Here is a 288,358-nt window from a genome sequence, read left to right on the forward strand (position 1 = left end):
TCTGCTCATTTCACTCAGCATCAGTTGATGCAAGTCTCTCCAGGCCTCTCTGTATTCCTCCTGCTGGTCATTTCTTACAGAGCAATAATATTCCATAACCTTCATATACCACAATTTACCCAACCATTCTCCAACTGATGGACATCCATTCATCTTCCAGTTTCTAGCTACAACAAAAAGAGCTGCCACAAACATTTTGGCACATATATGTCTCTTTCTGCTCTTTAGTATTTCTTTGGGATATAATCCCAGTAGTAGCGCTGCTGGGTCAAAGGGTATGCACAGTTTGACAACTTTTTGGGCATAATTCCAGATTGCTCTCCAGAATGGCTGGATTCTTTCACAACTCCACCAGCAATGTATTAGTGTCCCAATTTCCCCACATCCCCTCCAACATTCATCGTTATTTGTTCCTGTCATCTTAGCCAATCTGACAGGTGTGTAGTGGTATCTCAGAGTGGTCTGAATTTGCATCTCTCTGATCAGTAGTGATTTGGAACACTCTTTCATGTGAGTGGATATAGTTTCAATTTCTTCCTCTGAGAATTGTCTGTTCATATCCTTTGACCATTTATCAATTGGAGAATGGTTCGGTTTCTTATAAATTAGGGTCAGTTCTCTATATATTTTGGAAATGAGACCTTTGTCAGAACCTTTGTTTTTAAAAATATTTTCCCAATTTGTTACTTCCCTTCTAATCTTGTTTGCATTAGTATTATTTGTACAGAAACTTTTTAGTTTGATGTAATCAAAATCTTCTATTTTGTGATCAATAATGATCTCTAGTTCTCCTCTGGTCATAAATTCCTTCCTCCTCCACAAGTCTGAGAGGTAGATTATCCTCTGTTCCTCTAATCTATTTATTATCTCCCTCTTTATGCCTAAATCGTGGACCCATTTTGATCTTATCTTGGTATATGGTGTCAAGTGTGGATCCATATCTAATTTCTGCCATACTAATTTCCAGTTTTCCCAACAGTTTTTTCCGAATAATGAATTTTTATCCCTAATGTTGGTATCTTTGGGTTTGTCAAAGATTAGGTTGCTATATATGTATCCTTTTTTGTCCTTTGTATCTAATCTGTTCCACTGATCTACCGGTCTATTTCTTAGCCAATACCAAATGGTTTTGGTGACTGCTGCTATATAATATAGCTTTAGATCAGGTACACTTAGACCACCTTCCTCTGAGTTTTTTTTCATTAGTTCCCTTGCAATTCTCGACCTTTTATTCTTCCATATGAATTTTTTTGTTATTTTTTCTAGGTCATTGAAATAGTTTCTTGGGAGTCTGATTGGTATAGCACTAAATAAATAGATTAGTCTGGGGAGTATTGTCATCTTTATTATATTCGCTCGGCCTATCCAAGAGCACTGAATGTCTTTCCAATTATTTAAGTCTGATTTTATTTTTGTGGCAAGTGTTTTGTAATTTTTCTCATATAATTCCTGACTTTTCTTTGGTAGATGAATTCCCAAATACGTTATACTCTCAACATTTGTTTGGAATGGAATTTCTCTTTATATCTCTTGCTGTTGCATTTTGTTAGTGATATATAAAAATGCCGAGGATTTATGTGGATTTATTTTGTATCCTGCCACTTTGCTGAAATTTTGAATTATTTCTAGTAGCTTTTTAGCAGAGTCTTTGGGGTTCTCTAAGTATACCATCATGTCATCTGCAAAAAGTGATAGTTTAATTTCCTCTTTTCCTACTCTAATTCCTTGAATCTCTTTCTCGGCTCTTATTGCCGAGGCTAGCGTTTCTAGTACTATATTGAATAGTAATGGTGATAGTGGGCAACCTTGTTTCACTCCTGATCTTACTGGGAAAGGTTGCAGTTTATTTCTATTGCATATTATGCTTACTGAAGGTCTTAAATATATGCTCCTGATTATTCTAAGGAATAGTCCATTTATTCCTATACTCTCAAGAGTTTTTAGTAGGAATGGATGTTGGATTTTGTCAAATGCTTTTTCTGCATCTATTGAGATGATCATATGGTTCTTATTAATTTGATTATTAATATGGTCAATTATATTAATAGTTTTCCTAATATTAAACCAGCCCTGCATTCCTGGAATAAATCCTACTTGATCATAGTGTATTATCCTGGAGATGATTTTCTGAAGTCTTTTTGCTAATATCTTATTTAAGATTTTAGCATCAATATTCATTAAGGAGATTGGTCTATAATTTTCTTTCTCAGTTTTCGATCTACCTGGTTTAGGTATCAGTACCATGTCTGTGTCATAAAAGGAGTTTGGTAGGACTCCTTCATCCCCTATTTTTTCAAATAATGTATATAACATTGGGGCTAATTGTTCTTTAAATGTTTGGTAGAATTCACATGTGAATCCATCTGGCCCTGGGGATTTTTTCCTGGGGAGTTGATTAATAGCTTGTTCTATTTCTTTTTCTGAAATGGGACTATTTAAGCAATTTATCTCCTCCTCTGTTAATCTAGGGAGCCTATATTTTTGGAGGAAGTCATCCATTTCACTTAAGTTATCAAATTTATTGGCATAAAGTTGGGCAAAGTAACTCCTTATTATTTCTCTAATTTCCTCTTCATTGGTGGAAAGATCCCCCTTTTCATTTGTAAGACTATCAATTTGATTTTCCTCTTTCTTTTTTTTTGATCAAATTTACCAAAGGTTTATCTATTTTATTGGCTTTTTCATAAAACCAACTCTTGGTTTTATTTATTAATTCAATAGTTTTTTTACTTTCAATATTATTGATTTCTCCTTTTAATTTTTGTATTTCAAGTTTAATTTTTGGTTGGGGGTTTATAATTTGGTCTTTTTCTAGCCTTTTAAGTTGTAAGCCCAATTCGTTAATCTTCTCTTTCTCTATTTTCTTCAAATAAGCCTCTAAAGATATAAAATTTCCCCTTATTACTGCTTTAGCTGCATCCCAAAGATTTTGATATGATGTCTCATCATTGTCATTATCTTGGGTGAAATTGTTAATTGTTTCTATAATTTGCTCTTTCACCCAGTCATTCTTTAAGATGAGATTATTCAGTTTCCAATTACTTTTTGGTCTATTTACCCCTAACTTTTTACTGAATGTAGCTTTTATTGCATTGTGATCTGAGAAGAAGGCATTTATTATTTCTGCCTTCCTACATTTAATTTTGAGATCTTTATGTCCTAATATATGGTCTATTTTTGTATAGGATCCATGAACTGCTGAGAAGAAAGTATATTCCTTTCTATTGCCATTCAGTTTTCTCCAAAGGTCTATCATACCTAGTTTTTCTAATGTTCTATTTACTTTTTAAATTTCTTTCTTGTTTGTTTTGTGGTTTGATTTGTCTAAATCTGAGAGTGCAAGGTTGAGATCTCCCACTATTATAGTTTTACTGTCTATTTCTTCTTGCAGTTCTCTTAACTTTTCCTTTAGAAAGTTAGATGCTATACCACTTGGTGCATATATGTTTAGTATTGATATGGCTTCATTATTTATGCTACCTTTCAGCAGGATATAGTTTCCTTCCTTATCTTTTTTAACGAGATCTACTTCTGCTTTTGCTTGATCTGAGATAAGGATAGCTACCCCTGCTTTTTTGGCTTTACCTGAAGCATAATAGGCTCTGTTCCAACCTTTTACCTTTACTCTGTATGTATCTCCCTGCTTTAAGTGTGTTTCCTGTAAACAACATATTGTAGGGTTCTGCTTTTTGATCCAATCTGCTATCCGTCTCCGTTTGATGGGATCGTTCATCCCATTTACATTTACAGTTAAAATTACTAATTCTGTATTTCCTGCCATCGTATTATCCCCAGATTATGCTTTTTTCCCTTGACCCCCCTGATCCCCCTCCCCGATATTTAATTTACAGACCCCCCTTGTGACACGCAACCCTCCCTCTTTTTTTTTTTTTTTAGGATCCCTCCCCCCTCCCTCCAAGTCCCTTCACTTATTCTCCTTTTCCTTTTCCCTTTTCCTCTCCCCCCTTTTAATGAGGTGAGAGAAAATTCTCTGAAAAACAAATATGTTAATTATTTACTCTTTGAGCCTCTCCTGATGAGAGTAAGATTCACACAATGATTCTCCCCCTCACTAAGTTCCCTCAGATATGGTGTATTTTCTATGCCTCTTCCTGGGATGTAGTTTCCCTCTTTTTATCATTCCTTCCCCTTTTTCTGAACCGACCTCCTTCCCTTTACTACACCCCCCTTTTTTTCTTTTATATCAGTAAAATCAAATTATCCTTGAGTACTTTTTATATACCCACAACAGAGTTACAGTTCTCAAGGGTTCTGTGTACCTTTTTCTGTTTCTCTTCAGTCTTGTGGATGTAGATCAAATTTTTTGTTTAAGTCTGGTTTTTTTCTTAGAAACATATAGAATTCCTCTGTTTCATTGAATGACCATCTTCTTCCATGGAAAAAGATGCTAAACTTAGCTGGGTAGTTCATTCTTGCTTGCAGTCCTTGATCTTTTGCCTTACGGAATATCAGGTTCCAGGCCCTTCTATCTTTTAATGTGGAGGCAGCCAGATCTTGGGTGACCCTTATTGTGGCACCTTGGTATTTAAATTGTTTTTTTCTAGCTGCTTGCAGGATTTTCTCCTTTGTGTGGTAATTCTGCAGCTTAGCCACAATATTCCGTGGTGTTCTTTTTTTAGGGTCTATTTCAGAAGGAGTTCGATGAATTCTCTCCACATCTACTTTCCCTTCTGTTTCTATTATCTCTGGACAGTTCTCTTTGATAATTTCCTGTAAAATAGAATCTAGGCTCTTTTTTTGGTCATAGTTTTCTGGAAGTCCAATAATCCGCAGATTATCTCTCCTAGATCTATTTTCCAGGTCTATAGATTTTCCCAGTAAGTATTTGACGTTGTTCTCCAGCTTCTCATTTTTTTTGTTTTGTTTGACTGATTTTTGGGTTCTCTGTGAATCATTCATTTCTATTTGTTCCATCCTGACTTTTAAGGAGTTATTTTCTTCTTTCACAGTTTTTAGTTCTTTTTGTAAATGCCCAATTTCGTTTTTAAATGAATTATTTTGCTCTATTGAATTTTTTTCCATTTCCCTAATTTCTTTTTGAGAATTATTTTCTTTTTCCAATTCAGAAATTCTATTTTCTTGAGACTTTTTTATCTTTTCCAATTCAGAAATCCTACTTTCCTGTGGTTTTTTTTAACCTTTTCTAATTCATAAATTTTGTTTCCCTGCATCTCCTGTGAATTCTTTATTTTTTCCAACTCCAATTTCAGGACGTTGTTATTCTCTATCATAGCTTCCCTTTCCTTTCCCCATTTTTCTTCAAACTCCCTTAATTTTTTAAGAGTTTCTTCTAGGAGAGAGTTATGTGATGGGGGGCAGGAATCGTTCCCCTTTAGGTTGTTATCTGCTGTCTCTCTGCTGTTAACTTCCTCGGGGTTGGATACCCGCTCTTTCTCTGTGTAGAAGGAATCTATGGTTTTTCTGGCCTTTTTGCTCATATTTAAAAAATCTTTTGGGGTCTGTCCCTGGGGTAGGAAATTATTTATTTACTTCTTTACCAGCTTCCTCCCAGACCAGATGGATGCAGCGGCTCCTGCACCTGAGCTAAGATAGAGCTCTGGGAGAGAGTTCCCCACCCCCTCCCTGGAAGTGCCTCAGAGGTGATTAGCACTGCTGTGCTCAAGGGCATTGAATAGTAAGGACAGCACAAAGCCCAGCCTATGTGTCTGGGTGGGGCGTGGATGTCTGCAGCAGGTGACGTGAAAAGCCCCTGTGCTCAAACTGGAAGTATCTGCCAGAAACCGCGGTCCCTAGTTCAAAGGTTCCGCTTCTCTGGGACTTCCTGGAGCTGAGTTCCACTCCCTCCAGCTCAGCTAGGCAGTGTGTGTTGCCTTGGGCCGTATCCACCCACTTGTCAATCTCTTAACTCTTCTCAGGTGGTCGCTGAGGCCACACCCCCTGGTGCCGAGATCTGCTGAGTCACCTCCAGGGTCCGGGGAAAATCTAATCTGAGTTTTAAAATATTTTGGCTTTCTCTTCTGAACTGCTAAATAATTAGCAGAGAAGAGCTAACAGCCTGTGCCAGATTCCTTTACCTCAGTGGCTTCTCTGATCCCAGAGCCCTTCCCAGCGCAATGGGCGCAGTATGCGAGCACCCAGCCGTCTGTGCTGGCCTCTCTTCTTCCTCCCCTGGGAACTGACCTTTCCTGTTGAAACTCCAGATTCTCTTCAGCTGGTAAGTCGTGCTTCCAGTCCTTGTGGTATCTATCAGTCCTGGGCTTATTTTGAGACTTAATTTATCTAATTGGTTGTGAGGGAGTGAGGACGTTCACAGAGTCGTGTGTTTCTTCTCCGCCATCTTGGCTCCGCCTCAAATGGTTTATTTCTTAATAACATAATTGAAGGTGACATAGAAAGTTTATATAAATTAGCATCTTATATAGAGAAAACTTCTCATGAAGGTTTAAATCCAAATAAAATTGCTAAAACATTGGTTTGATAATACCTCTTCATGGTGGTTAAAAATTAGAATCATGGATTGCCCTGTGTGTTGTTATGTTGTTATTGCTTTGTTGTTGCCCTGTAATATTAGGATGCTTTTATAGATCCTTCTCCACCATCCTTTCAGAGGTTACAACTCAAGAAAAGACTTTTTATCTAAAAGATAAAAAGGGAGAATTACTGAGTTATGGGACCCTGCTGAAAAGGAGTACCAAGGCCACGTTGACCTTTGGTGCACAATAACTTTTTTTTGCCATGTTGCAGAAATTCCCTTGTTGAGCAAGGAGCAATGATGTGTTATCATAGGAATGAGTAAGCTGAGGGTCACAATCAGTGGCTACATAAGCCTGAATAGGGCCTCTTGCTTGTGAATGAGTTGCTAAATTGTTGGATCAGCTCTCCTCCCATTGATGGATACCATGCATACAAAAAGCCCACAAACTCCTTCTCTGAATTGGGGGTTGCCTACTGTTCACGTGCTAAGGCTGTACGGCATAATTAACTGGAGCTATTTTCACACTCTATGAGTCTCCTGCTTCATTCATCTTGCCTCTAAGATAAAAGGGCTCATATATTTGAGGTCTTAAGAAATGGCGGCAACAACTTTCCATCACAAATCTATTGGAATTGCCTTGAATTACTTCATTATTGAAAAGAGCCAGTCCATGCCAGTTGATCATCTTAATTTTAATATTATTGATAATTTTGTGTCCTCTTGGTTCTGCTCACCTCACTCATCATCAGTTTTTGTAAGTTTTTCCAGGCTTTTTTTGAAATCAGCTTGCTCATCACTTCTTATAGAACAATAATATTCCATTATATTCATGTGCCATAACTTATTTAACCAATTCCCAACTGAGGGGCATATTACTATTCTAGCTCCTTGACATTACAAAAAGGGATGCTATAAACATTTTTGCACATATGAATCATTTTTTTGTCTTTTATGATTTCCTTCCTTTATGATCTTTTTGGAATATAAGCCCAGTAGAAACACTGCTGGATCAAAGGGTATGCACAATTTGATAACCTTTTGGGCATAGAAAAACATTTATTCTTAAAGAACATATAAAATTTAAAAAAATAAAATATAAATCAGATCAAGTAAAACAAATCAAATTCATATATATTATATTATTATAACTAACATTGTAGTGAATGGGCACAAAAAATAAACTTGAAGATTAGAACACTTTAATAATGCAACATTTAAATTTAATTACTCATAAAAATGCAGCTGCTTTTCATTTTTAGGAGAATGCTAAATTTTTATAATTTTAACTTACTATTTTGTTCATTTGAAAAAACAATAAAAAATAAAAATATTTTCAACCAGATCGTATACAAAATACATATTTATGCAGACCATTTAGCCTTTTGAAATTAAGAATTACTAAATTTTTTAGATATTTTACTATAATAGAATTTATATCCAAAATTCCAAATTGTAACTTTATTCATGAAAAAAATAAAAAATTTTTAAAACAATCAATTCAAGAAAATTGCAACTCCTCATAATGAGATGAGATCATATTGTCAAACTGTCAAATGCCATTTAAAGACATAAATGCTCAGTGCAGGGCATAACGGCACAGGTTACTAATTATTCAGAATAGTACATGTATGGAATATGAAAAAAATATGAAAATTATATATATTAGAATTAACATATTATAATGTATTAGAATTTATATACAAGAATTTCATCAAAATATGATTATAATTTATTTTCAAACTGTGATTAGTAGTTCTTTGGCTGATTAGAATATTTATGCAGATAATTTTCAGATCCATTTATCCTTCCCTAACCTTACTTCTAAACTCGAATCCCCCAATTTCAACTGCCTTCCTGACATGAACTCAACATAGACAACTTACACTCACAATGTCCAAATCTGAACTCATTGTTTTCTCCTTCTTTGCAACTTTCCTATTACTGTCATGTCCTGCCAGTCAACCAGACTCAGAAATTCTTCACTCTTTCTTTTTTAATATAAAATCTTTTTTTTTAGCATGAAAAATATTTTAATAGTTTTTATTTACCAGATATATGCATGGGTAATTTTACAACACTGACAATTGCCAAACCTTTTGTTCTAATTTTTCCCTTCCCCCCCCAGATGGCAGTTTGACCAATACATGTTAAATATGTTAAAGTATAAATTAAAGACAATATATGTATATATGTCTAAACAGTTGTTTTGTTGTACAAAAACAATCAGACTTTGAAACAGTGTACAATTAGCCTGTGAAGGAAATCCAAAAGCCAGGTGGACAAAAATAGAGGGATTGGGAATTCTATGTAGTGGTTCAAAGTCATCTTCCAGAGTTCTTTTGCTGGGTGTAGCTGGTTCAGTTCATTACTGCTCTATTGGAATTGATGTGGTTCATCTCATTATTGAAGATGGCCATATCCATCAGAATTGATCATCATATAGTATTGTTGAAGTATACAATGATCTGGTCCTGCTCATTTCACTCAGCATCAGTTTATGTAAGTCTCTCTAGGCCTTTCTGAAATCATCCTGTTGGTCATTTCTTACAGAATAATAACATTCATATACCATAATTTATTCAGCCAATCTCCAATTGATGGGCATCCATTTAGTATCTAGTTTCTGGCCACTACAAAGAGGGCTGCCAGAAACATTCTTGTACATACAGGTCCCTTTCCCTTCTTTAAGATCTCTTTGGAATATAAGCCCAGTAGTAACACTGCTGGGTCAAAGGGTATGCACAGTTTGACAACTTTTTGAGCATAGTTCCAAATTGCTCTCCAGAATGGCTGGATGTATTCACAATTCCACCAACAACGTATCAGTGTCCCTGTTTTCCCACATCCCCTTCAACATTGCACATTATCTTTCCCTGTCATTCTAGCCAATCTGACAGGTATGTAGTGGTATCTCAGAATCGTCTTAATTTGCATTTCTCTAATTAATAATGACTTGTAGCATCTTTTCACATGGCTAGATATAGTTTCAATCTCTTCATCTGAGAATTGTCTGTTCATATCCTTTGACCACTTATCAATTGGAAAATGGCTTGATTTCTTATAAATTAGAGTCAATTCTCTCTATATTTTGGAAATGAGGCCTTTATCGGAACCTTTGACTGTAAAAATGTTTTCCCAGTTTATTGTTTCCCTTCTAATCTTATCTGCATTTGTTTTGTTTGTACAAAAACTTTTCAATTTGATTTAATATAAAATCTGTTGTTAAATCCTGTCCATCCTAGTTTTGTAATCTCTCTTGTAAGTCTTTCTTTCAAGTTGCAACCACCCTGGTACAAGACCTCACCTGTTGAGAATGGCTGAATAAATTACAATATATGAAAATAATGGAATGTTACTGTTCTATAAAAATTATAAACAAGCTGATTTTAGAAAGGCCTGGAAAAATTTACACAAACTGATGCTGAAACAAACAGAACCAGGAATACATTTATATAACAACAGCAAGAATATGTGATGATCAAAGTATGAAAGACTTGATTCCTTGCTCTGGAATATTATTTTTCTGTAAGAAACAACCAATAGGATGATTTTAAAGAGGTTTGGAGAGACCTACATGAACTGATGCTAAGTGAAATGAATAGAACCAGGAGATCATTATACACGACAACAACAAAACTATACAATGATCAATTTTGATGGACATGGCTCTCTTCAACAATGAGATGATTCAAACCAGTTCCACTTATTCAGTGATGAAGAGGGCCATTTATACCCAAAGAGAGAACCGTGGGAACATAGTATGGAACACCATACAGCATTCTTACTCTCTCTGTTATTTGCTTGCATTTTGTTTCCTTTCTTAGTTTTTCTTTTTCTTCCTTCTTGATCTGATTTTCTTGTGCAGCAAGATAACTGTATAAATATATATATATATATATGTATATATATATATATATACACACATATTGGGTTTAACATGTATTTTAACATATTTAACATGTATTGGACTATCAGCCAACTAGAGGAGGGGGTGGGGGGAAGGAGGGGAAATTTTAGAACAAAAGGTTTTGCAAGGGTCAATGTTGGAAAAATTACCCATGCATATATTTTGTAAATAAAAGCTTTAATTAAAAACAAAACAAAAAAACAAACAAACAAAAAAAAAAAACCTGATTCTTCTCAGTGGTTCAATAATCCAAAACAATTCCAAAACAATAGATTTTGGACAGAAAAGTCCATCTGCATCCAAAAAGAGAACTGTGGAGATCGAATGTAAATCAACACATGCTATGTTAATTTTCTTTCTATTTTTTCCCCTCTCTCATGGCTTTTCTCTTTTGTTTTTATTTTTCTCTTCCAACATGTTTCATAAGTGTGTATTTAGGGCAATTAGGTGGCACAGTGGATAGAGCACCAGCCCTGAAGTCAAGAAGACCTGAATTCAGATCTAGGCTCCTGACACTTTTCAATACCTAGCTGTTTGACCCTAAACAAGTCACTTAACTCGAATTGCCTCAGCAAAAAATAAATAAATAAATACAATGTGTATTTAAAGAGTTAATATACATGTATAACCAGGGAAAAAATAAAACAACAGGAAAAAAAGAAAGAAAAAAGACCTCAGCTAGACTATCACTTCCTGATAGCTTTCTGATTTCTCTCTTTCCCAGTTTATCCTTTATCAAAGTGATCTTTCTAAAGTGAAGAAATAATCCTATTACACCTCTTTCAATAAGTCCCTTAGTAGTTCCCTATCATCTCCAGGATGAAATATAAAATTCTCCATTTGGTTTTTATATTCCCTTCTTATTTTTCTAGTCTTCTTACATCTTAAACCCCACTCCCTCATACTCTTCAATCCCGAAGCACAGGCTTCCTCATTGTTCCTCTAACAAGACATTCCACCTCCTGATTGTGATTTTTATTGTAATGTTTTCCCTCCATATCTTTTCCTCCTGATTTCCCTGGTTTTTTTTCATAACTCAATGAAATCTCATCTGAGATCCCTTGAGTCTCTAAATGCTGATTTCCTACTATGATTCTCTCTGTCTCTAACTCTGTCACTGTCTATCTCTCTGTGTATGTGTCTCTGTCTCTCTCTCTGTCTCTATTTCCATTCTCTTTGTTCCTTTCTCCATATGTAATATATAACTCTATACATATATATCATTTATGTCTATGTATACATGTAACACTTTTTCATCTTTTTAAATTTTGTATTTTTTTGAGTTTATAAACTTAAATTATTCCATTCATGAAAAATTTTCTTCCAAATTCATTAATTCCCTTACACACATCCATCTATTGAGAAGGTAAGTAATCAATTATACATGTAAAATTTAAAAAATGTTTCTTATTAACCATATACATAAAATTTATACTAATCATTTGTATGTTTATTCTCTTAGGAACTGAAAGTATAGTTTATTTTTGTCTTTTTAAAATTGTCAGTGCTTAGCATAGTGTTCAACATATGGTGGAAACAATGTTTATTGCTGATTTGACTATATTGACAAGCAAGAGACAATTTTGTGTGTGATTATTTTCTTTAAAGATGTCAATTTTATATTTGTAACAATCAATCAACAAATAACAATGGTACTCAAGATGAAAATATGTGTCAGGCCCCTGTCTGGATTGTTGGCCCTAGTGTCTATAGAAATGTTATAATCTTGCTATATTTTGCCATGATCAAATTACATTTGGAGAACATATTTAATTCTGGGCCCCATATTTGGGAAGGATCACTGATAGGCTGATGGATATGCATGGGAGAGTAACAGAAAATTTGTGAAAATTGAAGAGCATGATACAAAAAGGCATTTTTTTGAAGAAGCATATTTGGTCCAGAGGAGAAAATTTTTAATGGGGATATATGGACAGCTACTTAAGAGGATATCTGTTTTGCTTTATTGAACTGAATTTTTTATTTTGGGGAAGCTAGATAACACAGTGGTTAGACCACCAGGCCTAAAATCTTCTTCCTGAGGTCAAATTTGGCCTTGGACACTTATTAGCTGTGTAACGCTGGGCAAGTCACTTAACTCTGCCTCCATTTCCTCACCTGTAAAATGTGGTAGAGAAGGAAATGCCAGTTCTAGGCACGTAGTAAGCACATGATAAATGCTTAGAGATTGATTAATGGACTGATTCATTACAAAAGAGGGCTTGTGGGGGTGAACATGGGGGAGAGGGGAATGAGGAGGGGTATCAGGTAGTGACTGTAACATTAAAAAAAGGAAGAAAGAAAAAGTCATAAACAAAAAATTTTAAGGGAAAAGTTTATGCAGGAGATATTCTGTGCAGTTCTTTTGCATCTATGTATTATTCTATATACTCCTTTATACTATATTTTAAATAGCAATTACGCACACAGCTGTTAATAGCTTGTGCCCTGCTCACTCAGCATTTAAAAACTTCAAATTATAGCCCATTAAGGTGTCAGTGGGAAAAGAAACATTCCAAAAATAAGATTTTTAAGAGCACATTAAAAATGACTCAACTCTTTTACCTTTGGGTATAGGCTTATTTTCTCTCTAATGAATCTTTCTCAGTACCTCTTATTAATCAATTAAATTAAACACACATTAAATTAAATATTTATTAAATACTGAGCATTGCTAGGTACTAGGGGTATACAAATATAAAACAAATGAGAGTCCGTGCTCTCAAGGAATTTGTATAATGTATAATTTTTATAACTTTAAAACTTTTATAAAGTGAGTTGATAAGAATTCATATTTTTATAAAATAAAGTATTTGATAAAATAAAGCTACTTAAAATAGACTTTTCTTCCAGGAAATGCTGTACTATATCTATATCTATATATTATATATATAGATATATATAATATATCTATATATATAATATTTTATTTTTCCCAATTATATGTTAAAACTATTTTTAAATTTTTTTTTTTAGGTTTTAAGCTCCAAATTTTGTCTCTCCTCCCTTCCTACCCTCTCCCTTCTTAAAATGGTAAGCAATTTAATATAGATTAAACATGTCACTGTATTTTTTGCAAAAGTAAGATAGTTCATATATACTTTGTTTCCTTTGCCCATCATTTTATTGAAGGATATCTTCCTTCAATAATAGTGATGAAAATGTTTACAGAGATTCTTATATCACTTTTGAGTCTTATAAATGAAAGCCTAAAGTAGGAACTTGCCCAAAGTTAAACTTATCTACTTCTCTTCTGCCTTCAAAAATATTCCCAAACTTTATCTTCGAAATAATATAAGCACATGATACTGTAATATCCCCTAAATGTTTATACTCTACCATTTCTCCCTACACCCAGCAAGAAAGTACAAGAAGTAGCCATCAGAGTGAAAAGACCACTTCAAATCACTATACACTTCAACAACAATACTGTATGAGGATGTATTCTGATGGAAGTGGAAATCTTCAACATAAAGAAAAACCAACTCACTTCCAGTTGATCAATGATGGACAGAGGTAGCTACACCCAGAGAAGAAAAACTGGGAAGTGAATGTAAATTGTTAGCACTAATATCTGTCTGCCCAGGTTGCATGTACCTTCGGATTCTAATGTTTATTGTGCAACAAGAAAATGATATTCACACACATGTATTGTATCTAGACTATATTGTAACACATGTAAAATGTATGGGATTGCCTGTCATTGGGGGGAGGGAATAGAGGGAGGGGGGGATAATTTGGAAAAATGAATAAAAAAAAAGACCACTTCAATTATAAAAAACTAATGTTAACTAGATTTCTTCTCTTTCTCTACTTTCTTCTTTATGATGAGAAAGCTGGGAAGAATGTTTTTTGTTTTTTTTTTTTTTTTAAACAGAAGAGACAAAAAGAAAAACCGAAAAGGAATACAAAACAAAAGAGAACATGTGCCCAGCAGAACATCAGGGAGGATGCAGAATACATAATAACAAATTACCAGATTGTCGAGTGTATATATATTTGAAGAAATTATATTCTAAAGTGTCCATCTATTCTTTACTTCCTTGTAAATTGTTCTTTTGTTCTCTGCTGCTCACTTTTTTTTATTCTTTTCCCCCCTTTCATCCTTCCCACCACCCTCAAGCAGACTATATTTAAAAAAGGATATATTTATATATACATATACACATACACACACATTCACACATACATACACATTTTTCCTATGCCTGCTGACTCTGCTTTAATTCTGTTCCTTAACTTGCCTTTCTATTATATAACCTTCTCCACTTATGGATCCCTTCCTTGCCTTCTTCCCACATTCTTTATTTCTTGGTCTGTTCATCTCTCCCCCCTTATTTCTTCATAGAATATATATACTGTTGTCTTTTTAACCCATTACTGAGGTGAGTAGGTCTTCAGAACTCCAAGCCCTCCTCCCCACTCTAATCCCTCTGTTTATTCTCCCTCTACACCTCATTTGTATGACATAATTATTCTTAACTCTGCCCCAGTCTTTCTTTTGAGCTAATTTATTGTTAATATCAACCTTAAAGATATGGTATTCGTTTCTCATGTAAAAAAACCCAATTTGTACATGTTGAGTTCCTTGAAAGTGATTTTTGATATTGGCTCTTATATGTTAAATTTTCTATTAAGTTTGGGTTTGGTTAATAGTTCTAAAAATCTGGAAGTTTGTTGAATGTCAATTTTTTCTCATTCAATATTATTATAATTTTTCTGGATGTAATATTTTTGGCCACAGTCCAGATTATTGGTACTGTGAAGGGTGTAGAAGACCCTTACCCAAAATGACTATTAAGAGATCACTCAGTAGAAGACAGAAAAGTTGTTTATTAAAAAACCTCCAGAGGATGAGCCATCCCATCATGAGATAAGAAAGAGAAAGCTTGTGGTAGGAGGAATAAAGAAGTAGTAAAAATACATAGCTTTTATACAAGAAATTACATCATAAGTAAGAGAGCATCGAGAAGGGGAGGGGGAGGCATCTAATTGGTTGTTGCTATTTGGAGAGATTGGAATGGAAGGTTTCTGTTACAAAGGATTACATAGACATTGGTGCCAACAGACCTTCAAAATTTAGATTACTAAGCTAACAGCATTCAACTAATAGTCTAAATATTTTTAACATTGAATAGGGATAAATGGCATCATTTCAGGTTAAGTAAATATATATAAAGTTTAAGTAAATATTGGCTAACACAACATACTTTTGCAGGTCACAGATTCATAGGAATAATGAATAATACAGAAAAAGAATTTAAACATTTCTGTAAGTTTTTCACCTTATCTCTTCATTCCCCACAGTACATATAATTTCAGGACCTGTGGTCATAGCTCCAGCATAGTTGAGTTGGTTTTTATTTTCTTGTTTCTTGCAAAATGTTCTCTTTGATCTGGGGGTTTTGAAGTTTGGCAATAATGTTCCATTGTGTTTTATAATATGTTTTATAATTTCTTGATCTCTCATAGTTTCACTGACTTCCCCTTGCACAATTCTAATTTTTTTTATTGTAACTTTTTATTGACAGAACATATGCATGGGTAATTTTTTACAACATTATCGCTTCACTCACTTCTGTTCTGACTTTTCCCTTCCCTCCCTCCACCCCCTCACCTAGACGGCAAACAGTCTTATACATGTTAATTATGTTATAGTATATCTTAGATACAATATAGGTGTGTAGAGCCGAACAGTTCTCTTGTTGCACAGGGAGAATTGGATTTAGAAGGTAAAAATAACCTGAGAAGAAAAACAAAAATACAGTTTACCCTCATTTCCCAGTGTTCCTTTTCTGGGTGTGGCTGATTCTGTCCATCATTGATCACCAATTCTAATTTTCAAAGAATTATTTTCTGCGAAAGGGCTTTTGCCCCAGTGTGGATGCTCCGTCTTGGCAGCAAGCCAGGAGCAGCAGAGAGGGTGTAAACACCGGAGGTGAAGATTAAAACCCCAGAAAGCCAGCGTCTCTCAGAGCCCGGCCACCCCCAACCCCCATCTGGACTGACTCGGTGCACTCTCAGAGCCTCAGAGCGCAGACTCAGTACAGTCATTGCTGTTCTGTTAGTGGCTCTCTGCTGCCCTACCCCCAGTCTGTAGAGGAAGCCCATTAATAACATCCAGCCCTATCCCCCGCAAAACAGACCAATTGTTTCTCTTGTCAGTTTGTTTTCTTTGATTCCTGCTCTGACAAAATGAACAAAAAATTCAAAAGGGCTCTAACCATTGACAGCTTCTGTGTGGAGAGGGAGCAGACTTCAAATGCTGAGGAGACTAGGAACAGACTGTCCCCAGATGTATCCCCTGGGAGGGATACAAGCTGCTCCTCAATGCAAAAGAACCTCATAGAGGAAATCAAAAAGGCTCTCACAAGAGAGCTGGAAGAGAAATGGGAAAAGGAAAGGGAAGCTTGGCAAGAGAGCCTGGAGAAGTCATCCCATGCATTCAAAGACAGAATGGATAAAGAAATCAAATCATTGAGAAACAAGATTAGTGAGCTGGAAAAGGTAAACAACTCCAAGGAAAACAGGATTAGTGAGCTGGAAAAGGTAAACAACTCCAAGGAAAACAGGATTAGAGAGCTGGAAAAAGAAATCAGCTCTCTAAAAAATAAAATGGATAAAATGGAAAAAAATTCCATAGAAGATAAAAACTCAATTGGACAATTACAAAGAGATATAAAAAAAGTGAGTGAAGAAAATACATCATTGAAAATTAGACTGGAACAAGTAGAAATGAATGACTCAAGGAGAAACCAAGAGGGAGTCAAGCAAAACCAGAGAAATGAAACAATTGAAAAGACTGTCAAGTACCTTACCAGAAAGACAACAGACCTGGAAAACAGATCCAGGAGAGACAATTTGAGAATAATCGGACTCCCTGAAAAATGGGAGGAAAAAAAGAGCTTGGACACCATTTTCGAGGAAATTATCAAAGAGAACTGCCCAGACGTTTTGGAAACAGAGGGTAAAATAGACATTGAGAAAATTCATCGATCACCTACTGAAAGGGACCCTAAAATCAAAACGCCAAGAAATATAGTGGCCAAGTTCAAGAACCATCAGACAAAGGAAAAGATATTGGAAGCTGCTAGAAAAAAACAATTCAGATATGGAGGATCCACAATAAGGATAACACAGGATCTAGCAGCATCCACATTAAAAGAACGCAGGGCCTGGAACGTGATATTCCGAAAGGCTAAGGAACTTGGTATGCAGCCAAGAATAACTTACCCAGCAAGAATGAGCATCGTTTTCCAGGGAAGAAGATGGACATTTAATGAAATAAATGAATTCCATCTATTTTTGATGAAAAAACCAGACCTACATAAGAGGTTTGATCTTCAAATACAGAACTCAAGAGACTTCTAAAAAAGGTAAAAAGAAATCTTGAGAACTATACTTCTCTCAAAAAAATATGTAAAGAACATATGTACAATTTGTCTTAGAAACTAGAGGTGGAAAGGAGATTATATCATAAAAAAGTATAAAGTGGTGGTACTACATCTCATGACGAGGCAAAGGTAACCTATTATATCTGAGAGAAAGAAAGGAGGGAGATGAACATAGCGTGTATCAATAGACATATTCGATTTATGGTGAAACTTCTTCCACTTCATTGAAAAGTGAAAGGGAAGGAGTAAGCTAAGGGGAAGGGAATACAGTAATTTCGAGGAAAAGGGGTAAAATAAGGGGAGGATCTTTAAGGTGGGGGAGGGATCCTAAAAAGGGAGGGCTGTGAAAAGCAAGTGGTGTTTACCAGTTTAATACTGGATAGGAGGGTAAAAGGGAAGGAAAGGGGAAAAGCATAAGCAGGGGTTAATAGGATGGCAAACAATATAGAATTAGTACTTCTAACCATAAATGTGAATGGGGCAAACTGCCTCATAAAGAGGAAGCAGTTAGCAGACTGGATTAAAAGTCAGAATCCTACTATATGTTGTTTACAGGAAACACACCTGAAACAGGATGAGACATTCAAACTAAAAGTAAAAGGGTGGAGCAGAATCTATTATGCTTCAGGCAAAACCAAAAAAGCAGGGGTAGCCATCCTCATCTCAGATCAAGCAAAAACAAAAATTGATCTAATTAAAAGAGATAAGGAAGGGCATTATATCCTGCTAAAGGGAAGCATCAATAGTGAAGCAGTATCAATATTAAACATGTATGCACCAAGTGGTGCAGCATCTAAATTCTTAAAAGAGAAATTAAGAGAACTGCAAGAGGAAATAGATAGCAAAACTATAATAGCGGGAGATCTCAACCTTGCACTATCAGAATTAGATAAATCAAACCACAAAATAAATAAGAAAGAAGTCAAAGAGGTAAATAGAATACTAGAAAAGTTTGATATGATAGATCTTTGGCGAAAGCTAAATGGAGACAGAAAGGAATATACTTTCTTCTCAGCAGTTCATGGAACCTATACAAAAATTGATCATATACTAGGGCATAAAAACCTCAAAATCAAATGCAGTAAGGCAGAAATAGTAAATGCATCCTTTTCAGACCATAATGCAATCAAAATAACATTTAATAAAAAGCCAGGGGAAAATAGACCAAAAAATAATTGGAAACTAAATAATCTTATACTAAAGAATGATTGGGTAAAACAGCAAATCATAGACATAATTAATAACTTCACCCAAGAAAATGACAATAATGAGACATCATACCAAAATGTGTGGGATACAGCCAAAGCAGTAATTAGGGGAAGTTTTATATCTCTACAGGCCTACCTGCATAAAATAGAGAAAGAGAGGGCCAACGAATTAGGTTTACAACTAAAATTGCTAGAAAAGGAACAAATTAAAAACCCCCAGACAAACACAAAACTTGAAATTCAAAAAATAAAAGGTGAGATTAATAAAATTGAAAGTAAAAAAACTATTGAATTAATTAATAAAACTAAGAGTTGGTTTTATGAAAAAACCAACAAAATAGACAAACCCTTAGTAAACCTGATTAAAAAAAGGAAAGAGAAAAAGCAAATTGATAGTCTTGAAAATGAAAAAGGTGAACTCACCACTAATGAAGAGGAAATTAGAACAATAGTTAGGAGCTACTTTGCTCAACTTTATGCCGATAAATTCGATAACTTAAATGAAATGGAAGAATACCTTCAAAAATATAGCTTGCCCAGATTAACAGAGGAAGAAGTAAGTAGTCTAAATAGTCCCATCTCAGAAAAAGAAATAGACCAAGCTATTAACCAACTTCCTAAGAAAAAGTCCCCAGGACCAGATGGATTTACAGGTGAATTCTACCAAACATTTAAAGAACAACTAACTCCAATGCTATGTAAACTATTTGAAAAAATAGGGATTGAAGGAGTCCTACCAAATTCCTTCTATGACACAGACATGGTACTGATACCTAAACCAGGTAGATCAAAAACTGAGAAAGAAAACTATAGACCAATTTCCTTAATGAATATTGATGCTAAAATCTTAAATAAGATATTAGCAAATAGACTTCAGAAAATCATCCCCAGGATAATACACTATGACCAAGTGGGATTTATACCAGGAATGCAGGGCTGGTTTAATATTAGGAAAACTATTAGTATAATTGACCATATTAATAATCAAATTAATAAAAACCATATGATCATCTCAATAGATGCAGAAAAGGCATTTGATAAAATCCAACATCCATTCCTACTAAAAACGCTTGAGAGTATAGGAATAAATGGACTATTCCTTAAAATAATAAGGAGCATATATTTAAAACCTTCAGTAAACATCATATGTAATGGTGATAAACTAGAACCTTTCCCTGTAAGATCAGGAGTGAAACAAGGTTGCCCACTATCACCATTACTATTCAATATAGTACTAGAAACTCTAGCCTTGGCAATAAGAGCCGAGAAAGAGATCCAAGGAATTAGAGTAGGAAATGAAGAAATCAAATTGTCACTTTTCGCAGATGACATGATGGTATACTTAGAGAACCCCAAAGACTCTGCTAAAAAGCTATTAGAAATAATTCAGAATTTTAGCAAAGTCGCAGGATACAAAATAAATCCACATAAATCCTCAGGATTTTTATACATTACCAACACAATCCAACAGCAAGAGATACAAAGAGAAATTCCATTCAAAATAACAGTCGATAGTATCAAATATTTGGGAATATATCTACCAAAGGAGAGTCAGGAATTATATGAGCAAAATTACAAAACACTTGCCACAAAAATAAAGTCAGATTTAAATAATTGGAAAGACATTCAATGTTCTTGGATAGGCCGAGCGAATATAATAAAGATGACAATACTCCCCAAACTAATCTATTTATTTAGTGCTATACCAATCAGACTCCCAAGAAACTATTTTAATGACCTAGAAAAAATAACAACAAAATTCATATGGAAGAATAAAAGGTCGAGAATTGCAAGGGAACTAATGAAAAAAAAGTCAGAGGAAGGTGGTCTAAGTGTACCTGATTTAAAGCTATATTATAAAGCAACAGTCACCAAAACCATTTGGTATTGGCTAAGAAATAGACTAGTTGATCAGTGGCATAGGTTAGGTTCACAGGACAAGATAGTGAATAAAAATAGCAATCTAATCTTTGACAAACCCAAAGATCCCAAATTTTGGGATAAGAATTCATTATTTGACAAAAACTGCTGGGAAAACTGGAAATTAGTATGGCAGAAACTAGGCATGGACCCACATTTAACACCACATACTAAGATTAGATCAAAATGGGTCCAAGATTTAGGCATAAAGAACGAAATCATAAATAAATTGGAGGAACATGGGATGGTTTACCTCTCAGACTTGTGGAGGAGGAAGGAGTTTGTGTCCAAGGGAGAACTAGAGACCATTATTGATCACAAAATAGAACATTTTGATTACACCAAATTAAAAAGTTTCTGCACAAACAAAACGTATGCAAACAAGATTAGAAGGGAAGTAACAAATTGGGAAAACATTTTTACAGTTAAAGGTTCTGATAAAGGCCTCATCTCCAAAATATACAGATAATTGACTTTAATTTATAAGAAATCAAGCCATTCTCCAATTGATAAATGGTCAAAGGATATGAACAGACAATTTTCAGATGATGAAATTAAAACTATTTCCACTCATATGAAAGAGTGTTCCAAATCACTATTGATCAGAGAAATGCAAATTAAGACAACTCTGAGGTATCATTACACACCTGTCAGATTGGCTAAGATGACAGGAACAAATAACGATGAATGTTGGAGGGGCTGTGGGAAAACTGGGACACTGATGCATTGTTGGTGGAGTTGTGAAAGAATCCAACCATTCTGGAGAGCAATCTGGAATTATGCCCAAAAAGTTATCAAAATGTGCATACCCTTTGACCCAGCCATACTACTACTGGGCTTATACCCCAAGGAACTACTAGAGAAGGGAAAGGGTCCTGTATGTGCCAAAATGTTTGTGGCAGCCCTTTTCATAGTGGCTAGAAGCTGGAAGATGAATGGATGTCCATCAATTGGAGAATGGTTGGGTAAACTATGGTATATGAATGTTATGGAATATTATTGTTCTATAAGAAATGACCAACAGGAGAAATACAGAGAGGCTTGGAGAGACTTACATCAACTGATGCTGAGTGAAACGAGCAGAACCAGAAGATCATTATACACTTCAACAATGATACTGTACGAGGATGTATGCTGATGGAAGTGGATTTCTTCAACATAGAGAAGAGCTAATCCAATTCCAATTGATTAATGATGGACAGAAACAGCTACATCCAGAAAAGGAACACTGGAAAATGAATGTAAACTGTGTTATTTTTACCTTCTGAATCCAATTCTTCATGTGCAACAAAAAATTCGGTTCTACACACATATACTGTATCTAAATTATACTGTAATATATTTAACATATATAGGACTGCTTGCCATCTGGGGGAGGGGGTTGGGGGAGGAAAGGAAAAAATCTGAATAGAAGTAAGTGAAAGGGACAATGTTGTAAAAAATTACCCATGCATATGTACTGTCAAAAAATGTTATAATTATAAAAAAAAAAAAAAAAAAAAAAAAAAAAAAAAAAAAAGAACTGCAAGAAGAAATAGACAGTAAAACTATAATAGTGGGAGATCTCAACCTTGCACTCTCAGATTTAGACAAATCAAACCACAAAACAAACAAGAAAGAAATTTAAAAAGTAAATAGAACATTAGAAAAACTAGGTATGATAGACTTTTGGAGAAAACTGAATGGCAATAGAAAGGAATATACTTTCTTCTCAGCAGTTCATGGATCCTATACAAAAATAGACCATATATTAGGACATAAAGATCTCAAAATTAAATGTAGGAAGGCAGAAATAATAAATGCCTTCTTCTCAGATCACAATGCAATAAAAGCTACATTCAGTAAAAAGTTAGGGGTAAATAGACCAAAAAGTAATTGGAAACTGAATAATCTCATCTTAAAGAATGACTGGGTGAAAGAGCAAATTATAGAAACAATTAACAATTTCACCCAAGATAATGACAATGATGAGACATCATATCAAAATCTTTGGGATGCAGCTAAAGCAGTAATAAGGGGAAATTTTATATCTTTAGAGGCTTATTTGAAGAAAATAGAGAAAGAGAAGATTAACGAATTGGGCTTACAACTTAAAAGGCTAGAAAAAGACCAAATTATAAACCCCCAACCAAAAATTAAACTTGAAATACAAAAATTAGGGGGCAGCTAGGTGGAGCAGTGGATAGAGCACCAGCCTTGAATTCAGGAGGACCCGAGTTCAAATCTGGTCTCAGACACTTAACACTTCCTAGCTGTGTGACCCTGGGCAAGTCACTTAACCCCAGCCTCAAAAAAAAAAAAAAAAAAAAAAAGAAATACAAAAATTAAAAGGAGAAATCAATAATATTGAAAGTAAAAAAACTATTGAATTAATAAATAAAACCAAGAGTTGGTTTTATGAAAAAGCCAATAAAATAGATAAACCTTTGGTAAATTTGATCAAAAAAAAAGAAAGAGGAAAATCAAATTGATAGTCTTACAAATGAAAAGGGGGATCTTTCCACCAATGAAGAGGAAATTAAAGAAATAATAAGGAGTTACTTTGCCCAACTTTATGCCAATAAATTTGATAACTTAAGTGAAATGGATGACTTCCTCCAAAAATATAGGCTCCCTAGATTAACAGAGGAGGAGATAAATTGCTTAAATAGTCCCATTTCAGAAAAAGAAATAGAACAAGCTATTAATCAACTCCCCAGGAAAAAATCCCCAGGGCCAGATGGATTCACATGTGAATTCTACCAAACATTTAAAGAACAATTAGCCCCAATGTTATATACATTATTTGAAAAAATAGGGGATGAAGGAGTCCTACCAAACTCCTTTTATGACACAGACATGGTACTGATACCTAAACCAGGTAGATCGAAAACTGAGAAAGAAAATTATAGACCAATCTCCTTAATGAATATTGATGCTAAAATCTTAAATAAGATATTAGCAAAAAGACTTCAGAAAATCATCTCCAGGATAATACACTATGATCAAGTAGGATTTATTCCAGGAATGCAGGGCTGGTTTAATATTAGGAAAACTATTAATATAATTGACCATATTAATAATCAAATTAATAAGAACCATATGATCATCTCAATAGATGCAGAAAAAGCATTTGACAAAATCCAACATCCATTCCTACTAAAAACTCTTGAGAGTATAGGAATAAATGGACTATTCCTTAGAATAATCAGGAGCATATATTTAAGACCTTCAGTAAGCATAATATGCAATAGAAATAAACTGCAACCTTTCCCAGTAAGATCAGGAGTGAAACAAGGTTGCCCACTATCACCATTACTATTCAATATAGTACTAGAAACGCTAGCCTCGGCAATAAGAGCCGAGAAAGAGATTCAAGGAATTAGAGTAGGAAAAGAGGAAATTAAACTATCACTTTTTGCAGATGACATGATGGTATACTTAGAGAACCCCAAAGACTCTGCTAAAAAGCTACTAGAAATAATTCAAAATTTCAGCAAAGTGGCAGGATACAAAATAAATCCACATAAATCCTCGGCATTTTTATATATCACTAACAAAATGCAACAGCAAGAGATATAAAGAGAAATTCCATTCCAAACAAATGTTGAGAGTATAACGTATTTGGGAATTCATCTACCAAAGAAAAGTCAGGAATTATATGAGAAAAATTACAAAACACTTGCCACAAAAATAAAATCAGACTTAAATAATTGGAAAGACATTCAGTGCTCTTGGATAGGCCAAGCGAATATAATAAAGATGACAATACTCCCCAGACTAATCTATTTATTTAGTGCTATACCAATCAGACTCCCAAGAAACTATTTCAATGACCTAGAAAAAATAACAAAAAAATTCATATGGAAGAATAAAAGGTCGAGAATTGCAAGGGAACTAATGAAAAAAAACTCAGAGGAAGGTGGTCTAAGTGTACCTGATCTAAAGCTATATTATATAGCAGCAGTCACCAAAACCATTTGGTATTGGCTAAGAAATAGACCGGTAGATCAGTGGAACAGATTAGATACAAAGGACAAAAAAGGATACATATATAGCAACCTAATCTTTGACAAACCCAAAGATACCAACATTAGGGATAAAAATTCATTATTCGGAAAAAACTGTTGGGAAAACTGGAAATTAGTATGGCAGAAATTAGATATGGATCCACACTTGACACCATATACCAAGATAAGATCAAAATGGGTCCACGATTTAGGCATAAAGAGGGAGATAATAAATAGATTAGAGGAACAGAGGATAATCTACCTCTCAGACTTGTGGAGGAGGAAGGAATTTATGACCAGAGGAGAACTAGAGATCATTATTGATCACAAAATAGAAGATTTTGATTACATCAAACTAAAAAGTTTCTGTACAAATAATACTAATGCAAACAAGATTAGAAGGGAAGTAACAAATTGGGAAAATATTTTTAAAAACAAAGGTTCTGACAAAGGTCTCATTTCCAAAATATATAGAGAACTGACCCTAATTTATAAGAAACCGAACCATTCTCCAATTGATAAATGGTCAAAGGATATGAACAGACAATTCTCAGAGGAAGAAATTGAAACTATATCCACTCACATGAAAGAGTGTTCCAAATCACTACTGATCAGAGAAATGCAAATTCAGACCACTCTGAGATACCACTACACACCTGTCAGATTGGCTAAGATGACAGGAACAAATAACGATGAATGTTGGAGGGGATGTGGGGAAATTGGGACACTAATACATTGCTGGTGGAGTTGTGAAAGAATCCAGCCATTCTGGAGAGCAATCTGGAATTATGCCCAAAAAGTTGTCAAACTGTGCATACCCTTTGACCCAGCAGCGCTACTACTGGGATTATATCCCAAAGAAATACTAAAGAGCGGAAAGAGACATATATGTGCCAAAATGTTTGTGGCAGCTCTTTTTGTTGTAGCTAGAAACTGGAAGATGAATGGATGTCCATCAGTTGGAGAATGGTTGGGTAAATTGTGGTATATGAAGGTTATGGAATATTATTGCTCTGTAAGAAATGACCAGCAGGAGGAATACAGAGAGGCCTGGAGAGACTTACATCAACTGATGCTGAGTGAAATGAGCAGAACCAGAAGATCACTGTACACTTCAACAACAATACTGTATGAGGATGTATTCTGATGGAAGTGGAAATCTTCAACATAAAGAAGATCCAACTCACTTCCAGTTGATCAATGATGGACAGAGGTAGCTACACCCAGAGAAGAAACACTGGGAAGCGAATGTAAATTGTTAGCAATAATATCTGTCTGCCCAGGTTGCATGTACCTTCGGATTCTAATGTTTATTTGTGCAACAAGAAAATGATATTCACACACATGTATTGTACCTAGACTATATTGTAACACATGTAAAATGTATGGGATTGCCTGTCATCGGGGGGAGGGAATAGAGGGAGGGGAGATAATTTGGAAAAATGAATACAAGCGATAATATTATAAAAAAATATATATATATAATAAAAAATTTAAAAAAAAAAAAAAAGGAAAGGTGGAGAGAAGAAGAATCAGAGTAGAATCACAGAGTCTCAGAGTAGTAATGGCTGATCAGAAGGCATCTAGTGAAACCTTTTCTGGAACAAGAACCCTCTATTACAGAGGCTTCAATCACATGGGCCACAAGCCACATGCATCCCAAAATGTTCTTGAAAATGATCCAAACCAGATTAAAATGCAATTAGGAACTATTTAACAAAAGAAAAATAAAACATAGATAATATTAATATGTGGTTTTTCCATATCAATATGTGGTCTGAAAGGATTCTGACATATGGTTTAGTGGCCCCCAGTTTTACTTGAGTTTGACACAACTGCTCCACAATATACAGAACACATGATCATTCAAACTGTGTCTAAAGACTGCCATAGAATGAAAACCTATTATATTTCTAAGGCAGCTTCTTCTTTCAGATAGTTGCAGTTATTAAGAAACCACTCAGTCATTCAATATTCATTCAACAGTTATTGCTGTGCTTAAGAACTATGTCTAAAAGGCTATAGAACTGAGCATACCCTTTGGTCCAGCAGTGTCTCTACTGAGTCTGTATCCCAAAGAAATCATAAAAAGGGGGAAATGACCCCCACATGTGCAAAAAAAAGTTTGTAGCAGCCCTTTTTGTAGTGGCAGGAAATCAGAAACTGAGTGAGTGTCCATCAGTTGGGACTGGCTGAATAAGTTATGGGATATGAATGTTATGGAATATTATAGTTCTATAAGAAACAATCAGCAGGATGATTTTAGAAAAGCCTGGAAAGACTTACATGAATTGATGCTAAATGAGGTGAGCAGAATCAAGAGAACATTGTAAACATTAACAATAAGATTATGTGATGAACAAGTGTGATAGACTTGGCTCTTATCAACAATGTGGTGATTCAAGGCAATTCTAATAAACTCATGGTGAAAATGGTCAATCACATCCAGAAAGAGAACTATGGAGACTGAGTGTGGATCAAAATAAAGTATTTTCATCTTTTGTTTTGTTAATTATTTGCTTGCTGTTTTTTCTCTCATGTTTTTTCCCCTTTTGATTTGATTTTTCTTGCACAGCATAATGAATATGGAAATATGTTTAGAAGAATTGCACATGTTTAACCTATGCTAACTTGGGGAGGGAAAGAGAAGTGGAGAAAAATTTGGAAAACAATGTTTTACTGGAAATTAGTATGGCAGAAACTAGGCATGGACCCACATTTAACACCACATACTAAGATTAGATCAAAATGGGTCCAAGATTTAGGCATAAAGAACGAAATCATAAATAAATTGGAGGAACATGGGATGGTTTACCTCTCAGACTTGTGGAGGAGGAAGGAGTTTGTGTCCAAGGGAGAACTAGAGACCATTATTGATCACAAAATAGAACATTTTGATTACACCAAATTAAAAAGTTTCTGCACAAACAAAACTAATGCAAACAAGATTAGAAGGGAAGTAACAAATTGGGAAAAAATTTTTACAGTTAAAGGTTCTGATAAAGGCCTCATCTCCAAAATATACAGAGAATTGACTTTAATTTATAAGAAATCAAGCCATTCTCCAATTGATAAATGGTCAAAGGATATGAACAGACAATTTTCAGATGATGAAATTAAAACTATTTCCACTCATATGAAAGAGTGTTCCAAATCACTATTGATCAGAGAAATGCAAATTAAGACAACTCTGAGGTATCATTACACACCTGTCAGATTGGTTAAGATGACAGGAACAAATAACGATGAATGTTGGAGGGGCTGTGGGAAAACTGGGACACTGATGCATTGTTGATGGAGTTGTGAAAGAATCCAACCATTCTGGAGAGCAATCTGGAATTATGCCCAAAAAGTTATCAAAATGTGCATACCCTTTGACCCAGCCATACTACTACTGGGCTTATACCCCAAGGAACTAATAGAGAAGGGAAAGGGTCCTGTATGTGCCAAAATGTTTGTAGCAGCCCTTTTCATAGTGGCTAGAAGCTGGAAGATGAATGGATGTCCATCAATTGGAGAATGGTTGGGTAAACTATGGTATATGAATGTTATGGAATATTATTGTTCTATAAGAAATGACCAACAGGAGAAATACAGAGAGGCTTGGAGAGACTTACATCAACTGATGCTGAGTGAAACGAGCAGAACCAGAAGATCATTATACACTTCAACAATGATACTGTACGAGGATGAATGCTGGTGGAAGTGGATTTCTTCAACACAGAGAAGAACTAATCCAATTCCAATTGATTAATGATGGACAGAACCAGCTACATGCAGAAAAGGAACACTGGGAAATGAATGTAAACTGTTATTTTTACCTTCTGAATCCAATTCTTCCTGTGCAACAAAAAATTAGGTTCTACACACATATATTGTATCTAAATTATACTGTAATATATTTAACATATATAAGACTGCTTGCCATCTGGGGGAGGGAGTTGGGGGAGGAAGGGAAAAAATCTGAATAGAAGTGCAAGGGATAATGTTGTAAAAAATTACCCATGCATATGTACTGTCAAAAAATGTTATAATTATAAAATAAAATAAAAAATTAAAAAAAAAAAAGAAAAGAAAACAATGTTTTACAAAGGTGAATGTTGAAAACAAATTTTGCATGGATTTGGATAAATAAAATACTATTAAAATACATATACATGCAAAAAAAAAAAAAATATATATATATATATTGGAAATGGCCTGAATTACCTCATTGTTGAAAAGTCTCAAGTGCTACTTCTGACACAAACTAGCTATATGACTCTATGTTACTTACGCTCTCAGGATTCTTTGGTATATGAATTGTAGGTTTGACACCTCTACTTAAGGCAATTCTCTAAGACCATAGATCGAAGAAAAGATATTAGCTTACATTGTTAGAGGTAATTTCCTCATGTGGGAAATCCTTCTACCAATGAAACCATATATCTATTCCCAATCTTTATATGTTTTATTATTGTTAAATTGTTTCAGTCCTGACTCTTTGTGATCCTACTTGAGGTTTTCTTGGCAAAGATATTAGAGTAGTTTGGCATTTTCTTCTCCAACTCATTCTACAGATGAAAAAACTGGTGCAAACAAGGTTAATTGACTTGCCCAGAGTCAAACAACTAATAAGTATGTAAAGCCAGATTTTAATTCAAAAAGATGAGTCTCCTTGATTCTAGGTTCAGCACTCTCCTGGGCCTAGATAAGCCTATCCCTATCTGTTTGTTTTAATAATAATAATAATAGTTAACATTTATATAGATTTTTAAGGTTTGCAAACAGCTTTACAGATATCTCCTTCTTACATCTTTATTATGAAGAAAGTGCTCATATTTATTGCAAACTGCATGTAGAGAACACTATACCTTTCTGTGAAATATTGGCTGAGATAGCCTAACCTAGACTGCAAAGGAATAATCCATTCTTGTGAAACTGAGGCATATAATTTGCCAGTGCTAAGTAGCAAGAGCCATAATATATCAGGAATATTTAATGGGTTATGGCAGCAAATGGAATCATGGTTGGTTAATAAGCACAGAAATGATATATTCAGATATGCACTAAGAAATAACATTTTTGGTAGTTAGATGGAAGACAGATTGGAGAGGCAATGAGACTTGAGATAGAGAAACCAAGTAGGAGGCCACCGCAATAGTACAGATGAAAAATGATGAGAATCTGTACTACATCTTCTTTGTTCATGTGCTACATGGTGTAGCCCAGCTGTTGACTGCATCACTGTAAGCACTCAGGTTTTAAATTATTCCTCAAGTTAGACCCTAAGTATATCCACCTCCAGATGGTTCAGGAGGGCAGTGAGACAAGTAACCATGCACAGCTCTCCCTCACTTAAATCCAAGTCACTTGCATGTAATGGCATCACCTCCCTATGTCATGGTCCTCATCTAGAATGAAGGAAACAACTTCTGTGAGTAGAGTTGACCCACTGAAGACCTAATTGGAACTGCTAAAGTAAGGAGTGTTATATTTCTAGGTAGTTGCATATAGCAACAGCTAGTTAACCTGCTCATATTATTGACAAATGACAGAAAAATTCCAGGATCATATAATTCAGAGGCAGAAGTCATCAGAAATCATCAAGTTCAACAACTTTGTTTTATTGATAAGGAACCAATAATGTAGATATTAGATGTAAATAAGGAACCTACATCTTAGAAAGGGAAAGCAATTAGCCTTCCTGTGGCAACTTGTCAGCACTATGATATGGCACTAGATCCCAGTTCAAATCTAGCCTCAGACCCTTAACTAGCTATGTGATTTTAGGCAAAGTCACTTAACACCTCTCTGCTTCAGTTTTCTCTCCTGTGTAATGGCAATAGCACTTACCTCTCAGCATTGTGGTGAGGATAGAATAAGATAATATTTGTAAAGTGTTTTGCAAAATTTAAAGTAATATATAAATGTGATTATTAGTAGTATTATCTATTATTATTAGCTTGAGGTCACCCGCAGTCACTATTTGAATCTGAGTCTTTGGATTCCAAATCTAGTGTGCTTGTTTCTACAACGGATTCTCACTTCAAGAATTTCCAATGAAAATCAAGAGAATCTAAATCAAACAGTATTTGGACCTGATACCTTCTAAATGCCTTTTCCCCAAAAAATATATACAAACATAGCTTATATGGGACCACTAGGGACTTTGTCCCCAATAAAGATATGGGAATCTCTATTTCAGTTCTTCTTACCTATGATCACCATCCTTATTCATTCTCTCTCTTTTTTTTTTTTCCCCTGAGGCTGGGATTAAGTGACTTGCCCAGGGTCACACAGCTTAGAAGTATTAAGTGTCTGAGACCAGATTTGAACTAGGGTCCTCCTGAAATTCAAGGCTGGTGCTCTATCCACTGTGCCACCTAGCTGCCCCCATCCTTATTTTCTCACAATGTTCCCCTACTTCCTACAACTCCCTACCTTATATAACTCATTTGAATTTGACTCCAGGAGTACCATAATTCCTCACATATCTATTGTGCCACTGTCCCCATTTTAAAAAAAGAAAAAAAAAAGTTCTATCTCGGGAGTTTCCTGAAACTCTCAGCAGTATGCAGATGCTTAATTCAAGATTCAGTAAAGAATTATCTGTAGAAATAAATAAAGAGTATGATTGGATTAAAGAAAAAATCACTTTAAGCTTAAAATGAGAAAATACTTCCTGACAATAAGGATTATTTCAGTAGGAAGGACTCCCTGTGGAAAATAATAGAAAGAACGAGACATTTGAAAAGAAACTAGGAAAAACTTGGAAACTGGTTCCTATCAAAGGTTTCAACAGCCATATTTTTTCCTTCCACAACAATATTAAGTCATCTCTGATTTAAATTTTCAGCCTACAAAATCTAATAAGAAAGAGCTATGGTACAGAAATGACCATGAGTCACTGAGTTCCTTGATAAGAGAATTGCTAAAAGAAAAAAAAAATTGTCTTAGTAAAATCGCATTATTAAAATCTTATGAATCACTATTTATCCATCTATCATGTAATAGTCAAATGGGAATTTACCAGACAATATGTGGACTGTTAGAAATGAGATGTTTTCAAAGATCTAATTAGATACCAACAATTCTGAAACTAATATATTTATACGACAGCTAATTAACCATGGTTCTAACGCGTGCTGGTTTAAACAAGAGCCAGTTGATTATGTATCAATGCCAGGCAACAAATATACAATTTAGCTATAATAAAGTCACTGATCCAATGTCAAATATGCTGATTAGTGAGACAACAAAATAGTGTATCCAGAAAAAATAGCTATTGGTTGCAGTGGGTGGTCCATATAGATTTTTAAAAAATTTATCCAAAACTTTCTTTTTATATATTTAGTATTTTAGTTTTCTCCAGTTTCATGTAAAAACAATTTTTAATATTCATTTTTAAAACTCTTAGTTTGAAATTTTCTCCCTCCTGATGTGGGAAAACTGGGACACTAATACATTGTTGGTGGAGTTGTGAAAGAATCAGGCCATTTTGGAAAGCAATCTGGAACTATTCTCAAAAAGTTATCAAACTGTGCATACCCTTTGATCCAGCAGTGCTACTATTGAGCTTATATCCCAAAGAAATACTAAAGAGGGGAAAGGGACCTGTGGTGTGCCAAAATGTTTGTAGCAGCTCTTTTTGTAGTGGCTAGAAACTGGAAGATAAATGGATGTCCATCAATTGGAGAATGGTTGGGTAAATTATGGTATATGAAGGATATGGAATATTATTGCTTTGTAAGAAATGACCAGCAGGATGAATTCAGAAAGGCTTGGAGAGACTTGCATGAACTGATGCTGAGTGAAATGAGCAGAACCAGAAAATCACTATACACTACAACAACAATACTTTGATGTATTCTGATGGAAGTGGATATCGTCAACATAAAGAAGATCCAACTCACTTCCAGCTGATCAATGATGGACAGAAACAACTACACCCAGAGAAGGAACACTGGGAACTGAATGTAAAATATTAGCACTACTATCTATCTACCCAGGTTACTTATACCTTCAGAATCCAATACTTAACGTGCAACAAGAAAATTGGATTTACACACATATATTATATCTAGGTTATACTGTAACACATGTAAAATGTATGAGATTACCTGTCATCTAGGGGAGGGAGTAGAGGGAGGGAGGGGAAAATCTAGAAAAATGAATACAAGGGATAATGTTATATAAAAAAAAAATTACTCATGCATATATTCTGTCAAAAATGTATAATTATAAAATTAATAAAATAAAAAATAATAATAATAAATAAATAAATAAATAATAAATAAATAAATGAAAAAGAAATTTTCTCCCTCCTTCCCACTCCTCATTAAGAAGGCAAACAATTCAATATAGGTTATACATGGATACTCACGTAAAATATTTCCATAATAGTCTTGTTGTAAAAAATAATTATGTTGTAAAAAAAAAATAGACACCCCCCCAAAAAAATCAAGAAAAATAAAGAAAGCAAAAAAGTATGCCTCAATCTATATTCAGACACTATCTGTTCCCCTCCCCCCTCAGGGAATAGACAGAATTATCTAAAACATTCAGAAAAGAAAATAAATTTCCAACTAACATCTTTACAGATAACACTTATTTTTTATGTAGTTTTCCTATGTGTTGATGGAATATTTTTTGTATAAAATTTATAAATAAAAAGCAACTTAAATTTGTATTATTTAGTAAGCTAATGTTTAGTACTTTATATTTTAATTTTTTTACTTCATAGTGAATTTAAATAACAAATAGAATAAAATGTACATGGTAGAACAGAAAAAAAGGTGGTACATGAAACTTCAGGTTTTTATCAAATACAGTTTTTTTTCTTTTTTAAACATATTTAAGCCAGGGATGGTAGTACATGCTTGTAATCTCAGCTACTAGGGGGCTGAGACTGGCAAATCAGGTGTTTGCAATAAATTGGATATTAATATGTTGATGTTAAATATGGATATTAAACTATGGATATTAAAATGGTGAGCCTCCAGGAGCAAGGTGTCACCAAACACTTTAAGAAAGGGCAAATTATCCCAGGTTAGAAATGGAGCAGGTCAAAGGTCTCATGCCACACAGTAGGTGAAACTGGGCCATTGTTTAAAACATATATATGTAATAGACCCATAAGCTTTCAAATCTATCCTGATTTCTGGCCTTCATTTTTTTCTATTAAAAAAAATCTCCATGTCCTCTTTTCTTTCTCTCTAGAAGAACCTCAGAACTAGCTCTGAAAAAAGCAGCACAAAAAGAGCTGAAGATACTGCCTTTTCAATCCTGGTTGAGCAGAGTCCAACTTTAACATAAAATTCAAAATCAAAAAATAATTAAAAAAAAAAAAAAGAATTTTGTAATGTCTGGACTAGCTTTCTGTAGGATCTCTGGACAAGCCTTGATCTTAGTGGAGAAGTGATAAAGGTAGGAAAGCCACCACGAGGATGGCAAGGATGAAGTTTGGAGTACTTGAGGATTCTCTTTGGCTATGTCTGAGTCTCTGAGACTGAGATCAACCATACACACACACACACACTTTCTCTCTTTCCTCTCCAATCCTCTCAGTCCTTAAATACCTTACTATAATTATATCACTATAGTACACTGAGTATGTACAACTGTAGAACCACTAAGTATATGTGAACTAGAGAACCATTATCTCATCAATCACACTGAGTAAATAACCTTGCTGTAAGTATCCTTGCTTCTAGTAGAACACAGGTGGTCACACCCTTCTTGACTTCTCAGGAAAAAATGTGAACACCAAGGGAAATGGGGAGCCAAACCAGATATTGTCAGCAGGTTTCCTCTGGGCTAAAAGGTCTTATATCTTACCCAGAGTTCCCCCATTATCTGTGGCCCTCTACAGAATTTGTCCATAAAAAGCTAATTCTGTGGAAGGAGAGACCAAGACACAAAACACGAAGAAGACAGCCATGTGAAACCACCTATAAAAAAGTCTCATATTGTACTCAAAGCCAACAAGAATTCCTGGAAGCATTAAAGAAAAAAAAAAGAGTGGTAGAGGGAAATTTTGAAAAAAAAAAAAGAGAGTGATGCAATGTAGAGAGCCTGAACTCTGAAACAAGGTGTTAACTCAGTGGAATTGATGAGATAATGGTTCTCTAGTTCACATATATACTTAGTACTTAGTTTGGTGATTTAATAGTTCTCTAGTTCACACATATTCAATATACTGTAATGATGTAATTATAATAGGGTATTTAAATTGGGGACAAAGTCAGACTTGAGGGGAGACTGTGTCAGATTGTCAGATGAGTTGGGTCAGAATGTGACAGACACAGACTGTAAGAGACAAAAAAGACTCTGAACTCTATTCTTGTTCATTTTCATGGTGCCTATCCTGCTGAGACCAAGGCCCTTCCGGAGGACCTCCAGAAAGCTAGCCTGGACATTACAATGCAAGAAAATTATGAAAAGAGAATTTATAACTTGGTTTATAACTTGGTGAATTTATAACACAAAAAAAGGTACTGAAGAAAATAATACACTAAAAAGCAATGCTAGTCAAATGGAAAAAGTAGTTCAAAAGTTAACTGAAGAAAATAATTCCTTACAAATTAGAATTGGGCAACTGGAAACTAATGACTCCATAAGACAACAAGAAACAATAAAACAAAATCAATAGAATGAAAAATGGAAAAAAAAAAAAAAAGGCATGAAGTATCTCACTGGAAAAACAACTGATCTGCAAAATAGATCAAAAGTAGATAACTTAGGAATCATAAGACTACCTGAATATAGAAGGCCAGTGTATAATAAGTCCATGTACAGAAAGAGGTCTTATTTGAGACCTGCTCGATGTAAAAGCTTGCTGTTCAAACATTGACTCTCTTGTCTCCCATAACAATAAATGAAAGACATGCTTGGAGATAAATTTAAGATAATCTTGGTGAAGAATACATGTAACAGGAACAAGGTATCACTAACTATACAATTTATACAAATTACAACTCTATTATGATAAATTATTTTGTTGCTAATTACTACTATTTATAACTCTTATTATGATAAGCACATTGTTACTGCTAGTTACTCTTTAAAGTTAATGTCAAATTGGAATGTTGAATATGGTATATACATTGACCCTAGAATGTACCCAGTACTACCTGGGGACACCTGGTATTAATGCAACACTAGCTTAAAGAGTATATAAACTCTGGCTCTCAGATTAATAAATGGACTGCTTGGATAGATCCCACCTAGCTCGTGTGCTTTCATTTCCACATTCATCCTATTCACCGGAGCTGGCCTCCATACCTGAAAACCATAATTTTTTTTAAAGAGTTCAGAAATAAAATTTCAAAAATTATCAAGGAAAACTGCTCTGATTTCATAGTAAATGCAGAGATTAAAATAAAAATTGAAAGAATGCATTGATTATCTTTTATTCTATTGATTACCAAATGAAAACTCCTAGGACTGTCATAACTAAATTCCAGAACTTCCACATCAAGGAGAAAATATTGTAAACAGATAGAAAAAAACAATTCAAATGTCATGGAACCACAAGCCAAATCACACAAGATTTAGCAGCTTTCATGTTCAATGAACAGAAGGCTTGGAACATGTTATTCCAGAAAGCAAAGGAATTAGAATTATAAACAAAAATAACCTATCTAGCAAAAGTTAATATAATCCTTAGGGGGGAAAATATTTGATGAAATAGAAGCCTTTCAAACATTTCTGATAAAAAGGTCAGAAATGACTACAAATTTTAACTTTCAAATACAAGACTCAAGAGAAGCACAAAGAGGTAAAAGAGAAAACTTAAGAGACTCATTAAAGTTAAATTGTTGACATACTATATGGGAAGTTAGAAGCAATCTACATAGAGGGCACAGGTGTGAGTCAATTACTTTGGGATGATTTTTAAAAAAATGAAAAAAAATGAGTATAAGAGAGACACTGGGAGAAAGGAAAAGGGGAGGGAAAATGGAAAAAAATTATCTCATAATAACATAAAAAGAGGCATGAAATGTTTCAATTTCACCCTCATCAAAATTGGTTCAAAAAGGGAAGAAAATAAAACATACATACCTATATGTACACAATACATATATATATATGTATATATATGTATATATATATATATGTATATATATATACATATATATATATATACACACACATATACACATAAACATACATATATAATGGCAAAACTTTTTTATGAAAATGAATTCTTTTCTCAAATATAGAGGAAGCTGAATCAAATTAAAAGTCATCCCCCAAATAATAAACTGTCAAAGGATATAAACAAGTAGTTTTCAGAAGAAATCAAAAACATTTATAACCATATGAAAAAATGCTCTAAATCACCATTGATTAGAGAAATTCAAATTAAGACAACTCTGAGGTACCACTTCATACTTCTCAGATTGGTTAAGATGATAGGAAAAGATAATGATGAATATTGGAGGGGATGTGAGAGAACTGAGACACTAAATATATTGCTGGTGAAGTTGTAAAATGATCCAACCAGTCTGGAAAGCAATTTGGAACTATGTCCTATGGGCTATAAAACTGCATACCCTTTGACCCAGCAGTACCACTACTAAGTCTGTACCCCAAAGATCATATGTGCAAAAATGTTTGTAGCAGCCCTTTTTCTATCAGCAAAGAACTGGAAATTGAGTGGATGCCCCTCAGCTGGAGAGTGGCTGAATAAATTATAGTATATCAATATAATGGAATATTATTGTTTTATAAAAAATGATGAGCAGGCTGATTTCAGAAAATCCTGGAAAGACTTAAAAGAACTGATGCTAAGTGAAGTAAGCAACATAGGAATATAGGAATATGGCACACAACAAGAAGAAGATTATATGACAATCAACCATGACAAACTTGGCTCTTTTTAACAATGAGATGATTCATTGCAATTCCAATAGATTTGTGATGGAAAGTGCCATTCTCAGCTATAGAGAGAATTATGGTGACTAAATACGGATCAAAACATAGCATTGTTATTTGTTTGCTTGATTTTTTTCCCTCTTGATCTGATTTTATTTTTACAGTATGATGAATATGGAAATATGTTGAAAAGAATTATACATATTTAACCTATATTTGATTACTTGCTGTCTTGGAGAAGAGTAGGTAGGGGGAGAGAGGGAGAAAAATTTGGAACACAAGATTTAGCCAAGGTGAATGTTGAAAACGATCTTTGCATGTATTTGGAAAAATTCATATATGAAACCGAGTCAAATTAAGTACCATGCCCAATTGATAAACTGCTAAGTTTTGAAAACAAGCAGTTTTCAGAAGAAATAAGAACTATTTTTTATTCATATGAAAAAATTCTCTGTCACTATTGATTAGCAAAATGCAAATTAAAACAACTCTGAGTTATCATTTTACAATTATCAGAGATGACAAATGCTAAAAGGGATGATCAAAAATAAGTACACTAAAGAACGAATAAGTACACTAAAGAACTAAGTTATGAACTGCCCAACCATTCTAGAGAACAATTTGGAACTATGTCCAAAGAGCTATAAAACTGCACATCCTTTTGACTCAACAATACCACTACTAGGTCTATAACACAAAGAGATAAAAGAAAACAAAAAAAGAACTTATTTGTACAAAAATATTTATGGCAACTCTTTTTGTGGTAAAAAAACTGAAAACTGAAAATTAAGAGGATATTTATCAGTTTTACAATTCTTTGGGCAAAATTCCAGATTGCTCTCCAAAATGATTGGATCAATTCACAGTTCCACTAATAATGTTAGTGTTCCAGTCTTTTCACATTCACTCCAATATTTGTCATTTTCTCTTTCAATCATTTTAGCCAACTTGACAGCTATGAGTTGCTATCTCAAAGTTGTTTTAATTTACATTCCTCTAATCAATAATGATGATTTAGAATATATTGTTGGTAGAGTTGTGAACTGATTCAACCATTCTGGAGAGCAAGGAACTATGCCCAAAGGGCTATCAAACTGTGTATACCCTTTGATGAAGCAGTGTCTCTATTGAGCCTGTATCCCAGAGATCATAAAAAAGGGAAATAGAACTATATGTACAATAATGTTTGGAGCAACCCTTTTTGTAGTGATAAGATACTAGAAACTGAGTAAATGCTCATCAGAGAATGGCTAAATAAGTTATGGTATATAAATGTTATGGAATATTATTGTTGTATAAGAAATCATCAACAGAATGATTTCAGAAAGGCCTGGAGAGACTTACATGAACTGATGCTAAGTGAAATGAACAGAACCATGAGAACACTGTACATTGCAACAAGAGATTATATGATGATCAAGGTTTTTGAGGGTGAATGTTGAAAACTATGCATATGTTTTGAAAATAAAAAGGTTTTTAAAAGATGTTAAAAATGATTGAGCATTTTTCCACATGACTACATAAAGCTTTAACTTCTTCTTCCTAAAACTGCCTGTTCACATCTTTTGTCAATTTATCAATTAAGGAATGAGTCATATTCTTATAAATCTGACAAAGTTCTCTCTATATTTGAGACATGAAACTTTAATCTGAGAAACTGCCTATATAATTCCCCCTTCCCCCAATGTTCTGCTTTCCTTCTAACCTTTACTATATTGGTTTTATTTATACAAATTCTTTTTAATTTAATGTAATAAAAATTATCCACTTTATATCTCACAATGCTCTCTATCTCCTATTTATTAATAAATTCTTCTGTCTATAAATTTGATAGGTGTTCCATGTTTTTCTAATTTGCTTATGATATCTCCCTATCTAGGTCACATATTTTGACCTTACCTTGATAAATGGTGTAAGATTTTGGTCTATTTCTGCTTTCTGTCAGACTAATTTTCAGTTTTCCCAATTATATTTTTAAACCAATAAATAGTGAATCATCATTCCCAAAGCTTAAATCTTTATAGTTATCAAACACAAGGTTACTATAATAATTTATTACTGTGTATTTTATATCTGTTCTATTCCCCTGATTCACCTTTTTCTTAGCCAGTACCAGAGAGTTTTGATAATTACTACTTTACAGTTTAAAATACATTACTACTTGAATTCCTTCTTTTATTTACCCTCCCCATTAATTCTTTTGATTTTCTTGACTTTTTAGTTCTCCTGATTTTATTTTTTTCTAGTTCAATAACATATATATATATATATATATATATATATATATATATATATATATATATATATATATATATATATATATATATATATATATATATGTATACACACACACACATATATATTTGGCAATTTGATGGGAATGACACCAAATAGAAGCTTTGGTAGCTAGTGGCTTTATACTTATGTTCATATACTTTCTGGGTTTGTCTTGGCAGATACTCCCAGGTATTGTCTACAGTCATTTTAAATAAAGTATCTTTTACTATTTCTTTTTACAGAATTTTGTTGGTGATATATAAAAATGCTGGTGATTTATATAGGTTTATTTTATACTGGTACTTTGCTAAATTTGTTTCAATTAACTTTTTAGTTGAATCTTTAGGATTTTCCAAGTATGCCATCACATTTTATTCAAAAAAGTAGTTTTATTATCTCATTGTCCATTCTAATTCCCACAATTTCTTTTGTGTCTCTTATTGCTATTACTAATATTTATAGTACTACATTGAATAATATTGGCGATAATAGGCCACCTCAAATGCTCTTACTCTCCCTGCTCTCATTAGATTATAAAGTCCTTGAGGGAGGGACTGTCTCTTGCTTCATTTCTGTATCTCTAGCACTTAGCACACTGCTTGACACATAATAGATAGACACTGATAGCAGATGAGAGAAATGTTATAGCTAAGAGTTTTACTGGATATTTATCGATGTATTAGATAAAAAAACATCTTATACTGTTGTTAAGGAACAAATAGAAAAATGTGTATTACATTGTCTTATAGTGAAGTAGATTCATAATTGCTTGAATGTCCTAAATTCAAGAGGATTCATTAAGGACTTCAGTATAACTCAGTCCAGGAGATCTCCAAGGTAGTGTTCTCCTTGACAATTTTATCAGTGACTTGGATAAAGTTATATTTGGCCTTTATCCAAACTTGCCAAATTTGCAGTTGTCCTAAAACTGAGGGATCTAGCTGGATGACAGGCAAAAAGCATCGCTAGGAAAGGCCTGGAGGTTTTTCTCTCTAGAGGTGGTCCGGACAAAGTCATCTAAAGCCCGAGGAAGAAACCTTCCCCTGGGTACCCAAGTCTGCAGGGCCGTTAAAAGGAATGAAGAGTGCTAAGGGGTCGCTCGGGGCTCCCCAGCAGCCAGAGGGTGACCTCTGCACCCCAGGCTTCCGAGGGCCTCAGGACAGGCCAGCCAAGGTCAGCATTGCTAATTTTCTAGGTCAAAGTCGTTCCCTCGGACTGCAACCCGGTCCTTGCCAGCCTGGGGGCGAGGCAATTTACTCTAGCCGGCGGGTACCAAAATCTTATCAAACACACCTAGATGCCAACATGGACACTCACAAACACACCCTCCAGCGCAGTGCAGCACCAGCCCCGCACGCCGCAACTCCTAGCCTAGGGAACTGAAAAAGAGGTGAGGGCGGGGGATGGGGGATAAAAACAACCGCTGAGCACTGCAGCGCATGCGTAGGGCGCAGAAGCCCTCCGCGCCGGGTGAGGCTAGGGGGCACGTCAAGAGCGGGGTGGGAGACTGGACCGGGGAAGGGAAAGAGAGCGAAGGGGGCGTGAGGCAAGCGCGCGGCGTCTTCGGAAGCTCGCGTCCGCCCTTCCCCCGGCCTCGCGCGCCCCGGGAGGGAGAAACGCTTTCTCCCGGCATGCAGCGGGGGGAGGGATTTAATACCAAGATGGCGGACAGCCCGGATGAGTACGAGAAGGAAGCGGGTTGTGTCCCTATTCTCCATCCCGAGGTGAGGAGCGGCGCTAAAACGGGGGCTTGAATGAGGGGGAGAGGCCCAGGCCCGTTTCCCCTCGTAGCCTTTCCCTCCCCCAGGCCTCTCTTTTCCCTGGCACTGTATGAGCGAATGTGTGCGTCGGGGCGCTGGTCCTGAAGGAAGAGAAGGAGGAGGAGGAGGAGGAGGAGGAGGAGGAAGAGGAGGAGGAGGAGGAGGGAGGAGGCGGAGAGAAAAGGAGGGGGAGGTTCGGGCCGGGACTGGGGGGGAGGGCGGGGAAGGAGGTAGGAGGGGGCGGCTAGGATTGACGGGGTTTGGGGGAAGCTGGGGGAGAGGGAATCCTGGAGGGAAACCGCGGGTGGGGGAGGAGAAGGGGGTGTGGGCCTGTTGTTAACTGCGGAGGCAGCTAAGCCCCTTTGGAGAGGGAGGGGGGAGGATGAGGAGGATGAAGAAGAGAGAGGAAAAGGAAGGAGTTAGGAGGTGGTGGAAAAAGGAGGAGGACGAAGAAGAAGAGGAAGAAGGAGCAAAAGCTGCGCCTCGGGCTTTGACTTTTTCTCTAGGCAGAATGACAGCCAGACTCTGGCGCTGCAGGGGCGGGGAGGGTTAGGGGGGGGCGGGTTGAGTCCGAAAAAGAACTTCATCAGCTTCCTTGGAATTCCCCCCCTTTGGACCGGTTATTCTAGGTAAAAAGGTGTAAATGACTCGTCATCTAGCTTTTATTAAGCTCCTGCTGTGTGCTTGTTAGCGCTGGAAGTACTAAGAAAGGCAGAAATATCTTCCCTGCCCTCCAGTGCAAGAATCATTAGTTTGGCACCCACTATGTTCCAGATGTGGGCACAAAGAACTAGCTTTCCTGCCCTCAAGGTCAAAATGGATTTAACAGGAGGCTGGGCGATGCTTTTCAGTTTATACTACATGCTAAGAGCTAAGTGTACAAAGGTTAGAAATACAGCTTTCTAGAACTCGGGCCTAAAAAGCATTTATTAAGGTCTAATATGTGGTTTGCACAATACTAAGGGAAAGTGTGGTCCTAAGGAGGCAAGGAAAACTGCAACAGTTTCTGGCTTCAGGTTTTTAAAAACTTGGGGGATTGACTTCTTGAGTTTGAGAAAGTGCCCTTTTGAGGAGACCTGCCACATGTTTGTTCAGATCTTCAACATGTGAGTGAGGAGTTCCCTCACCCTCCCCTTACGCCAATACTCTATACTTATTTACCTGCAGCTGATCTTTATCTGTCAGGAACAAGAATCACTAAGCATTCATCTAGCTTTGAAGGTTTACAAAGCAATTGCCATCGATTATTTCATTTTTGATTCTCGCAACTAGTGACTAATAATAATACATAATAGCTGAGATTTATGTAGAGCTATAAAATTGTTGCAATAACAATTATATCTTTTATTTACATAGAATTTTGAGAAAGCTAAGTGGCACAATGGATAAAGTGCCTTTCCTTCAGGAGGAAGTGAGGAAGACTCAGACACTTACTAGCTGGGTGATTCAGAGCAAGTCACTCTTTGCCTCAGTTTCCCAGTCTGTAAAAGTAAATGATACATTCCTATATCTCTGCCAAGAAAGCCCCAATATTATCGCAAAGAGTAGGACACAACTGAAAAAATCTTATGTAGAATTTTAAGGTTTACAAAGCACTTTACATATTAACAATAATAACCAGCATTTGTATGAGGGTTTTAGATTTGTAAAGCTTTTGACATTTTGGGAAAAAGCAATTATAGGAAAAACATTTGTTTTGTTGACTGAAAAAACTTTAAAGCATCTACATTTTAGTTTGGACTCATCCATTCTAGTCCAATTCTGCAAATATTAAATGCCTACCATATACAGAATGTTTGTGCTAGGTATTAAGGATACCACTTCTGGGCCCAAGGAGGTTACCTTCTAGTTAATTAAATGGAACAAACATTTATATATTAAGCTCTAGGAAATAAGGATGAACCTTAAGTTGAATTAAATTTTTTTTTTTCCGGTTTGTTATGTATATAGTGTTACCTCCTTTGGGGATTAACCTGCAATTCTTTAAGTCTTTAAGAAATGCCTAGACCTCTGAACAATTAATTGATTTGCCCTGGAGCATACAAAGAGTATGCCTCAATGGTGAGACTTGTGTTCTGGCCTTTCTGGCTCAAAGGCTAGCCCTCTACTATCTCAAGCTATCATAGTCATGCGTTCATGTTGTATTCTAATAGAATACAAACTCCTGGACTGTTTCATTCTCTTCCCCTTTCCTCCTGTTATATTACCAGAGATTAGTATTGTACTGTGCACACAGTATGCTTAACAAGTGTTTGGAGTTTGATCTCAAACAGAAATGGCTTGTTTGTGAAAAATGAAAATGGCAGCAGAAATTTATATCATTTATGTATATTTATATCATATATATTTATATATATATTTATTTATATCATGCTTTACAAAATACTTTAAATTACCTCATTTGATCCTAGCCACAGCCTGATGAGATAGGTACTACAAATAGTATTCTCATTTTACAGATATGGAAACAGTCTCAGAGAAGTTATATAATTTGCATCATTAGTGGGATTTTAACCCAAGTTACTCATAACTCCAAGTGCAACATTCTTTTCAATTTCTTCCCCCCCCCCCCCCAGGCTGGGGTTAAGTGACTTTAAGTGACTTGCCCAGGGTCACACAGCCAGGAAGTGTTAAGTGTCTTATGTTCACATTTGAACTCGGGTCCTCCTGAATTCAGGGCTGGTGCTCTATCCACTGTGCCACCTAGCTGCCCCTCTTTTCTTTTCTTTCTTTCTTTTTTTTTTTTTTTTAATCTTGCCCATCTTTATTGTGCACATGAGGCATTTCAGAATCAGAATTTTCCCTGACTTCAACTTTATTTTTTTTAAATTAATTTTATAATTTTAACATTTTTGACAGTACATATGCATAGGTAAATTTTTTTTTTTTTTTTTTTTTTACAACATTATCCCTTGTACTCCCTTCTGTTCCGAGTTTTTCCCCTCCTTCCCTCTACCCCCTCCCCTAGATGGCAGGCATTCCCATACATATTAAATATCTTATAGTATATCCTAGGTACAACATATATGTGGAGAACTGAATTTTTTTGGTTGTTGTTGCAAAGGAAGAATTGTATTCAGAAGATAAAAATAATCTGGGAAGAAAAACAAACAAAAAATGCTCACAATTCATACTCATTTCCTAGTGTTCCTTTTCTGGGTGTAGCTGATTCTGTCCATCATTGATCAATTGGAATTGAATTAGCTCTTTTCTATGTTGAAGATATCCACTTCCATCAGAATACATCCTCATACAGTATTGTTGTTGAAGTGTACAGTGATCTTCTGGTTCTGCTCATTTCACTCAGCATCAGTTGATGTAAGTCTCTCCAAGCCTCTCTGTATTCCTCCTGCTGGTCATTTCTTACAGAGCAATAATATTCCATAACATTCATATACCATAATTTATCCAACCATTCTCCAATTGATGGACATCCATTCATTTTCCAGTTTCTAGCCACTATGAAAAGGGCTGCCACAAACATTTTGGCACATACAGATCCTTTTCCCTTCTTTAGAATTTCCTGGGGATATAAGCCTAGTAGTAACACTGTTGGGTCAAAGGGTATGCACATTTTGATAACTTTTTGGTTGCCCCTCTTTTCAATTTCTTAATGTTACAATTTAACATTTAAACTTTTCAACTAGAGAGCATAGTTCTTTATTAAAAGTTGGTCTTTGGATACTTGTATTCTTTAAGAAAAGCAATTAATAATGAATTATGGAAATCCAATAGATTCCATGTATCTGAATCTTTTAGCTAGGCATCTAACAGTTTTGTAACATACCATTGTGGACAATAATCAGAAATGGGCACTATATGATAGTATTTTGGCATGGATTCATAGATGGTAAAATAGTCTTCACCAAAAAATATTGATCAATAGATGTTAAGATAGGAGCAAAGCTTTTTCTTGAGTCCTGCCCTAGTAAGCATTTTGTTATTGACTTAGATGAAGACATAGGAGACATGATTACCAAATTTTCAGTTCCAATGGCTGTATGACAGAATATGTTGGATAAACCAGATTCACAAAACTATTAAGAGCTAAAATAAGGCCATATTGAATGAGACTGATTTATGCAACAAGTATTTATTGCCTACCTTGTGCCAGAGCATTCAAAGACAAAAATAATCCCTGCCTTCAAGGAGCTTTTATTACATGAAAGGAAAACATTCATAGAAAATTTAATTCAAAATAAATAAAAGGTAATGACAAGAAGACACTGGCAATAGTGGGAATCTGGATTGACTTGTAGCATTAGATAACATTTGATCTTAGCTTTGAAGGAAGCTAGGAGTTCTGAGGTGGAAGTGGAGAGGGAGGTCATTGTGATTGGTCCCTCATTTTTATGGAGGGCTGGTGATATCACTGATGATGCCTTCACTTAACACATAATTAGTTTTAAAAGTCTGATACAACTGAAACAATTGAACAACAACAAAAGAGAGCTAATTTCATTATCAGGGAAAGCCTCTGAAAATTACTCATGTAGAGTATTAAAAAGGTTCAATTTGGCAGGAATGTAGAATGCTAAACCTGGAAAGGTAAAAGTAAGCAAAAAGGCAAATTTTGAAGGAAGACCTGAATTCAGTTCTCATCAAAGATTCGTGGCATCCTGGGCAACTCATTTAACTTTTCTATAATTCATATTTTTTCCTCTGTAAAATGAAATGATTGTATTTGATAGCATTTAAGGTTCTACCCAGCTCTGAAATTCATACATAAGTTTGTATTTGATTTTGAAAGCAAAGAGGGACAGACTTGTGTCATAAGATTATCAATTTGACAAGATAAGTGGGGAATGAATTGAAAAGGGACAGTATGTGAAAATAGGCAACCTAATTAGGAGAATTTTGCAATAGTCCACACAAGAGGTTATTGGGGCCCAAACCAGACTGAATTGAGAGGAGGAAATAGAATCTATAAAACTTGCCAGCTGCTATGATTGATGATAAAGAGGAAAAAGTAAAAGATGATGAGAACATTAGGATAAGGGGGGCTATTTAAGGCATATAATGTGTTCTGCTTTTGGACATAATTATTTTGAGCTCCAGTTAGAGATGCCCAAATGGCAGCTGGCTATAAAATACTGAAATTCAAGGGAGACATGATTTAAATGAGAAATATGTGAATGTTTTGCATAAAGATGATAATTGAACTCAATGGAAATGATTAAGATTACTAGTAAAGAATGTAGAGAGAAAATAGGGATAAATAAATGTAAGGGACTGCACTAGGTTTCCCAAATTTATAGTGCCAACTACAAGATGGGGGAGGATTGGTTAGAAAATAAATTTGTGTTTGAGGAAAAAAAAAAAACTTTAAAGATTTTATTTGATGGTAGGATGAGGCTAAGTGAATGAGTCAGTTGGATTAGAAGAACTGGAATGTTAGAATAAAGGTGATAATTGCTTTCTGAGCTGATCACATCATATCAGAAAATATATAGCATTTAACTTCAAAGTATCTCATTGACAAACCAGACTATGTCCACAAATATTCAGTCATGCTATTTAGGGGTTCTAATGCCTTCTTCTATAAATCATTAAAAACAAACAAATCTGTAGATGTTTGATCTGGACATAATATCATTTGCACTAAGGGGCAATCTCTATTAGAGTTACCTTTGGATAATACTCAGGTTCACTTCTTGTCTCTGATATGTACTGGTTGTGTGATATCGGGAAAACTTTTTAACCTCTTTAGTGTCAGCAGGTAACTCTTTTTAAGTTGTTGATCTTTGTGAAAGGAATTTTTCTTACTTGGAAATTCTCTTTGACAGTGAAATCATAAGGTTTGTCCCCTCAAAAAAAGATAATTCAAATCCATCATTTTATAGAGGAGAAAATAGAAACCTAGAAAGAGTAAAGGTTAAGTAAAGATAGTGACAGGGGGCAAGATTTGAGCCCAGGTCCTGTGATTTTATTCCTGGTGCTCTTTTCCTCTATGATAATTATTTTATTTCTGTTTTTCTTTTGATTGTAGTTAATATTGTTTTTTACCACATTACAAATCAGGAAACTGAGCCTCAGAGAACTTGTCACTTGCCCAAAAAAGAAATAAGCAAGTGTTTTAAGTTGACTCAGAAATAGAATCTGACTATAGTGTCATTACAGCTGTTTTATTAAAATGGAGAGACTTCATAGGATAAAACCGTCTTAAATTATTTGAAGGGCTGTCATGTCGAAGAGGAATGAAACCTATTTTTGACTATGGATTTATTGAGTGTTGGGACTGAATTTTATCCAAACTTTTTAGCTCTTCCAAACACACAATTCTCTGCTTACATTAAGTACTTAAGTTGATTGACTAATCTATGCTTCCATAGAACAGCTTTGGATTCAGTGGGAGAATACTTCGACTTGAGTCTCTTGCTTTGTCATTTTTCAAGCTATGTGATCCTGATAAACCAGACTTCCTTTAATTCCACAGTGATGATGTTATGTCTTCTCTGGACCTCAGTTTCTAATCTATAGAAATGGATTGGGAACTAGTAATTTTGTCTAGATCTTAGCTCTGTCACTTGCTACCTCAATGATGACTTTGGTCAAGTAACTTCCCCTTTCTCAGTCTCAATTTTTATCTGTAAAATGAGGGGAGTGAACTAGATGGCCATTAAGGACCATTACTCAAGATAATTAATTAGTCCTTTAATTGTCTTTCCAAGATGTAACATTCTTCATTTTCTTAATGAGAACCTGGAAATGAAGCACAAAGAATTGAATCCAGCCAATCTGATAAAATCACCAAGAGAGAACCTATAGAGAGAATAGGGATAAATGTAAGATGGAACTTGATATATATCTTACCCTTTGATTTGCAGAAGTTTGTTGATGAGTAAAAAAAAGCTCAAGGATAGATAGCTATAAAATACTTTATTCCATAAAGTCTATTCGGAGGACAAATGGGTGGGCATTCCTTTTTGTTGCCAGTCAGTCACTAATCTCTCTTTCTTCAAGGTTCATTTCATCAGTTAAGCTCTCCTATTCAGATCTTTGTTGTTCTTGAACTGATCTTCTTTTTGGAGTTTAGTACAAACTGAATCTTTTTTCCCATCCCCTCTCTCTTTTTCTCATGTTTCTCAGTATCTTGGTAGTTTTCCATTTTCAGAGTATAGTAACAAACTTATAGAAAACAAACATTTTGGAGTATAGTAACAAACTTAATCTTTCTTTCCATCCCCTCTCTCTTTCTCTTATGGTTCTCAGTATCTTGGTAGTTTTCCATTTTCAGAGAGAAAAGTATATACTTTTGCGGTTTAATAAATAATTTAATAATTTTCATGCTGCTATAGAAAATTGCCTTAAGTATTTGTCTTAAGATAAGAGAATGATAATATTATAGTAATATTTGACATTTATATGTTTACTGTGTGAATATACTGATCAGCTAGATCCGTGGATTTTTTATCTACTAGATCAGTACACAAAACTTTTACTATTAAAAGTTAAAACTTATGCACATTTATGTATTTGTTTTATTGAGGCAGTTAGTTGGGGCTAATGACTTGTTCAGGGTCACACAGATATTCAAGTATCTGAGGCTGAATTTGAATTCAGCTTCTGATTTCAAAGCACTGATTTCCACTGCACCACCTACGTGCTTTAAATCTATGCATTTTCAGAAAATACTTTTCCTCTTTTTCTCCCTCCCTCTCTCTCACTAGCTTACATTTTAATTAGCTGAGAGTTGTGGAGTTTAGGCTGCTAGTATGTGAAGGACAGTGAAATAAATAAGTTAGTCTATAACATAATTTTGTTTGAGAAACAAATCTAGAAAGATTGGAGAAATGTCATCTTTTTATGAACATTTGCTTTTCTTTGAATTTACTGGATTGCTAATTTTTTTTCTTCTTCTTTTTATTCACTTGTAACATATTGTTTTCCCTAGTAATAGAATATAACTTCCTTGAGGTTAGGGACTGTGATACTTTTATAATTATATCTTCATGTCTAGAATGGTATATATAGTGGCATTTGAATTGTAGTAGACTTGTTGATTGATGGATTGTTTAAATTCTTGAAGGCTGTGCCAATAGAGTTAGAATCTCTGGCGACTCCTCTGGCAGTTGGAATAGTTTCAGTTACACTTCCAGTGATAGACTATGTCAAATGTTGTCCAAGGGACGGCATCCCCACCTCTCAAGAGGCTTATTTAAACATGGGTGTTAAACATGGGTGACATTTTCTTCTTTACTAAGTTATACAGAATATATTGGAAAATACCATAGATCTTTGAAATATTAAAGTATGCATTCAATTATCATCTGTACATAGATGGCTTCTATATTTGTATATCCAATTGTATTATTTCTCCTAATACTATTCCTAACTTATTAGACATTTGAACTGTCTATCCAACTTTAACAGGTTAAAACAAAACTCACTATCTTTTTCCTAAATCCTTTTTTCTTGGAAACTTCCTACCCACATTGCCTGCCATTTAGGGGAGGGAGTAGAGAGAAGGAGGGGAAAATTTGGAAAAGAAGTGAATACAAGGGATAATGTTGTAAAAAAAAAAAAAAAAAAAAAAAAAAAAAAAAAAAAATTACCCATGCATATGTACTGTCAGAAAATGCTGGAACTCTATCTTTCCAGAAATCAGCAGGAGTCAGGACCACTAAATGTCTGTATTCTAGATCTTTACCATCACCTCCAACGCCAGGTCACGAGTGCAAGTGAGCGTGAGTTCCATCACCCAAGTTTTTCTTACTCCTCCCACACAAGTCACGTCCCTCTCTTTGTCCCACCAATCAAGTCAGCACAGAACAGCTGGGGAGGGTCAACCTTCAAACAAGTTAATAGGGAACCGCCAATTGGCAATTAGTCTCACGTGCTTCATTATCCAAGTGCATTGCTCAGTTCTAGCCCTTTACATCTCCCGCTTTCTTTTGTTTTAGACCACAGGAGGTCGCGCCATCCCTGACTTTTCAGGGAGATGAGAACCCCAAAAAGGAGGTGATCACGCCCCCCCCTGACTTCTCAGGAGGGGAGATGAAAAGCACCAAAGAGAAGTGGGGATTTGCTAGCGGGTTTCTGGATTGAAGGGCCTTATTAGAGACAAGTATGCACAAACCCATCAACATGGGAGTTATTACAAAAGCACATAGCAATAACGCAGAGGCTATTAGTGGTGACTCTCCCCACAGTCAGTGCAGACTCGATGTGGTGTAACAAACAGGAATTGTACATGTAAGTAGTGATATAACAAACAATATAAATCAACATGGTATTGTAAGAGATTTCCAGAAGTCCTAAAAGGAGGGTATGTAAACATCAGACACACATACCCCTTCTTCAGCAACCAAGAGATAGTCCAAAACCAATCTATTGTCCATTGCTTCACTGTTAGGGAATCCAATGATTTCCACAAGTTTTTGAAATCTCACATCAGTCTTTTTATATGTTAGGGAATCCAATGATCCCCACAAGTTTTTGAAGTCCCACATCAGTCTTTTTATATGTTAGGGAATCCAATGATCCCCACAAGGTTTTGAAGTCCAGCAACAGTCTTATGATGCCTCAGAGAATCCAATGATTCCTGAGGATTTTCAAGTCCTACAATAGTCTTATGATGTCTCAGAGAATCCAATGATTCCTGAGGATTTTCAAGTCCAACAGTTTTTGATGTCCATGGGTCAAACGCCATAATTGCCAGGTTCTTTCAGTGGTGGGCACAGTCAGCAACGGAACCACCCGATGTTTCTTGGGCCTTCTCCTTCGTTTCAAGGGTCTGCTCTGTCTCTCTCCGATGGACAAGGCGAATACGGCTCGTTGGCACCCATCTGATTCCTTCTCCATCTGTAGAGATACAAGCAAACCCTCTCCCCCAAGCAGTTAACCTATCTGGTCCCTTCCATTCACCACTTTCTGGGTCTCCACATCACTTGGCGATTATCTAAAGACAGTGGAGCTGCTTGCACTGGACACTGCCCTTTCGGTGAGTTATAAAACCTGTCTGCTGGAGCCAGTGCATCTTTGTCAAAAATTAAAAAATTAATGGTATAGAGAACTAAATTTAGAAGTTCTCTAGGGTTACCCGTGGCTCCCCCTTTCTTTTGTTTTTGGAGGAGTGTCTTAATATCTCTGTTTCTTCTCTCTACTATTGCCTGCCCTTGAGGATTAAAGGATATGCCCGTGGTATGTAAAATCTTATACTGTGCACAAAAGTGTGTAAAATGTTTAGATGTATATGCAGGTCCATTGTCTGTTTTTATTGCTTGTGGCACACCCATAATTGCAAATGCTTGTATAAGGAATTCAGTTACCACTCAGGCTGTCTCTTTTGCTGCTGGCATTGCAAATGTGAATCCTGAAAAGGTGTCTACCATGACATGGATAAAAGATAGACGACCAAAAGATTTTTATAATGGGTCACATCCATTTGCCAAATTTCATTAGGTCTCAAACCACGAGGGTTCTTCCCTGGAGAGAGTGTAGGAGCATGGAAAGGAAGGCAAGCTGTACAGGCTTTTACTATGCTCCTAGCTTCTTCTCTTGTTATTCCAAACTGCAAACATAAAGCTCGGGCAGCCTGATGATATTTAGAATGAGACTCTTGTGCTTCTTGAAATAAAGGAGTACTGGCCAGCATGGTTAGAAGGCTATCTGCCTTTGAATTACCATCAAAAATAGGACCTGGAAGTCCACTATGGGAGTGGACATGCAAAATATAAATCTTACCTGGATGCTTTCTCACTTGCTCTTTAAGCTCTTTAAAGAGCTGATATATATTGGAGGCTACAAATTTTATTTGGGCTGTGGCAATTCTTTGTACCACACCTACTGAATAGGCCGAATCAGATATTATATTTTTGTCTCCCGGATAATAAGCAAGAGCTAGAATGATTGCATACAATTCATTCTGCTGAGTGGACTGAAAAGGAGTTCTGATTACTCTCTTTATAGTTAAGTCATGAGAATACACAGCGCAAATATTATGTTTGGATGCATCTGTAAAGATAGTTGGTCCTTTAAGAGGAAATTTAGAAACCTTTTCTTCAAGAATCCATTGCCAATTATGTATCAGTCTGGTTATCTTTAATGGAGACCCGTGTGCAAAATTTGGAGCCATGGTTAATAAAATTTGCCACTCTCAGAAAACCACAACAAATTTTGTCCAGGTTCTAAGCACACTTTTGCAATGACTTTCCAGTCACTAGGGGTTAAGGTTTCATAAGCCAAATTGTGTATTAACATCTTAACATAATCTGATGTAGCCCCAAAGACATCCATATTATAAGGAGCATATCTTCTACTCTCTTGACCTGCAGAATTATACTGTTGAATCACGGGAAAAATTTGAAGTTTGAAATCATTATCTACTTCTTTTCCATTTTCAATTGCTTCAATAAGCCCTCTTTCTAATCTAGTTACAGGAGTGGGCAGTTGTTGGGGGGGGGCTCTGTGTGGGAGGAGGGGGGGCGCTGATGATGTCACTGCCCCTCCCACTACTCCTCCTCCCTCCGTCCCTGAAGGTGGAGTGGATGTGGGCTGATCAATAATCTGCTCTCTAGGTAGGGTTGAAATTTCTTCCGGACTATCAGAGTCTACACACTCAGATTCCTCATTCAAATCCCCTTGCCTTCTGGCAATGTCCTGAGTTTGCCTATCTTCTATCTTTTGTTCCTCACGCTTCCTTCTCTGTGCCTTTTTAGAACTCTTCCTTCTTCTAAACTCTTCTCGATAGCTTAAGTCTAATAGAATCAAGTTGTATAAATAAAATACCTCTGGGAAAATTTGACAAAGCCCATTTTTTGAGTAAAATTCTTTCATTTCAAGTCCCACTAGCTTCCATTTATCTATACGTAGTTTTTCTTCATTTAAGAACCAAGGGGACGTGCGACTCAATGAGTGTAAGAGATTATTCATTTGTGGGATGGGAACAAGTAAACTTTTCTCATCAATTATCTTAATTATATCCTCTATAGCATTGCTAGATGAGGCAGGGGCTGGGGTTGGAGCAGGGTCAGCTGAGGCCCAGGATTTACCTAACATCTGCCCCATCTCAGTTACTAGAGATTGCTGATTTAGTCCTTAACAAGGTAAATTCCTTATTTCTGTTAGAATACTCACCTAATCTCCTGGTCACAGGAGGACTTCGGTGGAACTAGGGTGCCAGCCACACGTTGGATGCCAAATGCTGGAACTCTATCTTTCCAGAAATCAGCAGGAGTCAGGACCACTAAATGTCTTTATTCTAGATCTTTACCGTCATCTCCAACGCCAGGTCACGAGTGCAAGTGAGCGTGAGTTCCACCACCCAAGTTTCTCTTACTCCTCCCACACAAGTCACTTCCCTCTCTTTGTCCCACCAATCAAGTCAGCACAGAACAGCTGGGGAGGGTCAACCTTCAAACAAGTTAATAGGGAACCGTCCAATTGGCAATTAGTCTCACGTGCTTCATTATCCAAGTGCATTGCTCAGTTCTAGCCGTTTACAAGAAAAAATTATAATTATTAAATCAATAAAAATTTTTTTAAAAAAATACTGTAAGAACAAAAAAAAAACTTCCTACCCAGGTTTACATCTTCTGACCAGGTGTTCACTAGGGAACCAACAAGTCAGGGCATCAGTTAGGGCATTATGTGAGTAGGTATAATAAAGGCTTTTAAGATTACACGTGGCTGTTCTTGAGTGCGCTACTGGTTATTAAGCTATAGATTCAAGAGATTGTGGCCAGAGACCTTTGAAGGCCTCAGAGGAGGCGAGCCGGGTAGAGTTCACATTGCAAAGGACAGTGGTCAAAGGTACTCTGGTGGGTCTAGGACAGACTAGTAATTGTAACTGCCGGGAGAGCACGTTACAAAAGGAGAGCACTCTCCTTCACCTCTGGCACCAAATTGGTTACAAAGACTTGTCATTTTGTATCTATTTCTTTCTTTTTATACACTCAACTGCACTTTTGTAACCACTCTCCTGACCTATCCTTTTTAGCCTTCCAAATGGTATCCCCTACTCATATCTCTCTACTTCTCTAATTTTTTTTTTCACACAGATTTTTTCCTGAAGTACATGCATACAGGTCAGTTCAAACCCCATGGTTCCTTATTAGGGCCAAGCTGTATTTTTCTATATTACTCACAAACAACATTCCAATTTTTATCTCCCTTGACTTTATACAATCCCTTCAAGACTAGAATGCACTTCTTCTTCACCTTTGCCTCTTAGAATCTTCACTTTGCTTTAAAGCTCATTTCAAAAGCAACTTCATACATGAAGCCTTTCCTTCTAGTTCCAGCTGCTGATACCTTTCCTCAAAATTGTAGGGTCATAAAATAAAAATAAAAAAAGGTAACAGTGATAAGCATCAGTGATGGCATTTAAATTTTAAACTTCCAATACCAAACCAATTCTTTGCACTATGCCATTGTATATTTAAAATGTATCTATTTTGAACAGAGACAATGTGACATTGGGCAGAAAGTTGACCTTCAAGTAGGAAGACCTAAGTTAATACCTACTTCCAATAAATAAGGGCAATGTGGTGATAGGCAAATCACTTAATCTTTTAGTGCTCCAGACAATTTTGACAGGTCCTTCTTACATACACACACACACACACATACACACACACACTTTATTATGTGGTAGAAAGTAAGCTCCTTGGAAGCAAAGACTGTTTTATTTTTATTGGTTAAGTATTTATTAAGAATTTGTACGTGCCAGGCATTGTACTTAATGCTGGGGATATAAAGATGGGTAAAAACAATGTAGCTTACATTGTAATGAGGGAAACAATATGCAAATTATTATGTGCATACAAAATTTATGCAAAGTAGATGGAGAGTAATCTCAGCAGGTATTAATAATGGAGCTAGATAAGCTGGCACAAGGAAGGATTCCAGCAAAGTCTACAGATCAGCAGGGTAGGATAGCCAGAGTCAAAGAAAAGGCATGATGGAGTCAGGAGGTGAAGTGTTCAAGGAATAGCAACTAGGTCTGTTTAACTTGATAGTATAATTCTTCATAGAGGAGAGTAAAGTTTAAGAATTGTTGTTTGTCCTTCGTTCTAGAAGAAGACATCAGAGAGGTGATGCTATGACATGCAAATGAATTGGATTTGAGTGAGGGAGGGCAAGGTCACCTGCTTCACATTCCCTATCAGAGTCATTTGGGTTTTGTGGCAATATACAGATCAAGATGACTGGATGAAATGGGAGATCTTGGCCTTTTTAAGTTAAGATCTTCAACAGATCTCAGTTTCACTGCGACTGTTCCCATTCAGTGATTAAGGCTGGATTGCAATTGAGGCAAAGAATCTCCTCTTTCGTGTAGGTTCTCCCCCCCCCAAAAAAAAAAAATTAAGTAAATGAATATATGAGTGAATGAATCTGGGAGGGGAAGACCCTCAGGGTTTCTGGCCAAAGCAGAAATGGCTGCTTTTTACATTCAATCTGAGTTAGGACCCAAACAATAACCAAATAATGGGGCTTGGCTAGGCCTATTGGTGGCCAATGAGAATCAAATTGGTCCTTGAGAAATAAATCTAGTCAATAAAAACTAGTTTAAGAATACTGGAAAGATAAAAAGGTGTCACGTAAAACACTTTAAATAGCCACTCAGAGAAATTCATGTTTGGTCCTTGAGGTAGTAGAAAGTCCCTGGAATTTATTGAGTAGAAGAATGGCATAGTCATATTTGCACTTTAGGAAGATTACTTTGGCAGATAAATTGGAGTATTAAAATGGAATGAGGAAATCAGACATCAGAAGACTATTACATCAGTCTAGGAAGAGGTGATGAGAACCTTCCCCATGACTGTGTGGGCTTTGTGAGTAGAGACAAAGGAATGAATAGTAGTGATGCTGTAAGAATAGAAATGAGACTTAACAAATTAGTAATGTGGGGAGACAGAGTCATGGGTGACACTGATGCAATAAGCATAAGTGACCTCCAGGAAGAAGATGTCAGGAGGAAATTTGAGAAAGGGAAAAGATTTGAGGGGAAAGAAGCTCTGCTGTGTTTAGGACTTGTGGGAGCTTGAGATGCCAATGGGTTATTTTGAAGTGTCCAAAAGACAATTGATAATATGTGAATGTAACTAGGAGAGATTCTATGGCTGAATATCTTAACAATGAAGGAGAAGGTTATCAATAACGTTCCAGTCTAGAGAGTACAGAGCAAGGCTTCTTAGCCTTTTTTGCATTGTGGATTCCTGTAACAGTCTAGTGAAGCCTATGGATCCCATCTCAGAATAATATTTTTAAATGCACAAAATAAATGAAATTATAAAGGAAGCCATTTATATAGAAATAAATGCAAGTTCTTTGATGACAGGATTAGAACTCCAAGTATAGGGAGAGGAGAGTTGAAGGCTTGGGACAAAACCTTGGAAGACACTGACATTTTGTGCACTTGAATCCAGCCAAGAAGATAAGTAGGTATAGTAAGGTAAATAGGTAGAGAAACAGAAGAGAGTAATGCCTTAAATCTAGAAAGGAGAAAATATTCAGGAAGAGAGGGTGATTAGAAGTTGCACAAAGGTCAAAGTGAAAGATGAAAATCGAGGTTATTAGATTTGAAAATTAAGACTTTGGTGATCTTAGAGAGGACAGTTTGAGTTGAATGCTGAGGAGTTCTGTAGCCAAATTGGAAAGCACATAGAAGAGAGTGAGAGGAAAGGAAGTGGAGGCATCTTAGTGTATATAATCTCAAAGAGCTTAGCTGAGATGAGAATTAAAGGATGAGAGCTAGTTGTGATGATAGAATCAAACAAGGGCTTTTTTTTTTTTTTTTTAAGGGAGACATGGAAATGTTTGTAAACAACAAAGGAGCCAGTGTAGATAGGGCAAAATTTAAAATTAGAAAGAATGGGTATAGTAGTGGAGGCAGTATACTGAGGACGATGAGAGGGGAGATGGGGTCAAGGGTCATGAAAATGAGGGGAGAAGAGGAAACTCTCATTGGATGAGAGTTTGTTTTTTCGGTCATGTATGAGGTAAAATTCTCAGATGAGGGTGTGGGGAGGAAGATGTAGAGAGAGTGTACTTTTTCCTTGGTTAGTGAGATGTGAAAGAATTGCTTTGTGATTGTGAAGATCTAGTTCATACATTTCCTAAATTTGTAGTTGACCCATTTAGTATAGTTTCATGATTTCTTCCAGCTCCTTTTAGCACAATGAAGCAAATGGTGGAAATGATCCAGAAGTTCAGCAAGGAATGATCAATGTGGCGTACTGACGGGTAGAAGGATTGGAGGTCTTGGTGAACATGAATAGCAGAATTAGGGGTCAGGTTGTAAAGCATAGGAAGAGATGGAATTATACAATAGAATGATCAGACACAATTTCTGAGTTCATGAACATGGAAGCAGACCATTTGTGATTGTAAGATTAAAGACAACATCTCCATGTGTAGCGAAGTTTAGTGAAAGGCACTTGATTAGAGTTTTGAAGCAAACTAAGAGTGTTCTTTGATGAGGAAGTGAGGAGGAGTAAGAGAAAGAGTGTTTTCTAGACATAGAAGACATAGTGTCGTGAGAAGAAAGCTGTATACATGCCAGTTTAGTGTGGCTGGAGTTGTAAGGAACATGAAATGATGTGAAATAATCTGGAAAGGGAGATTGGTGCCAGCTGGTCACTGACTTTCGAAGACAAGAGTTTCCATCTTATCCTCAAAGAAAGAGGAGCCATTGAAATTTCTAGAGAACAGAAGCAACCTGATCAGACCCCTTCAGGAGTAGAAAATTGGCAATTGTGTGGTGGTTGGTTTGTAAAAAGGAGAGAATAGAGGCAACAGGGAGAAGTTTGGAAGTAGTCCAGTTAAGAGATAAGTGCCTTAATTAAGTGGATGTGAGACTACACTTTGGAGGTAAAATCAGTACATTGTGGCTACTATTTGGATGTGGGGATAAGAGTTATGGATGAAAAAAAAAAAGTTATGGATGATTCTATAGTTACAAAGTTGGGTAACTGGGGACAGGTAGGTAGTGCAGCGGATAGAGCACTAGCTCTGAAGTCAAGGAGGGCCTGAGTTCAGATGTGGTCTCAGACACTTAACATTTCCTAGCTATATGACCCTGGCCAAGTCATTTAACCCTTAACCTCAATTACCTCAACAACAAAAAAAACCAAACCAAACAAAATTGGGTAACTGGAAAGATGGTATCCCTAAGTGAGAGAGAAGTGAGAGGAAGGTTTGGGAAAATATAAAGAGATATGTGATGATTAAAATGATCTCACCTACAGTTAGACTGAGACAGACCCAGTGGTATTTATTAAAAGGTCCACAGTTCCCTCTAATGAAGTAGACCTCAGATGTTCCTCATGATCTGAGATGCCACCTCCCCTTACGGCTATACTTTTGTGTTATAATTATGCTAAATATAGACCAAAGATTTCATTGGTTAACATATAGATAATACATAGACTAAAATATGAATTCCAGCATGGTCACAAGTTGGTTGAAGCTATCACAGTCAGGTTGACATTAAGGGTCATAAGATTGGTCTGCTCCTATTGGACAGGTGATTAGTCTGGAAGTATAAAAGTATTTTGGGGGACTTTCCATGCAGTTGTGATCTCTGCCATGCTGGGTATTGTTTTTGTCATAAGACAAACTAAGAATTCTATTCTTATTTTGGGGTTTAGTTAAACTTAGTTAATAAGTGAACTTAGAATCTGCAGGTCACAGCTCTGGGGCCTTATGTGATTCTATGAAATTGATTAATACAGATTGGAATAGAATAGGGGTCCAAAATAAATCCTCTAGTTCATCTACTGTTATTTCCTTTGCCTCCCACCTCCCCCCAGGGTAGATAGGTGATGTGGAGTGCTGGAGTCAGGAAAACTCATCTTTTTGAGTTCAAATCTGAGTTCAAAATCACACTAACTGTGTGACCTGGAGCAAATCACTTGATCCCGTTCAGTATAGTTTTTTAATCTGTAAAATGAGCTGGAGAAGGAAATCCAAACCACTGCAGTATCTTTGCCAAGAAAACCCCAAATGGGGTCATGAAGAGTCAGAGAAGAGTGAAAAATTAGGAAACAAACAAAAAAATTGTCTTCCTCAGACAAGATGTACTAAGGAAAATGCAAAAAGAGAGCTGAGCAAAACAGGTTTCTTTGTTTGCTATTTATATTTCCAGTAAATTTGGCTCTGGAACTTTAGGAAATAATTCTTAGTGTCGATAGGTTAAACCCCTATGCTATGGAATTATGACTTAAATTTAGCCCTGAAAATGTTAAAAAACTAATGTACTTCCTTCCCCCCCCCCTTTTTTTTTTTGCATGAGTAAAGGATTGTTGGTATGAATATTACTGCATATATTTTTAGATTTTATATATTTTAGATATAACTGATATACTAACAAAACTGTTGCTAAATTACTTTTTTTTCCTCTCATGTTATTGAGTAGTAGAGGAGAAAACTGTATGCTCATGGTATAAAAACAAAAAGTATCAAAAACTTTAAAAATTGAGGTCAGAATGGCTGGTGAAAATTCTTTCAGGATACTGCCAGAGAGAACTCTGAGAAATTTAAGAGAGTCATAGCCTTGGACTTTGTAATGTGGGGATTAAAATTGTCCAACTTTTAAAATAAAAGAAATTGAAGTAGAGCTCTGAGCCAATGGCAATTAAAAGGCTTTGGTCCTCTCTAATGGATATAGACCTAAAATCTTCACAGTCTGAGATGTCCCCTTCTTCCAGGACCTTGTATTTATAGAGTTTGCAACCAAATGCCATGGTAAAATACAGTATCTCATTGGTTGATATAGGATGTTAGGTTAGCAGAGAGCTGAGTTAAAGTAAGAAATATCTTCATTGATTAAGTGGTTTTAAGATGGATGGGCCTCTTAGGTAGGAAACGATGGTATATGTTCCAAGACCAAATCAGGGTGTGAGGGGAAGTACTTTCCATACTGTGCCACCATACAGGTTTGGTTTTATGCAATGTGAGCAAAACGGGATGGAGATATCTTTGTCAGCATTCTTATGTTGGCACCAACGAGCTCCTTAGCTGGTAACAAGTAATGAACATTAATATTAAAATTTGAGACTTCTTATAAAGCTCATGTGTTAGGATCAATATTCCTATGTGACATATACAAAGAATGGATTACTTCCTTATACCTCTTATTAGATGATTGACTAAATGTGTATTACTAGATGACTATATTAAAATAATTATTAACAATCATTAGCCCTTATAAAATAATAATTCACTGACTAATACTGATTGAGTAGAGGTCCTCAATGAATCATTTCTTTCAGTACTCTAGAATTTGGGAGGATGTTGATTGTTGAAGCATTTCTTATGAAGTTGGAATATAGGAAGAAGACAGTTTATCATATTGAAGGGGAGGAGTACTTTCATTTTCAGCATTAGTATATAAAATTCTTTTAGTATTGTAGTTATCTCTATTCCCTTTCACTGGGATCCTCTTCTGGTAGAGCTGCTATAGAAGACAGTGAGATAGACATCTTTCTCCAGTAGAAAAGCTGCAGCAGCAATTGAATGATTATATTTGATTTATATAACTATTCAGGACTTATCTTGCATATGTTTGTGATGATTTAGGAAAGCAGTTTAGATTTTCAGAACCTTGTAGAATCTGTATTCAACTATAAATTGAGGGGATTGGGAATAATAGAAGAAAATAGCTGGTTTTTTTTTGTTTTTTGTTTTTTCTTTTTTCATTTTTCTGAGAGAAGTTAGTCAAGGCCAGGGAGAAATGAAAAGATGAGTTAACCAGTTTTGGATTGCCCATTTTTCTTGGTGACCATGGCTGATTTGGAAGGAAGTGTATGGATGATAACTTGTATGTTGTGCTGGGAGATCCTTTTTCCAGTATGGGTTGAAATAGATGGCTACCAAAGTCTCTTCTAATTCTTAAATTGTGTGATTAATCTTGTGTTTATTGTTGATAACTATGTTGTTGTTTTTTTTCTTTTTTCTCCAAGACATAACGAAACTTGAATGCCTTATGATGTATGCATTTGGTGCAGTGTTAATTCTTAGAGTAGTCTCACTAAAGGAATAGTTGCTTACAATCCCATCATAATTCTGACCTGCTAATACGAATGTTACATAAATACCATGCAGAGGCACAAGCTGCTTCATCTTGATGTAATCAGTGAATTGTCATTGGAAAAAAGGAAGCATTTGGTGTTCCTCACTAGGGAATCCCTCTTTCCATTTGTACTTTGCCCTGAGTTTCCCCCCATAACAGTGGCAGACACCTTTGGCAAACAGATGTCTCCCTGTTTTATGGGTATTAATAATCAAAGGGTTAGGGAACAAACCTGTCTTTGTCAGGACTTTCAAGAAATCTTTAATATTGGAGGTATCTTGATAGAGAACTTTTAAGGCTGTATTTTGTTCTATCAAATCAAACATTTTTTTTAGTAACCAGCAAACACAATTAAAATCTTGTAATTTTTTTTTAATTAAAAAAAGGCCTTATGTAATTTTTTTAGACACTTAATCTATGATTTCCATGTGAACCAGGGAAGTTCTAGTGTTAGTAATTCCTTAATGAAAATTCTGTGATTTTTTTTTTTCATCTTACAGGCCAGATGACTTGCCAAGGTTATAAAGCCAATATTTGGAGAGACTGGACTTGAACCAACCAGGTCTTACCTTGTCCAAGGTTGTCTTTGTAATCATTATACTATTCAAGCGCTGAGATGTTGCCTTGTTTTTGTCAGCTGGCAAAAATTAAAATAGCCAATGGACAATGCTATTTTGAAAAACTTTTTTTGTTCCCTTTCTAATATTTTCAAGGATAATGTATCATATGAATTCTTTAAAATATTAAAATATTATTTATTAAATTTAAAAAAATATTTATTAAATCAATATGTTAATATTCATTAAATAATATTGAAATAATATTAAAATATTAAATATTTTTGAAATATTAAAATATCACTGACATTTTCCTGGGAGAAGGAGGGCAGAAGGGCAGGAGGGGAGTTCAACTGGATTTTATAGCAGCCTGTTCAGGACTATGGTTGCAATTGGGAATTTTAGGTTCTCCTGCCACCTCTGCCTGGGCTCCCACTGCTCCTGTTCTTGCTGCTTCTCCTCTTTCTGAGCATGCCAACCACCCTGTGCCTGTTTCATTACTATTGTTTTGGGAACTGGCAGACTCCACATTGCAGCCACATCATCCTACAGGAATTATTTCCATCTGCACATCCTCAGTGTCCTTATGCATTTCAGCGTTAGCCGGGGAGTTGCTACCCATGGCCAAAGCAACAGCAGAGGCAATAGGGACTGGGCACTATGCCTGACCGACCTTGCATCCCTAGTCAACCAAGACAACAACCCAGATGCAATTAATGTAGAGCAAGCATCAAGTGCTGAAGCATTTTTTTTTTCCCCATTGAAATGCATTGAATACCAAACTGGAAGAGTTTCTAAGCAGGCAATTGATTCCAGAGTATTAAGAAACTACTGTGTTCTGAACATTTTGCCAGGTATTGGGGATGTAATTAAGAAAAACTGTTCCTGCCTTGGAGTTGCTTATAATCTAACAGGAGTGGACAATACACAAAAGAAAGCTAGAGGGTTGCCCATAGGCAGGATGGGACTCCAGGAGTATTTGGCTCTTGTTCAGTGGAATTGAAACCAAGCAGAGCTTCAACTGGAAAGTAGAATGAATTGTAAAACTACCCTCTATAAAGCAAAATTTTGAGAAGAATTGAGTGTGCCACTTAACATGTGTGCTACTTTCCATGACTTTATCACTCCCCCTTTTCAGTATACTCCAAAGTCTCCTTGTTAACTCCAACATAAACTTGTAATTGTAATAAGTAACAAAAATTGTAACTTGTAAAAAAAAAAATAAGATTTGTGACATAATTCCTATATATAATACTTATTTTGGTGTTCAGAGCCTTTTATGACTAGCTCCCACTCCCCCACCTCACTTTCCTTATACTTTATACATATAAATGCATCATTTATGATTTAGTGACAGTAGTTTCCTTATTATTACTTGAGCAAGTCACTCCATTTCCCAACTCTAGAAGACTCCTGACTTCCAATTTTGTTTTTCCCCCCATTTAACATTCACTTAAAAAAAAATTTGAATTACAAGTTTTTCCTTCCTTGGTCCTTTCCAAGGCAGCAAACATATATAGGTTATATACACAAATACATTAATGTATACACAGACATAGTAAACATTTCCATATTAGTTATGTGAAAGAAGAATGAGAATAACAGGGGAAAACCATGAGAAAGAAAAAAATAACAAAAAATAGAAATAGTATACTTTGATTCATAGTTAGATTCTGTAATTCTTTCTTTGGATATGGGTAGCACTTTCCATCATGAATCTTTTTGAATTGTCTTGGATGATTGTATTGCTGAGAAGAGCTAAGTCTGTCATAGTTGATCATCATATAGTGTTGTTATTACAGTATGTTTTCTTGGTTCTGTTTATTTTACTCATCATCAGTTTTTGTTAGTCTTTCCAGGGTTTTCTGAAATTGGTCTGCTTATCATTTCTTATATCACAACTTTGTCGTCCGTTCCCCAGTTGATGGGCATCCCCTCAATTTCCATTTCTTTACCATTACAAAAAGAACTGTTGTAAATATTTTGTATGTGTGAATCCTTTTGCCTTTTTTGTGATCTTTTTGGGATACAGACCTACTAGTACTGGATTAAAAGGTATGCACAATTTGATTTCCCCTTTGGGCATAGTTCCAAATTACCGTCCAGAATGGTTGAATCATCTCCACTAAGAATGGTATTCCAATTTTCCACATTTTCTCTAACATTGATCATTTTCTTTTCCATCATATTAGCCAATCTGATTGACATGAGGTGGTACCTCAGAGTTGTTTTAATTTACATTTGTCTAATCAGTAGTAATTTAAAGCATTTTTTTTTTTTTTTATGACTATTGATAGTTTTAATTGCTTTGTCTAAAAACTGTATGTTCGTATCCTTTTGATGAGGTTAATGGCAGTCAGAGAGTTTTGGAAATCCCCTTTTGGTTGGAGGCACAGGTTCTTCATGAAAGAATTCATGAACCCAAAATATTAATTGGCAAAAATGGAAATTTATTGTTGGATAGGAAGGCAGTTTTGCTAAGAGACTGACTTCTTTAGTGGCAAAGTCCTATTAGGGAAATGGAGGCTGGCACTGAGAAGAGAATGTGTTCTCAGTGAGCAGGGTCCTACTTTGGACATTCTGCAAAGAATGAGTTCAGAAATTGCCCTTTAAAAAGGAATCTTGAGACTCAGGTTTCAGGTTGAAAAGAAAGTTGAAGTCCCCAGGCCTAGGTGCTTATCGGTATCCAGCCCAGATCTCCCATTGGAATTTCCTGAAAAGTTCTGTAATCCCCAAAAGATGAATGGGGTGCTTTTTTACCAAGATTTCTAATTGAATAACTTGTCTGGGAAGATATGCTTTCCCAGAAGGGCCTGAGACTCCAAGATCAAAAGGGAGCACAGTTTCACAGTGTTAATTTTACAGATCAAAAGGGAACACAATTTCATACACTTTGACCATTTATCATTTGGGGAATGACTTGCATTCATATAAATTTGATTCAGTTCTCTATATATTTTGTAAATGAGCCCTTTATTAGAAACATTGATCATAAAAATTATTTCCCAGCTTTTTTCTTAATCTTGGTTGTCTTGGCTTTGTTTGTGCAAAAACTTCTGATGTAACCAAAATTATTCATTTTGTATTTCATAATGTTCTCTTGATTGTTGTTTGATCAAAAATTCTTCCCCTCTGTCAAGTAAACTGTGCTTTGCTTTCCTAATTTATGCATGGCATTATCCTTAATGTCTAAATCATGTACTCAGTTCACCTTCTATTGATATTTAGTATGAAATGTTGTGTCTTTGCTTATTTTCTTCCATGCTGTTTTCCAGAGTTATTGTCAAATAGTGAGTTCTCATCCCAGAAGCTTAAATCTTTGGGCTTATTAAACAATAGATTATTAAATGGATTCTAAATTTACACGTCTTCCAGGCTTTCTCCCATGCCTGAAATACTCTCTCCTTTTCGTTGCCTCTCCTGGCTTTTTTTCCATTTTTAGCAAAATCCCACCATCAATTGGAAGCCTTTCTTAATCTCTCATTGTTCTAGTCCCTTCCTTTTTTTATTATTTACCTGTATATTTTACATGCATGCTGTCTCACATTAGATTTTCATCTCCTTGGGAGTAGCTACTGTCTTTTGCCATTCTTTGTATTTCCAGTGCTTAGCACAGTGCCTGGCACATAATAAATATTTAAGTAGTGTTTCTTGACTGATATATGGGGTCTTTCAGTCTTCATCTTCTTGGGGTATATATGCAGTGTCTTAAATTACTCCCTCCTCCCTCCCCCCCCTCCCAGAATTGTTCCATCAGTTCACAGGTCATCCAGTAGTTGTATTAGTGTGGTTTGCAATAGCTCTTCCAACATTAACCATATCTTTGCTAAAAGCTTACTCTTCCATTATTTTTAGTCACCTGAAATATTCTCATAAAGATTTGATATGTATGAGAGTAAGCATAAATTAAATTAGCAGTTAGTGTCTTGATCTTTTTCAGTAGTAAAAATATATAAATTCTTCTTCTCTTTCATGTATATTAAGACTAATCCCTTGCTTCCTCCAAATTTTCACCTCCAATAGAGGTTTTTTATCATTCTTGATGTGGTAACCTCCCTTTCCATCTTTGGTGCCATTTCTAGTTTTTCATGTTTCATATCAATGATTATAATGTTGAGAACAAATACAGTGACGTTACTCCATTTGTTGAAGGATAACAGTTTGTGGTAGAGATGATGATATGTTTTTCCATTTGGGGCCTTTTTTGTTTTTGTTTTTTTTCCTTTAATGCTTTAGGAGTGATCTGTTTTAATTGGGTTCTATGCCAAGGTCTCTATAATTCCTTTCCCCAGTTTTTCACAGTAACATTTTGTGCATGAGTAAGATTTTAAACTGGTATTGCCATTTGGCCTTGATGTTGATTTTGATTCTCATTAGTCAGTGGTATAACTATACAGAGTTGATTCAAGATTAATTCTATATCAATAACCAATTAATTCTTGCATTTATAAGATACATAGTCAAATTCATTTTTTATGTTGTAATCAGTGTCTTGGATTTTTGCTTAAAAGAAGCATTGTATATAAATGCATAGTCTTTTTGTTTCTTTCTTGATTCTTAGCCATGTATTTTTTTCTCAATTTTATTCTTTTTTTTAAATTAATTTTTATAATTATAACATTTTCTTTGACACTACATATGCATAGGTAATTTTTTTTTTTTTATCATTATCCCTTGTACTCCCTTCTGTTCTGAATTTTTCCCCTCCTTCCCTCCACCCCCTCCCCTAGATGGCAGGCATTCCCATACATATTAAATATCTTATAATATATCCTAGGTACAGTATATATGTGCAGAACCGAATTTTGTTGTTGTTGCAAAGGAAGGATTGTATTCGCAAGGTAAAAATAATTTGGGAAGAGAAACAAAATAAAACAAAACAAAACAAAAAAAGCCAATGCTCACAGTTTACACTCATTTCCCAGTGTTCCTTTTCTGGATGTAGCTGATTCTGTCCCATCATTGATCAATTGGAATTGGATTATTAGCCATGTATTAGGGCAGCTAGGTGGCGCAGTGGACCAGCCTTGAATTCAGGAGGACGGGAGTTCAAATCTGGTCTCAGACACTTAACACTTCCTAGCTGTGTGACCCTGGGCAAATCACTTAACCCCAGCCTCAGGGAAAAAAAAGAAAAAAAGAAAAAAAAATAAATTTAGCCATGTATTTTAATGTTTTATTAATGATTTTTAGTTACAGATGTCTTGATAGTGATGAGAGATAGGAAAGAGGGAACCCCATTGGTTGGCGCAAAGATAGTAAGATAGTCCCATGAGGCGCAGTGTCCCCTATAAATGAATTTACAGGCCCGAAAACCTAGATTGATAAAAAGGTTTATTATAGGGATTTTAGAAGTAAAGTTTAGTTAGTCAAGTTGAGGGTAGAGATAGAAGAGCACCGGATTAGGTCCGGTGGGCAGAAACCCTTGGCATAAGGATGCCATACTTAGGACTTCTGCAAAGGCATGGAGGCTAGCGTTGCCCTTTTATAATGGGAGGTCTTAATGATGTTGAAGGTGGGTGGAGTCAGGTTTTCAGTTAGCTCAGATCTGGTGGGGGCTGGGCCCAGATATTGGAATTCAAAAGGGTGCTTTTTGACCAAGATTTGTGAATCAAAGGTCAGCCATAGGGGTGGGGAAATCAGAAAGGAAATCTTAAAGGGACCTCAACCCCCATCAATAGGACTCCCACACATATTCTAATTAATTACTTCATTAAGTATGGTCAAGTATGGTGACTGTATCGTGTGAAAGTATGTGCCTCATTTTGTACCTGTAGTCTGCCACCTTTCTGTTCAAAGAAAAATATATATTTCGTTATTAGTCCTTTAGAGTCAAGATTTAATTCTGCATGTTCCCTGTATTTGTGGTTTCCCACTATGTAATACATAATTTGTTTTGTCATTCCTTTAAAATATGACTCCAACATAAAGAAGTTTCCTTTCTCCTTGTCAAAGCAAACATTTCTATTTGCCCAGGTTATCCCATTCTATCCTATCTTCTTAAATATGTTACCCCTCTATTGTCCTAAATTTCTTCCCTTTGTGTAGACACCTCAATGTCTCCCCTATTTTCAAAACCTCCTCTTTTTAGTCTTTTGAACTGTTGCCCTATATCTCCCCTCCCTTTCATGATTAAACTTCTGAGAAGGTCATTTATATAATCAGTGCCTCTACTTCCTTCTCATTCTCTTCTTAACTTTTCAAGTCTAGCTTCCACCCTCTTCATTCAACTGAAACTGCTATCTCCAAAATCAGCAAAGATCTGTTTGCCAAATCTGATGACTTTAACCCTTCCTTAAAACTCATTCTTCTTGACCTCTATAGCCTTTGGCATCAGTCATTCTCTTTTCTTTGATAGTTTCTTCTTTCTAGTGTGTGTCAGTGCTGTCTCCAGGTTCTCCTGCTATCTTTCTAATTGTTCATTTGTTGGATCTTCATCTAGGCCATACTTGATAACTGGGGGTGTCCTCTAGTGGGTCCTTTCCTTTCTGTATATTATTTTGCCTCTCTTCTTATTTTCCATGTTATTTTCCTTGATGAATTTATCAACTCCAGGGGATTCAGTGAATATCGGTGCATTCTAAGATCTGTTTGCCCACATCTAATTTTTTGCCTCATCTCCATTCTTAAAACTTTACCTGCCTATGGATGTCCTAGAGACATTTTAAACTCAGCACATCCATTATGAAACTTAACTGTCTTTCCCCGCTAATCCCTTTCCTTTTTCTAACTTCCTTATTACTTAAGTTACCATCATTCTCTTACTCATTCACACTCAAAATGTAGGGGCTTTCCTTGATTCTTTATTCACCTTCCCTCTCTCATCTAATCAGTTGTTTAGACTATTGCATTTGATTTCTCTGTCTTGAGTCTCATCTCATACTCCATTCTGTCTTCCAGTCAGCTGTCTGATCGCCATTTAAGTCCAGTTTTGAACTTGTCACTTTCCCTTTTTCATATTTATTAAACTTCAGTGGTTTCTTTTTACTTCCAGGATCAGCTATAAAATCCTATCTTTGGCATTCAAAGGCTTTTGTAACTTGGCTCTTTCTTTTCTTCCAGTTTTCTTAAATAACTCTTATTCCTAAGTCCAACTGGCCCTCCTTGCTGTTCATGGGATGAGACATTCCATTACCTGATTCACAAGCATTTTTCTCTGGCAGTTCTCCATGCCTGGAATTTGGCCTTTCTTTATATCTCTGCCCCCTGATTTCCTTCAAGTTTCAGCTAAAGTCTTTTTCAGTCCCTGTTAACACTAGTTCCTATCCTCTCTGATTATCTTGAATTTATATTCTGTTATAAAGCCTATTTGTACATAGTAGTTTGATTGTTGTGTACTGTGAGCTCCTGGAGAACAGGGACCTTTTTTGTTTTTGCTTTTGTTTGGGGTTGGAGGGTATCTTTTTCTGTATTCCCAGTGCTTATTCATTACAAATAGCATCTTTGTATGTCCTTTGTAGTTAATTTGGCTATTTATAGTAGTCAAAATGATTTGTCACTTAAAGTTGTTATAAAAACAACATTGTTACTTTATTCATTGTTCTCTTTTTCTGCTCCTTTTCCATGATTTCCTCCAGATTTATCGATGTTTTCTAAAATCATTGAACTTATTATCATTTCTTATAGCATTCCATCACAGTCATGCTACACAATTTGATCAGCCATTCTCCAATTCACTGGTATCCCCACAATTTTGCTACCATTAAGTGAGCTGCTTATAAATAATTTAGAACATTATTTTTTTCTTTTTTTCTGTGAGCATCTTGGGAAGCAGACCTAGTAGTAATATTGAGGGGACAAAGATTATAGGCAATTAAATAATACTTTGGTTATAATTGCATTAGAGGTATAAACTAATAAGTTCTCATTTAAAAAACATGAGCAAGCAAAGGAGAAAGAAAGGTTTATTATGGGAAGAAGGAAGACAGAGTTCTTCAGAGGAGGGCATTGAAGAAAAAAAAGTCTCTTCTACTCCAAAGAGTAACATTAAATGACTACTGACCCATAAAGAATTTATAGAAGAATTCTTTGAAAAGACTTTAAAAAGCCAAATGAGAGAGATTGAGGAAAAACTCCCCCCCCCCCCAAACAAAAACAAAAGAACCATCCAAGAAAAACAAGATTATGGGGGAAAAAAAGTCAATTAACTAGAAAAGGAGATCCCAGAGTTGTAAAGAATAAAAAGATTTTTTGAAAATTAGAATTGGACAAGGGGAAGCTAGAATAGACTAAGAAATAATAAAATATAAAGAATGAAAAAATAGAAGAGAATGTGAAGCCTCTTATAAGAAAAGTAACAGATCTGGACAACAGATCAAGAAGAGGAAACAAGAATAATTAGACAACTCGAAAGCTATGACCAAAAAAGAACCTTTACACAAATGTACAAGAAATAACCAAAGAAAGTTATGCTGAAGTGATAGAAAAAGAGAGGAAAGTAGAAATAGAAAAAATCCACCAATCACCACCTTAAAGAGATCCTAAAAAGGAAACTACATAAGAATGTCATTGCTAAATTCCCTAGGTCAAAGAGAAAACTTTACAAGAAACAAAAAATTTACATATGCTGGAGCTGCAATTAGAATTGTATAGTAGCTACAATAAAAGACTGCAGGTCCTGGAATATTATTTATTGACAATCAAAATAACTGGACCTGTGATTAAAAATATTATATCCAACAAAATTAAGAATAATATTGAATAAAAAATGTGTATTTAATGAATTCATAGATTTTTAAGGATTTTGTTTCAACCAAACCTGCACTCAAGAGCTAACATCAAGGACAATTTAAGGACTTAACAATGACAAATTGTTTAAGTTTTATATATGGAAATGTAAATCATATGTTTTAAGATTGATAATAAAAATTCAATAGTCCAAAAGGAAGAATGAGGCAGAACTGAGTGTGATCTGATCTAAAAAGCAACTCTCTAGGAAAAGGTAAGAAATAATAAATTGTTATATGAATGAGGTGCAGAGTTGAAGATCTAACACAGAGATATTAGATGGGGGAGGAGGTGAAAAATTACTTATATTGGGAATGGATTAAATAAGGAACAATACATACTGTGTGTGTGTGTGTGTGTGTGTGTGTGTGTGTGTGTGTGTACACTAGCTGTCCTAGCTGTCCAGTTTGCTTCTGTGAGACAAGATGGGAAGATTAATGGGAAAAGGATAATGAGGGAGGGAAAGGATGGCATTGGATGAGATGGGGGATAAGGTCAGTAGATCTGGGAATGGGATGAAGAAAATGGGAAAATATGGAGAGAAAAAGGAAGGGAAGGGATCCATGGGGGGAGGAGGAAATTAAATAATAGCTTAGTTTAGTAGAATTAAAGTAGAAGAGTTAGTTGGGTTTGGAAATAAAAAATATACACAAACACAATAACAAGGATAAGGAATAGAATTTATTAGGGGAAAAAAAGTAGGATTTAATAATCATTAATCTCAAAGTCAAATTTAAAGAGTCAATCAAAAGGGAAATCTAAATCATGTGTATTATGTATACACACACACACACACACATATAACTGCTTAACTGTAACCTGCTTGGGGGTAGTAGAGGGGATGAAAGAGAAAAAAAGAAAAAAAAAAGAATAAAAAGTGCACTACAGAAAACAAGAATAAAATAAGAAAGCAGTCATATATATATGCTTTGTTAAAATGGAAATTTATTGTTAGATATTTTGAATACTCCCCTGATGGTCTATTGTTTTCCTTTTTCTGTCTTTTTTGTATTTGTTTTTTATCTTATTTTGTATTTAGTTTTAAATAAAATTTAAAAAATAATTGACATGTAGCTTTTAGAGTTTGCAAAGATCTTTGCATACAAATAATTATGAAGTATTATTATCTCCTTTCTAGTGGAAATTGAGGTTTGAATAGTTTCAAGTGGAAACTGAAGTATGAATAGTTTTAAGTGGATTCTAGAAGTAGAATATGAACCTAAATGTTCCAGATTCAGAAGTCCCTAAAATCCCCTTCCAGCTCCAAATGTGTGATCTTCAATCTTTTTGCTGAGAAGTTTTAGGTTTAAATTACAGCTCTTCCATATCATCTTAGTGATTGTAGGTAATTCCTTTCATTTCTCTTGGAGTTAGTGTGCATTTTTGTAAGAGGAAGAGGTTGGAGTGGTTGACATCTAGACTCCATCTACCTTTTTTGTTGGGTGTATGTGTATGGTGCCATTGATGAGAGAAAGGAAAGGGGGAACCCCATTTGTTGACGCAAAGATCCCATGAGGCACAGTGTCCCCTGTAAATGAATTTACAGGCCCAAAAACCTAGATTGATAAAAAAGGCTTATTGTAGGAATTTGGAAGTAAAGTTCAGTTAGGAAGACGCCAGGGCCGAAGGTGGCCGCTGGGTGGGCAGGAACCCTTACATGGCCGGAAGGATACCATGTGTTGGGGAGGAGGGCTCCTGCAAAGAGATAGCTCCAGCTTGGCTCTTTTATACCTAAAAGGGGCTTTGTGGGCGGTATCCCAAGTTCTGGTGGACTTTTCAGATAGCTCAGATCCGGTGGAGGCTGGGGGAAGCTGAGCAGATAGTGGGGGCTAGGCCCAGATATACAAAAGGATGCTTTTTGACCAAGATTTGTGAATCAAGGTCAGCCATGGGGGTTGGGAAATGAGAAAGGAATCTTAAAGGTACCTCAACCCCTATCACCATCTTCTGGTAAAATGTGTTAGGTATCATTGAGGAAAAAGTAATTATGATAAATAATGATTTTCCTTTATTTTCAATGCTTATATTTATTTTCTCAGTTCTTGTTTGTATGTTTAATTCTCTCCTGTAACATCTTTTTTGTATTCCCCTTTTCCTTATCAGTAATAGTCATTTCCTTATCTGAGGAATCCAAATATATTCATATGTCCTTATTTTGAGAAATACCCTAGTCTAACATATGATTTGAGTTTTTTTTAAATTATGGAGATAGTGTTTAAGTATGGATTGTTTGCTTGATTAATATACAAAAATAACTCTTAGAAGATTTTGAAATTACTATGTTATAGGAACGAAGTAAAGTTTGTATATATGCAATCTAAATATGTCTCACCTCTCCCAAATGTTTTGACTTATTCATATGATATAGATAAATTCCAATTTTTTTTTTTTTAATTTAACTTCTTATCCCTTTCCTTTCTGATATTCCTGCTTTTGCCATTTAAAGCTACATCTTCACCCATTAACCTGTTAAGCTATTCTAGCTGGGAGTTGACTCTGCTTGTGTCAACTTCAGCAAAATCCTTTTATGTTAACTTTAGTTCTTATACTACAGTATAAAAAATCTTAGAGACTTGGTTTTTAGACAATATTTAATCTAGACCCCTCATTTTTACAACAGAAACTGTGGTCTAAACAGTAGGTTAAATGACTTCTCCAGGGATACAGAAGCTTTTACCAAATGTAAGGGGTGAAGTTGTTAGATACCTGTCTTGACTTACAGGGAGTTTAGTTTCTAGTGATTTAGGTTATAAACAATATGTATGTGTCTATATTCCATATTGTGGAATTTTAGGAATATGATTTCATGACTATTCTTCCTTGTACAACAGGATGAAACTGAGTTTAAGTGGCTTCCTCATGGTGAAACAGCTAGAGATATATCTTCCAAATTCAAAAGTTCTGAAAACCCTTTCCAGCTCTAAATCTATGATTTGCTAACCTCTCTAATGAGATTTGGTTTTAAGTCAAGGCTCTTCCACTCAACCTTTGTCATTTACTCTCTTTTGCTGAGAAGATTGATTTCCTGAGTTGTTGTGGTTAAAAAAATTGTACTGGTTGCTATACAGCATTATAGTGAAGAACCTATCTGTATTTATTTAATAAGGTTTTTCTTAGATGATAGACTTCATTAGTATTGACTTTACTTCTATTTTAGTTTGCAGGAAGTAGACCTGTTACTATATGCCTTTCCTCCAAAGAAGTACAAATGGTAATAGAACAAATACTTACTATACCCCAGACATTTTTCAGATATTTAACAGGCATCACTAGTAAATTAATTCCATTTTAATAAGTTATATTTTTCCATTTTAAACTTCTGATACTATATGATTCTCTTTTATAGGAAATCAAGCCTCAAAGTCATTATAACCATGGATATGGTGAAACTCTTGGACGCAAAAGCCACATTGATGATTACAGTACATGGGACATAGTCAAAGCTACACAGTAAGTATTTATCTTCTATTTTGAGTTATAAGATTCTAAGTCCTTCTTGAGTTGGTAAATAGCTTAACATTCCTATCATTTGGCAAATTAATGAATATTTATTCCCTTTTATATGTATGAAAAATTATTATTTTTTAAATTATAGTTTCTTATTGGCAAAACATATGCATGGGTAATTTTTCAACACTGACCCTTGCAAAAACTTCTGTTCAAACTTTTCCCCTCTTTCTCTCCACCCCCTTCCCTAGGTGGCAGGTAGTCCCATACATGTTAAATATGTTAAAGTTTATGTTAAATATAATATATGTATACATATTTATACAGTTGTTTTGCTACACAAAAAAAAATCGGAATTAGAAAGAAAGTAAAAATAACCTGGGAAGAAAAACAAAAATGCAAGCAAACAATAACAGAAAAAGTGTAAATGCTATGTTGTGGTCCACACTCATTTCCCAGTGTTCTTTGGCTGAGTGTAGCTGGTTCTGTTCATCACTGATCAATTGGAACTGATTTGGATCCTCTTATTACTAAAGATAGCCATTTGCATCAGAATTGATCCTCATAGATTATTAATACATTTCAACAACAATACTGTATGAGGATATATTCTAATGGAAGTGGATATTTTCAACAAAGAGAAGATCTAATTCAGTTCCAATTGATCAGTGATGGGCAGAAGCAGCTACACTCAAAGAAGGAACACTGGGAAATGAGTGTGAACTGTTTACATTTTTGTTTTTCTTCCCAAGTTATTTTTACCTTCTGAATCCAGATTTTCTAGTGTAACAAGAGAACTGTACCGTTCTACACACATATTTTGTATCTAGGATATACTATAACATATTTAACATGTATAAGACTGCTTGCCATCCAGGGGAGGAAGTAAAGGGAGGGAAGGGAAAAGTTGGGACAGAAGTGAGTGCAAGGGATAATGTTGTAAAAAATTACCCATGCATATGTTCTATCAATAAAAAGTTGTAATTTTAAAAAATGATCCTCATATGTTATTGTTTTTGAAGTATATAATGATCTCCTGGTTCTGCTCATTTCACTTAGCATCAGTTCATGTAAGTCTCTCCAAGCCTCTCTGTATTCATCCTGCTGGTCATTTCTTACAGAACAATAATGTTCTATAACATTCATATGCCACAGTTTACTTGGCCATTCTCCAATTCATGGGCAGCCATTCAATTTCCAGTTTCTAGCCACTACAAAAAGGGCTGCCACAAACATTTTTGCACATACAGATCTCTTTCCCTTTTTAAATATCTTCTTTAATATAAGCCCAGTAGTAACATTGGTGGATCAAAGGGTATGTACAGTTTGACAACTTTTTAAGTATAGTTCCAAATTGCTCTCCAGAATGGTTGGATCTGTTCACAACTCCACCAACAAATGCATCATTGTCCCAGTTTTCCCATATCCTCTCCAACATTCATCATTATCTTTTCCTGTCATCTTAGCCAATCTGAGAGGTGTATAATGGCATCTCAGAGTTGTCTTAATTTGCATTTCTCTGATCAACAATGATTTGGAACACCTTTTCATATGAAATAGTTTCAATTTCATCATCTGAAAATTGTCTCTTTATATCCTTTGACCACTTTGTATAAAAAGATTAAATATGGTTTCTTCTTCTAAGTCTTTTTACTTAAAAAAAAAAAAAAAAAATCCAAAGTACCAATAATACTTAATTGAACAAAAAAAGGTTTGGCATTTCTTTCCATTTCCTTTTTTATCATTTAGTGATACCCAGACTAGTCTTTGTGTGATGCATTGAGAATTGTGACTTTCAGATACATGGAATTTTAGGTAAAGGGGTTATTATCTCATTAAGTATTTTTAAGTACAAAAAACCCTCAAATTGATAAGACAGAAAGCATCCAGAGGAGAGCAATTGTAATGCTAATGTCCTCAAGATTTTATCACATGAGGATTGGTGAAAGAAATTCAGTGGTGATGTTTATCCTAAAGAAAATCTTTTGGGGCACATAATACTTATCTTCGAGAAAAAGCCTGCAGCCTCTATTGGTTCTTTGGGGGGAATGCTATAAATGCAATATACTTATAGTTCAACAGAACTTTTTAATGTAGTCTCTAATAATTAATGATTATCAAGTTGCATTTCCCTGATAATAACTGGTGTGTTACTTGAAGAAATTTGCCTTAGTTTACCTTGTTAAATTTTACATGCAACAATAGATTTTCTTAAGGAAGAGAGTGCTATACTTGTGACTAAGATGGAGGGATATTGGCTGACTGATATTACAGTTAGGTAGATATAATGGGGTTGTTATCTTGGAGGAAGGTGTCTAATGGAGTAATCTTTGGCTGTGTTTTGTGTAATGTCACTTAATAAAGGCACAAATGGCATGTGTGCCAAATTTACAAATGACAACAAGCTTAATAATCTTGATCTGATTAGATCTCATATGAATCTAATTAATAAGAAGAAATAAGACCTGAAAACCAAAAAAGTTAATGCAGCTCTAGGTCACATTCATAAAGGCTTATTGTGAATGAGAGATGATGATTTTGCTATATTCTGCTCTGGTCAGGCCTTTTCTAGAATACCATTTTCAGTTTTGAATAGTGTATTTTAGGAAAACATAGACAAGCTGGGGCTTTTTTAGAAGAAGGTAGGCAGGATGATGAGATTCGAAGACATGCCATTCAAGGAATTATATGTTTTATATTGTACGTAATAGAGCCATTGGTTTTTGAGTAGGGAACTAAAAGTCAGAATTCTGTATAAGGTAGCTTGTTTTGATAGCTATATGAAGGATGAATTAGAGAGATAACAAAAGAGGATGAGGACGAAGTGATAGGTAAAGAGGCTATTAAAATATGTTCATAGAGGCCTGAACTAGATTTATGACAGTATGCACACAGACATAGATAAGAGATAGAAGAAAGATTGTAGAAATAGAATTGAGAAGACTTGGTGATTTGATTGGTTGTGGGGAAGAAAGGTAAAGATTAAGTTTTAAAGAATGACTGGGGTTAAGTGGTTGGATATCATCAACCATAGAATTAGGGAAGTTGACAAGAGAAACAATTTGGAGAATGAGTGAAGATAATGAATTCAGTTTTGGATATATTCAATTTGAGATGCCAGCAGGACATCCATAAGCCTTTGTTTCCATCAGGCAGTTGTAAATGTGGAACTGGATGCAGGAAAAGAATTAAGACTAGTGATAAAAATTTGAAAGCCATTTGTATAAACTGGCTAAGTGGAGTCAAATAGCTCATAAAGGAAGATTGTAGGGTGAGTAAAAGATGATCTTGCAACCTTGGTGGACGCTCTTCATAAGAATGAGTGAAGAAACTAGCTTAGAAGCTTAGAGAGAATACTAAGAAACAATCAGATGGTTGGAGGAAACCTAAGGAGGAGAGAAAATCAAGAGAAAAGAATAGTCAACAGTGTCATATTCTACAAAAAGTAAGAGATTCAATGGGAACTGAGAAAAAGCATCATATGTAAAGCCAAATTTATTTTGTAACCATATTCTATATTCCATGTAACAAGCCTACATCTCTTTTCTGGCTCTAGATGAAGACACTTATGCATCCAAAGTTTCAGTTTCTTTCTTTCTGAAGTTAGATAATAAAAGCTTATGCTTTCCCGTAGTCAGTTAGTTTAAAAACAAAATAAAACTCTCTTCTCAGTACTCTCAGAAAATATTATCTTACTGTTTTGAAGCTGAATTGATTTCGTTCTGTATTTCAGAAAGGTGGTCTTTTGTAAATCCCCCCCAGTTGCCAGTAAATCCATATACCTATGTCCCTATTAGCTACTTCAGATTGCAACTGAGACCTATAAAATTCACAAAAGCATTTCTTAGAGATAGAGATGGTTTTCATTCCAAGTGGGCTGTGCCCACTTTCTTTGATAAAACTGATTATGATTTCCCAATCCTATGAGGTTTCCAATCCTATAGCTAATAATATTTTTAATGTGCTCTTTGCTCTGTACTATTTTTATAGATAGGTTTCATATTTAGTCCTGGGTCTTTGGTATATAAAATCAAGCCATTAATTGTTAAGTTGCATTTTCCTGGTAATAACTGGTGTGTTGCTTGAATAAATTTGCCTTAATTTACCTTGTTAAATTTACACGCAACAATAGACTTTCTCAAGGAAGTGAGTACCAATTTTGACTATTTTTTTTTTTTTCACTATTTTGAGTGAAAGATTATATAAGGTTATATGGTTAAGATTTTTGAGTGTCATGAGGGTCTTTATATATCTTTTATAATTGTTATCTTCATATCTTTTATAATTTAAATTATCTTTCTCTGAAAAGACATTAGATGCTGTTATATGCAGAATTCACTTAAATGTGGTTTTGTTTTATTTCCCTTAAAATACAATACTTATTTTTAGTATAAAATAATATCAGTGTTTCTTCTATTAAGTTTTAGAACCTGATTTTCAATAGAACAATAGTATTGACTAATAATTTTTTAGTTTATTTATTTGGATTTTTCCATATAACTACTGTAAATTTGTTCACTTTTTATAATACTAGCCAATCTTATAAATATATATGCAGAGCTGCTGTTTAGTAAAGCAGGAAAGTTTTACTGTGCTGATCTTTTCTTTGTAGTAATCTAAAAGAGCAGCCAGGAGATTGATTTTTTTGTAGCCTAATTATTTTTACCCTAGGAAATGACTTCTTTGTAATATTAAACATTTCAGACTTTATTATGCATATGAATTTCTAAAAGTAAAAAATGTTTCTCAGAGGTACAGTATGATGCCCAATAGCAACTTTATTTTTTAATGCCTGAATTTTTTCTTATTCTTTTAAGTTTTAAATTTTTTCTTCAATATTAATAACATCATCACCAGAATTTTCTTTTCTTTTAAGATATGGAATATATGAACGCTGCAGAGAGTTGGTGGAAGCAGGTTATGATGTGAGACAACCAGACAAAGAAAATGTCACACTTCTCCATTGGGCTGCCATAAATAACCGGATAGATCTAGTAAAGTATGTTTTTTTGATATTTATGAATGTTGGTTTTATTTTAACTGTGATTTTTTTTTTTTTATATACAGATTTTGTTGCTTTTAGTTTTTTTTATTTTTTTCATTTGCCTCTGGCCTCATCTTTGTTCTTGTTTCCTTTGTGAAGAGTTGAAATCAAATACATATAAGTTGTTTTAAAAATTGTATTTAAATTTTTCTTTTTCATGGTGAACTTACTAATCAACAAACACAAACATTTAAATATATAAAGAACGAAAAAAGATTACATAAGGACAATTTTAATTTTACCTCTTTTTTTTGACATTTATATGATTTTATAGATAAAAGGTAAATACATTGTATATATACAGAAATGGTCATATTCTTTCTTATAGCTGTATAATGATTACTGGTGTTAACTAGTACTTTTTAATAATTTGGCCTTCTGATTGATTTAACCTATTTTAAGCTTATAGTTTATGAAAATATAGATTACATAATTTACTGATAATAGCAACAATAGTTTGGCAATCTAAATGATGTCTAATCTTCTTTTGTTGTTTTTGGAGGAGAGAAAGTCTCTAATACTCTATTGAGGACTAATGCAGCCAGCATGCAAAGCAGTTGTAATTACAATATTGACTTTTCTGAGGGAGTTATCTGCTGCCGATTTCTCTTGCTTCGCATATATGCACAGTTTATTTTGGGACAAACAAGACTGTAAGAGGACTAGGCATGGAAGAAGTGGGGGAGAGAGAGACAAGAGTCAGAGAGAAAGTGTGAATAAGTGTGACTGACTTCATTCTAAAGCCACATGGAAATCTTATTTATAATAACCCTCACTGAATACATTTTCTGGCTCTTTCTGTCTTTAGTGATAAGGGGTAATAGACCTTACTGGTGCTTGCCAGATACTACTTAAGAAAAAAAAGCTAGCTACTTCCTTCAGGATAGCATTTGAAAATTTAGACTTGGAAGGAGAAATGCATTACCCTTTAATCTGACTTCCTCATTTTACAAATAGGGAAACTAGCAACCTCAGAAAGTAAGGGATTTCCCAAGTTCACAAATAGTAAATAGGTGAGTCAGGATTTGTACTCAGGTCCTTTAGCTCTTAAGGCCAGTGCTCTTTTTTTACTGTTCTTCACTGACTTTGCCAGCTTGATTTATAGTTTGGTGTTAAAACTTTATCATCCAGAAAATGTATAATTGGAAAAGGAGGTAAATTGGTCATAGAGCAATAACCAAAGATAATAGTGGATCAGCTTCATTGCTATACTGGTGAGTATGTAGACCTACATTGTGTTGCTACTGTGGTGAATTATTATTATTATTATTATTATTTTTTGAATAATAAATAAATAAAAATGTTCTTATTAGTCCTTTGCTATGTGCCTAATACAGGACTAAGAGCAGGGCATACTAATAGAAGAAACTTAGAATTCCTACTCTTAAAGAAAGATGTCTGATTAGAAAAGATAACACATAAAAGTTCAGGAGACGGAAAGGCCAGGAAGTCTTAAGAGCAAATAGCAAGAACTACAGGATCCTTAGATTATATTAGCAGGCCTGATATCAGGCCAGAAATAAAATATTTCTCTGGGGGCTTAATGCCACAGAGATAGAACACATGGTCAGGGATTTATAGTGCACATTGGTCTATGTCTATGTCTATTGGTCTATGTCTAACCAGAGCCATTAGAGTATGTGACACCTGCCTCATCCAGGTGGTATGAGCAGTCATGATTTTCTTCCTGCTCAACTGTTGTTCTATTTATTTATTTAAGTTGTTTTATCTTTAATTAGATCACTGAACTAGGCAAGTTGAAATTTGGGGTTTCAAAAATCATAGTTATGACTATATGAGTGATGCTTGGCTAAATAATTGATGTGATGGGTATCCAGGAATTTTAGTGGATTTGACCTTCAAAATGATTCTGTACTGTGAGACACAGTCAAATAAGTAACATTAAATAGAGTTATAATGTGTAGAGTGAGAAAGATAAAATTGAACAATTTGTGGAATATGATGCTGGAAGGATTTTGATAAGCTTGAATCTGCGTACAGAAGTCACCCACGCTGGTAATTGTATGTAGTTCAGATCATGGATATCTCTGTAAGCAACTGGGAATGGCTAGCCTGGGGAAGAGGAGTTTCAGGAGCATAAGGTAATTTTCTCCATTTGAAGACATGTCATCATAAAAAGACATTAGATGATTTTCTGCTTAACCCCAGTGGGCACAATTGAGAGCAATAGTTAGAAAGTTCCCACAAGTAAATTTAGGCTCCAGGTAAAGGAAACACCAAAAGCAGTGAAAATTGTTTTCTGAGAGAAACATTTTGAAGGAAATTAAGTATTCTTAAAGACTTGCCCCAAAGTACTATTTGAAACAAAATGAGCTTCAGTTATTAAAATTATGCTAGACAGTACACAGTACACAGAATACTTAGACCTAGTATCAACAAGGTCTGAGTTGAAATGTGGCCTCAGACATACAGTAACTGAATGACTCTCTTTCAGTTAACCTCTTTCTACCTTATTTTCCTTCACTATAAAAGAAACATCTACTTCCCAGGTTTGTTGTGAGAATAGAGAGAGAGAATAATATTTGTGAACTGCTTTGCAGACTTTAGTTTTATATAAATGCTAGCTAGTTGGCAAGCAGCAACAGCAGCAATGATAAAACCATTCTACTTAGGGCCAATACCAGTCATTTGCATGATTAAATATCATTTACTATTTGTGGTCACAAGTGAGAATTGTTTGGGATTCTTTTTATTTTCTTTCAAATGTTTTTCTCTCCTAATCTTCCCATTGTAAAGTTTGTGATTGTAGCTAGCACATATTAGCAGAAAAGAAAAGGAAGTTCTTTGGAGGATGTACTCAAATATCCCAGCACTTAAAATCTCTACTTTCCAGGATTTTGCTTGCTTCTCCTACCTAAGAGTCAGCAAGTATTTATTAAGCTCTTAAAATGTCCCAGACACTGAACTAAGCACTAAGACTATAAAGAAAGGCCAGAAAAAAAAAAAAAAAAAAACTTGCTTGCAAAGAATTCACAATCTTTTTTTCCTCAGTAGTACCTTATTTTTCCAAAGACATGTAAAGATAGTTTTCAACATTCATTTTTATTATAAGTGCTGTTACAATTTTTTCCCTCCTTCTCCAAGATAGCAAGCAATCTGATATAAATTAAATATGTACAGTCCTTCTAAACATATTTCCATATTTGTCAAATTATGCAAGAAAAATAATTCCAAAAGGGGAAAAAACCCACTAGGAAGAAAAAGCAAGCAAACAAACAAACAAAAAAAAGGTGAAAATACTATCTTTTATCCATATTCAGTTTCCATTATTCTTTCTCTTTCCAAGTTTATTGGAATTATCTTGGATCATTGCACTGCTGAGAAGGGGTAAGTCTGTCATAGTTGATCATCATTTAATATTACTGTTTCTGTGTACAGTGTTCTCCTAATTTTGAAGAGTTCACAATCTTAATAGGATCAGTCAAAATGAAAACAGCTAGGTAATCAGTAAATTTTAAAATGCTTTGTGCTAGTTGATGAGGAGTAAACTGAGGTTCTAAACCAAGATGGATCAGTTCCTTTTCTCTCTCTCCTTCCTTCCCCAAAGTAACCAAGGGTGGGTCGGCAGCAAATGAATTTGCTACTTAATGCTGTATGGAAACATAGTCTTTATTGATTAGAATGGAAACACCGGAGAAGGTGGGCAAAATGGCTGCAAGGTACAAGGCCAATTTTGCAAAGAATAGATTTTTGAGGACTCTGTTTTATACAAAAGCACAATCATTCAGATGCAGTGATGTAAGTAGGTTCCAGAGAGTGATATAAATAAGATAAGGATTCTCTTGTTATCTTTTGGGGAGAGACAGAAGTCTCTTCCCCAAAAGGAATTTCCTGATGGCTTTTGGTCTATCTGAGCAGATTAGAATGGGGGCTGTAAAACTCCAGCCATCTCAGATAGCCCAAACTAGTTTGACCAAATCTTGTATCAAAGGTCCAAGTCTCAAAGGAAGTTGGAGATCAAACAAGGAATATCAAGGGGCTACCGCCCCCAACACTAGTTACTGTACTAAATGATGGAGATGAAAACAAAATAGAAATATTGTCCCTCTCTACAAGGAGCTTATAATTTAATAGAGAAAGAAAAGATGCAAAAAGAAGCTGAAAACATACAATACAGGGAGTGGAGAAGTCTGAGAAGTTCTAAAATAGTGCAGCTAATGAGGGAAAGGAAAGGGGGAACCCCATTTCTCGGTGCATAGATAATCCCATGAGGTTCAGTGTCCCTTGTAAAATGAATTTACAGGCCCGAAAACCTAGATTAATAAAAGGTTTGTTGTAGAAACTTGGAAGTAAAGTTCAGTTATAAAGACGCCAGGACCAGAGGTGGCCGCTGGGCGGGCAGGAACCCCCTACATGGCTAGAAGGATACCATGTGTTGGCTGAGAGGGCTCCTGCAATGAGAGAGTTCTGGCTCACCTTTTTTATACCCAAAAGATGATGGGTGGTACCAAGTTCTGGCGGGCTTTTCAGTTAGCTCAGATCAGGTGAGGGCTGGGGGAAGCTGAGCTGATGGTGGGGGGCTGGGCCCGGATATTCAACGGGTGCCTTGACCAGGATTTGTGAATCAAGGTCAGCCATGGGTTGGGCAATTAGAAAGGAATCTTAAAGGGACTTCAACCCCCATCACAGCCAGAACAACAAGACTATGATGATCAATTCTGACAAACGTGGCTCTCTATAACATTGAGATGATTCAAACCAGTTTCATTTGTGCAATGATGAAGAGAGCCATCTACACTCAGAGAACCATGGGACATAACATTCTCATTCTCTCTGTTGTTATTTGCTTGCATTTTGTTTTCTTAGTTTTTCTTTTTCTTCCTTCTTGATCTGATTTTTCTTGTGCAACAAGATAACTGTATAAATATGTATAAGTATATTAGATCTAATATGTATTTCAACATATTTAAAATGTATTTGACTTCCTGCCAGCTAGGAGAGGGGATGGAAGTAAGGAGGAGGAAATTTGGAACAAAAGGTTAGGGTCAGTGTTGGAAAAATTACTCATGCATATTTACAAATAAATAAAAAACTTTAATTAAAAAAAAAAAAAAAGAATAAAATAGTGCAGCCAGGTGAGAAATGAGGTGATTTTAAAAAGTAATTGGAGATAGGGGAGGCCTTAATAAGGAGGAGCAGGAAAGGCTTCTTACAGAAGCTGGACTTTTAGCTGATACTTGAAGGAAATAGAGAATTTAGGAGTCAGAAGAGAGAAAGAAAAGAATTTCAGGCCTGGAGGAGAGCCTATGAAAATGATCAGAGTGCCTTAAGTGAGGTGGTCAGAATTACTAGAACATAGTGGAAGGGAGTAAAGTGTAAGACTAGAAGAGTAGGAAGGAGCCAGTTTAATGAAGGCCTTTAAATCTGAAAGAAAGGATTTTATGTTTGATGCATTAGAGATTAGGACTTGTACTTAGGAAATTCACCTTGATAGCTAAGATGAGGAGTGGTGGAGGAGTATCCTGGATAGATTTGAAGCAGGCAGGCCAATCAGAGTGCTATTGCCATAGTGTAGGCATAAAGTGATAAGGATCTGTACCAAAGCAGTGGTAGTGGCAGAGGAGAGAATGGAGCTAATATCCCCTCCCCCCCACCAAAAAAGATGTTTTATATGGGGGAATCAGAGAGTGAGGAATGTAGATGACATCTAGATTGCAAGCATGGATGACTAGGAGAATAGTGGGCATGACAATAAATAGAGATGTAGAAAGAAGTGTGGGTTTTAGGAGGAAAAATAACTAATTCAGCTTTGGACATTTTGAGTTCAGACTCCTGTTAATATTTTGCATAGAAGATAATTAAATCTAAAGAAGCTGATGACATCACCTAGTGAAAAAATACTGAAGAATAGAAGCCTGCCTAGGATCAGGTCTTGAGGAACACCAGTGATTTGCAAGTATAATGTGAATGAAGGTTTGACAAAGGAGTTATAAGACAATTGACCAGAGTGGAGAAAAATTAGAAAAGAGTGGTATTGCAAAAACTTATGTAGAAGTAATTACCAAGAGAGTAATAGACCCTATCACTGGTTACAGAGAGGTCAAGAAAAGACTTAGATCTGACAATTCAAAGATCATTAATAACTTATTAGAGAGAATTTTGTTGAAGGATAAAGTCAAAAGCCAGACTAACAATTTTAGAAGAGAATGAGAAGAACTGATTGTAGAGATCTGTCTCAATTTGTTAACTTTGTACAAAAAGCAATAACTAGAAGATAGGTACCTGGGAATAGTTGGATTAAGTGAAGATTGTTAAGGATTGGGAGGCATAGGCGTGTTGTGCTACCAAAAAAAGCAGCCTACAGCAGATAGGGTCTGAAGATTAATGAAAATGTAAGTGATAGAAGTAACAGTCTTCTTGAGAAGATGAGATGGAACAGGATCACGGATGTATGCCAGAAGTTTAGCTTGACAAGAATTTCATGTAAAACAGATAAGGGAGATAGATAATAAGGAAAGGTATCTGAACAGTAAGAAATGAGGGCTGACAAGGAAGCTCTGGGCAAATGGCCTCCATTTTTTCAGTAAAATAGGTTTCATATTTGAGAGGATGGTGGGAGAGAGAGCAGAAGAAGGAAAAAGCTTGGAAAAGCTACCGTGCCTCAGAGAGAATCCAATTGAGGTAAAGTAATAAGTTTGTGGTGAACTCAGTCATCATAGTTTTGTGATTTTCTCCATTTTTATAAATAAATAAGACATGAATAAGAAAAAAGACAGTGCATGGTGGGAGTAATCTAAGTCTTGTCAGGAAAAGAGTATTAAGAGCAGTGATAAGGGGGCAAGGATCTCAAGAGAAGAGACTAGTATAAAATGAAAAAGGAAGAAGAGATAGCTAATGCAGGAGTGATGTTCTGGAAACTAGCTGACAGGGAAAGCATTTGAAGACCACCATGAAAATGAAAAACAAATAGAAGAATTTTAGCATTCATGACTAGAAAACATGGATAATGTCAAGAACAAGCAAAAGGGAGGGAATGAGAAAGAAAAAAGATTTAAAGTGAAAGCAGTATGTTACTTAGGCATTCTTGAGGCTTGGTAGAAAGATGGGTAGATCTCGAGGAGGAAGTTGGTGGGGATCATCAGCTTGAGAAGAAAAGGAACAAGAGAGTAAGCATGGAGATTGGGGCATGAGGTTTGTATAATGACTGGGAGGGGTTAAAGATCACTAACAAGGGAAAATTTTGACAGGTAGCTTGCTAATAATTGAGGAATAATTTCAGACAGACTATTATCCTCAGGGGGTCTAGACACCTGGTATGGAGGTTTGGCTTAGGCACAGTGACCTTCCCACCAAATAGTAGTTCTTATCAGAGACGTAGTAATAATTGGCTTAGTATGGAGTCATCCTAGGCCCTATGCAGCTATGTGTAGGTGGAAAGCTGGAGAAGTGGTTTTTTTTATTAGGGGCTAAAAGGTGGTGGGTATGGGAGAAGAGTGGTGTTCTGGGAAGGTACATGAAATGTCCGAACCAAGCAAGTATCTTAATTAATACTTTATTGCTTTTCTGTTTGTACTTTTTGACTTATTACATGCTGAGTTATTTCATGAGCTTCAAAATAATTTCCATGTATTTCTAGTACACATTGTAGTGATGAGTTACTGGCTTAAATTTGTTAGATAACTATGAAAAAAATCCTATGTATATCATAAAAAGTTCAAGGATAGAAAGAAACATAGTGCCTGGAATAAAACTTTAATTTATATTCCATATAATTTTACAATTTTTATGTGTTATAATAGTAATAAAAGTTGGTAAATTCTTTTTTTTTTTTTCCTTCATAGATATTACATATCGAAAGGTGCTATTGTGGATCAACTAGGAGGAGACCTAAATTCAACTCCACTTCACTGGGCCACAAGGTTAAAATTAATTTTCTTTTTCTTGTATTTGTTTATTTCTTGGTTTATATCTGAGCAGTTGTATTTGGAGATGTTAGACCTCCAAATTATTAGGAAAATGCATATACTAGTACCTACAAGTTTAATATATGAATGAATTTCTGTCTTTTATTATCTGCTTTGAAAGCCCATTCTCTTTCCCCACCTTTTTTTCTTAAATGCCCCATGGGAAATTTGTACTATGTTGTTCTGCTTTTACAACTGGCTTATTTTTTTCCATTTGAAAAAGTGGGAAATCAACTGTTTAATTAATTTTCCTTTCTTATAAGCAAGGTGAACATTTAATTAATAGTAATTAGTCCAGCTTAAGTATCAACTGTTAATCTTGATTTAGAAATACTTCACTATTTCATTTAAGAAAATTATTCTCCTAAATGAATAATTTAGTCAAGTTTTACAAATTTACAAATTCATGAATATATGCTGATAAATATTTAAATAAATAAAATTCCATTTTATATTCATTATTTTCAGTTATTTGAAAGCTCTGCTTTCTTAGTTTAGAAGGATCTTGATATTTCTCAATGTTCATTCTTTTTCATTTTAGACAGGGCCACTTATCAATGGTTGTACAACTTATGAAATATGGTGCGGATCCTTCATTAATTGATGGAGAAGGGTGTAGCTGTATTCACCTGGCTGCCCAGTTTGGACATACTTCCATTGTTGCTTATTTAATAGCAAAAGGACAGGTAAGAATACTTTACTGTTCAGTCATTTCAGTTGTGTCTGACTCCTCATGATCTCAATTGGGGTTTTCTTGGCAAAGATACTAGAATGCTATTTCCTTCTCCAGCTCATTTTAATGAGGAATTGAGGTGCTAGTAGTTAAGTCACAGGTATTGTCTGAGACTGGATTTAAAATCAGGCCTTCCTGATTCCAAATCTGGTATTCTACCTACTGCTTAGATTCTTCTTTATGTTATATTTTTTTATTAAATATTTTTAAATAATTCAGTTTTACATGCCTAACATTATTACAGAGTTGAGAATTAGTTGGGCTAGTAATTGAAGTTTGTATGAGAATGTTTAAAAAAAAACAACAAAACTTTATTGGATAAAAAATTCAGCCTTAGAAAAAAGTATTACATGTGTATTTTTAAATAGATGTGTACATATTTGTCAAGTATTCCATTTTGTCATCTTAACAGTCCTAATGCCTTATTGTGGAAGTGACACTGTTCTCAAAGTCTTTGCCAGAAAAACACTCTCTGTTTAGTTTTTCTCCACCCTAAATTATATCGTATTTACTTGGTATCTCCTTGAGAGCAGAGATGATATCATTTTTGTCTTTTTACTCCCAAATTTATAAGTGTGCCTTCTTTGTTGAATTGAATTGAGTGGTTTTTAGACTGACATTGATTTCATTGTTTATCATCTTAAAGAAGTAATTTAATTAATGATATTATTAATTGATAAAATATTATTGCTTTAGCTTAATAATGTTATATTGTTATGTGCCATGATATTGCTGTGTTATATTACAATATATTATAGTGCTATAATTCAGAAATTTTAAAGACATTGACAACAGTGTCAAGTGTCAACAATATAAGGGAAGTTGAATATTATATATGAAAAGGTTACAGATTAAACAGATTGCTTAAGGAAGTCATAATATAGCTATTCTTACCCTACCTTTGGTTCCCAGACTATTTTAATTTTAGTCAATGTTAATTTTGTTTGCAAGTAGTTTCTAATGTTACAGGTTTATAACATATTCCTGTAACTAGGAATGATAATGCTACCAAATGTAATCCTTTAGGTATTAAATAAAAGTGATTGACCTTTGGGGTGGTGCTTTCCTTATGTAAAAAAGATTATCAAGAATAAATCCATAACATCTTTTTTTATTGACTCCATTTCAAACAAATATTGAATGTTTTATTCCAAAAAGTAGATCATCCCTTTATGCAAATCTTAATGATTTCATGGCAAAACAAACCATTATTTCAAAAACAAAATTTGAATCCTAAAAAGATAAGCAAAGTCAACAAACTCTTTGCTTGTACCAAAAGAATTGTTAAAAGAGCCTTCGAATTCAAAGGGTAATGATTGGTAATAACTTTTTGTGATTCAAACAATACAATGGAAATGGAGAATGAAAGAACAATAACAGTTTGTAGAAACTCTTGTTTTTCTCATCTCTTACCTGTGTTTCTTGTCTCCTCCACCTCTTATCAACTCTTCTCCCCATTTTTTCTGTCTCATTCATCTTTTCTTTCTCTCTAGTTAAACAAGCAAACAAACAAGCAAAAACCCAAAGCAGATTGTTTTGTGGCAGTGCATACTCTGAAAGTTAAAAAGTAAAAGAGAACTTCTGAGAAGTAGTTCTGGGTGGTTAGAAGGTTGCTAAAAAAGTATGCTGTAAAGAATAAAGAACATTGTCTCAAGGGGTTAGACTTGTGGATTCTGCTGGAGGTTCACTAGTGGTTGCATGACATGGGCAAATCACTTAACCTTTCAGCTTCATTTTTCATATTTGTAAAGTGAAGATAGTAATCTCTAACCCCCCCCTACTTTGGAGGGTTGTTATGATGAGCCTCATAGGTAATAATTCTGAAAGTACTTTAGATACTTGTAAAGTGCTTCATAATAATCTTTTAATTTTTGGATTGCACAAGATAATAAAAATGACTCATGAATTGTAAGGCGGGGGGGAAGCTGTAGGAAGAAAGTAAAAGAATATATAGCTTTCTTTAGTGAGTCTGTTTTGTCAGACTCAAAGAAATTGAATCCTCTGCAACTGAACCTGAGGTGAATGCTGAGCTCCTACCAGTGATTTTTGAAAGATTGAAGAAATAGGGTGGTATCACAAAAGTGGAGGAGTACAAATGTCTTGATTTTCAAAATGAAGAGAACAGTCTAAAGTAGAATCCAATGAGCTTGACTTCAGTCAATGAGCTTGACTTCAGTCCTGGCGAAATTCTGGTATGTATTCTTAAGGTTTCTAGAGGGTTAGTGAACTTCTAGTGAAGGAACTGATGATTATAAAGATATAAACATTATAAACAACTTGATTTCACTAGAGACATATTGTGCCAGACTAACTTTTTATGCTTTTTTGACAGGGTAAGTCAATTGGCAAACTAAAGAAGTACTGTACAATGGTTTACCTAGGTTTTAGCAGATGATCTGAAAAAATCAGTCATGCTCTTCTTAAAGACAAGATAGAGACGTGAATGCTAGGTGGTAGGATAGATGAGGAGTTAGAACTGGTTACATGGCATGAATCAAAAAATAAACATAAATGGTCCATATCAATTTGGAAGGAGGCTTCCAATGGACTGTCTCAGGAATTGTTCTTCATTCTGTACTGCTTCACAATACATTACTTTTGTAAAATCATAGATGATGTTTGTCAAATTTGCAGATGACATAAAGCTAGTTAGCTAGTACATGTTAGGATTCCCAAAAGGTGTTTTGATATATATTTGTTTGTTGTCTTTCCCCATTAGCTATGTCTGACTGATTTTTCCCTCATTTTGTTTCTCCAGCACTTAGCACAATTCTTGGCACCTAGTAGATGTTTGTTAAATGTTTCTTGCTTAAATGATGGACAAATATAAACATTGGATTGTATTTAGTAATATTAAATTTAATAGAGATAATAAAGCGATAATAATAATTAATAGAGATAATAAACGATAGGGTACTGGCTAAGAAATAGAAAGTGGTGGATGAGTGGAATAGGTTAGATATACATGATACAACAATCAATTACTATAGTAATCTACTGTTTGATAAATCCCAAAATTATAGCTTCTGGGATTAAAAACTCAACATTTCACAAAAATTGCTGGAAAACCAGAAAATAATATCAGAAGCTTGGCATAGACCTACATCTCATATCCCATACCAAAATAAGGTCAAAATGGGTACATGATTTTGTAGTAAAATATGACACTATAAGCAAATTAGGACAGCAAGGGATAGTTGATCTGTCAGGTCTTTGGAGAAGAGCGGAAGTAAAGGCCAAAGAAGAATTAGAGAACATTATGAAGTGCAAAATGGACGTAATTAATTACCTTATATTAAAAAGTTTTTGCACAAACAAAAATAACACAGCCAAGATTAGAAGGGATAAGAAATCTAGGAAAAAATTTTTACAGAAATTTTTTCTGATAAAGTTTTCATTTCTAAAATATATGAAAAATGGAGTCAAATTTATAAGAATAAGAATATAGTCATTCCCCAATGGATAAATGGCCAAAGGATATGAATAGGCAAATTTCAGATGATGACAGCCATTTATACTCATATGAAAAAGTGCTCTAAATCACTGTTAATTAGAGAAATGCAAATTAAGACAATTCTGAGGTACCTTCTCACATCTCTCATATTGGCTGACAGGAAAAGATAATGATAAATGTTGGAGGGGATATGGGAAAACTGGGACACTACTGTATGTGATTCTATTCAACTATCCTGGAGAGCAATTTTGAAATATGCCCAAAGGGCTATGAAACTGCATATCTTTTGACCTGTATGTGCCAAATTGTTTGTGGCAGCCCTTTTTGTAGTGGCTAGAAACTGGAAAATGAATGGATGCCCGTCAGTTGGAAAATGGTTGGGTAAATTGTGGTATATGAATGTTATGGAATATTATGTTCTGTAAGAAATGACCAGCAGGAGGAGTACAGAGAGGCTTGGTGAGATTTACATGAACTGATGCTGAGTGAAATGAGCAGAACCAGGAGATCACTATACATTTCAACAACAATACTGTGTGAGGATATATTCTGATGGAAATGGATATCTTCCACAAAGAGAAGATCTAATTCAGTTCCAATTGATCAGTGATGGACAGAAGCAGCTACACCCAGAGAAGGAACACTTTGTAAACTGTTTGCATTTTTGTTTTTCTTCCCAGGTTATTTTTACCTTCTAAATCCAATTCTCCCTGTGCAATAAGAGAACTGGTCAGTTCTGCACACATATATTGTATCTAGGATATACTATAACATAATTAACATGTATAAGACTGCTTGCCATCTAGAGGAGGGGGTGGAGAAAGGGAAGGGGAAAGTTGGAACAGAAATGAGTGCAAGGGATAATGTACAAAATTACCCAGGCATATGTTCTGTCAATAAAAAGTTATAATTTAAAAAAAAAGAAAGAAAAAGAAACTGCATACCCTTTGAGCCAGCAGTGCCATTACTGGGTCTATATCCCAAAGGAATCATAAAAGAGGAAAAAGGATCCATATGTGCAAAAATGTTTGTAGTAGTCCTTTTTATGGTGACAAAGAATTGGAAAATAAGTAGATGCCCATCAGTTGAGGAGTGGCTAAAATTATAGTATATGAAAATAATGGAATATTATTCTATTAAAAAATGATGAACAGGCTGATTTTAGAAAGGCCTGGAAAATTTATATGAACTGATGCTGAGTGAAACAAGAAGAATCAGGAAAACATTATGCACAGCAACGGCAAGATTGTGCAATCATCAGCTGTTTTCTCAGTGGTTCAGTGATCCAAGGCAATCCCAATAAACTTTGAAGGGAAAATGTCATTTGCATCCAGATAGAACTATGGAGACTGAATGTAAATCAGTGCATGTTACCTCATGGTTTCTCCCTTTTGTTCTGATTTTTCTCTCCCAACATGATTCATAAGGAAATACATAAAAAAATGAATGTGCATGTATAACCAAAAAAAATATTTTTCATATGTAACTAGAAAAAAATAAACATTTAAAAAAAACAAATTATTTTTAGTTTCAAAAATAAATTTAATAGGAATAAGTAAATTGGAAATCTTATATGACTTTTTAAAAAAAATCAATTTTGTAACTATGTGGGAAACATAGTTAGATAAATCTCTGAAAAAGAAGTGAAGATTTTATTGGCCTGCCCTCCTATGTACTTTGTTATGTACTTTGGCCTGTACTCCTATGTACTATGAAACCATATCTGAACTCTTGTTTTCTAAATTCTAACAATGAAGATAAACTGGAGAGCATCCAGGATGATAAATTGGGACCTTGAGGTGATGCTAGATGATGATTTGTTGAAAGAAGTGGAATTGTTTAATTTAGAGAAGATTAACAGCATGTGAAAAGCTCTTGAATACTAGGGGAGGGAGAGGGATGGGGGGATAGGATTGTTTTTATTCCAAAGAATTGATGAAAAAAACAAGGTGGAAGGGGGGGGGGAGGCAAATTTAGGATTGATATAAACTTCCCAGCATTTATAGCCCTCCAAAGGTTTAGTGCCAGTGAAGCTAAAATGAAGAAAAAAGTGAGCAAATGGGAAAAAAAATATTACAGCAAGTTACTCTGATAAAAGTCTTAATTTTTGAGGTACACACACACACACCTAGTTCTAATTTGTAAGATGAAGGGCTAGTTCCCTATAGGTCAAAGGATGTGATTAGGCAAATTTCAGAAGAAGAAATATTAACTTCAAGTTAAAGCAACTCTGAGGTACTACTTCATATTTATTAGATTGGCAAAAATGACCAAAAAAGGAAAATAATTAATGAGGAAAGGGCTGTAGGAGAATAGATGCATTAATGATCTTGGTAGATCTGTGAACTGGTTCAGTTATTCTGGAAAGCAATTTGGAAACTATTCTAGGAAAACTATTAAACCATTCATACTCTTTGATCTAGTGGTCCTGCTACTAGATCTATATTCTAGAAAAGTCAAAGAGGAAAAGAACCTAACAAAAGTATTGTAATTTTTTAATGTGGTGGCAAAGAATTGTTAATTGAGAAGGTTCTCCATAATAGCTGGAATAGCTGAACAAATTACAGGTTATGAATGTTATAATCTTACTATGCTATAAGAAATCTTTGAAAATTTATATGATCACAGAAAACTAATAAAATCACATCCTATTCACCTGCTAATAGAGAGGTGATTAGTGAATACTTTTGAGGGGGTGAATGTGTGCATATCCAGTGTGGGAATTTGCTTTTTTTGAATGTGCAGCTTTGTAGCAGAAGTTTTATTTTTCCTTTCTCATGATGGGGGTAGAGCAGGGAGAAAGAAAATGCAAATTTTTGTTGAAAGTTTTATATGTGGTATGGGTGCTGTAGTGCTTGCTTTCCTTTGTAAGAATTGGGCAGGTAGTCTTATATATGAGCTTTGGTGTCAGTGTGCTTGGGTTTTTAAAATTCAAGGTAGAGAAAGAGAAATTTCACTTATGTCTTTCATTTTCCTTTAACTGACATAGTTTCAAGTTCTACATTTTCTTTTTGATAGTAACTACCTTCTTAAATTTGAAAACTAATTGGTTCTCCTCTCCCAGCTGCCCAAAAGATTCTTTTTTGACATCTTATTTGTTTCTAATTCAAGCTTTTAGGCTTTATATTGAAAGGAGAGTTGAATTTTCTAGATGAACTTAACTTCAGGTATATTTTGTCAGTCACTTGTAGTTTTGTAAGGATAAAAGCACTTTTTTATACATTAAATTTACATGTAAGTTAATGAATTTTATTACTGTTATTAGAGCAGCTTTTTTTTTAAGAGCAGCTTTTTAAAATTCATACTAGAGACTCATAGTAGAGATGATTTAAAAGAGAAAATACATATATGATTTTTATTCATACTAGAAATGATTTAAAAGAGAAAATACATTGTGTTCTTACTAATAGACCTTTCTACTCATCTTTTTAAAATGTTTGAGAATGAAAATCAATCATGAAACATTTGTAATAGATAAACTACAGGCCTGAATTAACTAAAAATAATCTTGGATCTCAAATGAAGACAGCCTTATTAATAAAGTTTAAACAATCAAAAAAATTCAGTTACTATCTTAAAAGGAGGAACTGAAAATATGTTGATAAAATAATTTAAAAATTTAGTGAGGCAAAGTATTTAATTCAGCTGTTTAAGAAACAGCAGAACAACTTAATACTTATTAGTTATTTGAATCTAAATTACTTGCTATGTAGGTTTGAACATTGATATAATTCCGAAATAAATTTAGTATATTTTTAGTACCTGACTTGTTTTTCTTTTTATTAGGATGTAGATATGATGGATCAGAATGGAATGACCCCTTTAATGTGGGCAGCTTACAGGACACATAGGTATGTGCTCCTTGTAAAATATTTGTTCAAACCTCTGTCAGGAGTTTTGTATTATGGATAATACTTGTAAAATTTAGTGAAGGGAAAGTAGATTCCAAGGGCCTTAAACGCAGGGATTGTCTTCTTCATCTTTTCATGTTTTTATATCATTTAACAGTGCTTTGCACACACAGTAGTTATTCAGTAAAAGCTTATGAAATTTTTGGTTATTTAAAAAAATTAATTACTTTCCCTCACTAAATTGTATACATACTTTATTATGCGTACATTTAATACATGCTGTTTTAATATTTAAAAAACAAAGTTTTTATATTGTTCCATGCAATACATTTTCAACTTTTTTGTAGATTTTAGGAAAAAAGGAATCATAAATTATCTTTTAAAAAAAAATTATTTTTCTTGTATGTCATGAGGGTACCTAATGTGTTTACCAATATTTGTTGTTTTAGTTCCTAAAAATCCTGACCCTTAAATAAGAAATGAAAAGTTTTTATGAAACCACAAACTTTTCTGACTTAAAGAACTATCGATGGTTGATATTGCTCATCCTTAGTACTTAAAGATAGTACAGTGTTCTGGTAAGATGGTATTGTGCCACAATAGAATGTGTGGGCAAAAGCCATTTACCTAAAATTTATGTTTTAATGTCTTTATTTCAATTACAGTTTTTTTTTTCCCCCTCCAGTGTGGATCCAACTCGATTGCTTTTAACATTTAATGTTTCAGTTAATCTTGGTGACAAATATCACAAAAACACTGCACTGCACTGGGCAGTACTAGCAGGAAATACTACAGTCATTAGTCTTCTTCTGGATGCTGGAGCTAATGTTGATGCCCAGAATATCAAGGTAAAAATACTTGAGAATATGAAAAATGCATTATTAAGAGCTTTAAAGAAATGTAAGTTTTGAGATTTTAATGCACTTGGTGTATTATCAATAACTTTGCAGTTTACTTACATTAGTTGAAGTATTTGAAATCTTTTTTCCTACTTTGATTATGTTTATTAGCATGCTAAACTCTCAGAGCATTAAATAATTTTTCTTATTGACTGATTAAATAAAAGTTTCTTTGAGAATTCTAATTTCTCTTGGTAGGTCAGATCCAAGCAAGATAAAGAATAGGAATTTAGAAGAGTTCAATTTGTATGTAAATGGAAAAGGTTATGTTGCTATGTTTGGATTAATTAAAGTTCAACTTTATAACTGTTCATAGTTTTTCCTGAATACACTAAATGTCTGCTATATTTGTATATCATCTATGTGAAGTTCCTTTGCACCCTTAAACCGTAATGACATCTATCAATAACATTCATAAATTATTTTTAGTGAAAAACGTTTCCTATTTTGATCTACTTTCTAAGTTATTTTCTGAATCACATTTCTTAAATTTCTAAATGATTTGTTAGAAAACAAATATCTAGTTTGAATCATTTAAAGAAAATTCCATTAGCTTGAAGTAGCCAATCAGAAAGTAGGTCATTATCTGCTGGATCAGGGTATCTTTAATGTTCTTATTCATTGTGCTTATGTGTTACTCATTTATTTTAAGAAAAGGGCAACAAAGAAATTGTGAATGATAATTGGTATATAGAAATAAATGTGTAATTATAAAGTCACTGTTGTCATTACAGATATACCAATTTTAATTCAACTAAGTGGCCCAAACTTACCTAATTATAAGAAATTAATACATTAAAATAATGTTTGTATATTTAGTCTTTTTAGGGAATTCATTACTTCTCAGTGATTCTGATAAAAAAGAAAAATAAAAAAGATGAGAAAAACTACTTTATTCTTAAGAAAATAAGAATGAATAGAGTCATGTTTTGATCTTACAATAATTTTCTTTCTCTATATTCTTTTTTGGAAAAAAAAACTTAGGGAGGTTTGACCTAGGAGCCAGAAACTTTAATTTTGTACTTATGTATGACTGTCTAGGTTTATGGTATATTTGAAAAAAGATCGAGGGGTAGCTAGGAGGTGCAATGGATAGAGCACCAGCCCTGAAGTCAGGAGGACCTGAGTTCAAATGCGACTGCAGACACTTCCTAGCTGTGTGATCCTGGGCAAGTCACTTAACCCCAATTGCCTCAGCCAAAAAAAAAAAAAAAAAAAAAAAAGATCTAAAATAAAGATTTGATACTAAGTAATGTGACAATTTGGGAATTTTATGGATTTTAGATTTTTAGTCACAGATTACAGTTGAAATAGTCCTTAACAGAATTTTTGTCTAAATTTTATAGCTTTGATATATAGCATATTTAAATATATGATATATAAAATATTTTATGGATGTTTATTTTATCATATAATGCTCACTTCGAATCCTTATGTTTCCCTGGATATTATGCAAAATGGAATAAAAGTAGATTTTTATTATTTTAGAGATTTTAGATAGAATTTTTTTGAGCATTTCTTGTTGCAGTTTAGTTGCTTTTGAGTCCTCATTGAAAAATATTGTTGAATAAATAATCTGACAGCTTCTGAATTAGCCTCTTCTAATTCACGTAATGAATTATATGGCATTAAAATTTTAGTATTCAAATTTTTGGAATAGGTAAGGCAGTATTTTAATCAGATATTTGTATTTGTGAAAGATAGAATTCTTTGCCTGTTTGGTTAAGCGTTTTTTTCTTGTCAAAATAATATGATAAAGGGAAGGGAGTTTGCTTTTAAAGGTTCATACTTTTGGCTTAAAATGACAAAGTCACTTTGGCTTAAAGTAGTTTCTAGGGATTACGGTTAAGGTGAGGAAGGTGGAATTACTAAAGTTTTGTAAAGTATCCCAAACATAAAATAGTGAGATTCTCTCCCAACTATTTTTGGTATCACCAGAGATCTACTTTTAAAGAGACTGTGACTCATGAATGTATTTTTTTATGTAAATAAGTGGAAAATAGGGTTGTATACCAATCAAATTCTATTATAATACAAAGTGAAAGTATTTTTTAAGATTTTCACCCAGCTGGCATATTGACTATAATACAGTCCTAGTAAAACAAAAAAATCATTCGGGTCTGAAATAATTTTCTAGACAACATTCAGAAACATAACAGTTTTCATATATAGATAGAAATCTATAAAACTGTAGAACTTTTCTTTAGATGTGATAGAATCAGAATGTTAAGTGATGAACAGTTGATCAGTTTCTTTATTCTTTTGTCAACCACTCTTGAGTTTTTAGAGATATGAGAGAAAATTTGGGGGATATATTTTAATAGATGAAAGAAGCAAAAATGGACAAAAGATAGCATTTAACATACATTAGCAGAATAAATAAAACATCACATATATTCTTGAATGTACTTTTTTGAAACACCTACAAAACCAAGTATCAAGTTATATTTAAAATAGTTTACATATATTACATATATATTACATAGTTTACATATATTTCCAGCACTTTCAATTCCTGCCTTCCATGTTCTACACACCTTTCAAATTATTATTATAATTATTATATATATAATGTAAGTATATTATTAAATATTAATATTTAACACTGCAATTATGAGTTTACTATTTGCTTAACAGGACACTTTTTGAAAGGCCTATAAAATCAAGTATCAAGTTATATTTAAAAGAAATAGCATAGTTTACATATATTTCCAGCACTTTCGATTCCTGCCTTCCATCTTCTATACACTTTTCAAGTTATTATTATAATTATAACATATTTTGTTATTCTAATTATCTCATACCACTGAAAGGACTGTAACCTAAAAAAACTGACACACTTTTAATTTCCCTCCATATACTCTGATCAGGGTCTGTAATGAAGAAGTCTAAATTTTATGCCATAGTTTAGCTGCATCACTCATACAGTGCCATTAAGTAGACATACCTTAGTGTTGTTTTATTTTCTAAAAGTTTTTGAAATACTCAGATGACTTCTACAACTTTGGAGGAAAAATTCTTTGATTTAGATTTTCCTTCACTTTCCTTTATGTTGGAGAGAAAAAATTGATTTTTGTTGTTAGAATTTCTACTCTTTTCTGTATATCACCAGTGTAGGATCTGATGTTTCTTAGAAAGATTATTGTTCATAACCTTGGATTATTATAAAATGCATTTCAAAAAAGTTTACTTATAGAAATAGCATTAATGATTCCAAGATCATAGACTCATAAACTATTATAATTGGGAGAAAATTTTAAGATCTTGTAATTCAACTCTTTATTTATAGATGATGAAACTGAGACCCTGAAAAGTGAGGTGGTAACTTGTCCAAAAAAATCAGAATTTGAACCTAGTCACTTCCCTCCTTCATCAGAATTATTTAGGTTATAAAAAATCTTTTAGAATCAATTTGTTTTGTTTTGCTTCTGACTGGATAGAAGTGTCACTGCATTTCCAAATAAAATAGAACTTAAGTCTTATGAAAATTTCTCTTTTTCAGTTACGTAAAAAAATTTTCATGTAAATAATAACATATGTAAAGAATTGGTTTGTTTTTCCTGTCTTTGTAAATAGTAAATAAAAAAAAAATAGTAGAAAGTGCAAAAAAGTAGATCTCTATACCAAAATGAAGAGGGAAGGAGGTAGGAAACAGGCATTTATTATGTGCCAGGCATTGTGCTAAGCATTTTACTAATTTCTCACAGGAAGTAATATTTTTAAAGCTGTTGGCATTGAGTAGATAATTTGTTCATAATTGTTTTAAAATTGTATTGTGTTACACTTGGATATTTCAGATTAGAACTGTTCTCAAATATTTATTTAGGATAGATTATAAACTTTAGCTTTACTGAGATGCAAATATTATTTGACTGATAACAGTAATCTCAATATGTAGGATCCCAGGCTTGGTCTCATAAGATTTTGAAAAAAAGTATTGTCCCCTAAGTATATTCATCCCTATGTAATAGGATTTTTGCTTTTGTTTCAGTTTTTTAAATTTTCATTGAGGAGCTCTTCATAGATATATTTTAAGGAATAAAGGATTTTTAGATTATGAAAAAATTGTTCTAGCTGTGTTAATATTATAAGCAAATTTTGATGTGGTTTCTTGGAATAAAGTAAGAAACCATTTTCAGAAAAGTTTTTGTTACATTTTAAATTCCTGACCTAGAAAGTCTCCAGAGGAAAACTTTCCCTTGGTTTGAGAATGAAATTCAACCGTAAGCTAAAGTTCAAGTGATCCACAATGCTTGTTAGGCCAAAACTATCAAAAGGATATTTTTCTACTAGTTGTTGCATAGTATTTTATAATCTCCATGTTGATTATTTCTTTTCTTGATGATACATGGAGTGATTATATACATAAATTCAGATAGCTGGTTTCAGAATAACTATTACAATTATTCAATTGTTTATTAATACTTCTAGCTGAATATAAAGAATACACTAAAATAGTCAGATAATTAGAAGATTAGTTGAAAGATTTCTTAAAGCTCCCTCAATTTTTTTATCTAGGCAATCCTTAGGTGTCACATGACCCTCTAGTGGAAGGGATGCTCAGATGGACCCCGAGGCAACTGCAGGATATTCTCTGGGAGTTGTACCCCTAAAGGGAATGCTTTTACACAGGTAATTTTTATTGGATTGGATTAATTAGCTGGTGTTAAATTTAGTATCTGGATTTTTTGATTAGGTAAGGTATTTCAAATAGAACCTATATTTGTAGAAGTTAGACTAGCCTGCACCCTTTTATGTTGTGACGCCTTTTAAAACATTTTACTTGTATTTTGGGGAGCCTTTTAAAAAAAATAGATTCCATCCCTCACAAAGATTATATGGTCCATAAAGTTAATAAAATCTCAGTAGTTTTCTTGTCTTTTTTTGTGTTTTGTTTTATTTTGTTTTGCTTTTAGAAATGTGTATCTGTGAGAAAAGACTTGAAATTTTCTTTTTGTATTTGAAGTTTAAGTGGGAAATTTTAATTCAAGGCTCTAAAGTATCTTTATAAAAACAAATACTTTGATAGAAAGGGTTTAAAGATACACAGTTAAAACTGGAATGATTTATTTCTCATTTCCTTTGCACTTTATCCTGTAGAGTTCTTTCTGTGTCAGGGTAAAGTTACAATTATGAATTTTTCTAGGGGGACAAAAAGGGATTGTTGCCAACCCAACAATGATTAGATGAGTTGGGGACTGACAAAAAGTGTTATTTCTCTATTCTTCTTCTTCAGTTTCTTCTTATAGCTCTTGGCATAATTGTGGTGAAACTGAGAAAGGTTTAATAGAACGTTTTGTAGTAATTAGTAATTGTTCTTTCTCGTGACCTCCTCCAAGAATGTGACATAAACATATAATTTATGTTTAATAAATACCCATGATCCAGCAAGTGTGAAAATACCTACTTTTTGATTTGCACACTAATTTATAATGTTGTCTAGGATGGAATTTTGTAGATTAATTATTGAATTTTGAATATATTTTTCTTATTCTCAGAAAAGAAATTATCTTACATTAATGAAGTAATTTAAAACCCAATTGAAATAACTATTGTATCTTATGGCAAAGTAAGAATTAAAGTGATACTGGAAGATATAACTTTGTTTTTTTTTGTTTGTTTGTTTGTTTTTTTCTTTGAATAGGATAGAAAGTAAAACTTTACTTTTTATTTTTAATGTGAAATTCTATTTCTGTCATCCATCAGGGAGAATCACCACTTGATTTGGCAAAGCAAAGAAAAAATGTTTGGATGATCAATCATTTACAAGAGGCAAGACAGGCAAAAGGGTATGACAATCCATCTTTCCTCAAAAAGCTAAAGGCTGATAAGGTAAAACTTACTACTTTGTTTGTTGGCCTTTCTTTTTTAAATTTAAGATTGTTATCCTGCAATAATACAAGCATATCCATTTTAAAATCCTAACATTGTAATGAAATTAGGGTGTCTAGCAAAGCTTGTAAGTATGTTTTTTGGTTGGTTGATTTGTATAATGAATGAGAGTTTCATTTTGTTTTGTGAAATTCAGTAAGATACTAATAAAAGTTGATTGTTTTAATTGATCCTGAGATTTTGTAGAGAGTGAAAATCCTTTCTGGTTTACCTACAAGTGCTGTTTCTATGATGAAATATAAAAAAAAAATTCTGTTCAGTCAGTTACCTTTATTGTCTTCGACTAGCTTTTTTTTTCTTCAGCCCTATTTAGTAGCAGAATTTTTTCCAGTTAATTGCAGCATTGTTGTAATTGAATTGAAATTGTAATTTGCAGGTATATGAAGGCTACTAATAGGCTGTATTGCCTGATAGTAATCTGTATATTAAAAAAACCAAACATTCAGAAATTTTCATATTGCTTACTGTGTGCCAGACACTTTGCTAAACACTAAAATTATTCTCTGATTTAACCCTCACAATCAGTCTGAGAGGCAGGTGTGCTATTATGACTCCCGTTTTACAGATGCAAAAACTGAGACAGAGGTTAAGTGACTTGCCCAGGGTCACACAGCTAGTGTCTGAGACAGGATTTAAACTCAGGACTTCCTGACATCCATGGTACCATATATAGCTGTCTTTTCACAAAGCATGTTCCATTTTGTAGAACTGATTGTACTGTGGTTAAAGACCTTTAAAATTCTAAGCATAATAATAACTCACATTTACATAGAGATTTAATGCTTTTAAACAACTTTATTCACGAAAATCTTTCTTAGCTGAGTAGTACAGTTACTCAATCTCTTTTGCTGATAAAGAAAGAGAAATTGAGAAGTTAACTTTCTTATCCTCAGATAAATTTTTTTTTTATGTGTCAGTGGAATTCAGATTCTGATCTCCTGACTCCAAATTCCAAGTGCACAGATTCTCTGAGCTATGCTGCCTCTCAGTGACACTGAAGAAATAAAAAATTGAATCAACAAGTATTTATTTTGTGCAAAGCACAAAATATAAGATACTAAGAAGTATCATTTATGCTTCCTGCCCTCAAAGACTTATGTTCAGATTGGAGATAACAAAGTTTAAACACATGAAAAATACTTTCTCAAATTCTCAAGGGTCTGTGAAACCATAAGTGTGAGCATTCTCTTGTCTGAGAGTAGATGATCTTTGAGAAGTTCAGTGGCTAAAGTGGTTCCTCTATAGCCAGCCTGATACATTTTTTCTTCCTAGGTTAGTAGAATTAGTCTCTCACCACACTTGTACTCCAAGCCTTTACAGATTAGTAGAACCTGTCAGTGTACATGTACTCAACCAGCAGAGTCTTTAAGAATCTAGGATCACTATTGTATAAATTGAAGCAACAGGGAAAATTAAATAATGAAAAACTAATCACATAGTTTGAAATAAGAGCTATTATAACAAGATAGGAAATTCATGGTTGTTTTCCAAATTAATTTTTCAGATAATATTTGACTGAGAAGAATCATAGAATTTTAAAAATTGCGAAAAAAAAATCTACAGTAGTCCACTCTTGTCTAGCCCAATGGAGGGATATACCACTTTAATATAGTCAAAAGAGAAGGCATTAAAAGAGATTTGATTGGGGCAGCTAGGTGTGACCAGCCTTGAATTCAAGAGGACCCAAGTTCAAATGTGGTCTCAGACACTTCCTAGCTGTATGACCCTGGGCAAGTCACTTAATCCCAGCCTCAAAAAAAAAAAAGAGAGAGAGAGAGAGAGAGAGAGAGAGAGAGAGAGAGAGAGAGAGAGAGAGAGAGAGGAGAGAGAGATTTGATTTCATCTGGTTTGTGAAGGATAGGCTATATTTGAATATATAAAAGGTAGAGAGCATTCATGAGTATAATACAATGAATAGTTCAGAGGTATTAGATTACCAAAGTTTATTCTTCAATAATATTTTATGTTTCTAGAATTTCAGAACTTCTGGCAAGGAATTTATGTGAATCATTGAATAATACCAGCCCAGAAAGAATGATATCCAGTAAAATTGGAAAAAAAAATTTTAAATTTTATACAAGGCACTTATTTTATGATTTAAATAACAAACTGTGTATATTCCAAAATTTCAGCTTAAAACTGAAATGTACTAATTTTTTTGAAATAAGTAAAAAAAAAAATCTATAGGATAGCAGTTCCTAATTGGCTGCTATTCTATCCTAAATTACAATAAACTCTTATTTGCACTTAATTAAATTTTATTTAGTATCATCTGTGATTGTTTTTCCCAGTTGCTAGCATTAAAAATTCTTTAAAAATCTCTTATTTATCATACTTTTTCAATAAAATGGAGATTTCTTTCTGCTCTGACACTAGCTTAGGCTTTTGTTGCCTCTTAAGTAATCTTTCTGTACTTCCACAACTTCTCCTTTCATTGATTGTATTCAATATTCTATTGCCAAATGAACTATACATTCCTAATGATGTGACTCAGATACATTTTAATTTGTTAATGTTTTCTTTAATATGTGATGCCCAGGATTGAATGCTATGTTGTAGATATGATCCGAGCATCACAAAGCAATAAAAAAAACCCATTTACTTGAAGTGTCTATTATGTGCCAAGGATTGAGATACATCTTTTGGTTATTAATCTTTTTTATCAACACTCTTGACAAATCTCTTCCAGACTTTATGGACATTTTGCCTAGGTTTCCTCATCTTATGCACAAAGTTATTGTAACAGAGTTCATAAGATTTCTTACTAAAATGTATTGCGTTCTTCATTTGTACTAAAGAAACAGCACAATAAAGAAAATGAGGTTAGTTTCCGATGATTTTTCTCTTGAGGGCTTACAATCCATTTTAATATTCTGTTCTGAAATTTTGCCAGGGATCTACAACAAACCTACTGATTATTGTTTCTGGAATCTTACTCTTTGCTCTTTTAGAAAACTAAAAAAATATTTGCTTAGCTCCAATTTCTTGGAGCTTTTGTTTTCTGATTTCTTTTACTGATAGTGCTCTGTGGGTCACATTTTTCCTTTCTTTTGACACTGAAATTAGGGCTTGAAGACTGTAAGTAAACAATGTCATCCAACTTTTTCCTTTATTTATCTTAGCCTTCAGTGGTTTCTATGTGGTGTTTGGACTACCCTTTTTACTTACAAAGGACATTATTATTATTCTTTCTTGAGAAGATAGAAGCAAAGTTGAATATGAGTAAACTGACTTCTCTCTATGCTCTAAAACCTTTACATATTTCCCCTGGAACTTTTGTTTTCTTCTTAGTCTGGGAATAGTTTTAAAGACCTTTTGGGTGATCTTTAGTATTTTCATCTGTTGATTTATTCTGTATTTTAGCCCAAATACTGTTCTTATTGAGGCCATGACAATTTGTGATGTTAATGTCTGTAGCTCCCCTTTTATATTAGCGTTACCCTCAGATAAGGTAATATTTTTACCTTATTTTTTCATGATATCTCCCTCCCCCAACTACCCCAAGCTGTGCACAGAGTGGAATAGCTGATTTTTTTCTTTAGGATAAGGGAGGGATTTGTTGGGGTGAAGGACATCAGGAAATAAAAACAGACATCAATTCAACTTTTAAAGTAATTAGGGAAGTTTTAAACTGCCACTCTGTCCATTTTCTTAATAGTAATACTGCATTGAGGAAGCCCCTTAATCTTAGTGCTTTTATTTCTTTGAAATTTTGTAATTGTTTTGCATTGTCATTTAAAAATTAAAATCATTGTATATTAAAATTTGAAACTACATTATAAATTCAAAATGTTTTATTAGATCATAAATGTATTATTGTAGCAACAATTATAACTAAACTTGAGACTATGTGATAAAAGAAAGCCATTCTAAACTAATGAAATGACATGAACAAGATCATGTATGTAGAAAAATACTGTACAGATGAAATTACTTTAAGCCATCTAGTTTAGATGGAATATAGGGCAGATGTGAAGTAAAACTAAAAGTTGGTACCACTACCTTCTTTGTCTTAATCTGTTTTCTCAGCAACCTCAATTATAGCCACAGCTTCAACCAATACCTTTATACATTTAACTCCCAAATCTCTTTTCAGCTCTGACTTCTCTTCTTAGTCCCAAACTTAATGTTTCTTTTAACAGCCTTGCTGGATATTTCTACCTGAATGGCCTGTTTTTACCTCAACATATCCAAAATCAAGCTTAATATCTTTCTCTCCCTAAATCAGATCCTCCTTTTGGATCCTTTTTTTCTATTGCTGATACCTCCCAGACTTTTGTATTAGAAAACTTTGTGTGATTTTTTTTTTTTTGATCCACCTTTCTCCTTTGCCATTTGTAACCAAACTATACCCAGTCCTTTTGAATCCTACCTTTGCAACATGTCTTACATTCATCTACTATTTTCTGTTTCTGTTGCTACTATACAAGAATGGGGCTTACTTGTCACCTGCTTAGAAAGTTAAATCAACCTTACAGTTTTCTATGTTCCTTGGTCTGTTTTGGATGGCAGTCTTGCCTTTTCCAATCCAAATTTTACACTGCCAAACTGTCTTGTGTTTGGTCATGTCATTCTTCTACCCAAAAACATACAAGTAGCTCCCTGTGATCTACCAAGTAATTATATTCAGACTTCTTTGTCTGGCATTCAGAGCCCTTTAAAACTGAGTGCTATCCTATCTTTCTACCTTTGTCTACTATTCCTCACCAGACAAATTGGATTATTATCTATCCTCTGAGTAAATTCTGTGTCTTTCTACTGCCATTCTTTTGTTCATTATCTGTTATCTGTTTTTCCTCCCTTCTCCCATTTGTTAGTCAGCCTCAAATGCTGCATTCTTTATTGAACTTTTTCTGATTTTTAAATTAAGTTTTTTAATTTTTATTTTCATATGCATGGATTATTTTTCAACATTGATTCTTGCAAACCTTTGTGTTCCAAATTTTCCCCTCCTTTCTCCCACTCCCTCCCCTAGATGGCAAGTAAACCATTAGATGTTAGATATGTTAAAATATATGTTAAATCCAATATATTTATACAATTATCTTTCTGCCCAAGAAAAATCAGATCAAAAAGAAAAAAAATGAGAAGGAAAACAAAATGCAAGCAAATTACAAAAAGAGCACTCTATCTACACAGAAGGTGACTGATATGTGATCATTGAATTTTTAATTTAATAAATAGATAGGGAGGTGTTAGACAACACATTTTGATTTTTAGCAAAGGACTTGATTGTATAATATCCTTATGAATAATATGGTAAAATATGACTCAGATGATCATTATTTGGTGGCTTTCTAGGTCACAAAAAAAGAATCTTGGGCTAATAATTATTAGTATGTAAGTATTCTTACTGTTTTCTCTGATAGTCTATCAGTGAAAAGAGGCATTTATATATAATAATAAATGAAATGTAAAGTTAGGGATTTTTTTTAAAGAAGCAAAAGTGTATAGGAAAAACTTTTTTTTTTTTTTTTTTGGGCTGAGGCAATTGGGGTTAAGTGACTTGCCCAAGGTCACACAGCTAGGAATATCTGAGACCATATTTGAACTCAGGTCTTCCTGACTTCAGGGCTGGTGTTCTATCCGCTGTGCCACCTAGCTGCCTGTGTATAGGAGAAACTTAATAGGATGTCATATGGAAAAGACCTTAAAGTTTTAGGCCATGGGCCAGTAGTGATGCAGCTGTTAAGAAATTTAATATGGCTATATTGGATTGCTTACCATCTAGGGGAGGGGAAAGGGGGAAAGAGGAGAAAATCTGAAACACAAGGCTATACAAAGGGCAATGTTGTCAAATTATCTATGCATATCCTTTGGAAATAAAAAGCTTTATAAAAAAGAAAGAAAGAAATTTAAAGTGGTATGAACTGATGCTAAGTGAAATGAGCAGAATCAGGAGATCATTCATTGTACATGGCAACAAGAGATTATCCAATAATGGACATGACTCTTTCCAACAATGAGATGATTGAGGCCAGTTCCAATCATCTTGGTCGATGAGGAGAGCCATCTACACCCAGAGAGAGGACTGTGGAACTGAGTGTGGATCACAACATAGCATTTTCGCTCTTTTTGTAATTTGCTTGCATTTTGTTTTCCTTCTCATTTTTTTTCTTTTTGATCTGATTTTTCTTGGGCAGAAAGATAATTGTATAAATATATTGGATTTAACATATATTTTAACATATCTAACATCTAATGGTTTACTTGCCATCTAGGGGAGGGAGTGGGAGAAAGGAGGGGAAAATTTGGAACACAAAGGTTTGCAAGAATCAATGTTGAAAAATAATCCATGCATATGAAAATAAAAATTAAAAAACTTAATTTAAAAAAATTTAATGTGGGCTTTGGAGATCCTATCATAAAGGGAATTAAAGATACCTGTTTAATCCTTGAGCAAAGGGGGAGGTTATTGCATTCTTCAGTTATTTCAAAAATTGTATCCATTTAGTAGAGACTTTAGAATTCCTGTGTGTTTTTTCAGAAAGCCATGTGATTAGCAGGGATATTCCATAGATAATAGCGACAGGGAAATACTTTTTGCCAACAGTAGAAGAGGCATCTTGATGAAATAATTAGTTCCTTATCACTGGGAGAGTTCCAGCAGAAATCAGAAAACAAGAGCTTAAAGACTATAGATAATCTGCAAGGTCTTTTCACTTTTTTACTGCTTCAAAATTATCTTATGTTTAATGCTTAGGTATGTTATTTAAAAATAAAATTATAATTTATGTTATTACAATTTTAAGTTTTGTAGGTTCATTGTGTCTTTCAAGTTCTTTTCACTACCAGAAAGGAATGGAAGCAATTCTTAGGTCAGTTCCAAAACCTCTTGCTCTTCTGAGAAGCAGTATTGTTTAATGGTTATAGGTTGGAGGCGCAGTCAGAAAGTTTGACTCAGATACTTAGTAGCTTATATGACCCTGGGCTAAATTATTTAACCTGTCTAATCCTAACTTTTTTCATCTGTAAACAGAGTATTAGACTTGAAAGCCTCAAGGGCCCTTCAAGTTCCCAATTTGTGATCCTATCATTTTTTATTTTGTTAGAAAGACATGAATAATTTGGTACAATGCTGGTATCCCAGAACATGCTTTAAGAGACCAAAAGAAAGAGACCTTTTTTCCCTACTCACCACTTCTTTGATCAAGTTTTGTTTGCTCTTCTTTTTGCCAGATATTAATGTTTCAATAATAAATGTACATAAAACTGCAAAAAAAAAAACTGATAAAATATTTGTTTTTGTGCAGGAATTTCGGCAGAAGGTAATGCTAGGAACTCCTTTCCTAGTTATATGGCTGGTTGGGTTTATAGCAGACCTAGATATTGATTCTTGGCTCATTAAAGGGCTAATGTATGGTGGTGTTTGGGCTATGGTCCAGTTTCTTTCAAAGTAAGTGTTGTTTTTAACTATGTAATATAGCTATAAATGAAAGGATATGAATTTTCTCTCAGAAAAAAAGTCATTTTTTAAAAAAAGTATTCCATTATTTAGAAAAAAAAAGCATAATTTAAAAAACTTTGATAAAGCAAAGATCTATTTTCTATAGTGTTTTAAACAGTATTTATCTTTGGATATTTTAATCTTCTGTGATCATTGGTCTCATTAGTGTGAATGTTTTCTATAGCCTTATAAGGATTAACAAGGAAGTTGTCATTGAGTGAGACCTCATTTATTTTTGTTAGTATGTGTGTGTGCTTATACTTATGTGTGTATACATATATATACACATATATGTGTGTGGGTTTTTATACACTTCACCACATGTGCACATGCACACACGCTTTGGCATTAAATGCATGCACATATTTATAATAACCATATGTGCACATGTATGCATGTGTTACGTATTTGTATATGATTTGGAATATTTTGGTTGAAACCAGGTTGGCCTGGTTTGACTGGGTTGGTTTGGTACAAAATACTTTGTTATCCATTTGTATAATACAAATAAATATTTTATTCTTCACAAATAAATGATATGCCCCTTTAGAACTTAAAGTGGAGCCATGCTTGCCTATTTACTATCGGGTTCTGTTTTTAAATTTCAGGAGGAAAAACAAAATTGGTGAAAGCACTTTTCCTAGGTAAAATAGCAAAGGCAATAAAGGCCCTCTTACCTAGTATCCTCTTTCATCAAATTCCCTCTTCTGCTTCCTTTAACCAAGGGGACTCAAATGGATCCTCCAAGGAATCCATTGTTCATTGGCTAAGTCTCTACTTCAGTGAGTCTGCCTTGTGTTCTCCTTCCTTCAGTTATCTGCTGGAATTTAAGCAGAAAGATACTGAGTAAAGTAATACAAATTTTTTTGGTATGAATGCTGGTTAATAGCTTATTTTACTTTGTTAGCCTTCAATATATATGGGGTTTATGGAGAAGGTTTGATCATGTGAATTTTAATAAAAGAAACAACTTAAAATGAACTGTAATGGTAACATTTAATCCTACTGAGAGAAAGATATTATGTCCCCACTCTGCTTAGGCCATGCAAAAGGGTGGCTGTGATTAGATGATTAGCACTAAGGCTAACAACAGTAACAACAGTAGCTAGTTTAATGCATTAAAATCTGCAAAGCCCTTTACAAATATTGCCTCATTTTATCCTTATAATAATCCTAAGAATTTGAGAAATAAGAAGACTGGTGCAAATAGAAATTAAGTGGTTTGCCTAGAGTCATACAGGTATCAGGGATTGAAATGAAATTTGAACTTGGGTTCTTCAATCAAACTTCATGCTTGGGACATTGTCTAGTTTACTGATCTCTATTTGGCTTTTAAAAAGTCATTTATTAAGATCTTTTATTTGGGATTGTAATACTAACATTAAGTAGGCTAAACAGGTGTCACTAAATTAGTAATTAATTTTAAATTAAAAGCTTAGCTTTTAAAAATACCTTTGAATACACCTAAAGTTTTTTGTGTTCTTTAATCTTTGCCTCCTCCTTCATCTACGAGGCTATCTTTGTTATTTTATTAAAGAACAATGTACATTTGAGATAGAAAAAAGTTGAATGCTGATAAAAAAATTTCTGTTTTGGGGTTTCTAAAAGTATTTAAAAAAAATACTAAGAATTGCAATAACAGTGGAAAGAGTACTAAATTTGGAGTCAGGAAACTGAGGTTTTATATCTGAGATTTATAGTACTGTTTGACTTTGAGTAAATTGCTTAACCTATTTGGGCCTCAGTTTTTAAGTGACCTAAGTGACCTCTAGGGCTTTCCCTTTTAACTTTAAATCTGTGATCCTATGATGCTCATTTTATATGTGTGTACAAGCATGTAGTATATGTTTACTAAAATGTTGTATTACTTTAACTCTGTTTTAGATGAGTTTAATAAGTACTTATATGACTGTTTCATTCCATTTAAGTGATGTATCTAAATCCTAACATACAGAGAAGCAAACTTTTCACAGAGCGAAAACTGGAAGTTGCTTTTGGATGTGTAATAAGAAAAGTGTGTGTGTGTTTGTGTTCAGTGAATAATCAATAATGCTTTATTTTGCATGGGAAAATGAACTATCAAGGGTGATTTTGGACTCAATATTTTTTCTTGACTGTTCTAGTTAAAGGAATTTTTTTTTTAAATGTACAGTATCGGTTTTCTTACAGTTAAAAAGGTATTAAACATGTTTGGACCGCTGGCTCCAAAGGCAATATAGGATCTTGTGATAAAATGGATTTATTTGTTATTTAGAATGTAATTTATCAGATTTGTGCTTTTTTAAAGTGCTGTAGGTTTTTTCTTTTTTTAATCATAAAACCACTTTCTAATTTAGTAAATCAGCTTTCCAAGTTATATTGAATGAAAAAATTAATCATTCTATGTCTAGCCTGGTAATGAGGCCTTTTAAGTTCAGTGAGATTGGTCCTGGGGCTTTCACTTAAAACTCTTTCATAATCTGAAACTCAGGGTTATCTGCATGCTACAATGAGACACCAGTAACAGATTTTAGAGAAAGAATCATTGTTTATTACCATTTTTAAAATATTGCTTATTTGGATTCTGGTTAATGGTTTACTGTGTATTATGTATATTTAATTTTTATGTTTTATTGAGATAAGTAAATTGTGTAATATGTAAATAATAAGTAAAATTGGATTTTAAATTCAAACTAAATAAAATTTGTGTCTTACAGATCATTTTTTGATCACTCAATGCACAGTGCATTGCCACTTGGAATATATTTGGCAACCAAATTCTGGATGTATGTGACGTGGTTCTTCTGGTTTTGGAATGATATCCTTTCTGTCAAAAAGTTGATAGCTTCATTGTTTTTCATTAGTTATTTAGTGACAATTAAAATATAATTCATAGAATTCTACAAAAATTTATCAGGAAAATGATTTGGTAGGAAGTATATTCATAAACAGTTATTTTTAATAACAAATTCTTGATGCCTATTTCTTTTAGAGGTATTTTAAAAGTGTAACTATTATTTTAATATGTGAACTTATATTAAATTTCTCTTCTAGAAAATGGAAACTTAATCATTTTGTTTGTTATACCTTTAAAATATATTTTTGGTTCAAACATGTATCAAAAACTTATGTGTGCAGACTCTCTACCTATTCATGTTTAATTTACCTTCTGAGAGCATTGCTGGGGGAAGCAAAAAAAGGTAGAATGTGAGACCAAGTCTTCCTGATTCCAAGACTGACATTCTACCTTGGCATATTGCTTTTGATTAGACCCTTTATTGCCCCAAAACTGTTAAAATGTATCTTTAGCTTTAAGGCATGACCAGAATTGCTTTATGAAAGGCATGTATTTGCCACACTTTAATTATGTAGAATAATATTTAACTAGAGATCTATGCAGTAATCATTAAATACTTGCTGTATACCAGGCATTGTGCCAAATCCTGGGGATACAAAGAAAAGAAAAAAACAGGTCTTACCCACAAGTTGCTTATATTGTAATGGGGGGGCAGGGGAAAAGATGACAGCAAATATAAATCAATGTGTGCAAGGTAAATATTTAGTAGATAAAAGGTAGCCTTAGAGGAAAAGACTTCAGCCACTAGGGTGTCTAGGAAAGGATTCTTGGAGGAGATGGTATTTGAATGGAGTCTAAAAGAATCCAGGGATTATTAAGTTCTTTAAAAAAATAATTAATTAAATATTGGTTTCAGTTGTGTTTTATATATATATCTCCCTTATTTTCTTTTTCTTTCTTTTTTTTTTCCCCCTGAGGCAGTTGGGATTAAGTGACTTGCCCAGGGTCTCACAGCTAGGAAATGTTAAGTGTTTGAGATCAAATTTGAACTCAGATCCTCCTGACTTCAGGGCTGATGCTGTATCTGCTGCACCACCTACTGTCCCAATGTCCCTTATTTTCATGAAAATGAGAAAGGGCCGAAAAGATCTAAAAAAAAAAAAATTATTTTGTAATTATCTTTATACACAAAGATGATGGTGACTTTCTATTATATAGTTCTGGTACAGTTAAACAAGGTCCCAACTTTTCCTTAGCTGTCTTGGGGAGAGAAAAGAATCGCTAACCCAGATTTTTGGCATATTATCTATAACCATTAATAGTTGTTCATATTCTTTTAAAAATGAAAACCTGCCTAATTAGGACACTGGCAAGTAAAAAGTTTTTGTCACACTGGTGATGTTCTGATGATATCAGTCAGCATTGCTATCAATTTATATTTATCTGAGAGAGTGCTGCTTTAAAGGACATGCTTCTGTGATAGCTGGAGGAGACACAGTAGACCCCAGATATTTAAAGGCAGCCCCCATTGACTTGTAACATCAAGCCTAAATTTGACATTTTCTTATGAACACTATTTTGACTACCATTCTTCTGAAACTTTACTTAAAATGTTAGTAAGAAGTGTAAGTCATGTTAGTAGTAGAGAAAAGACTTAAAATTGAACCTTGTTGATTAAGTACCCCTATCCTTTCCAGGATATTATAATGGTATTTGACCAAATTTCAAAGAAAAGATGTGATCTTTTCCTTTTTAATTATTGATATATTAGATATATTAAAAACTGTGATCTGATTCTTAAGCTAAACTGATTTTAGATTGATAATTCTAATTTGTGGTAGATTTTAGTATCTATTGTTCTTGCAATGTATTGAGAAATGATGTTGTCAATACTTAACACATTGAAGTAAAAATACATACGTCAGAGAAATTATAGCAACCTAGAATTTTGACCTTTACTGTATACTTCATCATTATTCATGGTAAAGATTTTTAGCATCTAATTAGATTTTTTAAAAATTAGTAAGATAATTTAGACTCAGTATTTTAATAAAGTCAGTTTCATAAATGTGTATCAAATCTTTTGAAAAACTTCACTATAGGGGACAGCTAGATGGCACAGTGGATAGAGCACCAGCACTGAATTCAGGAGGACCCGAGTTCAAATCTGGTCTCAGACACTTAACACGTCCTAGCTGTGTGACCCTGGGCAAGTCACTTAACCCCAGCCTCAAAAAAAAAAAAGAAAAAGAAAAACTTCACTATAGAAAGGTATGCAAAATAAGTTGTATTTATTGATTGATTTAATTTTGTGATTGGATATCTCTTTCTTATCTGGGCTGGAAGTTGTAGCTACTCTTGGGTTCAGTGCCACTGAACTGAACCTTTGATGTGTTGTGTTTCTGATCTGCAATAATTTGTCCCCTTCTCAGACAGCCTGTCAGCCATCTGCTCTTAGGGAGATAGGAAAGGTTTTCACCTTGTTGGACCTAGAATTAGTTCAGCTTAGAACCTCTGAGTTCAAGCAGTCCACTGGCATTTGCCTGCCCAAACATCAAGGAGTATAGGCATATACCACCTTATCAGACTATAAAATGTATTTTTGAAGGTCTAGAATTGTAGTGACATTGATCACTATTACAAACATTATGTAATAGTTCTCAAGGACTTTGTGTATGTGAAATAGTTGCCATTCAATGTGATCTTTTGGCAAAATTGTCCAATTTTATTTGGACTAGGAGAACTTTATTAATTTTGTTTTTAAGGCATGAAACATGAAATGGAATGAGAGCTTAAAATTCTTATATTGACAGCTTTATAAAAAGCTTACATTACAACCAAGTTTGTTTTTTTAATATCAATTTTTTAAAATTCTGAAATTAATAAAACAAAAGTGAATATTATTATATACAAATAAAACAAAAAGATTTCACATGAAATTGTGAATCTATTATACATGGTTTGCTTCTCCTTTTAAGTATAATAAAGTATAAATACAATAAATTCATTGTTTAACCTTCAAAAAGAAAATTACATTCATCAAAGTAATTCTTTTTTCTTTTTCTTTCTTTCTTTTTTTTTTTTTAGTGTAAGTAAGGTAGTACTTGGTGAAATTCCTCCATATGGCAATTTTCACTACTTCATTTTGGTCATATATTATACTTGGACATAAAAACTGCCCCTTAAGAATTCATTAAGCCTTAGATTTGTCTTATAAGAACATTTGACTAAAGACTAAAACAGATATGCTTATTTTCATTACCTCATGTACTTAAAATTTGCTTTTTTTTAGTAGTGACTTGACCTTTAAAGTGACTTCAGTAGACTACGAGTATTCATAGCTGCATAACATTCCATTACCTAAATTGAACATTGAGTTTTATACTGAAAAGGGAAAAGTTTATGTCTTTCTAAAACAATTCCTTGTTGCCTAATACATGAATTATTTTTCAGCCCTAATTGGCGAAGAGGAAAAAATACTGTTAAAAATCAACAAATAGTGAAAATGTCATTCATTCTAGGCCAAACTTTAACCTTTCTTTATTATGAAATCTTTTTCAGAGACTGTGGAATATCGGCATCTAGGAGGTATCACAGTTGCATTTAATGTTAGATCTGGAGTCAGGAAGACTTGAGTTAGTCAGGAAGACCCGAGTTAAAATTTGCCCTCAGACACTAGTTGTGTGACTCTGGGCAATTCACTTAGCTTGTTTGCCTCAGTTTATTGATTGTAAAATGGGGATAATAAAAGCACTTGCCCCCTGGATTTGTAGGATAAAATGAAATAATAATTGCAAAACCCTTAACACAGTGGCATTGTGGCACATATTGGGCATTATATAAATGTTAGCTGTTATTGATGAGTAGTAGTAAAGTAGGTAAATTAAAATTTCTCCCCTTTTTTCTGAAGAAAAAAATAATAATTAAATACAAAGAATAAATAGCCTGAAGATCCAGGTCCAGGAAATTCAGCTGAATTTGGCTGTAAAATTTAAAACATTCCTGATTTTTATAAATTAAAATAAACTTTCATACTACTCATGTAAAGCTTGCTAAGTTAAAATTTTATAGATGTGATTGTTCATTTATATTTTTGCTTTAAGTTTTGTTTGATGGAATATGTTAAAAATTTATAGCAAAGTTGATCCTTTTCTGTAATCAATTTGAAAGGAAATGATTGTGCACCAGTTAGCCAAGTAGGTAACAAAATTCAAATTCATCAATGTTATAAAGTATATGATATGAATTTTGAAGGATTTGATATTTTTGTTCAGAAGTTTTTTCCCCTCATAATTAAATGATGCTGTAGACCAGTTTTATGTTATTGATTTCCAATTCTTTTTTTTTTTTTAATTTATTAACTTAGAGCATCATATTGGAAAATTATATACATTGCAAATACTTGAGTTTTCAATCTACAGATATTATTAATTCTTAACTAGTTTTAAAATCTTTAATTTATACATATTTAAATACATATTCAGTGATCTTCTTGGAGGGGAATCCTTATAGTTTCATACCATTAACAGAAGTTTAAATTCTAGATCCCTAAATAAATATAGAAGAGTTCCACTGAACTTTTTTTTTTTTACTACAATATACATATTTCCAGTCTTCATATCATATATTGACCATAATAAAGTTTTAAACTCAGGATATATCCTGTAAATTAATAAGAATGATGAATCCGAAGTGCTTACATCATTTGAATTCCACACGGACTACTTCCATTGAGTTAGAACCAGTTACCATATTTTACACAGCTATAACTTCGAATAGTGTGAATATGAACACATGTGACCTCTTCATGATATTCATTATTCATACTACTTGTGATTTATCTTTAATCTGAGGAAATAGGAACACAGGTAGGTAGGTGTGTGGGAGAGAGAGAGAGAGAGAGAGAGAGAGAGAGAGAGAGAGAGAGAGAGAGAGAGAGAGAGAGAGAGAGAGAGAGAGAGAGAGAGAGAGAGAGAGAAGAAAGAAAGAAAGAAAGAAAGAAAGAAAGAAAGAAAGAAAGAAAGAAAGAAAGAAAAGAAGAGAGGGAAAAGCTTGCAAATAAGTCATAAAAGGAGTAAATCATAAAAAAGAATGAGATTTCTTTATTATAAGACTGTGGAAAGAAAAAGGGGTAGTAGCTACCTTAGCTAATTTCTATTGCATCTTCGATCCTTTTGCATCCTACTCTTTCCATACATATGGGAAACAAATAATCAGATCCCAAATTAGACTAGATATGAGAAGGGGGACACTAACTAGGTAGAGGATTTGTTTTGTTTTGTTTTGTTTTGTTTTTCCCTGACTTGTACTACCTAAGTAGGTATTTAATCAATACTTCTGTATTCTGAGTTGTTAAATCTGAATGTGACCTTTAGAAATCAAGTCTTATTTCTTCTTATGGAGAAACAGTTTCTCTTGTTCTACCAGTTTACCAAACATTCTCACATAATCTCAACGATAATCCAATATTTTTGTACTCTGCATTTATTCTTCTGTACACTTACAAAAAAGCTACAGTTTTAAAGGAATAAATCAGAATCTATATTATGTATATTCCAAGGTGAGATTTAGTGTGGCCACTTCTTCATTTTCATTAGTACATAAACACAAATCCATTGGTGTTAATCATCAATGGCAGTTATTCCATAATGGATGAGATATTCAGTTTTGAATTATAGGTCCTCAGTTGAGATCCTCGATTCACTATAAAGTGCCCGAGTGACTTTGGACAAATGACTTTTTCTCTATCTGTCTCAGTTTTCCCTTCGTCCAAATAAGATTAATTATAATTGTACCATGTACTTCACTGGCAATTGTACTTAAATACCTATTAAGGATCCTGTTTTGTAACTCATAAAGCTTCATGTGAACATCAGTTATTATTAGTTTGATATTTTAATAAGAAAGATAGCATGAAATTATGTACTAGAAAACTAGTAGGATAAGTTAAGTAGGATAACTCTGAATAGTTAAATGATTCTGGGTTTTCTCAATGCCCCAGGCAATTCTTAAGAATATAAGTTGTAAATCAGTTGCTATTCTAACTTGGTTGAGAGAGTACACATGTTTTTAAGTTCCCCTGCACTAATCAAGTCTAGACCATCTATTCCCGATTTTTAATACATTTTTCTTGCTACTTTTTGGGAAAGCCACATATAGCAATTGGTATAAAAGCTTAAGACTTTTTATTAGTTCTTAAATATTTTTCCTTCTTAGTTTGCTGATTTCTATCCAGAAACAATATTTTAATTTGTACCAACTGAACATTCTGTTCTTAATTAAGACTTTTATTTAGAAAACAGTTTTTACTTTCTGCTTAATGTATTAAAAATATGGAAGACTATCTACACATAAAACTGCCTGGCTACAAAATTGAGAAGAAAAATCTTACATATATTTCTGCCAGTGTAAAAGCTTAGAAATAGTTTTTATGAGTATTCCAGATGTTTTGGACTTTAGTGCTGTTTTATTGCTCTCAGTGTGATTTTTGCTTCCATCTGCATAATGTTCAGCAAATTAACATGTAAAATTTGACATCGATATTTCCATTCTTTTTTTTTCACTTATAACTATAAATGTAAAATGTTGCATAAATATCCATTTTCATCCCTGGATGAAAAGTCTTTTTAAGCTGAAGGGTGTGGGGGGAATTATTGTCTAGTAAGAATATTTGAGAGCTGCTAAAAGATTTATTTTGTGCTTTCCTATTGAACTTTAGGCCATTTCATTTAAGAAATGCTTCAATACTGCTGAATAAAATTTTAATTATTTTAAAATATTTATAGTATGGATGCTAGTCTTATTTTTAGAATATAACAACAATAGCAAAAACTAGCATTTATAAGAATCTTTATGGTTTATAAATTTACACTGTCTTAGGAAATAGAAGCTATTATTATTTCTGTTTTATAGTTAAGGAAGATGACGTAAACAATTTGTCTCAGAATGTAAGAATCTGAGGCAGAATTTGAACTTAAATCTTGATCCTTGGTCCAGCCTTCTGTCCACTTAATCACTTTTGCTTCAAGGCAAAATATACTCTTTGGAAGTTAAGAAGCGCGAATTTACTTTTGTGCTTTTTTGGAGACATAGATTTTTAAATTGATGTAAAGAATTAATTTATGGGGCATCTTATGAAAAAAAGTTAACCAACTAGGGACAGCTAGATGGCATAGTGGATAAAGCACCAGCCCTGAAGTCAGGAGGACCTGAGTTCAAATCTGGTCTCAGATATTTAACACTTCCTAGCTGTGTGACCCTGGGTAAGTCACAACCCCAATTGCCTCGGGGGGGGGGGGGGAATAATTAATTTACTTATTATAGTTTAGTTGAGAACTTGCAAAATTGTTGAGATTAATAATATATACATTATAATATTATATTGTGACTTTTAAGCTGCAAGGTTATGGTGATTATCATTCTACCAATCTCTTTAACTTTCTAGATTTTTGAAAAATAAAAAAAAAATTTTTTGAAAAAAAATCCTCAGGACTGCCTGCCATCTAGGGGAGAGGGTGGAAGGAAAGAGGGGAAAATTCGGAACAGAAGTGAGTGCAAGGGATAATATTGTAAAAAATTACCCATGCATATGTACTGTCAAAAAAATGTTATAATTATAAAATTAATTTAAAAAAAATTTTTTAAAAAAGAAAAAGAAAAAAACCCTCAGTATTGTTGTCTATTTCTTTAGATTCCTTAACTTTAGGCACATCTCAACTTTTTATTCATTCATCTTCCATTCCTTGCCAATAGTGTTGCACTATTCTACAATTTTGGAAAATCTTGGAAATCAGACCCAGGAATTATTAAAGCTACAGAAGAGCAGAAGAAAAAGGTAACTGGAGATAAATCCATTTACTTTTAAAAAGTAATTTTTAAAATTACGTACAGTTTAACCACCAAATTCTTGTTAATTACTTGTAGACAGCATGAAAATATGATGAAAGTTATATCATAATTTAATTGCAAATTAAGCTTTTTTCTGGGTTTAAAAAATTTATTATTATCTTTTGTTCATCAATTTCTAAATATATTCTTCTACTTTCACCTCCTCGGAGATTAAAAAGAATGAGAAAAAGGGGGAAAGTTCAATTAAAATAATCAGCACTAGTAAATAATACATGTAATGTTCTACACTCATAATCTCTCCCAAGCCTGCAAAGAAGGGAGGGAGATATATTTATATCTGATCATTAAAATTATACAGTATTTCATTTTGTGTTGCTTTTGTTCTTTTTATTTACATTGTTAACAGTATATCTATTATTTCTCTGGTTCAGCTAATATAAATCTTATCGTCATTCTTTTTACCCTTCATATTTATTATTTGTTAAGGGATAGTACTATTCTTTTAGTCATATGCCACAGTGTTAGCTATTTTCCAATAAATGGACATATGCTTGCATGTATTTTATGTTTATTATAATGTTAATTTAAACAGATTAGTGAATCTGTGAGTTTATATGCTTTGGGTAAGCAGTAAATGTGATATTAATGATTCAAAGTTAAAGACATGATATTTTATTGTCATCTGTATAAAATTATAATATATGCATACATATATTAAGAAAAAAGATCTTTAAAAAGTTTTTTTTCTTGACTACTATTTTTGTGGAGTTCCTCCTTCCAAATTAATTATTTTTGTCAACATAAGGGTCTTTCTCTTTTAAAAAATAATAGAAATGAGGTATAATCAAAATAAAATTCATTATTAGTAAAATGGCTGTTCATTAAAAGTTCACATGTAATCAGTAAACAAACATTTTTGAAATGTCTACTTTGTACATTGGTATAGGATAAAAAATACAAAAGAAACAGTCCATGGCATTTAACAACTTATTTAACTCTAGCTTGGGAAGACAATATAGACATTTTAAATGAGCAAGGAAAAGTTTCATGTAGAAGGTGACCCCTAGGGTGAGCCTTACAAGAAGTTTACTGGAAAACAAGGAAGGAAGGAATTTCAAATGTCAAAGATAGCCTGTATTGCTTGGAGGCAGATTGATTACTATGTGTGAGGAATAATGAGAAATTCTGTCTTCTTGTTTGGATCATAACATGCATGAAATATAAGTATATTACTTATAATATATAATAAGCTTGGAAAGATAAGTTTGGGCCTAGATAATAGAGAACTTTGAATTCGTAACAGGGTTTATATTTAATCCTAGAAGTAAAAGAAAACCGCTGAAGTTGGTTGTGTAGAGAAATGACATAGTCAGATCTGTGCATTGAAAAGATAACTGTGGTTTGTGAAGGATGGAGGAGGTAAACTTAATGCTGAGAGAGCTTAACTAGGATGGTATCTCTTGTGAGCTGAGCTAAGAGGAATAAATAAATGCATGAATGTGTAAAGGACTAGAACTGAGCAATGCACTTGGATAATGAAGCACGTGAGACTAATTGCCAATTGGACAGTTCCCTATTAACTTGTTTGAAGGTTGACCCTCCCCAGCTGTTCTGTGCTGACTTGATTGGTGGGACAAAGAGGGGGAAGTGACTTGTGTGGGAGGAGTAGGAGAAACTTGGGTGGTGGAATTCACGCTCTCTCACACTCCTGACCTGGCCTTGGAGGGTGATGGTAAAAGATCTAGAATAAAGACGTTAGGTGATCCTGACTCTGGCTGATTTCTGGGAAGATAGAGTTCCAGCATGAATGGATTCATGAATTCATGAATGAAGCATTTATTAAGCACTTATAATGTGTAAAACACTGTGCCTGTGTGCCTGTGTGGTAGAGATACAAATAAAAAAATAAAACATTCCCTGTTCTCAAGGACTCAATATTTTAATGGGGGAAATAACACATATGGAAGGTTTCAGTGGCAAGTCAGATGGGAAAATCACATAGTTAGGATGCAATGGCAAAACTTATGATAATGTCTCTTTAATATCATGTCCACTAATAAAATGATACCAGTTCTGAAACTGAATCATTTGACAGTGCCAAGGGCAGTCTCAAGGAAATGTGATAAAAAGATTTAGCAACTGACTGGATATATGGGATGAAAAGGAATAAGAAGTGAGGATGACACTGTGGTTATAAATCTAGGTGACTGGAAAGATGGTGGTGCCTCTCAACAGAAATAGTGGTGCGTTTTTGTTTTTAAGTGGAGAACAGTGCTTTTGGACAAATGATAATAAATTCCATTTTGATTATGATTGAGTTTTCAATGGGACATCTAGTTCAGATGTCCCGCAGGTTATTGGTGATACTGGAGAGAGAGTCTAGGGGCTGAACCCATTTGGTTCTATAGTGTTCTACTTGTGTAAATCATTTTCTTGGTTCTACTTACTTTATTCCGCATCATTTCATAGAGCTCTTTCCAAGCAGCTCTCCACTTTGACATTTTTTTTATTGCACAATAACATTCTATTTATTCATAGACCATAATTTGTTTAGCCACTTCCCAATAGGTGGGTACTCCTTTGTTTCCAGGTTTGTGCTGCTATGAAAAGAAATGCTTTAAGTACTATACATATCCTTTTCTTTTTTTTTTTACATCTTTGTGGTGCAAACTTAGTTGGGGCACCAGTGGGTCAAAAGGTTTAGTCACAGTTTAGTGACTTATGGGACATAGTTTTGGATTGCTATCTAGAATGGCTGGTCCAATTCATAGTTCTACCAATAGTGCATTAATATGCTTCTTTTCCTACAGCTTCTCCTTTTTGGTCATCTTTGCCATTATGACAGGTATGAGGTAGAACCTCAAAGTTGTTTTAGTTTCATATGGTTGTTGATAGCTAGGATTTCTATTTTTGAAAACTGCCTGTTCATATCTTTTGACCTTTTATCAATTGGGGAATTGTTTTGATGCTTATAAATATTTTGGAAATGAGACCCTTATCCAAAAAAAAAAAAACTTGCTATAGATTTTTTTTTTCCTTACAATTAACCTACTTCCTTTTTAATTTTAACTGCTTTAAATTGTGATGCAAAAACTTGTAAATTTCATAACTATAACTACTATAAGAATCCATTTTATTTTCATGTAATCCTTATTATCTCATTTAGTCAGTTAACTTTTATATCTGTAGGTCAAAAAGGTAATTTTATAAATTGCTCCTTTAATTTCATCATGATGTCACTTTTTATTTCATGTATCCATTTGGAGAATCCCTGTCTCTCCTCCTGTCTCTTCTCTATTCCTATTTTTCCTTCTTCCTTCCTTTTTCTCTATTAACTCTGCATCTTCTTCCTTCTTCCTCTTTCTTCTTTTTCCTTTTTCTCTCTTTTCTCTTTCTGACCCCTTCCCCCATCCCATTTCCACCATTAGATTAATAAGTGCTACCTCCACTACACAAAAAGATCTATGGTAACAAGAACTTTCTTTTCTGAGTCTTTATAGATATGGCTATAACATCCACAGAGTTTATTGACAGGCTTCATTTCCATTGGGGTTCCTTCCCAGAATGATAGATATATTTGTTTGTTTTAAATAAAAAATTACTTGTGCAGAAGTTAACTTTAAAAAGAGGGATAGGATTCTGATACAAAATACCCTGTACAGTTTGCCAGCTTTTTACTTACAGGTGTTACTCCAGAATACCAGCCAAACAGACAATAATTTATTAAATGCTTGCTAGGTCAGAGATCACTTAATGAATATAAATGTGAGAAAAGAGGCATTGATATTCCCAAGACTTCTAGACTTTTCCATCAAGGTCATCATAGTAGAAGTTCAACTTGCCTGTCACATAAATCCCAGAAAAGTCCTGTCTGGATGTATCCAATATATAATAAAGGATAGTTTGTTGCTACCATTTATCACTATACCACCTTTTAGTAAATTCCTTAGCCAAAAGCTGCTTAATATCTATTGCCTAATTAAGTGGAAGTACTTGAACTATAGTCATATACTACCCTATCACCATTACTACTATTAACTACTACTATACAAGCATATATTATAGTAGTATAATGTGACTTTAATAGCATTTTGGCTGAGATCAGCCCTACAGATAAGGTAATTCATTTTAGAATACAGCAATACCCTTAGAGGCTATTGAACTACAAAGGGGCTATTTGGACTAACAGTGATCCTGGTTTGTTATGTATTTTAAATATTTTCATGTGCTTTCTTTGAATTTTTTTCCTTCTTCATAGTCAGCTTTCACTTTTTATTGCTACTAGCAATCCATACTTCTCTTCTGCTTTCTAATTTTCTGCTTATAATCTAATGTGGACTGAGAAACCAGATAAACTTATTATATATAGTTGTCTTAAATGGAAGTTAAATTAGGAGCTTAATGGCTGTTCTTTAAATAAAATTTATGATCTTCAGAGCACTGAATTTTTGACATCCATTTGAGTAGCCCCAATCCTTGATTCTTGGCTCTTAACTTCCCAAACTTTCAGAAAAAAGCACATTGAGTCCTTTCTATCTTTGCTTAATGTTTGTTTCATCATCAGTTCTTCAGAGGCAAGATTTTAGTTTTTAAATTTTACAATTACAAGTTAATTTTACTGTTAATCCTAATTAGGCTTCTTTTCATTATTTTAATTTATGTTATTGTATTCATTGTGTCTATTGATCTGCTGGTTCTCCTTCTTTCTGTGTTGTTCATAGAAGTCTAACCATTTTGTCCAAATTCCTCAGAATATAATAATAATCAACTAATTGCATTCATTTACTACTATTTATACAGCTGATTCCCCAATTGATAGTGCCCCCTTTGTTTACACTTTTTTGCCACCACAAAAAAGTGTTATAAATATTTTGGTAAACATAGAGCCTTTCTTAATTCTCTTTGACCCTAAGATATGTGCATGATATAGGGATCACTGGAACAAAGAGTATGAACAATGTAGTCCCTTTTGCTACTGTAATTCCAAATTGTTTTCCAGAATGGTTAAATAAACTCACAGCTTCACCAGCTAAAATAAGGCATTTTAAATATCAGCATGTCTGTCTTGTCATAACTTCTCTAAGGTTGACTCTCTTATCTATCATCTTTGCCATTTTGTTGAGTATAAGGTTGGGCCTCAGAATTGTTTAAATTTACTTTTCTGTAATTTTCAGCGATTTGGTCATTGATAAAAATTCTTTTTTTAAAAAATTGTTCATATTCGTGTACCACTGATCTATTGAGGAATGGCTTTTGATCTTATCAGAAAGAATGGAAAAAAACATTTATCCCATTTGACAGTTTCTCTTATTGCTTCTTTGAATTGTTCATTTACAAGCTTTTCTTTTGTCCTTGACTTGATTAAGAATCTTCCTCCTAGTCAGAATTGTAAAAATTATTTCCTTTCGTTTTCATCTAAATATATTTTTGCCCTTTTTTGTTTATATCCATTTGGAGATTATTATGGCAATTGATTTAAAATGCTGATACAAAAATTAATTTCTGCCAAATTGGTTTCTGATTTTCTTAGCAATGTTGTCCAATAGGAAGACCTTCTAGTAATTTCTGTTCTTCTTGTATTCTTTGTCTTAGTCTCTTGCAGTATTTTCAACCAATAACATATCTTGTTTATTACAGTTTTATACTGCAGTTTTAAGAGGCAGGGTTGTTTCATTTATAGAAGATTAGCTTTGGAGTCAGAAAGACCTGAATTTGGGTTCTGCCTTGACCAACACATGACCATGTGAGTCCCTTAGTAGTCTGAGTGATTTACCTGGCTTTCCAAAACTAAATATTACATTTGAGTTGTGGTCTTTTTTTATGGAGGCAGTGTACACATTCAGAGCTCTCCATGCCAGCAAAATCACATGTATAAACAAAAGAACTGATCTCTTTAAACACATATTGTTTGTGTGAATAAATACATAGTAATACTCTTTATTTTGTTTCTCCAAATGTATTTGCAGTAATTTAACAAAAGTTAAGTATCTATTACTTGATTAAATAGATATGTTTCATCCAGATGGCAGGCACTCAGTAAGGAATGATAAAAAAAATATGGCTAAAATGACATGATCATTATGCTATTTGGTTTTGTGTAATTGCTTCTTTTTTTTTGCAAATCTTAGGAGAAAAAGGAAAGCTATGTGCAGAAATATGATCTCAAAACAAGAAGTATTAATAAAAAGATGTAATATTTTGAAAAATTGGTAAAGTTAAAATACTTTTAATAGCTCTACTTTTTAAAATTTCAACTTCTGCTTCTTTAGGTATTTTGTTGTTTTTAACAGCTAGGTGATAGAGTAGATAGAATGCTGGGCCTGGAGTCAGGAAGATCTGAGTTCTTATCTGGACTCAGAACTTACAAGTTCTATGATGCCTGAGCGAATAGTTTAGCTACTATCTGCTTCAGTTTCCTCCACTGTAAAATGATTATAATAATGATAACCACTTCCCAGGATTGTTGTAAAGATCACATGTAGTGCTTGTAAAACATTTAGCACAGGGTTTGGTAGGTACTTGGTAAATACTTGTTCCCTTCTTCTTTCCTTAATCCTTTAACTAAGCAGTGCAAATTTTTCACTAGATTTGCTGTAGTAATTTTGCATTAATTGCTTTGTGTAGAAGTAAAAGTGTTTATAAAATTGGCTATGACAAGAAAGCCCACTTTATTAAAAATTATGTATATTGATATAAATCTAGGAGTATAATGCTGGAGAAACTGAGTAAAGAGTATTTAATAATTTATTAAATGGGAGAGATTTACTGGGACCAAATGGATCCATGGTTTGGTCCCAGGGCTGAATGAGACTTATCTTCTCAAAGAATCCAGCAGTGAATGTCAGATACAAGATTCTTTTATAGGGTAACAAGAATGATGACATAATGGAGGAGGTATCTGGATGAGGATAACCTAATGGGGGGGAGGAACCTAGGATGAAGATGACATAATGGAGGGAAGTACTGGAGAGGCTCTTGATATTCTAATGATGTCTAAAATGGATGAAGACCTTTATCTCATCAAACATTAAGAGGGGATGGTTATAACCTGAGGCAGAGTAACTGAGTAGGGCAATTAGGGAAACTGTGTCTGGACGTTAAAAGGGAACTATGACATAACAGGAGAAGCAAGTTTGCCAAAGAGAAATGTCTTTATGGGGCAAGTGGCTTTTTAAATATGGCCCACTTCCCACCATTACTTTTAACAGGCTGTGTTTTAGGTAAAGAAATATAAAGATTTCCTAAGTTGCTTATCTGATGTTGGTTTACCTCTTTCTTTGGCTTGTGCAAGAACAATTAGGATAAAGGAAAGGTATACAGGGGGCTAGCTGAAACTATCCATTTACATTAAGAGGTAGTAGGCCTGTTTAAAAAAAAAAAAATCCTTTTAAAGGCAATCGGGTTAAGTGACTTGCCAAGGTCTCACAGCTAGTGTCTGATGCTGGGTTTGAACTCACATTTTCTTGATTCCAGGACCAGTACTTTAGCTGTCCCAGCCTACTCTTTTATGACCATACTAATTTCAAGAAAAATATAATTCAGAGACCCTCCTCTGCTACTAATACTGAGGTAGTACCATGGTAGTATATTTGTTATACAGTTGTGTATTGTGTTTTAAAGATATCAGTTCTTGGAGGCAGCTATGTAGTACAGTGATGGAACACCAGCCCTGAAGTCCAGAGGACCTGAGTACAAATGTGGCCTCAGGAATTTAACACTTCCTAGCTGTGTCACCTGGGGCAAGTTACTTAACCCAATTGCCTCAGCAAAAAAAAAAAAAAAAAAAAAAGATATCATTTCTTTTGTTTGGTGTAACAAGTGATTTCATTGGTATGACAAGTGATTTCATTGGTATGTGGATGTATACTTTGCCTCTACTAAAGTAGACCATAACTTATCTGCAATGTTTAGTCTTGGAGAGACAGGTAAGGAGGGCACTGAGTCACTAATTGATGTCACACATTGGTCAGAGGCAGAACTCAAATTCAGATTTTCCTGACTCCAAAGTTAATTCTCTACAAATGATACAATTCTGCATCTTAAAACTATCGCATAAAATTTATAAACAACCCTATGTTATTTTTTGAAAATGTAAAAAGTAAATCATTGGAACAGACTGTGACTCAGAAATAATTAAAAATATTAGTTTAATGTTTAATAAAATGCATTGCACAAATTATAAATTACCAGAGGAAGAACTCTTTATTGGACAAGACTTCTGGAAAAACTAGAAACTAGTTTGGTATGGGGCAGGTAGGTGGCACAGTGGATAAAAGCACTAGACTTGAATCAAGAGGACCTGAGTTCAAATTTGGTCTCAGACACCACTTCCAAACTGTATGACTCTGGGCAAGTCATTTAACCCCAGTTGCCTCACCAACAAAGAAAGAAATAAACTAGTTTGGCAGAAATTTAGATCAGTTTTAGATGTTTTTTTAGATTTCTGGTGCTGAGTTGCATTTTCTCTGTAAAAATACTGAGCAATAATTTGAATTTGTTTGCAAGATACAAGTATTTCTGGGCAATGGATCTCCAACAACTTGGATTTGTATTTCAATCCTTCAACTAATTTTAGTCATGTTGTCAACTCATTACATTTAGTAAGTTTTACAACTTATGCAACCAAATTTGAACTGAATAAAAAATTTCACATATAAGAATCCATATCAAAGATCAATTTCAAGGAACTCAATATAGACAAAAAAAATTTTTTTTTAACATGGGAAATCTATTCCATATGTTTAATATTGACAATAATAGACTAGCTCAAAAGAAAGACTGAGGCAGTTAAGATAAAAATAGTAACCATGTTATACAAATGAGGTACAAAGGAAGAATAGACACAAAGGCACAGATGGGGGATCAGGGCTTGTAGTTCTAAAAACCCTGCTCACAAATAGGAAATACTACATATATGCCATAAAGGATATAGCACTCTCTAAAGCATGTAAAGAAATAAGGGGGGATAGCAGATGGGGAAGCAAATGGTGAGGAAAGAAGACAAGGGAGGGATCCATGGATGGATATATATAAATAATAGCAAAGCAAGTTAAGAAGCAGAAAGAGTAGGCAGGAATAGAAAAGAGAAGTAGGAGTGTGGGTGTGGGTGTGTCTTAACATATATACATAAATATATCCTTTCTTAACTATAGCCAGCTTGGGGTGATGGAGGGAGGTCTTGTCACTCTCCACAAAAGTGTATAGCCTCACAAGGTGACTATTTTGACAACAGCCTTCATTTGCATAAATAAAGTTTTTAGTAGTGCTCTAGAGATAGTTGCAATTAAAATGGAGTTAAAAATGTTAAAATGGAGAGACTTGTGATTCTGTAGATGTTTGAATTCAGTTTATCACTTATTAAACATGTAACATAAGCAGACCATAGGCCACTGAAATACAAAGATTAAAATAAAAAATAAGTTTTCTTCTTACAAATAACTCACATCCAAGAGAAAAATATAGAACATACTGTACACAAAGTACTTACAAAATAATTTCTAAAAGGAGAAAGCTTTGAGGCTTTCACAATGAGAAAACACAATGGCAAATAATCAAAAGAAAGAAAAAGTATAAATAAAATTTGAGTTGTCCATTTTTTAAAAGATAAAGGCAAAGATAATAAAGATAATAGGCTGACAACATTGCTTTTCAAGAAAGAAAAAAAACAAAAGAGTGATTAATAATTTGACCTCTAAATCCCCATGCTATTATTTTTTAGTTGTTCAATCATGTCTGATTCTTCTTAACCAACTGGTGGATCCCAGTCTGCCAGTATTGCCCATGGAATTTTCTTGGCAAAGGTACTAAAGTGGTTTGCCATTTACTTCTTTGGTGATTTGAGGCAAAGAGAGTTAAGAAACACACAGCTAGTAAGAGTCTGAGGCTGAATTTGAACTCAGGTCTTCTTGGATCAAGGTTTTACCCACTGAGTCACCTATTTCCTTCCATCCTCATGTTATCACAGGGTTATTTATGTCAAGAGAAAGAAGGTAGTAAAACATTTTTCTAAAAGTTATCATTTGCCCCTCTATTCAGATACATCTATGAAAATTTTCCCAAATAAACCTTGAATTGATAAAATTGTTCTTTTCTGATTGGTAAAATAAAATCATGAAAGAAGAAATACAGGTTTTACTATCTTGTGCTAAATTCAAATTTATTCATTTGGTTATTATATTATAACCCATTTTAAAAATCCAGTTTGCTTTATGAGTCTTTAACAGTCAGAATCCAAAAAATAAATAAAATGTTAGAAGTGAGCAAAATCTAATAAGATAAAATGTTATACTATGTCTAAAAAACTTTATGAAACTACAGTGGGAAGATGTAGTTAGACATTTCTTTGTCACAGTGAAGATGACTGAGGCTCTTTGCACAATTCACCCTCAAAAAGAATTCTCAGTGTCATGTGGCAGGTAAAGAAGTTGGTCTTAGGCCAGACTAATGGAGGTGTAGGAGTCAAGACAAAGGACTTTGAGTCTTGCCTTTTCTGCCTTGGTCAACCCACATTTTGGCTTTAGTGCAAAGGGTCGTATATGAGCAAGAATGATAAAACTGATCGGACTAAAAACCATGCCTTGAAATAATTGGGAATTTTGATAGAAAAAGTTATCTACATTCTGAAAAAGAATTAAGGAGACTGAATAATAAATCAACATACAATATGTTCACTTCTTTTTTTATCTCTCCCATGATTTTTCCCTTTTGCTTCGATTTTTCTCTCCCAACATAATTTATAAAACAATGTATATTTAAAATAAATATGGAAAGCAAAAAAAAAAAAATGGGGAAATGAAGCTGTTAAAGAGGATGTCATAGATGATTGAGACCATTACCAATGATCTTGTGATGAAGAGAGAGAGGACTGTGGGAACTGAGTGTGGATCATAACATAGCATTTTCATTCTTTTTGTTGCTTGCTTGCATTTTGTTTTCTTTCTCATTTTTTTTCCTTTTTGATCTGATTTTTCTTATACAGCATGATAATTGTATAAATATATATATAAACATATATTGGATTTCTTGCCCTCTAGGGGAGGGGGAGGGGGAAGAGGGAGAATTTGGAACACAAGGTTTTGCAAAGGTCATTATTGAAAAATTATCCTTGTATATGTCTTGAAAATGAAAATCTTTAATAATAATTAAAAAAAAAAAGATGCCATAGTTATCCTGAATTATTTGAAGAGCCATTTTATAGCAATGGACTTTATTTTTTGGGAGTAGAGAGAATAGAACTGAGGACAATAATTATGAACTATAGCAGTAAAATTTTGTTTCAATATAAGGAAAACAGCTAACATTACAAAAATGCTAAACATTTTGAAAAGGTAGGGTCTGCCTCATTTATGTTGAGAAAAACTAGATAAATATTGTGGGTTTTTTTTTTCTCTAGAGGTTACATAATGATAAATTCTCTTTGTTCTTTAATTTGGCCTCAAATTATAGCAAAATCCTATTTTCCCAACATCTTGGTGAACTTAGTTTTTCTTATTGCTTAGTTTCCTATTTTTCTGATTCCAGGCCAGTGAAATAATACAGATTTTTACTACCTAATTGAGATCTGGCAATGCACCCATAAATCCTTTGGAGGGGATTTACTCAAAGTATTGGGAGCTTTCTCTAGGGTTCTTAAAATTATGAGGGTACCAGTTCAGCACCATTTAAGTTATCCTTCATGCTCAATACATGTCTAGCCTACTTTCTTTTTTGATGATACATATCTTTTATGCCACTTGCTGTATAAAAGTCTGGCTTGGTCATATATTGCAGCCTACTTAAATCCATTATGTCTCCTTTAGTCTTGGGGTGATTTGCAATTTTGATTCTTTGAGGATTGTGATATTCCATGATCTGTAGAAATTTATTCAGGGCATGAAAAAAATTGGTGGTACTAAGGTAGCTTTTTTGGTTATTGTTTCAAACAAAAAAGCTTAAGGTCTTTAGTTCTGTAGTCATTTTTATAAAATGCGTGCATCAGATTCTTGCTCAAGAATGTTAGTAGCCCACCATTATATCACTGTTGCAGCATTAGATTCAACTTAGAAAACTTTGAGTTAGCCTGCCAGAACTAAGGCCTGCCTTTTTTATAAATAAATGCTTCATCTTCTTAAAGTACTTAATATTGTTAACAGAGTTTTTAATCCTCTAAGTAATTCCATATGTGTGTATAGATAGATAGATAGATAGATATAAAGATAGATATTTTTCATAATATTTTTTGCTTTAAGTTGTAACAGATTATACACATGGAAACACTTTGAAAACTGTAAATTATTACATAATTGGTATTATTAGCAAATAGATATCGAATCTGTCATTTCATTAGTGTTAAGGACCTCCCAGATAAGGACACTTCCTTTACCAATACAGATTGGCACATTCTCTACAATTTGAGATCTTAGAAAGTTTCTTGGAGCACTGAAAAGTTAAGTCACTTTCCCAAAATGTCAGGAGTGGAACTTGAACTGCTTCTTCCTGAGTCTGAGAACATCATTGTATTCCGTAAAGAAGCCTTTCATTTATTACTGTTAATCCATCAATCAGCTAATATGCCAGACATCTTACTAAGCATTGGTAAGAAAGACAAAAAGCAGTCCCAGTTCTTAAGGGATACTCCACAAAGTAAGTACATAGAGAATAATTTGTCAGTGATGCATTTAAAATTAAGGAGTTCGAGGATCATTTTGTTCTAATATGTTTTCACACATTTGTGAATGAAATCACATATAGGGCTGAAATCTGTGTCAGGAAAAGAGTAAGCTTATTGATTTGTATGGCAATAGAATTTAATCTTGGCCTTCCTTGAATCATCTGAACTTCACTGAAACTCTTTAACATCTTTGAGTTCTTCACAGAGCAAATGAGAACTTGTTGGCACATTTGGCAGGTTTATTATGCATGTTATGTTTTAGTGTTCTTTAAATGTTGATTTGGTTTAGGTAGTCTAGAAATCAACTTTTGAGTAAATAGAATGTTTACTAAATAAAGTTTCTATCTAAATATTTAATAAATAAACTGAATAGAAAAGGTCTTTTTTTATATAAAAAGTACATAAGTACTTTTAAAAAACTGTTTACTATTTACATATAATGCTAATCTTTTCTTTTTTTTTTTTTTTTTTCCCTCATCTTAAGACAATAGTTGAACTTGCTGAGACAGGAAGTCTGGACCTCAGTATATTCTGCAGTACCTGTTTGGTAGTATTCTCTTTTTTTACTCTAGAATGAAACATAGTGTATTGAATATGGTAACATTTTAAAATCATATTTGAGTTATAGTATCAAATATATATGTATGTATAAATTTTTGTAAATGTATGTATATATTTTTGTAAATATACTTTCTTTTTCAAGCCCAGTTGTAAATCAGATAATTTTAATACATATAGATATAGATAATTTTAACAATAACATTTTCCCAGAATGGGTAGGGTTTGGATGGCACTTTCTTTTACTGCTTACACAGTTTCCATCATTATTTTATTATTAATATCACAAGTCACCATCCAGACCCACATATGGTTAAACTGTTCAGTTTATCCAGTTTTTTTCCTTAGTATAAATGAGAAAACTATATTGTTGCTGTTTATCTGTATAAATTTGACCCAAGTATTATTACACAGTAGCTTTTAAAATGGTAGTATTTTTTTCATGTTTTAAACTTAAAATGACTAGATTAATCCATTTGGTTCTATGTATTAATCTGAAAAAAACTTCAATTTTTATGTTTAATTTATGATGTTGGCAAGATTCTTTTGTATTTCCAGACATGCTTACAAAAGTATTTGTAGACATGCTCATTTCCTCTTTGACTGTACATTTAACAAAGACTGCATTTTAAAAGATTATCCTTTTTTCCTCAACATTTACAATCAGCATTTCCTGCCCTGCTTTTCATTGGAAATACTTTCTGTCCACAAAACCAAGAACAGGATGCCAACACGGTTCCCATATGGTGAACAAATTATTTACATAGTATTTTAACATGACTGAGTTGAAAAAAAATACATATGTATTTAGTGGCAAGAATGAGACGCTTTGTTGATCATTAAATAGTATATCTTTAATAAGTTTATCTATTTTATAAATTATACTCTTATATATAATTTTTCTCTTAGAGCACTTCGTTGAGAAGAAAAATAAATTCTTTGGCATTTACTAAGATGGTTTTTTTTCTTTTTTTGTTTTTTGTTTTCATTTTTTTTTGTTTTTTTTTTTTTTATTTTATCCATTACTCTCTCTAGATAACAGTCTTTTGTGGATGCTTGAATTTGTGTTTTGCTACTATATAAAGCTATAACTGAATGGAATGGATTTCAAACATACTTATTAGTCCAATGATTTTTGGCATTATTCCACAAACTGTCTACCTCACTCTTACCATAGCAAAATAATTTTAGAACAGAATCCAATTTAATAGTTTTTAATCAGTACTTTTTTTTATCAAATACTAGTAAGAAGCATCATAAGTAAAATTGGTTTCTGGCATATAGGAATAAACCTCATTATATTATAAATATTGATACTATCAGAAACCAGTCTTTTCAGAACATAAGTATATATGCATACTTTACTTTGGATATTTGTGATGGCTTCATATTGCCAATGTTCTTAGGAGTACAATATAATTCTAAATATTAAAAAATAGTTTACTAAATAATGGAATATTTTCTTTCCTTGCCTTGAGATCTGAGTCTGGGTTTTTTATTTTTTCCTATAAATCAGTAATATCTGAACCTTTTCTAATACCTGAGCATTTTTCCTATACTTCTTTAGGATTTGAGAGCTTCAACAGGAGAAATGCTGCTTCTTAGGCTCAGGTCTTTAGAGGGCAAATGAAATAGATATGTAAAACATTTTCATTGTAAATATGTACATTTTTAGAAAGTTGAACTCATAAATTGCTTTTTATTAAACCATAAGCTTAATGTGCCCACTTTAAAAAAAGGGGGCAAAAATATTTCAGTGCTAGCTTTCATCAAGAAACAGTTTACAAATTTAGTACATTTTTATCTTTCAGAAGTTGAAAGATATGCATAAATTGGGTAATTCAATTACTACTTGATAAAAAGTTTATGTGATCTGATGTCACTAGCTGACATTTTTGTTTGGAGAAAGTAGAATTTTGAAATACCAATTTACAATGATTTTCTTTCCTTTTTGTCAACTAAACATCTTGACATCAGAGACATAGTTATAAAATTATTTTTATATTTGCATTTCTTCAGAGTAAATAACTTGTCCCTCTTTTTAGCTATAGGACTTATGATTCTATTTTAAAATATACCTTTTGACAGATACGGAAGCCAGTGAGATCCAAACATTGTGGTGTATGCAATCGATGTATAGCAAAATTTGATCATCATTGCCCATGGGTGGGTAATTGTGTAGGTAAGCATGATGGTGATTGTTTAATATGTTGTCCATTTTAATTCAATGAGACTTTGAAGAAAAATATTAGAATAGGAATTTCATATGTTTCTTGGAGATGATCTATTCCAACCCCCCCCTTCTTTATTATCAAATAAACTAAGCTGCTTATCTTTTCCCTTCCCTTCCCTTCCCTCAGCCATGTACATACCCTTTTCCTGGTTATCCTACCTAAAGTCTCTTAGCTGAGAGAGAATTCATTAGATTGAAAGAGAAATCTGAAAGTCAGTTTTCGATTTGGGAGAGAATTCAAACATTGCTATATCCTCATATGATGCCCAAATTCTAATTATTTTGCAAAGAATAAAAATACAATGTTTATTAAAAGAATAATATTCTCAAAGAAGAAAAGAGTAAAAGAAATACATTTCTTACCTCTCCAGTATGTCAGATAGCCAGAGTAAAGGAAGACTGGTCAAATAGAAGAATGTGACATAGCAGAAAGAAAGCAAATGAAAAAGAAAATTGATGGCAATATAATATGGCAACATGGTATCCAAAAAAGGCACAGAAATGGAAAGAGAAGCTTTTGAAAAATTGACATAAGAATTTCTTTTAAATAATGTTAATTAGCTTGTATCTCTCCATCCTGAAGAATAAGAAAGAATCTTTTGTTTTTTTCTTTGCTTCATTAGGAATATTTTTCCAGTATGGATGTAATAGTTGTATATTCATATGTGATCATGAAGATTTCTTTGTGCTTTAAGAGCCTTAACTTATCTTTAGCTCATTGTTTAAAAAAAAAAATTGTTATAGTATAACTATGCAATGTTTGCTCTGAACTATCTACGTTTTATATTATGTGTCAGGAAAATTTATCCATCTCTTGGTTGATGTTTGATTTTTTCCTAAGATAGATATTGATTGCTTCTGTATTACTCCCTAGGAGCTGGCAACCATCGCTACTTCATGGGCTACTTGTTCTTCTTGCTTTTTATGATCTGCTGGATGATTTATGGCTGTATTTCTTGTGAGTATAAATACCATCTTATTGTCTTAAAAGTTAAATTTCCAAGTACTTGCTTTGGTGTACTATTAGATTGTATGTCCATATCATTTAATTATATGTTCATTGCTAATGTTTATGCACCATTATCTTTGGGCGGTTTCAGCACGATGCTACAAATAAAGTTTATATTGTAGATTTAATCATGAAGTGAATATTGTTGGTGTTGCATAGTATAAAGAAACAAAAAAGTGACTAGTTATTATTTCTTTTTGAATTATTAGAACTAACTTTTGAATGTAGTTATTATTTATTTTTTTATGCATATATATATAAAAGCTTAGTCCCAGAGAAGAGTTTAAAAAAAAATGCACCTCCTTTGGGGCAGCTAGTTGGTGTAGTAGATAGAGCACCAGTCCTGCAGTCAGGAGGACCTGAGTTAAAATCTGGCCTCAGACACTTAACACTTCCCAGCTTTGTAATCCTGGGCAAGTCACTTAACCCCATTTGCCTCAGCAAAAAAAAAGAAGAAAATATACCTCCCTCCATGGGAATGGACTATCATAAATAAATGCTATTAAATACAATTGATGACTCCATTTGATTTTGCTGAACACCCCCACTTTCCAGCTTTATAAGTAATGACTTAATGGTTGGGGGCAGAATATATTTGAAAATAACAACTAAAGGGTGAATAAAAGAAAATAAAACAGGTATTCTTTGATGTGACAGAAAACAAAAAACTTCCACATAGACTTGATGTTTTTCATTATCTTTATTAAAAAAAAAAAAAGTTTTGCCAAGATAGTAGGTAAACAAGATATATTGAAATGTTTTCAAAAAATGAGATATGAGTTATTTTTTTTAAGGTATTTTAAAATTTATTAGGCTAAAAGAAGATTTTTTTTTTTTTTAGTATCAGTTTTAATTCATCTGATAATATGGGTGTGATATAAATAAAGAAAAATGTCAGGAGAGTGGGTCATTGCCTTCTGAAAATCATTTGAAAGAGGATTAAATAAAGAAGTTAGTTAGGATACTTCGGAATGATAGATATCAACGTTTGACAGAAGTTGGCATAGAAAGCTGTGTTTCTAAACAAGTAGGCATAATTGAAACAAAATTGAGACATAGATAAACTTGAGACACAATCCCAATATATATAGTTCAAGAAATTGTAAAAGCTTTAATTAGAAGTAGCAAGTTAAAATCTCTCCTCTCTTCTTTATAATGAGCTACCAGGCTCCTAGCCAAACCTGAAGCATCTTCTGGTTATAAAAAGAAAATAATTGCAAAAAAAATTTTTTTTCCTCCAAGGGATAAATATTTTATTATGCTGCTAAGAGCATGCTTAACTGCACAGGATTGTTTTGTTTTGTTCTTTTTTAAATTTTTTAAATTTTATTTTATTTTTATTTTTATTTTTTTTTAATTAAGGAAAAGGATTTTAGCAGTTAACATGGGGGAAGAAAATTCCCTAGAAGTAACTAGGAAGACACCATTAGGGGAAAGATGGCATGAAGTGGGATTATACTATTGACTGACAGGCTAACCCTAAAAGGGATTTAGCACCCCAAAAAGAGTTAGCAAGGTAATTACTGTGGATCTTTCTTAGGGGATTTGACGTCATAATTTGGCTTTTTGATTTGAAACTATAACTGGAGTTATGATGGTTTAGTCAATACAAAGAATTCAATCTGAGACTTCCACCTAAGTAGTAAAAGTCCACTTGAACAAAAGGCCTAATCAAAATTTTTAAAAAAGGTCTATTTATAATCCTAGCCTCAAGGAATAGCTAGGCTTTCAGATTGTTTAACCTCTTTTGGCATGTGGGACCGAAGATCTCTTTCTTCTGAAACTACTTGCTAAGAGTGGGTGTTGAGTTATCTCTGACTTAGAGGTCCCACTCTAAGGTGTATTGAACTCTCTCCAACCTAGAAAATGGTCAATGCAGTGTCCAGTAGATGCCTTGTCTCAGGCCAGTGTTGATGATCATTTGAAGATTAGCTACAGCCTAGAGGATGTTATAGGGTGACCAAGGGCACATGTGCGAAAGCATTTAGACATTGGGTAGACAGAATGAGAGGCTGAGGGAGTTTTCGTGGAAACATGAGTAAAAAGTTGACTTTACTCCAATTATACTTAAATACTTAAAATGTTCCAAGCCACACTGATATATCTAAAAACAATCAGATGACTAGGTCACCCATTTACCTAGTTCTTAAAGATATAGACTTAAACATTTTGTTGTGCCAGTTTCCTTTGATTATTCTACCTCAGTTTCCCTAATTGTTCTACCTCAGTTTCCCTGAATTATTCTGCTTGGTTGCAATACCCCTAATCATTATGATCCAGATAAGGAGAAAGACCTTCTATCTTAGACATCATGATCCCAGAATGTCTGGTGCCTCCCCCCACCTTGTCAGAACCTTATTTTTAGTCCATTCCCTCTCTCAGTGTTCTGACTTTGCCCCTGCCTTGGTCTACCCCCTGGTAGCTTGGACTCATGTGCATATATACTTCAAGGGAAGCACACATTGGCTGTTGGATGCTGGATTCTTGGAGACACTAGTCTCATTCAGCCCTGGGACCAAATCATGGAACCATTTGGTCCCAGTAAATCTCTCCCTTTCAAATAAAATATTAAAAACTCTCTAATCTCTATTTTGCCTCAGTTTCTCCGGCATTACAATTTCAGGTTGAAAACAGCAAAATCTTACATGCTTGCATTGTACTCATCTCTTAATGCTGACCACTTGCTCCGATTATAGAAATTTGATATAAGAGAAAAAAAGCAGGGGCTTGATTATAGGCAACTAAAAGCATCCTTAGCTCTGTTTGAATTCAGGTAAGACCCACATCCAATCAAGTTGACAACCAGTCATTCAATAACAATTCTTCTTCATACCCAAACTAAGAATAATTAGGTGTGAAACTTAGGAAACTGAGCCAGAAGGATCCCACTTTAAGGGAAGCTTAAGGTTGTCTTTTCAGCTTTATTGCAAATTTTGCATATAATATTTTTGCACATGATATTTGCACATAAAATATTATGTATGTACCTCCAATTAAAACTATCACTGCATGACAAAGAGTAGTTTTAATACTTTTTTCATGACTATATCACATATTTTTATTAGTAATAGATATGTACATTGTTTATTAAAAAGTTGGTTAAAAAAATTTTTTTAATAGTATCTTCAGAACTAGCAATTTCTGCTTCTGCTTCGGTTATAGATTGGGGTATACATTGTGAGACAACTTACACAAAGGATGGATTTTGGACATATATTACTCAGATTGCCACATGTTCACCTTGGATGTTTTGGATGTTCCTGAACAGTATTTTTCACTTCATGTGGGTAGCTGTATTACTCATGTGCCAGATGTATCAGGTATGAGGAAGCCATTTGGTTGTGATTAAATGATATACTGCTTGGAAATTATTTATGATTATTTAAGTCATCTAATAATAATTCATCTATATATACTTCTGGTTTACAAAACCTTTTTCTCACAATAGACTTGTGAGTGAAGAATGAATGAAACAAAATGCTTACCATTAAGCATTCTATTAGGATTAGGCCAAGTAGAAAAGCAAAGCCTGTCCTCAGAAATTCACATTTTGATGGAACAGGAAATTCATCTATTGCTGCCTCAGTGGTTACAAATAAGGAAACTGAACCTTAATGAGATTAAGTGACTGGCTAACACAGAATGCTGAATGTCCAAGTTTGAATTGTAACCTAGGTCCTCTGATTTCATCACTCATCATCCGTTTCACATTATGCTTTCATCTGTGCCATATTTCTTAATAGACTCAAATTTTTCTTCCTGTTCCAATCCTATAAGCCTCATTGTTATATTTTTTTCCTCTTTTTATTTTACTATTACTAGTAATCAACAATAATTTTAAGGTTAATTTTTTAAAAAAATTTTATTTAGAAAGAAACACATATTTATACCTGTCTTTTGAATCCATTTGAAGGGAAAAAAAACATGATGTTGGATTACTTGTTATTTTTAATATTACTTCATTTTCGTGCATTTTTTTATTCTCTAGTAATTAAGAATCATTTATATTCAAGTGTAATTTAAAATGGTTATGAAATCTGAATTATCCAAATGTAAGTTAACATCGCATTCAATGGAATAGGAAATTTTATTGTTAAAATAACTAGAAAGACAAACTTCTGTGAATGATTTTAACTTGAAAAGTTTATGTATATGTATAAATGCTTTATTTACTTTTTCCCCTTTGACTCAAAGAAAATGATTAACCTCTCTTCCACAATTTCTTTGCATCTTTTTAAGTTGCTTTTTATTTCTGAGAATTTGTTTTCTTACTGTTAAAGGCAAGAACTGTATTTTTTCTTTTTATATTGTGTAGTACTACATAATAGATTTGGATGAATCAATGAACAAAAGAGCCTTTTACTTTTAACATTGTCCTGGGTGGTAATTATATAGATTCAGAATGAATTGCCTAAGTTTACTATCCTGTTGTGTTTGACTAAATATATTTTTTTCTTGAAGTAGGATTCTAATTGAAAGAGAAACCTTGCCGTTTGACCCCTATAGTTTGCTGGGTAGTTGTAGCAAAAGCTGTCAGTAGAGATTTAAAAAGAAACTCAGTGGGCATATAGAATTCTAGAATAAGAGGTTGAGATTTTTAAGTAGTCATTTAGTCTAGAACCCCTCATTCTCCCTGTGAAGTCAGAGAAGTAAAATAACTTGCCCAAGATCACATAGGTAAGAAGTAGGAGAGAAAGGATTAGAATTTAGCTCCTATGACTCCAAGGCCAGGGCTCCTACTCCCCTATTTCATCTTCATCCTATATGAATGAATCTTTTAAACCAAATTAACCATGATTTTATTATGATATGAAGAAAGTAGATTTAGAGCTAAAAGAGAGCTTATGGGACAGAAGCAAATTGAATCAAAAGCAAAATTAAAATAATAAGTAATAAATTTAAATAGCTCTTTTTTCCTTTAGTCTTTATTATCTTGGATATTAATCTTTTAAAGTATTTACTTAATTGTTCTCCTTTCCTTACTCAATTATTTCTCCTCTCTAATCTTTACTTAGCTGCTAAAATGATATTCTTAAAGCACAAATTTGACTACATCACTTCCATACTTGACATGAGTTCTCTCTTTTCCCATCTCAAAATACCACATCATTCTCCCAGGTCATTCCTGCTTTCTCCTGTATAGACCAGCCTCTTTAAAATGTTCACCTGGTCTTCTCCTCTTGTAACTTTTCCAGTAGATTGAAACCTAAATCAATTCTCCATATGTCTCCAAATTTTCATCCTGTCTTAGAATTTTTTCCTTATTTTCTTCAGATATGTTCAGGTCTTCTTATCCTTTAAGAATCAAAAGGAAAAAAAAATCCATCATTGGACTCTTCTTTCTCCTCATGCTATCCTCCTTTTTTCAGCCAAGTTCCTTCAGAGAACTGTCTCCACTTATTGCTTTCACTTCTTTTTCTCTCATTCCTCAAATTTTTGGAGTCTGACTTCTAAATTTATTATTCAGCTAAAACTGCTTTTTCTAGTTACCAGTAATATCATAATTGCTGGATCTGATAGTATTTTTTCAATCCTCATCCTTTTCAATTTATCTAGAAAATTTTATTCTGTACATTCTTCTTTCTGAGTTTTTTGTGTTTCCTGATTCTTCCCTTGCCTGAGTACTCCTCAGTCTCATTTGCTGGCTTGTCACTATTATTATTCTGCCTAACAGTAGATACATCCCAAGATTGTGTTCTTTGCTCTCTTCTCCCTCTCTTCTCTCTCAGTAACATCATCTCTGTGTGTATGACTTACAGATTTCCATATTCAACCCCAATCCTCTTCCTGATTTCAATCTCACACCATTTGCCCATTGGATATAATAGAGACATCTCAAACAAACATTACTCCAACCTGAAAGGTACCTTCATTATTCTTCCACTATCCAAGATTTGTAACCTTGGTATTATCCTGCAGCTCCCATTCTCTCTCACCCCATGAGCAGTCATTTGCTAAACCTTGCTATATGTCCTTCCACCACATCGCTCACATCTGATCCCTTTTCTCTGTTCACACATCCCTCACTTGTATAAATTAATGCATCAACTTCTAGGTTGCATTTGTTGCCTCAAAAGTCTCCTCTTTGTTTCATCCTACATACTGGTTTTCCTTAAGCACAGGGTGACCCTGCCACTTGCCAACTCAGCCATTCCCAATGACTTCTCTTTGCCTCTAGGATCAAATGTATACTCTGTTTAGCTTTTTAAACCCATCAAAACCTTGCTCTAATATTAATAGCTCAGCTTAACTGCTATCTCTAACAAGAAACCTATTCTAATTTCCCTCTAGTTACTTCTGTACTTTCCCCCCAACATTATTATCTGTTTTATCTAAATTTTGTTGAGATCAAACTTTAGCTTTTGTATCTCTGTATCTAATCCAGTGCCTCCCCTGGGGATATGATATAATAAGCAATATAATAAGAAATGCTTTTTAATTGATCAAAAAATTATTTACATGTTCAGATGTATTAATAGTTTACTTTTTCTTCCTCACAGATATCATGTTTAGGTATTACTACAAATGAAAGAATGAATGCCAGAAGATATAAGCACTTTAAAGTTACAACAACATCTATTGAAAGTCCTTTTAAGTAAGCAAATATTTGTCTTTTTTTTTTTCATTTACTTTGCTAGATATTTGTAAGATTTTTTTTTTTTTTTTTACCATTTTGCAGATTTCCTATAGATGATTTAAGTAATTTAGCATTTAGAAATTTATGACTGAAGCTTAGTTGTAATATTGGAAATTTGCTTTTCCATGAGAATATTTCTTTTTGCACATTTATTTTAGTTTTAGAATTTCTTGCAGAAATACCAGTAGTATTCTGGATTAATTTCCCCTCAGAATTACTTGCATTTAATTTAATGGTACCTGGTGGCAGAAGGAAAATAAAATTTGATAATTCTGTTAATAATATATTTGGGTGTCTGAATAAAAGTGAATAACTTCCATTTATGTCACTGAATGTTAGTTTGGACATTTAGCATTTAGATTTGCTCTTTACATTCCCCTCTGCATCTCCTTTTAAAATAAAACTAAAAGCTAGCAGACCTTGGAAAGGAAAATTAAGAAAGGATAAGATTTCTTTCCTGAGGAGAATTGATTTTGGAGTTGTAATTGAGATCTTGAACTTCCATGTTCTTATAATTTTTAACTATTTATTTATTTTCATTGTTATTCTTTTAACTATCTGCCACCATGTTTCTGTGTATTTTCTTTTTTTTTTTTTTTTTTTTTTTTATTCATTTTTCCAAATTATCCCCTACCTCCCTCCACTCCCTCCCCCCGATGGCAGGTAATCCCATACATTTTACATGTGTTACAATATAACCTAGATACAATATATGTGTGTAAATACCTTTTTCTTGTTGCACATTAATTATTAGCTTCCGAAGGTATAAGTAACCTGGTAGATAGACAGTAGTGCTAACAATTTACATTCGCTTCCCAGTGTTCCTTCTCTGGGTATAGTTATTTCTGTCCATCATTGATCAACTGGAAGTGAGTTGGATCTTCTTTATGTTGAAGATTTCCTCTGTGTATTTTCTTATACATTTTCTTAGAGGTGTGTTTTTTTGGTGAGGCATTTGTGAGTTAAATGACTTGCCAGGATCCCATAGCTAGGGAGTATTAAGTGTCTGAGATCAGATTTGAACTCAGGTTCCCCTGAAGGAAATGGTAAACCACTTTAGTAGCTTTGCCAAGAAAACCCCAAATGGGATCATAAAGAGTTGGAACAATAAAACACAACTGAAATGACTGAACAACAAAAAACATTTAACAGCATATCAACAAATTATCCATTTTGACTGATCTAGTTTAGTGATTGCTTTTTGAAAGACTAGATCTTCCAAGAAGGAAAGAAAAATGAGGACTTAAAATTACATAATTGTTGGTGGTTTTACATTATCTCACTTGAGTTTTACTAAGTTTGTGGGATAGCTGATAAGAATATAGTTCTGGGGACAGCTAGGTGGCACAGTGGATAGAGCACTAGCTGTAAAGTCAAGAGGATCTGAGTTCAAATATGGCTTCAGACACTTAACACTTCCTAGCAGGTCACTTAACCCCAATTGCCTCAGCAAAAAAAAGAAAAAAAGAATGTAGTTTTGTTTTTACAATTAAGGAAATTGAAACTTAGTTTAAGTGTCACACATGCAGAAAAGAACTCCAACCTAGGATTCCAACCTACTGTAAATCCAAGAGCCCTTTCCATTGTACCCTATTGTCTCCCTCCCAGAATGGCATGTAGCTAAATGCCCTCTATTTTGAGACCAACTAAAAGACCTGCCTGAATTTTTTTTTTAACCTAAGAGTTTTCTTTCATCAAAATATCTATCTTTGAATAGTTACCATCACTAGCTGTTGAGAGTAAGGAAATTTATTTTTAAGAGCTATTAACACAATATATATTTTTAAAAATTAATAGCTTTAATTTATATATAACCTTCATTCACAAATTTACCTTTTCCCTTCCCCAAAGAACCATTCATTGTGGCAATTTTTTAAAAAATAAGGGGAAATAAGAAAGTTCAGAAAAACACATCACCCAAATCTGGTAATTTATGCCATGTTTCACATCTCTACTCCCCCAAGTTTTCCTTCAGTTTTTCTCTTCTTTGGGCCCATTCTTGGTCATTGTAATTATCCATTTTAAAGGTTGCAAAAGATGCTTTTGGCTTTGGGATCCTGCAGTGAAATATTACACTAATGGACATTTTATGCTTTTGCTTCCTAGCCATGGATGTCTAAGAAACATTATAGACTTCTTTGAATTCCGATGCTGTGGCCTCTTTCGTCCTGTCGTTGTGGACTGGACTAGACAGTATACGATAGAATATGACCAAATTTCAGGATCTGGCTACCAGCTCGTGTAGCACCCCCTTTATCCTGTGATTGAGTCTTCTCTGAATGACGCCTGGAAATCGTGTCTGTCTCTTTTTCTCTCACTCGAATCCACACCCTTTGAACAATAGCATGCTCTGTGTAGGGCTAACCCTGAATCTTATAGCACTTTCTCTTCATCAGCTTTATTGATAAAAGCCAGCGTGGACAGAGCACACTGCCACTGCTGAAAAAGGAGAAAGACTATCAACAGACCAGGACTTGTCTTAATGTGGGATTTTACCGCGTCCTCACCTTTTGGATTTTCTTTCTTTCTCCACACAAGAAGCAACACTTAATTAAAAAGTTGGTGGACGCCACACAGATGAAAAATACTCAATTCAAGTGAAGTTAAGATTTATAGTAAAATACTGTATTTGATGATGCAGGTTGATATTAATAACATTGCATTTTGTTTTAGTGCTGGGTCTTAATTCACTTGAGTATTTCATGCATTGAAAAATGTACATTTGAAGATTGTGATGAAAATCATGTCATTTTATTTGGGATCCACTTTAAGACTGCTATTGAAGAATGAAAGACAGGAAAATAATGTTCACAAGAATGCTGCATATGATTTATTCCTATCAGCTGATATAGAGCTGATCTATTTACAGTACAGTGAAATAATTGTAAACACTTTTTTCTGAGGTTGTGTGGTTTAATAATACTTTGCATGAGTACAGTAAGTTAGTTTCCTTTGTTTAAGCTTAAAAGCCCCTACACAGTGCATGATACACCTTTGAATATGTATGTTAGAAGATATGATCCAATGAACAATAAATTGGAATTTAATTTGGTATTTTGAATATTATAGCAAGTTTTCAAAATTATGTTATTTGAACACTGGAAATAGTCCAAATATAAAAACACACCAAAAAAACTCCCGCCAAAACAAAAGACATTTTCAAGGAAAACCATCAAAGTAGAATCAAAGAAGTGAGTGAAAAAGCTCAGTGACAGCATTTCAATATATTACCCATGGTGAAATTTAATTCACTGCTTTCTTAACTGATTGTTTACAGCATTTCATTATACCCATGGTGAAATTTAATTCACTGCTTTCTTAACTATTGTTTACAGAGTGAGACTTGGTTGAGTCCTCTTTAAGTGCTGTAGCAAACTAGTGGTTCGAGAAACCTGTGAGAAGAAACAAGGGAGGGGTGGGAGGGAAGGGAAACTAATAACAGATCCTAGACCAGTGTAAAGAATGTGTATCTGTATATAAATAATTTATCAAATAGTTTTCTCTTTGTGAGTGTGTGTGGTAGTATATTTAAAATTGCTCATTTCATTTTATCCAACCAAAAAGAATAAGAAAATATCTAATGAGCTTTTAGTGATGTTCAGTATTGCTGTGAATAGGCATTATACCCTGCAAGTTCACTGCATGTCTTATGCTTGGTAAAATTAGCATTTCCTGTAATATGGAAATTACAGGCATTAAAGCAATCTAGAGGTATTCCCGCCCCTTGCCTTAGTAAGAGGAGCAGTGAAATTGTAAATAGTTAATGTTCAGTATTTCCAAGTACCATTTTTTTTCCTAGCCGTTTCTTTTATCAAAAGACACACAGCAAAAATGCAATCTTAAAATCTGAACATTTTAATATTGGAAAATTGACATCTACATTTTATTTTTAGAAAGGGAAGAGATGCATTAAAGGGGTGGATGGCAACGGAGCTGTATCATTTTGTCATAGAAGGTCAAACAACTGATGAATTTTAAAAATGTCTCTGCTGTTTTTAATTATTCATTGGGGGAAAACCTCAGATAATTTTTTTAATTCAAAAGTTATTTATAAAATGCTAGAATTTATTATTTTAACTTTTTATATTTTGAGTCAATTCACATAAAGACTCAGTTGCAATTTTTACATTTTTATCAATGGTTGAGAAACAATGTATAAATGTAAGTGGCTTGACCAAATTTAGATGAATATTGTTATCATGATCTTTCTCTGTGGTGCAATATTCTTTCTATATGTTTAAAAAAGTAAAAAGACTAGATGATCTCATCTTTCAGAATAATAGAAATGCCCATGGAATTCACAGGTACCCAGAAATATGTTCTGGATTTAGGGCAAATGTTGACATTTATCTTTCATCTCACAGTACAGTGAGATCTCTAATCCTGAAATGGTTAGAAGGCCAAGAGCAAACTATGCAGCAGTGTACCATCCATAAAGCTATTTTAAGGGCCTTATTTGTAGGGAACTTACTTACCCACTTCAAAAATTTTGTATGAAGTTGATCCAGACCAAGAATAGTTCATATCAGCTGCATTGGACACATTTTAATAAGTAGGAATTTAATCAGTCTCAGCCCTGAATGTATATCATTTCTTTGAAAGTTTTTATGTTCTTGTGCCCACCCAAGTTAATTTGAAATACTAATGTGCACAATACTGCATCACTACATCTTAGCTATGGATATTTTGGTTTTATATTTTGTTTATTTATAACTGTGCCAAGTATTATTTTACTACTGTCAGGATCTTGTTGTGTTACATTGTGGAACAAAAATCCTGTAAAATGTTTAATAAATTAGCTCTCCTTACATAAATTAAATCTGTCAGATTTTTGTAAATTATTAATCAAAATAAATATTGACTATTAAATATGTCGTCTTGTATTCTTCCCCATCCCTAATTTAATATGGTTTCTTTGGCCAAGCAAAATGAAAAGTGGATCTAAAAGGGTGAACATGTGTGATTCTCATGTTCATATATTTATGTAGCTGAGAATAAATTTGTATGTGAGGAATTCTGAATCACTATTACCATCCATAATCCCTGACTTTTCCAACTTAAGTCTCAGTAATTCAGCTTAGGTTTAACATGTAATTTGTTTTTTCTCCAAATGTGATTAAAAGCTTATTTTCTGTTTCTTGGGAAAGTATATATTCCTTCCCTGTCCTCTCCCTCCACAGAAGGCATCTTGAGTCAATGGGAACATGGTGGAAATAGTAAAAGTGAAAGTTGTTAAAGAAGACAGAAACAGCTATATTGTTAAATGCCTTCTATGTATCAGGCTCCAGGAATACAAATAAGAAACAAAAGACAGTTCCCAACCCCCAAAGAATTTTGTATGGTATCATATAAGATAAATAGGGAAGATAATTAAGAATTAAGAGGGTTTGAGGGAGAATTGTAGAAAGTACAATTTCAATTTTAGTTGAGATCTAAAAGAAGCTGATCAATATTTGGAGTAGGAGAAAAACCATCCAAGCATGGGGGATACCCAGAGCCAAGAAATGTTTTGTTCATGGACCAGCAAATTCCTAGATCAGAGTATGCAATGAGGATGTAAGGTTTAAGAAGTGTAAGAAGATGAAAAGGAGAGACTAGGTTTTGAAGGACTCTGAATATCAAAAGTATTTTGTATTTGCTCTTATGGGCAATCAAAAGCCACTGTAACAGATATGATCAGACCTGTATTTGAGGAAAATCACTTTGGTAATTTAATGGAGCATATATTGGAGCAGGGATCTGTTAAAGCAGCAACCTTGCTCCTGAGTTGTCTTAGAGGGTCACCAAACCCTCACTTGCATTTTTTATTGCTGCTAATGTTGCTGAAAGACACTAAAGGAAATGACTAGGTCCTCAAGAAATACCCTCCCTAACTGATTTTCTATCTCACCAAAGAGGTTATCTTTTCTATCTTGTCTTCCTTTATCAATTGAAAACATTGCCTTAAAAAAAAAAAAAAAGTATTCTAACCCTCCTGACTGTATTTTTTCCTCTAAATTCTGTGAAGATAGAAATAAGACCAAATATATACCCTTAATCTTCCGCTTTTCTTGGATTGTTCCCAATATTCAGTCTCATCCTATCTCTACTACCTAAAAATGCCTATTTTATCTTTAACTGTCACAAAATCCTACCAACCTCACTAGCTATCTTTTCTAAAATTCTTTAAGAGAAAGAAAAAAAATCAGTGCTTACATTTCACCTCCTTTCACTTTCCGCTAAACCTGGTGAAATCTTCTATCCTCAAAAATTATTATCAAAAATAAAAATATTCATCTGAAATTAATCTTTCCAAACTTATTGATGTCTTAATTACTTATCTTCTTTGCATTTCACATTATTGGTGATCTCAGCCTTGATACATTCTCAGGATCTTCATTGACTTTGTCCTCTTGGTTCTCCTCCTTTCAGTATTTTGCTGGGTTTCATCCATTCAGTCAATAAATTTGGGTGTACCTGAGGACAGCATTGACCCTCCTCTCTTTCTCTTCTTCTTGGTGATCTCAAGCTATCACAAATTCGTAGAGTACTGCCAGATTTATAAACCCAAACCTCTTTCAAGATTCCAAGTCTCACATTACCAATTTACTATTGGACACATTGATGTCATATCACGACTCAAACCTGTCTAAAACAGAATTATCTTTCCCCCAAATCCAATGCCTCTTCTAAACTTCTCAATTACTATTTTGGATATCACCATCCTTCTTACACCTTTCTTTTTACACATCAATCTCTTCTATGAAACTTATGGTTTCACCCTTCTGTCCCACTTGCATTTCTAACATGGTCTGTCCTTGAACTGTTTTCCATTCTACCACCTGCCTGTCTTCTTCAGGATGCAGCTTAACTGCTACTTTCTGCAATCCTTTTCTTGTTTTCTCTGTTGCTTCTGCTCCTCTTTTTGGGGGGGGGGTGTTACTGGGGTTACTTTGAATATTCTACATGTTGTATAAACTTACATGCATACAAGTTGTTTCTCCCATCCATGGGACTCAAAATTGAAGAATCCCTAGATTAAAATGGTTTCCAAATTTCCTTTCTAGTTTTAAATTCTATGATCTGCTGAATCATAAAAGTCATTGTGCCTACTGGACTCATTTTAATAATAGGGAGGTGTGGGGAGAGGACAGTTGCCGTTCCCCCCTCCCCCCCAGAATTAAAACAAAGTTTTTGGAAAAAATACAACTGAAGCTGAGAAGCGATAAGAAACTTTATTCAAAGAGCAAAGATTCTTTAAAAAAAAAAAAGCTAATCAAATGCTATGTAGTTAAAATCAGAGTAAATATGTTCTAAAAAAGACTAAATGCAATGCTATCATTCTACAAATTAGTGTCTTCAAATACATAATAACAAACAGTATACATATGCTGGTATTATTGGTATAATTTTCACAGTGGTGAAAGCAGACTAAATGCAATGCTTTCTTCCTACAAATTAGTGTCTCCAAATACATAGTAACAAACAGTATACATATGCTGGTATAATTTTCACAGTAGTTTACTATTAAGAGATTCTCTGTGCCTTGATACAAAGTCTCAGTGCATGGCGCTATAGTTCTCACGGTCTTAGCTTTTACTGTGCATGGACGAGTGCTCCTGCCCCTTGGCCATAACCAAAGCCCTTTGGTCCAAAGTTCTTTGCATAGCAACCTATGAGAGATATGGTAACTAAGAATAAATTCATGAAGCTTTGTTAGGATTTTTTTTAAGTTGTTTAATCTCCTCACTCCATGACTCACATCAATTTGCACAAGAATTCCAAATTATTTATACTTTATATGCCTAATCTATCCAAGACAATGAAATATGTTCCAAACTAGTCAATACCAGAATTTTGTTCCTGGCATTAGGGGGTATAACAGGTAAAATGGGAATTTACACACACATACACACACACACACACACACACACACACACACACACACACCTGTATACACACATATGCACATATACATACATATATATATTATACATGTACCTACAGATATATATGGATATATAAGTATATATATAAAACATTTACATAAAGAATTATACAATATAATTACATGTATCATTATAGCACAATACATGTATATTATACTTATGTACATGTACATATATAATATGTAATCACACACATATATTCAAACTATCAGAATAGGAAGAAGCACCTATCTGGATGAAGACTAGATTATCTACCACAAGACTCTTTGAGTATCTTGTTTTCATGGGACTGATTCTGTAACCTATTCCATATTCTCAAAATGTCACCCTTAAACATTTACAAATTATCATGTTTGGAAGTGCCCTGAGTTCAACCTCATTTTCCCCAATGCATTCTAGCAGGCAAACAAGCATCATATCTCCATTTTTTAGTTACAGGGAAAACCTGTGTGGAGCATTATCTAATAGTAATGTATCAGTTAATAAGCAAATCTTTGAGAAGTGTTCAATCTTTTTACCTTTGCAATAGATTTCTCCTTCTTTCTCTGTCAGAGTTGTTGACTCAAGGCTCTTCCCACACTTGGCACATCGGAAACAATTTTTGTGCCAAGGCTTAGAAAAGAAGAAAAAGTTAGTTACCCATGTGAGAAGCTTGCAGCATGGATATAGCCATGCATTCTGTGGAAAATGACTTTGGGATCAGATACCAACTCTGCCTATGACTTGTGGCAAGTCATGTAACCTCAAGTGAGTTGAGGTTACATAAAATGTTGAGGTCCATAAAATGGGGATATTGTGAACTTCTTATTTCACAGGTGGTTGTTGAGAATCAAATGAAAATGTAACAATTTTGAATACATATGTAAAAAAAGAATTGGATCTGCAGTATTAAAAGGGCTAAAATGAAGCAAATTGCTACTTTCTTTTCTCTCTGCTCCCAATCTCTGAAGGAGAGATGCTTTGTTAAGGCCAACCTCTCTATTGGGGTTGGCCATTGTAGGCTCTTCTCTATCATCTGGGAACCTGGCCATTTGCTCATTTCTTCTCTCTTACCTAAAATTTCTCTCTGTGTTTGACTTTACTATCCCCTTAAGTTCCCATGATAACCTTCTCTTCTTTCACTGCCAAACTCTGTTTTATTTCATCCAATCAGTTGTCAACCCTTTCAAATTCAATTAGTACTTTGCTGTGATAACTTACCTATTCTCTTTGCTACTAACTCCAATTGCTTCTTCTCAGTATTTCTCCTCTCTACAATATCTGACTTTATCAATCATCGTTATGGTTGTACGAGGAAGGGGCCTGGACCACAATGGCAGCTGAATAAAATTTATGCTCTTTGTCTCAGAATAATAAAGCTAAAATGCATTGGATCACAAGGGAAACCAATTATAGTGAAATGTAGTTATCAAAATTTAAAAAGTAAATTATTGATCTCATATTAAGAACCCCAATCCTAGATACTCTCCACTCCCTTGGGTTCCATGACATTACTCTCATCTCATTGTCTTCTCATCTTTCTGATTACAATTGAAGTTTTCTTAGTTCAATTTTAATTGGTTCATCAACTTGCCATCCTCAAAACTGAATGTCCTCCAAAGCTCAGTTCTAGGCTCTATCTACTCTCTTGTCTCTTTACAATATCTCTTAGTGATCTCACTGTTTCAATAAATCGAATAATCATCTCTCTACATAAGTATTCCATAATCAATTACCTATCCCCAATGTTTCCTGAATAGGCAGCTTTAGAGTGTGGATCTTAGGGATAAAAAGGCTTGATTCTTGTCCACCTTAGATGCTTTCTAGCAATGTGACTAAGTTACTAAGTAACTTAACCTTTCTTAGCCTCAGTTTCTTCATCTGTAAAACAGGAAAGATAGCATTGATTGCATAAGGTTGTTGTGAGGTTCATAACATGTAACGCACTTTTTAAACTTTAAAGTGCTATATACATGTCAGCTATAATAATACACTTTAATAATTTTATAAATACATTTATTATTGTGATGATGATGATGATGATGTCACCTCCAAATGCCTGGAGGAAATCCCTTCCTTCTTTTTTTTCCCTTTATTTCTTGGCAATCAAAGCTCAGTGACTTATTCAGGATCACTTAGCTTTAGCTACCTGAGGTCAACATAGAAGAAGTTTCCACAAAATATCCTACTAGTATTCTAACTCAACATGTTTAAAAAGTAGGTAAATTTGGCAAATATAGGAAACTATCTTACCTTTCCTGCTCCTATTACTTTCTCTGCAGCATATACCGAATCCCCACATCTGGAACACTTCTCAGCTCCTCCAAATTTCTGAGCAAATTTGGAAGTATTTGGATTTGTTGTGGGCCTGTGAGGTTGCACGCTTATAGGAGATGAGGATAGAAGAAAATCAGGTCAGATTTCCCAAAAGGCACTAGAACTATGCAAAGAAAGTGATTAGTGTCACTACTCTTTGACTCAAATATTTTACTGCTAAAAAGATACCTCAAGGAAGTCAATGATAAAAGAACTTTGTATACTCCATAATATTTATAGCAACATTCTTTTTTTTTTTTTTTTTGAACAAAAAACTGAAATAAAGTAGATGTTCATTCACTGGGAAATAGCTGAACAAACATGAATGGAATGGGATATTACTATGCTATAAAACACATTGTACAAGGCATCTAGGTGGCACAATGGATAATGGACCAGCCCTGAAGTCAGGAAGACCTGAGTTTAAATCTAGTCTCAGACACTTAACATTTCCTAGTTGTGTGACTCTGGGCAAGTCACTTAACCCCAATTGCTTCAGCAGAAAAAAAAAAAAAAAAAAAAAAAAGACAACATATGATTAAGACAGAAAAATATGGAAAAACAGAAACTTGCAGAAAGACCCAAACTTTTGGAAGTGAGAACTAGGAAAATATTTATAATCATGGAAATCTGAACAATAACAAAACAATAAAAACCAAATACTGTGAAGTAATAATGTTCAAGTTTGCTCACAGAGAAGAGATGAATAGGCATTCCCTTGCTTTTGTTTTTTTTGGGTTTTTGTTATTGTTACAAAAATAGGGAACCGTGAGTTTGGAACTCTGCCTGTGATGCCAGACAGTTTGAGGTGTTAATTTTGCTGAACTAAAGATTTTTTTTTTTCTTTTAAATTATTCTCTGTAAAGGATGGGTCTCTAGGAGGAAACATGTTGCAAAGTAAATGTTGATGTAAGAACAAAAGATTATGTAAATATAAATTACATAAATTTAAATATATATAATAAATATATAAATATAAATTATATAAATAAAATTGTACTTTAAAATCTGCTAAAAGTTTAATGTATGGAAAGTATTCAGTTATGGGTTGTATTGTTTGATTGTGTCTTACACCTGACTCATGACCAGACTTAGGGTTTTCCTGGTAAAGATACTGAAGTGCTTTGCCATTTACTTCACCAATTCATTTGACAGATGAGAACTGAGGCCAACAGGGTTAAGTGACTAGCTCGGGGTCGCACAGCAAATGTCCGAGGCCAAATCCGAACTTGGGTCTTCCTGACTCCATGACATTCTATCCACTGTGCCATAGTAATGGCATAACATTATGAGCTTCAAGACTTGAAAGAAGGGGCAGCTAGGTGACACAGTGGATAGAGCACCAGCCCTGAATTCAGGAGGACCCCAGTTCAAATCTGGTCTCAGACACTTAACACTTCCTAGCTGTGTGACCCTGGACAAGTCACTTAACCCCAGCCTCAAAAAGACTTGAAAGAACTAGTCAGAGAGCAAGTTTTATTGGACAATCTATAAATTGATATAAAATTAATAGGAAATCTGGGAAACATTTTATAAATATGCTAGAAAGTCATAAACTACATTTTACCATTTTCCCCCTACTTAATTTTTACTTGTTTTTTAAACATTCCTTTCTTTTTAAATTTTGAGGTCCAGATTTTCTCCCTCCCTACCACTCTCCCCCACCCACTGAGGAGGAAAACAATATATCAATTACATATTGTGGAATCATGCAAAACATTGCCAAAAAAGCAAAACAAAACAAAAAAAAATTATAAGAAAATTATACTTCATATTTGCACTCAGAGTTTGTTAGGTTTTTTTTTGGAGGTGGATAGCATTTTTTTTATCATGTGTCCTTGGAATTGTCTTGGATCCCTATATTCATCAGAGTAACCAAGTCTTTCAAACTGTACCTACTCTTTGACCCACTGATATTACTATAAAGTACACATCTCCAAAGTCAAAGCCAGAAAGAAAAAAGATCCTACATCTACAAAAATATTTATAACAGGTAGAAGAGAAAGAGTATGAAGATGAAATGTCACAAACATTATCAGATATGTCTAATGTGTTGATTTATTTTGCTAAATAAAAATTCTGCATACTGATGGTTTTATCGCATATGGTTAGGGGCAGCTAAAAATGGTCAAGTGCTTGCTTGGCCTAGAATCTTCTTGAATTCAAATTCAGCTTCAAATATTTATTAGCTGTATGAACCTAGGAAAATATAACCTTGTCTACCTCAGTTTCCTCATCTGAAAAATGAGCTGAAGAAGGAAAAGCCAAATCACTCCAGTCAAGAAAACTCCAAATTGGGTTACAGAATCAGGCACAACAGGAATGACTGAACAATAAAAAGGGAAATTAAGAAGTGACACTAACTTTTTAAGAAAATTAATGACATTTGTACAAAATACAAAGAAATCTGTTATTTAAAACGTAAAGTCAGTCTTTTCTATAAACCAGTGCTAGATTTCAGAGTCCAAGGCCAGTAACAATACATTTTTTTTTTTACCTTGTTGCAAAAGTATTCTTGTATCCTGTTCATCCTTACAAATAAATTCTAACTTTAAAAGGGAGGATAAAGAAGAATGTATATTAATGTGAGGAGTTCCATTAGAAATAAAACAACTGGTTCAAGAAGAAGACTTTGCATTGTCAATCACCATTGGATCCCCTAAGATAGTACCTTAACTTTTATGGACATTAAAAAAAAGTCTCCCTCTAATTCTTCATATTTGATTTTCAGGGATTACTACAAACAATGAACAAATTTTTGTTTTTATTCACTCAGGAAACTTCTAACAATTGTTTAAAAAAAAAAAAAAAAAGGAAAAAAAGCCTTTCTTTAGAGGGAATAGGATCCATAATGGTGAGGAACGTAAATAAAGGGAATACAGTTTGGGGAGGAGAAGAAATCACCAATTAAAGGTTCAAAAAAAAAAATTAAGCCTATTGTTCTTAAAGCTTGAGGATTCTCATTCATCCCTTTGCAAGTCTGCTAAGCAACTTGACTAAAATGGTCAAATGAGTTTAGGACAATTTATTTCCATGCAAATGTTTGTTTTTGATTTTTTAGGCTAAAGAATTAATTGTTAATTAGCCTTGTCTAATTTAAAGCTTATGTTATTTTCACCCCTATTTTCCATATATAAAAACTCTTAAAGTCCCAAGGAATACTCTTGGACTTAATTTTACTTAGTTAAATTATGCAGTGCAGAAGGATTTTCCACATCTGGGAACTCTCCCATACAGATAAAAACTCGGCAAATAAAACAATAACAAAAATAACTTAGAACATTAGTCTGGTTCTATATAAGGAAAATTCTCAGTTAAATATAGAATCCTCTTCTGTACCACTTGTATATAGAAATGGCTTAAGTTGTTTTGTTTTGGTTTTGTTCAGAATAAAGATTTGTACAAGTTGGGCAGGCCTGGATTGGTGGTTATTTGCCCTGGTGGAGTAAACAGCTTTGAGGAGTGCCACAGTATTTCTACAGCAATCAGTAAGTCACTAAGTTTGAGCAAAAATGTAGATTTTGTTTGGTGTTTAATGTGAGTGATGAATTAAATATAATAATGATAATGGTTAAAGCCAGGAATAAAGGCTTTCACCAAGAAGTGGTGTTCAAACCTAAAGAAAAAAAATTCAATGTGAACTTGGGAATTTTCAGGAAAAATTCCTGGAAAAGAAAGTCTTGAGCAGGAAAAGCCTTAAGAGATTCAGAGGCTCTGTCTCCTTAGAAGGAAGGACATTTTAAAAGCAAAGGATGAGAGATAGGTGTCTAGAAGACAAGATGATGAGAATAAAAAGTTCATCTGAGGGAGGTTAGCAAGAAAGGGTCAGACTGTGGTAAGCCTTGACTGTCTTAGGCCACTTCTTTCCCAAGAAGTGTTGGGAGTTTTTGTTTTATTCCACTTTAAATAAAGAGTGGAGTGATATCTCTGAGAATAGGATCAGAATTCACCCTGAATGAAACTGATTGGGTAAAGTTTTCTCAGTTTATGAGACTAGGCCTAAGTCACATGATCCCTATTCCCAGAGCCGGAAGATGAGGTCTTGGGCTTCAGGTTTTGGGAAGTTCACATGATCTCTGGGCCTAGGTCTCTAAAGGTCAGACCCAAGTCAGTGATGGGAAATTACAGGAAGTGATGTGACCTACAGGAAGCAGACAACATTGGTGATAGTTATTTCCTTTTAGTCTATCCAATGAAAAGCCTTGGGTCTTTTGTCATTTAACTACTTCCTGCTAGTTGAGTCAAGCACATGGTGGGAGTTGAGATGCCTCTTGGGTATCTCTCTCTGCAGGAACTAAATAAATGCTTTCTCTATGTATCTTAAGATTTCTCCCATTAGTTAATTTGGGAAAGAGGGTCTAGTACTCATCCCACCCAAACCAATTGGGTTGAATTGCAATTTGCAAATTGCAAATTGCAAATTGAATTTATAGAGCCAATTACAATCTGCCCTCAAAAGGCAAACTTACCAAAGAAATGAAATGACTTAAGTTATGAAGCAGAAAAGGATCTAGGTACCATAGTATTCAATTAAGTGGGTGAGTGAGATGGTTAACAAAATAATTCCCAAGGTCTAACATTGAAAGAGATATATACATCCCATTGAGAAACTATAAGAACCCATATGTTCTTCAAAGTTTGTGACACCCTTGGTAGAGAGGCAGTGAGGTAGTACAATGGTCGAAAAGACCAGAGTTCAAATCTGGCCTCAGACACTTAGTAGCTGTATGACTCTGGGCAAGTCACCTAATCCTGTTTGCCTTAGTTTCTTCATCTGTAAAATGAGCTGGAAAAGGAAATGGCAAACCACTGCAGCCAAGAAAACCCCAGATGGGGTCAGGAAGAGTCAGACATGACTGAAATGACTCAACAACATGTACAGTGTAACAGTAGCCATGCTGGCCTACTTGCTGTCCCTCCCCCATGATGCTCTTTGCATTTATATCGACTGTCATCCAAGTTGAGAAGGTTCTCTTTCTCCATCTCTACCTCTTGAAATCCCTAGTTCCTCTTTTAGACTCATCTACAAGAAGTATCCCCAGTTCCTAATACATTTCCTTTCACAGCTACCTGGAATTGATGTTGCTTAATTAGAATGTAAGTTCCTTGAAGGCAGAGACTGACTTAAGCTTTTCTTTTGTATCACAGTACCTACACATAGTAAAAATTCAATAAATTCTTGTTTACTGAATGCCTAGAGAGATTAACCACATATAACTAACAAATAAAAGTTTTCAAAATATGTGTGAAACTCAAATACTTATTCATTGAACATCCATTTTCTGAAGACACTACAACTTTCAACTTACTTCTCAGGCTTGATGCCCAATCGCTCTCCTCTGTCCATGTTAAGCGTGCCTGCTCCTTGGCCATAGCCATATCCTTTGGGTCCATATTTCTTTCCATAGCAGGATTTGCAGTAGACCTCATCATCATGAATTGCCACAGTTGTACTGTCTAAATTTTTCCTGCAAACCACTGTAGAGGAAAAAATGAGGTTTGAAAAATGTCCCAAAGGAGCTCAATATTCTCAGAACAATGACAGTATACACAATTAACTACAAATGCCATTCACTGAAAGTGGTCCCAAAACCAGAGAATGATAAGCTTCATTTAGCCCTACAAATAAAGAGAGGGCTCTATTTTATTCCAGGGCTTTCAGGCATTTGATATTAAATCCTGGAAATTCAGAGTTTAGTTGGAATAGCCTTAGGCTTTAACCTAGAAACATGGCCTACCTTCACTTATTATGATTTGTTTCTCACCTTTTCATACCTTTATCCCACAAATCTCTCCAAAATCTGTAGTGGAAGATTTGTTTGTTGTACTTAGAAGGAGAGATCTGGTTTGGAATCCTATCTTAAACAATCAAATGCCTCCATCATCAAATCAGTCATTGTAGTACAATATAGTACAAAGCACAAGACAGCAACTGCTCTGATTGGTTCCTCACTTTGGACATCTATATTCCTTACATAAAACCAACACTTTTTCCTACTACTAATACACTTTCAAAAGCTTAAACTGAGTTTGAGAAAGAGGTACTAGGAACTCTTTGGGGCCACAACTTGGCAACAGAAAAATCTCTAGCAACCAGAATATCTTAACCAGAATATTGGTTTAGTAGAAAACATGCTTCTATCCCCATGAGCCATCTTGGCAGAACTGAAATTAAATTACAGTAAATGAACAACTTCCACAATTTGCAAGCTAAAGAAATTATTTTGGGTCAAAGGATATATATGAACAGACAATTCTCAGATGAAGAAATTGAAACTATTTCTGGTCATATGAAAAGATGCTCCAAGTCATTATTAATCAGAGAAATGCAAATTAAGACAACTCTGAAATACCACTACACACCTGTCAGATTGGCTAGAATGACAAGGGAAAGATAATGCACAATGTTGGAGGGCATGTGGGAAAACAGGGACACTTATTGTGAATACATCTAGCCATTCTGGAGAATGGTTTGGAACTATGCTTAAAAAGTTATCCAACTGTGCATATACCCTTTGACCCAGCAGTGTTACTACTGGGCTTATATCCCAAAGAGATCTTAAAGAAGGGAAAGGGACCTGTATGTGCAAGAATGTTTGTGGCAGTCCTCTTTGTAGTGGCCAGAAACTGGATACTGAGTGAATGCCCATCAATTGGAGAATGGCTGAATAAATTGTGGTATATGAATATTATGGAATATTAAGATATTGTTCTGTAAGATATGACCAACAGGATGATTTCAGAAAGGCCTGGAGAGACTTACATGAACTTATGCTGAGTGAAATCATTAATATAGAGATCATTATATACTTCAACAATACTATATGATGATCAATTCTGATGGACATGGTCCTTTTCAACAATGAAGAATGAACCAAATTAGTTCCAATAGAGCAGTAATGAACTGAACCAGCTATACCCAGCAAAAAAAACTTTGGGAGATGACTATGAACCACTACATAGAATTCCCAATCCCTCTATTTTTGTCCGCCTGCATTTTTGATTTCTTTCACAGGTTAATTGTACACTATTTCAACTCCGATTCTTTTTGTACAGCAAAATAACTGTTTGAACATGTATACATATATTGTATTTAATTTATACTTTAAAATATTTAACATGTATTGGTCAACCTGCCATCTGGGGAAAGGGTGGGGGGGAAGGAGGGGAAAAATTGGAACAAAAGGTTTGGTAATTGTCAATGCTATAAAATTACCCATGCATATAACTTATAAATAAAAAGCTATAATGAAAATTTAAAAAGAAATTACTTTGGGTAGAAGAATTAAATAGTGTTCTCTGTTCTTTGGCAGCCTATATATTAGATAGAAACACAGCATTTATAAATGGGCAGCTTGTGTATAAAATGACAAGTGGTAACTGCCCAAGAAATGAAAAAACAAACAAACAAACCTGATTCGGGGTTTAATAAACATTGTTGCTTGGAAATTCAGCGTCTGACAGAGTGTTTACTGAACTGAACTGATATGATAACATAAGGAAAGGACTGTACAGCCTGTCTTCACTAGCACAAATTACTGGTTAAAAATAGCAACTAAAGATAAAAAGCTATTTTTAAAAAATAGCAACTAAAAAAAGCTATCTTTGTATTTTCATTTTGGTCCAGTCCAGGAATTTTATCAGTGTAGGGAACTCCGGATATGGAAAATCCTCCCTCCCTCCCCTAAGAAGAGAGAGAGAGAGAGAGAGAGAGAGAGAGAGAGAGAGAGAGAGAGAGAGAGAGAGAGAGATTGATTTCCACTCAACTTATTTATATCTTAAAAGTCTCAGAGCTTCTCAGGGATCTTGAGAAGTTGAGCCCTGCCCATTGTCATCTAGTGATAGAATTTGAAACCAGGTATCAGCCCTCCATCCATGGTTATGTGATTCAGAAGCTCTCTCTTCAGAATTCCACACTTGTTATCTATTATCTTGTGATTGTGGGAAAGTCACTTTTCTTTTTTGAGTCTCAAGGTGTTTCCTTATCTGTAAAATAAAGTGTTGGACTAGATCTTTTCTAAGCCTAAGAAAGCATAGTAATTTCTGGTGCCTTTCTCTGTATTAGTTAGGGACAGCTGAAATCTGCTAGGTGGCCAGTGGAGAGAGAGCATATTGGATCTGAAGTTAGGAAGATTGAGATCAAACCTGGCCTCAAACACTGAGTAGGTGTGACCCAGCATAAGGATAATAATAACACCTACTCTTAGGGATGTTGGGAGGACCAATGAGATAATATTTGTGAAGTGCTTTGCAAGCTTTAAAAGCTACATAAAAATGTTAACTATTAATATTAAGGACAACTAAATGGGACAGTGGAAGGACCTAGAGTCAGGAAGATCTGAGTTCAAATCCAGTCTTAGACACTTACTAGCTGTGTGACCCTTGGCAAGCAATTTAACCTGTATGCCTCAATTTCCTCATCTTATGAAATAAACTAAAGGAGGAAATGGCAAATAACTTCAATATCTTTGCCAAGAAAATCCCATGGGAAAAAAACATGGAGTTATAAAAAGTTAGAGATAACTGAAAAATTTAATTATTAGTAGTGGTAGTAGTGGTGGTGGTGATGGTGGTGATGAGAATAGTAAGAGGAAGAGGAAAAGGAGGAGGAAGAAGACGAAGGAAAGAAGAAGAGGAGGAGGAGGAAGAGAAGGACTGGAATGCAGGTTTCCTGACTCTGAGGCCAGCACACTATCCACTAAGCCAAACTTTCTCTTGTTATAGCCTCTTGAGAACAGGACTATATCTTGCTTCATCTTTGTATTTCTAGTTCATCACACAAAATCACTATTTAAGAAATTCTTGAATACATACAAACACACACACACGGATATATGAAGTATGAATTATGTGCATATATCTTTATATACATATACATATGCCAAATTCTTATTTGACATTCACATATATAGTATGAATATAAGTCAAATATGTATATACTTATATATACACACATGTTAAATTCTTATAGCTCCAAGATCAGACTTCTTCAAAATATGTCACACTTCAGAGACAAATAAACTCAGGAAGTAACAGTAAAACATTGCCAAGTACAATGTCTTAGAGTAGTTCTTTAATAAGTGTTTATTGTACTGGCACAGTTGAGTAATATCCTGTGAAGTAGCTTAATGTATTTGAATATATACTACTCAAAGTTATAATTATATAAGAGATGGCAGTTGGTTTCAGTCCAATGAAAACATGCAATAGAAATTGGGATAGAGCTATACAAAGGAAGAATCTAGTTAAACACAACTGTGTTAAGGCTTAAGGACTCTTAATTTCATTGTATGAAAACTTCCTTTTAGCACATGTCACCAGGTCTATATAGAGTGCTAGTCTTTAGGATTGTCTGAAACTCAGAAAGCCTGGCTGTGATCACATAGCTAGTGACAAGAGGCAAGATTTGAATCTGGAGTCTTTCTGAATTGAAGCAAGTCTTCTATCCAATTGAGCCAATCACCCTCCTGCTAGAAATAAGAGATGACATTTAAAAGTGGGACCTTTATAATTTTTTTTTAATTGAAGAAATAAATGTTCTACTGGTTTATTTTTTCTTTCAAAAGGACAGCTAAATTTAATCTATAGAGAGAACTTTCTCCTATGACAAAGAGATGGGCAGCAAAAGTAGTGCTGCTTTTGATTTTTTGCAATGAGAATTTTCTATAAGACCAGGTCATTCAATCTAGTTATGTTCAAAAGTGATGAAGATAGAAAAGCTTCCAGAAAACTAATGGAGTAGATCCAGTCAGACAATATTCAAAAGGCTTATTTGAAGAGGAGTTAAAGAGCTATGAAGTTTAAGAAACCAGCTAAATCTTAGTTGCAATCTTTTGTTGTAATAAACATCTACTATGTGTGTACTGTCTTTTCCTTATTTCCCTTATTAACGAAATAAATCAAAATAAGTATATTTTTCTTTAATTAAGAAAAAAGATCCCTGAAATTGAATCAACTCTTTACTGTCATCAGGAATTTTAAATTTTACTTTTAACAAATGAGACATTTCTTTCTTTACCCTTTAAAATGCAGTAAAATTACTATTTAATTGAAAGTTAGAATTGAGATTTTTATCTTTGGGGCCTATGATGTCATTGGCATGGGAAACTTCTGATGAGACAGTGAACTTTACCTGCTTCATGTTGGCATCTGTACTCAGTAACTTGTCAGGGGGCACTAAGAAGATGAGGGGCTAATTTACAGTCCCATACATATTTTGTGTCAGAGGCAGGACCTGAACTCTATATATTCCTGACTCCAAAATTAGCCCTCTATTCAACAAACCATACTTCCTATCAATCAATCAATCTGTTGCTCAATAAACATTTGTTAAGCACCTACTATGTGCCAGGAACTGTGCTAAATGCTAGAACTACAAAAAGAGACACAAGACAGTTCCTGCCCTCAATGAACTTAGAATCCAATAGAAAGACAAATAAATATGTACAAAGCAAGGCATATATAGGATTAAAAGGAAAAAATTAATAAAGGGAAGCCACTGGAATTAAGAGGGTTTGGCTTCTTGTAGAAGATGGGTTTTTAGTTGGAACTTAAAAGTCTGGAAGGTAATAAGTGAGGCAGAAGAGTGAATAAGAGACGGCTAGAGAGGAAAAGCAAACATAGCTAAATTTAATTTATAAAGAGAACTTTCTCCTATGATAGAGAGATGGGCAGCAAAGATAGTGCTGCTTTTGATTTTTTGCAATGAGAATTTTCTATAAGATCAGGTCATTCAATCTAGTTATGCTCAAAAGTGATGAAGCTAGAAAAGCTTCCAGCAAACCAATGAAGTAGATCCAGTCAGACAATATTATATAAGCCTTTTGAAGAGGAGTTTAAGAATCATGAAGTTGAATAAACCAGCTAAATCTTAGCTGCAATCTTTTGTTGAAATAAATGTCTACTATGTGTACTATCTTTTCCTTATTTCCCTTACCAACAAAATACATCAGAATAAGTGCAATTTCTTTTAATTAAGAAAAAAGATCTCTAAAATTGAATCAAATCTTTACTGGCATCTCTCATCAATTTTTACTATCTTCCGTATATAGGAAAATTATTGTATAGTTTCTTCACAAATATCTGTTACATACTAGTTTGGGAATGAACTCATTAACATTACCACCCAACACTGGTATGGCACTCTTTTTTCAAAGTATGTGTGTGTCCTTCAAGAAAGAAATCTACAATTTAAGTTACAAAAACTAATACTATTAATAATACTTGTGAGTATTATTACTTATTAATAATACTTATAAGTAATTGGAATATTTCTCTATCAAGTCTCCATCCAATCCGCTGTCTACTCAAGAATCAAAGTGATCTTTCTAAAGCTCTGCTCTAACTACATTACTCCTCTACTCTAAGATTATTCTAAGGGTCCCTCTTACCACCAAGATCAAATAAAATCCTCCTTTATCACTTGGATTCCTTCTACTTTATAGTCTTCTTACACCTTACATTCCACCCCATCCTTTGCAAACATATATAGGCTCATTTGCTATTCTTCAGAAGGCATACCATCTTCTGACTATAGACATTTTCACTGATTATTATCCCTTTTTCCTGAAATGCTCTCCCTCCTCATCTCTCCCCCTAGCTTTGCTGGCTTTCTATAAATCTCAGCTCAAATTCCACCATCAGGAAGTCTTTCCTGATTCCCCTTAATTAGTCCCTTTCTCTGTTGACTGTCTCATTCCTGAAGTTGGGAGGATCTAAATTCAAATCCAGCTTCAAATACTTACTAGATGTTTGATCTTGAGCAAATCACTTAAACCTATTTGCCTCAATTTCCTCTTCTATAAAGTTAGCTGGAAAAAGAAATGGCATTACATTTGGGATTACAAAGAGTCAGATATAACTGAACTGCTAAACAACAACAATAATAGTAATATGCAATATTATAAATAGCCAATATGCTATTGAAAGTGAGCATAGAATAAATAGTAGAAAGGTGGCCTTTGTCCCAGGAAGACTTGAATTCCAATCCTGCCTCTAACCCATGCTAGTTGTATGACCTTAAATAAAGCACTCTTCTTGATGCTTTTAACATCTAAGATTGTAAGTTACAAAGGAGGTGTCATCTTCCATTTGTAGTGGAAATTGCTCACTAAAATCTCCTTAGATTGATGAAATTCCACCATCCAGTGCCTTATCTAGAATTTGCCTGCCTGTGTAGTCCCTACAAGGCTATGGGTTCCACAGGGAAAAGAAAACTTGTTTTCCTTATTTCTGCATCTCTTCCTGGTAAACTGCATGTAGTAGAGTCTTTATTGAAGTGGTCAGAGTTGATAAGGAAGCCTCATACTTACCATTAACAACTCCACTTTACATGTTATAGAAGTACCCAAGGAATGAAAGCATCTTTGGCTTTGTATGCTCTGTGTGTGTGTGTGTGTGTGTGTGTGTGTGTGTGTGTGTGTGTGTGTGTGTGTTTCTCTGCCAGTGTTTAAAGAGGCTACTTCTTGGAAGCTATAGAATAGTCTTGATCTATCATAGACTTGAACCAGCTGAGGGCATTGGCTCTTAGATAACCTACCAAGCTAGATGGATAGGGTTATGGACAGATTATCCTATCTATTTTAGTAGCCACCAACTAAATGGTGGACAGATCACTGTACTGGGAATCAGGAAGACCCAAGTTCCAATCTTATCTTGGATACTCTTACTATGACTCTGGACAAGTCATTTAACCTCTGTCTACCTCAGTTTCCTCATTTTTAAAAGGAAGATAATAATAGCACCTGTCTCCCAGAGTGGTTATAAGGCTCAAACAAGGTAGGGGAGGGGAATGAAGATTGTTAAAAAAAATCATATAACTTGATAGACTAGAAAGAACCACTGAATTGAGTCAAGAGCATCTTAGTTCAATACTATATGTCAATATTAGGGTGACCTTGTCACCCTAACTTTGAGGGTGAATTAAATGGCTCAAAAGAGTCTCTTTCAGCTTGAAATGTAGGCTCCTTTCCATGTAACCTCAGGTAAGTTAGCTTTACCCCCTCTTCTGTAAAATAGGAGGTTAGGCTGGATAGAAAATATCTAATTTATAATCCCATACATATTATGTGTCAGAGGCAGGATCTGAACTCCCATTCCTTTTCTACAAAAGTTGAACTAATTGACCTCAAAGATCCCTTCTAGTTCTGTCTAGGTCTATGAGCTAGATGAAGCTAGATGAAGCTCCCAGAGCCAGGAAATCCTATCCACGTCAAGTGTTTGACCTAAGTTAAATGAGGAGATAGGAAAAGGATTTCACTGGAAGAAGGAACTACCAGTTAAAGAGGCTCCCTATACTAATACAATCAGTCAATAAAATTAGTCAACAGAATTATTTAAAGAGCTTTTACTATGTGCCAGCTATAGAGCTAAATGCTGGGATATAAAGAAAGACAAAAACACTTGCCCTCAAGAAGCTCACATTCTAGTAGGGAAGATTGCTCTCTTTCTTTCTTTCTCTCCCTCCTTCCCTTTTTTCCTCCCTCCCTCTCTTTGTCCTTCCCTCCTTCCTCCTTCCCTCTCTCTTTCTCCTTCCCTCCTTCCTCCCCCTCATCTTCCCCTCTCCTCTTTGTAGTAGATTATCTAAGAGCTTGTGCCCTTTGCTGGTGCAGAGTGCAAAACTACTCTACAGCTTCCAAATAGAAGCCTCTTTAACACTGGTAGAGAAAAACACACACATACACATACACATACACACACACTGTGTGTGTACACAGTGTGTGAGAGAGAGATAGAGATTAAATGGAAGGAGCATCTCAGAGAGAAGACAGGATGGGAAAAGCTTCCTCAGAAGATAAAATCTGAGCTGAAGGGAGATTATATCAGGAAGAGCTGAGTTACAATACTTCATACTTCACTCTCTATACCACTGAACCCCTAATAGATAAGGTCACAATAGAGAAAGGTTACTTACTGCACAGAAAGCAACATCTGTGGAAGCTTCTTCCATCACACTGCACCTCTTCAGCATGGTACACAGTCCTTCCACAGGCCCCACATTTGTTACCACCTCCCCAGTTGGGCATTTTTACTAGAGAGAGGGGAAAAAAGGAACATGTCTGTAATATCTTGGGAATCAGATTTTAACTAAAACAGAAATAGAACTGTTCAGCCTTAAACCTCAGGGCAGTTGCTAGACCACACAGCAGGGTCCTTCACTGGGCATTCCTCACAGCGCAGCCGTACTAATCACCTCTGAGGCATATCCAGGGAGGGGGGAGGGAAACTTTCTCCCAGAGCTCTCTCTTAGCCCAGGCACAGGAAGCTGCATTCATCCAGTCTGGGAGGAAGCTGGCAAATAAATAAATAAACTTCTTACCCCAAGGGCAAACCCCAACAGATTTTTAACAATGAATAAGAAGCTGAAGGGAATGATTGACACTTTCTACACAGAGAAAGAGCGGGTATCCAACCCCGAGGAAGCTAACAGCAGAGAGTCGGCAGATAACACCCTAAAGGGGAATGATACTTGCCCCCCAACACATAACTCTATCCTAGAAGAGACTATTAAAAAGTTAAGAGAGTTTGAAGAAAAATAGGGAAAGGAAAGAGAAGCTATGATAGAGAATAACAATGTTCTGAAATTTGAGTTGGAAAAAATAAAGAATTCACAGCAGGTTCAGAGAAACAAAATTTGTGAATTAGAAAAGGTTAAAAAATCACAGGAAAGTAGGATTTCTGAATTGGAAAAGATAAAAAATTCTCAAGAAAATAGGATTTCTGAATTGGAAAAGATAAAAACGTCTCAAGAAAGTAGGATTTCTGAATTGGAAAAAGAAAATAACTCACTAAAAAAAAATTAGTGAAATGGAAAAAATTTCAACAGAGCAAAATAATTCATTTAAAAACTCAATTGGGCATATACAAAAAGAACTAAAAATGTGAATGAAGAAAATAACTCATTAAAAATCAGGACAGAACAAATAGAAATGAATAATTCATTGAGAAACCAAGAATCAGTCAAACAAAACAAAAAAAAATAAAAAGCTAGAGAATAATATCAAATACTGGGAAAATCTATAGACTTGGAAAATAGATCTAGGAGAGATAATCTGAGGATCATTGGACTTCCCGAAAACTATGATCAAAAAAAAGAGACTAGATTCTATTTTACAGGAAATCATCAAAGAAAACTGTCCAGAGATAATAGAAACAGAAGGGAAAATAGGCATTGAAGAATTCATCGAACACCTTCTGAAAAAGACCCTAAAAAAAGAACTCCATGGAACATTGTGGCTAAGCTACAGAACTACCAAACTAAGGAAAAAATATTGCAAGCAGCTAGGAAAAAAAACAATTCAAATATCAAGGTGCCACAATAAGGGTCACACAAGATCTGGCTGCCTCCACATTAAAGGATCGAAGGGCCTGGAACCTGATATTCAGAAAGGCAAAAGAACAAGGATTGCAACCAAGAATAAACTACCCAGCTAAGTTTAGCATTTTCTTCCATGGAAGAAGATGGTCATTTAACGAAACAGAGGAATTCCATTTGTTTCTAAGAAAAAAACTAGACTAAAACAAAAAATGTGATCTACATGTACAAGACTGAAAGAGAAGCAGAAAAAGGTAAAAAGAACTCTTGAGAACTGTATCTCTGTTGTGGATATACAGAAAGTCCACATGGATAATTTGATTTTACTGATATAATATATTAAAAAAAAAAAAAAAAAAAATGAAGTAGTAAAGGGAAGGGGATAGTATCAGAAAAAGGGGAAGGAGTGATAAAAAGAGGGAAACTACATCCCAGGAAGAGGCTACCACATCTGAGGGAATTTAGAGAGAGGGAGAAACATTGTGTGAATCTTACTCTCATCAGAGTAGGCTCAAAGAGTAAATAATTGACATATTTGTTTTTCAGAGAATTCTCTCTCACCTCATTAAAAGGGGGGAGAGGAAAAGGGAAAAGGAAAAGGGGAATAAGGGAAGGGTACAATAAAGGGGAAGAGACTTAAAAGGAGGGGGGAGGGATACTAAAAAGGGAGGGCTGCGTGTCACAAGTGGGGTCTATAAATTAAATATTGGGTAAGGGGTTCAGGGGGGTCAAGGGTTAAAAAAAAAGCATAATCTGGGGATAATATGATGGCAGAAAATACAGAATTAGTAATTTTAACTGTAAATGTGAATGGGATGAACTGTCCCATCAAACAGAGGCGGATAGCAGACTGGATCAAAAGTCATAACCCTACAATATGTTGTTTATAGGAAACACACTTAAAGCAGGGAAATGCATACAGAGTAAAGGTAAAAGGCTGGAGCAGAATCTATTAGGCTTCAGATGAAGTAAAAAAAGCAGGGGTTGCCATCCTTATCTCAGATCAAGCAAAAGCAGAAGTTGATCTAATTAAAAGAGATAAGGAAGGAAACTATCCTGCTAAAAGGTAGTATAAACAATGAAGCCATATCAATATTAAACATATATGCACCAAGTGGTATAGCATCTAACTTTCTAAAGGAAAAGTTAAGAGAGTTGCAAGAAATAGACAGCAAAACTATAATAGTGAGAGACCTCAACCTTATACTCTCAGAATTAGACAAATAAAACCACAAAACAAGTAAGAAATTAAAAAGGTAAATAGAACATTAGAAAAACTAGGTATCATAGACCTTTGGAGAAAACTGAATGGTGATAGAAAGGAATATACTTTCTTCTCAGCAGTTCATGGAACCTATACAAAAATTGACCATATATTAGGACATAAAGATCTCAAAATTATATGCAGGAAGGCAGAAATAATAAATGCTGTCTTCTCAGATCACAATGCAATAAAAACTACATTCAATAAGAAGTTAGGGGGAAATAGACCAAAAAGTAATTGGAAACTGAATAATATCATCTTAAAGAATGACTGGGTGAAATAGCAAATTATAGAAACAATTAATAATTTCACCCAAGATAATGACAACGATGAGACATCATACCAAAATTTGTGGGATGCAGCTAACGCAGTAATAAGGGGAAATTTTATATCTTTAGAGGCTTATTTGAACAAATTAGAGAAAGAGAAGATTAATGAAATGGGCCTGCAACTTAAAAAGCTAGAAAAAGACCAAATTAAAAACCCCCAACCAAAAACCAAGCTTGAAATACTAAAATTAAAAGGAGAAATTAATAATATTGAAAGTAAAAAAAACTATTGAATTAATAAATAAAACCAAGAGTTGGTTTTATGAAAAAGCCAAAAAAATAGATAAACCTTTGGTAAATCTGAAAAGAAAAAGGAAAGAGGAAAATAAAATTGTTAGTCTTAATAATGAAAAGGGGGATCTTTCCACCAATGAAGAGGAAATTAGAGAAATAATAAGGGATTACTTTGCCCAACTTTATGCCAATAAATTTGATAACTTAAGTGAAATGGATGACTACCTCCAAAAATATAGGCTTCCTAGATTAACAAAGGAGATAAATTGCTTAAATAGTCCCACTTCAGAAAAAGAAATAGAACAAGCTATTAATCAACTCCCCAGGAAAAAATTCCCAGGACCACATGGATTTACATGTGAATTTGACCAAATATTTAAAGAACAATTAGCCCCAATGTTATATAAACTATTTGAAAAAATAGGGGATGAAGGAGTCCTACCAAACTCCTTTTATGACACAGTCATGGTACTGATACCTAAACCAGGTAGATCGAAAACTGAGAAAGAAAACTATAGACCAATTTCCTTAATGAATATTGATGTTAAAATCTTAAATAAGATATTAGCAAAAAGACTTCAGAAAATCATCCTCAGGATAATACACTATGATCAAGTAGGATTTATACCAGGAATGCAGGGCTGGTTTAATATTAGGAAAACCATTAGTATAATGGACCATTTTAATAATCAAATTAATAAAAACCATATGATCATCTCAATAGATGCAGAAAAAGCATTTGATAAAATCCAACATCCATTCCTACTAAAAACGCTTGAGAGTATAGGAATAAATGGACTATTCCTTAGAATAATCAGGAGCATATATTTAAGACTGTCAGTAAGCATAATATGTAATGGAGATAAACTGGAACCTTGCCCAGTAAGATCAGGAATGAAACAAGGTTGCCCACTATCACCATTACTATTCAATATTGTTTTAGAAATGCCAGCCTCAGCAATAAGAGTCGAGAAAGAGATTAAAGGAATAAGAGTAGGTAATGAGGAAATCAAACTATCACTCTTTGCAGATGACATGATGGTATACTTAGAGAACCCCAGAGATTCTAATAAAAAGTTATTAGAAATAATTCACAACTTTAGCAAAGTTGCTGGATACAAAATAAATCCACATAAATCCTCAGCATTTTTTATACATCACCAACAAACTGCAACAGCAAGAGATACAAAGAGAAATTCCATTCCAAACAACTGTCAAGAGTATAAAATATTTGGGAATCCATCTACCAAAGAAGTCAGGAATTATATGAGCAAAATTACAAAACACTTGCCACAAAAAATAAAGTCAGATTTAAATAATTGGAAAGACATTCAGTGCTCATGGATAGACCAAAAGAATATAATAAAGATGACAATACTCCCCAAACTAATTTATTTATTTAGTGCTATACCAGACTCCCAAGAAACTATTTTAATGACCTAGAAAAAATAACAACAAAATTCATATGGAAGAATAAAAGGTCGAGAATTTCAAGGGAATTAATGAAAAAAAAGTCAGATGAAGGTGGTCTAGCTGTACCTGATCTAAAGCTATATTATATAGCAGCAGTCACCAACACCATTTGGTATTGGCTAAGAAATAGACCAGTAGATCAGTGGAACAGATTAGGTACAAAGAACAAAAAAGGGTACAACTATAGCAATCTAGTGTTTGACAAACCCAAGGATACCAACATATGGGATAAAAATTATTTGAAAAAAACTGTTGGGAAAACTGGAAATTAGTATGGCAGAAATTAGATATGGATCCACACTTAACACCATATGATTTAGGCATAAAGAATGAGATCACAAATAGATTAGAGGAACAGAGGATAGTCTTACCTCTCAGATCTGTGGAGGAGGAAGGAATTTATGACCAAAGAACTAGAGATCATTATTGATCACAAAATAGAAGATTTTGATTACATCAAACTAAAAAGTTTCTGTACAAACAATACTAATGTAAACAAGATTAGAAGGGAAGTAACAAATTGGGAAAATACTTTTAAAGTTAAAGGTTCTGACAAAAGTCTCATTTCCAAAATATATAGAGAACTGACCCTAACTTATAAGAAATCAAACCATTCTCCAATTGATAAATGGTCAAAGGATATGAACAGACAATTCTCAGATGATGAAATTGAAACTATATCCACTCATATGAAAGAGTGTTCCAAAGCTCTACTGATCAGAGAAATGCAAATTAAGACAACTCTGACATACCACTACACACCTGTCAGATTGGCTAAGATGACAGGAAAAGATAATGATGAATGTTGGAGGGGATGTGGGAAAATTGGGACACTGATGCATTGTTGGTGGAGTTGTGAAAGAATCCAACCATTCTGGAGAGCAGTTTGGAACTATGCCCAAAAAGTTATCAAATTGTGCATACCTTTTGACCCGGCATTGCTGCTATTGGGCTTATATCCCAAAGAAATATTAAAGAGGGGAAAGGGACCTGTATGTGCCAAAATGTTTGTGGCAGCTCTTTTCGTAGTGGCTAGAAACTGGAAGATGAATGGATGTCCATCAATTGGAGAATGGTTGAGTAAATTATGGTATATGAATGTTATGGAATATTATTGCTCTGTAAGAAATGACCAGCAGGATGAATTCAGAAAGGTTTGGAGAGACTTACATGAACTGATGCTGAGTGAAATGAGCAGAATCAGAAGATCACTATACACTTCAACAACAATGCTGTATGAATATGTATTCTGATGGAAGTGGATATCTTCAACATAAAGAAGATCCAACTCACTTCCAGTTGATTAATGATGGACAGAAACAACTACACCCAGAGAAGGAACACTGGGAAGTGAATGTAAACTGTTAGCACTACTGTCTATCTACCCAGGTTACTTATACCTACAGAATCTAATACTTAATATGCAACAAGAAAATTGGATTTATACACACATATTGTATCTAAGTTATACTGTAACACATGTAAAATGTATGGGATTGCCTGTCCTGTAGGGGAGGAAGTAGAGGGAGGGAGGGGAAAATTTGGAAAAATGAATACAAGGGATAATGTTATTAAAAAAAAAATTACTGTCAAAAAAAATTTTATAATTATAAAATTAATTTTAAAAAAAGAAAAAATAAAGATTTAAAGTAATTGTATCATCAATAGTCATAACTGTGACAAGTCCATTTGCATGCACAAAGGTTTACTATAACTACAATAGTCACTCCTCCAGATGGAGATAATTGAAGTTTCTAAGCTTCACTAATCTGGAATATTTTTCCATGATGAAAGTCAACAAATGGAGGCAACAATATAGCTTTATCCCTTTGTTCTAGGGCTGTCAGTAAGAATGAATAGAGTCCAGAATTTATTTCATAGCATCACAAACCATTTTTTGAGCAGGTCAGGATGGTCCTTGAACAAAAGCCTGAAGTCACTAGGAGGCTGGAAGCCCAGATCCTCAGTTACCTCTGCATGAGCCAACATTTATGATCCTCCCTTCCTATGTGTCTACTCAAGCAGAATAAAAAGACCTTATTTCTTAACAATCAACATTCCAACATATAGACACATATGTAGTTTTAGATAATATGCTGTTACTCTTGCTGTTCTTGAGAAACAATCTGTTCTTGAAAACAAAATGAAAAGCCAATCCTTCCCTTAGAAATGAAACCCAGTACAGTCAAAAAAGGAAGACAGTCTTTTGTTTATTTGATTGTTTAAGTATCTGTTTGACATATTTGCCTTTAGCATTCCTTCAAGACTGAACACAAATACTACCACCTTCAAGAGGCCCTTCCTCCTCCAATCACCATCATACCAATGGCGACTTCTATAATGTTCTCCTCTAAAGATGAATGTTCTCTGGGAGCAGGTTTCTTGGGAGGCTTCTGGAAGCAGCCTTAGTTTCAAATGCAGTAATCACCCGAAATGCATGCAGCCAGGTATTAAAGTCTAAATCCTTTATTGTCTCCTTCAAAGTCTTTTTTCCTTCATTACATCTAGAGAACTGTTAAGCATCTTGCTAAACAAACATTGTTTCAATTCCACTGACTTAGCAGCTAGTAAGAATTCTAACAGACTTCCTCTAAAATTTGTTTAGAAATCTAGTATTTTGAACTTACATATCCATTTGCATGTTGCTAGCCTTATTTGTTCTGATCTTTCATTTCATCCTCAGTGCTTAGCACAGTGCCTGCATTTAATAAATGCTTAATAAATGATTGATTGTTATCTGTTTATTGATTGTCTATCAGCAGGTACCCATAGAGACCTATTTGTTATATCATCAATTTAAAAGGCTACTTCATTACAGAAAAAAGACCCTCTTTCTCAATCTATTTCTTTGTTATGGCCATTTGAATTCAGAGAGAAAGAAATTTTCTTTTTTTCCTTTTTTTGGTTTGCTTTTTTTCTTTCCTATGGTTTTCCCCTTTTGTTCCAATTTTTCTTTCACAACATGACTAATATGGAAATATGTTTAAAATGAGTGTACATGCATATCTATATCAAATTGCTTACTGTCTTGGGAAGAAGAGGGAGAAAAAATAACTCAAAATCTTTACATGTAATTGGAAAAATAAAATACTTTTGAGAAAAGAAAATCCAGTTTTAAAGCTCTTTGACTAGGTGAAGATGATAAGGTTTGAATCCCCTCAATTCCTGGTGGTGATGAGGTTAGTGGCAATAAGAGAGTTGTTAGCATCCCCTTTAATCAGCCACAGATTTAAAAGTGAAGAATTCACTTATTTCCAAATTATTAACTGCAAAATGAAAGTTTATTGTTGGATAGAAACCAGTTTGCTGAGAGACTGACTTCTATAGTGGCAGAGATATATTGGGAAATGGAGTTTTGGCGCTAAGAGAATGCTCAGTAGGCAGGGTCCTAGCAAATTGCTTGGACCATCTACAAAGGCCTTAGCTGAGGGAAGCTGTTATATGTGCATGTTGGTGGGGGCTGGGGTACCCCAAGCTGATCAAACCAGGATTCCTCAATTGAATAAGAATTTAGAATTTCTATGGGAGTTGATTTGCTCCTGAATAGTATTACTTCTCTCATCCAGGGAAGATGGACCCTGTCTCTAGACGCTTTGGAGCCTGGGAGATTCTGATCTCAGAGATAAGAAAAGGGGATACAATCTCAGAGTGATAATCTTAAAGGGAACACAGCTCAATAAAGGGAACAGTTTCCCTCCTGCTTCAAGACTACTAGATGTCAGTGCTACTAATAGAAATTAAAGAAGAGTTTTCTATCCTAGATAATGTAGGGAATGAACTTCAGTCTCACTATTCTAACTGGTTAAGATCAACTCATGATCTATAGTCATTCTTAGAACTCATAATGGTGTGCATTAGCTTTAGGGTCAGGTTTCTCCTGAGAAGGGATCATCAAATTAGTCCAGGAAATTGGGTTCAGATTACAACATTCCCTTCCTGCTTAAACAATCCAGTTTGATTTGATATTTGCCAATGGTGTACATTCCTAGATTAGTATTTTCCATACTTATCCATGAGAAATTTTAGTATGAAAGCAGGACCAAACAGATGATTTTCAGAATTAAGAAAAAGGTACCATTCCATTGTTACATAAGCAATAATATACCCATGTCTGAAAACAAAATTAAATCTAAAAGTTTTATTTATGCTTCTGGTACTATAAATCACTCTTACTTTTCCTATAAGACAGTTGACCTATTGTTGAAACTTGGAATGAAACTTGATCTTGATATTAAATAGCAAGATACAAATAATACTTGGGCTTTTCGGCCTGCACTGGGAACACTACAGCTATTTAGTTAAGTGCATAATCCATGATTATAATCAGGTATTCATTCCTCAAGGCTTCATGGGTCACTCCTACTCTTGAATACCCTTTGGCTGACTGAGCTCTGCCAACAATTGCTAAGATTCCTGAAGTTCATTCAATAGACAAAACATAAGTGAATAGGTATATACATGAAAGCACTTGCTGAAGAGGCACATAGGGAAAGGTGTGAAAAATCCCAATAGTTCACAGTGTTTTCCAAAATTTTATGTGCTTACCAGAGGGCCTTAAAGGAATACCAAAGGTGTCTGGATAGGACATGAACAGACAATTTTCAGCAGAAGAAATTAAAACCATTTCTAGTCATATGAAAAAATGCTTTAAATCACTATTGATTAAAGAAATGCAAATTAAGATAACTCTGAGGTACCACTATATACCTCTCAGAGATGACAAGAAAAGATAATGATCTATGTTAGAAAGGATATAGGAAAGCTGGGATACTAATATATTGTTGGTAGACTTGTGAACTGATCTAACCTTCTGGAAAACAGTTTGGAACTATGCCCAAAGGGCTCTCAAACTGTGTACACCCTTTGATCCAGCAGGGTCTGTACTGAATTTATATCCCATCATAAAAAAGGGAAAAGGCCCTACATATGCAAAAATGTTTGTAGCAGAATGTCCATCAGTTGAGAAATGATTGAATAAGTTATGGTATATGAATGTTATGGAGTTTTATTGTTCTATAAGAAAAGATTAGCAGGATGATTTCAGAAAGGCCTGGAAAGACTTACATGAACTGATACTAAGTGAAGTGAGCAGACCCAAGAGAACACAGCAACGAGATTATATGATGATCAATTCTGTTGGACTTGGCTTTTTTCAACAATGAAGTGATTCAGGCCATAGACTTGTGATAGAGAGAACCGTCAGCATCCTGGAAGAGGATTGTAGGGGACTGAATATGGATGACAAAGATGTCCAGAAGTGCAATCGACAGAGCATAAAGACCTGACTTCAAATCTAGTCTCTTACTAGATATCTGGCTGAGCTTTGTTGGTTGCTTTCCTTATCTATAAATAACAATAATATCACCTATACAAATCTAAACTTGCTGTGAACATAAACTAAAATTAAAGAGTTTTGAAAACCTTGTATGCGGGGTTTTTTTTTTAATCATTATTTTCACACAGAAAATTATTTGAGTTTTTTTTTAATTACAATTTCTCTCACACTTAACTATTTTATGCAATCACATCTAATGTCATGTATTTAAAGGCAAATTTGAACTCAGGTTCTCCTACCTTGAAAGCAAGTGCTCTATCCCCTACATTATTTAGCTGCCTCAAAACACCTCACTTCTAAAGTAAACATTAAGTAGTCAGACTTTCACAAAGTGACTAATCAGATTAGTCATTGAACAAAAAGCATTGATTTGGGATTTATTCTATCATTGGGTTTAGAATTGGCAAGAACATCTCAGGCAGTCATTTAGTCCATCTCTTAGAAATGTGTTATTCTCAGATAATGAAATTATTTATAAACATGGTCCCAGAGCTAGAAGGAACTTCAGATATAGCACATCTAGTCTAAATCCAATTTTTCAAATGAGGTACAAGGAGACTAAAGTATTATTTGTATTGTCTCATATATCTTCTAGGTCAGGCTCACTATATTACTAAACTGGGATTTGAATCTAAAAGCTTTGACTCTAAATTCATTATTTTTTCCACTCAACAAAGCACTGTAAAGCATCATCAGATATGGTGCTAGGGATACATAGAAAGGCAAAAACAGTACCTACCTTCAAAGAACTTGCATTCTAATGGGAGAGATTACTTATAAACAACTGTATGCAAATAAGATAAATACAAAAATAATTGAGATAAGCTGTTTATTGAGATAAACAAATAACTGTTTCCCTCAGGTGGGGTCTTTTTCAGAGGCCAGAATTCAAGGAGACTTTCTCCTTGAAGGGGTTTCAGAGAATGTTTTGGGGTCTCCCCTTCACAAGTAGTAAAGAAGGCTGAGAAAGGCTTCATGAATGCAAGATTTTAACTGAAGAAGGAATCCAGAACATGATTAAAGAGGAAGAACTTTCAGTTGGACAATTTACCAAACAATGAAATTATCTTTTGTCTCCTAGTAGGTTTTGGCTAATTAATAGAAAAGGGATTTCTTATTGTTGTGCCAAGATATAGAGATAAGTTGAGAAATATTAATTTTTAATCGGAGAAAAGTCAACTTTGGCCACACAGGATCAGTATCCAAATCATATGGCCCAGGAACAAAAGGACATAGGGCTTTTTATAACAGAAACCAGCAAACAGCTTAGCTTGCTTCCTTATCTGACATATTTGCAACTGTTTGTTAAGGGACTACAAAGACAGGGGCAGGGAGACTACAATCTTGCAAGAGATTTCCATTGCTAATGTTATGCAAGAGAGAAGGAAACAAAGGTCTTTTAGATGTACAAAAGGGGTTTGAGATTATTGGGTCAATTTAAGGTCTCAAATCTAGTTTTCTTGGGGGGGTTCTAACACTATAATATATTCTGTTAAAGATAACATTACCCTATTTCAACAGAAATAGTTGTGTGACCTTGGGGTAAATAACTTGACATGGATGCAGCAAAATGCAGGGAGAAGAATGTGGAATATGCAGTCAAAAGATAAACCCAAATTTAAATCTAGTGTAGGTACGACTTTGAGGAAATCCCTCTGTACTGGGTTTTGCTTTTCCCAATTTCTATACTCCTAGAATTACAGATAGCATATTGAAGCTGAAAGAGTCCTTAGAGATTCTAAAATTATGGCCCTCAGATCCCTGGGAATCCCTGAGATCTTTCAAGGGATCTATAAGGTTGAAACTATTTTCATAATACTTCTTGTTGCTGAATCATTTCATTGTGTCCAACTTTTTGTGATCCCATTTGAGATTTTCTTGGTAAAAATACTAGAGCAGTTTGCCATTTCCTTTCTCAAGTTCACTTTATAGATGAAGAAACTGAGGCAAACAGGGTTAAGTGTGTTAGTTTCTTACTAGGTACTAAGTTGATACTTAACAATTCTCTAGCTCAGGATTCACACCTTTAGTTCACACCTTTAAAAGGACCAAGTTCATTGGTTGTAGGAGTTCCTACAAGCCCCTGGGAATACCCACAAGTCCATTCTCTGGGAGGATAAAAAGAGGAACATTGAGTCTGAGGAGTCAGTCTGGATTGGGTCAAGGAGAAGACATCCTGTGGATTCGCAAATGTGGCAATCCCACACTTTTGGAGGGAAAGAAGAGGATTCGAGATTCTACCTTCTGCTCTGGCTGGAGGCTCCAGAAGCCTCCCAAGAAATCTGCTCACAGAGAAAAAGATTTGCAGAAAAGAGATCCCCTCACAGAGAAGGATTATAATTGAGAGACAACAGGACCTTAACATTTTGGCACCCAACATGGGGCAAGGACTTATTCTGAGCCCTTGAGAGGAGTTAGCCCGGACCTTGACAAAAGTGAATTGCCCAGGTCACACAGCTAATACGAGTCTGAAAATGGATTTGAACTCAGGTCTCCTGACTCTAGGACTGGTGCTCTATTTACTGCACCACCTAGCTGCTTCCATATTAATAATACTAAGGTGTTTTCATTTCTAATACAATAAATATTGATAGCTAAAGCCCACACAAAGAAAGGCTCTGTAGGGGTGTCTTTAATCATTGTGTTTAAGAGCACAAAAGGGTCTTGAGGACAAAAAGTTTAGAAATAGCTCATCTAGTTCAATCCCCTCATTTTAGATCTGTGAAAACCAAAATCTAGACCATGTATGAATTTGGCACAACAGGTTCAGGATTCAGGCAACCAAAGAGGTTTAGGGTTGTATCCCCAAATGATTAGGTTCAGCACAGGGTCCTCTTGATTACCCTACGATTCGGCGCAGGGCAGGGAGTTGTAGGAACCCCTTTTGACGGCACAGAGGTTCTTCTTAAAGGAATTTACAAACCTGAAAAGATAGACTGGTAAAAGAAGTTTATTATTGGCATTGGGAAGTCAGCCTTTACTATGCATGAATAGAAAGACTGAATTTCTTGCTGGCAAGGTCCTGACAGAGAAGTAAAGTTTCTAAGCAGAGAAATCCTGACAGAGAAGTATAAAGTCTTGTAGGGGAAATAGGTGAGAAAGAGATAAAGAGGGGGTAATGCTGAAAGAGAATATCATTTCAGTGGGCAGAGGGTTGCTGCTATGCCAAAGTGAGAGAGAAGTTCTTTGGCATAGCATGGCATGGCATATTAGGTCCTCTGCAAGGACTGAGCCCCAAGTTGGCTCTTTTTATAATAGCAGCCTCGGCTAGCAGCTCTTGATGGGGACTGGGTGCAGTTTGAGCTGAAATCAGAATAGAGAATCTTGGAATTAAATGAGTGTCTCTGGGCTAATCTTCACTTCCTTCAATAGGGAGCTTAATCAGTAGTGAATGTTATCAATGGCAGTGGTACCCCTTTCTCAGGATAAAGAATGAAGTTGTTTATCCTGTTGCACTTGGGGGGTCTTTTACAGAGGCCAGAGTTCAAGGACACTTTCTCCTTGAAGGAGTTTCAGAAAGTTTTGGGGTCCCCCTTTCAGTTTTAGGCTCCCCTCATCAGTAATATGTGACAGAAAAAGATTTTTAACCCAGGTGGATTCTCTGATTGCAAAATTCAACATTTTTTCCATTGTATTTTGCTATTTCCCATGTCAAGTTATTTATCCAAGTGGTAGAACTCAGACCTTCAGAGAATATCCCACCTTTCTACATTCCACAGTGCTTCCCAGCAAAGTGGATGAAGTCTGCCTCCAAAAGCCTGGTGAGTCTGAAATTCAAATGAATTTTAATGGAATTTTATGGAAAAGTGCAACTATTTTTTCATGTATGGCAGGGATCCTAATCTTCAGGAGTCAAAATCAAACAATGTAAAATTCAGCACTCTGGACATTTCTCATCGGTAACATCTAATAAAACCATCTGCCATTTCTTTAGCATTCTTGGCCTTGCTCCACAGTGTAAAAGTCAAGATTCCATTTTTTATACAAGTGTCTGTCTGGCCTTGCTACACCACCACAGCTGACATCAATCATGGCAAAAATGGATTTTCACTCAACAAATCTGACCTGCATTCCTTTCTCAAATCTTTGTGCATTAATTTACAGAATGGCAAGGAAAGAAATAAAACTTCATTTTACAGATAACATTTCAGAAAATAGTCTAAGTACAAGAATGTTTCTAGTTTCTAGGCCTGGTCTTTTGTTTTTAATATCTAGAACAACCAGTTTAGTTGGGAGAATCTGTCACCACAAGAAAACATCAAATTTAAAAGGCTTAATTAATTTATTTCTAAACACTCATACTTTATCCAGCATAGGCTTGCTTAGAATCCACCCAGAAGTCAAGGAAAGAAAGATCCAAAGACTTTGCAGGGAGGAGGAAAGAAGGGAAATTTTCTTGAATTACAAAGCTTGAATCTGACTTCTATAATGGTGAGGTTACCAAAATGTTACAATCATCCTCTCACTCAAAACTGCTGCAAAGCACAAAATCATCATTTATTATATATATATAATTAGGTTGAAGTTATTGACATGATTTAAAATCTGAGGGACCCAAATCTACTAAGTTCAACAGTACATTTGCCACTCCTTCAGAAGACAAACCACTGGGGCAATGATTAAAGTATTTTCTGGAGTGGATTCAGCTTATAGACTAGATACCAAATGTTTCTGGAATTTTTTGTTTGTTTGTTTGTTTGTTTTGTTTTGTTTTCAACAGGAGATAAGACTTTACCATTTTGATCTTGATAGGATGAATTCTTTAATATAAAGTGGATCCTCATCTTAAACCTCTTCATTTTTAAAGAAAAAAAATTAATTCTCTTGTTTTTCAATCTTTATTCCCCCCCCCCCAAGCAAGCAAATCATCCCTTATAACATTGATTTAAAAAAAAAAGGGGGGGGGGGAAATCCCTTTAGCAAATAAAACCAAGACACATTGATACTGAAAGCAGTTAGTTACATATGGGCATTAGGTTTGGAGTCAAGAAGACCTGAATTTAAATTCGACCTCAGACATTTAATAGTTGTGTGACTAGAGAATCACTTATTCTCTTTCTTACTTTCTCAACTGAAAAATGGGGAACCTCTTTCACACAGTTGTTGTGAAGCTCAAATGAAGATATTTCCACCATATCTGGTAAATAATGGATACTTAATAAATGTTTGTTCTCTTCTCCTCCTTTTCAAAACTATATATAATATTTGGATCCCTTCTTTTAAAGGAATTCCATTTATTCACCAAATAAGCATCTAATGACCTACTCTGTGCTAAGTATTAGAGATTTTTTTAAAAAGTAAAATAATTCTTGCTCTCAAGGTTTGTCTTGCTGAAGGAGAAAAAAATAGGTATACAATGAAGGTAATATATAAAGTGCACAAAATAAACACCAAGTAATTTCATGCTTTGGGTGAGAAAGGTTCTCCTAGAGTTGAGTCTTGAAGCAAAATGGATTAGTTGGAGAATAAAATTGATAAGGTAACCAAATAAACTAGATCTTAACACATCATTTTAAAGTCACTTCGAAAATTAAGCTTGTTCAAAATAACTGTATGGACATATATACATATATTGTATTTAACTTATACTTTAACATATTTAAAATGTATTAGTCAACCTGCCATCTGGGGGAAGGGGTGGAGGGAAGGAGGGGAAAAGTTGGAACAAAAGGTTTTTCAATTGTCAATGCTGAAAAATTACCCATCTATATATCTTGTAAATAAAAAGTTATAATTAAAAAAATAACTAAATTTTTAAAAAAAGAAGAAAATTAAGCTTGTTATAGGGGTACCCATCTCTGCAAAGAGGTGCTATCTTCAAGATAATGAATAAAATAACTTTTTTGACAAGGCTACTGTGGGAATTTGTTGTGCTTAGTTATGTATAGTTCTTCCAAGGGATATGTTTTTAAATCAAGTTGGAGGGAGAAAAAGCTTCTTAACTGAAAAATAAGGTACAATTTTAAAAATTAATTAAATTTGTCCTATAAATACCCAAGGAAGACTTACCTTCCCCACTGCTGAAACTTCCACTTTCTATATATCATGGAAGGGGGGGTGGGGGGGAGTTATTTAATTTAGCAGTTGAGACCAGAAGTAAACTTTCAAGCTTAACAAGATTCTTTTTCTATCTTTATCATTCCTCTAAAAGATTCTGCCCCTAAACAAAACCATTTGTTGGTCACCATCAAATGCCTTCTTCTTCTGTAGACTTCCTTACTTGATCTCATTCACTCTCACATCTTCATTTATCACCTCTTTGCAGACAGTGTCCAAATCTCCAGCCCTAACCTTTCCCTAGGGCTCCAAGTGAGACAGTTCAACTGACAGCCTGTCTTCACCTAAGACTCAACATGATCCAAATCTCCTAAAAACTGTTATTTCTCCAAACCTCCTCATTTCAGTTGAGGGCACCCCTTATTCTCTCAGTCACTCAAATCCTCACCTTTGACACATAAAAGACCAGCTAATAGTCCAAGATTAGGTTTTTACCTACTTTTCTAGTTAAGCACATCAGTGCTTTTCATGTACTTTATATTCCAGCTAAACCAGACTAGTCTCTGCCCTATCTTATCCTTATCCCTCCAATTATGCTTCTTAGAACTAGCTCCAATTCCCTTTAGGTATTTATTAAGAGATAGAACTTTTCTTGACTCACTGGTACCAGTCTGTTTGGACTTCTCTTTTAAGTACTTATAGTATAACTTTTAATTCAAAAAATAATTATATATGCAGAGAAATGTGCTGGTGGAAGACAAAAACCAAATATTCCCTGGCCTCAAAGAGTTTACATTCTACTTATATTACTTATAATATTCCTCTGCCTTGCCCCTTGATTCAGGTTTTTGGAGAACAGGAAATTTATCTTGTTTTACCTTTGCATCCCTATTGCATACCAACACTGGTATACAGAAAGCCCAATTACTATATTACCTAAAACCACTCAAGTGGAGAATGCTCTTCTTTCTTTCAGCTAATCCAAGCTTAATCTCCCCCCAAAAGAGAGCTCCTCTTTTTTTAGGAATCTTTCCAGGATTAACCCCAACCCATTCTAATGTCTCCTCATATAGCCAGGAAGACCTGAGTTCAAATTTAGTCATAAACAGTTTTTTTGTTGTATGGACAAGTCCCTTAACCTCTGACTGCTTCAGGTTCTTCAACAGAAAATAATAATAATACCAAAAACTTCCCAGGGTTGTTGTGAGCATTAAGTGCAAATATTTATAAAGCACTATCAGAAGTGTCTGGCATATAGCAGACAGTTAAATCACCTTCCTTCCCTCCCTTCCTCCCTCCCTTCCTTCCTTCTTCTGCACCGCAATTTATGGCACTGCCAAACACTGACTTGACATACATATAATTTGGGTCAATTTTAAAACCTAATTACAAAGTTGGTACTAGCTATCTTTTAAATTCTTCTGCTCCTAAAGCCAGTGACAAAGAAGGTTCTGTTAAGTATTTTGCATTTTTTCATTTGTCTTAATTCATAACATGGTACAGTGGAAAATGGGCTGGATTAGGAATCAGAGAGCCCAGATTCAAAGCCTGTTCTTTTATCTTTGAAATTCTGTGACCTGCAATTAAGTCATGGTATTTATTAAATGCCTACTATGAGCCAGGCATTCTACCAAGAGCTGGAGATTCAAGGAAAGATAAAACTAATCATTGCCCTCACGTTTATATTGACAACATGCAAGCAATTATATACAAATAAAATATATACAGGATAAATTGGAGATATCTTAGGTGAAGACAGTAATATTAAGAGGGTAGCTAGGTAGTACAATGAAGTCAATGAAGTCTAGAAGACTTCATGAATTGAAATCTGGCCTCAAGACATTTACTAGCTCTGTGAATTTGGACAAGTCATTTAACCTTGTTTGCCTCAGTTTCCTCAACTGTAAAATGAACTTGGGAAGGAAATATCAAAAAATAGCTTTGCCAGGAAAACCCCACATGGAACCACAGAATTAGACATAACTCAATAACGCGACCAGGAATTTTTGCTAAAATTTGAAGTTACTTTGTATCTCTAGGCCTATTTCCGGATATGTAAAAATACGGGATTGGATGAGATAACTTTCAAGATTGCTTCTAGTGCTCTATAAGGATTTTATAAAGTGTAGTTGCTCTTTTAGTATTCCAGAAAACACTTATGTAAATGACTACTCTTCCCATTGCTTTGGCTATTGGGAGAAACCCAAGATTAACCCTTGGCACTCTGGAAATAATGCTGCATTTGGAAACATCATCCCTGGCCTCCGCTGTCAGGTCTGGATCTTGCTTCCTGTGTGATTTTAGACATTTCATAACATCGCCAGGCCTGTTTCCTTGGCTGTGACATGATAGAATTGGACTGGAAGACCTAGCTAGCTTGAAACTGATTGAAACTTCCAGATGAGATTATTGAGGTCCAGAGGTATTAAGGAATTTCTTCAAGCTCACATGGCTACTAAAGGTTCAGAGGCTAAATTCTATCTCAGGTTTTCCTTATCCTAACTCCAGAATTCCATCTACTACACATGATATTATATTTCAGGAATGCTATATTTAGGGTTTACATAGAGCACTGCCCTCATTGTTGTGATTGCATACACTGTATGTACTGTAGGAATACTTTGAGAGGTCCTGAGATAATTTCTCAGATCCAATCTGAGTACAATTTAAATCACTTTGACTTCCTGTAGGAAAGTATCTGGGCTACTCAGTAGGATGCCTTGCAATCTCCTAGAAATCAATTTGTCTTTTTCCCATTAGGACTTAACTCCTTTCAACATTCCCTTCTTAAATAATCCAACAAAAAGCTTATTCTATCTGCTGGCAAAAACAGCTTGTTTGGGAAGTAATCAAGTATATAAAAATAGAAATGTAAAGTAAGTCAGTGAGGAATTACCCAAATCAAATTAAATAAAATTCAAAGTACTTTAGGCCAGCATAATTGTTAGAATTCTAACGGCAGTCCTACGTCCCAGCAGGATTATGGAGCCACTTCCTTTCTACTTTCTCACAATTACTTTCTGAACTGTCAGAAGCTCAGGATCCAATTGTGCTCATTCGAAGTATTTGTGGCAGAAAAATAAACTAACCACACAGCTTGGAATTCAGGGTTGTTACCAGGACCCAGCAAGGCATCTAAAAAATTCCACAGCAGCCTAATTAAACAGTTCCAGCACAGTTCTCCCCTCCCCCTCCCCTCCCCACAATCCTAGCTTTTACAGCGCAGCATCGGAGCCTGGAAGAAGTGAAAAGGGTCCTATTTCGCCGAGCCAGGGCCCATCCATGAGAACTTATCCTAAAAAGATTCGGCATCTAAAGAGTCTCCTTTTCCCCAAAGAGACACCAAGGAAAACTGGGAATCTAGTGCGAAGAACGGAAAGCTGGGGGAGGGGAAAACCCAGGGGATTTTCCTAATTCTCCCAACAAGGAGGATTAGCAACATGATTCCTCCCAGCCATACCCACCCCGCCCCACCACTGTAACCCGTACATATACACTTCCCAATCGACCCTCAGTACTTAAGGCAAAAAGAGGAGTTCCTATTCCGCGCAATTTGTCCAGGGGCCCCCAGTTGGGACTGATGAAAGCGCTAGGTGCCACTGACAGGTGGGAGGCGGGAAGGGAGAGATTGAGAGAGAGGAAGAGAAGAATCTAAACTCGAAATGTGTGGGAGGGGGGTAGAGGAAGGAGGAGAACCCATACGCTTCAGTCTACGACGGCAAGACTCGAGCAGGAAGGGGCCGCCAGAGAGGCTGAAGGTCCCCGGTAGAGCCTCTGTTCTTCCACCATCCCATAAATCCAAGGAAAGTGTGGGATCTGCGCCTTCCCCCTGCCCCGTTCCTTCCCTCTCCCACCCTCCCCTTCTTCCAAACCCGAGGAGGCTGCGGCGTCTACCAGACGCTCCCAGGGGCTACTTACTCCAGGTAGACGCTCCCAGGGGCTACTTACTCCAGGTACAGGTAGGAGCGAGGTCCAGAGCCGGTAGGATCAGAGCAGCAGCAGCCAACTACACCTCCGGCCCAAAAGGTTGCAGCAAAGCCAAGAAACCGAGCTAGCGGGTGGAGCCGGCTGCAGAGATTTAAAGGTTAGCCTAAAGATGGGGTGGAGCTCCGACAGGAAGCCCGCCCCCCACCTCCTGCGCCCTTTCCCCCCCCCCCCCCTCCCCGCCTTGTCTCGCTCTCTCAGGCTGGAGTGTCCTGCTGAGATGTCCTACCAGCGATCCCGGACGTCCCAGACAGTAGCCCACCCTACAATATCCTATGGATTGCTACTAAGGAGCTGAGGGCAGGAGGGGCTTGAGGATTCCCAAGCCTCCCTGGCACCCAGTGATTCTGGTGGCAACTGAGGGACTTTGAAACAAAGAACCCTATCGCCTCCACGCTTCTTCCATTCTCCAGCGGCAGCAACTGAATGCGTTTTCGACCAAACCCTTCTCCCGGCTCGGGCCTGCAGTCTGGCTGACGTCACCCAGGAGACGTCTTCCCACGTTGGACTTGCATCTATGCATGTATGCATGTCAAGGCCTTCTAATCCCCTCCTAGGCCCCCACCCCCATGCTCGGGTTGTGTGGAGTTGCGAGAAATGATTGGGAATGGGGAAACAAAACAGAGGCAAAAAAAGCCACGCTTCCTTAGACACAACACCATCCCATCCCAATACGGCCCAAGTAGCAGCTAGTTTTCCTAGTTGGGGGAATAAAGGGCTAAGAACGAAACAACCCAAAGGTGTCTACACTGCTGCATCTTCAAAGCAATCCCCAAGATCCTCAATTATCAGCAGCTACCACTTCTAAAGAAGATGATGTAGTCTGGAAGGCTGTAGGGAGCTAGAACCAAAGCACATTAATCTCTCTCCCTCCCTTCCTTTATGTGTCTGTCTGTCTGTCTCTCTCTGTCTCAGTCTCTATCTCTCTCTGTCTCTCCCTTTCTTTCCTTCCCCTTTTAACTTTCCAGCTTCTCCCAGGGAGGAAATTTATTGAGAAAAAATGTGTTTGATTTTCCTCATAACCAAATATTTTAGTTCTGTTTTCCATCTTCTGGGAATCCACAACCTTCTGTTCATGAAGAGAGATGTGTCACATCTAAAATAAACATATGACATTATCAAATCCTTTAGTCTGGAAGTGCTGTGTTTCCCGTCCATCAAACAGAGCTTCCTATAACCAAGACACAGTAATTCTGGGAGAGAGGAAGTTCAGAAGGTAGAATCATAATACTGTACTTACAAAGTCCTTTATATATGTTATTTCATTTAAACCTCACAACAGCCTTGTATAATTAAGGTATTGCTTCTATAGTTATGCTTTATGGAAGTTCTAATATCCTAGAAATGTACTCTTTGGTGCATTCCCAGGACAAAGTGTAGGTTAGGGGGATATGGGAAAGAGGAGGGAAGGAAGTATAAAGTTTTGTCTTCTGCCTGATTAAATAGCTATTTACCCTACCTCCCAAATTCCTTCTACTCTTAAAAACGCCAAATTCTGCCTAAAAACTTGTGAGATTATGTAACTGTTTATTGTTCTCACTTTATGAAGGAGTAAACACTGGGATTAAGTGACTAGTCCAAGGTCATATAGTTTGACCAGATTTGGCTAATTTGCTATTCTTTTCTCTCTATCAAACATCTGTTGTCATATGATATGGAACCCTAGAATTATAGATTCTGATCTGGATAGTACCCTGTCATCTTTTCCAACCTTATTATTTGACAAATAAGGAAATTAAGTCTTAGAGAAAAGGACTTTTTTGAGATTAGTGGCAGAGCAAAGATTTGTACTCTGAAGCCCTTTCCAGGGCACTGGGTCAGACTGGAGGGACTCCACTGATAGTTCTGAGGTGGTTCTGGTGCAGTGTAAAATATGCTAGATCTAACGCTAGCCTCGGCAATAAGAGCCGAGAAAGAGATTCAAGGAATTAGAGTAGGAAATGAGGAAATTAAACTATCACTCTTTGCAGATGACACGATGGTATACTTAGAGAACCCCAAAGACTCTCTAAAAAGCTATTAGAAATAATTCAGAATTTTAGCAAAGTGGCAGGATACAAAATAAATCCACATAAATCCTCAGCATTTTTATATATCACCAACAAAATGCAACAGCAAGAGATACAAAGAGAAATTCCATTCCAAACAAATGTTGAGAGTATAAAGTATTTCGGAATCCATCTACCAAAGAATAATCAGGAATTATATGAGAAAAATTACAAAACATTTGCCACAAAAATAAAGTCAGATTTAAATAATTGGAAAGACATTCAGTGCTCTTGGATAGGCCAAGCGAATATAATAAAGATGACAATACTCCCTAAACTAATCTATTTATTTAGTGCTATACCAATCAGACTCCCAAGAAACTATTTTAATGACCTAGAAAAAATAACAACAAAATTCATATGGAAGAATAAAAGGTCGAGAATTGCAAGGGAACTAATGAAAAAAAAGTCAGAGGAAGGTGGTCTAAGTGTACCTGATCTAAAGCTATATTATACAGCAGCAGTCACCAAAACCATTTGGTATTGGCTAAGAAATAGACCGGTAGATCAGTGGAACAGATTAGATACAAAGGACAAAAAAGGGTACATCTATAGCAATTTAGTGTTTGACAAACCCAAAGATACCAACATTAGGGATAAAAATTCATTATTCGGAAGAAACTGTTGGGAAAACTGGAAATTAGTATGGCAGAAATTAGATATGGATCCACACTTAACACCATATACCAAGATAAGATCAAAATGGGTCCATGATTTAGTCATAAAGAATGAGATAATAAATAGATTAGAGAGACAGAGAATAGTCTACCTCTCAGACCTGTGGAGGAGGAAGGAATTTATGACCAGAGGAGAACTAGAGCTCATTATTGATCACAAAATAGAAGATTTTGATTACATCAAACTAAAAAGTTTCTGTACAAACAATACTAATGTAAACAAGATTAGAAGGGAAGTAACAAATTGGGAAAATACTTTTAAAGTTAAAGGTTCTGACAAAGGTCTCATTTCCAAAATATATAGAGAATTGACCCTAATTTATAAGAAATCAAACCATTCTCCAATTGATAAATGGTCAAAGGATATGAACAGACAATTCTCAGATGATAAAGTTGAAACTATTTCTACTCATATGAGTTTTCCAAAGCACTACTGATCAGAGAAATGCAAATTAAGACATCTCTGAGATACCACTACACACCTGTCAGATTGACTAAGATGACAGGAACAAATAATGATGAATGTTGGAGGGGATGTGGGAAAACTGGGACACTGATACATTGTTGGTGGAGTTGTGAAAGAATCCAGCCATTCTGGAGAACAATTTGGAACTATGCCCAAAAAGTTATCAAACTGTGCATACCCTTTGACCCAGCATTGCTGTTATTGGGATTATATCCCAATACTAAAGAGCGGAAAGGGCCCTGTATGTGCCAAAATGTTTGTGGCAGCTCTTTTTGTTGTAGCTAGAAGCTGGAAGTTGAATGGATGCCCATCCATTGGAGAATGGTTGGGTAAATTATGGTATATGAAGGTTATGGAATATTATTGCTCTGTAAGAAATGACCAGCAGGAGGAATAGAGAGGCTTGGAGAGACTTAAATCAACTGTTGCTGAGTGAAATGAGCAGAACCAGAAGATCGTTGTACACTTCAATGCTGTATAAAGATATATTCTGATGGAAGTGGATATCTTCAACATAAAGAAGATCCAACTCACTTCCAGTTGATCAATGATGGACAGAAATAACTACACCCAGAGAAGGAACACTGGGAAGTGAATGTAAATTGTTAGCACTACTGTCTATCTACCCAGGTTACTTATACCTTCGGAAGCTAATACTTAATGTGCAACAAGAAAATGTTATTTACACACATATATTGTATCTAGGTTATATTGTAGCACATGTAAAATGTATGGGATTACCTGTCATGGGGGGGGAGGGAGTGTAAGGAAGGAGGGGATAATTTGGAAAAATGAATACAAGGGATAATATTATTAAAAAAAAAAAAAATGCTAGATCTAGAGCAAGTAAGACATCAGTTCAAATCCCAGTCCTGAAACCTTGGAACTAGTCATCTTCATACAGTGTAACCAATTCTAGAACTATCTATGAAACAAAGCTTCCATTCTATTGGAAAGGAATACCAAGATAAATAAACAAAATAGTGGGGAGCTTACATTCATTGCATTGGTAGATACCACATTTCTCTAGGTTTTAAGATTTGCAAATCACTTACATAAATTATCCTCGATTTATGTCATGTTATTTAGACAGGTAAGAAAACATGAAGTAATGAAAGGGCTCTGAAACAGAGAAAGCTTTTAGAATGGGGAGGTGAGATCAGAGAAATCTTGGAAAAGGAAAGGACTTAGATGTAGTGAATAGAGCACTGGTCATGGAGTCAGGAGGACCTGAGTTCAAATCCACTTAACACTTACTAGCTTTGTGACTCTGGGCAAGTCACTTATTCCCAACTGCTTCAAAAAAAAAAAAAAAAAAGTTGAAGGAAAGGACACTAGAATTTAACCTGGAAGGAAGATAGAGATTGGGAAAGAGTATGATTTAGAACTCTAGGGGACCTCATATACCATCTAATTTAATCCTGTCATGTTACAGATAAAGGAATTGAGGTCCAAGGAGGTTTAACAACTTTTGCCCAGAGTCAAGTGAGGGACAGGAATTGAATCCTTTTTTCTTACTCTGGAGTTCTTTCTATTCTGTTTTCTGTAATATACTAGACATGGAAACAGCCTTCTGCCAAATTGAAGAGTATACAATAAGTACTTAATGGTTGTTACTTGTTGGCTTTATATTGAAAACTAGGGACAATGAGAAGCCATGGAACATTCTTGAGCAGAATAATGTGTTTAGACCTGTATTTTAGGATGATTTTTAACAGTAGTAAAGACGGATAGCCTGAGAAGAAGAGAAACTAGATATAAAAGCAATTATAGAAGGGATAAGGAGGCCTTGAATTGGGATGGTGGTAATGTTGGTAGGGGAAGGGAAACATAATATTAAATATTTTAGGGAAGCAAAATTGAGAAGACTTGGCAACTGATTCAGAACCTGAGTTTCCTCTTTCACTACTTCTTGGGGTTATGGTTAGGCATTTCTTCTAACAAATACGCATAGTCGAGCAAAACAAATTCCCTCCTTGGCAAGATACAAAATATATCTCATTCTGTATCCTAAATCAATCACTTGACTGTAATGGATAGTATGTTTCATCATCTGTCCTCTGACTTTGGAGCATTGTAACTGGCTGTCTCCCATGCTTAGAACCTCTGATTTCTGGATTCCCTGACTTTTCAAATATCAGTAAAAGATATTCTCCAAGAAGTCTTTCCCATTCTTCCATGTTAGTGCCTTTCCTCTACTGATTATCTCCAGTTAATTCTGTATGGATGTTGTTTGTATACAGTTATTTCCATGTTGCCTCCCCCATTAAATAGAGAACACCTTCAGAGCAGGGATTGTCTTTTGCCTTTCTTTGTATCCCCAACATTTAATACAATGCCTGGCTCACTGTAGGAACTTAATAAATGCTTATTGACCAACTGATGCTATTTTGTACTATGATGTGCATGCTTGTTATTTTTTTAAACTTTTTTCTATGGCACTGAACTGGAACTCTAGGCAAGTCACTTAAATTCAACTGCCTCAAAACAACAACAACAACAACAACAACAACAACAAAAACTTAAGAAAAAAAGAGGTTAAGAATACTGATACTTATGAAAAAGAGAGAAAAGAAAATGTCAGAAAATGAGAGTTGTGTCTACAGCAAAGAAGTCAGTTTCATTAGAGAGTAGAGAATAGAGAGGAATAAGATTTAAGAAGTCTGGAAAAGTAGGAAAAGTCTAGTTTACAAGGGTTTTGAAAGCCAAATGGAGGATTTAATATTTTACCCTGTAGGTAATAGGGTCATGTCATGTGATTCAATCAGACCTGATTTTTAGGAAGATCAGTTTAATAGCTGAGTAGGGGAGTTTGGAGTGGAGAGAGTCAAGGCATTAAAGACCCACCAGCAGATTATTGAAGTAGGCAAGCATGAGATAATGAAGACCAGCACCAAGGTTATGGTAGTGTCAGAGGAAAAAAGGGGTTATAGATGAGAGATATTGCAAAAGAAGAAATAACTGAACTTGATGACAATTTTGATGTGAGGGGTGAGAGGGAGTGGAATCAAGGATGACATTTGGGTAACAAATGGGAATGGCTGAGAGAATAACAGTAATAATTATGATAGTATTTATAGAGTACTGGGCATGGGATTAATCCCTCACAACAACACTGAGAGGTAGGTGCTATCATTATCCCCATTCTCCATTTGATGGTTCTGAGGCAGACAGAAATTATGTGACTTACCTAAAGTCACATAAGTAGTAAGTATCAAAGGTCAAATTTGAACTCAAATCTTCCTTACTCTAGTCCCAGCCTTCTATACACTGTACCACCTAAGGGGAAGTGATGAAGAGGAGAGGATTTCAGGATGGAAAGCTTTTTTTGAGTTCAATTTTTGGACATGTTAAGTTTAACATCTAGTTTGAGATGTCTAATAGATAATTGAGTATGATAAACTAGAATAAGTTTAGGATTGGATAAATAGAGGGGGAAATTGTCTACTTAGAGATATCACTAGGAAGAATGGAAAAGTGATTGCTAGTGTCCACAAGTAACAGTACTATGTGTATGTTCTTAGGATTAGCTCTGACTGAATTTAGAAAAGCACTTCACTAAGTTGAGTCTAGATTGTTTAATTTTTCTGTTGTAGCAGCTCACAAAGATTTTCTCCTAAGCTAGTGGTTTTGCTTATGGAATAGTATTTTTTGTCTTGAAGAATCATAGTGTACCAAATGTTTCAGAAACTCGAAAGTCAAGATGTATCTAAATAAGATTAAAAATTTCTTGGTATGCTTAGTAAAACTCATGGTAAACTAGTGTGTGCCATAGCACACAGATTGGAGAACTGGTCCTAAGTTATAGAAGGATTGTGATCTTGGTCAAAGTTTCTTAAATTGTGGTTCATGACCTCATATGAGAGGAATAACTGAAAGTGGAGGTTTGTAGGGGTTGTGAAAAATTTGTCAGTGGTAAAAGGTATAAAATATTCCACCAAAATTTAAATCTTTACATAAAAATAAACAAGTGCAATTTGTCTCATTAGTATGCAAATTTGCTTTGTAAAATTATATGTATGCCAAAGAATTATTTTAAAATAAATTTCTTTGTCATTTATTCTCTATAAATGCTTTATTTGTATACCTATAAATCCAGAGTCGAGTAAAAATTTCTGGTTGAAAAAGGGTGTTAGGTGGAAAAAGTTTAAGAAGGGTCTAATCTACATGATTGGCAGGAAACACTGATGAAATTACCTTTCCATGAAGCACTGAAAGACTAACAGTAATAATGACAGCCTTTGTTTTTTGTCTCTGGCTGCTATTTGTAGAAACAATTAAACAATTGATTGTTTTGCTTCATAAACTTGATCAAACCTATTATCTACTCTTTATGACAATATCGTTATGTACAACTGGTCAAGTATATCACAAAAATCTATTCTTAAAAATTGGGGAGATAGAGTGGGAAGAGGTAGAATGTATGCATGACACATTTAAGATTGATCGCTATTATTAACATTTTCAATATCACTTGAATTCTAGCAGTCCATAAAACAACAATCAAGTGCTTTTTTCTGAGATGTAAATGCTCAACCTGAAAATTTAACAGTTGGCTCCTATCACAGTACAAAGCTGACTCGAGTATACCCTTAGTTCTGATAGAAAATTTCTCATGCCATAAGTTTCTTGAAGTAATCTCTTTTGGACATGTAACAAAATCACAGAATCTTTGAGTTGGGAGGTACTTAAATAATCATCTCATCCAACCCATACAGTATCTGCAACATTTTGTCTCCATAGTCCCTTCCTCTCTACTGAGAATATTGGAAAAGTTGCTTCATCATGTAGTTTCTGGGATAAAGATTGTCCAACATAAATCCTTACTTTGATTTCATTATTGTAGCCATGGTTCATATTATTCTCATGGTTCTGCTTATTTAATTCTACAGAAGTTATTAAAAATCTTGAATTCCTCATAGTCTTAATTTCTTACTGAACAATATTATAGGGCATTCATATATGAGGTTGTAATTTACAAATTCTACTAAAGTGCTACTGAGGCAGCTAGGAGATGCAGCAGGTAGAATACCATCAGGAAGAGTAGAGTTCAAATCTAGCCTCAGATACTTACTACCTGTGTAATCCAGGGCAAGTCACTTAACCCTGTTAATAATCTCAGTTTCCTCATCTATAAAATGGTTGGAAAAGGAAATGGGAAACTACTTCTAATTTTTGCCAAAACCAAACCCAAATAAGGTCATGAAGAGTCAGGCCCAAATAGGGTGAACAACAAAAGAACAACTATGAGTATTTTTTTGCATATATAGGGACACTGACTTTGCTTTTTTGGGCGGGATTCATGCCTAGCAGAGGAATCTGGAGACAAGAGCACAAAAACCACTTAGTCATTTTTCTTGCTTTCATTTACTGAAATGATCAACAGATAGCTCCATAAATAGACTATTAGCAAGCCCCGTCTGCTTATAGTCCTTCCAAAATTGATTATGTTCATGTCTAAAAACCATTTTTGATAAGTTACTAGAAGAAACCTCAAAAATCTTTTAATTTACATTTTTATTAGATATTTGGAATAGTTTATTCATAGATAGAGACTGATAATTTCATTGAGATAAAAAATTTCTGGTAGCTACTTTCTCTACCAATACTGGCTGTCACTTTCTCTGTATTGTAGTCTTAGAGAGTTGCCTGGGACAGGGAGGGTAGGGATTCAAAAGTGAAGTGATTTTCACAGGGGAACAGAGATAGTACATATGAGAGACAATTTCTAACAGCTGAAGGGGAGAAGTTTGAGGGCCCAAAGCTGGCTTCGGTAGCTTCTTCTGTATATCTGGGGCAGATTGTTTAATATTAACATCTTCCCAAGAAAGATCAAATTGGAGCGCATTGGCTTTAGATCCCTGGGGTCCTTAGAGTAATGGCCAAGTTTTTTCTTAGTCTGGGAGAGATTTGGTATTGAAAGAGACACCTCTGCCATGAATGTCTCTCCCTGAGAGTGCTGTTCTCTCAGGGGGCAGAGGTTAGAATCAGTATGCTGAGGAGTAGAAAAAGAGGTCCCACTCTTTGTATCAAAGGGATTGAGGAGTCCGGGCAGAGAAGTCTCAGGATCTGGTTCAAGAGGTGAGGGGGACAGAGTTAAAAAAATATTATGGGACATAATGTCCTGACTTTGGTAAGGAGGTGGTTTTGAAAGGGATTCAGAGGGATCCTGTATCCCCAGAGGAGTGGAAAGGAGGGAGTTATTTAAAAGGTTAGTACCTAATTTTGATTTCCCTCCAGAAAATTTAAGCAGCATCTTGCAATGCTGTTTTAATTTAAGCTTTTTAGTTTTGAGATCTTTTAAGCTGAATTTGTCTCTGTTTAAGAAACAGTCTAAGGGAGAATCCTTAGGGATAGAGGTAGATTGTCCCATTTTGCCACAAGTCTTAGATTTTTCTTTATCACCCTGTCCTTTTAGCATCCCCAGAGAGGGAGAGGTGACACAAGTTCCTTAATTAAGGATTGCTTCTGTTAAAATGCAGGAATTCCCAGTGTGGGCTCCCCAGCCAGAGAATTCTACTAGAGCATGGAGCTCCTGACAGCCCAAATTTTCCCTGGTATTTGGGTATCCCCTCTATAGAATAGACATCAGCTAGAGAAGGCTTACCTTGGCCAAAATTTCAAGCATCCCCTACAGGCCACCAAATGTTGAGGTGTGAGAAATGAGATTTGAGAGATGCCCTAACAGCCATGGGGCACCCTGGTTGGTCTGCAGACTTAGTAAAAGAATTTGCAAACCCAGATGAAAGAAGCAAGGTTTGTGGGGAAAAAAAGTAGGTTTATTACACTAAGAAAACAGCTTTCTTAGAAGGCAAAATCCTGATAGGATTATTTGCAAAGGTCTGGGCCCATACAATTTTTTTTGCTGCTGGAGCTAGGGAGCAATTTAAGTGACTAATTTTCAAACCACTAGAAGGTAGTGATTATGTCCCAGGCCAAGATGTCCAATTGAGTCATAGGAGGAGATTGCTTATCTGGGAGTTTCTCTTTTAAACAGTAGGGTGGAGCTTCTCCCAAAGGTCTGGAGGGGTTTAGATTCAGAGCCTTTCACAGTTTACATCAAAAGTACTGAGCATTTTGAACACAATTAGGAGCTTTCTTAGTGAAGCTGTGTACCTAGTGGAGTACTCAGGAGGCAAATTTATGCTCTTGAAGAGAAGTAACAGAAGTCCTGCCAGTGAAAATATATCAGGAACAATAATAATAACAAGCAGCATTTATATAGTACTTTAAGGTTTGCAAATTGCTTTATAAATATTATGTCATTTTATCTACACAACAATCCTGGGAGGTAGATGCTATTATGATGCTCATTTTATAGATGAGGCAAACTGATGTTAAGTAAATTGCCGAGGGTCACACAGTTAGTGGGTGTATGAGGTTATATTTGAAATCAGGTCTTCTTGACTCCAGGTCAAGCATTCTATTCATTGAACCACAAATAAAAATAAATAAATAACTCTCTATCTCAGTCTGTGTGTATCTATCACTGTGTGTGTGTGTGTGTGTGTGTGTGTGTGTGTGTGTGTGTGTGTGTGTCTCATCATATATATATGATGAGGTGCAAATGATGAAGTTAATGGTAGTAGTGAGAAGGTGAAAGAATTGGGATGGGAAATCCCCTCTGGTTGGGGGTGCAGGTCCTATGTGAAAAGAATGCACAAACCCAAAATCTGTGTGGCAAAAAGGGATTTTTTATTTTTTACTAAGAAAGAAACTTTCTCAACAGGCAAAATTCCTGGAATTTGTCACAGGTGGGTTAGTAGACCCCTGATTATATGGGTAAATCTTGGCCTGGGGCTGGTAGCTGACTGGGCTAATCAGTAGAGGACCATCAGACAGAGATCCCCAATTGAATAAAATCACTTAACTGGAAGTTTGAAGGCTTTTCCCAGGGTGTGGGAACTCCCTAAAAGGGGTACAGTTTCTGGACCCCCCAAAAGATCTCAGTTTATGTCAATGGAGGGTGATTGAACAAGATATCCAATTGAATGAAACCACTTAACTGGGAGTTTGTAGGCTTTTCCTAGAGTCTGGGAACTCCTGGAAGAGGGTACAGTTTCTAGCCCCCCAAAAGAAAGAAACTCTGTTTATGTCATATGTGTATATATAGTTATCTCTTTATATTAAAAATCAGAATTATTCTATGTGTCAGTGTAACAGCCCAATAACATATAAAAGTTTAAAATAATTGTCTTTTTTCAGGATGAAAGCTATTTCTTTTTCCTGATTATAATGAACTTTGTTATATTTCCCCCCTCCTTCAATATTCCTTTAATTCCCCCAGAATTTCTTGATTAACTTCTACTTTTAGGCTAGAGATAGCTCTAGCTAGCACCCTACACCATTCCATGTTTTTTATGTCATCATTGCAATTATATTGGGCATCTCTGCAGGATTCTGACTTCTTAATAGGAGAAGTTGTCTTCTCATTCTTACATTTATGGCCTCATCACTCCCATCCCGGCTATTCTAGACACCATTCTATTTTTGGTTCAAATCTAAGGTTTCTCCCACAAGAGAGAAAGTAAAAGAATGCTTAATCTGCAAACATGAAACAAAAAATTTATTCCCACTGGAAGTCATGATAAGCAGAAGGATAACCATAGTGCATGTTACAGAATGCTTGGGACCAAAATGAATAGCCCACCAATTATTATTACCACAACCCACTAAAAAGCTAACATTCAAACCCCTTTGGGAAAAGTTTTTGAAAGTTCGCTAACTAACCATGTCACATTTTATCTCCATTATCACTGTCCAATCAATCACAGGAGCTTGAGCTTTTCTAGTAACCCCTCTCCATTGCTGCATCTTCTCCTGGTGTCAGCTGACTCTTGCTGTTAAACACTGTTTCTTCAACTGCCTTAATCACTGGCTGGATATAGCCAATTTAGATATTTTTATTTAATAATCAAAGATCTAAGCTTAAAAGGGCCACAGTCTCCTTCTGTATCCAGACTAGTCTGCAGTCATCCTGATCTATACTGGACCCAGATGGCTCTGGAAGGTAAAGTCTGCCATGTGACTTACTCAGCCCTCCCTCACTTAAATCCAATTCATGATGTCATATATCATAATGACATAGTCCTTTCAAGAATGAAGGACAAAAAACAATCACCTCATGATAGTCAAAGTGCCCAATAAATACTGAATCAATTTAAGTTTTTACAACAGTTTAACTGAATTTTTAGGGAAAAACATAAGCCTTATGGTCTTCTTAGGCAATGTGTAGTGAATTTTTAGCAATGCCAGGTGCTGCTATTAAATCACTTAAAATTGGTTAATAAAAATATATAAATTAGCTTTAACAATTTAATACCAACTATTTGTGTATGAGTGATTAATTTTGGGAGAGGTGTTATAATATCTCATGAAAATAATCTACAAAGAAACAGATTTTGATCTATAGGGTGAAGAGAATGCCCACTCCTTTGAAACTTCAAATCCTTGAAATATGTCTAAGATACATATTAAATAATGGAAATTACAAAATCATAGTCAGAAAGAAGTGCCCATATATACCAACATATTCATAGCAGTACTTTTATGGTAGCAAAAAACTAGAAGTAGATAGATACTCATTGATAAACAAATTGTGGTATACAAATGTAAAGTTCCTAATATGCTGTAAGAAATGATAAATAGAAAGAATTTGTAGAAGCATATAAGACTTACCTATATGAAATGAGGAAAGTCAGCAGAACCAAGAAAACAATTTCCACTGATGACAATGTAAATAGAAAGAGCAGAAGAAGAAACTGTATGTAATTATAAATACTAAATTTGATCCCAAACAATATTTGAAAGGGAAGAGACCATCATTGGAATATTGTTTATGGTGTAGGACTTGGTTGATGTATTCATTGATTCTTACTAAGGTGCTTTTGAGGGGTTTCTTTTTAAAATTCTTTGTTATAATGGATGGCTGAGGGGAAGGGGTTGGATATATTTGGAAATAAATATGATATAGAAACAAAAGTACCAATAAAAACATTTTTAAAAAATGATTAAAAGGGAATTTGTAGTGAACATGTATATTTTTTAAAGTGAAGAGTATTTTTTAAGTTCAAATGATCAAATTCGAAGAAAGACTGAGACTAGTAGATTGCCTGAGTTTGGGGAAATTGGAACTAAAGTAGAGCTAAAACCAATCAGGTATCTACTTTAAGTTCAGGACTTTTATGAATTGCCAAGAAGAGGTAGGTCACCAAAAATGCCTAAGGAAAAATAAATGGACAGCTTCTGTGCTGATTGGTTTTGGGGCCAAGCTCATAAGTGAGTGATGTACTTCAAGTGTGAATAAAATAGGCAAGACTTAATCTAAAAACCTCCAAACTTCATTTACTTTCCTTTTGAAAATATAGATTTTGTAAATGGTATCAAATTTCCTAAAAGTGAGTCACCTGTACTTTGTCAGGAATGCAAACATAATCCTCAATATTGTCTCATATCTCAGTATTTTCTCTTTTCCAACTCCCAAGCAAAAATTTCAGAAAGGCCTCTCTTCCTCATCATGAAATATACAGAACTCTACTTCTGTTAGCTTCTCATGTAAGGGAAGGGGTTATTCCTGTAGTATGTACATGCATGAATCTGAACAAAGACAAATTGAAAGAAGTGTCTCTGAGGTTTGTCTATGTTGATTGTGAGCTATTTAATGGAGCCTAACATGACTGCAATTCTGTGCTGAAGATAATAAGTGAGATGGTTGAATTGCACATTGAGGATGATGGGGGTGGTAGCCCCCCCTTTGATATTCCTTGTTTGATCTTTGATTGCAAGATCTGGCCAAACCAGTTTGGGCTATCTGAGCTAGTTTGGGTTTTCAGCCCCCATTCTAATGATCTGAAATTCCTTCTTGGGGAGAGACAGGAGATAACAACAGAGAATTCCTCTCTCATTTACAACAACAAGAGAATTCCTGTCTTATTTACAAATACCTCCAGAACCTCTTGGATAACATCTCTGTGCAAACATTATTTTGATGACTCTAGTTATGTATATAAGGAAGGTTGAAAAATGGAATCTTTGTACTTGGTATATACTATCCTAGTGCCCGCCTGCGTCCCCTTGCAGGCAGTTTGGCCTTCCTGAAGGCCAAATGCTTGTCTATCCCTTTACTATCAATAAAGACTTTGTTTCCATACAGCATTGAGTAGCAAATTCATTTGCTACCGAACCGGCCTTGGTTACTTTGGGGAAGGAGACAGAGGTTAATCAGAAACAGGAGAAAAGGAACTGATCCATCTTGGTTTAGAACCTTAGTTTACTCCTCATCAGAGGAGGCACCAGCTGCGCTTGTAAAACATCTTTCTGGGATAATGTTTATGTCAGAAAGGAATCCCTGCCAAGATTGTTCTGTGGATCCCTTTCCCTTCTTTTCCATGCAGTATTTGCTGAAGGCAGCATTCAAGGGAAGAACATAATGAAAAGTTGTACTGAAACTATAGGTATAGGAGATGATGATTCACCTCCATGTCTTTGAGAAGCCCTTTTTTGGGTGAGGGGAGAGGAATGGGAGGAAATGTGTTAAATTAATGTTCTAGGCTCTTTTTTTTAATGGAATAATTACTTAGCTATTGATACTGATGGAATTTCCAATTATATTAGCCCTGCAAATAAACAGCTATTCTTAATAGATTTTAAGATTAAAAAAACAGACTCCAATATTTTCCTGCTATTATTGAAAGACAATATAATTAAACCCATTACATTAGCTATAGTAAATGAAACATGACTTTATTTTATTTTAAATAATGATGTTGAAATAAAAATCTGTTCTAAAAAAGGTTTTTAGAAAGTAGGGTCAAATAATGATTCATCAGTAGGAACTGATGAATGTACATGTATAACAAAAAATTGTTGTTTTACATGTAACTGGAGAAAATAAAAATTTTTTTAAAAATTTTTTTGAAAATAAAAATATTTTAAAACAGTAGGAACTCTTCCTTTTTTCTATTTGGATCAAGCCCTTAATAAACATTAACTAATGACAATGACATACCAAAATAGAGAGCCAGGGTTCAGTTGATTTCAGTCAAGTACTCAGCCAGTACTGTCTGGCACACAGTAAGTACTTAATAAATGTTTATTGGCTGATTAATCTGCTATATACAAGACACTAAATTAGGCACTGTGGATACAAAAATTAGAGCTAAATATTCCCTTTCCTCAAAAAGGTTACATAATAGGACTGGGAGAGGGATATTCAATATTTACATAATAATTCAATGATATTATGACCAGTAGAGAATTGAATACTCTTTTCCAGAGTGGGGTAGTAACACTAGGTATGACTTCAGCATAGAGTACAGGCAGGGGTGTACCAGTAAATGTTTAACAACTGACTCTCTGGGGAGGTAAGGGGAAAAGGACACTAGATCCACTCTAAAGTTTATCAACATTATTAACATCTTCCCCAATAGTTTCAAAGTCTAAAAGTTAACAAAACCATAACTCAAGCCCTGATTTGTAACATTTGCTAATTTTTAAGATATAAATGCTCATAATGAAAATTTAACAATCAGCTCTTATAAGTTGGTTGAAATTGGCTTTATCACAACCTTGATCAGGCCTAAGAAGATTAATGTGGAAACAGATGCTCTGTACCAAAAGTGATGTGACAACACCTAAAGAAGAAATGGATATTGCATGTAACATGCAGGAAACTGGGTCACAAGCAAATGGCAGTATAGCCATGTATGTAAATATCACTTACTTGAACCAATGTTCTTCATCTCAGTTGCTATAGATGACTTCAAGTGAGAGCAAATGACTGATGAGCAACAATGAAAAGAGATATGAGCCAAGAGTTGAGATAGTGATGACAAAAAACTCAATTTCCAAGTCTAATCTATATATTTAGGTAATGGACCAAGATGGAGATGTACAATGTAGCATTGCACCAGGTTGTCACTGATCCCACCAGAAAGCCATTGATCCTATCATTCTATATATCATTCTATGGTCATCGAGCTTTACTTGATGATTTTGGACAGATGGATCAAGAGAGGACCTTAGTGTTCATAAGAAACATATTCTATTTGCCCAAAGATGGTTTACTGGTCCAAAATGGCTGAAGACATCAGAAAGAAGCACGAGATTAGATTTTTCTTGTACAAAGAAAACTATTATTAACTCATCCTACACATTTAGAGTATATAAGCACCAGCAATATGAAATTTGCATTGACTTCTTATCTCATAAGTTACTGGTTACTGACCATTTTGTAACATCTGTCTAACTCCAGGTATATCTAACTCCAAACCAAAATTTTTCATTGTTGCTAAGATTTTGTGGGATGAGTTTTGGTCATAGATTTTCTGCCAGGAGCTATTTGGATAATGACTCTTAAAGTACAGTGGTTGGGGAGGGGTTAGCTTTGGCTGGCATTAAGAAGTCTACACCACATTTTACCACCCTCAAGGGATCCAGTGCCTAAATATTTAAAGGGCACACTGCTGAACATGCTAGGCATACTAAACTGAGAACAAAAATCTCAATGGAGTTAACTTATGATTTTTCTAGTCCATGTGTACAATTATACCAAGAATGGCGCCATCTGCTTTACACCATATTTACTGATGCTTGGGCAAGAGTCATTTACCATTTGATATATGTTTTGGAACAGTGGTTCTAAAAGCATAGTCTGAGGGTTCTTGAGGTTAAATGCTTTAATTTCTGATATCAATAAATGTAATTCACACAAACAAAAACTCTTTGAAATATCTTCAACAACTTTTAAGAATGTAAAGAAGTTCTAAGACCAAAAAAGTTTTAGAATTACAATTTTGGATTCTCTGAGGAGGGAGAACTACAGATTTTCTAAGCCAGTATAATCTTTTTGCTAAAAGTAAAGCTTAAAAAAATAAAAAAAAAAAAAAAAAAAAAAAAAAAAAAAAGCTTAGTTACACTTTAGTTCAGAACAGCACTGTTAGAAATAAATGATCATAAGACTCTGAGTTTCTTATTAAGACTTTCAACAAGAACATATATATATATATATATATGTTTTATATATATATACATATATATATGTATTTATATGTTTTAAATAAATTTTTATTCATTTTCTTCATTTACTTTACATCACCATAATTTCTCTCATCTTTCTCCCTCTCTGACATACAAATAGCATTTTTAAGGATTAGAAAAGGGGAAATCAGCATAACTGATTAATATATAAAAAAAAATCCAAAAATGTGTATAATGTTCAACTTTCCCAATATGATAGATTGGAGGAAGAACCTCAGAGTTGCTTTCATTTGCTATAGCTATAGCTATAGATATACCAATTCACAATACTATATATATATATATATATATGTATATATGTATATATATATATATATATATGTATATATATGTATATATATATATTAATACATATATATGTATACTATATTAATGTATATATTAATGTATATATATATTATTATACCTTTTTATTTACAAGATATATGCATGGGTAATTTTTTACCATTGACAATTGCAAAACCTTTTGTTCCAACTTTTCCCCTCCTTCCCCCCACCCCCTCTCCCAGATGGCAGGTTGACCAATACATGTTAAATATGTTAAAGTATAAGTTAAATACAATATATGTATATATGTCCATACAGTTATTTTGCTGTACAAAAAGAATCGGACTTTGAACTAGTGTACAATTAGCCTGTGAAGGAAATAAAAAATGCAGGCAGACAAAAACAGAGGGATTGGGAATTCTATTTAGTGGTTCATAGTCATCTCCCAGCGTTCTTTTGCTGGGTGTATCTGGTTCAATTCATTACTGCTCTATAGGAACTGATTTGGTTCATCTCATTGTTGAAGAGTGCTATGTCCATTAGAATTGATCATCATATAGTATTGTTGTTGAATTGTATAATGATCTCCTGGTTCTGCTCATTTCACTCAGCATCAGTTCATGTAAGTCTCTCCAGGTCTTTCTGAAATCATCTTGCTGGTCATTTCTTACAGAACAATAATATTCACAATACCACAATTTATTCAGCCATTCTCCAATTGATGAGCATCCACTCAGTTTCCAGTTCCTGGCCACTACAAAGAGGGCTGCCAAAAAGATTCTTGCTTTGGAATATAAGTTCAGTAATAACACTGCTGGATCAAAGGGTGTGCAATATTTGATAACTTTTTGAGCATAGTTCCAAATTGTTCTCCAGAATGGCTGGATATATTCACAATTCCACCAACATTGTATCAGTGTCCCAGTTTTTCCATATTCCCTCCAACATTCCGCATTATCTTTCCCTGTCATTCTAGCCAATCTGACAGGTGAATTCACAATTATATTAACAATGCTGACTTTTCCCTGATGAAGCCACACTCATGTTAATTATCATTTCCTTGCTGTGTTCATAAGCCATTCTTTTAACTGTATTTGGTTCTCTCTCTCTCCCTCTCTCCCCTCCCTGACCCTACCTACTCCTCCTAGGAATTGAAGTCAATCTTACAATCCAAGAAAAGCTATCTTTTTTGCCTTTTAGAGAATGGAGACCATATTCATCTCTCTCGTGTTGAAGCATCCGTTCAATTTTATAGTATTTCAGAGATCACACACAATAATTTGGCTGTCACATTCACATGTCCTAATACTTTGGGATGTATATAGTTCATTAAAATCTGATTGAGGGTATCTAATATGAACTCTTATGGCATTTTCATTTATCATTGGTTTCAATTTTCTTATTATTGTAATGGGATTTTATCTGTTTTCTTTTTAAAGTTTGCTGTTGTTCACTCATATTTAGATGTGTCTGACTCTTCATAATCCCATTTGGGATTTGGCAAAGATACTGTAATGATTTACCATTTCCTTCTCCAGTTGAGGCAAACAGTTATATGACTTGCCTAAAGTCATATAGTTAGCAAATGGTTCAGGTCAGATTTGACCTTAGGAAGATGAGTCTTCCTGACTTCAGAACTAGCACACTACTTCCTGTATCACCTAGCTATCCTTTTAAAAATGATGAATTATTAATTAGAGTTGATACCACATACTATCACATAAGTGCATTTTATCCTCTTTGAATGATCAATAATAAATAATTCATTCTCCTGCTGCTTATTAAGCATCTAGAAGCAACATGATGTAGTAGAAAAGAGAGTTACAGCTGGAGTTCCATGGTTCAAGCTAAGAATGTGACTTTGAGCATGTCAAATCCCATCCCTAGTCATTCTTTCTCTCATCTATAAAAGGAAGGTATTGGACTAGATGACCTTAGGAATCCCTTTTAGTTTTAAGGTCATGATCTTATGACCTTATGATCTAATATGAATTGGGTTTTGTGGAGGTACAAAAGAAGCATAGACTCCCCCAACCAAAAACTAAACTTGAAATTCTAAAATTAAAAGGAGAAATCAATAATATTGAAAGTAAAAAAACTATTGAATTAATAAATAAAATTAAGAGTTGGTTTTATGAAAAAGCCAATAAAATAGATAAGCTTTTGGTAAATCTGATCAGAAAAAGGAAAGAAGAAAATCAAATTGTTAGTCTTAAAAATGAAAAGAAGGATCTTTCCACCAATGAGGAGGAAATTAGGGAAATAATGAGTTACTTTGCCCAACCTTATGCCAATAAATTTGATAATTTAAGTGAAATGGATGACTACCTCCAAAAATATAGGCTTCCTAGATTAACAGAGGAGGAAATAAATTGCTTAAATAGTCCTATTTCAGAAAAAGAAATAGAACAAGCTATTAATCAACTCCCCAGGAAAAAATTCCCAGGACCACATGGATTTACATGTGAATTTGACCAAACATTTAAAGAACAATTAGCCCCAATGTTATATAAACTATTTGAAAAAATAGGGGATGAAGGAGTCCTACCAAATTCCTTTTATGACACAGACATGGTACTGATACCTAAACCAGGTAGGTTGAAAACTGAGAAAAAAAACTATAGACTTATATAGACTCCTTAATGAATATTGATGCTAAAATCTTAAATAAGATATTAGCAAAAAGACTTCAGAAAATCATCCCCAGGATAATACACTATGATCAAGTAGGATTTATACCAGGAATGCAGGGCTGATTTAATATTAGGAAAACCATTAGTATAATTGACCATTTTAATAATCAAATTAATAAAAACCATATGATCATCTCAATAGATGCAGAAAAAGCATTTGATAAAATCCAACATCCATTCCTACTAAAAACGCTTGAGAGTATAGGAATAAATGGACTATTCCTTAGAATAATCAGGAGCATATATTTAAGACTGTCAGTAAGCATAATATGTAATGGAGATAAACTGGAACCTTGCCCAGTAAGATCAGGAGTGAAACAAGGTTGCCCACTATCACCATTACTATTCAATATTGTTTTAGAAATGCCAGCCTCAGCAATAAGAGTCGAGAAAGAGATTAAAGGAATAAGAGTAGGTAATGAGGAAATCAAACTATCACTCTTTGCAGATGACATGATGGTATACTTAGAGAACCCCAGAGATTCTAATAAAAAGTTATTAGAAATAATTCACAACTTTAGCAAAGTTGCTGGATACAAAATAAATCCACATAAATCCTCAGCATTTTTTATACATCACCAACAAACTGCAACAGCAAGAGATACAAAGAGAAATTCCATTCCAAACAACTGTCAAGAGTATAAAATATTTGGGAATCCATCTACCAAAGAAAAGTCAGGAATTATATGAGCAAAATTACAAAACACTTGCCACAAAAAATAAAGTCAGATTTAAATAATTGGAAAGACATTCAGTGCTCATGGATAGACCAAAAGAATATAATAAAGATGACAATACTCCCCAAACTAATTTATTTATTTAGTGCTATACCAATCAGACTCCCAAGAAACTATTTTAATGACCTAGAAAAAATAACAACAAAATTCATATGGAAGAATAAAAGGTCGAGAATTTCAAGGGAATTAATGAAAAAAAAGTCAGATGAAGGTGGTCTAGCTGTACCTGATCTAAAGCTATATTATATAGCAGCAGTCACCAACACCATTTGGTATTGGCTAAGAAATAGACCAGTAGATCAGTGGAACAGATTAGGTACAAAGAACAAAAAAGGGTACAACTATAGCAATCTAGTGTTTGACAAACCCAAGGATACCAACATATGGGATAAAAATTATTTGAAAAAAACTGTTGGGAAAACTGGAAATTAGTATGGCAGAAATTAGATATGGATCCACACTTAACACCATATGATTTAGGCATAAAGAATGAGATCACAAATAGATTAGAGGAACAGAGGATAGTCTTACCTCTCAGATCTGTGGAGGAGGAAGGAATTTATGACCAAAGAAGAACTAGAGATCATTATTGATCACAAAATAGAAGATTTTGATTACATCAAACTAAAAAGTTTCTGTACAAACAATATAAATGCAAACAAGATTAGAAGGGAAGTAACAAATTGGGAAAATATTTTTAAAAGTAAAGGTTCTGACAAAGGTCTCATTTCCAAAATATATAGAGAACTGACCCTAACTTATAAGAAATCAAACCATTCTCCAATTGATAAATGGTCAAAGGATATGAACAGACAATTCTCAGATGATGAAATTGAAACTATATCCACTCATATGAAAGAGTGTTCCAAAGCTCTACTGATCAGAGAAATGCAAATTAAGACAACTCTGACATACCACTACACACCTGTCAGATTGGCTAAGATGACAGGAACAAATAATGATGAATGTTGGAGGGGATGTGGGAAAACTGGGACACTGATGCATTGCTGGTGGAGTTGTGAAAGAATCCAACCATTCTGGAGAGCAGTTTGGAACTATGCCCAAAAAGTTATCAAACTGTGCATACCTTTTGATCCAGCAGTGCTACTATTGGGCTTATATCCCAAAGAAATACTAAAGAGGGGAAAGGGACCTGTATGTGCCAAAATGTTTGTGGCAGCTCTTTTGGTAGTGGCTAGAAACTGGAAGATGAATGGATGTCCATCAATTGGAGAATAGTTGGGTAAATTATGGTATATGAATGTTATGTAATATTATTGCTCTGTAAGAAATGACCAGCAGGATGAATATAGAGAGGTTTGGAAAGACATACATGAACTGATGCTGAGTGAAATGAGCAGAACCAGGAGATCACTATACAATTCAACAACAATATTGTATAAAGATATATTCTGATGGAAGTGGATATCTTCAACATAAAGAAGATCCAATTCACTTCCAGTTGATCAATGATGGACAGAAACAGCTACACTCAGAGAAGGAACACTGGGAATTGAATGTAAACTCTTTGCACTACTGTCTTTTTACCCACAAAAAGACAGTAGTGCAAAGAGTTTACATTCAATTCCCAGTATTACTTATACCTTTGGAATCCAATTCTTACTGTGCAACAAGAAAATTGGATTTACACACATATATTGTACCTATGTTATACTGTAACACATTTAATATGTATGGGATTGCCTGTCATCTAGGGGAAGGAGGAGAGCGAGGGAGGGGAAATTTTGGAAAAATGAATACAAAGGATAATGTCGTAAAAAAAAGTTACTCATGCATATGTACCGTCAAAAAATTATAATTATAAAATTAATAAAAATAAATAAGTAAATAAAAAAGAAGCATGGGCCATGACCCTTTTGTACCTGAGGAATTTGAGCTGGGAAAGGGTGAATGATGCGAATTCATCTATGAAACAATTAAAAAGCAATACAAAAGAAAACATAATACAATGTTTATATCTCATATCAATGACTAGAAAGTGAAAACTGACCAGTTAAAACATTTGGTATAGATAGCAGATGCTTTGAGAGATGAGGAAGGTATGTGGTCAGTGTTGGTTATGATTATCAGAGAGAACATTGCAAAAAATCTGGGACCTGAAAAGGGAAATCTTGACAGGGAAACAAAGGAGATGTCCACAATCTGGAGAGTGGTTAAACAAGAATGTAATTTTACCATCCTGTAAGAATAGCCAAATATGATGAATGCACAGAAGCACAGGAAGACATATACATTGATACAAAATGAAATGAGCAGAACCAAGAAAATGCATGTGACTACCTATATGATCTTGGGCAGTCTTTTAATTAACTTCTCTGGCCCTCACTTTCTCTCTTTTAATTAGTCACTCTAAAGAATTTTCTTTCTGTTTTCTTCTATATAAATTTGCCCGGATGTGACAGTTTGCATTTTCCTCACCCCTTAGACTGTGAACTCTTTGAGAGCAAAGACTTTGTTTTATTTTTCTTTATAACCTCAGCACTTATAAGGCACAGTTCCTAGAACATAATAGGTACTCAATAAATGTTTAGGGCAGCTAAATGGCAAAGTAGATAGGGTGACAGGTCTGAAGTTAGGAAGAATAGATTTTCTGGTTCAAATTTGGGTCCAGACACTTAACAGGTGTGTGACTCTGGGCAAGTCACTTAATCATATTTGCCTCAGTTTCCTCATCTGTAAAATGAGCTGGAGAGGGAAATGGTAAGCCACTTTGGTGTCTTTGTCAAGAAAACCCCAAATAGGGTCGCAAAAAGTCAGACATGACTAAAATGACTGAATTTTAATAAATCTTGTTGACTAAGTGACAAAAATGACAAAATTTGATTGGGTGACCTCTGGTGTCCCTTGTAGGTGTAAATCTATAATTCTAGGGTAACAGCAAGCTAGAAATAAGTAGAATTGTCAGACTTTTTAATTATAATATGTTCATCAGTAATGATAGTAATGATAGTAGAGTCACCACATTTGAGCCCTAGTTACTGCCTTGAATCCCAGTATATGGTAGAAATGCTGAATTTAAAGTCAAGGCTAGTAAGAAGAGTTAACCTTAGATCTATTTACTACCTGTCTTGAATTACAAAGACCTTTAAGGGTCTTGCCATCTCTAAACTATGATGATGAAATGAGAATAACCACTGAACCTGACCAAATGCATACAAAAGAAACCCACACAGGAGGTAACACAATTTTAAAGAACTCAGAACAATATTTAAAATAGTTTAAAGAATAGAAGATTCTAAAAGAATGGAAACTACCAAAAATTATTATTATTTCCAAAAGAGGACTGAGAAGACATGATCAACCATTGTGCCATATGACTACTTTCCCTTCTTTCTGAAACATTTATGAAAATGGTCCTTTGGCTCATTGAAAACTTAATAAAATTGTAACACATGTAAAATGTATGGGATTGCCTGTCATCGGGGGAAGGGAGTAGAGGGAGGGGGGGATAATTTGGAAAAATGAATACAAGGGATAATATTATAAAAAATATATAATAAAAAATTATTTAAAAAAATAAAAATTAAAAAAAAATCAAAAAAAAAAAAAAAAAGAAAACTTAATAAAACTTAAGATATCAAGCAACCTTTCACAGATAACTTCTGTAACAAACTACATTTTCCTAGCCACACAATTTGTCAAGAGGAGAAGAGAAGAAAATATCATACTTGCCTTGGTCTACTACTTGCCTTGGTAGAACAAAAAGCAGGAAAAAAAATCTTTCTTTGAGAGATTTCTCATCCATATGTAGTAATTTTGCAAGATTCAAATATGTAACTAACTTTATACAGCAATATTTTACAAGATTTAAAACAGGGAGATACATTCCATAGAGTCTGTCTTACACAGGATACAAATAGAAGAGAGATTTCTTTTGATATTTAGGTTCATCAGGTAGTAAATGCATTGTAGAAACATCTCATTGAGATCTATTAACATACATAAGATCACCAGGTTATGTTTTATTGCTAAATGAGGCCTTGAAAGTCATTTGGTCTTTTCTATTTACAAATGAGGAAATTCATATTTAAGAAGATTAAATGATTTTCCAAAAGTCACACAGCTAGTAAATCCAGATTAGGATTCAAATATCCATCTTGGGATGCCAAGTCAACTTTATTTCCTTTAAAGAGTTGGATGAGAAATAGAGACCAAAGGTAGATGGCAAACCCTCACACTAGAGCTATTAGTCCTTTCAGAACACCCCATACACTCAATTCTTACCTGTGACTTCAATTAACCATTTGCAGTGGTAAAAACTATCTGGCCACATGAGCTAAACCAGGTGGAAAGTAATGGATAGAACTCAAAGCCATTGGTAAGTCAGTGAGGTATCTGACCCAATGAAGATTTCCTCTGGTGGAATGGGTGGACAAAAACAATTTGTTCCAATGGCTAAAGGAGAAACTATGGAATGCTTAGAGCTTTGTTAAGCATTGAAGATGTCAAAGTCATCCACTGCATCCTAGGTTAACTTGACCTTTGTCCTGCCACTAGATTTGGATGATTTATTAAGAGAGAGTGAGACTGTCAAATTTGTGCAGCTATGCCTCACTTAAATCCAATTCATACTTAACCTCACTGACTTACCAATGGCTTTGAGTTCTATCCATTACTTTCCACCTGGTTTAGCTCATGTGGCCAGATAGTTTTTACCACTGCAAATGGTTAATTGAAGTCATAAGTAAGAATTGAGTGTATGGAGTCATTGGTTCTCTTCAAAATGAAGGACAAACATTTCCTCTACAATGGTATTTTCAAACTCAAATAGAAACAGGGACTACTACAAATATACTGGAAATTTCCCTGATGGTTGTATATTGATTTAGTTTTTAAGTATATTGTTAGCTATGTTTGATTGTGTTTTTTTATTCTGTTAAGTATTTCCCAATTACATTTTAATCTAGTTTGGCTGTACTCCAGAATGTTCCCAGATGCATTATGTGTTTGATACATCTGCTTTGTAACATTCTGCCTCATAGTAAAATAAAATTAAGTGGATAAAAAAAGCATATTTTTCCAGATTATAAAATGTGGTTGTATAGGCAGCCATTGAGTCCATCATCATGACTTGTAATCAGAAAGACATCATCTTCATAAGCTCAAATTTGGCTTCAGATACTTACTGGCTGTGTGATAGTGGGCAAGTCCTATTTGCCTCAGTTCCTTATCTATAAAATAACTGGAAAAGGAAATGACAAATCAATCCAGTATCTTTGTCAAGAAAACCATAAATGGGACCATACAGAATTGGACACAACTGAAAAGTGACAACAAAAATGTCTAATTCCTATCCCTTATATTTTCTGATATTTTCTTGTCCACTATTTTTTCTCTATTAATATTAAATAAACAGGGGAGGGCAGGATCTAGAGAATAAAAGGAGGAATAAAGGGAGGAATAAAAGGAATTTTCTTGTCTAAAGGTATGTTAGTCAAGACAGTCTCAGAGGTGGAAGATCTATTGGATGGATTAACTATAGATTCTCTCTTCACATCATTCTATGCAAACAGGACAATCTGACCTAATAATTATTAATAATGGGAACAGGAAGGGCTTCTTTTAATAATTCCTGAGAATAAGCTGATTTAGTTCATTAGTTCATTTAGGATCCCCATCAATGGAGTACAGCCAGATTCTCCTACTGGGCCACCAAAATTATGGGGTTTATCACCAAATAATGGGGTACAGGTAATACCTTTAAAAATACCTATATCTGGTGATATAGGTTAGTGTCATGGGTTAACTCAAAGAATTTGTAGACATAAACCTCCTCCAAGTCAAGGAGCAAAGATTTTATTGTGCTCCTAATAGCAGACTAAATCCATAAGGATTTTTTTTAGCAAGGAAATGGGTTTTAGCAATTAACAAGGTGGTGGTGGGGAATACAAGTTCCCAAACAGAGATGCCATTCAGGTGTGGCAAGTGGGGAATTATGCGATTGGCTGCCAGGATAACCCAAAAAGGAACTTACTATTCTAAAAAGTGTTAGCATGGGAATTATAGTAGAGTAGGTCTTTTATAGGGGAAATATAAACTCAGGGGATTGACATCATAATTTGGCTTTCTGATTGGATACAGTAACTGTAGAGTTATGTTGGTTTATGTCTAAGCAAAAGAATTCTGCTAAGAATACTACCAGAGACCTCCACCTGGTGTGGTGCTGTAATAAAGTTCCATTGAACAAATGACCTAATCAAAATTTAGAAGTCCACTTATCCATTATTAAAGCTCCTCCCAGCTTGCCTCTGGGAGTACCCAAGCTTCCAGATCTTTTACCAGGATTCAGGTTCTCTCAGATCTATACCCATGTAGCTGTCTAGGACCTTATCATTTCCAGGAATAATCTCCAGAGCCAAGTTTCTTAAACTGTGGATTGTAAGAGTTCATAACTGAATGTGGGAGTCACAAATTATGATTTATTATCAGTAAATATTTGGTTTGTATGCCTGTTTTATACACTATATACCTAGGGTCCCATGAAAATTTCTTGGGTGAAAAAGGATGTGTGTGATAGTGATGAGGTTTAGATTTGGGGTGCCCAAATGAAATTAGGGTTTCTGGTGGTCAGGGAGTTAAATAAAGTCTAGTAGTGGTGCAAGGGTAAGGAGTTCTGAGGATTCCCTTTCTGGCTATGCAGAGATCCTCTGTAAAAGAATTTACAGACCTGAAAACTTAGGTTGATAAAACAGGTTTATTATAGGGATTGGAAATAAGGTTAAAGTCTAGTTAAGGAAATAGGTGAGAGTAAAGAGAAGAGTGCACTAGCAAGAGTATTCCAGGGAGCAGAAGCCAAGCATGGGGCTGGAATGTTTGGAACCTCTGCTAAGAGAGGATTTTTGTTTGGCTCTTTTTGTAATGAGAGATTTAGCTAAAGGGGCCCATGGGTGGAGCCCCAAGTTGGCTCAGATCCCATGAGGGCTGTGAGAGCCCAAGTTGGCTCAGATCCCATGGGGGCTGAGACAAGGTCGGATTTCCTATTAGAATTCAAAGGGGTGCTTTTGACCAGGATTTGTGAATCAAAGGTGCAGGCTTAATGCATCATAAGGCTTAATGCATATAAGGAGGGGCTGGGAGTAATCTAAATCACAAATCAATCAGAAAGGATCACAAATCAGTTTCTTAAAGGGACCACACCCGCTTCAATAGTTTAATTTCAACCCTTTTTCCTTATTCTGAGGGGAATTCATTAAAATACATTGCTACTTTCTGTTTATTATCTTTCACACCTTCAGGCTGACATTGAGTCTTTCCTAGTTGCTTCATGTTTTGCCAAGTGTCTATAGACCAAATTCACTGCATCTCCAACATTCTTCCTCTTTGTTGCCCACCTCTGCTTTCTTTTAACTTCTTAGCAACATTCCTTTGCTAGATCTTTGAAAGGGACATGTGTTAATGGAAACCAATTGCTTTGAAGTAAAGTCAAGGCCACATGAGTGTTTGTTTTTGATGTAAATTGTGTCTCTTTTAACCTTTGGGGGAAGCTGGATATAAACTGAATCTCAAACCCTGGGAGGGGTACACCTTTCCCAGACAACTCCCATTCAATTTGAAACCTCAGCCTGGAGCATAGTCAGTATCCTTTTGAGTGGCTCAAACTGCTCCCCAGCTCCAGGCCAACACTGGCCCGATATAACTGGGGGGGGTTGTCAACCTATATTTGCAAAATCATCCTAACCGGATTCTTTGCCCACTAAGAAAGCTGTCTTCTTAGTGTAAATAAATCCTCTTTTGCCATGAATTTAGGGTTTACAAATTCTTTTGCAAGGAATCTGTGACATCGACCAGAGGGGATCTCTTACCCTCAATTCTAGCACCTAATCACTTTGAGAAGTCTCCTATCTACAATGTCATTATGAGTAAAAGGTTTCCAGAGCCTCAGAGATATGACTTGCAAAATAGGATTTGTCCATAATCCTACTGATGCTTTCCTTTCTTTGTCTAACCAGTATTCATACAAAAGTTAGAGCAATAATAATAAAGACAATGCTATTAATGGAAGTAGCCTTTTGGAATGGCTAGAATAGCAGTATCTCTCACCCATATTCTACATCACTCTATAAGGAAGGGGAAAAAATATATTGTATGATTTCTTTCCTCTTTGGGACAAAACTTGTTCACTATTAAACAATCTTCATTTTTAGCTATATTCTTCCATTTGGCCTGCTCCTTTTGGTATATTGCTTGAAATTAGCCCATATTTCCCTTTTGCTTGATTATTCCTTAATTGTGACAAGCTCCCTTCTCTTCATTCTATGTATGCCACATGAATTCCTTGGCTGTGCATTATGAAGCACTATCTGCTTCTGAGATAAATTCCCATCAACAGCCTAATCTTAGCCCCAATCCCAGATGCTGACTAGTTGTTCCTTTCCTGACATAATTTGTTGAGATTTGTATGTGTAAATCATGATATATATGTTAAAAATCAAACCCACAAATATCACAGTACTTTCTAGTGACTCCTCATGTGTCTCATTATTTTCTCAAGTAGGACATCAAATGTCCCCCAAAATCAACATTTCATAATTTCTTTTTTTATTTTGTATATAATCGAGTGATAAGTTTTTGGAGTAGGACTCTAGGTCAACAAAATGACTCTGGGCAAATCACTTAACATTGATTGCTCAGTTTTTTTATCTGTAAAATGATTTGGACAAAGAAACGGCTAACTATTCTATCCAAGAAAATTCCAAATGGTGTCACAAATGCCACACATGAATGTAATGACTGAATACCTCTCCCTTCCCTTTCTCTCTTTCTCTGTCTCTCCAGTTCTGTGTCTAGAATTTCTGTAGCTGGCCTTCTCCAGAACAAACAGTGACAGGAATCAAAAGAAAGGTACAGGGGAAGGGTTAGGTTGGTGGGACAAAGTTGAGTTAGCATATCAGATTTTGATCTTACTTATCACAATAATATTCATGGTTGCCTTTTAGGGGTATAGCAGCGGGGAAGACAAGGGGCAGACAAAACAAGGAGAGCTGAAATTCTGAGTAACTATTATAAAAATACAGAGCATTTTAATCATGTGTCTAGTAATAGTGTCATTGATTGTTATGGGCCAGAACTCTATACTTGAAACAAGGATTCTTACAAGGTGCTAACTAAGTGGAATTGATAAGACAATGGTTACCTAGTTTAACATGGTGATTAATAGTTCTCTAGTTCAGTATGATTGATTTAATCTTACCACAAATAATAATTCCCTAGTGATATAATGATTGGTTTTATACTCAGCATACTGTAAATGGTGTAATTATAATAGAGCATATAAGCTGGGACAAACACAGCCAGGTTCAGACTCGGAGAAGAAAGAGGACTGGAGCTAAAGTTCTCAGAATCAGGAAGAGAGATTTACTTCATCTCACACCACTGTGGTGGCTATCCTGTTCTCCTTGTTCTCCTGTTTCCCCCACTGAGACCAAGGCCAGTCTGAAAGGCCTCTAGAAAGCTAGCTGAGCCCCAAGGAGACAATAAAGAATTTTGACTTTAATATCTGACTATTCTTGTGGTTATTACTCTACTGAAATGAAGGCTGCTCCAGAGACCTCCAGAAAACCAACAAGGACATTACATTGATATATCTCCAAGTTCAGAGGAATGTTTGAATACATTTATTTATTTGTACTTTTGAAATGAATGTGACTATTTAAAAATAACACAGTATTTATTTTGGATTCCAGATGTTATTCAGTACCAAATTCTGCTGATTAGCTTCTGCTCTATCATTAGCTGTCATGTTGGCAATCAGTTTAGAGAAGTCTTTAGACCAGTAACCTAGCAATTATTGGTATCTTGGCTCTGTGATTATTGACTAATAGCTATTGAAAGAATGCTTAAGAAGATAATAACTTGCTACAGGGCTGCAATCCAATATGATGACACAATCTTCCAAAATCACAGGGAAACCATTTCTTTTTGACATAGTCATGTGGTAAGTACTTTAATATCTAATTTTGGATCTTTGATGATTCTTTATACTTTGTTGAAGCATTTTTATATGTGCTGTCTCCACAAGAGCACTATGTGGCAACTTAATTAGGTATTGTTATCCTGTTTTTTAGATGAGGAAACAGACTTAAATAGGTTAAGTAACTTGCATAAATTTGGGGAAAGCTAGGGAATTTAAATTTCACACCCAGTAGTTCTTAGACACTAAGTAGCTATATGATCCTGGGCAAATCACTTAACCCTGCTTGCCTCAGTTTCTTTATTTGTAAAATGAGCTGGAGAAGAAAATAGCAAATCGTTTCAGTATCTTTGCCAAGAAAATTCCAAATGAAGTCATGAAGAGTTGGATACAACTGAAATGATTGAACAACAACAAAAATAACTTAAAAGTCTTAGAGAAGGGGCAAAGTGGTACAGTGTATAAAGTGCCAGCCCTGATCTAGTCCTGGAGTCAGGAGGACCTGAATTCAAATGTAGTCTCAGATACTTACTAGCTATGTGACTCTGAGCAAGTCATTTAATTCTGATTGCCTTAAAAAAAAAAAAAAAAAAAAAGAGGCTTAGAGAATCGCTTGGAACACTAAAAGGATGAGTTACTTGCCCAGGATCCTACACTCAGTATGTGACACTAACAGGACTTGAAAACAAATCTTCCTAACTCCTTGGCCAACTTGTTATGTTCCAGTATTTCTTACATTGCTTTATTAGGATGGCCACCTTAAAAAAGTAACTTTAGAAGTTCATTTTGCATAATAGCAACAATATTTCTTGAGCATTTTAAAGTTTATAGAACAATTTCACCATGGCTAGCCAATGAGATAAATTTTCCCTAGGACACACAGTCAATAAGGGAATTGAGATTTAGATCCAAACTCAATGGCTCCAAGTCCAATGCTGTTTCCACTCTAACACTCTGCCATCAAAGCCAGGTAATTAGGGACTTTGTTGGTGAATATTTAACTACTGGTTCTCCAAAAGTGGGGAGAGGGAGTATTCTTAACAGACTTTCAAATTTAATCTTCATTATTCATATTTTCTTCATCATTTTCTTAAATCTAGACAACTAACAAAACAATAAATTAAGCACTGATTTCTAGCATTTGCCAGTTTTGAGAGTGGAAATATAAATATTCCAGTTTTGAGAGTGGAAATATAAATATTCCTAGTCATTTGGAGCCAGTGATCAGCCATCAGGACTAGATTCCACTGCAGCTTTTTCTTTGCTTCCCTTCCTATTTCTCTGTCATTGTCAATGAGGTCACCCTATTAAGACCAATGCCCACCACTGAAGTCATCCTACTAAAACCAAGTTCAGCATAATTTCACTTCTGAATGATAAACAACACCTCCCCAATGTATTGTTGGAAGGAAGAAGGGGAAAAAAAGATGTTTTTTAGAAATGTATTGACATTTTTGCATCACTTTTATTTTCAGTTCTTTCTTCACCCTTCTTTGCAGACTCATCTTTGTAATATAAAGAAAGAGAAAGCATAACAAATCAATGTATCAACTAATTGATACAATGTTCCACACAGACTTCACCACCTCTGCTAAGAAGAGAGGGCAGTACAGTGGGGGGGAAAAGATTTTAACCTCAGACCTCTCAGAATGGGTAAGATGACAGGAAAAGCTAATGATACATGTTGGAGAGGATGGGGGAAAACTGGGACACTAGTACATTGTTAGTGGAGTTGTGAACTGATCCAACCATTCTGGAGAACAATTTGGAACGATGATCAAAGGGGTTTCAAAATGTGCATATCCTTTGATCCATAAGTATTTCTTCTGGGTCTGTGTTAGGATTATTACTAGGTGCTAAGTCGGTTGTCCAGCACTAAACAATTCTCTGGTTCAGAGTTAACACCTTTAAAGGAGTTCAAACCTTTAAAGGAGTTTACACCTTTAAAAGAGTTTGCTCATTGGTTCTCTAAGGAGTTTCCACAAGCCCATGGAATACCCACAAGCCCATTCTCTGGGAGGATATAAGGAGTTAACATTGAGTGGGAGAGTTAGAGGCTGGGTGGAATCAAGGGGAGAACTTCAGGGAAGCTGGAGGAGATTCAGAGAGCCAGCATTCAGTGAATTTGCAAGTTCAGCAGATTCACAAGTCTCATGGACTTCCAGAAGATTCACAACTAGGATTGAATTCTGGGAAACCCACAATCCCACACTCTTGGAGGCAGAGTCAAGGTTTCATTCCCACTCTACCTTCCTGTTGGCTGGAGGCTTTGGATTCATAAGGAGCTAGAGACTGAAGCTGGCTGGAGACATTCTGACGGGAACTAAAGCCAAGGCTGCCTCCAGAAGCTCCCCAAGAAAATCTGCCCCAAGAAAATGATTGACGATTTAGAGGCAACAGAACATCACAGGTCTGTCTCTTGAAGAAATCATAAAAAAGCGAAATGTGCAAAAATATTTATAGCATTTTAGTGGTAAGGAACTAGAAACTGAATGGATACTCATTAGTTGGAAAATGGCTAAGTTAAGATATATGAATATAACGGAACATTATTGTTCTATATGAAATGATGAGCAGACTGATTTCAAAAAAGCCTAGAAAGGGACGTAAGCAGAACCCAGAGAACATTGTACACAGCAACAAGAAGATTATGTGTTGACCAACTGTAATAGATTTAGCTCTTCAACAGTGAGGTGATTCAAGGTAATTCCAATGGACTTGTGATGGAAAGAGCCATCTATGGAGTCTGAATATATATATTTTTCACCTTTGTTATTTGCTGTTATTGATTTTTTTTGTTTGTGTTTTTTTTCCTTTATCATATTTTACCCCGTTTTGATCTGATTTTCTCAAATGACAAATATGGAAATATATTTAGGGGAATTGCACATGTTTAACTTATATTGGATTACTTACTGTCTCAGGGGAGGGAAGAGAGGAAAAGGGAGGGAGAAAAATTTGGAACACAAAGTTTTGCAAGGGTGAATGTTAAAAATTATCTTTGCATATATTTTGAAAAAAAATTAATTTTTTTAAAAAAAGGACCTCAGAAGATATCTATTCCAATCTATTGTTTATCAATGAAGAAACTGAGGTTCAGAGAAATATAGGAACTTGCTTGAAATCACAGAAGAAGTCAATGTCAGAGGAAAGATTTAAACTAGGACTTCTCTACCTGCTAGTTAGGGGAGGAGGTGGGAGGAAAGAGGGGAACATTTGCAACAAAAGGTTATGCAAAGGTCAATGTTGGAAAAATTACCCATGCATATGCTTTGTAAATAAAAAGTTTTAATAAAAAATAAATAAACTAGGACTTTTTATTCCAAAGTTCTTTTCATCACATGTTACTTCAATAGAATCTGTAATCTTCATCCAAGCATATCCCCAGTTCATCCCTTAATGTTAATTCCATGCAATTCCTGTGGACATCCTTGCAGCACTCCTGAACAGATTATCTCCCCTGAATTCTGGAGGTCTTCCTCTGGTCCTTTTCATATTTTATATGTAGCAGTGCAGTTTATATGTTTTGTCTCTAGTTCTCACTATATAACCATACCCACCTTCTTTTATATTCATACTGATATAATTTGAAACCCTAAAACTTGATTTCTGCCTTAGGGCAGAAAAAGTTACACCCTTTCTGTTTGATTCTGAATAGACTATTTTGCAGTTCTTGGATGACAGATGATCTGGTCAGTGATAATCAAATTTCAGAAACCACTCTCAATTTATCTGGAGAATACTCCCTAGCCCTATCTCTGAGCCATAGAATTAGCATATCTATGATAGAAACTGGATAAAAGCATTCTCCTTTGCCTGTTTCTTTATTGAATTTCCTTACAATTCAATCTATTTTGTAATGGCATACCATTACTTTTCTTTTCTTTTTTATTATAGCTTTTTAATTACAAGAAAAGAACTCTATTCTCTATTTTTGTCTGCCTGCATATTTTGATTTCCTTCACAGGTTAATTGTACACTATTTCAAAGTCCGATTCTTTTTGTACAGCAAAATAACTGTATGGACATATATACATATATTGTATTTAACTTATACTTTAACATATTTAACATATATTGGTCAACCTGCCATCTGGGAGAGGGGGTGGGGGGAAGGAGGGGGAAAATTGGAACAAAAGGTTTTGCAATTGTCAATGCTGGAAAATTATCCATGCATATGGTTCAATTCATTACTGCTCTATTGGAGCTGATTTGGTTCATGTCATTGTTGAAGAGGGCCACGTCCATCAGAATTGATCATCATATAATACATATATATATAATATATAATGATTTCCTGGTCCTGCTCATTTCACTCAGCATCAGTTCATGTAAGTCTCTCCAGGCCTTTCTGAAATCATCCTGCTGATCATTTCTTACAGAAAAATAATATTCTATAATATTCATATACCACAATTTATTCAGCCATTCTCCAATTGATGAGCATCCACTCAGTTTCCAGTTTCTGGCCACTACAAAGTGGGCTGCCACAAACATTCTTACACACACAGGTCCTTTTCCCTTCTCTAAGATTGAATCAAAGGGTATGCATAGTCTGATAACTTTTTGAGCATAGTTCCAAATCACTCTCTGGAATGGCTGGATGTATTCACAATTCTACCAACAATGTATCAGTGTCCTAGTTTTCCCACATCCCTTCCAATATTCCGCATTACCTTTCCCTGTCATTCTAGCCAATCTGACAGGTGTGTAGTCCTGCCATTACTTTCTTTCTTTCTTTCTTTCTTTTTTTTTTCCCCTGAGGCTGGGGTTAAGTGACTTGCCCAGGGTCACACAGCTAGGAAGTGTTAAGTGTCTGAGATCAGATTTGAACTGGGGTCTTCCTGAATTCAGGGCTGGTGCTCTATCCACTGTGCCACCTAGCTGCCCCCTACCATTACTTTCAATAAAACTTTGCCCCTTGACTAGGAGATGGGTTCAAGCTTTCAAATTCTTTTGAGCTACCTCACACCACTAGTTTGGAGCTTTGGGGTCTTCCTTCTCAACCTCAATATTTGGTGGATCAATGTGGTAGGAATCTGGCCTGCCTTGGCTTGATTTCCTTCTTGTCAAGGTAAGCCTCTCATTTTTTTTCTCCCATAGTCCTATAGTGGGACACCTCAAGCCACTGGGAGAAGGCTTGTCTGGATCATCATGAACTCCATGCTCAGCAAGTTTTCCTGGACTGGGAACACCTAGACTGGGAAATTCTTGCACTTTTTGGCGAAGTTCCTAGCGAACCTTTTCCACCCTTTCACTTTCTCGAGACACCAGAGAAGATGGAAGTGCTATAGGATATGGCTTTTTGGCAAAGATGGGACAGTTTTCTTTCATGTCATTCTGTGTATCTGCATCTCTGTGTAGAATGTCTATGGCATGTTTGTTCTCTGAGCTAGATTTTGTTATTCTCAAAAGTTGTGAGAGCCAAACATATTAACAAATTCTCAAAATTTTGAAAGCAATGATCAAGAAGTTTGTCAATTGGCCATTTTAAAATTGGTCAGTTTAAAATTTCTGAAACATCTCAGTTGTGAGGATTGTTAGCAAGATCAATATACTCCAAACTATAGAGTTTGCTAACTCTTCTCATCTTAGTACTGTAGGAAAATTCAAATTCTGCCTCACCTGCAGATCTAGGGGAAGTAAAACTTTGGGGACCCCACACAATCTTGCCCAGATATCACCCCCAATCCATCTTGGGGGAATGGGGATGGAGGGGGGGTCAAGCTCCATGGTCAGCATTCCCTGAGCCCTGGAACCAGTAGCCCCAGCTTTCAGCAGGTTCTGTCCAGGAACTTCTTGGGAAGAATTCAGATACCTCTGGCAGCACCCAGAAAACCAGTCAGCCTCTGCATTTGGTAAGTCCACCATTCTGTGTCCCAATTATGGATATATATTAGCTATGAAATTATTTTACCTCTGCCCAGTTTTCTAATTTATCAAGAGAAATAATAGATGTTGTTGTGAAATCCTTAGCATAAAACATGTTATATTATGTTAACTGCTTTATTGGATATAATTGATTTAAAACATACTATATGAATGTTAACAGTTTTATTGGACATAATTGCATATTTGATAATTTAATGGTTTTATTTTTTTTCTTAAGGTGACCAACAGATAAATGATTCCTAAGCAATTTTAAAGGAAAGCCCCCTAACAGGATCTATTTGCACTGATAGTGCTAACAGAGAGTTTTGAAAGTTTTAGGAAAATAGAAAAGCAATTTGCTGATACTTTTAAAACTCTAGTTATCTAGAGTCAGACTTCTGAGGGCCCTGTCCATAAAAACTCACCCCTTTTCTTAGCTCACAAAAGAGCAATGATTTGTGTAGATTTGGAAAATAACCAAATTGCAATTCAGTTTGTCTAGGCTCATTAAAGTTAATTCAATTTTAAAATCTTTTCTATCTCAATTTTAAGAATTAGCTTTTCTCCCTAAAACAAAAGGGAAACTTATTTAAGAGAACAGAAACCACAGCTAAGACTATTTGACTCTTAGGAAAATTCTAAAATTGTTAATTTAAATTACTGGAATTATTCTCTTAACAATTTATCTCCAGATATAAGGTGTGACCTCTTTTCCCCTTCACAGAGTGGGGGAAGGTATAACAGTACAGCACAGGAAAACACTAGAATATTTGAGGTGGGCAATTTAGCAAACTCAACCCCCTCCCTGGAGTCTCTGTCAACTTCACTTAATCTGTAAGCTTGCCAGTTTTCTTGAAACCATCAGGGTAAGCATCATCAGCCCTGAGAAATAAGCCTGTTTGGGATTTATACTTTCTAAACAAGAAATGTATTTGCTAAGAATCTATAAGCCTGTATAATGATTGATCCTTTATACCAAGATAAGTTTAAACATATAAAACATGTTAAGCAAAATCTCTTCTAGTTTTAAGTCCTGATAAACTTTTAAAATAATGTATTCAGCCCTAAGCTGTGATTGGTAGAATTTGCTATGAGAGATAAAATCACTTGGGACTATAAGTGATATTTTTTTTGAGTTCTGAATTTGATTGCCTGATCATTAAGTCAGTAGCCCACTCTTTAAGGGTAAAGGGATCACCTTTTAACCTGCCCTAATTATGAAAGAGGGAAATTACCTAAGAAGCTGAGGAGAATCCTTCCCTCTTATAGAGGCTCTGAAATAACCCACTTCTTCTCCAGAGGGAACCACTGTCCTCAGCATGCATTTTATTATTCAGTCTGCCCCAGATATTCGGAGGAAACTGGAAAAAATTAGCCTTGGGACCTTAAACTTCCCAAACTCAGCTATTAGAAACAGCTTTTGAAGTCTTTAATAATAAGGATCAATAGCTGCACAGGAGCAGACTGCAGGGCCAGAGCAAGAAACAAGGAACAGGCTCAATTTTTACCTGCTGCCATATCCAGGAACTGTTGGGGATTTTCCAGGCTTATGGTGCATGAGACCAGGCGCGGGTGAAGTAAAAGAATTTACTCAATTAAAAGTAAAAAAAGTAAATGTTTATTTTAAATCACCGAGAGATCTCAGTGGACAGGAACTCCCAGATGGGATTAGAGAGTTCAGTCTGTTCTGCCTCCCTTGGTACAGTCAGAGTACTTAGTTATATGATCAGTTAGGTCTTGAGGACTTTTGAGACAATAGAGAGGTTTTGGGTTTGAATAGGCTTCTGTAAAGTTATAGAAAGTTTGATTAGTGAGAGTTCAAATTATAGAAAGCTTAAGTGGTGGTAGTTAACTATTGAAAGTTAAGTAGGAGTACTTAGCTTTAGTTCAGCTCTATAGAAAACTTGGGTAGTGTCAGCTGAACTCTATAGAAAGGTTAATTAGTGGTACTTAACAGAGGTTAAGGTCAGGCTGGCTTCTAGGTCGAGATGAGGTTAACTTTTAGGGTCTCCGACCTCAGTTTCCCTTGTCAGAACCATTGGGGGTTTAAGCTTTAGATGTCACAGCCAGGTTCACTGGGCTCACAACTATCCTCAGATGAAACTTCCAGGCCCTTGCCAAGTGCAATCAGGAGGGGCATTGGAAGAGAGATTACCCACAAGAGTTGAGTCTGCCCTCCCATCCACAATTCCCTGCCCTCTGGTCTCCTCAAGACCAGGAATTTGGGGTTTGGCCAGGTTCCTCCTTACTCCATCACAATGGCCAAACTCAGGGTAACTTTGGATGTGGCAGGTAGGGCCATTGAATTTCCTTTTGATATGAAGGATTTGTTTTCTGGTCTTGCTCTGGTACTTTGGTCTCATCCTTCCCCCATAGAGTAGTGGGGATTGAAGGGAAATTTAAGAATTGTTTTGAGATATCCTCTCTGCCCAGCTAGTTTGGTGGCCTGTTATTTAAAAACTCCCTTTCTATTATTCACTCCTATCCTGCTCCCTTACTGGGGGTTGATTAACATATAAAATCTTTACGTCAACTCTTGATGGAGTATACTGAACCTGTCCCACCCTTGCCACAAGCTGCTGGCTCTGCCTGGACCCAACCCGCCCTTACTTTGTGGGCATAGGTATAGGTGCCATCTGGGGGACAGAAGCCCACTCCATCCAGAATCTTTCACTCTCAGCCCAGAACCTACCTTGAGAGTGCACCGCCCACGTTCCCAGATTAAGTTTGGGAGGGGTGCAGGATGAGGCAAGTGCATCAAACAGGAAGGTTATATTCTGGGGCACTCCCCATACAAAAAGCACTATGTAGTGGTTACCGAGGTTCCCACACACAAGAATACTGTAAACTCCCTAATATGGACCCCAACAGGGTTCTATCTTTGCATGTACCATGGGATTAACCCCTTGTATCAGTGAATTTGCTTTGGCCTTGGAAGAATCTCCAGAACTTTGGCTGCTTGTGTATGTGCTCCTTCAGGTCTATCTGTACTCTAAAGAAGGGGCTGAAGGACATTTTGGTCTGTTAGATAGGGCAAGGAGGGCTGCTCCTATTCTAGTTCCCCTCCTAGTGGCATTGGGAATAGCAGATTTCATGGTTGTGGGGACTGCTGCCCTGATCCATGGTGACAGCCAGCTGTTAGCCCTGGGACTCCAGGTGGATCAGGATTTAAAGGACCTGGAAAATCACATATCCTTCTTGGATAACTCCCTAAACTCCTTGGCAGAGGTGGTCCTACAGAACCATCGGGGCCTAGATTTACTCTATCTTAAGCAAGGAGAGGTATGTATGGTCCTTGGGGAAGCTTGCTGTTTCTATGCTAACAACTCTTGGGTGATAAGAGAATCCCTCTTTGCAGTTAAACAATGAATTGAGGACTGGGAGACAACACCAATCAATGTCCTGGTACCAGTCACTTTTCAATTGGTCCCCCTGGGTAACCTCTCTTGTGACCTCCCTGATAGGCCTCCTTACCCTATTTCTGCTGGCTCTACTGATTGCCCTTTGCCTAATTAATTATTTAACCACTTATATCAGGAAGAGGATTCAGGCTGTTAAGTTGTTTGTTGCTAAGGTCATTTATTTACTCTCCCCCGGCCTCTGATGAGTCCAGTCTCTGACAGTTTCAAGAAAAGAGGGGAGCAAAGTGGAAAAGCACCTCAAATGGGACCTTGAGAAATATAATCTTGAATCTTTGTAGTTAGAAGTTTATTACTGGTTCTTCACTCCCTACTGCAGATAGCATTTTTAACAACCCAGATGTGCTGTTCTGAAAGACCTGAGACCTTGACAACCTGATAAGCTTAAAGAAATACTGCTTGTGGCTGTCTGAGAATGACCCCTTTAGAGTAGTAACTTTTTGCCTTCTGTTTAGAATAGAAATTCCTTTATTATGACATATGTATCAAGAAACATTTTGATGTCTTTCTCTTCTTTCTATAAATATGTGGTCCTGAGACCACTCATTCGCTGACTTCCCATTCTGATGGGGTTCAGTCACTAGCTAGCAATAAACACTCTTAAATTTTCATTATTTTGGCTGCCCTGTGTTTTCTCTCACCTGGGCACTTCAGGGGAATGGCTGAATAAGTTATGGTATATGAATGTAATGGAATAGAATTGTTTTATAAGAAACAGCAGGATAACTTCAGAAAGCCTGGAGAGACTTACATGAATCGATGCAAGTCAAGTGAATATAACCAGGAGAACCTTGTACATAGCTGCAACAAAATTATGTGATTATCAATTGTGATGGAAGTAGCTCTTTTCAACAGTGAAGTGATTCAAGCCAATTCCAATAGATTTGGGATCTGCATCCAGAAGGAGGACTGTGGAGACTGAATGTGGATTCACAACATAGTATTTTCGCCTTTTGTTGTTGTTTGCTTGCTTGCTTTTTTTCTCTTTCATCCTCCCCCCCTCCCTTTTTGATCTGAATTTTCTTGTGCAGCATGTGGAAATATGTTTAAAAGAATTGCACATATTTAACCTATATTGGACTACTTGCTGTCTGAGGGAGGTGAAAGGTAGCAAGGGAGGGAGTAAAACATGGAACACAAGGTTTTTCAAGGGTGAATGTTGAAAGCTATATGCCTATATTTAAAAGATAAAAAGTTATCTTAAGAGTAGAGCTGGTCAACCTGCCATCTGGGGGAAGGAGGGGAAAAATTGAAACAAAAGGTTTTGCAATTGTCAATGCTGGAAAATTACCTATGCATAAAATTTTTGTAAAAATTAATTAAATTAATTAATTTAAAAGGGAGTAGAGCTAAACACAATTAAAAATAAGTATAAAAAGAATAAGGAAGTCATTGTGATGAGGTAATAGGGAACCTCAAAATGATGAGGTAACTTGAACCAAATCATGAGGTAAATACCTAATAATGAGATATATACCTCAATAGGATTAAGTGAGGTCTAGTGGCGGGATTCGGGGTACAGGGAGTCACATGAGCTCCCCTGCAACCCCCTTAGGATTCCGCACAAGGATACAAAGTTAAGTCAGGTCTAGTGGCGGCGAGAGTCCCCTGTAAATGAATTTACAGGCTGAAAACCTAGATGGGTAAAAGATGTTTATTGCCAGGTTTGGAAGCAAGGTTAAGGTCTGGTTAGTAAAAGGCATTAGATAGAGGAAGATAAACGCCGAAAGCAGCGGGGACAGAGAATCTCTGATGCAAGCATCTTAACTGGCATCTTTCAAATCTCTGAACCCAAGATGATTCTAGCTTTGCTCCTTTTATCTGCTTGAAGAAGTAATGAGTGGAGCTCAGGTTAATTCCTTGAAGGCCAGATTTTTATAGGGCTTTATCCAAGCCAGCTCAGATCCTGTGGGGGGGGGGGTACAGCCCAAACTGGATCAGATACAGATCTTTTCCAATTTAGGAATATCTTGTCCCAAAGGTAGATCAAACAAGGAATTTTAAAGGGACTACGCCCCCTACAATTGAATGCTCTGGTTAAAACATGCTTAAAGTCTTGTATTCTCTACTAGACATTACATTTTAAGAAGGACATTGATAAACTGGAGAAAATACAACCTGGGAAATCAGATTGACAATTGATTTTAACAAATAATATATGATGGAGATCCATTGAAGAATCTGGGAATTTTGATACTGAAAGAAAGACATGAGGGACTGAGAATGATATAATTATTGCTTTTTAATAGTTATTTATTAAAGAGCCTTCAATCTCTGAAGAATTAGGATATTTCTGTGCTTCACTAGCAGGTATAACTAAAAAAAAATTCATAATAAATAGAGCTCTCCAAAGTAATTTTCCATCACTTAAAATCTTCAAGGATTTTTGGGGATATTGTAAAAGAAAATATTCTTCAGGCATGTAGCTCCTTGGAGAAAGTAATTTTTTTTATCTTTAAGTCTTTATTTTATCTTTAAATAAGTTTTTTGATGAAATTGATACCAATCAATCAATACCAATGATCTAATTATAATCATTATGATTAAAAATCTAATTATAATAGTTATAATGATAAAATTCAATGGGTTTTTTCCCCTCAGTCATTATTTTCCCTCATTTCTTTGTAGCATTGTTCCCTATTTCTCTTTCTCCTAAATAACATCTCTTTCCTGGGTTTTCAATGACACAGGTCTTTTCTGTTGTTTTTCTTAGCACCATCCTGATCTACCCCCAAGCATGAGTGTATCCAAAGTATCTAACATCTCTCTTGATAATCCTATCAGTTCTCATGTATTCCAAAATCACCTCTATGCTGATAACTGCCAGAGCTATACATCCAACCCCAGTCTCTTTATTGAGCTCCAGTCCTAAATTACCAGCTGCCTATTGGACATCTCTAATTAGATATTCCTTGGGCTCATCTCAAACTCAACATGTCCAAAACATAACTTGTTATCTTCTCTTCAAACCTTTCCTTCTTCCTAACTTTACTATTTCTATTGAAACACCATTCTTTTAGTTCTCCCGGTTTGAAAACAGAAGCCTCCTGAACTCTTCCTCACCTCAAATCTGTTGCCAAGTCTTTTTGATCCTATCTCCATAATGTGTCTTACATCTTACATCCCTTTCTCTTCACTCACAAGTCTATTGGCCTAGTCACAGCCTCTAGCCAGAAATTATATGTATGTATGCATGTACATATACCATAGAGTATTTATATACATACATATACTACATATATAATTATATTATACAGTTAAGAAGAAAACCAGAAAGGAATTGTACCATAAAAACTTAGGAATGTGGGGATATTTAGGAGGCATGGTCAATAGAGCTACAAAGAAATTGGGGAAAATAATGAGTGGAAAAAATCCATTGGAATTGATATTATATCATACCATATCATATCATGTCATCATATCATATGTAATATTATATTATTTCATATTGTATTATACTGTATTATATTATATTTATGTTGAAGTTTTGAACATGCTATTCCCTAGCTTAAGAATCTCCCAGTGGTTCTCTCTTTACTCTAGGATAAAACAGGAAATTCTTTGCTTGACTTCAAAACCCTACATAACCTGGTTTCAGCCTATCTTTCTAAGATTATAAAGCTTATTCTCCTTTTCCAGCCAAACTAGCCTGGATATGACATGACATCTCCATTCCTTTGCCAGGCTCTTGCCCATTTCTGGAATGTATTCTCTTGTCATCTGTATCTCTTCATTTCTGTTTTCAAAGCTTAGCCCAAATCACCACTGACTCTCCTCATTCTCAGCTCCCTCTCCTTGTCAGTGCTCTCCCCCCTTCATAATCTTGTATCTAGTTTATATTTAATTTCCTGTCTACTCATTTCCTCTCCTGCCCCTGATATAATTTAAGTTCTTTGAAGAAAGTGCTATTGCATTTTAATCTTAATCTGCTATCACAATAAATGAGAAATTAAGGGCTTTTGAATTGACTTTAATGATAGATTAGATGGTGTGGGCATCTTCCAACTTAATAATTTTGTATAAGATTAGAGGAGGAACATAAGTGAAAATGATGATAAAATGGTTCTTTGTCCTTTCTCTCTCCACCCCACCCCCTTTACCTTAAAAGATCCTCAAATGGAAAAATACAGAGGAGGAGAAAGCCTACCAAATAGCTAGCTGTGTATGTATGTGTATGTATATGTGTGTGATGGTGGTATATGGTTGTTTGGGCCAAGTTAAAGGGCCAAGATTAGAAGTGAAAGAATGAGAAATCACCTTGGCTTTTTTATTCCTCTCCCTCAGACTTTGATCTAGATGGTGGTGAAATATCTCCCAGTGAGCTAAAAGTCTTTTCTCAGAGAACTAAAGCTTCTTCATGCTTCATGGGACTAATGACCCCTGAAACTTGCTCTACAGAGCACTCTAGAAGAAGGCAGGAAAATCACTCAGTGTACTTGGAAGAGGGTATAGAAGTTCAATTGTCAAAAATCCATTCTGCCCTCAATCTATTTGCTTTCCAAAGTACTAATAGTGCAGGACTGATAGGTTTACATATTTCCTTTTCTAGGCATGACTGGAGATACTATGAAAAATGAATTATTTTAAAGTCATAGCTACAAAAATTAGCCTCCTGGAATGTGAATATAGGCTAGGTGGACCAAACAAGACTTAATGAAAGCAATTTTTAATGTCAAATTAGTCTTCCATAATGGTACAGTGAATTTGGGATATTGACTGGCTTTTTGGTTCACATTCTACTTCACTGCTTATGTATGTTATGCTTTGGGCAAGCCTCAGTTTCCTTATCTGAAAAAAAGGTATTAGACTAGATGACCTTTGAAACCCTTTCTAATTCTAGATCCACAATCCTCTGATTTTATGACCTGTGTGTGAACTCCAAAGTTCTGGTCAGATCTAGGTGGAAGTTATTAGTTCTCTCCAATTTAATTCATTTTAATTTGACAAATATTTGTTAAATATCTAGTATATTATTATCATTATTAATTAAATATCTAATAGGATGGATATGGTACAGATCCCAATCTAAGTATATGTTGAAGTACAGCATGGGGTAGTGAGTGGATAGAGCCCTGGACTTGGAGGCAAGAAGAAGGAGTTCAAGTCCTACTTCAGACAGTTATTATCTGTGTGACCATGAGCAAGTCACTTAAGCTTTCCGTGGCTCAGTTTTTCCATTTGAAGAAATGAGGTTGGATTTAGTAGCCTCTAAGGACCCTTCCCATTCTAAATTCATGATCCTAGAGATTTACTACCTCATAAGAGAGAAAAAACAATGCCAGTAGATTAAAAAAGATGAGCCTTTGTTTCTTGCAGAAATTGAGGCTCATTAAAGGAGCTCTAACATTTTCTAAAACTAATGAAAGTAAATTATGACTGATGGACAGCTGGAATCTTTGCAATTGTCAGAAGAAGATAAGGAAGGTACTGGGTGTCCCTGTGATGAATCTATTTGGAGACATCAATAAGAATCTTGTCTTATAGTATGCAGCGGTCTATCTGGGTTCTGATAAAATCATCTACAATCAATGAGGCTGTGGATCCTTTTGAATATAAGCCAAAGAGAAAATTATCAAGACCTCAGGAGCTTATAGAGTTGTTTTCGTTTGCCATCTCTTCATTTCCTACCAGGTTCTACTCTTTTGGACTCTTGTCCTGCTATCTTTCAGCTTCTTTTGTTGTGTTGACTTCCCATATTAGGTTATAAACTCCTTGAGAGTAGAGATTATCCTTTTTCATATTTTGTCAGGATTCTTACAAGGTGCTAAGTCACTGGAATGGATATAATTATCTAATTTAGCATGGTACTTAACAATTCTCTAGTTCAGAGTTCACACCTTTGACAGAGAGCATACTTTTAAGGAGCTCCCACAAGCCCAGGGAGTACCCACAAGACCTTTCTCTGGGAGGATATAAGGAGCCAGGATTCAGGAAAGAGGAGTCAAGATTTCATTCCCACTTCTATGTTCCACGTTCGTGCTGGCTGGAGACATTCTGACAAGAGCTCATTGGGGAACCAAGGAGAGAGATAGGCCTCTATTAAAGCTAGCTGGACTTCAAGAAAAGATTCAAGACTCTGAAGGACACAATAAAGGATCCGGATTTTAACTCCTGGCTGCCTCTAAGAAAGCTAGCAGAGCCCTGAAGGAGACAAGACTTAAAGGAGAAAATAAAGGATCTGGAGATAAGATTTGGAAAGAGATAATAAAGGACTTTAACTCCTGGTTGCATTTTGGGATTATTGAACTGAAACTAAAGCCAAGGCTACCTCCAGAAGCTCCCCAAGAAACCTCCTCCCAGAGAACCATTACGATCTAGAGAAACAGAACATTACAATATTTGTATTCTTAGCACTTCGTATGATGCTTGGTATATAGTAGGCAATATTTTTTGACTGGTTAATGGAGAAGATGTCATGACTAGTGATGATGCCAAAGATGAGGAATGTACAGCCTCTGAAGTGGAACAATAAATAGGGAACTTTGATATAGAAGAGGAATCAAAGATGTGACTAATTGGGCAAACCATTGTATTTCTTCACCTACGATTCTGTTATTTTAGTCTTATTTACTTGTAAATAATTGCCAATAGTCAATACATATTTATTAAGCATCTATTGTGTGTCAGGCACTGAACCTAGTAAGTTCTGGGGCTACAAACACACACACACACACACACACACACACACACACACACACACACACACATATAAACAATGAGAGTTCCTGCCCTCAAGGAGCTTACAACTGAATGGTGGAAGACTACACTTCAGACATAATGTTGAATGCAGGAGCAGGGAAGGAGGGGTTGGGAAGATTGGGTGCCTTCAAGCCAGTATGAACTCCAGAGACTACCTGAAAGATTCAAGCAAGAATTTGTCCTTCTATGAGCCTCTAGAAGTTGGATGATCAGAAGCCAGCTAGAATCTAGTCATTTTAGTGCTCCTTTGAATTTGTTAAGTTTTGTTGTGGTGGTTGTTTTCTGTTGTGTTTGACATTCCATGATGCCATTTGAGATTTTCTTGGTCAAGATCTTGGAGTGCTTTGCCATTTTTTTCTCCAGCTCATTTTACATTTGAGAAAATGAGGCAAAGAAGGTTAACTGATTTGTATTCCTTGATTAAAATTGAAATTATAGATTGTGACTAGAACTTAATTGGCTGCTAAGGGAAATGAAGTATCATTCTCATGTAAATTTTTTTGATAATTTTTTATTGATAGTACATATGCTTGGGTAATTTTTTACATTATCGCTTGCACTCACTTCTGTTCCAACTTTTCCCTTCCTTCCCTCCACCTCCTCCCCTAGATGGCAAACAATCTTATACATGTTCAATATGTTATACTATATCCTAGATACAATATATGTGTGTAGAACTTAACAGTTCTCTTGTTTCACAGGAAGAATTGGATTCAGAAGGTAAAAATAACTTGAGAAAGAGAACAAAAATGCAAACAGTTTACACTCATTTCCCAGTGTTCCTTCTTTGGGTGTAGCTGATTCTGTACATTATTAATTGGAACTGAATTGGATCTTCTCTTTGTTGAAGATACCCACTTCCATCAGAAAAAGTCCTCATATAGTGTTGTTGTTGAAGTGTATAATAGCATTTGATTTCTAATGACGAGCAGGCTGGATTTTAGAAAAAAAACTAGATAAGACTTACATGAATTGATGCTATGTGAAATGAGCATGATGGGGGTAAACTCTGAAACTGTCCAAACTCTCTTCTGGAAGAGGCCCAAGGGGGAAATGATATAAATTGAGATTTTTTGAGGGGACCAGATGTGTATTTCCTTCAGGGAGTTCCCAGACCCTGGGAAAAGCTGCAAACTCCCAATTAAGTGGTTTCATTCAATTGGAGATCTTGATCAATCACCCTCCATTGAATTGCCAGTGGCTCAAATGCCAGTTAAGTGATTTCATTCGATTTTAAATTGAATTGAAAATCAGTCTTTCAGGAATTGACCCCTATCTCTGGGCCAAAGATAAAAGTAAGCCCCGATATATCTAGGGCTACATGTTCAGATATCTTTGCAGAAATCCTAAACAGGATTATGCTTGCCAAGGAAGCTCTTTTCTTGACAAACTGCCCTGCCAGGACTTTTGCCCACCGGTAAAGGTATTCTATTCTCAGTGCCAATAAATCCCTTTTGCCACACAGATTTTGGGTCTGTGAATTCTTTTGCATTGGACCTTTGCCTCCAATCCACCCCAGTTCCTGCACTTCATCACAACTTCCATTAACCTTATCATTTGCACATCACCAAGCAGAAACAGGGTAACATTATGGATTGTAACAAGATCAATTGTAATGGACTTGACTTTTCTCAACAAAGCAGTGATTCAAGGCATTCCAATAGACTTGGGATGGAAAATACCAATTGTATCTGGATTGATACAATATAGATTGAAATATGGTCTTTTCACCTGTTTGTTTTTTCTGGTGTGTTTTTCCCCTTTTAGTCATTTTTGCACAAGACAAATATGGAAATATGTTAAAGAGGATTGCATATATTTAACCTATATCAGATTGCTTGTTGTCTTGGGGAGAGAGTCTGGCAGGAAGAAAAATTTAGAACACAAAGTTTTACAAAAATGAATGTTGAAAACTATCATTATATGTATTTGGAAAAATAAAATACTATTAGAAAAAATTCTAACATTTGATTTCTAAATTGCATTTATAAATAGCTAAGTGGCTTAAAATAATTTAATTCTACTCTGAAAATTGTCCACCAGAAGTTGCTTATTTGTTAGAATAGTCTGCTTTTTAACCAAGTCTGATAAAGCCAGTTATATGCCACAGCCTGCTCATACTTGGAGAACTGATTTTTAGTGTGAGCATTTACACCTATCAGTCAGGGCTTGTTTGTTAATTGTTTAGACTTAAGAAACTAAAGGAAAAAATTTTTAAATAATACGTATTACATTATTGGATTAAACACTAGTCTCAGAGTCAGAAATTCTGGGTTTGGATCTTACCTTATTAGATGTTTACTAATTTTGTGATCTTGGGCAAGTCACTTAAATTATGACTCTCAGTTTCTATATCTTCAAAATGAGGGTGTTGGACTCAATAACCTCTAATATCCATTTCAATTTTAAATCTATGAACGAAAATTTTTTTTCATATGAAAATTTTCTTCCTTTATACTTTTCATTGTTTGTTTCCCCTATCAATATTTCAGTATAATCTTATAGGATAGCCAGTCTTATAACAGAGCAGCACACAATAGTCTCATTGTTTTCCATAGGTTCATCAACAGCTGTCTTTTATATTCATTCCCAGCCTTGTCTGGAAAGTCCAGATTCTGTACTAGGGCTAATGTGTAAGAAAGAACAAAGACAATTCAATAAATTCTCCCAAGTGCTACATAGCTAGTGCTTGGCAAGGGCCATAGGACTTTTAACATTGGGAAGGAGGCTCCTGGGAAGCTTCATCATGGGGGATAAAAGAGCTTTTTGGGGTGCAGGGAATGTGGAAACAGTATTTGAGAATGTAGGAGAGGTGGATGGGAATATGTAGAAAAAGAAGGTCCAAAGATTGGACACTGAGTTTCAAAAGCCATGTCAATATTTAGCCAAACTTAAAACAAATTTCTCTTATGGTTCTTCTTATAATAAGACTCTCGCATAATTTTGGCCTAAGTGTAAGAGATATCTTGTTTGAGGAGAGAGAGCTTTCAAAACTATTTTTCATCAGCCAATACCAAGTTCGAAGTCCAATAACAGAAATACAAAAAAGTGGGAAGGGAACACACATTTAAGAGCCGACTATGTGTCAGAAGCATGCTTAGCACTTTACAATTTTATCACATTTGATTAATGTGAAAATTGATTTAAGTTCTCTGATAGCTCAAAGGGAAGAGAAATCACTTTGATTGTGGGACTGTGAAAAGGAGATGACATACAAATTGGATTGTAAATGATGGGCAGGATTAGGAAAAGCAAAGCTGAAGGAAATTTCCATGTTGGTAAAATGGGAAAAAATAATATTTGTAGTAACCACTATAAAAATTTGTTAAAAATATGGTTAAAAATTTGTTGTGAGGCTTAGAAGAAATAATGTAACTAAAAAGCTTTTTAAATTTTACAGTATCATATATCATATATCATCATTCCAAGAAAAATAGGGATGATTTACAATAAAGCTTTAAAAATTATTTATCTTTGGTTTTTATATCATCTATTTCGTAAAATATCCTTCTTTTCTCTCAACCATTCCAAGTTTTCCATAAAGCCATCCTTTATAGGAGAATATAATTTGTTTTATGTATGACTTATTTAATTAGTTATTAATCAATTTGATTTTTTATATAATTTATACTCATAGTTCCATTTCCCTAAAAAGAAGAGAAAAGGAAGGTAAACAAAACTTTAAAAAATTAATTCTAGATATTTTTTTCCATGAAATAAATTTTTCATTTTAGATAGATATAAATAGAAAATACTCTGAACTTAACATTCTAGAACTAGGTTTCCTTATCACTCCCTTAGGATTCTAGGAGTTCCTGTGGGGAGCTGAGATACCTCTTTTATGCTATCAGCTTGAGCCCCAAACTGGTTGTCTTCCCAACTTTTAGGTGTTAGGGACTATTACTTCAGTTCCATTTAACCCAATAACCACTTAGCTTTTGATATTTAATAGTTATAACTGGGGCAGCTAGGTGGCGCAGTGGATAGAGCACCAGCCCTGAATTGAGGAGAACCCGAGTTCAAATCTGATCTCAGACACTTAACACTTCCTAGCTGTGTGACCCTGGGCAAGTCACTTAACCCCAGCCTCAGGGAAAAAAAAAAAAAAAAGAGGGAATGATTATAACCTAAGGCAGAGTAATTGACATATAATCACCAGCCTTCTCAGAGTAGATTCCCCAGCCTCTTAGAAGCATCTTGGGTACTCTCTACATATGCCAATTGCATAGAGGATCAAAGAACAATGTAGACCAGTAAAATGATAAAAAAAGACAGATGACAACTAGACAAGTAACCCACAGGCCTAATGATCCCACAAGATGGAAAATTAAAAAGGATCATCCTAGAAGCAGGATGCTGGGTGAATGCTCTGTGCTGAATCTGAGGAAGAAAATGGGTAAGAATCACTGGAACAAAAAGAAAGAGGACCCACAATGATAAGACCATAGGTCTACTAGCATATTGGAAGTCAAACATACCAGCAAAATAAGTAAACCCATAAAAGGGCATATTAACTTTAGCAAGATCATAACAAAATTGTGCTCTTTGTTTCTGGGTCTCCTGAAGGAACATTTTCTTCTTTTGTATACTTTTCTTAGATTTTTTTATGTCATTATTATTTAAATAGTTATGATCAGTTTTGGTTTCTTTCTCTCTCCCCACTCAGCATCATACTACATGTGTCCCCTTATTTCTTTGCATTCTTCATATTTATCATTCCTATAACAAGATGATATTCTATTGCATTATATTGCACTATACTTTGTCCAATCATTTGTAAAACATATGAGCTGTTTCTGGTTTTGTGTTAGTAGACTACTGCCATGAATGTTTTCACATACATACATACATACATATCTATCTATCTCTGTGTGAATTTTTCCCTATCAAAATCAACCAGAGGGATCACTATAAGATCACAGACTTATTGGACAAAGATGTATGACCAGTTTTATAACTCTTATTATATGATATCAAATCATCTACTCAAAAGATTATATACTAATGCACAAGTACACCAACTATGTAATAAATTGATACTTTTGTGATGATAAACTAGGTTTGTAATGGTCTGGTTAGCTTTCTGGAGGTCCTCCAAATGAGGCTTGGTTTCAGCAGAATAGTTACCACAGGAATAGTCAGGAATAAAGTCCAAAGCTTCATTATCTCCTTTACTGTCTGTCTCACTTGCCTTTGGGCTGGGCTAGCTTTCTGGGGCACCTTCAGATGGGCCTTGGTCTCAATGGAGAAGTGAATAAAGACACCAGCCACCTCAAGGGTTTCTCTCTTGAAATCTCTCCAAGTCCTCCTGACTCTGACCTCTTAAATACTCTATTACAATTAAATCCATTCATCATACTGAGTATAAGCCAATCATTATATCACTAGGAACCATTATTTGTTGTAAGATTAAATCAATCATATTGAACTAGAGAACTATCAATCACTGCACTAAACTAGATAACCATAGTGTTATCAATTCCACTGAGTTAATACCTTGTTGAAAGAATCCTTGTTTCAAATATATTTCTCCAGAGTTCTGGCCCATTACATAGGCCTCTTTTGTCTCAGTACACTGAATACGCATTTCCCCAAAGTGAGATCTGAAAGAAATAATTTGAAAGGGCCATCCTGGGGTATCACCAGTTATATTGACCTTTGTTTCATGTTTGGATTTCTAAGATTGGAGGAGAAAGTAGGCTGATGACTTAATGCAATTCTACCTTACTTAAATCCAATTTACAAGCAAATCAAGATATCATGGGTCCTCTTTGAGAATGAAAGATGAATTACAACAATGAGTTGTTTTTAGTTTTGTGTGGTACGGAAATGGTGAGGGGTCACCATTTAATAAAAAAAGCTGGAGAGAGCTCTAGAGAAAAGCAAAGTTTATTGTACATTCTCGCGAGAAAGGTGTCCCACCCTTTGAGTAGACAATCGAAGAGAGGAAGCACCTCCTGTGGGCAGGACAGCACCTTTAATCCCTAATGCAAAACGCCCCCTCCCACCACTGACCCTCATCCTCATTGGCTGAGAGTCTTACATTCTAAACTCGAGATCTACCCATGAAATTGAACTTGACCAATAAGTACATAGTTGCCCATATTTGGATGAAATAGGGAGATGATATCATGGGAGGGGAAGGCAATACCCTTTGCTCGAACTTCAGAGTCCTTCAGGCCTACTCGAACTCTGAAGTAGATGAAGCCTTACTCAATTTTCACAACTGTCTTGAAAGATCTCACCTCATCTCATTCAGTTTGGAATTATTACAGTGTTTCTATAAATATTTTCACTGATGTATATATATGTGCATAAATACATATGCACACATGTATATTATATATATATATACATATGTAATATGTATTTTTCTCTATCAAAATCAATGTTAGGGTCATAGACATACAGGACAAAGGAATATGAATAGCTTTATAACTCTTATTATATGGTATCACTAATTAATTTACCCAAATGTTTATAGCAATGCACAATCCCACCAATCATAAAATAGATTTATTTCCTGAGCCTGGAGCCAGGAAGACCTGAGTTTTTCCTGTATCAGACACTTACTAGCTGTGTGATCTTAGACAAGTCACCTAACCTCAGTTTGCCTCAGTTTCCTCATCTATTAAATATACATTAAAATGGGTCCTACCTCCCAAGATTGTTGTAAGAGTCAAATAAGATAATGTATAAAATGCTTTGCAAACTTTAAAGTGATATATAAATTCTAATTATTATTATTATTATAATCCCCATCAATACTGAATTTTATCTTTTTAACTATTTTTGCCAATTTAATGGGTATAATGTGGTATTTCAGATTTATTTTTATCATTGTTTGTATGATTATTAGACCATTTTAATCTTTTTTTATTGATAATGTACATTTCCCTTTTTGAGATTACTTGTTTGGATTCTGTGAGTAGTTATTAACTGGGGATGAATCTTACTCTTATAAATGTATATCAATTCCATATAGAGTTTTGACAGATTTTTTTTTTCTTTTTTATCAGAAATTATTCCCTTTCTTCCTCTTATCTACTTCTTCCCTTTACATTCTGGATTTTGTTGTTGTTGTTGTTTAATAACTTTAATTTTATTGAATTAAATCCATTTATTTTCTATTATCACAGAGGACTTTTATAGGAAGTTAAAAGACAGGTGGTCTAGTCATGTGATAGACAATACTTGCTGCATTGAAAATGAGAAATACAATACTGTTTAACTGGTTAAAGATTTAATAGTTTTCCTTAGATTTGAAAATGAAATGTACTATCACATATTGGGAAAGTAATGAGTTCCATTATTGACTATCCTGGTTGGTGGGATTATTGGGTAAATATACTGGGAAAAATATATTTAATTTTCATAATATAATAATTTCCCATCTAATTTATAGATTTTCTATAGGAACTCATTTTATTCTAACAAGAAATGCTAATAAATAATTAGTAATCATTCACTTTAGAAAAGCAGTGATGAATGACCAAGACTTCTAAGCTTGTTTCTTTATGATGTTCTATATTAATCAAATTATAGACATTTCCTAAAGGCAGAAATAGGCATAATATAGTTTTAGAAAATAAATTCTATTAAATTTGTTATTGTTTATCATAGAAACATATTGATGAATTTTTAAATTGTTCTGAGCTTTTTTCTCACTCATAGGGAAATCAAGGGTCTTTTGCTACAGAAATCAAGTTAAAAATGTCTTGGGATTGCTTTGACAAAACAAATAATTTAATTCAACAAAAGGGAAAAAGTGACAAATCCTGAAGGATTGTTAAGTTTCTAAACCCTTAATTGTTGTTTGTTTTTTGTTGTTGTTGTTGTTGTTGAGGCAATTGGGGTTAAGTGACTTGCCCCGGGTCACACAACTAGGAAGTGTTAAGTGTCTGAAACCAGATTTAAACTCAGGTCCTCCTGACTTCAGAGCTGGTGCTCTATCCACTGAGCCACCTAGTTGCACCTATTATCTTCTTTTTTGAAGTGGGGAAGGGGGAAGGAATATTATTGAATGCTTATTTGATTACATTTTGAGATAGCTCTCTCTTTTTATAATGCTATCTGAAAGCTTACTTAAGGTAGCTTTCCTGAATCTAAACAAAATAGCCTTTAACAATCCATTAGAGTACTATTCAGAAAGATATTACAGAATAAGCAAGATGTTTCTTGATAAGGCTTGTTTTCTCCCTGTTGTAGCCATTGGCTTGCCCAAAGGGAAAAGTTAATGCAAAAGCTATTTTCTAATAATAAACTTGAGTCCTTGAGTATTGTTTCATACATATTTAAGAGATGATAATAAAAAGTACAAACCATAACTAACTATAATTGCAGGATAATTTCTTCTAGAATATGAAAATAACAATCCGACATTCCTCTCTTCTTTAGGGTCCTTCTAGAAGGTTTAGAAACCAGCTTCATATGAAAAGCTCTTAAGAATTAGAGTTGGGAGGGATCTTAGATATCAACTATTCCATTTCTCTCATTCTATATAGATGAGGGCCAAAGAGGAGAAGTGATTTTTTAAACCTCACAAAACCATATTGTCTAAGAGGTCCAGTAGATACAATGCCTATGTCTTATAGGAAAAAAAAAAAAAAGTAACTATTATGTTAAATTTTATTTGTATGCTAAAATTCATAATAAACTTCTCTTCTATATTTCATTATATTAAGAATGTAAAATATAGCTGCCCTGTACTTCTCGCTGTAGCGGGCAGCTGTCTAAGATTGTGTGGTGGTTCCCAATATGTATTAGTAAAGGCAGCTTCTCTATAGAGATTATATCAAAGAAAACATATGTCCAGACCTCCTTCCACCCCCAACAAAATAAAAACTTCCAGAAAGATTATACACACACACCAAATCCTCTCACACACACCACACATTTTTTGAATATGATCATTAGATGTCATGTATATAAATATTAAAAAATATATGCTACAAGACATTTATATGCATAAAGAATATCTGTTCTCCATACCATGTATATAATATCATGCATATGATGTATGTGACCATGTGATATATCAATTAATAAACATTTATTAAGCATCTATTTTATACCAGACACTGTACAATATGATATAAGATGCATATGCTATATTTATCAACACATGTTAAATATTAATATATTATTGCCATGCATAGTATTTAATGATGACCCATGTTCAAGAAAATGTATATAGGAATAGGAACTGGACCTGATTTCATTAGCATAGTGAATGGGACTGATTGGATGAAATATTTCTCAGTACTGAGTCACATGATTTCTGTTCCCAGAGCTGGGAGATTGAGCTTTGGACTCTGGCTCTGGGAGGACTTGTGTGTGTGTGGGGGGGTGTCACATGATCTCTGGAGGGATGAACCTTGAACCCTGGGATGCAGAAAATTAGTGAAGTTGCAGGAAGTGACATAACCTGTAGGAGGCAGACAACATTGGTGACCATTGATCAACGATGGTTACTGTCATGTACAGGCTAGCTTTCTTGAGGATTTTTGGATGGGCCTTGGTCTTAGCAGGAGAGTCACCACGAGGATAGTCAGGATAGAGTCTGGAGCCTGGAGTCTGAGCTCAAGCTCACACACAGTGGAATCTGCTTATTTCAAGTCCTCTCAGCTCTTAAATACCTTAGTACAATTACATCACTACAGCATACTGAGCATGTGCCAACTGTAGAACCATTACATCACCATACTAAATATTAAGTATATATGAACTAGAGAACCATTTTCCCATCAATCACACTGAGTAAACACCCTGGTGTAAATATCTTTGCTTCAAGTATACTTTTCCATAGTTCCGGCCCTCTACAGGTTTCGTCCTTTTAGTCTATCCAATGAAAAGGCTCGGATCTTTTGCTTTTAAACCCTGGACAAGCTCGGAGCACATGGCAGGAGTTGGGATGGTTCCTGGGTGTGTTTGGATCTCTCCCTGCAGGGATTAAATAAATGCTTTCTCTTTGTACCTAAAATATCTCTGATTAGTTAATTTGGGAAGAGTTGTATAACACCAGTCCCACACAATAGGGAACTCCCAGACGGGGAAACTTTCTCTACTGTATAGATTTTTTTTCTATCACTTTCCCAGAGTCACAGAGCTGGTATGTGTCTGAAACAGGATTTGAACTCAAGTCTTTCTAACTCCAAGTCTGGCACTCTATCTTCCATGCCACTCAAGGAAAACTACTATCCCTTCCCTATACTTTATTTGTTAATGGAAAGGACTTTTATAATATATTTATATTATATTTACTTAAAGATGAAAAATGTGTGATTATAATTTCATGTTATTATTCAGATCATTCATTAATTGTTGATTCAGTATTCATTGCAAGGGAAATCCCTATATTATATATCCATTAGCACTTGAATGAAAATTTGATTCTTTCCCATTTTTCATTTACAAGAGAATAAAATAATAGATAATTACTAACAAAGCACTAGAAATGAAGAATCAAAATTCAGCATGAAATTATCACATGAAAATTTTTATCATGTTTGAAGGAGCCCCACCTACAACATATTACCCAGAATCCATCAGTGAAAAGGGCATGAAGTACACCAGAATTGTGCAAACTAATACTGGCCCTAATTTATTCCTCTTTTCCACACAAATATCTTTTTTTATTTGCAATTTAAAATTTTTGCAAAATTTTATATTATCCACATGAATACCATCCCAAGGCTATTTCTGAATAGCCTTTTTATAATGAGGTAGCAAAGGAATAATGATTTGCAACCCATTACAAAAGGGCTTTGATAAATGCTAGGAACAAATTCCCCTCCACACATACTTTCCAAGGGAGTTTTAAAATTAAACTAAGAATAATACCTCCATTAATCACCATATCACATGCCTTCAATATATTTTTTTCTTCAAATTGTTATAAACACCAATTCAGTACTCATATGTCAAGAGTTCTGAATTTGTTTTTGTGTTATGGACTCCTTTAGCAGACAAGTGAAGAATGGCCTTTTTCTCAGAAAAATGTTTTAGTCTTTCTGATGCTTTCCTCTTTCTTAAAAAGTCTTCTTTTCAATATAACAAATACTTAAGATTTACTTTACACTTATGTTTTAGAACAGATCCAAAGCCCATCAGTGCAAAACCAATTTTTGACAAGTGGATATTTTTTCCACATTGTTTTTAGTCATTTATCATGCCCCATTTCATATCATTAATAATCTCAATCCAAGCAATCCTTAATTAATCATATTGATGCAGAGAATCCATGCACGGGACTTCCAAAATAATGCATAGAAAAAAAAAAAAGAAATGCCTGTTTTGACTTTAAAATGTGCTATAATATTTAATTTAGAATTATGTTTATGTTTCAATTATGTTTTTGCTAGACTAATACTAAGATTAGTTTGCATTTTTTGAGCACACATAAACTGATGGCCTATATAAACATATCAGGTCTGGGTAATCGATTGCTGGGATCAAACATTTGTGGAGATAATCATAGCTCTGGATGGTTCAGTGGACAGAAATTGAGTCTAGAGTCAGGAAGACCAGACTTCTAATCCACTCTCAGACACTATCTCAAGCAAGTCACTATTAATGACTTTATTTATTTTAATATATTGGAGAAGGAAATAGCAAACCATTCTTATATCTTTTTCAAAAAAATCCTGTGGACTGTGTGGTTCATGAAGAGTTGGATGCAAGCAAAGCACCTCAACAATACCTCTAGTTTCCTATATGAGGACAAGTTGTTCACAAAAGTTCACAAAACCTGTACTATAATTGAAGATTGATTGTATTAAGACTATCAATGATCCAGAAGAAAGTGTGATAAGGAACTAAATAGAATGTGGATAAAATGTCCACTTACCTTGAAGAACAATCAACAATCAACACAGAGAAGAGCCTACCTCAAATGATCTCCTATCTAAAAAATTCTAATGTAGGGTCAAAAAAAAAAAAAAAAAAAAACATATAATGAGGGAAGGGAAATTTTTTTAATGAGACAGAGAAAAATATAAAGAATGTGAAAGTGATATACTACTTTGGAAACGCAATATTAATTACTAGAATTTAAGGAATACTTTAAAGTTTGCAAAGCACTTTATTTGCTTTTATTTACTTTTTGCAAAGTAAGTCATTTGCTCCTTACAATATGCCTATGAGGTAGATGCTATTTTTAAAACAATTAATTTTTCAGTTCTGACTTCTTTTCCTTTCTCCTTGTCCATCTCATGAGAAGGCAAGAAAAACAAACTCCCTTATGAATACGTATAGTCATGCAAAACAAATTCTCACATTAGCTTTGTCCAAAAAAAGTGAGCAAAAGAAAGAAAAGAACATAATGCTTCCATCTGCACCCTGAGTCCATCAGCTCTTTCTCTGGAGGTGGATAACATGTCTCTTCTAGTCTTTTGGTCATTGTGTTGATTAGAATTCCCAAGTCTTTCAAAGAGGATTATATTTATAGTATTGTTGTTATTGTATAAATGTTCTCTGAGATCTTCTCACTTCGCTTTTTCTTTAGCACATAAAAGTCTTCCTAAGTTTTTCTGAAATCATTCCCTTCAGCATTTCTTATAGCAGAATAGTATTCTACCACATTTGTATAACATAACTTGTTCACTCTTTCAACCAGTTAATGGGCAGATTTGGAAACTACAAAAGAGCTGTTATAAATATTTTTGTTCATATGGATCCTTTTTCTCTTCCTTTGATTTTTTTTTTTTTTTTTGAGACCTAGTAGTGTATCTCTGCATCAAAGAATATACATAGTTTAAGAATTTTTTTTTTTTGGGGGGGGTTCCAAATTGCTTTCCAGAATGGCTGGACCAGTTCACAGCTCTATCAACAATGCATTAAAGTACTTATTTTCTCAATCCTTTCCAGTATTTGTCTTTTTTCCCTCTCTTCCTTTCTTCTTCCCTCCCTCTCACTTTCCTTCCTTCTTTCCTTTCCTCTCTCCATTTTCCCCTTTATTCCTTTTTCTCCCTCCCTCCTTCTTCCCTCCCTCCTTCTCTCCTTTCCTCCCTTTTTTTCTCCTTTCCTCCCTCCCTCTCTTCCTCCCCCCCCCCTCTAATTTAGCTTAGAAGTTCTTATTGTTCTCAATGAGGAAATTGAGGCTAAGATTAATAAACTTTCCTTAAGTCATACAGATGGCAAATATCTGAGGCATAATTCAAACTCAAGTCTTCTTGACTCCAAATCCTGTACTTTATCCATTGAGCCATCAAACTGCCTCAGCACAAACTTAATTACTGACCTTAAATGTAATTGTTAACTATTGTTAAATTGATGGCAAAAAAAGAAAAATGAATTTCTGCTTTCTTGTTTACATAAGATCTTTAGGAAAAGTAGCATTGATCTGGTAGGAGCAATGAAGCCTAATTTTCTCTAATTCACCTCTAATATCTTATTGAAGTTTAAAAATCTAGTGTTGGAAGTAATAATAATGATATTTTGATAATTCATTGAGGTTTTCAAAGTGTTTTATAAATTCTAACAACTCCGGGAGCTGTGCTATTTATCCTCATTATTCAGAGGAGGAAACTGAGTCAGAAAGAGAGGTTAAGGGACTAGCTCAGGGGCATACAACTAAGACATATATAAGGCTAAATATACATCCAGTGCTCTATCCACCTCTACACTTAGCTGCCTTCGAATATCATTTAGTTCAATCTGTTTTTTTTACCATAGAGAAAATTGAGGCCCTCAGAGTTAAAATGTGTCCAATGTCCACTGTCAGAGGTGAGATTTGAATCCAGAGCATCTGACTTTAGAAATTCTGCTCTTCCATGATATTATGCTACCTCCAGTCCAGTGAGGTTGTGGATTATTACTACAAATTTCCTAGATATCTCTATAGTGCAACTAAAACTTTTATGAAACAGAATGTAATAATACAAATCAGTTCCCATTGAAAGAACTTGTTAATTGCTTTTCTCACAATTTGGGAGATATTTTGGTTTGCAAATTTCTTATGTCAGCCAAGAAAAACAAATTGCAACCAATTTTCTCTTGCACCTCCAAATAGGGGAGCAGATATGACCATATTGTGATGCTGGGTCACTGAGGAGGTAGTACCTTTGTTTTGTTTTCTTTTTTTTTTTTTTTTTTTGAGGCTGGGGTTAAGTGACTTGCCCAGGGTCACACAGCTAGGAAGTGTTAAGTGTCTGAGACCAGATTTGAACTTGGGTCCTCCTGAATTCAAGGCTGGTGCTCTATCCACTAGCTGCCCCTGTTTTCAAAATTTTAAACATGTTGGACAAATAGTCCAATTCCTTAAAACACATTCACCCAAGAAGAATCTAGTTTTCTTTTTCATGATCTTTTATTGCTGATGATCCAGCTGATATTAATGAATAATACACACAGAATGAAAGCAAAATAATTAAATGCTAAATCCCATGATTCTTCTGTCTCAAAATGTCCCTCTGTGATCCTTTGAGTTGATCTTATTTTTGTAGAGTTCAACCAATATTCCCTGTTTTCTCAATAATATTCTTTATTTGGCAGGATGGATGGATCTGCCTATTGGATAGCATTCTTATGCTTTCATAAGTCCCAGGTAGCCTGTGACTGATTCCAAAATCATATTCTAGAGAAAAATGAAATAAATTGAAAAGAGTCCCATCAGTTTCATAGTTTAATAATTACTCAAAGTAGTCTTCTTCTTCCCTCTTCAGTCCCTCTTTTGTGAAAGATCTAAGTATATGGTATTATAATTTTGTGAGTGCTCTAGCCCTAGCCAGATTACTGTCATTTTCTAATTATATCCTTTCTTGCATATAAAATTAAAGGCAAATCAGATTATGATGATTTGCATAATTACAAGACAATTTATTAATTCATAAGGGTTTATTTCTATAAGAAAAAACATAAAAAATTAGGAGATTAATTAAGCCAAAATTACCTTTGCTAATGAATATAAGCACTCATTAAGCTTTCTAATGAAAGGCAGCATCTTTTACATAAGAGATTAAAGAGTTCTGTATCTTAGCTTCCACCAGAGTTAAATCATTTATTAGAGATAGTAAACATGGAATTCAATCATTTAATCAGTTGACAAATATTTATTAAGTGCCAATTATATGCTAGGCACCATGCTAAGGTTTGAGGATACAAAAAAAGGCAAAAGATAGTTTCCCCTTTCAAGGAGCTCATAATCTAAATTAGCCAATTACAAATTATAATATATAATTAAACATATTATAAACATACATTATAATATGTTGTACAATATACTTTATATTAATATGTAATGTTCGGGCTAGCTCTCTAGAGGACCTGGTGATCAGCCCAAGTTCTTGGTCTTAGTGGAGGCGTGAAGGAGGCAGGAGAGCTACCACATGGCTGGTCAAAGAGTCTGGAATCTGGCATCTTTTTTTGTGTCTGTGGCTGAGAGAGCATTCCCAGTTGTCCCAGCTCTTAAATACTTCTGTATGATTACATCACTCTACTACACTGAGCAAGCACCAGCTGTAAAATATTACATCATTACATGACATTGCATTAATTCTGTGCTTATCTAGAGAATCATTATCTATCTCATCAATCATACTGTCTTAAGTATACCTTTTCAGAGTTCCACTCTCTACATCTCCCACTTTCTTTTGTTTTAGAACATAGGTGGTCATGTTCTCCCTGACTTCTCAGGAAGGGAGATGAAAACATCAAAGAGAAATAGGGAAATCAAACTAGATACTGTTAGCAGATTTCCTCTGAGCTGAAGTTGAAACAGGTATGCATAAATCCATCAGCATGGGAGGTATTTCATAGTAATATAACACAGGCTAGGAGTGATGTAAAAATCAACATAGTGATATAACAAACAATATGAATATACATGTCCATAAGTCCTAGAAAGAGGAATATAAATAACAAGCACACATGCACCTCCTTCAGCAGCCAAGAGATAGTCCAAAACCAATCTATTGTCCATTACTTCACATGTCAGGGAATCCAATTCCTGCAAGTTTTAAAGTCCTGCAATAGTCTCATCATGTATTAGGGAATCCAATGATTCCTGCAGTTTTTGAAGTTCTGCAAGTCTTATGTCTCAGGGAATCCAATGATTCCTGAGGGTTCTGAAGTCCTGCGTTAGTCTCATTAACAATTTTTGATGTCCATGAGTCAAATGCCATAACTGCCATGCTCTTTCAGTGGTGGGCACAGTCAGTGATGAAACAACCCAATCTTTCTTGGTCTTCTCCTTTATTTCAAGGGTCTTCTCCATTTCTCTCTAATGAACAAGGTGAATACAGTTCATTGACACCCATTTGATTCCTTCGCTATCTCTAGAGATACAAGCAAACAGTTAATCTATCTGGATCCTTCCATTCACCACTTTCTGGATCTCTCCACATCACCTGGCGATTATCTAAAAATAGTGGAGCTGCTCAAACTATACACTGGCCTTCCAGTGGAGTATAAAACCTTTCTGCCAGAGCTAGTGCATCTTTATCAAAAATCAAAAAGTTAATAGTGTAAAGAGCTAAATTGAAAAATTCTTTAGGGTTACCTGTGGCTCCCCTTTTCCTTTGTTTTTGGAGGGGCATCTTGATGTTTCTGTTTATCTTCTCTATTATTGCCTGTCCTTGAGGATTAATTTATGTAGTGGTTCATAGTTATCTCCCAAAGTTCTTTCGCTGTGTGTATCTGGTTCAGTTCATTACTGCTCTATTGAAACTGATTTGGTTTATCTTATTGTTGAAGAGGGCGACTTCTGTCAGAATTGATCATCACATAGTATTGTTGTTGAAGTATTTAATGATCTCCTGGTCTTGCTCATTTCATTCAGTATCAGTTCATGTAAGTCTCTCCAGGCTTTTCTGAAATCTTCCTTTTGATCATTTCTTACAGAACAATAATATTCCATAATATTCATATACCACAATTTATTCAGCCATTCTTCAATTGATGGGCATCCACTCAGTTTCCAATTTCTGGCCACTACAAAGAGGGCTGCCACAAACATTTTGGCACATACAGATCCCTTTTCCTTCTTTAAGATCTCTTTGGGATATAAGCCCAGTAGTAACACTGCTGGATCAAAGAGTACACAATTTGATAATGTTTTGAGTATAGTTCCAAATTGTTCTCCAGAATGGTTGAATTTGTTCACAACTTCACCAACAATGCATCAGTGTTCCAGTTTTCCCACATTCCCTCCAACATTTGTCATTATCTTTTCCTATCATCTTAGCCAATCTGAGAGGTAAGTATTGGTATCTTAGAGTTGTCTTAATTTGCATTTCTCTGATCAATAATGATTTGGAACACCTTTTCATAAGAGTAGAAATAACTTCAATTTCTTTATCCAAAAATTGTCCAAAAATTGCCAGTTAATATCCGTTGACCAATTAGAGAATGGCTTGATTTTTTTTATAAAATTGAATCAGTTCTCTGTATATTTTGGAAATGAGGCCTTTATCAGAATCTTTAAATGTAAAAATGTTTTCCCAGTTTATTGCTTCCCTTCTAATCTTATCTGCATTAGTTTTGTTTGTACAAAAGCTTTTTAGCTTGATATAATCAAATTTTTCTATTCTGTGATCAATATGATCTCTAGTTCTTCTTTGGCCACAAATTCCTTCCTCTTCCACAGGTCTGAGAGGTAAACTATCCTATGTTCTTCTAATTTATTTATAATCTCATTCTTTATGCCTAGATCATGAACTCATTTTGATCTTATCTTAGTGTACCGTGTTAAGAGTGGGTCAATGCCTAGTTTCTGCCATACTAATTTCCAGTTTCCCCAGCAGTTTTTGTCAAACAGTGAATTCTTATCCCCAAAATTGTGGTTTTTGGGTTTGTCAAGCACTAGATTGCTATAGTTATTGACTGTTTTGTTCTGTGAATCTAATCTATTCCACTGATCAACTGCTTTATTTCATAGCCAGCACCAAATGTTTTTGTTGACTGCTGCTTTATAATATAATTTTAGATCTGGTACACCTTCATTTACCTTTTCTTTTTTTCCTTTCTTTTTTTTTTTTCATTAATTCCCTTGAAATTCTCGACCATTTGTTCTTCCATATGAATTTTGTTGTTATTTTTTCTAGGTCATTAAAATAGTTTCTTGGGAGTCTGACTGGCATAGCACTAAAGAAACAGATTAGTTTAGGTAGTATTATCATTTTTATCATATTTGCTTGACCTATCTAAGAGCATTTAATATTTTTCCAATTGTTTAGATCTGACTTTATTTGTGTGAAAAGTGTTTTGTAGATTTTGCTCATATAATTCCTGACTTTCCCTTGGCAAATAGATTCCCAAATATTTTATACTATTGACAGTTATTTTAAATGGAATTTCTCTTTGCATCTCTTACTGTTGGATTTTGTAAGTGATGTGTAAAAATTCTGAGAATTTATGTGGATTTATTTTGTATACTGCAACTTTGCTAAAGTTGGGGATTATTTCTAATAGCTTTTTAGTAGAATCTCTGGGGTTCTCTAGTATACTATCATATCATCTGCAAAGAGTGATAATTTGGTTTCCTTATTACCTACTTTAATTCCTTTAATCTCTTTTTCATCTCTTATTGCCAAAGCTATAATTTCTAATACAATATTGAATAGTAATGGTGATAGTAGGCAACCTTATTTCACTCCTGATGTTATTGGGAATGGTTCCAGTTTATCACCATTACATATGATGTTTATTGATGATTTTAAATAGATGCTACTGACTATTTTAAGGAAATCTATTTATTCCTATACTCTCTAGTGTTTTTAATAGGAGTAAGTGTTGAAGTTTTCAAATGCTTTTTCTGCATCTATTGAGATAATCATATGGTTTTTGTTAATTTGATTATTGATATAGTCAATTATGCTAATAGTTTTCCTCATATTGAACCAACCCTGCATTCCTGGTATAAATTCTACTTGGTCATCCTGGGGATGATTTTCTGTAATCTTTTTGCTAATATTTTATTTAAGATTTTTGCATTAATGTTCATTAGGGAGGTTGATCTATAATTTTCTTTCTCTGTTTTCAATTTACCTTGTTTAGGTATCAGTACCATGTCTGTGTCATAAAAGGAATTTGGTGGGACTCCTCAGTCCCTATTTTTTCAAATAGTTTATATAACATTGGAGTTAATTGTTCTTTAAATGTTTGATAGAATTCACATGTAAATCCATCTGGTCCAGGGGATTTTTTTCTTTGGGAGTCAATTAATAGCTTGTTCTATTTCTTTTTCTAAAATGGGACTGTTTAAGCAATTTACTTCTTCCTCTGTTAATCTGGGCAACCTATATTTTTGGAGGTATTCATCCATTTCATTTAAGTTATTAAATTTGCATAAAGTTGGGCAAAGTAACTCCTTATTATTGCTCTAATTTCCTCTTCATTAGTGTCAAGTTCTCCCTTTTCATTTTTAAAACTAACAATTTGATTTTCCTCTTTCCTTTTTTAAATCAAATTTACCAAGGATTTATCTATTTTGTTGGTTTTTCATAGAATCAACTCTTAGTTTTATTTATTAATTCAATAGTTTTTTTTTAAACTTTCAATTTTATTAATCTCTCCCTTTACTTTTAGAATTTCAAGTTTAGTGTTTTATTGGGGGTTTTTAATTTGCTCTTTTTCTAGCTTTTTTCATTGCAAGCCTAATTCATTGATTTTCTCTTCTCTATTTTATGCAAGTAGGTCTCTAGAGATATAAAATTTCCCCTTATTATCGCTTTGGCTTCATCCCACACATTTTGGTATGATGTCTCATTATTGTCATTCTCTTGGATGAAATGATTGTGTCTGTGGTTTCACTCATTCATTCTTTAAATGAGATTATTTAGTTTCTAATTACTTTTTGATCCATTTTCCCCTAGCTTTTTGAATGTAATTTTTATTGCATTATTATCTGAAAAAGGATGCATTTACTATTTCTGCCTTTCTGCATTTGAATTTGAGGTCCTAATATATGGTCAATTTTTGTATAGGTTCCATGAACTTCCAAGAAGAAAGTGTCCTTCTTTCTGTCTCCATTTAGTTTTCTCCAAAGATCTATCATACTTAACTTTTCTACTGTTTTATTTACCTACTTAACTTCTTTTTTATTTATTTTGTGGTTTAATTTATCTAGTTCTGAGAGTGCAAAGTTGAGATCTCCCACTATGATAGTTTTACTATCTATTTCTTCTTGCAACTCTCTTAACTTCTCCTTTAGGAATTTAGATGCTATACCACTTGGTGCATATATGTTTAATATTAATATTGCTTCATTTTATATATATATATATAATATATTATATTATATATGCAAGATAGTTTCCTTCCTTATATCTTTTAATTAGATCAATTTTTGCTTTTGCTTGATCTAAGATCAGGATGGCTATCCTACTTTTTTGACTTCATCTGAAGCATAGTAGATTCTGCACTAGCCTTTTACCTTTACTCTGTATGTATCACTCTGCTTTAAATGTGCTTCCTGTAAATGATATATTGTAGGATTCTGGCTTTTAATCCAGTCTGCTATCCACCTCTGCTTTATGGGAGAGTTCATCCCATTCATATTTACAGTTAAAACTACTAATTCTGTATTCCTAGCATATTATTATCCCCAGATTATGCTTTTCTCTTTCCTTTCTCCCAGTATTAAAGTTGATGGGCACCACTTGCCTCATACATCCCTCCCTCTTTACAACTCCTTCCTCCCCATTAGAGTCCCTCTCCCTTTCTTAAACCTTTCCCCTACTATTTCTGTATTCCCTTCTATGTAGCCTTCCCCTTCCCTTTTTGCTTTTCCACTCCCACTTTTCAATGAGGTGGGAGAAGTTTCTCTGTAAACTGAATATGTCTAATATTTTCTCTTTGAGCCAATTCTGATGAGAGTAAGATTCACACTATGTTCATCCCCCTCCCTTCTTTCCCTCAGATATAATAGGTTTTTTTTTTTTTTTTTTTTTTGCTTCTTTGTGAGATGTAGTACCTCCACTTTTCCCTTTTTCTAGTACAATTTCCTTTCCACCTCTAGATCCTTTTTTATATTATAACAGTAAAACCAAATTATACATGTACTCTTTATGTATACCCATAACAGAAATACAGTTCTCCAGAGTTCTTTTTATCTTTTTATGCTTCTCTTGACTCCTATAGTTGGAGGTCAAACTTTTAGTTTAGCTCTGGTTTTTTCATTAGAAATAAATGGAATTCACCTATTTCATTAAATGTCCATCTTCTTCCCTGGAAGAAAATGCATAGTTTGATTGGGTAAGTTATTCTTGGCTGCATACCAAATTCTTTTGCCTTTCAGAATATCAGATTCTAGGACCTTTGATCCTTTAATGTGGATGCTGCTAGATCCTGAGTAATCCTTATTGTGGCTCCTTGTATTTGAATTTTTTTTTTTTTCTGGTTGCTTGTAGTATTTTTTTCCTTGGTCTGATTGTTCTGGAATTTAGCTACAATATTTCTTGGAGTTTTAGTTTTGGTATCTCTTTCAGTAGGTGATTGATGAATTCTTTTAGTGGCTATTTTACCTTCTGATTCTATGACATTTAGGCAGTTCTCTTTGATGATTTCCTGAAAAATAGTGTCTAGGCTCTTTTTTTCATAATGATATTCAGGGAGTCCAATAATCCTTAGATTATCTCTCCTAGATCTATTTTCCTGGTTTGTTGTTTTCCCAAGTAGTATTTAACATTTTTTTGGTTTTGCTTGACTGATTCTTGATTTCTCCTCAAGTCATTGATTTGTTCAATTCTGATTTTTAATGAATTATTTTTTCATTTACTTTTTAAAAATTTCTTTTTTTATTTGTCCAATTGAATTTTAAATGAGTTTCTTTGTTGTATGGAATTTTTTTTCCATTTTTCCAATTTTATTTTCTAAGGAGTTATTTTCCCATTCACACATTCTGTTTTTCAGGGAATTGTTTTCTTTTTTCACTCTATCTTTTAATGAGTTATATGCCTTATCCTGACCCTTTTGCAAAGCTCTTTCCTTTCCCCATTTTCCTTTTTATTTCTAGCTTTCTTTTAAGATCCTTTTTAATTTCTTCTTTGAGAGCCTTATGTGGTGGGGACCAGATCATATTCACCTTTGGGTTTTCATCTAGAGACAAACTATTTTTAGTCTCCTCAGCGTTTGAAATCTGCTCTTTCAGTATAGAAGCTCTATAGTTAGAGCCTGCTTTGCCTTTTTACTCATTAAAAAACAAGCAAACAAACAAAAAACCCAAACCAAACCAAACTAAAACAAAACAAAACAAAAAAACCCCATTGTAGTCTTCTATAAGGGTCCAAAGAAAGCAAGCACAATTGAGATGGAAGTAGACTAATGATCTTTATCCCTGGTTGTGCTTAAGAGTTGAGTACTTAGGGACTTCCTTCATGAGTGGGACCTCCACCCATGGCGGGAACCTAGATCTCGCTCTGAAGTCTTGGTCAAGTTCTGGATGTAGACTTCATCGTTGATTGGTTTGTGTCTGTGACCTCATTGACTCTAAGCTCGGGACAGGGAACACCCTCCCTTTTTTCCCTTTTCTCTTTCCTCTTTCCACCTGGAGCCTGGACTGGGAGGTCAATACTAAGGTATGTGCAGGAGGTCATAGGATAGATGTGATTTATGGGAATAAAGTTTAAGATTGCTATTATTTAAACTCTCGGGTGCTCTGTTATGCTTCATCTACTTTCTGTGAGATAGTAGCCAGAGGATTCTGAAGACCTCAAAAGAGAGGTGAGATTGATATTATTGATATTATATTTACCAGATTTTCCTCTGATAGGCCTAGGAATAAGGACAGATTAGCATTAGTTAGAGAGAGGAAAATAAAACCCTAACAGTCTGCTTAAGGGGTAGTGAGGTATTTCCAAGCTGCCTCTACAGACAACAGGAAGTGGCAGTGAAGAGGCAGTGGGACACCAGTGGCTGCACTGGGATTAGTATGCTTACATGCTAAGATAGTGGCGAGTCCCTCCTGGTGCTAGGTGGGTGTGGTCAGGTCCTGAGAGACTCTAGCATTTTGGGGTTTATAATCTTTACTCTCTGTGTTTATATCTATCTATCTATCTATCTATCTATCTATCTATCTATCTACTGGCTTGCTGCTAGGGCAGAGTAGCTGACATTGTGGTAGAGTTCTCTCCACAGATTTTCCACAGGAGGAGACCACCTCTCCCCTCCCCCCCTCCCCCATCTGCTCAGCATGAGCTGTTTTCTGTGCTTTCACTGTCTATCTGCCTGAATCTGCACCTGGCCTAGCCCTGTTCCATCCTTTCCCCCCAATCTGTGCAAGCAAAAACAGACCTTTTCTGGCAAATTTTGAGATTATTTTCAGTTGGTTATGTGTTATACTCTCAATATTCATGTTTTGACAGTCAAGCACTAATTCAGAGGCTGAGTTTTGTAAAATAGTTTGAGGGTAGAAGAGAGCACATAAAGACTCATGTGTCCTCTCTGCCATCTTGGGTCCCTGCCTCTGATATATCATTTTTAAAAAATGCCTTTTCATTCATTCATTTGCTAATTAATTAATTCTTATTTCTGCTTCTTTAAGTTTCTGTCAATATATGCTAAGTTTAACAGTACTTATTCAGCGCTGAAAACTGTTTTAAATCTTTTCCAGTATGCACATGTGGGTCTTTGTATACAGGAAATAAATAGTTGTCCAGTATTTGATTTATACGGTACATTGAATACCTTTTTACTCCTCACTTTGGAGAGATTCTGAATATGAACCAACCCTAAGCTTTAAGCATTTCCTGCCTGAGTTTTGGTTAGGGCTATAAAGAGAACAAGTATAAGAGAAGGAGCTTACTTCCTTCCTTTCCTTAATGGTGAGGCTATTCTAGAACTAACCTTTATCTAGCACAAATGTGTGGGTCTAGAGCACTTGGGACCCTTGATCTTAGTGAATTGGTGCAATGCCCCAGTCTCCTGGGTCCAGTAGCAATTTTAATTCTTAAACTAACAAAGTTATTCCTGAATATCATGGGTTACTTTAAGAATTAGTTGAGTTCTCTCTCATGAGAGGTCTGTAAGCAGAGATTGATGAGGCATTTATATATGCTATAGAGGTGATTCTCAGTCAGATGTTAGGTGAACCTCTGAGGTCCCTCTTGGCTCCTAGAATTTGTGATTCTGTGAATGTTTTCTGCTTGAAGACCAGCTACATAAGCCAGAAACTACATCTTGTAAGACAATTTGAATTTGACACGTAGTGTCTGTGCTTAGAATGCTGTGTATTGTGTAATTCTGTAACCAGAAGACCTAAACATGTTTACAATAAGTCCAAACTACAAATTTAAAACAATCTCCTAGATAACTTCAAAAAGATTCTCAGCTCTTAAAATAACTTATAAGCTCTTCCCATGCTTCCTGATAGACTGGTGTTGGAGTCCAGCTCCTGTAGTGATGAAGAATGTGACATACTGGGGCCAGGCAGAGAAGTCCGGGTTATAGACTCTTCGAAGTTTATTGATCAGACACACAAATATATACCTCAAATGCTTATAGGTTTGATACAAAGTATACTCTTTTTAAATTCCTATAGCCTAACAAAATTTTGCTATGATGTAAATGATTAAACGCCTTAAGTCCCAGATCTTGGTTACTTAGACAGAGATGTAAATAGTTGAGATATGCATCAGAATAAAGTTTATTATATCATTATCTCAGGTATCTTTCTCCCAAATACCTTTAGTCTCCTTGTGGATATTCTTTCCTGTCCTAAATTTAAAGGTTTAGTTTTTAATCCATAGAGTAATGTTTGCATTTTGCTTCAGACACTAGATTATTAATTTGTTATATTGACAAGCAGTCAATATGATATTTCAATGAGGGAGTTTTGATGAGCCAAGTGTAAGACTCAAAATCTGGAATGGAGTCTTACCTCCTGGCCCTTCCCTTTTTGAATTAAAAGTGAAGTCTATGGACTTCAGTTCTCATGATTGCAGAACATATTTGACAGCACAAGGGCTAAGCCAATCAGTAGCAAAATAAAACATGTGAGAGAAACAAAATGCAAAAGCATAGAATTCAGATTATGTACAGGATTTATTTTTTTTAACCACTCAAATATTTGGTTAGCTACACTATCAGGATCAATTCCATGGACGTTGCTTCTTGCCATGTTTTTTGCTAAAAAGTTAGCTATAATCAAGATTTCACATTGTTCACATGATTCCCTAACTATATTAATAATTGTTCCACTAAGTTTAATTCTTGTTTTAACTCATAATCTCTTAATTTGTTCTAAAAAGCTTATGATATACTTTTTGCTGATTCATCTGCAAATTGAGCAGTCTGAACAGTTTTTGTAAGAGCTGTAACAGAAAAAGCAAGTGTTGTAATAGTTGATATATCTGCTAGAATTCCATCAGTGAGTAATCCCCCAAATCTGTTCTACTACTAGTATTTTCTAATTTTCTTTGATGTTGTCTCAAACCTGTTCACCTGCTGTCTTATATCAATTGTGATTAATCTTATTAGACATTATCACATAGGATGGATGTTTCATAATAGCAACCATAGGTATGGAATTTGACAAACATTTGAATAGAAGTAAGACATGGGAATAAAATACAATTGTAACATTTTACAATATATCCTTCTAAACACATTCATGATTTGGATTCTAGTGCCATTCCTTAAAACAGTATCTGCAGTTAGGAATATCTGTGGTCATTTTTAAATAGGCTGTACAGTATAACTCTGAGAGGTTTGAAAAACGTCATGGAATTCCATATCTGAAATGTGGCAAATTTTTGCCATTCTAAGTCCCAAATATATTGTAACAGGTGATCCATCCAGAGACTGGATAATTTGGGGTCTATTCACCAATCAGTTCCAATTCCTCTCTTTTAAACAAATGGTGCTCAAAAGTCCTCTGGATGCCTCTGGGTGATCTCATCTTCTGAAACTGCTTTCTGCTGAGAATGGGCATAGATTTGAATCACTTGCAAGGTCCCATTTTTTTAGGGAAGGGGTGATAAGTTGGAGCTGAATGAAGTGTCCAAAGGTTGATTTAATTCCTTGAAGCTGGCCAATGCAGCTGTAACTGACCAAAATCTAGAATACAAAACAATTCTAACAAATACAGGTTAGAATAATCTGAGATAAAAAGACAAGTCCACAAGGACTTCTATAAGATGTACAAAGACCAATGTATTAAGCAGCAATGTTCACCTAATAAAATATATTTGTGTCACAGGACATACAGTATATACCAATCTTAAAGATGTTTCAATTTTAGTTTCAAATGAATAATAAAATAACAGTTCATTCTTATGGACAATCATGCTAGTTGTTCTTACATTATTTTGGAAACCTATAAAGAATTTATTTTACCAGATATTTATATATATCTATAACAAATGGATGACTAGGCTAAATACTCATTCATCAAGTTATTTGGGATATATTAGCTACACATTTTCATATTGAAAACAACAAGATAATATATACTTGAATTTGTGTTGACCACTTGCTCTTATCATAGGAATTTGTCATAAAAGGAAAATATGGAGATATGATAATACCATCAAAAATGATTCTTCAGGCCTCGGCCTGAGAGCACACACATGATAAAATAAAACTTCCTTAGTTTAGATTGATATCCAATTCTAATAGTATTACTTTATCAGACTCAGGAATGATCAAGTATGAAACAAAGAAACAGAACTGGGAAACTGAGTCAGAAAGATCTCACTTTGAGGAAAAGCTCCCAACTTTTATCCTATTATACTCCTATTTGTTCAGGGTCACATTTCTCTGAGTGGCTTAGGAAATTTCTCTCAAGTGGTAGATTACTGTCTTAATGATCAGGCATTGAATTTATCAAATTCAAAACTCAGAAATAATATTTCAGTTGATGTCCCAAGAGGGTTCATCTCCTATATCAAATTTTCCTAACTGCAACTTAAGGCTAGATAAATTATCTCTTTTTACTAAAGTTCATCAAAAATTTACCAAACTTAAACACATAAAGATTGTTTAACTTGTTTCATATGTTAAACTCATCTTGGTGTAAAGGGTTGATCATTAAATGAACTTACAGAATTTTTGTAAATAATTTCCTTATTATATATGTTACTATATCTCTTAAACAGACTCTTTTCTCAGGCTGATGCCCTTATCTATCCCGAAAGTTAAGAAAACTTACAAGCTTAGAATTAAAAAGTTGGGCAGGGGTCCCAGGGAAGGAAGTTGAGCTGTTTGTTGCCCAACTCCCACCCTTCATCTTGTGGGCTATGCTGTATACAGTAATTATCATGATGTATAGCTCCAAATAACTTGGTTAACAAAATTTCTTTTGAGAATAACCAAATAATTTTTATTGTAATTTTTCTATTAATTTTCTAGCAGTAGTGAAACATACCCAATTCCTTAATTTACATTTACAAAATAATTTGAGACAGGATGAACAAGGCTAAATAGTTTTCACCTTCTTAATAGTTGCCACATCTATTCTGTCTCCAAACTGTTGAGCTGAGTTCTCAGAGATGATTTTCATTGCTTAAATAATTTTACTTTTTTGTTTAGAGAGAAGGCAAGGCAATGTATGTATGTGTGTGTGTATATATATATATTTGTGTGTGTGTGTGTATGTGTGTAGGTACACATCTGTACACATACACACATATATTGCATACATATATTTTTGTTGAGCTAAAACAGATTTTTGAGATTTATATGACCTTAATTCATGAAATTTCCTAAATATCAAGCAAATGTTCTGGATAAATTGAATATCCATTTTGAATATTTTCCAGTTTTATACAAATCATTTTTCCTGGGTGAACCAGGAAAGTTAAGATGTAATTTTTTTTGTGTCTGGACCCTGTGAAGTCTGATTCTAGATAACTCAAAAGAAGGCTGATTTTTTTGAGAGTTTTTAAGTTAGCTGTGAACTACTTTTCTGTTTTCCTAAATTTAATGCAAACAGTTATAATTTATATATTCTTACAATGGGCTTTGATTAAAGTTCCTTTAAACCATTTTTATCATCATATATCAAATAACAAATTATGTTGCATAATGCATATTTTCTTTCTCTTCCTTTTATTCCCTTCTTCAGATCAGGGAAGAAAAAAGGAGAGAGAAAGAGATTCCATATACTATCTTCCTAGGCCTAGTGAGACCTAGTTGAATTTGCTTAATGTAATTTACACACCCCAAAAATTATCTCTCTCAACATTAGCATTGCATATTGGTCACATCTAAAATTCCATAGAGTTATCAAAATATGTAGCAATTTAACATTCATATGTCATTTGTTTTGTTTTGTTTTGGTTAAGCAACAATCAACATTAGTTGTCTTTACAAATCAGAAAATTGATCAGATATAAATTAATTTGCCAGAGATTACAGAGCTAGTCCATTTCTGTAATTGAAATAAAGAATGGTGAATTTGCCAAAAAAGAAAAGATGCTGAATGTCTTACACACTCTACCATGCTGCCAGGGGCACCCAGATTCTTCTCAAGCAATTGCTGGATAGAAGCTGATGAAACTGGAGTGGCTGGAGCCAGGATTCTGAGAATGGTGGAGTTTTTGACCCCCACCCCATCTGCATTCCTCCAAGCTTGGTTAGGCAGGAATTTTTTGCAAGGTTTTTTGAGTCTACTGCTATTAAGGCTTTTTCTACTATACATATGAGAAAAGACATACAAACATAAGAAATAATGATAAGGATGACAACAATCTTATCAGCAATCCCTTCAGAATCTCACTCCCATCTGGAGTGGGAGATTACACTGGACAAGATAAAATTCAAAGAAAAGTTAGTAAAAATGGCTTTTTTCCTAATTGTTGTTTTTAACTAATTTCCAAATTCTATAATCAATTTTCTCAATATGTTGAGACTTACTAAGGCCTATTGCTCACAAAACTTTTGAGAATCTGTAAGAAATTATTTTAATTTTATTTTCTAATTACTTTTTCTGTGCATTTTTTCAACCTTTGGCCAGAGGTTTTAAATTCACAGAAGAAAAATAAGCCCTTTTTCAGGAAATTTTTCAGCATACAGAGGTGTTTTCTGGCTAGTTGCCTATGACTTTTTTAGGTAACAAAATCTAGTTTACACGTCATGTCCATTCTGTGCAGAAACAAACATAGACATAAACAAAAATGATATGGAAAAGAATTGTCCCAACTTTGTATACTGCCATAAACTTGAAAAATAAAAAAAAAAACATCTTATGATTATTATCACTTATGCAAGCATCAACCATTCTTTTACACACTCACACACAAAAATTACTGTTAAGAAATCTTCTTTTGAACAGTAAAATATTCAGGACTTGGGCTGTTTCAAAAAATAGAAAATTTGTTTTCTGAAAAATATTAAGATGTTGAATGGTATACGGTGTAGTAATAATTGCATATAACTCCTACTGTGTATTTTCAAGCGAAGTACTAAAAAACATATTTAGTAATAGTGTTAGGGAGACAGAGATCTTGAATAAAGTTTCCATTGCTGTTTTTATGCTAAGGAGGGTTTTTACAGAAAAAGGGTGAAGGGTCTTTTTAGATAAGCAAAAACATTTTTGTAGTGCTGGGTCATCTTAAATTGAGGGCTTTTTTCAAGCCTTGACTCTCAAACCCTTCTTTCCAGGAGATTTAAGGCACATTCTATAGTCCAGATACACATACAAAGAGGCTAACTTTTGTTAGTCAGTTATGGAAATATTTATTGATGTTTAGACTCATGAATTGTAAAATTAGTAGCTAAAATTATCATCAATTGGACCTTATTCAATGGAAGTTGCCAATCATTCAAGTTCTTTGAATTGATATCACCACTATCTGAGGGCAAACAGAAAAGCCCTTCTGAAGGAATTTATGACCAGAGGAGAACTAGAGATCATTATTGATCACAAAATAGAAGATTTTGATTACATCAAACTAAAAAGTTTCTGTACAAATAATACTAATGCAAACAAGATTAGAAGGGAAGTAACAAATTGGGAAAATATTTTTAAAAACAAAGGTTCTGACAAAGGTCTCATTTCCAAAATATATAGAGAACTGACCATAATTTATAAGGAACCGAACCATTCTCCAATTGATAAATGGTCAAAGGATATGAACAGACAATTCTCAGAGGAAGAAATTGAAACTATATCCACTCACATGAAAGAATGTTCCAAATCACTACTGATCAGAGAAATGCAAATTCAGACCACTCTGAGATACCACTACACACCTGTCAGATTGGCTAAGATGACAGGAACAAATAATGATGAATGTTGGAGGGGATGTGGGGAAATTGGGACACTAATACATTGCTGGTGGAGTTGTGAAAGAATCCAGCCATTCTGGAGAGCAATCTGGAATTATGCCCCAAAAGTTATCAAACTGTGCATACCCTTTGACCCAGCAGCGCTACTACTGGGATTATATCCCAAAGAAATACTAAAGAGCGGAAAGAGACATATATGTGCCAAAATGTTTGTGGCAGCTCTTTTTGTTGTAGCTAGAAACTGGAAGATGAATGGATGTCCATCAGTTGGAGAATGGTTGGGTAAATTGTGGTATATGAAAGTTATGGAATATTATTGCTCGGTAAGAAATGACCAGCAGGAGGAATATAGAGAGGCCTGGAGAGACTTAAATCAACTGATGCTGAGTGAAATGAGCAGAACCAGAAGATCACTGTACACTTCAACAACAATACTGTATGGGGATGTATTCTGATGGAAGTGGAAATCTTCAACATAAAGAAGATCCAACTCACTTCCAGTTGATCAATGATGGACAGAGGTAGCTACACCCAGAGAAGAAACACTGGGAGGGGAATGAAAATTGTTAGCACTAATATCTGTCTGCCCAGGTTGCATGTACCTTCGGATTCTAATGTTTATTGTGCAACAAGAAAATGATATTCACACACATGTATTGTACCTAGACTATATTGTAACACATGTAAAATGTATGGTATTGCCTGTCGTCGGGGGGAGGGAATAGAGGGAGGGGGGGTAATTTGGAAAAATGAATACAAGGGATAATATTATAAAATATATATATATATATAATAAAAAAAAAATGCAAAAGATAAAAAAAAAAAAAAAAAAAAAGAAAAGCCCTTCTGAGACTGGTTAGCCAAAAATACCTATGCTGTCCAGGTAACAAGAATTTATTACTTCTTTCACTGCTTGCAACTGATCCCAGTTGATCTAGGATGGATGAAGTTTCTATAGTTTATTTTTTAAATCATTATTCAGTCCAACTCTCTTTCATCTTTTTTGGAGTATCTGTGTGGGAACTGGTTTGTTTTCTTGCTATTCACTTAACCAACTTATTAGATACTTTAAATTTGGAAGGAATCTGGACCTTTGATTTAATCTATGTAAAGAGTCTTCTCTCCCTTTCTTCCCTAACTTACCTGTCATTTATGAGCTTAGAGAGTTGCTTGGACAGCTAAAATATTGAGTGATGACTCACTATGCCAAAGAACTATAATATATCAGATACTTTAGATTTTAACCCAGGTTTTTCTAACTCCTAGTCTTTGCCCTTTGCTGTTTTTTTTTTTGTCTGAGTACTTTTTCGTTATTCAATAATTTGATTCAACAAACATTAATCAGACTATACAAGGCTTTAGAGACAAAAAGAAAAAAGAAAAAACAAAGAAGCAGTCTCTTTTCTCAAGGAGTTTGCATTTTACTAGGCCAGCATATTGCACATACAAAGCTAAGTACAAGGTAGGAAGTAAAGGTAGTAAGATAATACTGTAGAATGAACTGAAAAAAATGCTAAAAACTTGGAGAGGATGGAGGCACAAACTCAGCTTCTTTAAGAAATAACACTTAGTTATTAGACAGCTAGAGGTTTATGCTAACATTCTTTACTTATTATGTAGTGGATCCCACAGACTAGATCTGGGTTATGTTCTTCCAAGGTATCATTTCTTGATGCTTTTTTCTTTCAAGCAATGAAATGGCTAAGGTTCTGTTAGAAGTGAACAAATCAGAAGAAAGAGACAAACCCACAGGTATATGGATTGATGAAATGTATGAGTGTAATTGTAGGAAGGACATAGATATTTTCAAAGCCACTGCAACGGACCCTAGAAAAAGATGACATGCCCATAGCTCTTTGTGTTGATTGAATGTATCTGTATGTTTGAAGAAGAAAACCAGAAGCTTTGGAGACCACAGCAATAAAAATCTAGGTCATAATGGGAAGAGCACTGTGACATAGTGTATAATAAATCTTGCAGCTCAATATAGAATGGCTAACTACAATTAACCTTTTGTACAAAATAGGAAGAGAGAAGAATAACCAGGATGAAAAGGTGGCCTTTAATTTAGTCCCTAAGATTGAGAATAATGTTGGCTTTATCTTTTTTTTTCTTTTTTTGTACTAAATAGTATTTTATCTTTTTCTAAAATAGTCTTCCATGTTCATTTTTATAATATTTTGAGTTCTAATTTTTTTCTCCCTCCTTCTCTTCTGTTCTCCCTCCCCAAGACAATAAGCAATTTAATATACATATTGAATTATACATATACATGTATATCATGTTATACATATATACATCATGTTATACATATACAATCATGTATATTTTCCTGTTTTTCATATTGATTATTGTAAAAGAAGAATCAGAATAAAAGGGAAAAACTACCAGAAAGAAAAGACAAAAAGCATTTTAAAAAGTGAAAATAGTATGTTTTTATCTGCATTCAAACTCCATAAGTCTTTCTCTGGATGTGGATGGCATTTTCCATCACAAGTCTTTTAGAGTTGTCTTGAATCATTGCTGAGAAAAGCTAAATTTTTCATAGTTAATTATCATACACTGTTGCTATTATTACGTACAATGTTCTTCTGGTTTTGCTCATTTAATTCTGCATTAGTTGATATAAGTCTTTTCAGATTTTTCTGAAATCTTTCTGCTTATTATTTCTTATCGCACAATAATATTCCATTACATTCACATAACACAATTTGTTCAGCCATTTCCCAATTGATGGATATCCCTTCACTTTGCAATTGTTAATTGTTTACCAACACATACAAATCTGTTACAGTATTTTTGTATGTGTGGGTTCTTTCCCCTTTTTTATTATGTCTTTGGGATACAGACCTAGTAGTAGTATTTATGGATCAAAGAAAAATAGTCCTTGGCACATATTTTCAAATTACTCTCCTGAATGGTTGAATTAGTTCACAACTCCATCAGAATGTTAGCTTTTTCTAAATTTTCCAAATAATTGCTCCAGTCTATCTTTTGTCTCATGCTGTTCAAATTGTAAGTCTGTCAAACCATATTATATGTGGTTTCCATCATCTTGGCAGGATATAATGGGGTGCAGAGTAATTTAATTTCCCATGAAGACTAGCAGAAAACTGCATAGAAATCCCCTGGAGTCAGGATCAGAGTTTGAAAGTCCTTCTAATATTTGCTATTTATGTAATCTTGGAGAAGTCCCTTCTTTTTCCCAGGCCTCCTTTGTGTCATTTGTAAAATGGGAGAGGAATGGCTTCTGAACTTCCTTCTGTCTCCAAAACTATGATCCCTCCAAACTCATCAGATCTCTTTTTGCCCTGCCTGAACAAGTGTGGTACAGTGGACAGGATGTTAAACTTTGAGTTAGGAAGGTCTCTTTAAATCCTGCCTCAGTCACATATATGACTCTAAGCAAGTGACCTTTATGTCACTATACAGTGAGAGGATTTGATGACTTCTAAAGTCCCTTCTTTCTCTTAACCCATAATGGTTCTGTGATACTAGGACTCTACTATTGCATCATTCAGTTGAATCCTTGATTCACCCCATAAGCAAAAGACAAGGTAGAGTTAAGAGAGGGTGGTGCATGTTGTGCATGCTACCAAAATTAGCCAGAAGATGGAGCTTTGAAGCTGAGAACAAGTAAGTGATAGGAAATAGGACTTGAGCCTTTTGACTTAAATAATAACAATATTAACTTTTATATAGTGTTGCTTACCACCACTACTGCTGCTATTGTTAACACTACCACTATGGGGTATAGTCAATAGAGCACTCACTGATCCTGAAGGCAGGAGGACCTGAGTTCAAATCTGCCCTTAGAGGCAAGTTATTTAACCATGTTTTCCCTCATTTTCCTCAACTATAAAATGAGCTTGAAAAGGTCATAACAAATCATTTTAGTATCCTTATCAAGAAAACTTCAAATACAGTTATGGAGAATTAGACATGACTGAAACAATTCAATATCACCACCACTACCACCATGGATTAAGGGGAAGGAAACACTTTCTTACAATTTGTGATTTGTGAATTATAACCAATAATAAGTAGAACTAAGAATCATATTTTGACACCAACTTGGAGATGATAGGCAGAGATAAGAGTAGACCAAATGGGGAGCAGATGGATTCATCAGTAGAAGATGACTCTAGGAGTCTCAAGACTAGGTGGGGAAAAAAAAAACCCAAGATGGAAGTCAGTGGGTTTCTGGCAACTGGGGGAATAGAACTGTGTTTGCAAGTGTTACTTGTTAACTAAGTTTTTTGAAATGCCAAGAATAGTTCTGCCTCCTGCCAAAAGTGAATTGATTTGGCCTTATTAGGATTTTCCTGTTTTGGCAAATAATACACTTTTATGGGCCAGATGAAGGTCAAGGCTTCCTTTGTCTGAGTTCCTCCTCCCACCCCTGACTTAAGGGTAAACTGGAAAAGTCAGCTGAAGTTCCACAGAAGTTCTTGTTATCTAGGTCAAGTAGTCTATGTTACTCCCTATGGGAAGATTCTGAGATCTAATAACTATAAGATCTCAGCCAGATCCTGGCCACATAGCATGACCAACCTAGGTAAACCAATTAAGTTATTCATTCATTGGGTTAATATCAACTAGTTAGAAAACTTGCCTGTTTGCTGAACTCATTTAAAATCAGGCACAGCAGGAATTAACAGTTAGTGTGGAAGGGCAGGTGGCCTTCCAGTCATATGGCTGGGTGATTGACCAACCGGTTTGTTGTCACACTCCTGTCTATTTGGCTCTAAGTAATTATGGACAAGTTGCAAAAATCATTCTGGTTGGTAGCCATAGTGAAATCTGGTCTTGCAAATAGCAAGAGAAATTGCCTATGGGTAAATCAGAAGGCTTTGGATGCCAGAAGAAAATCTTACTCAGATAAAATTTAACTTTAAATGTCCTTTATTGGAGCCCCAATGCACTCTCTCTAGCCTTATTTTAAGAAGGGTGGATTACAAAGCTTTGAGAGTGTGCTAGTGAATACAATTAAGAAAAATGTGTACAACATCAGGGAAAAAGGATTCCTTGTTTTATGTTGGGAGTACTTTTATAAGGAGGAAAAGATAAGGACTATCCTTATTTCTGATGGTGACACTTATTACCCCCAGTCCCAAAAGGAAGTCCTTTTCCCCTTCTCCCCTCACCTCATGGCCTCATTGTTATGTGGAGATATTGCTGTTTCTCAAACAGGGCAGTTTCTACAAAGTTGCTAAGACTAATGTCTATTGATGAACTGTGTCTTGTGTCCAAGGACCAATCCAAGTTCAGGGAAGCTCTTTACCAGAATGGTTAGTGAGTTAATTTTTTTTGATTTTGGAAATTTCCAGTTATAGAGGAGATCCAATCAGAGTCTGCAGAGGGTGTGTCCATACCTGTACAATAACAGTTTTTCAAAGTGTTGAAGTAAATGATGAAAATGAAATTGATGTAAGAAAAGATATTATATGTAAATGAAAGAAAGAAAGGTGAAATTATTCTGTGATTTAGAGAAAAATTGAATTGTCTTTCTAGGTATATAAATATCTTTGTTAATGAACAGATATCCCAATGACACCCTTTGCTAAAGGTAGCAAAAAAAAAAATAAAATGAGTTGACATTGATCAGGATATCTATGAATCTACCAATTATGTATTTGTTAAATGCTGTGATTAGAAGTATTTGGTATTCATTGTCTCTAAGATAAAACAGAAAGTTTCAGTCAGCTAGTCAATAAGCATTTATCAAAGTCTGTTTGCTAGGTATTGTACACTGAGATTGCGGAGAAAAGGCCAAAATAGTCTTTACTCTCAAGGAGTTCACTTTCTAATGGGGGAAGACAACTGATATACACATTGGCATAGATAAGACAAATACAGAATAGACAAAATATAGCCTTAAAAATGGAAAGCACTGATGAGCTGGGAGACTGAGGAAGCCTTTCGTAGGAGCAGAATCCTCAAGCTATTCAATATGGCAGTGGTCAGGAGGAAGAACATTCTTGGCATGGAACATGAAATGATGTGTGTGTGTGTGTGTGTGTGTGTGTGTGTGTGTGTGTGTGTGTGTTTATTGAGGGGAATAAACTATGACTTCAGATAACATGAAATAATCAATTGTGAAAGTTGGATAGTGAGAGACTGAAAGCCACAAAAACAGAAAGAGCCAGGAGAGGAAGAAAGGAGGAAGAAGAGCAAGAGGAGAAGGAGAGACAGAGACAGAGAGACAGACAGAAACAGAGAGAGAAAAAAAAATCAGAGACAGAGACACAAGAGACAGAGACAGACAGAGGCATTTAATATGCAGAGTCCAAAGCTATGCCAAGAAATCAAGCTAAAGGTGAGAAGCTAGTTGAAGTCTTGAGGGAAAGGAAGTGTTTGTATGAGGAATAGGTAGGAAACCAGTAGGCTGGACTATAGAGTGTTAGGTTCTTACTAGGTGCTAAATTGGTACTTAACAATTCTCTAGCTCAGAATTCACACCTTTAAAAGCAGCAAGTTCATTGGTTGTAAGTAATTCCCACAAGCCCCTGGGAGTACCCACAAGCCCATTCTCTGGGAGGATAAAAAGAGGCAACATTGAGTCTGGAGAAGGAATCTGGATTGGGGAAAGACAAGACTTCCTGAGAGAACTTCAGGGAAACTGGAGGAGATTTAGAGCCAGGATTCAGGAAGAAGAGGATTGGAGATTCTACTTTTGCTCTGGCTGGAGGCTCCAGAAGCCTCCCAAGAAACCTGCTCACAGAGAAAAGGATTAACAGAAAAGAAATCTCCTCCCAGAGAAGGATTACAATTGAGAGACAACAGAACTTTACAATAGAGTATGAGAAGGGAAATGTAAAAAAAAAAAACGAGAAGCAAGTTGGAACTATGATCAGAGGTATTAGTACTAGTACTAGCTAGGTACCTTGGACATCATTTAAGCCTATTCTGCCATATTGTAGACCCCTGATGCTCACACTTGAAGTAAGTGATAGGAAATAGGACTTTGAGCCTTTTGACTTAAATAATAACGATATTAGCTTTTATATAGTGTTGCTTACCACCACTACTGCTGCTATTGCTAACACTATCACTATGGGGTATAGTCAATAGAGCACTCACTGATCCTGGAGGCAGGAGGACCTGAGTTCAAATCTGCCCTTAGAGGCTTAATAGATATGTGACCTTAGGCAAGTTATTTAACCATGTTTTCCCTCATTTTCCTCAACTATAAAATAAGCTTGAAAAGGACATGACAAATCATTCTAGTATCCTTACCAAGAAAACTTCAAATACAGTTATGGAGAGTTAGACATGACTGAAACAATTCAATATCACCACCACTACCACCAAGTACTTTAATAATATTTACAAAACACTTTACAAGTATTATTACCTTTGATCTTCATAATGATGCTAGGAAATAGGTGCTGTTATTTCCCCCATTTTTGCAGTTGAGGAAACTGAGACAGACAGAATTTAAGTGACTGCTCAGGGTCCCATAGCTACTAAGTGTGCCTGAGGTAAAGTTTGAATTCAGATCTTCCTGACTAGGCCAATTGCTTTATCTACAAAGCCACCTAGCTGCCTTTATTCCAGGACTATTCCTAATACATCTTGCTGTCTTTACCTTTGCACTAGAGTCCCAGCTAACATCTCCTTTTGTGACTTTATTAATATAGGGAAGTCCTCAAATTCCCTTTGTCAATGCCATGATGTACATACACCAAAGTCTTGGAAAGCTGCCTGAGGCATTTACATTAAATGATTTGCATGCACTAAAGAGAACTTGAATCCAAGTCTTCCTCTATTCATTCTGTCATGTAGCCTCCCTTCATTTAAGGGATTAAAAACAATAAACATAGCCACTATCAACACCAAAAACAAAACAAAGGGGGCAGCTAGGTGGCAGCTAGATGGCATAGTGGATAGAGCACCAGCCTTGAATTCAGGAGGACCGGAGTTCAAATCTGGTCTAACACTTCCTAGCTGTGTGACCCTGGGCAAGTCACTTAACCCCAGCCTCAAAAAAACCCCCCAAAAAAAACCAAAAAAAAAAAAAAAAAAAACAAAGGACAAGCAGCCTAGTGTTGTACAAAAAGAATTTGATTGAGAGGCAGGAGAAATTAGCCATGTGATCATAGGAAAGTTAAGTCACTTAGTCCCAATTTCCTCAAGTTGTAAAATTGAAACTAATAATTCTTTTATTATCTATCTGTCCAAATTCTTAGGATGATAATTATTATTATAATAAAATTTTCCATTCTCTCAAATCTTGCATCTAAGATAGTTTGCAATGTTTTCAAATGTAGTATAAATTTGTTAATTGGAAAATTTTAACATCTTTGTAATCACATGGATCATGACCTCAATTTTGTTAAAGAATCTGCTATAAGCTTATTTCTTCCAACACTAAGTTCTGTGTTGCCTACTTTGTACTTATTCTTTTCTCAATTCCTCTTTTCTCTTTTGAGTCATTCTTCAATTTTTCAATTGAACCATTTGAGTAAAATAAGTCTTATTATATCATAAAATGGTTTCTATGGGATAATTTAAGAATAATGACAGAAGTAAACAGTTTATACTTCTAAAAGTTTTTAGAGAGAAATCTTAGACATAATTCATCCCAATTCTGCTTGCTGCCTCCCGTATTTTCAAGGCCCGTATAAACATATGGTGGAGAAGACATTAGCAAGGGACTGAGATAATAGGACTCAGTTTGTTCCTATTTCTTTCAGAACAAATGTGCATAAAGCTTCAGATCTGAAATTTGAAAGTAAAGGAAATGCTAAAAAGTAAACATCTTTCAATTGGTTACAAATCATCTTCCTCTCTATGTTTGTGTTTCATAAAAAGTCACCCATTTATAGAGATCTTTCCTCTTAAGATTTTCAGAATTACTAAAAGAAAGAAGAGACATATTAAATTCCTTTTAAATTTGTCCTGATTAATGACAAACTCAAGCTGGGTCATTGTTCATTCCTAGGTAGGGGTGAGAATTACATAGGTACATGTGCTAAACAAGGGTGGATCAAAGTCTAGACTTAATTCAATTCCACCTTTCTTCTAATTCTTGTCTTTAAATAAAAATCAGAAAGGAACAAATGGAGACAATATGCATAAGTGAAGTACTCCCAAAGAGATGGGGTTAAATTGTTAACTGCTACTGTTAAAAGGATGCAGATTTTGATGTTTAGTAACAAAATAGATGTTGAAATTACTCCTGGAAACATTGAAATAGTTAAGGTGAACTGGAGCATAGCTTAATGTATTAGATAAGCTATTCATAAAATTGGACTACTAATTTGACTTCTGAGACGAGGATTAAAAAAATGATTTTTGTTACTTTAACATTGGGGAGACAGTACAAGATTATTGGCAAATAGCTACTTGTAATAATATCTTCTTAGGCATTTTTAAAAAAGCAAAAAAATCTCTTCTACCTCTAATGTTAAAATAATTTCATGAAAGGTATATGGAAGGTGGGGTATTTTAAACTAGGATTAATAATCCTAATCCTAATCAACACAGAGCAGGTAGATGATAGAGGTGGAAAACTGTGGAATCTACTAGACCCCATATTTCATTATATGTTATTCTTATCTTACTATTTTCATTGCCTTAATCCACTGAAAAAGAAAATGGCAAACCACTCTAGTACCTTTGCCAAAGAAACCTAAAGACATTATAGGGATAATATAGTCCAGAGGGTCACAAAGAGTTGTACACAAATGGATGACTGAATAACAACTCCCTTTACTTTTAACATTTTAGTGAGGCTTTAAAAAAATCAATTTTGCTCATCTGATTCAATTAAGAGAAGTAATATTTGCCAGTTCTCTAGATATGGAGTAAAGGCGACTGAATAGGATTCCTGTTGGTTGTAGAAAACAATGAAAGGAGAAACCTCTTGAGACTTTTTAGTACAAAGACTATTTTAAAAAAAACAAAAAACTTTCCATTTTTACTTTATTCTACGGATGATGATACCTAGAATTTCAACTCAGTTCAATTTAATTTAATCCACATTTATTAAATGACTACTCTGTGTTGGATATTATTCTAAGTGCCTTGGATACAAAGGGACCCCATATGGTCCCTGCCTTTTAGGAGCTTATATTCCACTTGAAGGAAACACTATGTAAATAGATCAGTCAATACCAAATATACACAGAATAAATAAAAAATAATTGGAGGGGAAAGCAAGAGAAGAGCCCTAATACCTGGCAGAATCAGGAAGGATCTCATGTAGAACTTTTAGAATTTTTAGAGTTTTAACTTAAAAAAAATTTGGACATTTTGCTCCAAATGATTTTTTTGTTGTTCTTTAAGCAACTTGACTAATTTATGCTTCTAGAGTTCAAAGTCTCCAGTAGTGGACTTAATTGTGCAAGCCTATGCTCTAATTTTTGCCCTTAAATGGAAATTATTATTTTTATTATTTGGAATAGAAGTTGTGTTGAATAAATGAATTTTCAACACTAGAAAATGGCAAACCTCTTGAGAAGATCCTTTGAAGAATATAGATTCAGTTTTTCTTATTGAGCTTCTCTGAACTTACAGGATCTTTTCATTTGTTGTTTTTTTTCCCTTCTCTTTGCTTATCTTTGCAGTTCTTAGATTGGGATTCTTTTTTTTTTTAAATTAATTTTATAATTATAATTTTTTTTTCTGACAGTACAAATGCATGAGTAATTTTTTTTTTACAACATTATCCCTTGTATTAATTTTTCCAAAATTTCCCCTCCCTCCCTTTACTCCCTCCCCTAGATGACAGGCAATCCCATACATTCATACATATTAAATGTGTTACAGTATAACCTAGGTACAATATATGTGTGTAAATCCAATTTTCTTGTTGCATGTTAAGAATTGGATTCCGAAGGTATAAGTAACCTGGGTAGAAAGACAGTAGTGTTCCTTCTCTGGGTGTAGCTATTTCTGTCCATCATTGATCAACTGGAAGTGAGTTGGATCTTCTTTATATTGAAGATATCCACTTCCATCAGAATACATCTTCATACAGCATTGTTGTTGAAGTGTATCAGTGATCTTCTGGTTCTGCTCATTTCACTCAGCATCAGTTCATGAAAGTCTCTCCAAACTTCTCTGTATTCCTCCTGTTGGTCATTTCTTACACAGCAATAATATTCCATAACATTCATATACCATAATTTACCCAACCATTCTCCAATTGATGGACATCCATTCATTTTCCAGTTTCTAGCCACTACAAAAAGGGCTGCCACAAACATTTTAGCACATACAGGCCCCTTTCTCATCTTTAGTATTTCTTTGGGATATAAGCCCAGTAGTAGCACTGCTGGATCAAAGGGTATGCACAGTTTGATAATTTTTTGGGCATAGTTCCAAACTGCTCTCCAGAATGGCTAGATTCTTTCACAATTCCACCAACAATGCATTAGTGTCCCAGTTTTCCCACATCCCCTCCAACATTCATCATTATTTGTTCCTATCATCTTATCCATAGATTGGGATTCTTTATTTGGATCAGTTCCCTTTTGCTATTCTTGCATGAATTGGCTGGGCCCTGGTTGGTTTCAGGTCCTTTGTAATGTAGATTTACTCCTGCCATTGTGGTTGGGGTTGGCTGTTACAAAAGATACATCTTCTGTCTCAATCCCTGGCTCCTTTCTAAATTTCATGGCAGTACACTGTGGATAATGATCTTAGCCCATTTCTATTTGGCATATATATAGTAAGTGCTAAACAAATAAGTATTTATTTAGTGATTTTATCATTGCTGTACTCCCGCTTAGGAACTAGTTCTGTCCCTTGCTGTAGTACTGACACATCTCAGTCAGATATTAGATGCTCATTGGTTTTAGGTCCTCTGAAAGCACTCTCAATTTATAGGCACCTAGTTACTGAGTTGGCTTTGTCTCTTAGTGAATCTTCCAGTTCTCAGCTTGGAATTGTCTCCCTCCACAGTGACCTATGGAACTGGGCTCTGACATCAGACTCATTAATTGGAACTGGCTCTGGTTTCCCTGATGGATTCCTCTTCCAGCCCTCTCAGTTTTAGCTTACATTGATTTCTTCCTTACTTATAGACTTCTTAACTTATATGAATTCTCTGGTGGGAAAGGATTTTTCTAACCTCTGTTGGCTTCTGGTTGTAGGCCTAAATTAGATGGAATAACTTATTTCTGTTCTGCTTTGGTCTTTACCAATGTTATATCTAGTATCCTTTTAGACATTTGCTAAGAATATGTATGAGAGTACCTGGCACTCTCATTGCTTAATTGCTTAATAATGTTTGCTGAATTGATTTGGGAGAGTGGGACTCTTCTTTAGTCTTTTCTTTTATAGTCTTACTGTCCTAACCAGAGGTTTAAATACATATTTTCTTCAGGGGTAGTTAACTTGAATTGGTTCTTCAAATTAACTTGTTTGCTAAAAAAAACCACTGCTTTTAATTGGGGGATACAGATGAAGGTCTAGAGTTTGGGGTACAGTTGGAAAGACTAGGTGTATGTGAAGAACCACAGTAGGACCAGCACAAAGGTATTTTGGGAAAAGATGGAACACTCAAAACCAACTTTGACTATTTTATACTGTTGCCTATACATGACCCCATTAAGGTAGTATACAGACATTTAAAATATTATATCATTAGAGGCAGCTTGGAGATAGAATCTAAAGGGCTAGATTTGGAGGCAGGAAAACCTAGGTTCACATCCTGTCTGTGACACATATTGCTTAATTTCTAGATGTCCCATTCAATTCCGGAGGTCTTGTATTCAAGTTCTTGAAAGACTGTCTTGTGGGAAAGTTCTATTTAGCCCCATAGGGCAGAGATAGAAGCTATGAGTGGAAGTTACTCAACCAAATTTTAGCATTAATATTTGGAAGGGAAAAAAACAACAACTTTTTAATATTTAGAGCTGCCCAGGAGTGAAACGAATTGCTTAGCTAGATTCCTTTTTGACTTCATATAGAGACTGTATGAACCCTTGTTACAGTGAATATTCCTTTTGGGGTATAGATTTTGAACTACTTGGCTTTAGAGGGAACTTCAACTTTGAAATTCTGTGATATACTAAGGAGAGATTTTCCATTCTGGGAGTTCCCTCCATGCCTATGAAATCGGGGTTCCTTCCCTAATCAACTCATTTAAGGAGATAGGAGTAAGAAAAGGCAGTGTTTATGTTTCCTGAGAGATATATGTCTGAACTCACAATGCATGAGATTTATACAATCTTTGTGCCTATTGAGAAAGCTTAGGTCAGAGCTTCATGGTTCAAGCTCTGGCTTTTATCATCATTGCCCCTTTTCCTGTCTGGGACAAATTTCCCAACAAAACATGTTTGGTAGTAGAATGTCAATGTTAATTCCCCAGTCAAATTTAGCCTATGTTCAGCTTGGAATGCAGAGGGTAAAATTTCAAGAAAATCAGGAAAAGTGATTTGTACATTCTGTCTCTGGAAATGAAAAATTATTGAAGATCTAGCTTTCTGCTGGTGTCAGCTTACATAACCAGCAAACCATTGAGTAAATGCTGTACCCCTTTCTAATAGAGCATCTGGCCACTGTTAGACCCACAGCTGCTGCTGGTACCCCAACCCCTCAAATATAACCTCCTTTGCCATGCCACAATGCTACTAAATTCTATGAAGAAAGGACACTGATTCCATCCAAGCCATATTCTAAATCTAAGTAACAGAAACAAATATGAACTAAAAACTTAAAGAAATTGATCCAATTATACCCATGATAACCCAATTAATTTGGGAGGTCCTTGAATATCTTTTAACACTCTCCTTTTTGGGTTCTTGACTATATGATTGGAACAAGAGAAGAGAATGCAGGAAGAAGTCTATGTCCTTTCAGAACTTGTTCTACAATGATTTTTTTTTTTAAACTAAATTTTTATTTTATTTTTCAATTAATAAGCATTACTTTCTTTCCTTCTCCCTTCCTAATTCCTATGGGGGGGAAAGAAAATCAAATGCACACACACATATATAATATATCTATATATGTACAAATATGTCTATATCTCCATATATGTGTTGATCTATGTAAACATGTATAATACACATGTATGTATATTATGTATATATGTATGTATATATATATATATATATATATATACACACATATATATGTATATGCAAAACAAATTCCTATATCAATTATATCAAAAAAGATGTCTCGGTCTACATATTTGGTCCATCATTTCTCTGTTTGGAGGTGCATGACCTCTGTCTTTTGAAATCATGATTGACTACCATGATGATCATAGTTCTTAAATCTTTCAAAATTGCACACTTTGGAAATGTTTCTATAAATTGATTTACTAGTTCTATTCAGTTTACTCCACCAGTTTATACAAGTTTTCTTGAATGAAACTATTCCCTTTTTTTATTTCTTATCATACAATAATACTCCATTATATTAGTATATTGCAGTCTGTTCAGCCATTTCCAAATTGATGTCTTCCCTGTTGCTAGTTCTTTGTCACCACAAAGAAAGTAATTAGAAACATTTTTCTACATACTTGTATGTAAATATGTGTATATATAATATGACCTTTTCTTTTTCTTTGGTCTCTTTTTGGGGTTAAAATTTACTCTGTTGAGCTGTGATATTTGTCATATCTCCTGTAGACATATCAGAAGAAGTTCAAATTAGGTATGACTGGCAAACTAAGGAAGGTATGTCCAGTTCCCATTTTTCCTTCCTAGCCTATTCTGTGATGTTTTTAATTGGTCATTCTGTGGCTAGTACTGAAGCTGAAAGTAGGAATTAAGTAAACTGAAATGTAAGCTGGAGGTCCTCTAGGCAGTCCTTTAACTTCTCTGCTCCTCCATTTTCTCATCTGTAAAATGGGGAGGTAGTGTGGCATAGTGGATATCAATCAGTTGATCCAGCCTGTTCATTAAGCAGCTAATATTCATACCTAACAATGCTATTTTAGTTACTTAGCCACTAAAGCAGAGCCAGAGCTGATAATGAGCTATGTGCATGGGAATAGTGACTCAATGAAAATACCTAACTCTGTGTTATCCTGCCAGGTGCTAAGCATACAAATAAGCAGATTGAAACAAACCCCAAGAAGCTTATGTTCTTTCAGGAGAGACATAAGAAGATAATAAATATAAAATAATACAAAATATTTAGGGATGGAAGATACTAATGGATGGTGGGGAGAGGTGGGACCAGGACCTTATGCAGAAGGTTGTATTTGAACTGGATCTTGAAGGAAGAGAAGAATTCTTGAGGTGGTGGTGAGAAGGGATGGCATACTAGGAATGGGGAAAGGTCATTTCAAATGCCCAGAGATAGAAAATGGTAGATGAAGAGGAGAGGATGGTTTGTTCAGATTGTAAAGTGAGGGAAGGTGAGTAATAATATAACAAGAGTAGAAAGATAGGGGCCAGGTTGTGAGAAGTTAGTTTAGATCCGTGTTTCTCAAACTTTTTGGTCTCAGGATCCATTTATAGTGTTACAAATTATAATTTTGTAAGAAATAAGAAGATAAATAAGAATACCCTCCACCCCAGTCTTGTTTATGTAGATTATATACTTTAATATTCATCCTTTAAAAATTATTGTGAAAATAGTTTTGACCTCACAGAACCCCTAAGAGTCTTGGGAACCTTCAGAAGCCCTGAGAACATACTTTGAAAATTGATTGTTAGGATCATCTAACTGTTGTGCAGGAAATCTATGACATCCCTGTAGAATGCTAATTTCAACTGAGGTTTGGAACTTAGTTTAACACAGTGCCTAGTACATAGTTAACATCTGTTTATTGGCTGACTAAAAATCCCTCCTGTGCAGATTATATACATGCATACACATAAATACAAAGACTGCTAAATTGGAAGGGACTGAAGAAGTCATCTCAACCAGTCCCCTCATTTCATACATGAGGAGACTTGGACCCAAGGCTTAGAAAGTGACCAATCCAGAGTCACTCTAGTAGGAAGCATCAAAGTTATTTGCTACACCAAGAGCTTCTAACTCCAAAATCAGCATTCTTTCCACTATATCATATTATTTCCAGTTTCAAGGCTTATAACTTAAAGTCTGTGTTATTTTCTTTAATATCACAGGATTCATAGAGAGTGTACTCATTCATACATCTCAGATAAATCCTTTTTTTTTTAAAGAGTAAAGCAAAAATGGTGATTCCAACAGATAAATTTTAAACAATATAAGTAGTTACTATTTAATTAAAATGCTTGAGAAATATTTCATTGTTTTTAGTTCAACTCAGATTTCCTTTATCTTTATTAATAAATCAAAAATGTGATTCATTTCATTAAGGAGATAAGTCTTGTTCAACCTCTTCAGCTATGAAGGTAGAAAAAGATAATTTGGGCTACAGCCTTGGTCTCATTAAAGAAAATGAGGGCAGCTAATATTCATACCCCATAATGCTATTTTAGTTGCTTAGCAACCAAAGCAGAGCCAGAGCTGATAATGAGATATGTGCCTGGGAATAGTGATGCTGATGAAAATACTCAATGAAAATACCTAACTTTATGTTATGTTAGGTGGATAGAGGGGATTTACATAACTCCTAGAGTCATATAACAAGCATATTTATAATGTTTCTTAGGGATAGAGACCAGACCTTTAATTTTATTTATGTAAAGAACTCAAAGGTAAGGAAACTCTTTGCAATTTATAATCTTAAAAGTTTCTTAGAGAAGAATTAAATTAAAATAGAAGTAGGGAAAGGCATAAAACCATTTATAAGGATGCCTGGAGGGACAGGCATAAATTGACTTAGAAAATCATATATTAATATAATCTATGTTTTATTGTATTTTTATCTATTTTGTTAAATATTTACCAATTTCATTTTAGTCTATTTTGGGTACTCAAGGATGTTAGGTGCCCTCATGTGCTTGACACTTTTGGCTTAGAAAATTGTGAGATTTTTTTGTCTAGAGTCACAAAATCAGATTTTATTAGCGACAGGACTACAGCCCAGGTCTTCATGGCTTTTGGATAAAGGAACTTTCCTGGTTCTCTGTCCACTATATGATACTGTCTCTCAATTTGCTTTAAGATTTGGAAAATAAAGGAAATGATATAATGACGAAAAGATACCAACATTTACATTTTCTAATGTAATGGAACTCAAATCTTCCCATTTAACACATTGATTACTACTGAAATTTAGAATTTGAAATAAAACTGCAGCTTTTGACATGCTGTTGTTAGACATTGCTGCCATCATGTGGCTTATGCTGGAATCTACAGCTAGAAGGGTAGGACTTGTGTGAAAATGGTATATAGGGTCTTCTGTCATCATGCATTGAGAATCTTTTAGGAATTAGTATTTTACTAATATACATCATCTGATGATCATGAAACCAAAGATTTAGAGCTAAAATGGGTCAAAGACCCATCCAGTGTGCCTCTTCTTGCCCCTGTTTTAGAGATGAAGAAATTGGAACCCGGAGACTTTTAAATTAACCTAGTATCTATCACTTGTAGAGTAAGTAATCAGGTTGAAATGTAAGTACAGGTTCTAATTCTAAATTTGGTGCTTTCCTCTTGAAAAATAGATATAGAACTTGGAGTCAGGAATATTTACGCAAGGACTGTCTTTTGTTTCTTTTTGTATGCCCCATACTTAGGACTGTGCCTGGCATATAGTAAGTGCTTAATAAATGCTGACTGACAGTTCAAATCTTGCTTGGGTCATTTCCAAGCCATATAATCTTTGTAGGTAGCTAAAATTCCTAACCTTAGCTTCTTTACCTGTATGTAAAATAGGGATAATAATAGCATATACCTCACAGGATATCACAGTTCAACTGAGATAGTATGTGTAAGGCACACTGAAATGCTAAGAGAATTTGGCCTCTGTTGATGATTCAAAATCACATATGTAAAAATGGTCTTTATTAAATGTAGGTCTTCCTGGATTCTGGCTCAAGGACTCTTCTTGAGTCCATTATACCAAGCAGCCTCTCAACCTGTTTTATGATTGGGAAAATACATGAAATTCAAGAGTAAATAGACATCCATATATATCTTTTCTAATTTTGTTGAGCTCTTTTCATATCCAATTCTCAGTGTGTGACTGACTCCATTTGGAGTTTTCTTGGCAATGAAAACCTTTTGTTTTGACATTTCCTTTTCCAGCTCATTTTGCAGATTGCAAACAAGATTGCGTGACTTGCCCAGGAAAACAAATTTTCCTGACTCCAAGTCCAGCACTTTATCCAAAATGTATATGTTGTTCTCCATTTGAAGTCTCTGGCAGGAGGTATACAGTGTGTTCCATCTTTTGGACTTGTGATTTATTATATCAATGAGGATTCCAAGTTTTAAAAAATATTATTACCATTTTATAAAATGTTTTCATAGTTCTGTTCATTATGCTCTGCATGATCTCAGAGGTCCCATTTAAAAATGTTTTTTCATCATTTCTTATGGCATAATACTTTTTCATTCCATTAATAGGCAATAATTTCTTTATCTATTCCCCAATAGATGAACACTCCTTTAGTTTCCAGTTTTTACCTATTATAAAAAACTGCTATAAAAATTTATGTACATATGGATGTTTGATCTCTTTAGTGACCTAAAGTTTAATAGTGTTATAGGAAGGAGGGGAAAAGGGAAGCAAACATTTCTTAAGCACCTACTATATTTTAGGCACTATGCTAAGAACTTTATAAATATGACCTCATTTTATCTTCATAACAACCTCGGGAGGTAGATGTTATTATCCTCATTTCACAATTCAAGAAATTGAGGTAGAGGTTAAATGACTTGCCCAGAGTCACATAATTTCTAAGTGTTTGAGGCCAAATTTGAACTCAGTTCTTTCTGATTTAAGATGAACAATCTATTCATTGATTATTTTGATGCTCCAAATATAACTGGGTCAAAGGGTAAAAGGTCAGTTTAGTTACAAATTTACTACCAAAAAGGACAAGTTTTTTCTTTATACATTTTTTTCCTCCCAATTTTATTGAAATTCATCCTGCTGCAGCCTGCCTTTAGTTACTAAGGTTTCTAGTTTGGGTTCAGTAATTGATTGTATGTCTCTGTGCATCTTGCAAAGCGCAGAGCATTGGCCACTGATTGACAAATTCTTCTGGCCATTGCTATTGTTCAGTTGTTTTCTGTCCTTTCCAACTCTTTGTGATCCCATTTGGGGATTTCTTACCAAAGATAATGGCGTGGTTTACTATTTCCTTCTCCAGCTCATTTTACAGATGAAGAAACTGAGGCAGACAGTGTTGACTTTACCAGGATCATACAGCTATCTGAGTCCAGATGTGAACTTAGGAAGCTCAGTTTTCCTGATTCCAAGTCTGACATTCTATCCACTGTAAGACCTAGCTGTCCCTTTATAATAAAAAATTCAAATAGGTCTAAGAAATGTGATTCCCTCTAGTGTTGCATATAAACCCATCTATGTCTGTGCAGGGAAATTTACCAAAGCGGGTCCATTCAGTGGGTGCAAGGCCTTTTTCACTTTTCCTCTCATCTTCTGGCTATGGCAGCTCATTAAATTTTTTGGAGGGTTAAGTTGGGTGAGGAATCTCATCTTTGTTGATCACCAGTAGTGTGATTTTGGACAAGTCACTTTTAAGTAAACTTCTTGGTCCTTAGTTTTCTCATTTACAAATGAAAGAATTGGACCAGATAGGCTCTCAAGTTCCTTCCAGCTCCATCCTTTCTGATGGGCCAGATTTAAATTGTCTTGAAGAAGACCCTTTCTACCATTGGTCTCTAAGGTGAACTTCTTACTTGATGTAAAGGCACACTTGTTTAATTACATTTCTTGTATGCTTCTTTCTGGTTTTCTTTTTCTTTCCCTCTTTTCTTTGCTGCTCAATTGAATATTTATGGAACCACTGTTATGGGCTTTAATTCAATGCAAAGGAAAAAAAAATCTTAATAGAAATTCCAGTAAGAAAGTAAAAGTATGGTTTATGAACTATTTCCTGTATAGAATAAGCCTGGTGGGTAGCTTGATTTTAGTTGTTTTTTTCTTTCAAATAATTGCACTCTAGAACAATTAAACTAAGGGAACAATAAGGTGTTCTTTAAAGACATAGTTGGAAGAATTTTAAAGATATTTTCATTCTTCTAAGAATAAAGAGGGGTTGTATTGATCAAAAAGGTTGCCGAATGGCCAACTATGAGGTTTTTCTGCTTTGGCAGACTAGGTGTTTTTCTAGCCAACTTCTGAGATGTCATGATTCAAGACCTGAATTCAAGTCCTATTTCTCAGGCAATTAACTCTGTAAATTGCAGAGCAGATGTTCACTGCATTGATAGAGTTCTTCCTCTTGATGAAATTACAGATCCAACCCAAAGGGGAAAAAAAAACTCATTAGGACTCATGACCAACAAAAGTGACTGTGAAAGTGAACAGTTATAAAATCGTAACTTTTTTTTTTTTAAATAACATTTGAGCCAAGAAAAAGGGATTATTCAAGCTGAAATCTCCCACCATTCTCCTTCAAATATCTTTAAAATGCAACAAACTGAATTCTAAAGCAGCAAACCAATAAAAGGCTGGGTTAAGATGTTTTTCCTGCCCAGGAAAACTTATAAAATCAGAGGGAGAGGATGATGACAGTGAGCTGGGAGCTGGCTTGGGAGTGCACAAGAAGTCCAGCTCTGGGCTTTGGTGGAAGTTATGGTAGCAGCACCAGTACTGGGAGCTCTGCTCAGTAAATGGATTGAACACCTGAGCAGAGATGAAGAGACTGCTGTGCTAGCACCAGGCACAGCAATGGGCTCCATTTGGCACGTCCACTGTTTATTACCTAGTTCCAGGTTTCAGAGGAATGGTTGGAGTTGAGAGAAGAGGCCTTCTGGGTAAGGATCAAAGCCCAGATCTCACAAAAGTGAAGTGATCACACATTTCTTCTGACTGCACCACTTTGGAAGTGATACTGTTTCAGCAGCCTAGATTAGTGGCTATAAGAGAGTTGTTAAGAATCACCTTTAAATCAGCTGCAGGTTTTAGGAGTGAAAGAATTCACTCATTACCGAAATATTAGTTGCAAAATGAAAGTTTATTGTTAGATAGAAATCAGTTTACTAAGAGACTGACTTCTATAGTGATAGATCTATTGGAAAACGGAGTTTTGCATTGAGAATGCAGTTCTCAGTGCACAGAAAGTCCTGGCAGTTGAGTGAGCTACCGAGTTCCATCTGCAAAAGATCTTTGTTGAAGGAAGCTATTATATTGGGTCTTAGTAGGAGCTGGAATAGCTCAAGCAGGTCAGACCCAGTGGGGGCTGTGGCAGCCCAAGTTGGCTCATTTACAAGCTGGGTTTCAGCTTGAGGAATTTGAATAGAATTGAATGAGTTTCTTTAATTCAATAAAGTTGGAATTCTTTTGGACTGAACCAACCCCACCTAGATAACAGAATGTAACTGTCTTGTTCCCCACAGGTGGGTCCCTCACTGAGGCAGAGTTGAAGATTTTCTCCTTCAAGTTTTAGAGTTTCGGGGTCCCTTCTTCAGAAGTACCCAAAACTTGAAGACCTCTAGAGCTACTCTGAAAGTAGCAGGAAGAAAATGCTTGAAGCTTGAGAAAATCCCTTCCCACCCCTTTAGTGAGCACAAACCAATTTTAACTTAAAGTTCAAAGTTAAACAAAAGATTGGAAAAATGGGCAAACAACAACAAAAAAAGAATCTGATTATTGAAAATTATAATGGTGACAGCTAAGATAAAAATTCAAACACAGAAGACATGAAAATAAATCCAAGCAAAGCCTTGAAAAAAATTGCAGATTGGACACAAGCCCAACAAGAATTCCTGCGAGTGCTAAAGAGACACCAAAAAAAATTTAAAAAAAAATCCAAAAAATACACTTATAGAAAACTTATTAGTATGCTTCTGAAGAATTACTAATCTCACTCAACCCTCTCTTATAAATAGAACAAAACATACAACAAAAATAAAGACCCACTGTTTCTTATTTCAAACTTTTTTATTACTATTTCACAAAGTTGAATGTTTTTCTAGAAGAATTTTTAAAAAATCAGTGTGCTTGTTGTAAATAAAATTATATGCAGTTATAGAGAACATAGAAAAAGAGAAGGGAGAAATTATATGAAGAAAGCTACAAGTAGCAATAATATTAATAACTACAAAAAACTAGCAGTGCAATAATATAAACAGCAAGCAGCTTTATATGAAGGAAAAAAATACAGCTCTTTTAAATATAGAAATAGCACCTTTTAAAAAAGTTGAGAAATGTAAACTTGGTCGCTAGATTCAAGTATTTATGTCCCCAACATTTGTACCAGAATGGAAGGGTTTCACAAACCCTGGGCCATGTGTGCACCTTCCTCAATGCAAATACAAAGACTGAATTGTCCTAGCAGCATTGCTGCCATTTTTCCCCCTTTTACATTATATACTTGTATGAGTCTAGATTGCCATTGCTCTTTCACTACTAAGAAAAATCTCCCCCAAATAGAGTTCAACAAGTCAAGTACCAAAAAGTATTCTGTCCCCACAGAATAACAACCTTCATGGTCTCTTATCAAGGCCACTTTAGTCAATGTTGGACACTTTAGGAACACGTTCTGGTCTTAGGTTTCCAAATATAGCTATTACATCACCAGTCCTGCAGAAGTGACAGGCTTGCAATATAGAAGATTCTTAGGATCCCCCAAGATTCAGGCATCCTTCTTCAATGTTATATACCTTGTAATTAGAGGCATACATACAGGAAAGAGATACAATGTGAGATAGGTAAAGAATCAAGAAAAGATATTAAATGGTGAATTTTTAGATAGAGTGAGAAGATTGGGGGAAATAGAGAGAAGGAAACAGTTTTAATCTAGGCCATCTAATAGGCCATTTCAGTGAAAATGCAAGGGAGAAAATTTTATACTTGGCCTATAATAAAAACAAACTTGTATCCTGTACGGACTTATAGCCTGTATCACATTATCTTCCAATTATTATCTATCTCTATTAGCTCAGGTTCATCACTCTCCTCAATCATTGATAGGATAGGGATTGAATCTGTGATTTCAATGAGAGGGAGCTCCCAGAGGAGGAAATTCCCAAATCGAGTTGATACCTCTGTTAACTTGTCATTTTAGTGTTGTCTAGAACATGGAGAAATGAAGTAACTTGCCCAGGTGTCACACACCCTGGCTCCAAAGTTTGCCCTGTGTCCACTACACCACATTGTTCTCTCAATCACTTGAGCACTAACTGTTGGCCTCTAATAGTTCATTTTTTTCAAAAACCACAAAATTGTTGCTTTCTATTTATTTAACTTTTAAGAGATATTCAGAATGAATTTTAAAAATCATGTAAACTTTTAAATGTAGTGTCTATAAAATTTTAAATTAAAAAAAAAAAACTGGCATTTTTAGCCACCTACCTCAAAGGTTTTAAGATTATTGTTACTTTTCTGTTTCATCCAATAGAATATAAGTTTTTGAGGAGAAAGACTATTTGATTTTTTTCACTATATCTCTAGCACCTAAGTGCTGTGCCTGGCACAGGGCAGGAGCTTAATTTTATTTATTTAAATTGGATTGGTTAATAAAAAGCTAATCAGACTCCCAGAGTCACTTGTTACTACTTTTTTTTTTTTTATAACATTTTATTGGGACTAGTATCAAAATACTTCTTTGAGTACACTTAGATGCTTAATTACAATGTATCTATTTTTTTCTTTACCCCTTTCAAGAATGAAGAAATGAGTCAAAAAGAAGAGTGCTGGTTTTTCCTATACAAATTTATCCATTTTAGATGACCTAAGA

The 288,358-nt window shown here is 34.8% G+C and overlaps 3 protein-coding genes and 1 long non-coding RNA gene across 10 annotated transcripts in view; 2 read left to right on the forward strand and 2 right to left on the reverse strand.

The window, feature by feature from the left end:
* The first annotated feature begins 41,527 nt into the window (after positions 1 to 41,527).
* On the forward strand, positions 41,528 to 146,537 carry ZDHHC17 (zDHHC palmitoyltransferase 17). 2 transcript variants are annotated; one of them, XM_074270827.1, is made up of 17 exons: positions 41,528 to 41,737; positions 74,421 to 74,524; positions 79,398 to 79,520; positions 87,368 to 87,445; positions 88,032 to 88,176; positions 95,464 to 95,528; positions 96,214 to 96,376; positions 102,134 to 102,259; positions 109,573 to 109,715; positions 112,463 to 112,563; positions 120,252 to 120,376; positions 133,524 to 133,586; positions 135,686 to 135,779; positions 136,705 to 136,788; positions 140,002 to 140,159; positions 143,340 to 143,434; positions 145,583 to 146,537. In XM_074270827.1, exons 1-17 carry the CDS (start codon positions 41,645 to 41,647, stop codon positions 145,719 to 145,721), a joined length of 1,899 nt encoding a protein of 632 aa, XP_074126928.1. In that variant the 5' UTR covers positions 41,528 to 41,644; the 3' UTR covers positions 145,722 to 146,537. The 2 variants fall into 2 exon arrangements, with proteins under 2 accessions (XP_074126928.1, XP_074126929.1); XM_074270828.1 differs by lacking the exon at positions 41,528 to 41,737 and adding an exon at positions 44,705 to 51,916.
* A 4,134-nt stretch (positions 146,538 to 150,671) lies between these two features.
* On the reverse strand, positions 150,672 to 188,042 carry CSRP2 (cysteine and glycine rich protein 2). 5 transcript variants are annotated; one of them, XM_074270829.1, is made up of 7 exons: positions 187,858 to 188,042; positions 187,593 to 187,712; positions 167,612 to 167,728; positions 159,009 to 159,177; positions 153,637 to 153,766; positions 151,923 to 152,016; positions 150,672 to 151,128 (listed from the first exon to the last, which is right to left on the reverse strand). In XM_074270829.1, the coding sequence occupies exons 3-7, from the start codon at positions 167,721 to 167,723 to the stop codon at positions 151,052 to 151,054; spliced, it is 582 nt and encodes a 193-aa protein (XP_074126930.1). In that variant the 5' UTR covers positions 167,724 to 167,728; positions 187,593 to 187,712; positions 187,858 to 188,042; the 3' UTR covers positions 150,672 to 151,051. The 5 variants fall into 5 exon arrangements, with proteins under 5 accessions (XP_074126930.1, XP_074126931.1, XP_074126933.1 ...); XM_074270830.1 differs by lacking the exon at positions 187,858 to 188,042 and having other exon boundaries at positions 187,593 to 187,728; XM_074270832.1 differs by lacking the exon at positions 187,858 to 188,042 and having other exon boundaries at positions 187,563 to 187,712.
* Positions 188,043 to 268,187: 80,145 nt separating this feature from the next.
* LOC141544532 (uncharacterized) lies at positions 268,188 to 286,555 on the forward strand. 2 transcript variants are annotated; one of them, XR_012482640.1, is made up of 2 exons: positions 268,188 to 268,274; positions 286,017 to 286,555. It is a non-coding gene; the product is annotated as an uncharacterized LOC141544532 (long non-coding RNA). The 2 variants fall into 2 exon arrangements; XR_012482641.1 differs by lacking the exon at positions 268,188 to 268,274 and adding an exon at positions 281,101 to 281,239.
* A 1,622-nt stretch (positions 286,556 to 288,177) lies between these two features.
* The window catches only part of E2F7 (E2F transcription factor 7), a 49,696-nt gene continuing 49,515 nt past the window's right edge, over positions 288,178 to 288,358 (reverse strand). Inside the window, exon 13 of the mRNA XM_074270835.1 lies at positions 288,178 to 288,358. This exon is cut by the window's right edge and continues 1,234 nt beyond it. The gene's annotated coding sequence lies outside the window, so the exon portion shown is untranslated.

The sequence above is a fragment of the Sminthopsis crassicaudata genome, chromosome 5 (genome assembly GCF_048593235.1).
Source record: "Sminthopsis crassicaudata isolate SCR6 chromosome 5, ASM4859323v1, whole genome shotgun sequence".
Classification (NCBI taxonomy): domain Eukaryota; kingdom Metazoa; phylum Chordata; class Mammalia; order Dasyuromorphia; family Dasyuridae; genus Sminthopsis; species Sminthopsis crassicaudata.

Coding starts and splice junctions, on each gene's coding strand:
- ZDHHC17 (XM_074270827.1), top strand. CDS start 41,645: ATGCAGCGGGGGGAGGGATTTAATACCAAGATGGCGGACAGCCCGGAT. Junction 74,525..79,397: donor GACATAGTCAAAGCTACACA/GTAAGTATTTAT, acceptor TTTTCTTTTAAG/ATATGGAATATATGAACGCT. Junction 88,177..95,463: donor ATTTAATAGCAAAAGGACAG/GTAAGAATACTT, acceptor TCTTTTTATTAG/GATGTAGATATGATGGATCA.
- CSRP2 (XM_074270829.1), bottom strand. CDS start 167,723: ATGCCCAACTGGGGAGGTGGTAACAAATGTGGGGCCTGTGGAAGGACT. Junction 159,178..167,611: donor CAGATGTTGCTTTCTGTGCA/GTAAGTAACCTT, acceptor TTTCCTCTACAG/TGGTTTGCAGGAAAAATTTA. Junction 153,767..159,008: donor TTGGGCATCAAGCCTGAGAA/GTAAGTTGAAAG, acceptor ATCTCCTATAAG/CGTGCAACCTCACAGGCCCA.